The 287,522-nt window shown below is 47.8% G+C and overlaps 1 protein-coding gene across 3 annotated transcripts; it reads left to right on the plus strand.

The window, feature by feature from the left end:
• The first annotated feature begins 57,690 nt into the window (after positions 1-57,690).
• On the plus strand, positions 57,691-161,828 carry BCL11B (BCL11 transcription factor B). Of its 3 annotated transcripts, XM_032180171.2 has the most exons (5): positions 57,691-57,748; positions 58,329-59,379; positions 72,603-72,971; positions 98,841-99,053; positions 154,906-161,828. In XM_032180171.2, exons 2-5 carry the CDS (start codon positions 59,322-59,324, stop codon positions 156,948-156,950), a joined length of 2,685 nt encoding a protein of 894 aa, XP_032036062.1. In that variant the 5' UTR covers positions 57,691-57,748; positions 58,329-59,321; the 3' UTR covers positions 156,951-161,828. The 3 variants fall into 3 exon arrangements, with proteins under 3 accessions (XP_032036062.1, XP_032036064.1, XP_032036066.1); XM_032180173.2 differs by lacking the exon at positions 98,841-99,053; XM_032180175.2 differs by lacking the exon at positions 98,841-99,053 and having other exon boundaries at positions 72,606-72,971.
• The last annotated feature ends 125,694 nt before the right edge of the window (positions 161,829-287,522 follow it).

Below are 287,522 nucleotides of genomic sequence, written 5' to 3' on the forward strand. Positions count from 1 at the left end.
TTGCCAAGCCACTTGTGGCTCCTGGAAGCTCTCACCCCTCACCTCCAGCATCCCCCTTCCTGAACGACCTCCTGCCCTGCTGTCCGCTCAGCACTGCCAGGGCAGTCTCCCCCAGACCTGGGGCTCCCCAGGGACAGAGACTGCACCTTGCAACCCGAAGGACCTAGCTGGGGCTCTGGCACAGAGGAGCTCAATCAATATTTGTCCAATGAACAAATGCCACTCCCTGGAGCTCGTTGCTCTGGGTGAACCAGAGGCCAAGACTTCATGTCCTTCCCACCGCCAACTGGTAGCCCAAAGAAAAGGCCACCTGTGTCCAGGTCGCAGGGGTAAGGACAGCAGGCTGCTGCTTCACTGGGCCTGGATTTCCTCATCTGCAGAATGGTGGGGATGGGTGACCCTCAAGGGTATCTCTCGGGACCGACTCTGTGCCCAAATGTGGAGCCACCTGAACTGTCCTTTCTCGTCGCAGGTGTTGTCATGGAAAGCCTCACCCTGGCTCACTGGTCTCCTCTTAGATTTGACTTTTCATTTTCCAGCCTTGACTTTGGCTGTTTCTCTATGACCACGACCCTCTGCTCCTTCCAGACCTTAGAAGGGGCCTTGCAAGTGACGAGCCCCCAAGCTCAAGTTCTGCCGGCCTCACAGAAAACTCACCAGGGAGTGGCGTCCATGCATGTGTCTCTGTGTGCTGGCATGTCCAGGCATGTGTGTGTGCTTGTGTGTGTCTGTGTGCTGGCATGTGTGGGCATGCATGTGTCTCTGTGTGCTGGCATGTGCGGGCATGTGTGTGCTTGTGTGTGTCTGTGTGCTGGCATGTGAGGCATGCATGTGTATCTGTGTGCTGGCATGTGGGGGCATGTGTGTGTGCTTGTGTGTGTCTGTGTGCTGGCATGTGCGGGCATGTGTGTGTGCTTGTGTGTGTCTGTGTGCTGGCATGTGCGGGCATGTGTGTGTGCTTGTGTGTGCATGTGCAGGTCCCACTCTGGGCTTGTTCAGAAGCAAAAGGAGATATCCCGGCAGGCAGGTGAAGGCCTTGGTAACCAGACATCCTGCTGTCATCGCTATTCACCTTTCCTTTTAATCCATTTTTAAAGTATTGATCGTCATGTCTGAAAATGCTGGAACGGCAGCCCCGGATCTCTGAGCCAAAGAGCTGTGTGAACTGTGAAAACTGTCTACCCCGTGTGGGAGGCGGAGATGGTTTCCTATTTTAATCCTCTCTAAGACTCCAAAGGTTAGTGGTTTATGTAGATCAAACTGCAGGGTCGCACATGAGCCCTTTGCAGATGTTCTTGGGGGGCCGACTCGGGGAGACTCCTTTTCCAAGCGGCCTGGCGACCCCTTGAACAGATGTTCCCAACTTGGCGTCTCCTCCCGCATGAGAACCTCAGAGCTGCAAAGAAACTTAAAAAAGTTCCAATTCCCAACATGGTGAAACCCCGTCTCTACAAAAAATCCAAAAACTTAGCTGGGCATGGTGGCGTGTGCCTGTAGCCCCAGCACTCAGGAGGCTGAGGCGGGAGGATTGCTTGAACCTGGGAAGTCAAGGCTGCAGTGAGCTGTGATTGTGCCACTGCACTTCAGCCTGGATGACAGAGTGAGACCCTTTCTCAAAACAACAACAACAACAACAACAAAACCCAAAGACCTCACTCAGTTCAGTGAGAGTGGGTGACATGTCCAAGGTCACATGGGAACAGAAATGTACACCCAGGTGTGTCTAGCCCCACAGAGGGAGGAGAACAAGTAGAGGGTGTGAGAGGGGACGGCTGGCAGGCACAGAGGCACAGGAGGTGGAGGCTAGGTGAGGAGATGGGGTTTCCTGCACACACAGGAGCCACGGCTGGTTTTCGCGCAGGACAGATGCAAGCTCTTTGGCATATTTTAGGGAATTCATCTGACTTCCACGTCCAGAGTAGAGCTCTCTGGAGGCCCTGGGGCCCTGGGGGAGCCACAGCAGCGGGGTGTGTTGAAGAATGCTTGAACCAAGAGCTGGGCTTCCGTGGGTGGGGAAGGGTGGGAAGAGCATTTCTGGCAGAAGAAACTGTGCACAAAGGCCTGGGGGGAGCCTAGCTGCGCGTGGGGGTTGTGCATGGCGTGACGGGAAGGTCCCCGTCAGCAATGGAGGAGGTGGAAGCTGGGAGGCCGGGCAGGCCCAGAGCGGACAGCCTCGAATGCCGTGGGCTCCTGGCCTCGCTCGTGAGGGCCTCTGTCCTTTCCAGGCCAGGGTATGTGCCCTAACTGACGTGCACGGGAAGGACACCCCACGGCAGTGGAGGGGGCAGATTGCCCAGGGCAGGGAGAAGCACAGCCAGGGCGACAGGGGGGAACAGGGGAGCCCGCTCTCTCCAGGTGGCTCCTGTTCAGTGGGGACCAAGGCCACGACGACATGGTGGGAGAGGAGCCGGTGAAACGCCGAGTGTGTGTGGGAGCTGGCGAACTGTGCGGATAGGTGGCCTAAGGGTGGGCCTTTATGCAAGCTTGTTCTCCATCACCGCTCCCACCCTCCCGCACTGTCTTTGGCCATGTGAGTGGGACCAGGGATGACCAGCTGGAGAGGCTCTCACTCTTCCCTGCAAAGTCCATGGCGGGGCGGAGACCTGCAGTGCCCAGCATGCCAAGGTCCAGGGCACAAGCCCAAGCACTGGCTTCTCCTGAGCATGGCGATGGGTGAGAGACCCTTTCCCTTGGGCTCACTTGGATACCCGCTGGATTTCAGACTCAGGATGTGGTGACAGTGTCCACATCCCAGCTCTCTCCCCTGCCAGGGGTGATAGTGTGATGGCACCTGTGCAGGTGGCATGCATACCCATCTGCCTCCTCTCTGTCTGACTCAGATGGCCCTCAGCACGGTCGACCTTGTCTGAGAACCATCAGTACAAGTGTCCTTGTCCTATTTGTCCCCCAAGAAAGCCACCTCTGCAGGCTCAGTCCTGGGCACGCCCCCAACCTGGCTCCTTTCCCCACCTCTTCTTCGAGGAAGACTCCATTTTGTAGATGGGAAAACCGAGTCTCAGAGAGGTGTGTTTAAACAGCACAGCCAGTGAGAGGCAGAGCTGGGGCCAACACACACCTGCTGGCAGAACAGGAGAACTTGTCATTTAGGAATTTGGGCTCTGGAGTCAGGCCACCTGGGCTCACGTCCCACAGCCAACCCCAGCAAGCCACCCAGCCGTATCCCTTCTTCCCGTGTCTAAGTAGAGGGCGGTGCTAGTGACTGCCTAGCAGGGCCAGGTGAGCAGACACGGAAGCGTGAGAGGATGCCTGTCTGCTACGTAAAAAATGCTCAGCGTGCGTGGTCATCAGCCGCATCTGACTCTGAAGCCTCCTACCTGAAAGGCAAGATGTTGGCTTATCTCATTGTACACGTTCAACTAGCACTTGTTCTCACCAAATTTCCACCCAAATCTCTATTCACTTGCTAAGGCTGCTGTATTAGTCCATTGTCATGCTGCTATGAAGAAATACCTGAGACTATGTAATTTATAAAGAAAAGAGGTTTTTTCTTTTTCTTTCTTTCCCTTTTTTTTTTTTTGAGATGGAGTCCCGCTCTGTTGCTCTGTTGCCCAGGCTGGAGTGCAGTGGCTCGATCCATCTCAGCTCACTGCAACCTCTACCTCCTGGGTTCAAGTGATTCTCCTGCCTCAGCTTCCCGAGTAGCTGGGATTACAGGCGTGTGCCACCAGGCCCAGCTAATTTTTATATTTTTAGTAGAGATGGGGTTTCACCATGTTGGCCAGGCTGGTCTCAAACTCCTGACCTCAGGTGATCTGGCCACCTTGGCCTCGCAAAGTGCTAGGATTAGAGGTGTGAGCCACCGCGCCCGGCCAAGGAAAGAGGTTTAATTGACTCACAGTTCTGTCTGGCTGTGAAACCCCAGGAAACTTACAATCATGGCAGAAGGGGAAGGGAAAGCAAGGCACCTTCTTCACAGGGTGGCGGGAAAAGTGCCAAAGAAAGGAAGAAAAGCCCCTTATAAAACCATAGATCTTGTGAGAATTCACTCACTATCGCAAGAATAGCATGGGAAAAAGCCCTGCTTGATTCAATTACCTCCCACTGGGTCCCTCCCATGACACGTGGGGATTATGGGAACTACAATTTGAGATGAGATTTGGGTGGGGACACAACCAAACCATATCAGCTGCCATCACAAAGCAATGCACACTGGGCAGTGTAACAATAGATGGTTATTGTCCTGTAGTTCTGGAGGCTGGGGCTCTGAGACTGAGGGTTCGGCAGGGCTGGCTCTCTCTTGCTCTGTCCCAGGCCAGTCTCCTGGCATCTGGTGATCTGTGACATCGCTCGGCTTGTAGAGGCATCACTCTGATTTCTGCCTTTATCATTGTGTGGTGCTCTCCCAGGAGGCTGTCTGTGTCCAGACTCCCCCTTTTGTAAGGACACAGCTCATAACCCCATTTTTTTTTTTTTTCCGAGACAGAGTCTTGCTCTGTTGCCCAGGCTGGAGTGCGCACTAACCACTAAACTTTGGAGTTAATGGTGCGATCTTGGCTCACTGCAACCTCTGCCTCCTGGGTTCAAGCAATTCTCCTGCCTCAGCCTCCCAAGTAGCTGGGATTACAGGCACCCACCACCACGCCTGGCTAATTTTTGTATTTTTAGTAGAGACAGCGTTCCACCATGTTGGCCAGGCTGGTCTTGAACTCCTGACCACCTGCCTCTTGAACTGTTGATCCACCCGCCTCGGCCTCCAAAAGTGCTGGGATTACAGGCATGAACCACTCTGCCCGGCGACCTCATCTTAACCTGATCATCTCCAAGGACCCTATTGGGTCTCTGCCCATGAACACTCATGGTCTGGGGGGAGAATGAGACACGACAGAGGCAGGTGCAAGATGGGGCAGTGTGTGCCCTGAGAGGGGGGGTGCAGGGGCCCCAGCACAGGAGGGTTCTGGGCTGCAGTGGCCTGGCACACAGTAGGTGCTCCCTGCCTTTTTGTTGGTAGATGAGTGAATGAGAAGAGATCAGAAGGTCTAGGGCTGTCCTGCTTGGCGCTGAGAAGCATGGAAGCTGCTTAAAGACACAGGAAAGAATTTCTCGCCTCCAGGCTCCAGTGCCTTGGGTGTTGAAAGATCAAATTCCTGGAATTCATCTCCTCTGTCTACTCGGGCTGTCCCTTCATCAAGCACAGGGACCCAGGGAGAGGCTGGCAACATGTTAGAGCTTGGCGGAGGGGGTGAGCTGGCCCCAAGTGCAGCCTGGATTCCAGACACTGCCAAAACTGGCTTGATGTATATTTGGTCTCAGCGTAGCATCTTTCCATCATCCAACTGTCCTTGTCTCGAAGCTGGAGGGGGAGTCCCTTTGAAACTGATGTCTGGTTTTCCACAGCCATACAATTAATAGTTACTGGTTTGCAGAGTCACCATCCTGCAGAGGTAAAGCCTTCCCCATGGCCCAAAGTGGGGAACATGCAGCTTTGCCGCCTTGCAGACTGCTGCTGCTTTTCCCTCCTCCCTGCATGGGCCGCTCCGTTTCGCAGCCTGTTGAAGCTGAAGCTGGCATCTTGGTGGTTTTATGGGGCAGGGGTCCCGTGATGGGGCCACATGGAGTTGTTCAGTGGGTTCGGTGGCTAGAGCAGGGCTCTGTCTCCCTGTGCAATCCTGGCAAGTCATGTTTCCTTCCTCTCTGAGTCTCAGTTTCCCCATGTACTGAGTTTCAGGCTTAGGTGATGTATTAGATTTGAAGCTTGGGGCTTGGATGAATTTTATTGCTATTGTGAAGGGTGTGAAGACCTTATAAACTGCTCTTATGGATCACTTGGTCACAACCTGTCATTTGGGGGAAAGCTTGGCACTGAGATGATGTTGAATCTCACAGCAGGGGGAGCAGTGGATCATGTGCCCATTCTCTCACGTCCAGCAAGGTCCACTCTGTCCTGTACAGCACAGTCAGGAGACAGCGGCTGGCCAGGCGGTCCCATCTCCACTTCTCTCTTCCTTTGGCCCTCATTCTCTGATGGCCCCTCGAAGCACAGCACAAATAAAATGGCAACACTTGAACTCCAGCCAATGTCAAGTTCCACTGGCTCCTTTTGGCATTAGCCGGAGAGGGCTGCTCAATGTCTAATCTTAGAAGACCAAATCGCTTTTCCAACATTATCCCCACTCAAGTGGCATCACAAAGTCAGCCTTTGTGAGCATCCCAAGTGTGTGGATGATTTTGTTCTAGGCCCTATCCATGAGCAAATCTTTGCTTTTTTGATGAGCAAATGGATGAATATTTATTCTGGAGAAGACTGGCTATTAGCTGAGCCTTTCCACTCTGCTAATCTTGACACTGGCCAGATCATCTGCTTTATCCATAAGCAGAATCAGTGGGTTTTGGGTGGGGGACCAAACTTTAGATTGACAAGCAGGGCCCTGGCGATGAGGAAACCAGCCTGAAGGTGAAGCAGATTGCTCATGTCACACAATAACCTGATGTAGCAGACGAGGTCCTGCCTCTCAGTCCAGGACACCTGACCCTTATGACCGTCTATCACAGGCCATCAAGCAGGTCTGCTGGGGTTCGAGGTTTGTAGGCCCCCTAAACAGAAGCCTCTTGCCCACTGGGTGGCCACCAAACCAGCACATCCACTGAAGGCTCTTGAGGCCCATCGCCCAAGATGTCTGCCCTTCAGGAACCTTGGAGGCCACACAGATGCCATGGGAGGGGTAACCCAGAGTGACTCAGGTCACTTGTTGGAAAACCAGGGCCACAAGCATCATGTGATGGGCATGGATAGATCGTGCTCCAGCAATGTGGTCTCATTCAAAAGCTGAGCACCAAGGGAACAAGGCACTTCGGTCCAGGCAGAGGAGAGAGGAGAGGGGACAGAGAGGAGAAGGAGGGCTCTGCCAAAGGTGGGAGGCCTCCCAGGGGCCTGGCACACACAGTAGGACCACTGGAGGGAGACTCATGCAGACAGTAGGGCAGGGCAGACAGGCTGGCCCCATTCCTAGTCTCTGTCCATCCCTCTGAATCTGAAGGAAGCAAGGGAATCAGAAGGAAACAGAATGGTAGGAAAGCAGGATGAAGCCGTGAGTGGGGTAGACGCACGGAATGCATGCAGTGATGGCATGGGATATCCACTCGAGCCTTGCTCATCATTTACCTGAATTCAAATGTGGCTGGGAGTTTTTTTATTTTTATTTGCTAAATCTGGCAACTCACAGAGGAGGTGGGGTGGTGGCATTGCCAGCATCCTCAGTCTACCAATGACACCAGGAACTTTCCCGGCAGTGTCTTATGCTGCCCTTGACGTGGGCCAGGTCATGACACCAAAGCACAGGCTGGCAAAAGCGAGTGCCCTGGGCCAGGTAAGCGGGCGCGTGGATGCCGGGCTCTCACTCGGGCCCCGGTGGCTGTGATGGTTGATTTTACTGTGTTAACTTGACTGGGCCATGGGGTGCCCAGATATGTGGTCAGACATTACCCTGGCTGTGTGGGCAAGGGTATTTCCGGACGAGATTCACGCTTGAGTTGGTGGATTGAGTAAAGCAGCTTGTCCTGCCCAATGCATGTGGGTCTCCTCCAATCCATTGAGGGTCTGAATAGAACAAAAGGCTGTTGGAGACCCTTCCCCAGGTAAGAGAGAATTCTCCCTGCCTGGTGGCCTTTGAGCTGGGACACTGGCTTTCTGCTGCCTTCAGACTTGAATGGAAGCATCAGCTCTTCCTGGGTTTCCAGCCTGTGGACTCACCCGTCTCCAAAACTGTGACAGCCAATTCCTTTATGTATTGATATATGTGCTCTATATCTCCATATCCTGCTGGTCCTGTTTCTCTGAAGGACACTAACATGATAGCTATGGTGAGGGGCGCTCTGACACCTCCTGCAGCTGCATCTGTTCCCTGTGGCCGGCTCCACAAGCCCAGCGTGGTGGGCACAGGTGGCCTCACTCCAGGCAGTGGTGTCACAGGGTGGACCTGACATGGGCCCATCCACGAAGTTTGTCGCGTGCCTGCGTGGTGATGGATGGGCTCCTGGAACCCTGATTTCTCAGGAGGGAAACACGCCTTTTGTTTCTTTTAAAACTTGTTGGGATGGCCCAAATCTGCTTTTCCAAAGTGAGGAAATGCCATGTTCCAGGACGGGAGACAGGGAGGAGGCATGACATGAGCCTCCTATGAGCCACGCTCCCTGTCCACACCTTTCCATTTTTGGTTTTTAATTCTCAGGAGGACCTCAGGAACCCAGGATCTGATCACTACGGCCCTTGGTTTATGCCGCACACTCACGACTGGTCCAGTGTGTTAATTTTATGTGCGTATGTGTGTAATAAATCCTGTGAGCCCACCACCAACACGAAAACCAGAGCATCGTCCGTAACTTGCTTCTACTGAGGGCCTGTGCTCTCCCTCACCCAGGTGACCACTCCTGAATCCTGCATTTAAATTAAAATGACAGCTATATAGTTTTTCATATGTAGGTATTTGAAAAGGTATGATGTTTAGTTTTACTGTTTTTTAAATTTAATTTTTCAAAAGGTTTCTCTTTCCATCGTTCCTGGAACCATGCTGAGTCTGGCTTGCTGTGACTCCAGCAAGATGGGTGAGCAGAGGCCCCGCACAGTGAGTGGCGAGCTGGGGTCTGAACTGGAGCCTGCGCAGCTCTGAGGCTGCGCTCCCTTAGCTCTGGGCAGCTGCTCCCCGACCAGCTCCAGTGGGCAGGCTGGGTCTGCCTCGTCCAACACAGAATCACCAGGGGCTGGTGCATGGAAGGTGCCTATTTGTTGAGTGAAATCGTTTCACGACGTCTACACATTTCAGAATATCACATTGTACTCTATAAATAGATGCGATTATTGTCGATTAAAAATCAAAATGAAAAAAAATTTGTTGAGTAAACGGGCATCCTTCCTTGCAAGTCTATACTGGAAAAAAGGCATTATAGTGCCACAGACAGCTGAAAGGTGGCTGGAGTGTCTTCACAAAAGACACCATCGAATTTCCCAATTAACCTTTTTTTCGATAAGGGAAACCCAAACATGTTTCTCATTTCACAAAAGCAGGGGGTACAAACAGCATCGTGACTCTGGCCACAGGGCAGTATTTCTGTGTTTCAGTGTCGCCTTCTGTGGCGGAAAGCAAAGACCCCCCCAAGCGGGGTCCAAGAGGTTTCGGATGCCGCCAGTCTCCGCTTTGGCCCTGGCCCCCACCAGAGACCCCTTGGACCCTGCCTGCCTCCCGTGGTTGCCAGAGCCTGGGTCCCCAACGTCCCTGGACCCCAGAGGTCCACTATTGCCCCCAGTCTCCCACAGAGGTGTGGGGAAGGCTTGGCCGGGCTTGATCCCTTGACCTGGCTTGGTCCTTCTTGGGTGCAGCTATGAGTCTCTGGAGTAATGGTGAGAGGCACCCACCAGCCTGTGCCCAGACTCACCTGTCCAGGGCCTGCCTCCCTGGGCAAAGGACTCTGTGCCTTGGTGTTTCCTTAGAGTAAGTTCCTTCCCAGGAGGCTTCCCTGTCCCTCAGACAAATAGAGCCCAGGCAGCCTGGCCCCCCAGTCTTCCAGACAGATAACAATAATACCAACAACAGTAATCAGCTAACATTTAGTCTCTGTGCCAAGCATTTTATGCACATTATTTCATTTAATCCCCATTATTATCCACATTTTACAGATGATAGCACTGAGGCCCACGTGTGTCTGAGTACATGTGTGTATGAGAGTACATGTGTGAGCGTGCGTGTTAGTGTGAGTGCATGTGCATGGGTGTGTGGGAGTGTTAGTACATAGTGCACGTGTGTATGTGTGTCCACCCTTAATAAACCTCGAGTGAGCGAACAATGCGTGCAGGCCGGTCCTGCTGAGCACGGTCGGTAGTGCCCGGGTTGTGTTTGGGCGAGGACCCGAGCCTGCGGGTGCTGCACAGGAGCCAGCCGTGTGCCCAGGAACCTGCTGATCACTGAGAGTGGGTGAGGACGGCATGGGCACATGTGTGATTTGGTGGCAGTGCCACGTGGTTGTGACATCCACACCCACGCTGGCTGAGAAGAACAATGGAGCGCCTGAGGAGGTGGCCCTCGGCATCACCGTAGGGCGTCCTGGGAAACAGGGGAGGCCTCCTCTGGGCTGGCTAGGGGCTCGGAGCCCTGCACTTTGAACATGAGCGGGACCGTGACCTCCTGTTGAACCCTGGCTGGGCGGAGCAGGTGCAGCAGCCCTGTGGGGAAGGTGTGCCTGGGCGGGGTGCCCGGGTCCTTGGAAGGACCTGCCCATTGGCCATCTGGCGTGTCTGGTCAGCGCAAGCTCACCCTCCCCACTGAACCCCCTCCTGGGGCTCTGATAGCGTGAGGGGTCGGGGCCCTGACTGTTGAAGGCTGTCAGGGGAGGAAGTGGACGCAGAGGCCACACGGGTGGGCGGAGGTGCGAACTCGGCCGATGCATAGCGCCGGGGTGTTTTCTCACCTGCGGTCGGTCAGTCAGGCAGCTGCCCAAGCGCTGACTCCCGCGGGCCACCTCTCCTCGGCCTCCCAGCCCCAAGGCCTGCGGAGGGGGTGCGCCTTCTCCCCACCCCCGCCCCGCCCCCAATCACTCCCTGTGTGCAGGGCTCTGCAGGCGACGTCTCGCAGCTGCCCCTGGCTCTCTGACACTGGCATCGCTATGCCCCAAGAAGCCTCCTGACTTCCCTGGGACTGATCCTTCCTAACCCATCTGCCACCTCAGTCCATTCAACTCAGCCGATGGGGCGAGTCCACCTTGTGCCCCTCCCAGAAGGCTCCACGCCCACCCTGGTGCCCAGGCGCTACCCGCCACTCAGCGCAGAGCGACCCTGGTGCGACGTGGAGCGGGGCAGGAGGACCAGGGTTCAGCAGCTAGCGTGGCGCCCCCTGGTGGCGAGAGCAGGAAGAGTTTGCAGGGCCCTCGGCCACACCCACATTGAGTTAGGTGCTTTCTGCGTGGGTTTTAAAATGGGCAGGGAGGGGAATTTCCCTGAATACCAGTGCTGTGGGTTCACTGAGACTCCACGTTGTCACGCCATGCTGCAGGGAACCCTTAAAATTTGGGTTTCCACAAGATGCAATTCATCTGTATGTTTTGACCTTTTATTTAAAAGTCACAAGTCAAGCATTATTAAGTAAAGTAGAATAACTGTATTCATTTGCTAAGAAAGCACTTCCCAGGACTTCCCTCCTATGCCAGGCTTTGTCTAGAAGCTAGCAGGGAATATACAGCAGCGTCTGTGCCCTCAGAGGCCCACAGTCCACGTGGAGAGACGGATATTACCAGCCATTCGATCCTCAGTGTAAGACAGGGATAAGGGGGTATTATGATTCCCTTTTTTTTTTTTGAGGTGGGGTCTCACTCTGTCACCCAGGCTGGAGTGCAGTGGTGAGATCTCAGCTCACTGCAACCTCTGCCTCCTGGGTTCAAGCGATTCTCCTGCCTCAGCCTCCTGAGTAGCTGGGATTACAGGCACCTGCCACCACGCCCGGCTCATTTTTGTACTTTTAGTAGAGACGTGGTTTCACCATGTTGGTCAGGCTGGTCTCAAACTCCTGAACTAATGATCCACCCACTTCGGCCTCCCAAAGTGCTGGGATTACAAGCGTGACCCACCATGCCTGGTCTGTGGTTTTATAGATGAAGAAACTGAGGTTCAGAGACATACAGAGCCACCTCATCATAGTGGTTCTACCAGTTCGGATCCTGCCTTGAACGAAATCCCACACGAGAAGGGAGAACAACGCAACAACACAGGGACTTTCTGCAGAGGTGGGAGCAGGTTTGAAGCTGGCCACACCCAGGGGCAGCTGCAGTGGGAAGCTGTGAGACCCTCAGCCTGAAGGCACAGAGAGTCCAGGGAGACCCGGAGGGGGCCCGACACAGGCTGGAGTCACAGGACAAGGCCATTGTCGGGATCTTGGTGCTGAGCCAAGGAGGGAGCAGGGGAGAAATACCCAGACCTCTCTCTCTGCCCATCTCCAGTCTGGGCTTCCCGTCTCTCGGCCCGACAGGAGCCAGAGGGCTGAGTCCCTCAGGTGGTATAGGCCATGAGTGAGGTCCGCCTCTGCGCCTTAGGCAGGACAGAGAAGGGCAGAGAATGAACCGTGGGGCGAGGAGGTCGTGGCACACAGAGAATCCCCTCAGGTGGCTTTGGGCCCTGGCTGCCAGTTCCAGGGTGCCAAGAGAAGCCTCACTCCGTATCTGTGACATTCCCACATATTTCAGGAAGACCCTGGGGAGAGGCAGCCGGGCCTGCAGGGCTCCAAGGTGAGCACAAAGACGGGGTGTGCTTGGCCCTTGGCTGGGAGTGGCCTGTGGGAAGCCAGGCCTTGGCCTTGTCAAGAATGCGGTGATGGATTTCAGAGCACAGCAGGGGCAGGGAGCCATAGGTCGAATGAGCCCCTTGAGGTCAGGGGCCCACTAGGTGCATTCTCACCGTGCCCCCCATAGACACATCTTACAGGCCTACTGCAAGGAGCGCAATGAACGATCACAGCAGCCACCATTTAGCGCACACCTACTGTGTACCATGGCTGTTTGGGCTGCAGTTGAGTTATTCACAGAGGTGCACAGAGCACTGTCCCATGGCATGTGAAACCTTGTGGTGCAGTGACATTTTAAGCTACAAAGAATAACCCCTGGCAGCCTGCATTGCCTTGGACTGTCACCTGCCTGGGAGGTGACAGCTCCTCTCCTGCACCTGGACAGAGGCTGCCTTGGCCTAGAAAAGAACACACTTTGCAGGAAACATCCAGGGTCCTGTCACTCAGCAGCTGCCAGCTCAGGGCCTCCTGGCCAGGAACCCAGCTTCCCTGCCTCTCCATCCCTGGCTCAGTTCCCATTGTGTGGCCAGCACAGCTGTTGTTTCAGGGGCCACTGGTGGACTCTGGATGATCATTTACAGATTGGGAGGGCATGATAAGGCTCTCGTGCCCTGTATGGGTCATTAAGAAATGGCACCACAGGGGCCAGGTTTCCATGCCAGCTCCCCCTCACTGTCTCTTTCTGCCTATCTTTTATTGTCCACTCTTATCTTTCTCCCTCCCCATGCCCCACCCTTGTGCAGGTCCCTAAGACCATAAGCTTCTTCAAACTGCTGCTGGCTTTTCCTGACCTTCTGCCCCAGGCCCAGAAGGTAACTTTATCAGCAGGGCTAGCGAGGGCTTGGCTGGGGCCCCAACCCTGTGTGGCCAGAGAGGGGGGAATTTCTGCCAGTAGAGACCCATGGCTGCCCAGTGATGTGGAGGAAAGGGATTGGAAGGCTAATCAGATCCACACTCATCCCATCCTTGTCGACCTCACACGCATTTCCCCCGTCCACAAGCCAGTGCCTCGGGAGGTGGGCATGGGGTTGGATCGGCTCCATTCCTCCTCATCTGTTCTTCTTCTGTACAGTGACAACTGCTGTGATCAGAGAGTGAGGCAGTTGATGGGCACAGGCACCTCTGAGTCACCTGGGACTATTTAGGGACTCCTGGGTCTTTGTCTTTGCACCTTAAAATGGGCTCAGGTCCTGGTTCTGTTTAAACCTTCTCATGCTGGTGACAAGAATAGTTACCTATGAATGTGAACAGCCCTCCTCAGTTTAAGAGCAAGTAGGATGCACTGGAAACTTCACAGGTCTTGTGATCAAAAGAATCAGGTTTCAACCGGAACCCACTCTTCGCTCGCATGGGGGTGGAGCCTCAGTGTCCTCATCTGCCAAATGGAACCATGATCCTCACGGCCACCATGAGTGGGATCAGCACCTGTTTGCTGAAAGGGCTCTCCGCATGCAGCCAGGTAGAGAGAGGAAAGCTTTGGAATCATGGAGATTTGGGTTCAGATCTCGGTGTCTCCATCGGGCCAGTCCACTACTCTCTGGTTTGCTGTTTAAATGAGGACAGTGACACCCACTTCTCAGGTGTTGGGGGAATTGAAGAAAGGTATGTTCTTGCTAGTGGCAAATGATCAGGGAGTGGCAGTGCCTGGCAATGACACTGAAAGGAGTCATCAGCGTCCCCATTTCACAGGTGAGGAAACTGAGGCCCCAGGAGGGCAATCAGATGAATGGCAGAGTGGGATCAGTCTTGGCCCTGGGCCTGTCTGACGCCCCAGACCATGCACTCCACTACCCCTCTGGGCCCCTTTTCCTTCTTGGCTGACCCACGCAGAAGTGGTTGCTCCTGGAGCAGGCCTGGCCTTGGCCACAGACCAGGGGTGAGTATGGCTGGAGTGTATCTGCCCTCTTTCCCCGAACCCAGGGGTCCTACTCCCCACCACCACCAAGGGAAGGGTGCTGATGGCATCGTGGTGGGTGGGCCTTGGGCATGTGTTGCCGCCCTTCTGACCAGCACTGTGGGCTTAGGGGTGTCGGTAGGCTTGGCAGGGGTGAAGGGGTGAACTAGCTCCCTCCAGCCTTGGTTCACTTGAGTCACTCTTCTCTGGTGCCCAACCCATGTTTGTTTTGTCTTTCTGGGTTTCAGCCCTTTGGCCAGCAGAGGTTAAAGATTACTGAGGCGGCTGACAATAAAAGTGCCCGGCGCGCTGGCCTTTGACCACCCATTAGAAGGCAGTGGGATCACACTCCCCACAACCGCCACAACGGCCAGAGTGGTGAGGGTGTGGACGAGGGCACGCCCTCCCTGCATTAATATTAAGGGGACAGTCACTCTTGCCTGGGCAATTGGGCCAAGTTTCTTTTTTATCTGAAGCCAGGGCCACAATGTGGCATTGTTCTCCGTCTCAAAGGCCACCACGCGGCCTCAGAGTGGACCCTGGGAGGGACCCCACCTGGCAGAGTAAACAGCCACCCAGAGGTGGCTGGCAGCAATGGGGAGGAGCTTTCTCTTTCTTCTGGAAGACATACATTTCTTCCGAGGGAGTCTGGGAATCAGAGTCCTCCAGGGGCCGTTAACCTCCTTCCTGAACCTCAGTTTCCTCATCTGGATCAGGGTGCTTCGCTTACATCTGCACTCCAGGACAGGGTTCTGAATCCTTCCTGTCCTGTGGACCTGAGAACGTTGAAGGACCCTCTTTTCAGAATGTTTTTTTAATGCATTAAATAAAACCAGAAGATCACAAAGGAAACTAATTATATTGAAATACAGTGATCAAAATATTTAAAAACAAATTTGAGATAATACATGTGTTCCTTTGCGAGTGAATTAAATAACAAGTTCTAGCCACAAGTCTACTGACTACTGCAATTTCAAAGGAGTGATACGTGAAAATTGCAAGCTATCTACAGCAACAAAGCCACAGACACTCCTTGTATTTCTGGGGTTTTTTTATGGCCTGTATTTTATTTTAAAAAATTTATTTAAGATAGGCCGGGCATGGTGGCTCACGCCTGTAATCCCAGCACTTTGGGAGGCCTAGGCGGGCGGATCACTTGAGGTCAGGAGTTCAAGACCAGCCTGGCCAACATAGTGAAACCCTGTCTCTACCAAAAATATAAAAAAGTAACCAGGTGTGGTGACACGTGCCTGTAGTCCCAGCTACTTGGGAAGCTGAGGCAGTAGAATCACTTGAACCCGGGAGGCAGAGGTTGCAGTGAGCTGAGATCACGCCATTGCACTCCAGCCTAGGCGACAGAGCGAGGCTCCGTCTTAAAATAAAAATAAAAAAAATATTTAAGATGATTATTGATTCACAGGAAGTTGCAAAAATAGGAGAGAGGTCCCAGTTACCCATCCCCAGCTTCCCCCCGTGGTGACATCTTGCATAATTGCGTACATTACCAAAACCAGCATACTGACTGGCACAATACAATGAACTAGACTTGTAGTCTAGTCAGACCTTAGCTCAGATTTCACACTTTTTGCGTGCACTTCTTTTCTGGTACGACTTTGTGTATAATTTGATGACATTTTATCACACATATAGATTCATATAATCCCCACCACAATCAAGATGCCGAACTCTTCCCTATGGCACAGGGGCTGCCTCTTCATACCATGCCCTTCTGCTTTCCTCCACCTCCCCCAGCCTAGAATAATCTGTTCTCCATTCTGTACAAATAATAATAGTTAATGTGCACCAGGCACTGACCAACCCTGTGGTCTAAAGAGGTAAAAACAGAGGCTCAGAGAGGTTGAATAATTCCCTGAGACCACCCAGCAGGAAACAGCAGAGCTCACACTGCCTGCAACCAGGTCATCTCTGTTCATCCTCACTCACGAACCTTACAATCGATAGATGATCCCAAATGCCCTCGGGAAACCTAGGCAGTTTCTAGCCCCACCACCTGGGAGCTGTGTGAATTGAGGCACATCCTGAGCCTCTCTGAGCCTTGGCGTCTTCAGGTTTCAGTGAGGGGAAGGGGTGATAAGCCCACCGTCATGAAGATGCATGCTAGGTGGGCTTGGAGAGGATGGCCTCACACCTTTAGTGGAGCTCCAGGCATCTCCAGGGGGCAAGATGCCACCACCTAGGTGGAGAGAGAGAGAGGGAGACAGAGAGAGAGAGTGTGTGTTTGTGTGTGTAGGGTGTGCATTCAGAGGCTGGAAAAGCTCAGCACAGCTTGGTGGCACAATTATCCTATCTCATCATCTCACAGGTCACTTGGCGGCCAGAGGTCCCAACAGTTGGAAGGAAGGCAGGTGGAAGGAGGGTGGTAGAGATGATGGCTGGAAAAATTCTGTGCTAATAGTTGCCTGGGGAAATTTGTGCAAAACTGTCCACATTTAGTCTGCAATTGGTTGAATAAATACATGAATAAGTTGATAAATATCCGCAAAGTAACTCATCATGCAGAATTTCCTGAATTAGCTAAAATCCTTTTGATCACAAATGATAGACTCTCAACTTAAATTGGCTTAAGGAGTAAAAGAGTATCATTTATTGGTTCATGTGATAAAACACCCTCTGAGTCAGGGGTAAAGTTGACTTCGGGTACACCTGGGCATGGGACACTGGGCAACATTGAATCTTCTCTCTTTCTCTCTCTCTCTCTCTGTCTCCCCATGTTCTTAATCTCTGTTCCTCTCTGCATACTGCCTTTTTGTGTGGAATGGGTTGGGGGTGGTGGCGGGGGAGCGTTGGAGTTTACAGCCCCAGTCAGCTCCAGAATCATCCCCTTCCAGCTTCATGACTTGAGTAGAAAGATGACTCTTCTCCACCAGCTCCACCTAGGAAACATTCTGGGGAAGGATCCAGCTGGCTCCGAGCATCCTGTGGCCACGTCTGGACCAATCACCACGATCAAAAGCTTCAGTCTGGGTCTTGAGCTCATCCCTATGGTTAGGGGAGGGCTGTGCTCCTCAAAGTCTATTGACTTGGGGAAGCTGTGTTGGGCTGAAAAAGGCAGCATGAAAGTGAGACTTGGTAGGAAAGTAACAAGATATCTAGGGAATCGCACGGAATGTCTGGAGAAGCTCTTCAAGGACAAGAAGGAAATTGTGGGATTGCCAGTGACTAGTCAACTACAGCATGAGTGGTGCAGGGAATCACTGGATGTGTGCTTGGTAATTTTTATTAAAATTATTTAATGTCCTGTCCAAATATGTCCAGACTGAACTAACAGAGATGTATTATCTGGATTCCTCAATTTAAAGGGGCCAGGCCCATAGGCTTCCTTCATTTATTTATTCACCAGGTGTTCGTTGAGTGCCTGCAATGTGCTGGGTGTTGGACATAAATGGATGAGTGAAGCAGACAGTGTCTGCCTCAGTTTGCCTGATTGTGTTACTCCCCTGCTCACAAACCTGCAGGGGCTCCCCAGGGCCAGAGGACAGAGTGGGAACTGCAGAGCCTGGCTAACAAGTCATCAGTCATCCAACGACAACCTAACTTTCTTTTTTTTTGAGATAGAGTCTCGCTCTGTCACCCAGGCTGGAGTGCAGTGGTGCGATCTCAGCTCACTGCAACCTCCACCTCCCAGGTTCAAGCGATTCTCCTGCCTCAGCCTCCCGAGTAGCTGGGATTACAGGCACATGCCACCGTGCATGCCTGGCTAATTTTGTATTTTTAGTAGAGATGGGGGTTTCACCATGTTGGCCAGGTTGGTCTTGAACTCCTGACCTCAGGTGATCCGCCCGCCTCAGCCTCCCAAAGTGCTGGGATTACAGGCATGAGCCACCGCGCCTGGCCCAACCTAACTTTCTAGGTGTGCCCACCACTGCTACACCACACTGGGGAGCACATCCAGCCCTTGCAGGCCTCTGTCTTTCATTCCTTCCTTTCCCTCTGCCTAGGACACTGTCCCCCACTCTCTCCCTAACCCCATCTGAATCCCCCTTCAAGGCGCGGCTCACATCTGCCTTGTTCTGAAGCCTGCTCCGAAGCTCATTGCTTGCAGGGGATAAGATGCCAGAGGTGAGTGAACAATGAAAAGGCTCCGTGTGGTGCCGACAGGTGACTGCCTTTCCTTGGAGATGGAGTCATGCAAGCCCTGGATTGTGGACCTCTGTGTGTATTTCCACTGCTTCCTGAAGGCATTTGGCCCCTGTTTCTCACAACAAAACCATCACAAAACTCTCCTCTTTGTCTCCTGGGGAGGCAAGGGCAGGAGGGTGTCTGGCTATGCACTTTCCCTCTTAGAGCACCAAGTCCAAGTGTGATTTTTAAAACTGTTAGCTCATTTGGTCCCCTTAATACCCCTGAGGGGCAGAAGCCCATTTTGAGGATGGGAAAACTGAGGCCCAGGCACTTTTGTTGCTGGCAACACTGTGGACCAGGTAGATAACCATCCTACTGGAAACAACTAAAAATCTTGGACTGAAAAACTCTTAAAAGTATCCATAAGCTGACAAGACAGTAAGGCATACTCAGGCCAGGGAGCAGGTGAAGACAGACACTCAGAAAGGTCAGCAGCGGACTGAAGCCAGCTTTTGACTTGGAGGTACTTGGTGGACCAGGGCAACGTGGGCATTGATTTCACATATCCTGAGGCTAGGGAGTAAGATGGCACAACAGGAACTGCCCAAGTGGGAAATCCGACATGGAGCCAGGGGTAGACCTCCGTGAGCCAGGGGTAGACCTCCGTACAAGAGTGAACTAGAAGCCGATGCCCTCTTCTTGGGACTGCAAAGAAAACTGCCTGTCTTGAAGCTTGATGCTGGGGGAAAGGGAAAATAAAACCTCCAAGAATTTGTGCCTAAGGCCAATTTGTAGCTTGAATTCATACAACCTGGGAGCCCTAAGAACTTCAAGCCAAGACTTTAGCTTGAAGTTACCACGTGCAGGTAAAGATCCCAGGTGCCCAACAGAAAAGAACACAAATTCTCTCTGGAGGAAGCCACCTTTATCCCAGGCTTTAAAAACTTTCTACAGTTAAAGTTCCATAGAAAATAAACAATTCCTATGTAAAATCACTAGACAAAGAAGAAAATGGGGGAGAAAGAGAGAGAAAGAGAAAGCAGAATGAGACACTTTGTAGTCAGACTTACAAGAACTTCAGATACTAGGATTATTATACAAAGAATGCAAAAATTATAATATGTTTAATATAACTAAAACAAGAGGCTTAAGATGAGTAAGAAGTAAGTAGATTAGCAAATGAACTAGAAATGAAAAGAATAACTGGAGCTAAAACTTCAATGGACAGATTTAATAGTAGTTTGGACAAAGCTTAAGAGAGAATTAGTGAATTTGAAGACAGAAATAAGAAAATTATTTAAAATCAGCCCAAAGAGACAAAGATATGGCAAATATGGACAAGAGGTTAAGATACCTAAAAGACTGAGTGAGAAGTTTAACTGTAGTCTAATCACAGCTCCAAAAGGAGAGGCTAGAAGAAAAGAAAAGAGTGGGAGGAAAGAAGGGAGATGGAGGTATGCGATAGGGCAAAGCCAATAACGTGAGCAGACAACAGCTGAGAACTTTTCAGAATTGAAGAAAGAACAATCCTCAGAGGCCCAATACGTTCCAAGTTAAATTAAAAGAAAAATCATAGGCTAGGCGCAGTGGCTCACACCTGTAATCCCAGCACTTAAGGAGGCCGAGGTGGGCAGGTCACAAGGTCAGGAGTTCGAGACCAGCCTGGCCAATATGGTGAAACCTGGTCGCTACTAAAAATACAAAAAAATTAGGCAGGCATGGTGGTACATGCCTGTAAGCTTGTAATCCTAGCTACTCAGGAGGCTGAGGCAGGAGAATTGCTTGAACCTGGGAGGTGGAGGTTGCAGTGAGCCAAGATCACGCCACTGCACTCCAGCCTGGGCAACAGAGAGAGACTCTGTCTCAAAAAAAAAAAAAAAAAAAAAAAAAAGAAAAAGAAAAAACATAAGTGAAACTGCAGGGAACCAAAAATAAAGGAAAGTTGTCCTAATAGGAGAGAAAAGATAGATTATACGTTGAAGAGGGACAGCCTGACAGTTGACTTTTCTGCAAAAACAAAAGGAGCCAGCCAGAAGACCATGGAATGATATCTTCAATGTGCTGAGAAAAAAGTCACTGGCAACCTGCAATTCTATACTCAGCAAAAATATATTGCAAAATAAAGATTAAATTCAGTCATTTTCACATAGACAAAAACAGAAAATTTACCACCAATGGACTCTCAGTAAAGGAATTTTAAAGAATATGCTTTAAACAGATGGAAAATAATCCCAGAGGGAAGGCATGAAGTGCATGAAGGAATGAAGGACTAAGAAAAGTGGTAACTATATGTGCAAAAATTGCTTTATATCAACTCTGTAGAACAAAGTCATATATAGTCATATGCATAATACCTGGTGCAGGTTTATAGAATGGGCGCTCATAAGTGATAGTGATGGATGAGGATGATGATGATGATGATGATGGTGCATACAACTTGCAGAATGATGATATAGAAAGACTGAGGATTCATATCAGAAAAACTTAGGTTTAGATTATAAAACTTTCATTTATCAGCTGAATGAGTTTGAGAAAGTTACTTCCACTCTCTGAGGGTAGTTTTATAATATGTCAGGTAGGGATAAAAATAGTGCTTATCAGGTTTTTGTGAGAAATAAATTAGATAATGCGTATCGAACACAAAGTGTAGGGCTTAGCATGTAGTTGATACTTTGTATTAGGTTGTTCTTGCATTGCTATAAAGAAATGCCTGAGACTGAGTAATTTACAAAGAAAAGAGGTTTAATTGGCTCATGGTTCTGCAGTGCTTTACAGCAGGGGTCCCCAAACCCATGTGCTGGTCCATGTCCTGTTAGGAACTGGACCACACAGTAGGAGGTGAGCTGAGCTCCCAGTCCTGTCAGATCAGCAGCAGCATTAGACTCTCATAGGAACGCGAACCCTATTGTGAACTGTGCATGCAAGAGATCTAGGTTGTGCACTCCTTATGAGAATCTAATGCCTGATGATCTGTTGCTGTCTCCCATCACTCCGAGATGGGACCATCTAGTTGCAGGAAAACAAGCTCAGGACTCCCTCTGATTCTACATTATGGTGATTATGTAATGATAACAGAAATAAAATGCACAATTAACGTCATGCGCTTGAAACCATCCGTCCCACATCTTATCCGTGGAAAAATTGTCTTCTACAAAACTGGTCCCTGGTGCTAAAAAGGTTGGGGACCACTGCTTTACAGGAAGCATGGTGGCATCTGCTTCTGGGGAGGCCTCAGGAAGCTTCCAATCATGACAAGAGGCAAAGGGGGAGCAGGCATTTCACATGGCAGAGCAGGAGTGAGAGAGAGAGAGAGTTGGAGGGGCAGGGTGCAACACACTTTTAAATGACCAGATCTTGTGAGAACTCACTATCATGAAGACAGCATCTCAAGCCATGAGGGATCTGCCCCCATGATCTAAACATCTCCCACCAGGCCCCACCTCCAGCCTTGGGAATTACAATTCAACAGGAGATTTGGGCTGCGACAAATATCCAAACTATATCAGACTTTGACTCTCAACTTGCTCAACAAAATCTGGAAATAGAGGGACAAGTGGTTGAGGAAGGTGGGTAGGGGACTAACTGCTTATGAATGTTAATAACAAACGCTACCATGCATTGAGCATCGACTATACACTAGATGCTATGCAATGAAATTTATATGCATTTTCTCATTTAATCTTTACAGCATCTTTGTGAAATAGGCAGCAGTGACCTGAAGCAGGTCATTTTAAACACTTTCCCTCCTCAATATGACAAAATTATTTTCAATATCAGTAATTATCATTATTTTCTTCATTTTTTAGCGCTAAAACAATTTAAAAAATAAATTTAATGTTAAAGATATTTAAATTTAGTAAATTTTTAAATTTATGAAAGGAAATTTGCACTTATCAAACAAAATACTACACCTCTCAGCTTGCAAACTTGAATGATTTCCAGCCACTATAAAATTACCCTCTAAATAAACACTGTAATTGAGTTCATGTATTTTGGGTGCAAATCACTTAACTGGAAGTTCTTTATATTAACTCCCATGTAAGATACAATATTTAATAAAGGATAAGTAATAAAAAGTGCTAATTTAAAACTTGCGTACATATTAGTAAAATTCAACTGTAATAACAGTAATTATGTAGTACTTAAATCAACAAACATTTTTTTCCAAGAGAAATATCTTATCACTGGCATTATTTAGAATTGCCAATGCATGATATTAATAAAAAGCGGATCCACTTTTAGTTAGTTTTATTATTGTTTTAAAATTATCTATAGACAACTTCCTGCACACAGGGTACGCTACTCTCACAAGCCCACTCTCAGTATGCCACTGATTGAGATACTTCCTTTGAAAATTTTCATCTTGGTCAGCACTCTCACTTTAGAATTTTGTTTATTATGTGTTGGTGATTCATGCAAAACTATCAACTTAGTATCTATCTTTCTGTCTATCTATCCATCTAAAATGTATGTATACACTTTCGCTCTCTCTCTCTCTGCTGTGGTTTGAATATTTGTCCCCTCCAAAACTAATATTGAAACTTAATCCCCAATGTGACAATATTGAGAGGTGGGGCCTTTAAAAGATGATTGGGTCATGAGGGGCTCTGCTCTCATGAACTGATTGGTCCATTCATGAATTAATGAATGGGTTATCATGGGAATGGGACTGGTGGCTTTATAAAAGAGGAGGAGAGGCTGGGTGCGGTGGCTCATGCCTATAATCTCGGCACTTTTGGAGGCTGAGTTGGGCATATCGCTTGGGGCCAGGAGTTCAAAACCAGCCTGGCCAACATAGTGAAACCACATCTCTACTAAAAATACAAAAATTAGCTAGGCATGGTGGTATGCACCTGTAGTCCCAGCTATGTGGGAGGCTGAAGCATGAGAATCACTTGAACCCAAGAGACGGAGGTTGCGGTGAGCTGAAATTGCACTGCTGCACTCCAGCCTGGGCTACAGAGCAAGACCCTGTCTCAAAAAAAAAAAAGGAGAGGAAGAGGGACCTGAGCTCGCATGCTCAGCCCCTTTCCATGCGATGTCTGTGTCACCTTGGAACTCTGCAGAAAGTCTGCACCAGCAAGAAGGCCCTCACCAGATACAGCCCCTTGTTCTTGGACTTCCCAGCCTCCATAATTGTTAAGAAATAAATTCATTTTCTTTATAAATTATCCAGTTTCAGATGATCTGTTATAAGCAACAGAAAATGGACTAAGACAAACTCTCTTAAATGTATAATAGACTATTTAATATCATGTTATAAAAAAATTATATATTTTTATAATTTATATTTTATATATAAAAAATTTCCCTTAAAGTGATTTGAAGAGATTTTAATAATTAGTATATACAGAGAGAGTTATCTTATTAAAAAACGTTATGTGGCATTTTATAGTGCGGATGCACCATAATTTTTAAAGTAATTTAAAAAATCGAAGTGTAACGAACATAGAAAAACATACAAAATCCATACCATACAACTTAATGAGTTTCTTGAAAGCCAGTCCACTTGTGTAACCACCACACACATTAATGAACAGAAAATTATTGGCACCCCAGAAGCTCCCTCATAGCCCCATCTAGTCATTGCTGTCCCTCAAATGTTACCTCTTTCCTGATTTCTATCACCATGACCTATTTTGCTTGTTTGTTTGTTTGTTTGTTTGTTTGAGACAGAGTCTTGCTCTGCCACCCAGAATGAAGTGCAGTACAGTCACGGCTCACTGCAGCCTTGACTTCCCAGGCTCAAGTGATCCTCCCACCTCAGTTGGGACTACAGGCATGCACCACCATGCCGGCTAAGTGTTTTATATTTCATCTCGCCATGTTGCCCAGGCTGGTCTCGAACTCCTGGGCTCAACTGATCCTCTTGCTTTGGCCTCCCAAAGTGCTGGGATTACAGGTGTGAGCCCCTGCACCCAGCCTAGTTTTCTTGTTTTTGAGCTTCGTATAAATGAACAGATAGTATGTAGGTATTTGTATCTGGCTTCATGAACTTTATCCATGTTGTTGCATGTAGCAGTGGTCACGTTTTCTCACTGATCTATAGCATTCCACTGTATGACCATGCCATAATTTATGTACCCATTCTAATATTGATAGATGTCTGAGTTGTTTCCAGTTTGGGACTACAATAAATAACACAGTTATGAACAATCTTAAATATATCTTCTGGTACCAGTATGTTCACATTTCTGCTGAGGAGCAAATTATAGGGGATGCATATATTCAGTTGTAGTCAACATTCTTGCCTGGATCTGAACCTTAGAAGAAAAGCACAGTCTTTCGACATTAAGTATGATGCTAGCTGTGGTTTTCTCTAGATACCCTCTATCAGAATGGGGAAGGTCCCTTCTATTCCTAGTTTGCTGAGTTTTTAATCATGAATAAGTGTTGAATGTTTCAATACTTTTTCTGCATTTACTGAGATGATCGTATAGTTTGACTCCTTTATTCTGTGAATATAGTGAACTATATTGATTGATTTTTAAATCTGAAACCAACTTTTCATTTCTGGGATAAACCCTATTTGGTTATGATGTAATATCATTTGTATGTATTGCTAGATTCAGTTTGCTAATGTGTATTTACTTATTTATTTTTGAGATGGGATCTTGCTCAGTTGCTAACCTGAAGTACAGCTGCCTCCTGGGCTCAAGTGATCCTTCCACCTCAGCCTCCTGAGTAGCTGGGACTACAGGCATGTGTCACCACGCTCAGCTAATTTTTGTGTGTGTGTATATATATATATATATATTTTTTTTTTTTTTTTTTTTTTTTGGTAGAGATGGGATTTCACCATTTTGCTCAGGCTGACCTCAAACTCCTAGGCTCAAGTGATCTGCCCGCCTTGGCCTCCCAAAGTGGCTAATATTTACCTAGGATTTTGTATAGTTTTCTAAGGCATTTGATTTATAGTTTCTTTTTAATGTTATGTCTTTGATTTTGGTATTAAGGCCTCACAAAATGAGTTAGAAAGTTTTTTTTCCTTCTGTATTTCCTGAAAAAATTTGTATAGGACTGGTACTATCTACTCCTTAAGTGTTTAATAGAAATCACCAGTGAAGTTGTATTTACCTGGGCATTGTTTTTTTTGGGAAGAGTTTTTAAATTACAAATTCGATTCCTTTAATAGTTATTAGGGCCGGGCATGGTGGCTGATGCCTACAATCCCAGCACTTTGAGCAGCTGAGGCAGGAGGATCACTTGAGCCCAGGAGTTTGAGGCCAGGCTGGGCAACATGGTTAGACCCCGTCTCTACAAAGAACAAACAAACAAAAATTAGCCAGGTGTGGTGGCATGCTCCTGTAGTCCCAGCTACTTGGGAGGCTGAGGTGGGAGGATTGATTGAGTCCAGAAGGTCAAGGCTGCGGTGAGCTGTGATCATGTCACTTTGAGTTAGTTTGGTAATTATGTTATTATGGAATAAATGTTTATGTCCCCTCGTATTAGTCTGTTTCCACACTGCTATAAAGAATACCTGAGACTGGGTAATTTATAAAGAAAGGAGGTTTAATTGACTCACAGTCCTGCATGGGGAGGCTTCAGGAAATTTACATTCATGGCAGAAAGTGGGGGAGAAGCAAGCACATTTTTATATGGCTGCAGGAGAGAGAGAGAGAGAGAGAGAGAGAGAGAGATCGAGAAGGGGGAACTGCCAAGCATTTTTAAGCCGTAAGATCTGGTGAAAACTCATTATCACGAGAACAGCATGGGGGAATCTTCCCCCATGATCCAATCAACTCCCAGCAGGTCCCTCCCTTGACATGTGGGTATTACAAATCAAGATGAGATTTGGGTGGGGACACAGAACCAAACCATATCACCCCCCAAATTCATATGTTGAAGTCTTAACCCCAGTGGAGCTTTGGGAGGCAATTAGGTTTAAATAAGATATGAGGGTGGGGTCCTCAGGATGGGATTAGTGTCCTGATATGAAGAGGAAGAGAGACCAGAGTGTGCATGCTCTCTCTCTCTCTCCAACATATCAGGACACATGGAGAAGTTAGCTGTCTGCAAGCAAGGAAGAGATCTCTTACCAGGAACTGCATCTACTGGCATCTTGATCTTGGAATTCTCATCTTCCAGAACTGTGAGAAATAATGTCTGTTGTTTAAGCCACCCCATCTATGGTATTTGGATATAGGAGCCTGAGCTAACATGTCTTTCAAAAAGTTTGTGTATTTCACCTAACTTGTTGAATTTATTGGCATAAAGTTATAGTATTTTGATAGGCATTTTATGTCTATTTTTGTGAGGAATATTGATGCATGGAGTCAGATTATAAAGGCTCATGGGAGTTGATGTGAATATCCCTTTCTAACTCTGCACTCAGTGACGTCACATTGATAGTTTGAGAGCAGCCGTGATGGGAGCATTTACAACAGGGAAATTGGCAAACACTACAAATCAAATTTTTTTCTCCTGCCACAGAGAGCTGGCTTACCAGCACAACACTGCTTGTTTTTCTGTTTTGTTTTTTAACATTTGTAGGATCTGTATTTGTGTCCCCGCTTTCCTTCTTGAAATAGGTAATTTTTTCTTTACTACTTTAGCTAGAGGTTTAGCAATTTTATTGATTCTTTTCAAAGAACAAGCTTTTAGTTTTACTTATTTTCTCTATTGTTCATCTGATTTTTAAATTTCATTGTTTTCTGTTCTTTATAATTTAAATTTTCTTCTGCTGACTTTTAATATCTTCTTTTTAAAAAAGGTTTCTTAATGTAGAAGCTTACAGCATAGATTGTAGGCCTTTCTTCTTTTATACTATATGCTTTTAAAACTGTAACTTTTTCTCTCGGCACCATTGTATCTGTATCTCACACCTGTATCTGTTTCTCACACCTTTTCTTATGTTGTGTTTGGGCTATTAATCAGTTAAAAATATTTTCCATTTTGATGTAATTTCTATTTTTACCCATAGGTTGTTTGATTTCCAAATACTTGGGGCTTTTCTAGCATCTCATTGTTATTGAAAACTAATTTAATTTCATAATTTCAACTTAGTCAGAAAATATACTCTGTGAGATTTCAGTCTTTTGAAAATTATCGAGATTTATTTTAAGGTCCAGTGTAGGGTCTATCTTGGAGACCATTTCATATACACTTAAACAGAACATGTACTCTGTACATATTGGGTACACTATGTTATAGATATCAATTAGTTAATGCGCTTCTTAGTATTGTTATAGCTTCTTAATCCTTATCAATTCTTTTCCTGGTCATTCTATCAATGATTTTAGAAATATGTCTTAAAATTTCTAACCGTGATTTTTGATTTGCCTCTTCTTCCCTTTAGTTCCATCAGTTTTTGCTTCCTGTATTTTCAAGTTTTTAAAAAAATTTTTAACTTCTAAATTTCAACTTTTATTTTAGGCTTAGGGGTACATGTGCAGGTTTGTTACATAGATATTTTGATGCTGAGGTTTGGGGTATGAATGATCCCATTGCCCAGTTAGTGAGCATAGTACTGATAGGTAGTTTTGAAGCTCTTTTCTTAAGTATGCATATGTTTATAATTTTTACATCTTCCTGCCCTATTATTTTATCATAATAAGATGTCCTTTTTCTCTTTAGTAGTACTTCTTATTTGAAGTTTATTTTGTCCAACATTAATACAACTGCCCCGCCCTTCTTATGCTCATTGTTTACATAATACATCTTTTGACACCATTGTACTTTCAAACTATTCATGTCATTGTATTTAAAGTGTAACTCTTGTAACCAGTATTTAGCTGGGTTTTGTATTTTTATCTAGTTTTACAGTCTTTGCCTTTTGATTTTAATGTGTGGTACATTTATAGTTAGCCTAATTATCAGTTTGTTAAGATTTATGTCTGTCATTTTGGTATCTGTTTTCTATACATTTCCTCTTTTTCAATTATTCTTCTGTTTGTCTTCTTCTGTGTTAATTATATTTTTGGTGTTTTATTTATCCTTTATTGGCTTTATAGCTATATGTTAACATTTTTAATGATTGTTCCAAAGATTACAATAAGTATCTTTGACTTATCACAGTCTTCAAGTTTGTATTGAACTACTTCAGATAAAATGTAGGAACTTTCCAACAATGGTTTTATTTAAAGCTATCATAGCATATATTACATCTATATTCATTATAAACCCACAATACAATATTTTTAATGTTGCTTTAAACAATCATATGCCTTTCAAAGACATTAAGAGAAGAAAAAATATATATCCATAATATTTATCCACATATTTTGTGTTTTGGTATACTTTATTCTTTCCTATAAATTCAAATTACCATCTGGTATTGTTTCCCTTCAGCCAGCCTTTTAGCATTTCTTGCAATGTAGGACTAATTATCTCATGTTTTTTCTCTTGTGGGGCTTGCATTTTAAAAGGATTATTTTGCTGGATATGGAATTTTTTGTCGGCAGTTTTATTTTTCTTTGAGTACTTTAAACATGTAATTTAAATACATCCTGGTCTTCACTGTTTCTGATGAGAAGTCAGTGGTTAATTTTATTCTGTTTTCTCACATTTTTCTTGCCTACTTTCAAGAATTTATCTCTATCTTGTTTTCAGTCTTTTGACTATGGGGTATCAAAGTAGCATTTTCTTTGTATTAATCCTGCTTAGGATTTGTTTAGCTTTTTGGTCTATAACTTAATATTTTTCATCAAATATGGGAACTTTTTGGTCATTATTTATTCAAGCATTTTTTAGTCCCAGTCTCTCTCCTCTCTCTGCTTTATTCTTGAACTCCAATTACATCTATGTTGGACTTCTTGATATTTTCTCGAAGTTCTCTGATGTTCATTTTCCTTCAATCAGTTTTCTCTTCCTTAGATTGAATGATTTTTATTAATTTATCTTCAAGTTCACTGATATTTTTCCTCTTTCTATGTCCAATCTGTTTTTAAGCATATCTAGTAAATGCTTCATTTTCCATTTCAAATGGAAAATTAAAAATTATGTACTAGATTTTCTAAAGTTTCATTTTCTCTGTTAAAATTTTCTATTTGTTCACTCATTGAGACAATATTTTCATTTAATCTATCAAAGCACCACATTTTTCTTTATTTTTTCTTCTTCTTTTTCCTCTTCCTCCTCCTCTTTTTCTTTTCTTTTTCTTCTTCTTCTTTTTTTAAGAGACAGAGTTTCACTCTGTTGCCTAGGCTGGAGTGTGGTGGTGTGATCATAACTCACTATAACCTTGAACTCCTGGACTCAAGTGATCATTTTGCTTCAGCCTTCTGAGTAGCTAAGACTACAGGTATATGCCACCATGCCTGGCTAATTTTTAAATTTTTTGTATAGACAGGGTCTCACTATGTTGCCCAGGCTGATCTTGAACTTCTGGCCTCAAGTGATCCTCCTACCTTGGCCTCCCAAAGTGCTGAGATTACATGCGTGAGCCATCATGCCTGGCCCTATTTTTCTGAAATATTTTTAATAGCTGCTTTGAAGTCTTTGTTTACTAATCCAACATCTGCGCCATTTGGAGTCAGTTTCTGTTGACTGCCCTCTCACTTGAGTATGTGGCACATTTTCTTATTTATTTGCATTTCTGGAATTTTGATGCTGTTGCAAACTAGATACTGAGTACAGTATATTGTAGTGACTCTAGATTCTGTTATGTTCTTCTAAGGATTGTTGATTTTTTCTTCTAGAAGGTTGTTAGTTTGCTGAGACTCAATCTTTAAACGTCATCTTTTCTGTCCTGGTTTTTCAGGTTCCAGCTGCTGTATTTTTGGCTTGGCTTGCTGGGGTCTCCTTGCAACAGCATAGTTTGGTGGTCAGCCAAGAGTTTGGATAGAGTTTATATCCACATCTTGGCATCTACCCTTGTTGTGACTTCCTTGCTCCTGTGGTTCCTCCCTTAAATTCCTGCTGCTCTGCCAGTCTTGAGCTCTGACCTCTAATACCTCAAGTCAGTAAGGATTCAACCTTCTGCTACCTTGAGCTCTTCATATTGGGGAATGCCCTTAGTAAAAAAAAAAAAAAAAAAATGCAGCAAACTTATAAATCTCTCTCAGTGATTTCTGCTTCTTTTTCCCTGGAGTCCCTGTGTTCTCCTTTACGCATGTGCAAATGAGCAGAGTTTATATGCAGATTTTTGAGTCTTGTTCCTTCTATTGCTCTTGTTCTTCCAGGAATGCCCCCCTAAACTTCCAGCTACTCTGCTAGCCCTGAACTATCTCCTCTACATCTTCAAGCCTGTAAAAATGAGGTTTTCAGCCACAAGATTTGTGAGGATGGAGATCACTCTCAGTCACCTCAAGGAAAAAAACACAAATTCAAAATTCTTTTCCAATGGCTACCTTGTGACAAATCCTTTTTGGTTTCTGCCTTCTTTTGATTGTGTCTTCAAATACCTTTTATTTTCATAAATTTTGTCCAGATTTTATAGTTGTTATGTTTGAGAGTATTTGCCTGACCAATTATTCCATTATCATAAGCCCAAAGTCTAAATGGTATCATTTTCAAAATTTCATTTTCTAAACATTTGCCGCTATTATACACAAATGAGAATGACATTTTAATACTGATTTAGTGTCTAGCAATCTAGTTAGTGTTGCTAACTTCATTTATTAATTCTAACAGTTTGTGGATTGTTTTGGATAATTTTACATATGCTATTATGTTGTTTGAGAAAACGGCAGTTTCATTTACTCTTTCCCAATTCTTATACATTTTATTTATTTTTATTGCACTGCCTAGGACCTTCAGAACAATGTTTATATAAATGATGGTATTGGGAATCCTTGTCTTCTTTTCTTAATCAAGGAGAAAGCATAAGGTGATAATGACTGTAGGTTTTTAAAACAGAATTTTTTTTTTTTTCAGACAGGGTCTCACTCTTTTTGCCCAGGCTGGAGTTCAGTGGTGTATTAACGGCTCACTGCAACCTCCACCTCCCAGGTTCAAGCAATCCTCCCACCTTAGCCTCCGAAGTAGCAGGGACTGTGCACCACCTCACTCAGCTAATTTTTAAAATTTTTTGTAGAGTCAGAATCTCACTATATTGCCCAGGCTAGTCTTGAACTCCTGGATTCAAACAATCTTCCTCCCAAAGTGTGGGATTACAGGTGTGAGCCACTGTGCCTGGCCTAAAATAAATATTATTTACAGGAGTCTGGAAGTTCATTTCTATTTAGTATTTGCTTAGAGTTTTTTTTTTTTTTTTTTTTTTTTTGAGACGGAGTCTTGCTCTGTCACCCAGGCTGGAGTGCAGTGGCATGATCATGGCTTACTGCAATCTCCACCTCCCAGGTTTAAACGATTATCCTGCCTTAGCCTCCCAAGTAGCTGGGATTACAGGCACCTGCCACCACACCTGGCTACTTCTTGTATTTTTAGTAGAGATGGGGTTTCACTATGTTGGCCAGGCTGGTCTCAAACTCCTGACCTCAGGTGATCTTCCCTGAGGCCTCCCAAAGTGCTGGGATTACAGGCGTGAGCCAGCTAGGATGTTGAATTATACCAAATGTTTCTTCTCTATCTGTTGAGGCGATAATATGATTTTTCTGCATCTTCTGAGAATGCAGGGAGTTAAACTGATTTTTTGAAACATTAAAAAATCAGGCTTTCATTCCTGAAATTAATGAAATGTGGTCAAAATGTATTATCCTTTTTAAAAAGATCACTGGATTCAATTTGCTTAGAATTTTAGCATCTAAGTTTGAGAGAGAGAGATCTGTAATTTGTCATTCTTGCAACGTGTTTATCAGGATTTTGACATCAAGGTTGTACTGGTATCATAAAATTAGTAGAAAGCATTTCTTTTTTTATTCTCTAGAAGGTTGTATAACATTGGCATTACTTCTTCCATAGATGTTTGAGTGAATTCACCAGGGAAACTGACTGTGCTTTGGATATTTCTTTTTGGGAAGATTTTAAATTACAAAATAATTTTAAAATATTTGTATGTTAGATTTTGTATGTCTTCGTGCGTCGGTTTTGAAAAGTTGTGTTTTCTAGGACTTTGTATATGTTGTCAAAATGTTTGAATGTTTTGGAAAGTAGTTGTTCATAATGTGCCCATAGGGACTGTAGTGATGTCCACGTTTCATTTCTAATATTGGCATTTTTTTCCTCTCTTTTTATCTTGGTTGGTTTTTCTGGATATTTATCAATTTAATCATCTTTTCTCGAGGAGTGATTTCTGCCTTTGCTAATTTTCTCTATTCTGTGTTTATTTTCTGTTCTCTTCATTTATTTCTGCTGTCTTCATCACATTTCAGTCTTTCCTCTTTTGTAATATCTGCCTTTTTTTTTTTTGAGACAGTCTTGCCCTGTCACCGAGGCTGGAGTGCAGTGGTATGATCTTGGCTCACTGCAACCCCCACCTCCCAGGTTCAAACGATTCTAGTGCCTCAGCCTCCCTAGTGGCTGGGATTACAAGCGCGTGCCACCACGCCCGGCTAATTTTTGTATTTTTTGTAGAGATGCGATTTCACCATGTTGGCCAGGCTGGTCTCGAACTCCTGACCTCAAGTGATCTGCCCATCTTGGCCTCCCAAAGTGCTGGGATTATGGGTGTGAGCCACCACACCCAGCCAATATCTGCTTTTAAGGTTATGTGTTTTCCACTAATCTCAGCTTTAGCTCCAGATAATATTTTAATATGTTGTATTTTAGTCTCATTTCATTCAAAGTATTTTGTAATTTCTATTTTGACTTATTCTTTGACCAGTTGGTTATTTAGAAGTGTTTTAGTTCTTTTCCAAACATTTGGAAACTTTCTCTTTTGATTTTCTTTTTGTTATTGATTTCTGGCTTTAATACCACTATGATCTCACAACAAACTCTGAATGATTTCAATCTTTTGAAATTTGTTGAGAATCACTATATGGTCCAGCCTATGATCCCAATTCTTTCAAAAAAAGATTTTTTAAATTTACTTCTTCTGGATTTTTTAGTTGTTCTTAACAGGTATTTTGGTCTTCTATAAGCTACTCTGTCATAGCTGACAGTACAAGTTCCACTGCATTAGAATTTCATTAATCACTCCTCCATTGGGAAGCATGAAGTTCATTTTTGGTTTTGTGATATTGGAAAGTGCTACAATGGACATCCTTGTAGCTTCTTCTTGTGTACTCCTGTAGCCATGCCAGAGAATTAGAAGAGCAGAGCTGAGTGGTTGAGGGCATGAACTCTGAGCAAGATCCCTGGGTTCAAATATGATCTTTCGTCTTGTGAAAAATACAGATTCCTGGGCTTCACTCCAGATCAAATGAATCTATTTCCCAGGTGAGCTTCATGATTCTACGAGTCAGAAAACCATGCTGTAGAATAAGAGACAGGAATGATAACGATACACTGGCCCTAGATGTCAAAGAATTACAGATGGTTACACGTTTTCTGTGAGGGAGTGGAGAGAGGAAGAGGAGGGATCAGGCATTTCTCTCTGCTGCCTTCGTTCCCTGGAGTCCCTTTGCCTCTTCCCAAGTTATTCCTAAACTTGTGTTAAAAAACAGGCATTTTTGGATCTTTCTTTGTCCTCCAGTCTTGCCTAGCAAAAGAAGCACTGAGTATATGCAGCGATAATACTTGGGGAGCTTTGACTCATAACCCTGGCATTGTGATGCGCTTCGAGTGGGTCCTACTGGCTGCTGAAGAATTGTCTCCTCTTAGCCCTGAGGGCTAAGGAGAACTGCATCTCAGGCATATTTCTCTTGGGGCCATGCCAAAAACAGTGCCACTCCTGTTGGGGGTGGGAACAGACTCATGAAAACCAGGTTGGGTTCACAGCACAACAAAATAAGTTCCAGGGTTAGGCTGTGAGGATGCTCTCTTGTGGTACCTCCATTAAGGCTGACCTTCAAATATTCATCTTGAGGCCATCAGAACTGCGCCTCATCTAAGGGGATGTCTTTGGCAAGAGAGGACCCTATCTTTCAGGCTCGACTTGAGATTGTTTCCCCATGAATTCACTCATTCATTCAACAAATATACTTCAGGCACAACTCTGTGCAAATCATTTATTTAACAAATACTGTTAAAATTCTGTGGCAATTATTGTTCCAGTGGCTGGGTACAGCAATGAACAATGTAGATACAACTTTCTGCCTTTTTGGAGTTTATATTCTGGTGGGTGATGACAGGCTACAAAAGTTAGCTGGGCATTGTGGCGGGAGCCTGTAATCCCAGCTACTCAAGAGGCTGAGGCAAGAGAATTGCATGAACCCGGGAGGCGGAGGTTGCAGTGAGCTGAGATCTCGCCACTGCACTCTAGCCTTGGCGGAAGAGCGAGACTCCATCTCAAAAAAAAAAAAAAAACCAAACAAAAAACCTTAAAATAAAATGCATGATGTTGATATGGCAATAACTGCTACAGAGAAAACACAAGCGGGAGGTAGGAAGTGCCAGGAATGGGATTTCAGTTTTCTCTATTGATTGATTGCTTTTTAGGTATAATTTCAGACTTACAGAAAAGTTGCAAGAATAGCCCAAAGAATTCTTGATTGTCCTTTACCCACACTCCCAGTCTCATGCTGCTAATGAAGACGTACCTGAAACTGGGTAATATATAAAGGAAAGAGGTTTGATTCACAGTTCCACATGGCTGGGGAGGCCGCACAATCGTCGTGGAAGGCAAAAGGCTTACACGGCGGCAGGCAAGAGGGCACGTGTAGTGGAACTCCTTTTTATAAAAACCATCAGATCGGCCTGGCACGGTGGCTCAAGCCTGTAATTCCAGCACTTTGGGAGGACAAGACAGGCGGATCATGAGGTCAGGAGATCGAGACCATCCTGGCTAACACGGTGAAAACCCATCTCCACTAAAAATACAAAAAATTAGCCGGGTGCGGGGGCAGGCGCCTGTAGTCCCAGCTAGTCGGGAGGCTGAGGCAGGAGAAAGGCGTGAACTCGGGAGACGGAGCTTGCAGTGAGCCCAGATCACGCCACTGCACTCCAGCCTGGGCGACAGAGTGAGACTCCGTCTCAAAACCAAAACCAAAACCAAAACCAAAACCAAAACCAAAACCAAAAAAAAAAACCCCAAAACATCAGATCTTGTGAGACTTACTCACTCTCACGAGAACGGCACTCTCACGAGAACAGCACGGGAAGAACCTGACCCCATGATTCAATTACCTCCCACCGGGTCCCTCCCACGACATGTGGCGAATACTACAATTCAAGGTAAGATTTGTGTGGGGACACAGAACCAAACCATATCACTCCCCAAATGCGAATATTTTACTACATATGCTTTCTCTTTCTCTCTCTCTCCCTCCCTCTCCTGAACTATCTGAGAGTAAGACGCCTCTATTTCAGCGTGTGTATATCCTAAAAGCAAGGATTTATCTTGCATAACCACAGTGCAATGATCATAATCAGGAAATTAACATTGGTACAAAACTGTAGCCTAAACTATTCCTCATTTAAGTTTCACCAGTTGTTCCGATAATATCCTTTATGCTGAAAGAAAGCCCGAGGTCATCTGTTGCTCTCATTTGTCATGCCTCTTTAGTTTCATATTTTATGACACAGACACTTTTGAAGAGCATGGTCCAGTTATTTTGTAGAATGGGTGTCTTTTCTTTTTTTTTTTTGAGATGGAGTCTCACTCTGTTGCCCAGGCTGGAGTGGCACAATCTCAGCTCACTGCAACCTCTACCTCCCGGGTTCAAGCGATTCTCGTGCCTCAGCCTCATGTGTAGTTGGGATTACAGGTGTGTGCTACCAGAGTCGCGTAATTTTCATATTTTTAGTAGAGACAGGGTTTCACTATGTTGGCCAGGCTGATCTTGAACTCCTGGCCTCAAGTGATCCACCAGCCTTGGCCTCCCTAAGTGCTGGGATTACAGGTGTGAGCACCGTGCCTGGCCTGGAATCCAAGGATGGGTTTCCTGATGGTTTCTTATATGTAGATTCAGGTAAGGCCCTTTGGCTGGAGCACCACGTGGTGATGCTGTGTTCTCAGTGCATCCTATCAGGAAGCACGTGTGGCCCATTAGTCCCATGGCTGGTGACATAACTTCAATCACTTGGTTAAGATGGCATCTGTCAGGCCTCTCTAGTGTAGACACTATTTTATACTTTGTAATTGAAAAGTAAGATGTGAGGCTATACTTTGAGACTGTGTAAATATCTTGTTAACACTCAAAGTCTTATCTCCTAGTTTTAGCATCTATTAATGACTCTTGCCTGAATCAATTATTATAATTATTATTATGGTTGCCAAATGGTGATTTTCTAATTTTATCTTTTGTTCTATTTTTATTAGTTGGCTTTCTACTATAAGAAAGAATTTTTCTTCCTATTTCTTCATCTATTTATATCAGTATGATTCATAGATTCTTATTTTATACTATAGGTTATCATTTACTGCCATTGTTTATTTTGACACTCAAAGTGTCCCAGATTTGGCCAGTGGAAGCCTCTTTAGTCTGGCTCTTGTGCCTTTTTGACATACCTCTATCTTTTTTTTTTTTTTTTTGGAGCACTTCCTTACGTTTTGCTACAAGATGTTCTAAGCTCATCTTGTACATTCCTTGCTCCAGCCCTGGAATCAGTCATCAGTTCCTTTGTGTGGAAAATGACATTTATAAACCAAGATCTTGTCTATACATATGCTCATTGCTATGAGGCCCTCTTAGCAGACAGAACTGGGAAATTTTACACACACACATACATCCCACATCCACACATATCTGTATGTGTGTATCTATCGATCAATCTATAATTTACCTATGTATGTATCTATGTATCTATCAACCTATCATCTATCTATATATCTATGTATCTATCATCGATCTATCAACATATATTTATCACCTATTTATTTATCTGTCAGCTATATATCTATTATCTATCTATCTATCTATCTATCTATCTATCTATCTATCTATCTATCGAAACCTATAAGTTCACACCAATATCTCCAATTCCAAACAACACCTCATGGTACCTATTATCTTTCTGCTTTTGCATCTTTGTAAATCCCTTCTCAATAGTGAAAAGACTGGCTTCCATGATCAACAACATAGGCACATATTTGTTCAGTGATAGAATGTACAGAGTATCCGAATCGCTAACCCATTCCTGTGCAAAAAGGAAGCCTACTAATGAGAGTTCAAGATTTGTTTAGGGTCTTTTTGTCTAGTGTCTGAGGGCATATAATCCAAGTACCGTGTTCAAAAGTGACTCAGTTCTCCCCCGCAGCAGTTATGCTATTTATTTGAAATATAGCTCTGTAGTCTGTTGGTATTCTAATTCAGGTCCTCTAGTCTCTCCTGGTTGATTTCATTTTCTTTTCTTTGAGCACGTGACACATAAACATGGTCAGGATTATATAAAATATAATCAGAGAGCGTTCTGTGTTATGACCCCATCATCTTGAACATTTCACCCCCTTCTCACCCAAGCCTTCTATGTGACTGCTATGGCCTGAATTATGTCCTGCTCAAATTCATATGTTGAATCCTTAACCCCCAATACCTGTTCATGATGTATTATCCTTTTAATGCATTGCAGTATTCAACTTTCCAATATTTTGTTTGAGATTGCTGCATCTATGCTCATGAGGGATTAAGGTCTGCAACTTTCTTTTTTTTTTTTTTGAGACAGAATCTTGCTCTGTCACCCAGGCTAGAGGGCAGTGGGACGATTTCGGCTCACTGCAGCTTCCATCTCCTGGGTTCAACCAATTCTCCCACCTCGGCCTCCCAAGTAGCTGGGATTACAGGCGCCCACCACCATGCCTGGCTAATTTTCATAGAGACGGGGTTTCACCATATTGGCCAGGCTGGTCTCGAACTCCTGGCCTCAAGTGATCCACCTGCCTCTTGTAATGTCCATGTCAGAGTTCAGTTTTGGGGTTCTGTGTCCTCATAAAATGAGTTGGGATGTGTTTTTTCTTCCTCTGTTTTCTGGAAGAGTTGGTGTAAAATGGGTATTTCTTCCTTAAATATTTGGAAAAATTTACCAATGAAGTCATCTGGACCTAATTTTTTTTTGGTGGGGGTTGGGGAGAAGCAGAGAAAGAGGAAGGAGGGGAAGAAGGTTTTAAATTGCAGATTCAATCTTAGACGTGACTCTGAAAATTTTCTGTTTCTTCTGATGGTAGTTTTTTATTTGTTTGTGTATTTTGAGCGTCTCACTCTGTCACCTGGGTTGGAGTGCAGTGGTGCAGTCGAGCCTCCTGGGCTCAAGTGATCCTCCAGCCTCAGCCTCCCAAGTAGCTGAGACTACAGGTCCACACCACCACGCTTGGCTAATTTTGTAGAGATGGGGTCTTGATATGTTGCCCAGGCTGGTCTTGAACTCCTGGCTTCAAGGGATCCTCCCAACTCAGCCTCCTAAAGTGCTGGGATTATAGGTGTGAGCTACTGTGCCTTATGTCAGTTTTGATAATTGGTATTTTTCAAGGAATTGGTTCATTTTAACCAAGTTGTCAGTGTTTCAGTGATAAATCAGCTGGTCCAGGAAGGTCTCCTTGAGAAGGCAATATATGAACAGAGACCTAAAGGAGGAGGGGAAGCAGGCCATGACCTGGGGAACATATTGCAGGGAGAGGAAATAGAAGATGCAAAGACCCTGAGACATGTACCTGCCTGCAAGTTGCAGAATAATCCGCAGGCCAGCAGAGTGGTGTTCCGGAGGGAGAGAATGGTGGGGTTAAGGTCAGAGAGGCCAAGGAGGCTGGGACCTAGGACCCTCTGGGCTATCACAGGGTCTCTGGTTTTTACTCTGAGTAACAGAAAGTTTTCATCAGAGCAGTATTACGATCTGGCTTATGCTTCAAAAGATCAGACTGACTGTTGAGAGTAGCCTGGAGGAAGAAACAGAAAGACCAGATAGGAGGCTCTTGGCCTGGGGAGGTGGCAGTGGGGTTAGTGAGACCTGGCCATGTTCTGGAAAGACTTTAAAGGCAGAACCCATACAGTGCGATGAGGGGTTGGATGTTGGGTGTGGGAGAAAGAGAGAGGTCAGGGCTGACTCAGGGTTTTAGCCTGAGCACTGACCATCTTCTGAATTAGAGAATACTGTGGGCAGAGCAGATTTGGGGAGTGGAGCTCTGAAGTCAGTCTTGGAGAGGTTAATAGTGAGAGGCCTGTTAGGCACTCACTGTTAGTGTGTTAGTCCACTGTTAGTGAGGAAGTCCATCAGGTGGCTGGATACATGGAAGCATTGTTCGGGGCTGGGGACACATTGGCATGTAGATGGCATTTGAAGCCACATGAGAGGTTGGTATCGCCAAGGGAGCGAGTGTAAGTTGAGAAGAGGTCCGAGGGATGAGCTCTGGGGCAGAACTATGCCCAGAGGTTGAGAGATGAGGGAGAACCAGAAAAGAGATTTCTGGCCGGTGAGATGGGGAAAAACCAGGGGCACGTGGCTACCTCAAAGCCCAGCGGAGAGGAGGAATGCCCTGCTATGGCACAGGCAATCGACGGGCCTGGAGTGATGAGGACTGTGTGGTGACATTGCAGTTAGCAATAGAGAGGCCAGTGGTGACTTTGGCAAGGGCCCTTGGGTGGCTCCTGAGAGCCAAGGCGGATGGGGTGGCTTCCACAGGGACTGGGAAGACAGAGACCCAACGGAGTGAGCATAGACAGCCCTGTCACAAATGTGCTCTTCTTGGAGAAATAGGGTGGTACCTGGGGGAGTTATGGAGGAATTACAGCGTGTCTCGATTACAGCTGGTAAAACGAGAGCTGTTCACATGTCAAGTCCTGGGGTACTGTGGGGTCCCAGAGGTGAAGAAGGCACCGTTCCTGCACCCACCGAGTTCAGTAGCAGCTTGGGGCCTGCAGGGTTACAGCCCAGGGACTGAGGTGCTGTGATGGATGAGGCCCAGAGCCTGGTTGGAGCCTGCAGAGGGAAGCCTTCCTGGAGGAAGTGATGTCTGGCTGAGCCTTGAAAGGGAAGTGAAGAGACCTCCTCCCCCAGGAAGCCTTCCTTGGTGTATTTGCACAACACCCCTCATCTTTGTCTCCATAGAACTCGCTGCGTTCTACTTGGTATTGGCTATCTATGAGGATTGCATTCACACAGGTGAAGCGCCTTTCACGCCCAGATGCTGAGCTTGGTACTTTCACCTGAGTGAGCTTTCTCAGTTCCTCCTTGGAACTGCGTTGTGAGGGAGGCCCCGCTAGGATTCCATCTCACAGAGCAGGAAACTGAGGCTTTGGGGGGTTGAAGGGCCTTGCCCGAGGTCACACTGCCAGGAAGCAGCTGAGCTCGATTTGAATTCTTTCTGATCCCTATCCAGCGGCCTTAGCACATAGCAGGGGCTCAGGAAATGTTTTTTGACTCGACACTAACAGGGAGGTTTGATCTTGCAGAGGCCAGAGGAGGAGAAGGTCTCCTGGCTGACTCCACAGACACAGCTCAGAGGGGAACCCCCTTCGCTCATCCTCGGGACCTGCTTCAAGGGAGCTATGTGGCTTACACCTGGTCCCTGGGCTTCGGCGTGAGCTCGGGAGCCCTGGCTTTGCTCCGGAATAAAGGAGGCTGGAGGTAGAGGGGAAGGCCCCATCGAAGCCCTTCTGCCTCCTGGGCCTGGGAGTCAGGGCATCAGGGCCCACCCCATGGCTCAGGCACTACCCCGGGCCTGTGCCTCCCCCGCCTCCCCCTGGCCTCAGACTCCCTCCTAAGGTAGGTGGACTGCATTATCTCTTGGTTCCTTCCAGTTTAAAAATTCTATGTTCTAAATCCATCCATCAAACCCTATTTTGAGGGCTTTGAAGTGAAGCCTGGGTGTTTTTACCTTATCCCACACACCTACCTCACACCTTCCAAAGTTCCAACATCTCCTTTGATTGGCATGTCAAGTGGACACATTTCTGGACCCGACGGGCCCTGACTGTGAGCCTCTGTTTCCAATGAGCTAGCTGCTCGCTTCCAAATCCTGCAGGTTTGTTTGCTCCTGAGGGCACATTGCACAACGAGGAATAAAGTCTCCTAGATTATTGCCTCTGTATTACCTTGAAAGCCCCATGCTTCTTCAGAGTGATGGGAGCAAGCACAGTGAGTGATGGATAAAGGAATAGTGCCAGCAGTGAACTTCAGAGGATGGAGGAAAAAACCTCAGTCATCTCAGAATAAGATCCTGCGTATGTTATGTAACAAATCCAGGTGTGTGGGCACTTCCGTTGACCCATGGTCCTGATTCCTAAATTGACTGGTGAAGAGATTTCTAGTGAAGGCCCCTTCAGTCAACAAGGAGTAACTGTGCATACCCTCTTCCTGGACATGGCGCCAATGGGCACTGCCAACCACACTTGGGTGCTGTTCTGCATTTCCCGGCTTCTCTGGAGGTCGGGTTGGGTCATGTGACTGGCTCTGGCCAATGGGCTGTGAGTAGAGGTGATGAGTGTCACTTCTGGGCTGAGGCAGTTAAGAGCCAGTGGGACTCCTCCGTCTCCCTCTTCCCCTGCCATGGAGGTCCCGGAGGCCATGAGAGGTGGCTAGAGGGATAGAAGGACCACCAACAGCCTATGGCAAAAGAGGACATGTGAACCTTTCTTGTGTAAACTTTTTTTTTTCGAATTTATTATTATTATTATTATACTTTAAGTTCTAGGGTACATGTGCACAACGTGCAGATTTGTTACATATGTATACATGTGCCATGTTGGTGTGCTACACCCATTAACTCGTCATTTACGTTAGGTATGTCTCCTAATGCTATCCCTCCCCCCTCCCCCCACCCCATGACAGGCCCCGGTGTGTGATGTTCCCCTTCCTGTGTCCAAGTGTTCTCATTGTTCAATTCCCACCTATGAGTGAGAACATGTGGTGTTTGGTTTTTTTGTCCTTGCGATAGTTTGCTGAGAATGATGGTTTCCAGCTTCATCCATGTCCCTACAAAAGACCTGAACTCATCCTTTTTCATGGCTGCATAATATTCCATGGTGTATATGTGCCACATTTTCTTAATCCAGTCTATCATTGATGGACATTTGGGTTGGTTCCAAGTCTTTGCTATTGTGAATAGTTCCGCAATAAACATACATGTGCACGTGTCTTTATAGCGGCATGATTTGTAATCCTTTGGGTATATACCCAGTAATGGGATGGCCGGGTAAAATGGTATTTCTAGTTCTAGATCCCTGAGGAATCGCCACACTGTCTTCCACAATGGTTGAACTAGTTTACAGTCCCACCAACAGTGTAAAAGTGTTCCTAGTTCTTCACAGCCTCTCCAGCACCTGTTGTTTCCTGATTTTTTAATGATGGCCATTCAACTGGTGTGAGATGGTATCTCATTGTGGTTTTGATTTGCATTTCTCTGATGGCCAGTGATGATGAGCATTTCTTCCTGTGTCTGTTGGCTGCATAAATGTCTTCTTTTGAGAAGTGTCTGTTCATATCCTTCGCCCACTTGTTGATGGGGTTGTTTGTTTTTTTCTTGTAAATTTGTTTGAGTTATTTGTAGATTCTGGATATTAGCCCTTTGTCAGATGAGTAGATTGCAAAAATTTTCTCCCATTCTGTAGGTCGCCTGTTCACTGTGATGGTAGTTTCTTTTGCTGTGCAGAAGCTCTTTAGTTTAATTAGATCCCATTTGTCAATTTTGGCTTTTGTTGCCATTGCTTTTGGTGTTTTAGACATGAAGTCCTCTTAGATAAAGAGATCAAGTTGTGTAGCAGCACAGCCTGGGTTACCCCAGGTAGACACAACAGGACCCGTGTCACTGGAAAACCCGACTTTGAACCCTGTGTCTGCTGCTAGTGCCTGTGCAGTCTTGAGCTAGTCGCATAGCTTGGCTTCCCTCCTGTAAAATGAGATGGATGTCTAACCCGGGGGGGTGTGGTGTGTAGGAAGAGTGGATGTCAAATGTCCAGCTGCTGCCTGGCGCATAAGAGGGGCACAGCCTGGGTCTGAGTCAGCTCTCTGTGAGCCCTGCCTCGTGACTTCACTCCCGCTGAAGGCTCAGTCACCTGGGGGAGACCGTTCCATAAACAGCGAGGTCGCATCCACCCCACCATACGTGCCTTTGGTCAAAGTTGCAGAAGCCTGTGGTTGGGCGTGAACCCAGCACTTTGCAGAAGTGTGAATTCTTAATTTACCTCCCCCACAGCCACACACACGGGAGCGAAGGCAGCAGAGCCAGGCAGGAACCTGTCCTGCCCCAGGCCTGAGCTTTCTTCAGAGGCTCATGGGGCAGAAAGGTAAAGTGGTTTCTTCTTCATCTTCCATGTGCAGGAGCAGGGCGGATCTATGTGCCTAGATAATTTCATTTTGTGGGGCGCTGGGGGGAGGAGTGCAAACGGGGCTTCTTCACTCTATTATGTCCAGGAGGGTTTTCAGTAAGCACCAGAGACATGTGTCTTTTATGTAATTCCATTTTCCTGTGTGGTAATTTACTACTACTAGTTAGTTAATAGTTTCTCTTGTTTTTAATTCGTTATTTGTTAAACACAAAAATGAAAATGAAACCCAGCTACACACCGAGCTAACACTTCAGTGGCTGAAGAGTTTCACAGGGGTGCAGTCTTATTTTAGGGTCAACTTTGTATGTGGTTACTTGGAGGGTGTGATTTGAGGCCACTACAAATATTCAGCCCTTAATGTTTCCTCCACTGAAGCATTATTTTCCCCTAAACCCTGACTTTGTAACTGGAGCTTGAACTATGTGCAAAGTCTCAAGCTAGGACAAGAGGTGGCAGGCGATGTCTGAGTGGGAGTTCAGGGCACACCTGCCATGGTTTTGGCCTCAAGATACAGTCCAGGCATTATTGCTCTTTTCTGAGGTTGATAAGGAGGGCCACCAGTTCTTGTCAACATTCTCTTTGCAAATATGAAATGCAGAGAAATCTTTATTTATGTATTTTTAAAGACAGAGTCTGCCACCCAGGCTGGAGTACAATGGTACGATTATAGCACACTGCAGCCTAGAACTCCTGGGCTCAAGTAATCCTCCTGCCTCAGCCTCCCAAGTTGCTGAGACTACAGGCCTGTGCCACTATGCTTGGCTAATTTTCTTTTCAAATTTTTGTAGAGATGGGGTCTCACAATGTTGCTTAGGCTGGCCTTGAACTCCTGGCCTCATAAGGTCCTCCTGCCTCAGCCCCTACAGGGCTGGGATTATAGGTGTGAGGCACTGCATCCCAGCCTCGGGGATGCTTTCCACGGTGTTTTACAACTTCGTAGAAAAGGCCTGTGACCCCTGAGTCCCCGAGGGCAGGGTCTGTGTCCAGGTAGCTTCGTTCTGCTGGCCTGGCCCCGGCTCATTATCCAGCACAGGGCAGGCACACGCATTCATTTCTGGGGACTGGCATAACAAAGTATTGCTAACTGGGTGGCTTAAAACAAGAGGCGTTGATTGACAACCGGGGAGGCTAGAAGTCTGGAATCATGGTGTCTCTGGGCCACGCTCCCCCTCCAGGGGAAGATCCTTCCTTGCCTCTTCCTAGCTTTTGGTGGTTGCCAGCATTCTTTGGTGTTCCTGGCAGCTGTCTGGGTCCAGTGTCTGCCTCCATTGTCACCAGATGTCCTCCCTGTGTGTCTCTGTGTTCACATGGCTGTGTTTTTAGGAAGACACCAGTCATTGCATGGAAGGTCCACCCGAACCCAGGGTGACCTCATCTGAACTAATTACATTTGCAAAGACCCTAAGGCACATTCACAGGGACAGGGCTTAGGACTCCTACATATTATGGGGGGGTAGGGGGCATGATTTGACCCACAACAGAGCACAGTGCATAGTTACCAAGTGAACCATGAGGTGCTTTGGGAGCAGGGAGGGCATTGGAAAACGAGGGCGAATGGGCCACAGAAAGGAGGGCTTTGCATCTAAAATGTGTCTAAGTATTCAAACATTGCACGGCACTGTGTCGGGTGAGAAAGGGAGTCTTTTAGTCAGTTTACCACTTTGCCGAAGCCCAAGGTTTTTCTCTTCCTAGGGCCATTGTGCATTTTTGTTGACTATAGATTCTCCCCTTCATTCAGCAACTGCGCTGAGGCCAGATCCCAAACTGAGCTCTCATGAGATGGAGAAGCAAAGGACACAGTTCCTGCCCCCAAGGAGCTCCCAGCCAGGCAGGAGAGAAGGCCGTGGAAATGATCCTTCTGATACCACAGCCTGCCGATGTCATCTAGAACTCTGGAGGATTGGGAGAAAACGAACAGAGCCAGATTAAAAAAAAACCCTGTCCTTAGCCAGGTGTGTTGGTGGGCGCCTGTAATCCCAGCTACTTGGGAGGCTGAGGCAGGAGAATCGCTTGAACCCAGGAGGTGGAGACTGCAGTGAGCCAAGACTGTGCCACTGCACTCCAGCCTGGGTGACAGAGCGAGACTGTCTCAAAACAAAAAATGAAAAACAAAAACAAAACCCTGTCTTGTATTTTTGACTTTTATTTTGTCCAAGTCAGGACTCCTGGTCTGAAGAATATTTGACCTCATAACTACTGGGGGACACTGGGGCTCCCTGCCTAGGGTCAGGATGTTCTCTGCAGATATCAGGATGTGGGTGCCGATGACAAGGGCGCTTTGCTGCCATGGCCCGGGGCTGGAAGCACAGCTCTCAAAGGTTGGTTGTGAAGCTTCCAGGGGAGATGGTCCTCTGCAGGAAGAATAAGAGCCATCCTGTAGCCTTCGCTGTTCCAGAAGGCTCCGTGGTGAATACATAATTAGGCCCTCTGTAATTACCAGTTTGAATCTGCCTAGGACACTAAGGCTCCCACCCCCTAATTTACCTTATAAATTTATTCTGCTAAAAAAGTCGAAAATGTCAGTCTTCTGTGAACGCTGCATAAATGAATTATCTCCCCAATGACAGAAGGTGGGGAGCAGGGAGGCTTCCAGAGGACATTCCTCACTGTGAGTGTCGGAAGGCGCTCCACGCTTCGCAAGCACCCAGCAGAGAGCCCAACCAGGCTGCTTCCTGCGCCCACGGAGAGCCAGGTTCCAGCAGGTTCTGTGTAGCTGGTTAGCTGGTTAGCCAGCCCCAGCAGGGCGAGCAGAGGTGGCTTTAAAATCAGCCACTGTGAGAGAGCTTTGCCTTAGTGTGCAGTCCCAGGTGATGGAGGGCCGCAGACAGAAGGAAAGGAAGGAAAAAGCATGGCAGCTTCTTAAAGAAGGTCTCATCCAACCACGTCCCACAGACCTCCCTGCACCCAGGATGGTCTCACACCGTAGCATGGCAACCATCTCCTTGATTCTTTCACAAAGAACAGTTTTACAAAACTATATATTACAATGTACGAGGCTGGGCGCGGTGGCTCACGCCTATAATCTCAGCACTTTGGGAGGCAGAGGCAGGCGGATCACTTGAGGTCGGGAGTTCCAGAGCAGCTTTGCCTATATGGGGAAACCCTGTCTCTACTAAAAATACAAAAATTAGCCAGGCATGGTGGTGGGCACCTATAGCTCCAGCTACTTGGGATGCTGAGGCAGAATTGCTTGAACCTGGGAGGCAGAGGTTGCAGTGAGCTGAGATATTGTGCCACTGTACTCCAGCCTAGGTGACAAAGCCAGACTCCACCTCAAAAAATAAAAATAAAAATAAAAATAAAAATAAAAATAAAAATAAATAAAAGTACGGCAAGTCTTTTGTGACATTCTAGGATGTTTGGGAAACAAAGTTCCTTTTTTTCTTTTTGAGATGGAGCCTCACTCTGTCGCCTGGGCTGGAGTACAGTGGTGTGATCTTGGCTCACTGCAACCTCCGCCTCTCGGGTTCAAGCAATTCTCCTGCCTCAGCCTCCCGAGTAGCTGGGATTAGCCCATCACTACAGCCAGCTAATTTTTTTTATTTTTAGTAGAGATGGGGTTTCACCATGTTGGCCAGGCTGATCTTGAACTCCTGACCTTGTGATTCGCCCGCCTGGGGCTCCCAAAGTGCTGAGATTACAGGTATGAGCCACCACGCCCAGCGGGAGACAAAGTTCTTTTAAAATCCCCCCTAATCTCGTAATTCTCACACAATAGCTGCTGTTATTTCTGAATCTCCTTCCGGTCTTTTTTTCATATGTAGTCTATTATTTTCCCCCTGAATAATTAGTCAAAAGGTTCAGCTGCTACAACCTTTAATTTTTAATTTTTGGCAGCTGATAATAAAAACCATAAATGCAGATTATAGAAAATGTGGAGACTGAGAGAAGAAAATGAACAATGATTCCGTCACCCTCAAACTCCCATATGCTCATCTCTGAACCCCGAGAGCTTTCTTTCCAGTTTTTGTCCCATGGCCATGGTTTTTCTTTTTCTTTCTTTCTTACTTTTTTTTTTTTTTTTTTGAGATGGAGTTTTGCTCTTGTCCCCCAGGCTGGAGTTCAGTGGCCAGATCTCGGCTCGCTGCAACCTCCGCTTCCTGGGGTGAAGCGATTCTCCTGCCTCAGCCTCCTGAGTAGCTGGCATTACAGGTGCCTACTGCCACGTCTAGCTAATTTTTGTATTTTTAGTAGAGACAGGGTTTCACCATGTTGGCCAGGCTGGTCTTGAACTTCTGACCTCTGACCTCAGGTGATCCACCCGCTTCGGCCTCCCAAAGTGCTGGGATTACAGGTGAGAGCCACTGTGCCTGGCTGGCCGTGGATTTTCTAGTTTGCTTGTGTATTAGGTCTTGTAGTGAGGTCCAGCTGGCTCAGTCGCTGATACCCTCCTATGTGCCTGTCACAGGAGACAAGGTAGGATCTGGACTGTCTGCTTTGAGAAGCTCAGAGCCCAGTGACCTGCTACTAGCAGATGACAACTATAATGTTTTCCTCTGGGTATTGGCAAAGGTTAGCCTGGTCCTTGGCACAAAGTAGGTGTGCTATGATTTGAATGTGTCCCCTCCAAAATTCATATTGAAACTCAGTCCCCATTGTGGTGTTATTCAGAGGTAGGGCCTTTGGGGAGATGACTGAGTCATGGAGGCTCTGCCCCATGAGTGGATTAGGAGGGAAAGGGCTGGAGGGAACTAGCTTAGGCCTGTTTGCTCCTCTGCCATGTGAAGCTATAGCGTTTGTCCACCCTGGAGGATGTGGCAACAAGGCACCATCTTGGCAGCAAAGGCTGGGGCCCTCACCAGACACTGAACTTTCTGACGCCTTCATCTTGGACTTGCCAACCTCCAGAAATGTGAGAAATCAATGTCTATTCTTTTTCTTTTTCTTTTTTCTTTTTTCTTTTTTTGTTTTTGAGATAGAGTCTCACTCTGTCGCCCAGGCTGGAGTGAAATGGCGTGATCTCGGCTCGCTGTAACCTCCGTCTCCCAAGCTCAAGCGATTCTCCTGTTTCAGCCTCCTGAGTAGCTGGGATTATAGGCACCTACCATCACACTTGGCTAATTTTTGTATTTTTGTAGAGATGGGGTTTCACCATGTTGGCCAGGCTGGTCTTGAACTCCTGACCTCAGGTGATCTGCCCGCCTTGGCCTCCCAAAGTGCTGGGATTACAGGCATGAGCCACTGCGCCCGGCAATATCTATTCTTTATACATTACGCAGTCTCAGGTATTTTGTTACAGCAGCGCTAAGACAAGTGCTTCATCAATATTAGTTGATTATGTACCAGTGAAATCTGGGGGAAATTTCCCATTTCATTCCTGAAATGTTGACGTGTGTACCATAGATTGAGTTGAATGTGAATCTCTTGTTTCATGAGTATAACGCCTCCATAATAATATCTATCATTTATTCAATGCCTCCTCTGTGCCAGGCCTGTGCTGGGTGCTTTCTGAGAGGTCATCTGATGAGATGCTCACAGAGGCATTGGATGTGATAGAGGAGGACCTGGGATGTCGAGAAGAGAAACCGCAAGAAGGCTTGCAGCTAGCAGCGGGCACAGTGGAGACTTGACCCTGGCGATCTCGGAGGCATATATCAAGCTGTGTGTGCCCTGTCCTGCTTTTCTGACAGGCTGCTGGGAGGACAAACTCAAGTCAGGGAAGCAAAAGGGCTTTGTACACTAAAACTCTGTCCCAACATGAGTTGTTTATCTGTTTTAAATTTTACCAGCAGAAATGTCTGTCTTACCCCACTCTCTCCACCCCATTTCTCTCTGCCTCGATTATCTAGTTTCATAACCATGGTGTGTCTTGTTGGATTTTGCTGTCTCAGACAAACAAACAAACAAAATCTCTTCTACTAACTGAGTATACTGTTTCCTTAATGCAAACTTTGTTTCTCTGTAAGTCTCTTCCTTCCTCCATGTCTTGATCCAGCATTGACTTTGTCTTTGCTGTTCTAGTTCCACATCTGGTGATGTTTTCAGCTGCCTGTTATTGGCTTGCAGGATGGCTGGAAATCCAACCCGGGTATAGGACAGTGTAGTGGTTATACACAGAGACAGACCTGGGGTGATTTGGGCTCTACCTCGTGGTGGCTGACTTCAGGTTTCCTGTCTAAGGGGGATGAAAGTCTTTCTCTTCCGAGGATTAGATAAGATAAATGGCCTAACAATGTAATTAGACAGAGTGTCTCTTTGAATGAGCAGGTCTTGAGGGTCTTGGAAGAATTCTGCAATCTGTGCTCAGGACCCCTGAGCCCTGCTGCTTTGCTCCCGTGGCACTTGGGACACACGGCCATGAGTCCATGTGATGGGCTGTACTCTCACTACTATAATAGCTGAACTATGTCATCAACTTTTGTTTTCCCTTGCTCTGTTCTTTGGAGCTGGGGTGGTGTGTCAGATTCAGGCTTGCCTGAACTTGGAACCTCAGTACCACCACCTCACAATATTGCCATCTTTGGGCCCTGTCCCCCATGGTGTGTTTGGCATACAGCAGGCGTCCCATCCGCGTGTGTTGTCGAAGGAACAAATCACAGCCATGCTTATGATGCGACTGCTGCATGGCGAGAGACCAGGCCAGGCACTTTGCTAAGACCCACTCGTCACCGCTTATACAGAGCGGTGAAGCCCATCTGACAGGGAAACCACAGAGCCCGAGAAATGAATGCCCTTTTCCCCAGCCGACTCAGCCAAAGCCTGAGCCTCCAGATGGGCACCCTGGCAGCATGTGGCAGGCCAGGGTTTGCAGGGCAGGGGAGCCATTCTACTTCAAGGCAGCAGGCAGCCCTCATGGCTGGTGGGGAGGCGACTGACAGTCACTAGCCGTTACTACTAGCAGGCAGGTTTTAGGGAAACGCCTCCATTTGTCACTTAGAGGAAACCCTTGATGTGCACCGTGGCAGTGGCAGAGACTAATCGCGTGGATCTGGGAGCTAATGCAGCTGCTGTGATTCCTGTCACCTTCTCACAGCTCAGTGGGAGCTTCTGATGAATAACTCGTGGTGTTCAGGGGCTGCACACATCAGTGGCAGGTGTCACTGTCATAGGTCGGGCAGGGCACTGGTGCTCCACCTTGCCTTGTCTTTAATTAAAGGAGGAAATATGTCAACCGATATGACCACTGACCAGCCTACCAGGTCCTTTCCAATCGCAGTGAAATCAGCCGTTAAAGATGCTCATCTCAAGAGGAGAATGAGTCTCTTATGCTTCTGGGGAGAAATCACCATCTGGCGAGGGTTTCCTGGCCTTTGGGGGTCCCCCTGCCACCTCCTCTGAGCCATCTGGGGCTCCCCTGCATTTTCCCCTTACTTGGGAACTGTAACCCTTAGGGATCAGAGGGAGCATGGGAACAAAACAATTCAATAAAGTCACAATAAAGCATCCAAAGCCCTTCATACTTTTTCACTTTCTTTAACTCAATTTATTTTTCATTTTGTGGACAGAGATTTAGTCTGGGTATTAGTTTATGATTTTTACTGAAGGAATTACTCAACACACACACATAGAAAAAGGAAATATTATTTTTATCATTTATTTTGTGCCATGTATACCATAGGAGGAAAAAACGGAGCGAAATCACTTCAGTACCGCTGTGTTTTTCATTACAAAGTTATTACATATAGAAATTACTCCAAATTATCTGAAATGAATGGAAATTATGAGGTTTAAATTCCCCAGGTTACTGCAGGCACAGCTCTGGAAATTTATTTTGTCATCTTGCTGAACATAATTGCTACAACAAAATTTCTTCCATTTTACAACTGCAGCATAACTTATTTATACCGGTGTAGCTGTAATTTTACATCAATAAGTTGCATGGGAAGGAATACACAGGTGGTAATTGAAAACAATAATTTGTACTGAGGTCCAGGTGGAATGGCTGGCTCAGAAAAAGGCTCCAGTTATTATCGGCAACAGCTTTGTGTCACTGCGGCCTCTTCTCATCCCCTTAGCCAACACCGGTCAAACCATCCAAACACCTTCAATCACATCCCTGTGGCTGCTGCAGTGAGAGCTGCAACTTGTCTGACTTTCCACCATGGCCCATGTATTCTGGTCTGGAAAGTGAGGCCACAGGGTGCTGGGGGTACCCAGGGAGGCCCATGCCACCTCTGTGCCAGCTCCTGCCCTTTCCTTCTGCTGCTTTCCAACTTGCCTCTGGGTTGGGTGCATTTAGGTACCCGGAGCTAATTAAGGTGTTTGACAGATTTCAATTGGAGTATGAGTTCTTGCCAGAAACGCCAACAATTCGATTCCCCAAGCACAATGCAGAGCGTTAAATCCACTAATGCTTTATACATTACTGTGTTCCTTCCCAGCCGGAATGTGTGGTCTGGGTACAATACCAAACCGGTCCCCAAACAGGCGTCCTCACTCTTCAGTCTCTAATTGTTCCTGTTAAGCAGATACAAATAATGAAACTGCAGATGCCTGTGCTAAATCCCAACAGCTGATGAATCTACCCGTTTGAATCCAGAGGTCCAAATACAGATTTAAAATAATTGACCATAAATCTGCCTTATTTAGAATCCAGATCATCAGAGTGGTCAGAGATGATCGTTTTTGCTCCTGTCTAGTGTTAATTTCATGATACGTGTGTGTGTGTGTGTGTGTGATGGGGGGGAGAAGGGGGGAGAAAGAGAGAGAGAGAGGCAGGCAGAGGGGCTTTGTCACAAGTTCAAATGGGAAATGTTATTGCCACATCCATATTATAGAAGCTATTCTTGTTTCAGTGATTCCAAAGGCTTGAAATCACAGTGAAATCATTTTTATAAAAGGATCCAGATTAAACAAATACCAGAATGCACAGCAATCCAGTGTCTTGGTTTTCCCTGGGCAGCATTAATTATCTGTTGTAGCAAATTGTCTGCCTTGTAAATTGAGCTGAAAGTGCATCTTCAAGCAGAGGCAATGTTTTAATATGTACATAATGGAACAACTTTCATAACTTCCACATACTATAGAAATATGATTTCATCTTCAATAATATGCCTGCAGTTAAAACTTTGTGGTGTAGAGCCTCGTTTGTCAGCTTGCAACCTTAACCCTTCTCTATTAAATAGAGAGAAACCACTTACGTGTTTTCTAGGATACAAACTACCTTTGTTGAATTCACTCGAAAGCATCCGTGGCTGTTTCTAAAACTACAAAACAACAGATGAGATCTCCCAGAGCTCTCTTTCCTAGCTCTGGAAGGCATATCTGAAACAAGGTGTTGGCTGGTTTTTATTTTTATTTTTTGGTAAGCGCCCCCATTGCAGCATCCTCATTAGCCGAGCCTGTTGGAGGGATGCTAGCCTGACTCATGTCTCTCTCTCCTTCTCCGTTCTTCCATAAGTGAGTGCTTCCCCCTCACTTCCTTTGTAGTGCATCACAGCACAGATAGGAGTTTTCAAAGCCTGGGATTGGGGGTGGGGGAGACCTCTCTACTGAGTCAGATGTCTACAACTCCAGCTTAGCATTTACTGAAACTTCATCTTTCTCAAACTGCTTAAGGATACAAACTAATTAATCCTCACAGCCTCATAAAACCCTGTTAGGAAGGTGATCATTACTGCCTCCATCCCTAGTCCTCCCCATTTCCTATCACCAGACACCTCATTGTTGCTCGGTCTCAACGACAGCAGCTGACAGCCAGAGTCGGAACTGAAAATTCCTTTCTGAGTCTCTCATTTGAACCACTTTAACTGTCTTTTTTTTCCTTGTCTGTTCTCCACAAAGGGCAGATGGATGGTCACTAGACCACTGAATTCAAACTCACGGATGTGTGTGTGTCTTCAAAACAGAGCTCTCAGCATCTTCAGGAAAACGGTCTTCCTTGCAGTTTCAGTTACACAATTTGGAGACTCAGTGACAAAAGAGAAAGCAGCAGAGAGACCCTTTTGCATAACACACACACACACACACACACACGCACGCACACACACGTGCACTCACACCTCAGCCGCTCGGATCTCTGTATATGTGAGGGGTGGGGGTGGAATTTGGTGCAGTCTGATCATCTTCATGAACAATATTTCTCCCAAGTCGACCAACTGGGTGATGCCAGTCCCTACCAAATTTGAATTGATGACTCAACTAAAGAATTAAAATTAGCAAGACAAGAAAATTCCAAATGAGGTGAGAAAGCTGTAGAAATAGTTCCAGATCCCCTAGTACTGAGCCATTCAATATCATTTCTGATGACAGGGACAGAGCTAGGAACATTCAATGTGGGTGTGAGTCCTTTTCATATACGGGGAGCTGGGTAAGTATTTTTTAAGGAAAATAATACATGAATCAGGAACAGTGAATTTGATTTAACCCCTTGTAGGCTGCAGATACAAAGGCAGCAGGCAATGATGCCTCAGTTTTCCTACAGCTTACCTATGCCTTATACAGTTAAGCAACGGTTGGAAATGTGCTACTGTATCAAGGCCAGGTATTATTTGCAGAAAAAAATAAGGTGCAAATGATGTCATGTTTTAACAAAAGCAATGTTGTTAAATTCAGCACACCAAAAGAATCAACCAAACAACTGTTGAAAGGCAAGTTTTGTGGTCCTGACTCTGCTATCAGGTGACAACGTGAAAAACTCCTCTAAATCCAGCAAAGCTTTAATTGAGTACTTATGGCGCCCAGAAATTTGCTGTAATTTTCAGAAATGACATAAAATAATTCTAGAAGATACAGCAGGAAGCCCAAAAGGCCTCTTTTGTCTTTTTATGCCTCTGGATTTGATAGCTGCTAAAGATTCTAGAACTGTAAGGAAAGAGATAAGGGCCAACTTGGGAGCCTTATTAATATGGACATAAATATGATTTGCTTGGTGCCTCCACTGTGGTTTCCTCACAAGTTAGAATAAGTCCATCCACTGATCAGATCGGAACATCGTATTCATGTTCATCTTCTCAGTCAATAACACTTATAGATCCGGAGGAATAGAAATGAACAGACGGGTCGCTTCTGAGTCTGCCCTATACCTGTGAATATGAAACGATTTGCCTTCTCTTTGCATGGATTTCTTCTTCTTCTTTTTCTTCTTCTTCTTTGTTTTAAAGCACCAAAAATGAAGCCCTAAGTAATTTGGTAAGATGTGCTGTTGAATTGCTACAAAGCTGACTGCATTTCAGAGGGTGGATCTGTGTTAAAAAGAAAACAACAAAAACAAATGAAATGTCAGTTTTCTTTCTGCAGAAACATTAGGACTTCCCATTTCTACTGACACATCTTATTTTGATTCTTTCCAAATTTTTGTAAAGACATAAGAGATAAAATATAACAGCTCAGAAGGCAAAGATAACATTGTAGGATCTCGAATAGAGTCCAACCTCAGCTGAGTTAAGTATTGAGAATCGTTCAAAGAATTTTAAACAAAAAGCCTGGCTTGGGGGTCACGTGTCTGTTTAATCTGCCCCCACTGCATGGCATGTTACACGCAGCACACACAGGGAATTAAAGCCCCACATAAGGTTAATAAAAATGCACTCTGATTTGATGAAATGATTTCTGATTTCTGAACTATTCCTCTATAAAGAAATTTAAAGTGACTGAGAATATGGAGGATTATCTGCTGGAATGCACTGTGAAGCTAGAAAAAGAATAGAAGGGAAATATTTGTGAGTTCAAAAAGCTTTTTGACATCTGCTGTGTGTGTGTGTGTGTGTATGTGTGTGTGTAAAGATAGTGCAGAAAAGGTGGCATTTATTTCCATCTGATTCCAGCATGCACAAAGCCCCAGCTTTGGGCCCAGCACACAGTAGGTCTGCAGCAGGTGCTAGAGAAATGAATCTGGTTTTAAGATATTAGTTCAGGACCACATTTGGACCCACACTTTTTCCTTTTACATTTTCATATGTGAGCCACCTGCACCCTCTTTTTTGGGGGTGGGGAGGGGGCAGGAGTGACTTGTATTTTAAACAAAGGTTTGGTGAAGAAGAGGTGGGGTGGGGTGCGGTGGGGCGGTGCAGTGACCTTCTCAGGAGAGTCCTGGACCCCCCTCTCGCCTGCCTGGGGTGCTGAGGCAGGGGTGGGGATGGGGCTGTGGGCTGAGGTCGACCACCCCCCTCCCGCCCCGTCTGCTGTCTGGGCATCTAGAGAGTGGGGAAACATTAGTACGGGGCCAGCTGCGGAAGCCAGGCAGGGTCGAGGGAGAGGTCAAGGTCGGCCGAGAGGCGGCTATTGATCCGGCTTGGAACGCGAGACATGGAGCGCAGCAAGACTAAAGGGGGAGCTGTGAGACCAGACATTAACAGCTTTGCGCGCTGATGAGGCCCGTGCCAGACGGGCAGAGGGAAAAAGAGGAGACTGGAGTGGCAGCTGGGATCGCTCCCTGCCTGCGCCCGGCCGCCTCTCGGGAGAAGAGGAGGAGGAGGAGGAGGGGAAGGAGGGGGAGAAGGAGGAGGAGGGGGAGGAAGATGCGGAGGAAGACGGGGAGGAGGAGGGCGAAGGGGCCAGCTCAAGGCTGGGCAGGGGCAGGGCAGCCTCTCCCCCGCTGCCGCGAGGTGGAGCGCGCCGGCGGGCGGCGGCGTGTCCGGCCCTGCGCCCGCCCGCCCGCCCGCGCGTCCTTCTTCCCGCCGTCGGGGCAGCGCGGGGCCAATGAGGAAGTGCTCCTCGGGTCGGTGGGACACGCGCCGGCCCCCGCCAGCTACTTCCTGCTGGGAGTGGGGAGGGGATGCCCCCTCCCAAGGCACTGCCCCTTACCGCACGCGGGGTGGCGGCTGCAGCGGGACTCCGAGAGCCCTTGCGCCGCTCGCGGAGGGGCTCCCTTTTCCTGAGGGGTCCTCCCCGTCCCGCCTTGCCACTGGCGGGGTCTCCCTTCCTTGTAATCAACCCCGGAAGGTGAGGGTCGCCTGTCTGGATTTCGAGTCCCGGACCGCCGGCGGCGCTGGGCTGCAGGCACGCCGCGGTGTTTTGGGTCCAGACCTGTCCCTGATGCGCTGTGTGTCCTAGGGCAAAGTGCTCACCCTCTCTGGGCTTCACATCGCTAGTTCTCAGAAAGAGAGCGCGAGTTGATCTTTCAAATTGAGAGTCTGGGCGAGTAGGGATGGCCAGTTTATGAATGTCTTAAGAAGTTTATTAAAGGTGCGTGTGGGCATATTTTTCTTACTTAAGCCACTTTCCTGGAAAGATTTTCGCGGTGAGAGGGATGGCAGAAGAGGGAGGCCCTACTAGACTTTGGACCACGTGGAGGTGGGGTGTTGGGGGTGGGCAGCCGGGTGCAGCCTGCCCGGCCAGGGCGAGGAGGTGCAAGTCCGCGCCCCGCCCCCGGTCTCCATCCGCTCGGCCTCGCGTCCGCCCACCGTGGAGCCCACAGTTTACAGAACTGCAAGCCAGGGCACATTTTATTGTTATTATTTTTTAGGGTATGGGACTGGAAGGGATCTCTTTCCGTTCTCGCTCATGGACGCTGGGCGCTGTTAAATTGTTGGTGCCATCGCCCCACCCAAGACCTTCGGGACAAAAACAAAAACCCCCGTGTGCCCCCCGAGGAAAAGGCCCCCAGGGAGGCGGCGCTCCCGGAGGCGTCACGGCCTCGCTATGCGCCCGGGTGAAGCCGCCGGAGCCAGGCCTGGGGGCGGAGTGGGGTGGGTGCAGCTGGACTCGCCTGCGAAGCCTAGCCAGAGCCAGGCCCCGACCCGCCCTGGCCGCCTCCGGAGAAACCCTGAGAAGGGAGAGGAGGCCAGCCGCGTGGCGCGCCCAGCCCTGGAGGCCAGGTCATCAAATTGACAAAGTTGGCCGCAGCCTGGGGAATGGGGGGTGTCCACGGGGGCCGTGGTCTGGCCTTGTCCCCGGGCCACGGAGAGGCCCCACAACTCCTCTTGTCCTCGCCGGTTGGAGATCAAACGGCTGACAAGGCAGCTGCGTCCTTCCCAGTCTGACAGGCATTTCCAAGTCCTACCCTGGGCCGAGGAGCGCGGGGGGCGGGGTGTGACTTCCAGGTTGCTGTGATTGTCAGGGGCGCCTCCTGGAGTCACCCACCCGAGTATCTGCGGAGATCTGGCCACACCTACTCCTGGGCCAGCAAGTCCAAGTCCCTCTCCCACGTGGAGCGCCCCGGTCCCTTTACCCTCTCGCTTGCCATAGACCCGGTTTAGGAGGTGGGGCCGTGTTTGACCCCTAGGAGTTAATGGGGGTAAGGTGAGGGGAGGGGACAAAGATTTGAGTGAAAATCCTTTTCCAAATGGGACTCAAACAAGGTCTCAAACACTTCTCACCCCTCACGTGCTCTTGATTCTGTTCTCTTAGTGTCGTTTATTTTGTCTTCCTCACCCTTCCAGAGTCTGTAATACCAGAATTTACATGGAGACACTTTTTGGAAGTTGAACTCCAACATCTACTCAACCCTCGCCGCCCGCGACCATAAAACAAAAGTAAAAACTACCAAGCGACTTTTCCAGGGAAACGAAGCAATTCTTACTGTCCCCCAACTCCCATGTCGACCCCAACCCTTTTCCACAGTCCACGCCCCCACCCCCAAAGTCCAAGTCCGAAAGAGCTTTTGGGTGGGTGGAGACTTGCGTTGATTCAATTTAGTTCACTCACACAGCACCCCGCCCCCCTTCTCAGGGGGTCCTGCTCCCAGGAGGGAGGAGATATAAGGACGATTTTTCTTTTATTTTAAAATAAGCTGCCCAGTGGCCCCCCCCCCAACCCCCTCCCGCTTTTGCGCAGCCGGGGCTTGGGGGATTGAGGAGCGCACAAAAACGCGGTTTGCACGTGTGTCCGGCTTGGGCTGCGGGTGTGCGCAACCGGCAACTGTGTGTGTGTATGTGAGTGTGCGCGCGCGCGCGAGTGTGTCTCTGTGTGTGCTTTCTTGTTCTCTTACAGGGTACAATGTTAAAAAGCCACCGCTAGTCGCCCCCAGTGCTCCGACTCTCTGGGTCTTTTTGTCTCTAGTGCAGATTAAACGTCACGTCCGCACTTGAACTTGAATTTTATCCCATTGTACAGAGGCAGCCCCAGCCATAGAGAGACCGAGAGCTCCCAGAGAACCCGGACTCCGCCATCTTCACGTTGCAATCTATAGCTCCCAGTCTGCGCCCGCACCGACCCAGGCGCACTGGGCGAGCCGCCCCTCCGCCCCGCTCCCCCCGGGCCCGCGGCGCCAGGGGAGCGCTGGGGAGCGCTCGCGGGGACTCGGCAGCCCCTCCGGCCGGCGCCAGCCTGCCAGGTGAACTGGGAAGGAGCCTCTCCTGGTGTCCCCCCAGAGCCTCGGAAGGGTCAGTCTCCGAGAAAAACAAAAACAAAAACAAAAACAGGCAGCCCGCAGAAAACCCAGAAACAACCGAACCGGGGCAGTTTTACATTGCTTTGGGTTTTTTGAGGGGGCGGGGTGAGGGGGTACGAGACAAGTCCCCAAGTTTTCTTTGCTTTTTTTTTTTTCCTTTGCTTTTTCTTCTTCTTTTTTTTTATTTGTTTGCATTTTTTTCCCCTCCTGGTAGAAGTGCGCTTTCCACCTACCAGACCCTGAAAGAAAGTGTCAGGAGCCGGTGCAAAATCCAGTTTAAGTTCAAGAAGACATTTGCAAGTGCAAGAGGCCAAGCAGTTTGAAGAAGTGTAAGATATTTTTTTTTCCTTCGAAAGAATATATTTTTAAAGAAACCAGCCAGTCCGCGGAAAGCAACAGCAGTTTTTTTTTTTTTTTTTGCCTCTTTTTCTTATTTTAGATCGAGAGGTTTTTCTTGCTTTTCTTCCCCTTTTTTTCTTTTTGCAAACAAAACAAAAAACAGCATAGAAGAAAGAGCAAAATAAAGAAGAAGAAGAGGAGGAAGAGAGGGCAAGAGAGGAAGGGAAAAAAAACACCAACCCGGGCAGAGGAGGAGGTGCGGCGGCGGCGGCGGCGGCGGCAGCGGCGCGGCGGCAGCGGCGGCGGCTCGGACCCCCTCCCCCGGCTCCCCCCATCAGTGCAGCTCTCCGGGCGATGCCAGAATAGATGCCGGGGCAATGTCCCGCCGCAAACAGGGCAACCCGCAGCACTTGTCCCAGAGGGAGCTCATCACCCGTAAGTGTCTGCGGAGTGCGCGCGAGGGGCCGGAGATGGGGCTCCGGGCGCCTGGGGCTGGGGACACCGAGCCCGGAACAGCCGAGCCGGGCCAGGCGCCGGGGCCGCCCGCTGGCTGGCAGAGTCTACGGCGTCGGCCTGGAGCATGGCGGGGGGCGGGGGCCATAGGAAAGTTTCTTTGCAGCCCGGGGAGTTGGGGCGCCGAGCAGCCGGACGTGCCTCGGGCTCGGGGGCCTGCAGAGCCGGCTCCGGCCAGGGAGGGGGCATGCAGCCTGGAGGAGTGTGTGTGTGTGCGCGCCGAGCCTGGATGGACGCTCGCCCCTCCGAGCGGCGTGTGTGGCGGCGGCGGCGCTGGTGGCGGGGTTTGGAGAGGAGGGGGAGGGGGCTGGGGGAGCGGAGGGGGAGGGGGAGCCGGGAAGTGGGGAAAAGTTGGCGAGCGCGTGGGTCCGCGCTGACGGCGCGGGCGGAGGAGAGCGGGGTGCGCTTCGGCTGGGGGAGCCGTAGGGCCAGGGGCGGCCACCGGCTCCGGGTCCCCGGTCCCTGCGCCCGGCTCAGCAGGGTGCCGGCCACGCCGGTCCTAGGATTCCGCAGCCGCCTTTCTCTCCCCTCCTCCTGCTATTTGCAAAATAATCCAGCTGCGCGGCTGTTTGCAGGGCTCAAGCCCCCCTCCCCACCCCCCATTTCCCCACCTCCGTCTGTCTCCTGGGATGATCTTGTCTTCTTTCCCCCACTTCAAAAAAGGTGGGGGGATTGGGGTTGGTGAAAAATCCCCGCCACGAGGAAAAAAAAAAAGGTTGTCAGTTAGGAGTGGGAAGAGAGTGATGCGCTTGTAAAATAGTAAAAGAAAAAAAAAAAAGAAAAAAAAGGAGACCCATCAATCTCGTATCCATCTTTCTATCTCAGTATCTTTCATCTTTCCTATCTAAATAAACAAGGCAGGTCGCAGTGGAAATCCACCGGCTGAAATCGTGTAGATTTCAAGCATGTGGCTGGGCGGGCAAAGTCAGGCAGCGGGGCAAGACAAGCAGCAGCTTCCACCATCCCTGTTGGGTTTATTTAGCAGAGGGGAAAAGCGAGCGCGAGCGGGCCAGGTACGGTGTTTGCAGGGGAGCCCGCCCCGGGTCCCTGCACACTTGCACCGGGAAGGTGGCTTTGCGGCGCTCCCCGCCCGCCGCAGCCCGCGGGGCCGCTTCTTCGCTGCGCGCGAACATTTCCCCGCCGTTCTTTCTCTCGCGGTGCCTGGGTCGCCGTTCCCTTTTTTTTTTTTTATTGCGATAGAAATAAAACATCCTCTGGGTGCCATCGAGACCGCGGGCAGGTTATATGCCTGCAATCCGCCGCGCACCTCGCCGGGCTGGGGCCGGGCTGCCCGTGCGGAGCTAGAGAGGGCTGCGCGCCCAGCCACCGCAGAGGACTGGCTGCCAGGCGGCCGAGAGCCGAATATTTATGTTATATTTTTAAAAATTTAAATAAATAAATAAATATATAAAGGGGTTCTCCCCTCCTCTGAAAACCCAGCATAGGAGCCATCTGCTCGGAGCAATTGCTGTTGCCATCTCTCCTTTGTTACAGCAGATACATTAGTAAGAATTTGTGGATTTATTATGGTTTTTTTTTTTTTTTTTGTGGGGGAATAGAAATTAAAGTGAGATTCGCCTTGGGAGAGGGATGCCTCTTTGGAGGAAGGGAAGAGGACTTCTCTTTTATTTTTCGCCATTGTAACATCAAAGAAGACTCGCCGGCTGCGTTTAAAACAAAATGTTTTGCAGCCAGATTTGAGCTTGGTTTGATGAAGGTCTTTTTTGCCAGTTGACATTTCGATCCTTTACCAAGCCACAGCAATGGCTTATTCTACACCCTTCCCCCTTTAGATGGGGTGGTTGTTAAAACGTCTATACTTGCAGAGGCTTAATTTCTCCAGGAGGCAATTTGCCCCACGTAGCCTCTGTATAATTGCAAGGGTTGTTTTTGAGGAGGGGGAATTGGGGGGGTCGGGGAAGGGGGAGTGGATGGGGGTGCACTGCCAAGCTGGCAGCAGCGGCGAGCCAGGAGTGGTTGCAGTTGTGTGTAAGGGGAAGAAGCAGGTAGGTTCGCTTTGCTTTGGCTCTCCCTCTCCTGGCATTACTGGGACATCAGGCGAGAGCCCTGGCCAGAGGACTGGTGGCAGCTGGGCATGGGGGTGAGGGGTGCCTGGTGCAGCACTTTCCCATCCTTCATTTGTTCCCTGTCTCGCTCAGCCCTGCTCAGAGCCGCGCTGGGGAAAGCCAGCTGACACTGGAGCAGTGGCAGGGAGGGAAAAAGAGAGAGGCAAAGGAGAAGAGAGGTGGGGAGAAAAAGGGGAAGGAGACTAGAGGGCAAAGGAAAGCCGGCCTGCCTTCGAGGGGCACACGGAACCTAGGCTGTGTGTACGGGTTTAAGCTAGGAGAGTGGTCCAACCAGTTTTCAGACAAGGCTATTTATTATCCAAAAGCAGCTGGCTTTTCGTCTGTCCTGTGTCACCCGGGAGGGAGGTGGGAGAGCAAGCAGGGGAAAGGCAGGAATGGGGTGCACTTTAGCCTCTCTGGCCTCTGGAAGTGCCTCTCCACAAATGATGCAGGAGCCGTGGACTCAGGGTGCTTTGGAGCCCTGGCTGGCAAAGCGGGTGCTGTCGCATCCTCTACTTGGGGTTCACATTTTAGATTTTAAATGCAAAAGATACCCCTTAAAACATGGTACATCTTTATCAGTTGGGTGGCAGCTCCCGGGCCTGTGGGGCAGCAGCCTCAGGTCCTTCAGGGATGATGCAACTGCAAATAACTGATGGCCTGGGAAACAAGAGGGCACACAAATAGCACGCATGGTCTTTGTGGGTGGGTGGCGGGGGGGGGGGGGGGGGGGGGGAGGGAGCGTCTGAGAAGGGCTCCATAATGAGCTAGTTAAATTTACAGACAGGGCCAGGGACAAGAGGAGTGAGGTAAAAAAGAGTGAGAGACAGCTGGTGATGGAAACCTGGGCTTCTGGTTTGCTTCAAAATGTTTGACCCAGATGGATATGGCTTTTAAAAGCAGAGGACAGACACAGCTATTAATAAAAAAAAAACACAAAACAACACAGTGGCAATCGTGCCGAGGGGAGGTTAAGGGGGATCGGCTGACCACGCAGAGGAAAGGGCCAGAGCCCGCTGTGCCAGACAGGGCCAGGGTGAAGGGAAGAGTACTTAAATCCAAGAAGGAGCTTGATGCTTTCTGAAGAGACCAAGGAAAATAAGATGTCCATTGTAAACTGCGTAACCCCAATCAAGGTGATTTTCTCAACAACCCACCAACAGGTTTCCTAGGAAGATTAGTAATTTTCCGTATGAATTCACGATTTTGTAAAACAACTAGAGACCCAAGATTCAATGCAAAAGTTAGGCTAACTGTGTTAATTCCATGGTTACCTTTTAAATTAGGTTTCGCTGTAGCTGTGTGTTTTGAAGGCGGCGGTGCTCACAATTATCTTAACTCCCCAGGGTAGAGTATATCTCCAATGGTCCACATGTCTTTCAAAACTGGGCCTCCGATAAATTTCATAAGACATAGCCCTCTTTTTTTTATTTTTGGTTAGTTGGTGGGGGGGAGTGAAGTTCCTCTCCCTTCTGCACAGAAGGGAACCCCATATCATTAGAAGTGTGATATAAGTCAGCTGCTCTGATTCAACGGGAGAATAAAAATGTGTTCATCAAAGGTGTTATGCCAGGCTGATTTTATTCATTTGTAATTCACACCTGAGAGAAAACAGCCGTGAGCATATTTTAACAACCGCTAATATTTTTAAAGGGTCTTTTTTCCCTACCTGAATGATATGATGTACATATGCATATTTCTTTTCTTTTCTTTCTTTTTTTTTTTTTTTTTTTGATGGGGAGGTTGCTATCTGCCTGTGCTTGGCCTTGGCGATTTTTTGTCTGGCCTTTGAAATATTTCGTAACAGAAAACTAGTCATTTCTGAAGTGCTGGGGTGGATGCAGTTGCTTTTGTGAAGCTGGCCTTAGAGACATCGAAGCTGGGTTAGCTGGTTGGGTGTGTTGCGTCAGTGACCAGTGTGGAGGGCTAAATGGGTCCTACTCAACCCAAGGGAAGGCCAACTTTGGGTGCATTTGAGAATAATCAGAATTATGTCTCAGGTGAGACAGAAGCACAGAAAACAGTCGTTTACAGATACCAGTTTCTAGCGCCTTCTCAGAATGGAGTTCTTGGCACTGTCTTATAGCTTAGAACACGGCTTGCACCAACCTTCACTTATCCCCTTTTCATCTCCTATCTCGATTGCTTTGCATTCTCTGTTGCTTGTTGTGATAAAATACTTTCCAAAATAAACTTTCAGTTGAATTGGCTTTTGGTTGATGGCAAGCTGAAACGCCGAGCCGCGCCTAGCGCCACTTGGCAGCTAGGGGGAGCTCGGTGCCCGTGTCATGGCTTGGCGCCTCCGCTACAATGGGCTAGGAACCGGCTTCCATCAGTAGCGGCGGCAGTTGACGTTGCTGCAGAATGTCTTAAGTGTGAAGTTGTAATATTGATTTTCCAGCAGAGATTCGTGCAGGACAAAATGAGAATATAAGTTTGAGAAATCTATTTTCAAGCTATCGCCATCGATTTACAAGCCCTCACTTGGCAGATGGGTGCATTTTCTTTTTCTTTGATTTTCTTTCTTTCTTTTTTAACAATTAAAATTGTGAGTTTTGAATGGGTGTGTTTTCCCTGATTCGTCCGTGGTCTTGACGTTCTGAAAATTCTGCTGCGTTATTAAGGTGCTGGTGATCGGGCTGGGGAGGTCTGGGGAAGGCGGACTGCTCATTTCCGTCTTGCATGTCACAGACCCAGGGAACAGTCGAGAGTTGCTGCTTTTGGGAGTCTTGTACCTAAAACAGCTTGATGAATGGAAATCCTTTTAGCTCAAATTTTATAACACTTGGATTCTCAATTCCATTTATTAGCTAATGTTCCCACTGTACTAAGGGAAATAGCACCGTTCCCCAAAGATTTAAAATGCCAACTCAAATAACATGTAAAACTTTGTTTGGAAAGAGTATGTGATTGCTAGAGCCAGTGTTGATCACATCTTTCACCCCAAACAGTTGTCCTTTATGGATAGCTTTTAATGAGAGGATTTCTCCCCTAAACATGTAATTTAGCGATGGGGAATGTATGTGCTTTTGATCACAGGATTTCTAGATTTATAATGTCTTCTTTCCCGAGTTGAAGAAATCTGCAGACTGCACCCTGAGTATGCTGGAGTTCAATATATGAGCAGAAGAGGTAACCCTGCGACAGGAAAGAGTGCTTTATTCTAACCTGAAAGAGAAATAAATTAGGTCAGACAAAAGCCTAGCGCTGTCGTCAGCTGGAGAAAGAGCCTTCACTCTCCAGTACAGAGGGCCAGCAATTTATCTGATGATTTCTCTACTTCATTTAATGTTTGAATCGAGCCAGTTGTAAGCATGTAGTGGCAGCGAGCTCCCTGGACCACTCAGAGATGAAGAGGCACGGTCATCTCGAAGTCTTGGGCCAGACGGTGGTCTCTGAGCTGCAGAAGACCGTTAAAAAATCAGTTTAGTAATCTCCAATCCTTTGCCTTAGAACTCAGGGGAGTTTCACAAGCTGTAACTAAACACAGATCATAGATAAGACAATGCAGGAAAAAAATATATGGGGGAGGGAACGGGAGGGGGTCAGGTCCTTGTCTGTTGGAGACTCTCCTTCATCTCCCATGGCTTAAGGATGGACCTTCTGGCTGCCTGGTTAGGCCTCATCTTTAGCCGAAACTCTCCAAGGACTTTGGCCTCTAGGTTAATGTTGGCTTCACATCTGGGGAGATCAAGGAGAAAGTAAATGGTCTTTGGGGACTGTACCCTGCACCACATGGTTGAGTTATTGATACCGGCTAAGCATCCTTCTCTGAAGACGGTGTTAGCTGTAGATACACTTTTGTATTTATTAATGGGGAGGGGTACAGAAGACACTAGGAATGAATGTCTGTGTCATCCAGCTGCCGTGAGTATGCTTTGTCACTTTGCGGCACTCTTTTGACTCAGGCCATTCGGCCTGAGGTCCTGTGTGCTCTGTCCTGTCCCTACTCCCTGATCCCACTCAGCTTCCTTCCGGTCCCAGGGAGCCAAATGTCAGGGAGATGTGCTCAGGCTCGGTCCCCCCGTTTCTCCATCCCTCCCCAAGAAACGCTGTGTGCTGACTGCCTCCCTTGAGCAAGTATGTTTCCAGGGCGTGGGTAAAAAGTGCCGAGAGCAGGCTATTTGGAGACGCGTGGAAAGAGAAGGACACATTTCTTGCGTCTTCTGCACAAGCCAGTGAGGAGGGTGAGCACAGCAGCCTCGTTTTTTACTGGCAAAAGTGACACTAGATGGAGGCTTGATGAATGGTGCCACATTCATGGGATGTTGGTCCAGCATTTTGACATATGCAAGTCTTTTGTGCAGTTGCTGAAAATCAAGAAATTCATTCTTTTTTCTTTTTCTTGTGGCAGCTGATAATTTGCTTGGGTGTTGAATAGCCAGCCTGAGCTATTTTACTGTAATGAAATCCCAGACCACACAAAATTAAGTCACTTCAAAGTAAAAAAAGAAAAAAAAATCCTCTCTTTTACATAACTTCTTTTTTATGACCCTCTTCCACTGAACTGCTGAAATACAAATAAATACATTTGTGAAATGTTCTAATGAGTTTTCTGCTAAAACAACATGCAGAAATGACTCAAGAAAAGTTGAGTGCCAATATTATTGTGATTAACATGTGCCTCAGAAATGGATGCACTGCTAAGAATTAAAAAAAAAAAAGGGGGGGGGGGGGGGCGGTCATGTTTAAATTCCTACCTTGGAAAAGAGATGTCGAAAGCACTCCTGCCCTTGCTATTTGCTGTTGGCCTCAGATAATCCAAACTCCTCCAGCCAAAGCCTTGAGGTCCAGTGTCCTGTGTGGAAGCCCTTCTTTTCTTCCACACCTTTGAAAAAAGCATAACGTTAAATAAAAACAAATCTCTTCATTTGGCCACAAAGAGTGCTTTTATATCACATCATTAGGAGCCCGTTGTGGCTCTGAAGATTGAAGGCATTTGCAGTTTTCTAGAACCTGCTAAATGTGTTGAGAAGGATTGCTATTGTGGTAAATCTTTTCCTTTTCTTTCTCTTTAAAGCGCCTATTTTATTTGTCAAGCCTTTTATTTGTAACCTTTTAGTAATGGCCGAGACCTGTGAATATACCTGTGTATGTTTTCCTTATTCACTTGTTCTTTTTTCTGCTCTTGTGTTGGGGAGACCCAGACTCCTGGGCTCAGTTTTTGGGGTTCTGGAGAGGGGTGTGCAGTGGGGGAGAGAAGGCGGTTGGACTCCATAGAGCAACTGAGGATATTTTTCAGGGAGCTGCTTACGCATCCTAAAATTAGGCTGCAGTCCTGCAAACAATCTGTACACAGGGAGGCCCTCCCCAAACACTCGACTTTCCCGCCTGGAGACTGTGGACCAGAGGTATGGGAGTGAGGCTCTTCCTGTATCTAAAACCTCTTCAGGGATCTGGAGTTCCCACTTCCTGGCCCGCAGGCCAGGCCCAAAGTTTCCGCCACTGGCGGAGTCAGCGGGACCCTGGTCATTTTCCTGGGAAACCCACACTGGGAAGCATGTTTTGCACCGGCTGCCTTCCCTTGCTCTCCCTCTCACATGTCAAATGGCGATCGAGGTGTGTGCCTCAGCTGAGGAGGGGCAGACAGGACCTCATGGGGTGGTGGCTGTGGTATGCATCTGTCCCTCCTGGGAGGCAGCCTTTGGAGGGTGTCAGGAGGGTGCAGAGCTGACCTGGAGCAGGCTGGACTCCTCTGACCGTCTACTGAGAGGGTCGAGGGTCAGGACAGAGAGAGGTGATCTGGGTCTTGCTTCCTGCTTCAGACTCCGCCTGGCTGTGCCCTCCCAGGGTCGCCACCCCCACCTTGTGTCCTAATAACCCTTCCAGACCCCCTGTGGACATCCTTCTGACACCCGCCTCCCTCTTATCTCCATTTCCTTCTCTGCCGGGCACTTCATTATTCCCTCCGTTAGGGGAACTTCATAAAATCTCTTGTCGTGCCTTTAAGCGTCATCTAGTCATAGATTATTTTCTCCACCAAGAATTGATTCCTGCTCTCTCTCCCTCCACCCTTCTCCTCCCCCCTCCCTACGGTTGTTATTTTCTCTTGGATCCAATAAATTAAAAATGGATGGCAGCTCAGAAAGTGTTGTGCTCCGTCGAGTGTGTGTGTGGTGGCGTTTCCGTGTCGCCTGGAGTCCCAGCCCCTCCCCAAGTGTTCACGGAGAGGAGATGAAAAGATCTCTTCGTAGATTATGGGTAAGCATGGGCTTGCTGGCAAGAGCTCCCTCTTCGTAGGAAGCAGGTGTAAAGTCTCCAGTCGGATGCAGAGCTCGGGCGGATGGATGCTGAACATTTCTTGTAAACATGCGTACACATCATGATGGCGGTTGTGACGTTGGTGGCACACGATTTTAAGAGCCTGGGACCCATCCCCCCACATCCTTCCCCTTCCCACCCCTGTCATCACTGAAACAATAATTCTGTGTATGTTTCTCCTGGACTGTAGCTTAGCCATTAAAGATAAGAGAGTTGGATTTGAATTAATGCAGGGTAAGGAGGAGCAGCAGCCCATGTACTGTGTATGTAGCAATGCACATGTGTGTGTGCAGGCAGCCACGCACATGCCTGTGCTCTGGGGACAGCAGGCAGCAGACCTCTCGGCTGGAGTTCCCCTAAGGGCAGGTGCATGGGCAGTTGTTAGAGATGGACCAGGGAGGGCGGGGTCCTTGGCACCCTGTGTGTGGGGGAGTCACTGGCCAGGTAAGGCCCTGCTGAAAGCTTGCAGCTGCTGGGGGCTTGTTGGCGGCTTGGCTGGGCCTGTGTTAACGATGTCTTTCCATTTCTGTCTTCTGCCTCAAATTCCTTCCCAGCAAAGCCGAGGCATGGGGAAGTTTGTCTTGGGATCAAGTACTTCCCCTTTCACTTAACAACGACGTCCATTATTATTTGTGAAGCCTGATTTCATTGCTTCTAAATGCATTTACCAGCTGGGAGGAGGCCTGGCCTTGTAAATAAAATGTGGTTTTGTTGTAAAAGAAAATCTAACTCGTGTGTGTGTGTGTGTGTGTGTGTGTGTGTGTGTGTGTAAATACAGATTTGTCCCTGCACTTTAGGATTTAGCATTTCAGAATCCACCTCAGCCCTCCGATATCTGCCTTTTGAACAAGTTGTCTGCTGCATCCATTCATTTTTCCTCTTAATGAGTCAAACATTTTAGCAATTGCTCTACTTCATTCGGCTCATAATATATTGAGAGCAGCAATATTCTGCGGGGCTGCCCGACACTTGGGGAGCTTTTCATGAAAGCAGAGATCATCTCAGAGGAAAACCTCATCTTGACTTCACTTTTTTAAGGCCCGAGTTTGCTGGACAAGGCTGTCTGAGGGGCTGGTCTGTAGGGTCTGGGAATTTGAAAGGCTGTTTTCATTGGTCTTTTTCCTGGTGCTTTTTCGTCTCTGGGTGGCAGGTTGGACCACTCTGCCTGTTAGAACAGAGGCCTGGTTCTCTGAGGCTGTGCAGAGCCGGGAGACTCAGGCGTCCATAGGGCAGAGAAAGAGGGGTGTCACTTTGCCCTTCCCAGGGCTTGGCCAAATGTTTTTCTCCTTTTATTTCTTCCATTATCGATACAGTTCTAAGGAGGGACACATGCACACATATGCAGGCACCCTACATGCCCAGCTTGGTATCTGCCTGCCAGCGGAAATGAAACCACAGTCTTTGGGGGTGTCGGCAAAGGCCTTGAACGTGAGCTTTCAGGCCCACTTGGTCCATTTACTCTGACCCAGAAATTTGGGGCTGGGGGTGAGTCTGCTGCCTGATGTTGGGGGTGACCTTGCTACCTTCCTGGGAAGTGTCGCACACAGCAGGCCAAGGCGCAGTGCCACAGCCTGGGTGGTGGGGAGAGGAAACCCTGTTCTTTGGAATCGGGTGAACACCCTGTCATCTCAGAGGGTTTGACTTTCAACACTGAAAGTGGGAGGGGAAGGAGATAGTTTTTGTTTGTTTCTTTTCCTCCCAGACTCCCTTAGAGGCAGTGAGTTGGATCTCTGGTCTGGGAGGTGGAGATCCCAGCTCAGAGCTGAGCCCTGGAGCCCTGGATAATCCCGGGGCTGTCTCGGGGACGCCAACAGGGTCTGGCTCCCAGGTTGGTTGGCTGTTAGGACTTGACGCAGAAATCAGAGCTGCAGCACAGCAAACGGCTTTGGACACCTTCAAACTCAATTACGGGGGCTCGCAGGGCTGCTGCATGAGGAAAGTGAAAAGGCAGAGACTGCCAAAAAAAGGAAAGAATACCAGATGTTACCAAAAATAAAAAAAAAAAAAAAAAAGGAGAGAAAGGAAAAAGTGCTGGTACATACTCTTGGCAAAAGAGGAAGCTGAGAAGGAGGGGTGCTTGCGAACAGACATGTGTGACCTCTGCTAATTTTTAAATTCATCTGTGTTTCTTTTGAATTAGAAAATGAATTTGAAATTACGTAGTTGAAAACCTCCTAGCAGAGAGGAGATATTTAGGCTTGCTAGAACTCCTACTCAGGAGGGCGGACGAGGCTGAAAAAGTTAATAAAAAAACAAACAACAAAGTAAACCGAAGATTAAATTTAAAAAGCCAAGAAAACCTCTTCGCCCTCAGAAAGGATGGTCCAGCTGGCCATGTGGATTTGTCGTTGTTTGTTTTTATCAAATCTTCCACTGATGCAGGAGTTTGCCAGGCCTGGACAGGGTGGCATTTAAAATAGTACCAGGTACCGCGCCTCACCCCTGCCTCCTTTGAATTCTCAATTTCATTATGTCCTTTTTTGCTTTTCAGCTCATTTCTTTTGTGCCTCTCTCTCTATTTTTTAACAAAACAATATTTTGACATCCTCCTCCCATTTATTAGAGCACCTTCTGTAAAAATGGCGCACAATACATCCTTATATTTCTAAAGAACTGTTTTTACAGCGCTCTCCTTTGGCTCTGAAATTATGTATATGTAATTGGTAATTAAAGGTGCGAGCTTTTCAATATAAACAGTATTGCTCAATGTTAGATCATTAAAGGGAAAAAGAGGCACCAAATAATTACCTTTTACATTCTGACAAACCGTTCACAGGAATCCAGTCTTCCCTAGAACCTCTGTTCGGTGGGAAGGTTGTGATTACATTTTAACCATAGCAAAGCATCTTTTCATAAAATAAATTGGTAAATTAATTACGTGGCATTGTCTTCAAACCCCTTTTTAAGTAAACTCCTATTTCTTTCTAAAGTGTAATTAATGGTTTCTGGGACCGGCTTTGTGAGGACTGTTTCCTTCACCTTGTAGGTTCTTTTTGTTAGAGAGATGCAGGCAACAGATTTAGGATTTCCTCGTCTGCGGGGCGTTTTTGTACTGCCACATTTCGGATGCATTCTGCATTTAATTCATCGAGGGCTCTGTCTGCTTTTCTGTAACCACAGGTGGGATCTCAAATTGTAGTTTCTCTTCTCAGTGATACCTACGTCGCTACCTATCCACACATAGTTCATACGTGTGCGTTGCACGTCACATATCGTCGTATATTCTGTATTCAGTTTCACACATGGACTCTCCTAGGCCCTGCATAGCCTCGTGTTCAGAAAATAGAGAACAGTGATTTATGTGTAGGATGGGAGATGCCACAGAATTTTTTCCTTAAATTATCTGTTCTTTGGCTCTGGCACTTCAATAACTTCACTGCCACGGAATGTATTTTCCTCCCTCCCATTCCTTCTCGCCGTTCCTCTGTGGTTTTCATTATCCTTTCCTAAATACCATACAACTTAAAATTTACCTGCCTCCTCGGGTTTCAGACCTTTGGCTGCCCTCTGGCTTCCCTGAAGACCCCGCCACTCGTGCCTTCTCTACGACTACTGACATTTGCTCTCGAAAAATTCCAGCCAGAATTTGCTCAGACCCGAGGGGAATATGAAACCTCCACACTGTCCACTTCTCTTTATTTATGACACTTTCGGCTGCCGAGTCTTCCAATTTTCCCTTGAGGAGGTTGCTGCTTTTTGAGGCATTTATTAGCTTCCAAATATTTGGGTCCTAGGCTCCCTACTCCCTCCCCCCCCAAAAAAACCCAAGAGAAATCTATCGGCTGCTAAAGAAATATAAAAACATACAGTCCATTGAAAGTGTGGTTTGATATCTTCCAAGAAATGCTTTTGGAGTCTGGAGAATTTTCTTTCTTTCATTTTTCTGGGAGTGAAAATAAAATCAACAAACAGAAAAGGACAGTGGGGAGTTGATGAGTGTGGGGGAAATCTACAGAGAAATGGAAGTCTGACCGGGCCTCGGGTGCTTGGCAGGAGAGCCTGCTTCCCGACTCTGCAAGCCGGTTCCAGCCTCCCTTCTGCTGCAGTGCTTTCTCCTAAGATATTTTTTTGGAACCTGACACTCACTTGTTGCTTTCTGAGCATGTGGGCTTCCTTCTCTCCTAAGGACGGGCCCTTAGACGCCCATCTGGGTTTCTGTTTTCTAGTTTGGTGTGTGGCCAGGTCCCAGGTAGAGGAATGTGAGTGGGATTCGCATGAATGGGGAGGGCACGAATGAAGGTGTAAGGGATGGGAGGGGTGGGGCTCCAGCCCAGCAGGGGGAAAGGGCTCCAGCTCACTGGTTCTCAGCCCTGGCTGCCCATTGGAATCACCTGGGGAGTCTGAAAGACTATTCCGATGTTTGTTCCCAGGGTAACTGGTCAGGGGTGCTGCCTGGGCCTTGGGATTTTTCAAAGCCTCCAGGTGATTCTCAGGTACTGGAAACTTTGAGAGACACATCACGACCTCATGCTGTCAGCAGCCAGGGTGTGTGTGTATGCGCGTGTGTCCATGCGTGTTCTTATACTACGTTGGGGAGAAATTGGCAGAAAATAAACTAGAATGCAGTAAGATCAGCACTACTTATGTGGCAATGCCCAGGGGGCACGACGTTGCTCCTAGAGCCTCAGTGTGCCCATCTGTCCTGTGGGGGATGCTCACCAGCCCCCAATCCCGGGGAGGACCTGGTGAGCTCTGGCAGCCAGCAGCAGAGGGGGCTGCTTCTTGGCGGGGAAGGGGTGGACCGGAAGTCGGGTGCTGTGACCGCCTAAGCCCATCTCTATCTTCTCTGCCCCTTCCCTTTCTTCTTTCTGTCTCCAGCAGAGGCTGACCATGTGGAGGCCGCCATCCTTGAAGAAGACGAGGGTCTGGAGATAGAGGAGCCAAGTGGCCTGGGGCTGATGGTGGGTGGCCCCGACCCTGACCTGCTCACCTGTGGCCAGTGTCAAATGAACTTCCCCTTGGGGGACATCCTGGTTTTTATAGAGCACAAAAGGAAGCAGTGTGGCGGCAGCTTGGGTGCCTGCTATGACAAGGCCCTGGACAAGGACAGCCCGCCGCCCTCCTCACGCTCCGAGCTCAGGAAAGTGTCCGAGCCGGTGGAGATCGGGATCCAAGTCACCCCCGACGAAGATGACCACCTGCTCTCGCCCACAAAAGGCATCTGTCCCAAGCAGGAGAACATTGCAGGTATGGGATGCTGCGCTTGCCTGGTTGCTGTGGAAGCCACCTCCTGGGTCCAATGCCCTCTGCCTGAGTGTGCTGGTGCAGGGGAAGGTCCGGGGCTTCCAGGATGGCCTCTGGGCCACCAGCCGGGGCTCCCCCTTTCTGAGGGTCCACCATCCAGGTGACCTTCAGGAGGAGACAGGCCTGGGGCTCGGGGAGCCCCAAATGGCTGATGGCTGCTTGCTTTTGGTGAGGGGACTCTGTCTCGGGGACTAATCCAGAGGTGGTCAGAAGCACAGAATGAAAATTTGGAAGTCTGGTTGGCCCTCTCTTTGCTACTGATCTTGGCTTAGTCCCTGATTTTGAAGCTAGACAGTCTTGGGTTAGAGTTTGTCTTCACAACTTGGACATGTCAGTTTGCCCATCTGTGAAATGCAGCTAAGGAAGCCCACCTCGTTAGGGTTGCTGTGAGGACGAATGAGCTGTTGCATGCGGCATGACCTGGTAGGCACTTAAGAATGGGAGTGCTCATTCTCTCCCCTCTCCTTTCTCTCTGGACTCGGTTTCCCACGTGTGAAAAGAGGAGTTAGGCCCCCTGATCTCAGAGGTTGCTTCTGATGTTGCCCGACCCCAGAGGCTGGTCCCAGGCAGGGGTGTGGGAACTTGTTGGAGCACTGTGCCTGTTGGGGGAGGCTGGATATGCCCTTTGACATGCTCACTCATTTGACCACCGGGACAGCTGGTTTTACCACCTTGAGAACAGGTCTAGGGCCCCTCTGTCCCCAGGCGTGGGTCTGTTCACCGCAGTGAGTTAGCATGAAGTCCCTCCCTCTTGGCCAGCACCATGGCGTGCTGGGGCCTCTTCCAGGGAGCCACTGCTCTCTGTGCAAACCAGAGTGTTTGTTTCTGGTTTATACTTCTGAGCCCAGGAGGCCTGGGGGAGAAAGGAGGGCCTGGCCAGCCTGGGTTCCCTAAAAAGCAGCAGCCCGTCCTGGAGCAAGACGGGCACCAGAGTTTACGCAGACGAGTCTTCAAATCCTGATGGTTGACTTTGGATTAGCCACTTCATGGGTCTGAGCCTCTGTTTCCCCATCTGTCAACAGAAAGTGATAATACCAGCAGGCCTGGTGTGAGGATTAGAGGAGCAGGGGCTCTTAATCAGTTTTTTGCCCATGGCACTTCTCTCTCAGGGGTCTCCTCTGGCTCTGCAGCGTGCAAGTAGGTGGCTGGCTGGGGAAACGAGTGCATTGGTCATTACCATGCTTCCATCATGGAAGGTAGCATGGGCTCTGGAGGGACTCAGGCGTTGGATGCTTCTAGGAGGGTGAGATGGATGGGCATGGGCACTCATCAAGACCCATCACCCAGGACGCAGTTAGGGTAATGCTGCAAGCCTGTCTCCCCCACGTCTCCAAAGCTTTGTGACGCTGAGCCTCACTTTGCTCACCTGCACGAGGGGCTTAGTGAGCCCTCTCTTTTGTGGGGAGACTGTGGTGGTATGCAGAGTCCTGCAGCCGCATGCCAGGCACTGGGGAGACATCAGTGAACCAGTTGGCCTCTGGGCCTTGCCTTCTGATGGGTGCCCTAGCATTAAGTGTCTCATACACTTTCCAAGATGCAAGGGGCTTTGAGACATGTCCAGGCCACAGGCATGTAAACACTGGCTTCTCAGAGTGCTGTGCACACCCGAGCAGCATCTCTTCACTGGGCTGAGCCATCAGGCAAGAGAGGTGCTGGGTCCCTTTTGTCTTTGTTGGTCGATGCTCCAGGGACAGTTTCACCTGTAGTATCAACGCCTGGCCTCAGTGCACGTCGATCTTTCAGGGGCGGCCTTGCTAGGGAGACTCGGGTCGCCTATTTGTGTTTCAATGGAAAGATTTGCTGCTTTTGCCAAAAACATCCAAATCCTCATTTCACACTGAAGGCATTTCCCAATGAGAGGCTGCAGATCACTGTGGCAGGTTTGTTTAAGAAAGTGACTAAATGTGATTTCATAAAAGGCAAAGTTAATCTCCAAGGCAGCTTTGTCCTCGTCCTCCCACCCCCTGGCCCCCGTTTTTTTGGTTTTTGTTTTTGTTTTTTCCAGGTTGTGATACTGCAGCAGCCTACAGTATCTTTATTTTATGTGTGACGAAAGATATTCTTGGCCTTTCTGTTCAGCAACAGGACGAATGGATTTCTTCATTCTAGAAGAAATATGTAAAATAATCCCTTAGAAGTCTAAAGAGATATGTTTGTTCAAAGCATTTAAAATGTTATTTTAATCAAAGGCACAAAACAGTCTACATGCTGTGTCAGCTGAAGACGACCATCCCATTTTAACAGCACACCATGCGCCTGCCTTCCTAGTTCCCATTCCTCCTATTTCCCTGCCTACTTGGGCACCAACTTTTCTTTTCTTTTTTTATTTAATAAAAAGGAAAGATTAAAGAATAAAACTTCAGTGGCTCGAATGTATAAAGTAATTTAATATGGTGGGAGCATTAATTATTTTAGCTTAATTGAATTCTGAGGACTGCAGTAGTTGCATTTTTGTAGACAAGCCCTGTTTATTATTTCTCTGTGTAGATTAACAGTAAAGGAAACACAGATAACTTTCAGTTATTTATTGTAAAATAAATGTGTCAATTCATGTGTAAAGCAAGCTGCTCAGAGATAATTGAGTCTTTATATTTTAAGAGGGGGACTAGGAATCACGGGCACTTCTCCGCCCAGGCTTCCGGAAACCCGTCCAGCTGCTGCCCACGCTCCTGGCCCCCGGGCTGGCTGTCCCTCCAGGCTTCTGCCTCCTGGCCGGGGCTCCATGGAGTGCTCCAATCCCTCCATGATCTGCTATTGTCCCCAGGGCCTTGCTGGCCCGGGCCAGTAGCTGGTGAGCGGGTGGCTGTTAATTCTTGGACTCTGCCTCTGGCTTTGGCTGTCCAGGCTCAGAGGAGTCCAGGGTGAGGTGACCTCGAGGGTCCTGGTGGCTGTGAGGGTCCTGCCTTTTCCAGGGCCAGCAACCTTCCCAATACCCAGGCAGGTCCCCGCTCTTCCTTGCTACCAGGCGCTTCTAGAAGTGGGGACTCCAGAGGCAGACCCGAAGGGGGTTCCTCCCACCCTTAAGGGAGATGCCCGGGTGAGAACTGCGGGGGGATTCTGTCAGTCATCACACTAGGTCGTGGACCGCATATCAGCTGTTTCCTCGGAATAGTCATTCTGGAGAGTAATTACTATTATTTTTATTTTTGGTAAAGGATAGAGAAGTAGGAAGGTAGAGGGAGGAAGTTTCTGAAGCTTTGTTTTCTGGAGGGCATGCATTCATTCATTCATTCATTCAGCAACTGAGCACCTGGGCCCTTCCTCCGCCCTGGGGGTCCCCACCTGGATCCCCAGGTAAAGAGCCCCCAGAGGAGGGAGTGGGTGTCCAACGTGGGGATAATGGGCAGAGTGTGAGCTGGCAGCAGCCCTGCTCTTGACGTGTGCATTCTGGATTCAGGGCTCCGCTACCTGCTGAGCATTCTCTGTGGACAGAGGAGGTCCTTGGAAGCTTGTTTCAGGCCTGTCTGGGGATGGGGCAAAGCTCGTCAGAGGCGGGGTCTTTAGCTGGTGGTCTGACTCAGGGCAGCTATGGTGCCTCTGATACATCGCTGCCTATAGGTTTACATTCTTTATGTTTCTTAAGGTTCCTGCCTGTGGCATCCTCCCTGCCTCTGTGGGAGTTCAGGGGAGCACAGGACCCATCCTTTGGGGGAGCTGAGAGGTGTTCCAGGGTTTGCAAAGAACACGTGGTGCTGCCAAGCCATTATCTGGGAGGGGTGTTTTGAGGAGGGGTGAGGAGAAAGAGGCTTTCAGGGTGTTTGGGGTTTGAAGGCTGTCTCTTGCTGTGTGGGAAAGAACACAGCCCGAGTCAGAGCCCCACCCTGCTCCCTGCCAGCCTCCAGCAGCGACTTGACCTTCTGAGCCGCGGTTTCCTCATCTGTCATTGTGACATTTATGATGAGTGCCTGGCACACGGTGGGGGTAGGTGTGCTGCAGATAGGAGCTTTTCCTGGCGCTCGGCTTTCCCTCCTCCGCCGCATTTTCGGGCGTTAGAGCAGCTTGCACCGGTCTTCTTGGCAATGGGCTCCTGTCAGGGTTGGGACAAACCGCCACTGGGTTGTGGGACTAAATCCACCATCACAGGCAGTGTCAGCATGGAGTAGACTCTCTCCCGTCCATTCTGCCTTTTGTTAGGTGACTGTCCCTTGAGGATCTCTTTGCTGGCGGTGCACTCTGAGGAGCCGGCAGGGGGGTTTCAGGGTGAGGGAGCACAGGCTTTGGCATCTCCCGGGTGGAATCCCAGCCCCGTCGCTCACTGCTGGCCACCTGTGTGAGTCACTTCACTTTTCTGGGCCTCCGTTTCCTCGTCTGCACCTCCTTTTTGGGTTATGCTGAGGATGAAATGAGGAAGCATCCACCTGGCACAGGTTGGGCCTGAGGCAGATGATCGAGAAGTGGATGCTTCTAGAAAGCCAAACACAGGAAAGTGTGGACCCTGCTTGGCAGCACGCTGAGTGCGTGCTTTTCTTGGTCAAAACCATGATCACTTGCCTGGGATCTCTCTCACGGTGACTTCCTACAGGTTCCTCCATATGATTCCCACGTGATAGTCACTGAAGGGGAGGCGCCTGATCACCAGGAATTTGGTTTTGCCTGTTATCAGCCCTTCCATAACCAAATGAAGCTACAGAGGGAGGAATTAACTATCAGCTGTCACTCATAGGCCTGCCTCCCTAACCCTCTAAGTCCTGAATGTCAGTTTTCTGGAGAAGTGCGGAGACAGGCAGCAGGTGACAGGAGGTGGCAGATCCCTCTGGGCTTGGAGGTGGCAGGCAGCCCTGGCTGCGATGTCCCTGCCCACTTGATATGTCTTCATCCGCAACCCAGGGAGGACGTGCCATCTACCTGGGAGATTCTCTTAGCAGGTGGGGCATAGATAATGGTTTGGTTTGGGGCCGCAGTGACCCATTGCTAAGCAAAATGTGTCAGAGAAAAGGACTTCTGACGAGCCCAGGGATTTACATGCTGCTTTGGGAATGTTCTTCCCCGACTTTTAAAAATAAATAAAATAAACGTGAAAAGAAATATTAGCTTGGCCAGTGAGAGAAACTAAATAACTTGCTTGTGCTGGAAACTGGAGATAAACCCCACTCGCAGGTTGCCTTAAAAAACTTGCACTTGATCTATTTAGAGTTGTTATTTTCCCTTCAAATTAAGATGAGTTAAATCCATGTGTGTTGTGGCACGGATTATCTTTTTTTATTATTAAATCGTGACAGCTAATTATTAGCTCTGTCTGCACCGAGGAATAGTGCAGTGTTCTGTCTGAGGGACATGGCCCTGGGTTCAGGCTGGCGTTTGGGTGTTGGGATGGCTGAACAGGGCAGAGTTCGGGCTGGGCTGGTGGGTGGTGGGGAAGAGGGGCGCTACCTGGTATTCCTCACTATGCTAGACACTTTTCTTGGGTTATCTCACTTAATTCTTCAACCTTGAAATATATGTTTCTAACCCCACTTTGAATTGGGGCTCAGAGAGGTTAAGGGAGTTGCTGAAGGTCACACAGCAAAGCAGAGTCAGATCCAGTCAGGCCTAGTTTCCTTGGATAGCAAGGGGTGTGGAGGATTTGGGGGATGGGTATTCTAACTCTGTCTGTCTGGCTGGTGGGGCCTTGATGGGTGGGCACCACCTCTGACCCCATCCAAAGTGGTCTTTGAAGCCCATCGCAGATATGACCCTGTGGATACAGCCAGGATTCCTCAGACCCCCAGGGACCGTGGCCTGCAGTCTGTGGCTTTTGTATACACTGTCCTGTACTTCCTAATGAGGGCATTGGAGAGATGGGTGGTGACAAAGAATGCAGTACAGTGTAAATTCAGGTGCACCTGGGCCGGAATTTTAGATTTTTTCCCATATATATGGTTATTTCTTTTATTTTATATTCACTGTTGCATAGACTTTTCCCCCATAAATACAAATTACTTGTTTTATTTTGTGGAATTGCGGTTTTGCCAGGGTCTTGCTCTGTGACTGTCAGCCAACTGTTCGCCTCCCCAGGTCTCGGTCCCTATAACTGGAGATAGTGTTCCTTGTGTTTTGGGCTTGTTATAAGGTTTGATTCAGACAAGGTATACATAGAACAGGTTCCTGTGGGTTTTAGCCGTTGTTAATAATGGAGATCCTGCCGGTGGGATCCAGAGGAAGGGTCTGGCTTCCTAGCCTCCTGGAAGGACCTTGCTGCCAACTCTTCCCTTCTCACCTGCTCAGTGACTTGCCTGAACTTACGTAACTAGTTACTGGCAGAGCTGAGTCCAGACCCCAATTATCTTGAGTCAGGGCAGGTGACTTTTTGCCATCCCAGGGTGCCCAGCCCTGTAGCTTGAGGCCATCTCCCCTGGTGGAGTCCCAGTTTCCTTAGCTGAGAAAGGGGGTGAGCCCTTCCTGTCCCGCTGGCCTTCCAGGGAGGCGGCGGACCCACCTGCCATGTGAACTGTGCAAACCAGAGTCAAGAGTGTGTGCAGCTAAAATGGGTGACATCAGCACTGATTTTAGTTGAAAGTTTTATTGGATTAAAAAAAAGAGAGATAATACTGGTCACATAGATGGGTGTCTTTTTTTTTTTCTCTCTTAAGGTTTGAGGCCTTATTTATTGATTTATGTACGTAGTTCCATACTTCCAGCAGTAATTCAGGAAACAGGAGAGAGAGATAAGGTAAGAAAAAGAGAGAAAGGCAGCTGGGCTCCCAAGGGGTGAACTTAACCAACATTCAGCCTGAGTTAATAGTATTATTCTTAGTTCGTCTATTTGACAGTAAATAGTTAGTAATTGACTAAAGTTTTTTTTATCAGGCATTTGACAGCTTTTTTGGGCAGTTGTTGCTCATTTGCATGCTTGGCTAATGCATTAACCACCAGGTCTAGAATCTGATAGGAGTGGGCTCTGCTGATAATCTATAGAAATAAGGCTGACTGGCTGTCACTCCGTGCCTTTGGGGTCATCTTTTCACTGAGGAAACAAAGAGATTGGGTTTTTCCTAATTTCATGTAAAATTTATTTATTTATTTTTGAGACAGAGTCTCGCTGTCGCCCAGGCTGGAGTACAATGGCGCGATATCAGCTCACCAAAACCTCTGCCTCCTAGGTTCAAGAGATTCTCCTGCTGGGCACGGTGGCTCACGCCTGTAATCTCAGGACTTTGGGAGGCCGAGGCGGGGGGATCACGAGGTCAGGTGATCGAGACCATCCTGGCTAACCCGGTGAAACCCCGTCTGGACTAAAAATACAAAAAGTTAGCCGGGCGTGGTGGCGGGTGCCTGTGGTCCCAGATATTCAGGAGGCTGAGGCAGGAGAGTGGTGTGAACCCGGGAGGTGGAGCTTGCAGTGAGCCGAGATCATGCCACTGCACTCCAGCCTGGGCGACAGAAGGAGATTCCATCTCAAAAAAAAAAAAAAAAAGATTCTCCTGCCTCAGCCTCCTGAGTAATTGGGATTATAGGTGCCTGCCTGGCTAATTTTTGTAGTTTTAGTGAGATGGGGTTTTGCCATGTTGGCCAGGCTGGTCTCAAACTCCTGTCCTCAGGTGATCCACCCGCCTCGGCCTCCCAAACTGTTGGGATTACAGGCACGAGCTACTGCACCCAGCCTGATGTTAAATTTAACTCATACTCACTAGATCTTACTGTGTGCCAGACACTATTCTAAAGACTCTGCAGATACTAACTGGTGTAATCCTCCCTATGACTTTATGATATGCTAATATCAGCCCCACTTTATAGAAGAGGAAACTGAAGCCCAGAGATGTTAAGTTATTTACCCAAGGTCACACAGCGGTGAGTAGGGTCCCAGAGTGTCAACTCTGGCAGTTAGGTTCTTCACTGTGGTCATAACTGTGCCTACATTCCATCCACCTCTCTGCACCACGAGGGTGGTAAATCAGATATTACTTTCATTTTGCAGATGAGGCAACTGAGTCATAGAGAGGTACCTTGCACAGCTGTCCTGTGAGTCACCAGCTCAGTTGCACCTAGAGACCAGGCTCCTGGGAGGGAGAGCATTAGGAAAAATAGCTAATGCGTGCTGGGCTTAATACCTAGGTGATGGGTTGGTAGGTGCAGCAAACCACCATGGCAGACGTTTACCTATGTACACAAACCTGCACATCCTGCACATGTACACCAGAACTTAAAACTAAAATTAAAACAAAAAAAAAGAGGACAGGCTCCTGACTTCCCAGAGAGGCCCTGGGTCTTCACTGTGTCATGTCCCAGGAGCCCAGGCCTCGTGGGATCCTGTGTTCTTGAACTGTGGCTGGTGCAGGCCCTTTCTGCTCCTGGCTGGGCAATGAGTGATTTCCACTCTGAGGTCGAATCTTGGTGATGGGACTTGGGTTCCAGAGTGGGGTGAAAGAACCAAGACAGTAGGCAGCCACCTGTCCTGCACACATCTGTGGTTTCATGTTGACTGCATTTTGGGAGGAGCTGGCCCCCACCTCGTCATGAGTTACAGGCAAGTGGCCCTGTTGAGTCCAGAGTGGGGAGAGGCAGGCAGAGTGGACTCTGGCTTGAGACCTAGGATGACATCCTACTGTGGCTGGCATGCTGTGTGACCTTGAGCAGACAGATCTTCCCCGTCTCTGGGGCTGAGTCTGCTGGGCTGAAATGTGAGATGGAGCCACCAGTGGTTTCTAACAGCTGCAAGAGCCAGGCAGAAGGTCGCGCATTTCCCACCTCAATTCCTTTCCCACCTAGTAGTTCCCCCAACTTTCCTCATCTTTCACATTAATGAGGCTTAGGAGTCAGTTTTCTCTGAAGAAATTGGTGGTGAAAATGAAAACTGTTAGATTGAAAGCTTAGGTCTTTCTGCCCCAGGCTGTGAAGATCCTTCTGGGAGAATTTGGTCCACTCGCTGTGAGGTTAACAGTTGAAGCTCAGAGCCCCTCGTGTGACCAGGCCCTGTCCCTAGTGTCCCTGTGTGGTTTGACATTCTGTTCTTTGTGATGAGTGTACCCTGAATCGTATAAACCTCGGGCCCTGCATGATCTGGACCCACCCTGGCCCAGAGCCTGCTGGGGGTGGCCAGTGACATCTGGGCACACGGAGTGGGAGCCTCCTCAAGGGAGGGTGTGATGAGGACTTACAAGCCTTGAGCTGGACCCAGGGAAGAAGAGGCCTTGCTGGAGAAGGCAAGGCACCCTAGGCTTCATTTTATTTTGTTTTTAAGTTTTCTTGATGCCTTCTTGCTGGTCCGCTGGTTTTGGTCTGGAGGGTCCTGGGGTGTTTCAGAAAGGAGGAGTCTGTGCTGAGGGTTGGGAGAGGAGAGCAGGGAGGGAGGGAGGAGTGACCCCGTGATGAGCCACAGGTCTGGGAAAGCATCTGCCCCTGGCTGCTCAGACAGCTGGGAAACTGGGACCACAGGCTCCTCTGGGCAGGAAAATAGTAACAAAGTAGACTTTTTGTTGGAGGTGAAAAGTCAGACTCCCCCACTCCTGGTGTGGAGAGAAGGTAGCAGCCAAGGGCAGGGTGAGCCCCCCAGCCCAGGGCAGCCTGCTCTGTCTCTAAGCCAAGGTAATGTTTGATCAGGGCTGTTTTCCCCCATCCCGTGCCCTGGGGGCTGAGTGCCTGGGCAGCTTCTATGGCCTTCAGGTTGCGGGTGTAGACACAACCTCAAAGGTGCAGGCAAACAGGTGCGTGGGTCGGCTTCTACTCAAGATGAATCCAGAGGCACAGAGCCCTAGGGGCTGGTAGCCCCAGTGCCTAGGCTGTGCCTCTAGTGATATGGCACAGACGAAGCCATCCGTCCAATCCACAAGAGTGTCCAGAAAACACGCGTCTACCTCCTGATGACTGCAGGTGCCAAAGGCATCCTGGAAAGGAGTGGAGAAGGTGGCTTTATTTCAAAGCCGTTTTCAGGGTAGAGCACACCTTCTGGAGAGTGTAGCCAGCCAACCAGGGATTCCAGGGTCCTCCCTTGGGGTTTGAGGGCAGAGACTGCCTGTCCTGGGCTCAGAGAGACAACAACTGTCTGAATTCTTCTCTGTTCGGGAGAAAATGGGACAAACCTTCAGTGACTCCTGCCACCTCCAGCAGCTGGCTAAAAACTGTTGGAGTTGGTAAACCCAGCAAAACTAAGTATTCCTGGGGCTGGAGCGGGTTCTTTTCTCCTCCCACCTCAAGTTCAAAGCCAGCCAATTAAGAAAGCTAAACAGTGCGGTCTTCTCTCTGCATCACTGGCTTGTAAAACTTTCCCTGCAAACTAGGCGACTTTATTTGTTGGGAAAACGAAGTATATAATTTTCCTGACCTGGCCTTTGCTTTGGGGAGAAGGGGAAAGAGAGAAAGAAGTCATTTCCAGAAACAGACGGTCCCCGAGGAGCAAAACAAGGTCCACACTCCAGCGTCAGGGCAGCGTAGACTGCAGCGCGGTGGTCTGGAACGCTGAAAACAGCGTGTTGCGGGGAGGCGGGACGCGAGGCTCCAGGCTGCGGAGCCTCTGGGGTCTGGGTCACTGTCTGCGGGGTGGACATCGAAGTCCTCCCAATTCTGCTTCTGAACCTCTGGGCGCCAGCTGCCCCCCCACTACTGCAATTTTCCGGTTTCCCCAACGTTTGCAACTTGCAAGTCTCCTCTCGCTTCCTTCCATCTCCAGCAGCCCCTCCTCAAGCTTGGCCTCCTCCCCTCCGGGCGACGGTGCCTATCCCGAGCAAATCATACCCATCCTCTCCGCCGCCCGCGAGATGGCCTCCCCCGCCCTGCCCGAAGGGGACTTCAGGCCCCTCCCTCCGAGGGCTCAATGGTTGGGGTCCATAGCCCCCTTCATTGCTACACAGGAGAACACAATGGCCTTCCCCGAGGCCAGGGGCGCAGAGCTCCGCGGGGGCGGCTGCATCTCCCGGACCGCGCACCCCACACGGCGCGGACACTTTGGCAACTTCAAAACTGCGCGGGGGGCCTCCCCTGCGAGCGGTCCCCCCGCTTGCGAGCTGTGCCCCTTTCCCGGCTGGCCCTGGCCGGGTCGGGAGGCGCCTCGGCGCTGCTCCGAGGCCTTAGGGCGCGCCTGGCCCCCGCCTGGCCCCGGGCCTCTGATTCGCCCACGGCCTTGCGCCCATCGTCCACCTCCTTCCCTCTCTCTCTGACCCGGGCCCGCTGCGCACGTTGATTGTGCCTTGGTGGGGCGGGAGGGCCGAGAGGGCTCAAGGTCCATGCATAATTCGGCGGCTTAATGGAGCAGCTGCCTGAGCCGGGCGGCGAGGGGCGGGCGGAGGCGCAGCTGACCCAGCCCGCGTCTGGCCTCGCTGGGAAGGCGCGCTCCTTTCTTCCTCCCTTGCCACTCCCCTCCCCCACTCGGCCTGGGTCCGAGGAAGGCGGGGGGTGGGCGAGTCGAAGGGCTCGCTTTGGGAAGGGGTTTCCCTCGTGCAACTTTTGCTTTGGGGGGCGGGGGGGCATACAGTGAATCGGAGCCGCCTCGGGACCGGCTCCTGAAGGAGGTGGAATGCAGGCTTCCTCGGAGCACTCTGCAGCCCTGGAGTCTCTTTTCCTGGCCCCTTTCCCCCCCGCCCCCGTCGGTCCCCAGCCCAGCAGCAGCCCAGCGAGCACGCCCCTGGCCCCAGGCCAGCCCCCTTCCCTGGCAGCCGGCGGAGATGGATGGAGGCGGAGACCCAAGGTCAAGGGCGGGGAGCCTGCCGGCCCCGGGCCCCTTTGTGCGCACGGGGCCGCCCCTCCTCCACCAGTCGCCTCCTCTCTGGCCCTTGGGCGCTCTCCCGGGTGGGTGACCTTCTCGGACATGGGGAATGTGGAAGTGGTCCCCTCCCCGAAGCCGCTGCGCGCCGGTCAGGTCGCTTCGCCGGGGTGGCATTCGTCCCGGGTGCTGGGGGCGCACGGGGATCCCTCTTCCGCCCGCCGCCATTGCCCTGATGAGTGGCGCGGTCTTTCTCAGCCCACCTTGGCGGGACGGAGCGGGCGGTTCCCGGGATCCAGGTGAGGCCGGGACGGAAGGAGCCTCCGGGAGTTCCCTAGTACAAAAATGTGATCATCCAGGGGCAACAGCCCCATCTCAAAGTGGGGATTTCGTGGGGACCTTAGTTTCTTCCCGAGCGGGAGGAGAGTAAGCCCGCTTTTCTCAAGGACAAAAGTGTTTTCCCAGTTGTGTGGGAATGGAACCCTCCACTAGAGTGGGACACCGAAGCTCCTGGAATTACAGGGATTTAATGTCAGTCCTCCTTCCAGCCTGACTTCTCTTAGGATAACCTCTTCCAACAAGAATTTGTATGCAAATCGTCACCTTGCTAGGAGTCTCTAGTTTTGTGTGTTAAAAATTGGCCTCCAATTGTTCAAAGCACTTCGACAGGCCCTTAAAGGCCCAGAAAAGCAGTAGTTGGACGCCCAGCCTGTCCACCACAAAGCTCTTAAGAAAATGTTCAAACATTTTCCCAAAGCTGTTACTCTGGAAATAAAACTGTATGCTGTTCGCCTGCAGCCGATTAAAAGTTTACCTTCACTGTGACAGCTTTTCCAGGCTAGGATTGGAGCCACATCTCCATTTTCCATTTTTCAGAAATAAATCTAAACCAGCAGAATAGATTTGCTATAACAAGAGTCAAAGTAGTATTAAAAATATGCGTATACATATATACTTATAATATGAAACAGTATATTACACTTGCTGTGCTCTCAAGTATTGTGTAAACGGCACCGTCATGGCGTTTTGAGGAAGAGTTGATTTTAAAATCTCAGATTTAGCTAACCCGAACTTTGAGCAGCCAGCTTTTCTGGTGGAGGAATCTGAAGGCATTTGTCAATTTATTTTTTGAAAGCCCTCTGGAAAAGGTAACAAATTCAACACTTGGGAGCTCAAAGCCACTGCCAGTCCTGGACAGGAAGGTTTTCATATCTGTCTGAACTTGCTCGCCGATTTCTCAGACGTCCATTTATAACAGTTCTAACAAGATAGAATCTGCCTTTGAATATCTGTAAATACGGGTAAAGATCACAATCCAGCACTCATAATGGTCCAAAACGAACTGGCAGATTCTCGTGTTTGATTAATATTTATGTTACCGGATTCCTTTACAGAAAGAAAGATGAAACGCTAATTGTGTGTGTGTGTGTTTAAGGGGCCCCATCCTAGGTCTCTGCAGTTCATTTAAAGGGATGTACATTTTAGGATTTTTGGAGACTAGGGGTGTGTGTCGGGGCGGGGGGCGGTAATTGTTCATGCTTTGCTTGAAAGACAGGTAACCTGTGGTTGGCTGAAGTATTGGCTGGTACACTGAGGGAGAGGCTGACTTTTCATTTTCCTTTTCTTTATTTTGACGGCTCAACAGTGATCAGAATTACGTGTGATTTCTCCCTGTATGTTTGGACTAAGGCTTGGACAGTGTGGTGGAAGGCTCTTGTTCAGGATCTTCCTCGAGGAGAACTGGTAGCCCCCAGGGTGCTCTGGCGTCTTTGCAGGGCACACTTTCTGCGCCTGAGTGGCAGGGTGGGCTGCCCTGCAGCGTGTAGTTCCGAGCCCTGCCATGTGTCTGTAGGGCACTTGCCTTGCTTTTTTTTTTTTTTTTTTTTTTTAGGAGCAATGTGTGGGAGATTTGCCTGGAAATGGGGGGTTCTATCAGCTGGATCATGTTGAAATACCAGTGCAATTGGTAGCCAAAGGGATCCTGGAGAATCCTCCTTCGGAGGTGCTGTTAAGCATCTTCAATTTTATTGCTTCGAGAAGCCTAGATTTTTTATAGGATTTCCTACAAGGGTGGCTTCCCGAGTGGCACCTGAGTCCTGCTTAGAGGTTCAATAATATTTGTTGTTGCTGGAGCATCAGGAGCCATGTCATTGTTAAAGCAGCAGAATCTAGAGGTTGGCATGTGGTGTCGGATAGTCTCAAATACATTGACTTCCTAAACAGCCCAGGGCAAACCAGTTCATCTGTTAGTTGCTTCATCTATAAAATGGGGCTAGCCAATTGTTTACTTCCCTGTCCCTGTCCAGATATGAAAACAAACCCGTAGGTAGGAGTGAAGCAATTGCTGATTTCAAAGACATCATAAAAATGGAGAACTGTTATTGTTCAGTCCGTGGGGGCAGGGTGACTAATTTGCAAAAGGGAAACGAATCAAATAGCTGCTTGTAGAGGGTGTAATTTTTTACTGCAAGGAGGAAGAATTAGGGGCTTTGGGAGGAGGTTTATGTGGGGAGGGGGGCACTTGGTTTTTCAATTTAGTAACCTGATACCAATAGGAAACTTCCCCCTCTCCCCATTCATTTTAGAGGACTGTTCCCCCACCCCAGCTCCTTGTTATTGTTGGGACTGTCACATGATTCAGAATCTTGACACTGAATAGTGTCACTGCTGCTCTTGACCTGAATACCCCAGAAAAGGTATTTTTCCTGATATTTGGTCTCAGGCCCCAGAAGGAGAGGAGCTGGACAGGGGACATATAGACTTGGATTAGGGAGGAATGCATACAGCAAGCAGTCTTTAAATGCACAGTCTTGCTAGGTGCCGGTGAGGAAGGAACTCAAAGCGGACCGGTGAGGAAATTCTCACCGCCTCTCAGAGCTAACAAAAATTGGCACTTATCCCCATGGAGCACACAGCTGGCTCCTATGAAAGGGTAACTTCACTAGGGAAGCCAGAGGGCCTAAGTGTCCCATTGGGGCTCCATTTTACTTTTTGGTTGTTGCTTTTCTTTGGAAGTGGCTTGGTTTCTTTTTTCCAGCAAAAGCTGGATTACTTGAATTAGGTTTTTAATAAAATAACCTCTGGCAGGGCCCAAAACCTCTGGATTAGTCTTGTTAGTTAGGAAATACAGAAGCTTTCTTTATATATTTGGTTTGTTCACCCTGGCTGGGCCAAGACTTTGGGCTGGAGTCGTGGGGTAGGGGTGGGAGAGTGTGGTCCTCTCCTTTCCCCATGGGGGCCTTGACCCAGCCTCTGTTCACTGGCATTGGGGCTGGAGTGGGGGGGAACAGCAGATACCTGGAGTCTGCGATGGTGCAGGCTTGGAGCCAGGAGCTGTCTGGTGCTTCTTAATTGAATACAGATCTAAGTAAATTCCACATGGGCATGCAAGGCTGGGCAAGGAAGGCAGTGATATTCCCCTCTGCACGGCTGGACTCGTAACCCTCCCAACCTGACGGGCCTCTCTCCGCCTGTCGCTGTACCCAGCCCACATGGTTTGCGAGAAAAGGTAGAGAAGCAGGGGGACAAGATCACGCAACGCCCATGTAAATACTGTCTGTATGAACCGGGTCTTCCATCTTTTGTTCGTGGCAGCTCGTTAATTAACCAGCAGATTAGTGCTGCCTTCTTTTGACACATGCATGTATTTGGGGTAGAGGATTCTTGTTCTCCTAAAACTCTGAACCCAACCGTTCAGGAAGTCTCCCTTCAGCACCGCCTGCCCCTGCTCCCTCTCCCTGATGTCCTCCCCACTCCCCTTTTCCTGTCCCCTTCTACCCACCCTTTCCTTAAACCCAAGTGGGCTTGTAGTCGAGTGGAGGACAGACACGTTAAACACAGCTAAATAAATCATGTTTACGCTTGGCGTCCTCGGTAGTGAAAAATCTGTTGGCTGTTTTTACTTCCTTATTTCTCAGCATTTGCTTCCTACCTGCTTTTGACCACATGCCCAGAAATAGTAGTTTTGTCAAATGAAGGGATAATGCCAGCCAGCCTTTCTCGCTGCCAAGGAAGCTGCTGGATTTTGCAAAACAGAGTGACGTTTTTTTAATGACACTGATGTTTTTTTCAAAAAAATTAGGATGTAGAATAAGGATATTAAAATGCACTTAGGGAAGGGGAAAAAAAGCGACATGGTACCCCTTACAGCACAGGGACGTGTAGCAAGCAGGTTTAGAGAAGAAAGGTCTCATTTTTGTTTGCACTTGGCCGCTCCAAGGGCAGGAGGCAGCTGTCAGAGGCGGAGGAGCTGAGTCAGGTTCCCTTCATCTCAGCCCCAAGACTTAATTTTCTCTGCCATTTTGGTGATGTGGTGCGAAGATTTTTTTTTTCTTTTTCTTTTGGGTTTTGTGTCTGTTTAGTCTCTGAGGCCTCCTGAGCGATGCTTGCTGCTTTCTGCCTCTGAGATTACAGTTAGATTCTCGCCCTGATCTGGAATTGGAGCTTGTTGGGATCCTAGCTACACTCCGATTGTTGATGTGTTCAGAGTGGCCCCAGAGATCTCCCTGCCTCTGGGCTCTTATCTGCGATGTTGTTTTGGGGTATATTTCATGATGGGGTGCTGCTGGGCGGAGAACTTCCTGGGTAATTACAGCCAAACAGAGGCTGTAGATTTAAAAATAATAATAATAAAAAAAACAGTTTAAAACCAAGTAAGTGGCATATAAATACTGGGCACTCCTGTAGGGAGAAGAGGCTTGTCTTACTGCGGGATCTTTGCAGGGTTTCTGCAGTAAATTCTGTCTGAGGTCCAGCACATCAGCTCTGTTTCAAAGACAGCCGAGAAGAAAAAAATTACAACAAAATCAAAATCAGCGTGCTATGATTTCCCCCAATTTCTAATGGGAATACTCTGCAATAGAAATGATATTTCCATTGAGGACTGCGCTGCCGGTTTCTTTAATTACATTAAATAGCGGTATAAACCTCAGCTGAATGTAAACCTCTGTTACAGCGGCGTCTCGAGCGTGGCTAGATGAATCGTAAGGAGCAATGTTACTAGTGTTAATGTGCTAACAATCTTTATTAAATTAATCCCGTGAAGTGTTAATTTTTACAAATTTTGTTGTGCACACACTGCACGTCACCGCTAGTGTGTTAGGAGATGAAGACGGATTTCACGTCAACAAATAAGTAAGAAGGTGGCTGTCAGACAGAAGAAAATTTGTGATTTTTGCCATCAAATGTTACCTGTGCTGAAAAGAAAGCTTACAATAGGTATATTAAATGCCATCTACATACAGAAAACTCAGTTAAAGGAACTACTTTGTTGAAAGTAATTACAGGCCTGTTCAATTTTTTAGTCAGTGACATTTCAGACTTGGCTTAGGAACATAAAGAGGCCATAGAAAGATTTTGTTCTTATGTAATGCAAAGCACTGAACCTCGGTACTCTGTAAGTCCATTAGGAAAAGGAAAAAAGAAATGAACGGGAAAAAAGAGATTTAATCATAAACAAAATCCAGGGGAGGGCTGTAATTTTTTATTATAATAGTAGAAGTCAATTGCCTATAATTCTATTAAATGCAACCCAAAACAAAATGTGCGTTTAAACTATAGCAGGGTCCTCCTTTTTACAATTTGATTTCTTTTCTTTCTTTCTTTCCTTTTTTCTTTCTTTTTAACCTTCTACTAACCAAATTCATTTCTGTTCCATCTGAAATAAGAAACCCTGCTGGCCCTGTGGTTCTCTGTTCCCTTATTGCTCAGGTAGAGTTTTATGGTCTGATCTTAAAAAGGTGGATGATGCTTACATCCCTCATATCCATGACTCCATCTGCACCTGAAATTTCCGTTCCCTTTTCTGGCTGCTTCGGGCTTGAGTCATCCCAGTAACCTCCTTGCTGGGCACTCCGTTTTCTTTATGTTCTTTTTATTGGCTGTGCTGTTTATTTTCATTCGTAATTCTCCAGGATTCTCGCAGCTCAGCCTTCCTCCTTCTGTTTATTCCATTGCACTGTCTGTACATGGCCGTTGAGCAAAAGCCAGCATTGGAGTTTGTGGGACCTTGGAACCACAACTTCCTGAACTCCCCAGTTTGTAAACATGTTTTAGAGAGGGCCAGATTCTTAACACGTGTCAGGATTCAGTGTTTTCCGGGTCATTCCTCAAGGGTCAGGCACAGTGGATGCTGAGGGGATAGAAAAAGGTGTCCTTAGTTTAAAATTCACTGTAGGCACCCAATCTGAAGATGAGTTTCCTGGTTTTTGCCTTGTGTGACATGTGAGTTCTATCTTAACTGTGTATTTCCACTCCCACCCCCAGCTCTAAATTAATGAAGAAATAGGAACATATCTGAGGGATGCCTGGCCAAGCTTGTCATTGGAGTCTGGCCCCTAAGTTCTATCTGGGAAAGGGCTACAGGGTCCCAACCCTAAGTCCCACATTCTTTATGCTTGGAATCCAAATGATTTATCTAACACTTCGGTTTGCAGCCTGCCTTCACTCTTCATCGAGTTATGCTTCATGCAGATGACATGTCGTATACTGTTTGTGGCTCTGGATGCAACCGGAGAGAAAATTACTGAAGGATCTTGAAATAAATTGTCTTAGAAAGCAGAGACTGCTGAAGGTTGAAGCAGCTACCACACCTCTGATCAGAAAACCTAAATTGGGAGGAAAAAGGGGCAATTCCTCTGTTAGGTATTGACTGGCTGATTTTGCTGGTGAGATTTGGAGAATCTCTCGGTTGCAATTTGTCCTTGGCCTCTGTGGACACTGGTTGGATGCACGCAAGACATCTTAACATGTCCACGTTGCTGGTAGATGAGTGTTTGTGTGTGTATGTGCATATGTATATGTATATAGAACCTCTCTTATAGATAATAGATGTGCATGCACACATTTTTCTAACCAGTGCGACACATGGCTTCACCTTCTGTTGTCCTCAGGCCTGCCCATTCCAGGATGGTGGGCCCCAATTTGGTGGACCCTGCCTGCCTGAGGTCACCCGGAGGAGTTAGATTCATTTTTGTATCTGTGTCCTGAAGCCGTGATGCATAGGAGCAAAGGAATGATCAGCGTCCCAGCTGGAGGACAAGTGGTTGTGGTTTATTTGCATTTCAGTAGTTCTGAGCACTGCAGGATTTTCCCTGAGAGACAAGCAAAAGAAGAGTCCAAGCTGCGTGTCCCTCACTGCGCCCCCCCTACCCCCTGCAGATGCCCACTTAGGGGCTGGAACGGCCAGCCCCCTCCACCTCCGTGGTTCACAGAAGATGGCTGAGGGATACCCTTCCTCCCCAGCAACACTGAAGTGTCCTCTGCTCCCTCACAGGGGCCTTGGTGTTGGAATTTGTGGTGTCACTTCACCAGTCCTTGAGTCAGGGTGCAGAAAGGGGATCGGCAGCCCCGGAGCATTTCAGCCGCCTGTGTCTTGAGGAAATTGGAGTTGGCAGTGAATGAAGCAGGTGCTTTTGGACCTGGGGAAGGGGTGTGCCCAAGCGTGCCTGCCTCTAAATTGCAAGAGGCAGCTGCTGGGGAGGATGTTCCCTTTCCAGTGTCTGGTGAAGGAGGAGAAAGGTTTTGGTAGTGTCGATGGGGGACACGATCATTCCTTTGCTCTGCCTCTCCATTTTCTGGGGTGAGATTTCGGAAGTGCTCCAAGAGGAGGAGCTTAGAGTAGGGCAGCCTGGCTCAGGGTGCTCCCCGAGATGTGCTTCTAGTCTCCCTCACAGCCAAGCCTTCTCACGGTGGGTGCAGGTGGATACCCTGGTGGCCACACAGGGTTGTGGGTGGCCTTGGGGAATCTCTGGATGGTCACTTGTGGAAGTGATGGTAGAAGTGGTCTCAAGCCCAAAGATGAGCAGTTGCCCACGTTCCTGGAGGCCCCTGGTGAACCCACCTCACTTCCTGCAGCCTGGCCCCCTCAGTGACCCTCTCTGGGTCCATTAGGGCCTAGATGGTTGATGAGGGATGCTGGGCAGGCTCTTTCACCTGCATTTGAATTCTTACCCTCCTCAGCCACCTGCAAGGACTGCTGTCTTTCAGCCGGCCGCCCCCATAGAGGCCAAACGTAGATTCGAACTGTTTTTATGTCTCCCGTGTAATGACCCCGAAGGAACTCTTTAAACGCAGCTGTGCAAACCCTTGTGAGACGTGATTTTCCCTTTTCATTGGTCTTCTTTCCAAGGACACCTACATGTTCACCCCCAAACCAAAACCCGTAGCAGCAAGGGACTAGAGGCCTGTAATGGCCATCGGGTGCCCAGACAAAACAGTGGTGTCTGATGGAGAATGAGAATCCAGGAGTGGGAGGTGGGGCCTGGGGAGCCCCGTTGCCCTGCCTGGCATTTCTAGGTCCCCCAGATGCTCTGGGACAGTGAGCTGAGCCACGTGGCACACCCACTCCCTCTCTGGTCCTGCCTTGGGGACCCACCCTAGAGTTGCAGCTTTTCATGGTAACCTGCGTGTTCACTTAAATGCTTTGCTTTTCCTTTCTGCTTTATGATCATGATGATTGTTGGTATATATTTTACAATGAAATGGAAAACAAGTTCCAGTCATTGCTGGTTCCTAGACCTTGGTAATTAAAAGCTAAAAAAAAAAGAGAAAAAAAAAAGAAATGAAATAATACCTGTGGAGTGAAGGAATTTATTGAGTCACCCCCACCCCCAAAGACCTGTGTAGCCCTGAAACTGAGCAAACGAAGAAGCCTCCCTAGAACTGTTCTTCTCTATTCCTGCTGTCTCAGCCACTCCCCCTCTACACCCCCACAGCCCCCCAAAAAAAGGGAATGAGAGAAAGACAAATGATGAGAAGGCCAGTCTTGTCAGGTGAACACCCAGTGCCTGTCTCATTTAAGGTTGCACTCCACTTCTTTCAAATAGGAAATTGCCAAAATGGATGTCATGGGCTGCTAATTAGATGTATTTTAACTGCAGGATCATTTTACCAGCTAATACTGTTATTATGTGCTTCAATGTGAACCCATGGTGGAGCTGTTAAAATATGAGCGTGCAGTCTTAGCAGACAGCTCTTGGAGCCGTTGGGATGGGTGGAGGGCGCTTTTCCTCATGGCCCTGAAGATCCCCGGGCCAGGCCCTGTGCTGAAGATCTGCGCCCTTTCAGCTTCTCAAGAGGTGCCCCCTGCCCTCCAGAAGACCATCTTCTCCTTGTGTTTAGACCAGGGCCTGAGCCTCCAGGAGGCCTGAGCTCTCCAGCGTCACCTCCCCTCCCCTCTAGACATCAGGGTTCCCTCTGGACCAGCCTAGAAGTGCCAGATGACCACAGTTCATGCCTGTGCCTACCCAGAACAGGCAGGCCTGAATCTCACGCACTGGAGTTTCAAGTCTGTGCTGGCTTCTCCTCCATCTTCCCTCTGTAGCAAACCGGAAAAAGAATCCTAATTTCCCGTTGGGGTGGGAGGAGATGAGCTAGGATCAGGATAATGATTTTTAAATGTGAGCCAGGCATTTGACTTCACGATATTTCTTTTCCCCCTCACCCTCTTAATACATAGCATTTTTTTTCTATCATCCTTAAGACAAAGTAGCTGGCAAAATATTTAAGTGATCAGAAAGAAATATTTTTATTTGCCCGCGTGCGAATTGGGTTATCTGCCTATCTCGTTTATGAAATTTGGCGCTGCCTTTCCTGCACAGTACGTTCGCCTCTCAAATCTTTCCCGGCTCCCATTTCCATATTTCTGCGTGCTTGTTCTTTGTTAATCACTTGGCAAGCGCTTATTTGAATATTAAAAATTTCTTTAATCATCAAAGGCAGGAGCACAGTCTCATGAATATTCATATTTTTCCCCCTCCTCAGACTGGATTCTAGTTCATTACCCTGCAGTAAAAGCCAAACAGCCATCAATCGCCCTCATTACAGGCTCTGGCGTTTTGATTGGCTGCCTGCTGCCCAGAGCTTTTTTCTATTTTTTTTAATTTTTTTTCCCCCTTCTCCTATGAGCTGTCTTGTACCTGCCAACAACCAAAAAAAGAAAAAAAAATCAACAATGCAAGAATAAATTTCTCTGGTTGGAAAACAACTTTGCAAACTTGTCAAACAGTCCTTGTGGCTTGCTGCTGTTGCCGCTGTAGCGTCCACCAGCGCCACCTCCTTCCCCCCGCTGTCCTTCCCCCCACCAAAAAAAAAAAAGAAGCCCAAGATAAAAGAGAGGGGGGGGAGAGAAAAATAAATAAATAAATAAAAAGGGAGAAACTTGAGCCTCAGAGATGAATATTTGTCAAGAGAGTTGACGTAAGTTTCATTTGCATAATGACTTTGTACTTCTGCATTAATAAAATTTGCATATGAAGCCATGTTAATTACTCCTGATCATGCTTTTTGCATTCATGCATAGTAATTTTCTCCGACTTGTGAGAATTAATGTCTTGGCATGGGGGGAGGGGGCGCGGGGACTGTCAGGTTCCCTTGCCACTGTCCCTCACTCACACGCGCTGCCTCCCTGGCTGTCTCCTTCCTTGATCTATGACTCATTTCTGCACTATCAGTAGGAGTTCTCAGCTTAAAAAAATGTATCAATTGAAAGGCACCAGTAGGGAGAAAAATACACGTCTCCTGCACAGTGTATTCCAGACCACCTCTCTTCTAGCTCTGAACATGGAATCTGTAATCCTCCCATTTGGGAGGGGACGCCCCAGAGGCTTCAGGGGTGGGGAAGGCTTGAATTCCCCCCAAAACCGGGCTGGGGCTTTTCCAGGCGTTTTTGTGTCTCCACACTCCTTGGCGGTGGGCGTGTTCGCTGGGTGAGTGCGCATGTGTGAGGAACGGAGCATCTGCAAAGTCCCTCTAGAAGAGAGAGACGGGTGACAGACCCCTGTGGAATGCTTAAACCCATGAAGGCATCAAGAATGAGCTTATCTAGCATTGCCCTGTTTTGGGAGCCTAAGAAGCGGGATTTTAGGGGCCCTATTTTTAGACTTGTTTTTGTTTTTGTTTTTTCGTGCATAGACCTCCAAAGCAAGCGTTTTTTTGGGAGTGTCTTGCAGGTCTTTGTAGGGCGCTGTGCTATGTTCAGAGCACATCCTCTTGCTTTCTTTGCTGGGCAGTGATGATGTATCACTGATGTACCTTGGAAAGGACCATAGGGAGTGGGGAAAGTTTCAGAATGGAAAGCAAGAGAGTGACAGTGACCGTTTGGTGAGTGTTTCCTGGATCTCTGGCTCTGGCTCAGGGCTGACCTGACCCTTCCTTTAAAGTTGAGGGAGCTGAGGCTCTGAGAAGGTGACTCACCTTCACTCACGAGGCCAGGAGACAGCCGGGGAGGAATTTGAATCCAGTCCTCTCGGTCCTCAAGGCTGTGCGGCCTGGGAGCTCTGGTGGCTTCCTCCGTGCGTGTGTGGGTGCTTACCCTGTCCCAGGTGTCAGGCGCTCCTTAAGTGCTTTCTGGATTTCCCAGCTGCACTTCTAAAGGCAAATACCCCTCCTCTGAGGAAGGATGGGGGCTGGGAAGTGGCCTGGGACAGGTACTGAGGCTGTTTTTTCAAGTTGAGATAAGAGTCACATGATGTACAATTGACCATTTTAAAGTGTACAATCAGTGGTTTTGAATCTCTTCACAATGTGGTACAGCCGTCACTCCTGTCTAAGTCCCAAGCATTTTCATCACCCCCCGAAGAAACTCTGTACCCATTAGCCACCCCTCACACCCCTACCGGCTCCCCCCAGCCCCTGGCAACCGCTACTTTCTGTGTCCATGGATTTGCCTCTTATGAGCATTTCATATCCATGGACTCATGCAGTATGTGGCTCCTTTCATCCCTTTGGGCTTTTGCAGTAGCTTCAGATTTCTTGAGTCCCACCTTTGGGAAGGGCTCTGGGTTTAAGCTGCCACATGTGGAAACCTCTCCCAGGGTAGAAGGAGCTCTGGGAGCCCCAGAGAGGCCCTGCAGAGCTTGGGATTTGAAGCCCCTCTCCCGGCTGCCCCCCTCCCCTGCCTCAGTTGAGCCGGCCCCTGGAGCAGGTGGACTTCAGCAAGGTCAGAATTGCTAATGAGACTCTGAGGAAACCTGTCCAGCGCGGCCTAGCCCCTGACCCTTATGCAGGGAACAACACGTGGTGTGTGACATCGCCTTTACAGACCCTGGCCTGAGCCCCACGTTGGATGTTTCCAGGAGAAGGGGCTGGCCAGATGCCTGTTTTCTACCTGCTCTGCAACTGTTCCTCCCACCACGGAGACAGAGTCAGCTCCTTAGCACCTGGGACAACCCTTACCAGGCCTTGAGCTGCTTCTGCTGGTTTCTCAGTGGTGATAAATGGTGCTGGCTGTGTGGCGGCCTCACCCAGAACCCAGGAACCGGAGCCTGGGTTTGGCCTTTGCAGCTTTCAATGGCTGGATTGAGCCCAGGGATCTCAGACTTCCACCCACTATGTGGCCCTTGCTCAAGAGATCCCAGGAACCCTGGTCACTTACCCAGCTGCAGCCCTAGAGGGAAGCAGAGCATTGCGGGCTTCGGGGACACAACTGGGTTCCAGTCTCAGATCTCCCCGAGCCTCAGTTTTCCCCCAGTGGAATGTGGATCTCTGCTGAGTGAGGTGGCTGTCATGACGATGGGTGACCCAGAGCCCTCGGTGGTCTGCAGGGAAGGCCTACATAGGGATTTGAGACCACCAGTCGACAGGATCAAATGCAGTGTCCAGTGCTGGGAGGTTCAGGCTAGGGCAGGCTTCCAGGAGGGGGCAGGTCCTGATCTTCCTTGAGGGACGGCACTAAATCTAGCATGGCCTTCCCATCAGCATATGAGGCTGAAACTGTTTACTGGTTCCTCAGCCACATCCTTCCAGGGCTATCCCCAGCTCAGAAATACCCGGGGCCCTAGGCCTCACCTAGTAGGAGGTCTTTGTTGGCTCAGAGGGGTCTAAGCAGTGTTGGTGATAGCTTTGACCTCTTGACAGGACACTGACAGCTTGCAATCCCTAAGCAGAGGGTCTTCTTAAATGCCCTGATGCCTTGATCCTGGATAACCCATGTTTTTGAGAAACCAGGGCTACAGAGAAAGAGCCCTGGTTCTGGGGCCAGACAGCTGGGGTTTGGATGGGGCTGCTGATGTCTGCAGTTTTCTGCAGTCACGCCATCAGTTTCCTGGTCTGTGCAATGGGTATTCTAAGCCCCAGTCCCCGTCAGTGTGTTAGGAAGTTCAGTCCAATGAAGACTGACAGGCTTCTGGCTCCTGGTGGCTTGCGGGGTCCTGTGGCTCTCCTTGCGATGGCGGAATCCACGTGGGGGCCCTGGAGTGGGCAGACTCCCTCCCGTGCAGACCTGTGCTGGGCCTCCCTGGCAAAGCCGGCTGGGCCCAGCTGCCCATCCTCTTGTTGACGTTTCCTTTTTGTCTCTCTGATGCTTCCCTGCTCAATTATTTACCCAGGGAATTTGGGCTTCTTCACTTGTGGTTTTGGCAAGGGCTTCACACAAATGCTTTGCCCTGGTGGTCTCTTAGCCATTTAAGATAAACGGCTAAATCAAATGCAGGCCTTGCTTCGGAGCTGAGCGAGCTGTGGGGCTGGGCAGAGGCGGGGCCGGCCCTGGCCCTGTGTCCTTGCTGTCACATGGCGGGAGGCCTCCCAAGCCAGGCCGAGACATTAGGAGGGGGTGAGCAGCGCCAGGGTTTTCTTGGGGTGTGGTGGGCGGGGGTGTGAAAGCCTTCTGAAGGGCATTGCGGCTTGGGTGCAGCATGCTCAGTGCTTGGGGCTGGAGAGAGCCCCCAGCTGGTGGTCTGCCAGGCAGGAGGCTAACAGTGCCCAGACACCTGGAAGCGGACCCCAGGTGTCCCTGGCCTGTAGGAACAGCCCATCCTGATATAGCAAACAGGGGAGGCTCTGAGCTTCCCAGCTCTTCCAGGGAGGGGTAGCCCAAAGTTTTGGAAACAAATCCCCAAATGGAACCTGTTTGATTGCTCCAGAGGCCCCCACGTGGGGGGTCCTTCCTGAGAGTGGGGCCCTGACAGCCCCCATTCACCCAGCCCCCTGCACTAGGCCCCCAGAGGCGGGGTCCTGCCTCCCTGACAGCCCAGCCTGGCAGCTGTGGAAACCGGGCCCTCCCCAGTGCCCCCTGCCCACCTCCCCGAGCCCATTCCCTCGCCTGTGTCCCGATTGCCTTCCCTGCAGGGCCTGGCACCCCGGGGGCCTCCCACCCCCGAAGGGTGGCCTGAGCCGAGCCCCACGCCCCGAGCCCCGTCCCACCCCGTGCCCCTCACACAGTCCAGGGCCCGACTGACCAGTCTTTTCTATTGTTTTTTCTCCAGGGCCGTGCAGGCCTGCCCAGCTGCCAGCGGTGGCCCCCATAGCTGCCTCCTCCCACCCTCACTCATCCGTGATCACTTCACCTCTGCGTGCCCTGGGCGCTCTCCCGCCCTGCCTCCCCCTGCCGTGCTGCAGCGCGCGCCCGGTCTCGGGTGACGGGACTCAGGGTGAGGGTCAGACGGAGGCTCCCTTTGGATGCCAGTGTCAGTTGTCAGGTAACAGACGACGCCGCGGTGGGGGGCGGGCCCCCGGGATGGCGGGGTGTGCCATGGGCAGCGCTGGAGCAAGGTGGGGACCCAGGGAGGAAGGGTAGCTCCCACCCAGAAGGCTTTTTGGGGTGCCAGGGGAAGTGGTAAAGAATGTTCGCTGAACTATGAGCCAGGGTCCAGTGCCCCTTGGTCAGGAGTCCCCCATGGTGCCCCCACCCATTCTGAGAGTCTTGCTCCCAGAATGCATTCCCCGGCCTCCCAATCCCGCTTCTTTGGGTTGTTTAGCGACAGCTTAATTGGATAACACTTAACATCTGAGGTTTTCTTCTGCCCTTGCCACTGCCACCCCCTCCCCCACCCCAGACAACCCCCTGCCCCGCCAAGACCAGGCTAGGGGAAGATTCCTTGGTTGACTGTGTACATTGCTGGAGCCGTCCAAAATGCTGAGTTTCTCTTTGGGAGAATGTGTTGCCCATTAGCTTTGAAAAAGAAAAAAAGTGGCTCAAAAGGAGCCTCTTAAAAAGCTGTGGCCACGAGAGGGAGTGAAACACTGTGGGGTGTGTGAGGGGTGGGGGTGGGGGCTGAGTACCTGCTGTGCGTCCGGCTCTGGGCCAGACCCAGACACAGCTGTTTGTGCCGACTCATCCTGCTCTCCTGGGCGGGCGGTGTGGCTGCCCATTCTACAGATGGGCAGGTGGGGCAGTGTGGTGACACAAACCGGCCTCTACCTGCCCTGCTTCTCCCCAAGTGGAACCCAAGGTCTTGTTCTGCCTAGGGTCCCTGGGAATCCGTGGGGTCCCTGGGAATTCAAGGGCGAAGGGCCCTCTCACAAGTCTGTCCCCCCCAGCGTCTCGGCAGGGCCTGGTGTGAAAGCACTGTGGCCATACAAGCCAGCATGCTGACACAGACACATGTGGTGAGCAGCCGTGGCCTGGTTTCTGTGGCAGGGGCAGGAAAGGAGAAGGGGGGTGCAGAGCTGGGGCAGATTCGATTGGTCCCTGCTTTGTCACCAGGCATGTTGCAGGCTTTCTCTTGACTTGAGTTGTGAAAGGAAAACTATTTTTATTGGGCAGGTTTTGTTTTTAATTGAAGCTGTCCCCACGGGCGGTCCCTGATGGAGCCACAGCTCTGCAAAAGCCACGGCCACAGCTCTGTAAAAGGCCACAGGCAGTCCCTGCTCCAGGGTCCAGAGCTCCCTGGGCTCCAGAGCTCCCTTGTAGGGTGGCCTGGAGCCTTTAGTATACCCTCCCTGCTGTGACAGGTGGTGACATCATAGGATCTGGCTTCCAAGAGGGAGTTCTAGTTTCTTACTGGACTTGTGCCTTAAATGCACAAAGCAAAACTCAAAATCTCCTGGGAAGGAGTCGGAACCACTTGCAAAGATGCCGGCTCCCTTTTCTGGGCTGTGCTGGTCCCCAGGTGCTCGGGCCTCCTGTCCTGGCTCAGTAGATCTGTTGTGTGAGTCTGTGGAAGGCCCTGTTTGCTGAGCAGGGGGTGCCTGCTCTGTCTGGGTGGTTGCCCTGCTTTCTTGGCTTCCTGTCATTAGCGCTGCAGCCCCTGCAGCCACTGGGGGGGCCATGCTATCAAAGATCAGCCTGAGTGTTTATTACTGGACGCGGTCAAGTTCTGTGGCACAGAAATCTGATCTCGCCAGAGGCTCACCCAGGGCTTTTTGCTTAACCCTCTGTTGGCCCTACTTAGAAGCTGCCGAACTAGATGAGACTCAGCTAGAGGACTGAGCTGCTCCCTCCTGTGGCCAGGCCCGCTTAGCATCTTTGTATGGTGCTGAGCAGGAGCTGTTACCATCCCCATTTTGCAGAGGGAGAAGCAAAGGCTCGGGGAGGGAGAGTGGCTAGCCAGGGTGGCAGAACTGGGATTTGTCCTTGGATGCCTCCTGAAAGGCCACCCCTCTTCCTGTGGAGCCACACTGCCTCTGCCGACATCTACAGGAGGTCGAATGAGCTTTCCACTGCCTTGGCTCTGGGGGACTCTGCCATCAGCAAGTCCTCATACATGCCACTAGGATCCTTATGAGGACGTGTATGGAGGGCCTGCTATGTGCTGCATTGTGCTGGGCATGTGTGCCTTCTTGAATTTAACCCTCACAGCAACCCTAATACTTTACTGTCCTCACTTTGCAGATGAGAAAATGATGTTCAGAGATGTTGAGTTCTCACAGCTCACGTCTCCATCCATCCATGCATCCATCCATCCATCCATCCATCCATCCATCCGTGCATCCATCCATGCATCCATGCATCCATCCATGCATCCATGCATCCATCCATCCATCCATGCATCCATCCATCCATCCATGCATCCATGCATCCATCCATCCATCCATGCATCCATCCATCCATCCATGCATCCATCCATCCATGCATCCATCCATCCATCCATCCATCCATCCATCCATCCATTCATGCATCCATCCATCCATCCATCCATCCATCCATCCATCCATCATCCATCCATGCATCCATCCATCCATGCATCCATGCATCCATCCATCCATCCATCCATCCATCCATCCATCCATCCATGCATCCATGCATCCATCCATCCATGCATCCATCCATCCATCCATCCATGCATCCATCCATCCATCCATCCATCCATCCATGTATCCATCCATGCATCCATGCATCCATCCATCCATCCATCCATCCGTGCATCCATGTATCCATCCATCCATCCATCCATCCATCCATCCATCCGTGCATCCATCCATGCATCCATGCATCCATCCATCCATCCATCCATTCATCCATCCATCCATTTATTCATTCTTTAGCTTGAAGCCATTTGGAAGGCACCTAGCTTGTAGCACTGTGCACACACAGGAAGAGTTGGCAGGCATGTCCCTGCCCTCATGCAGCTTGCAGTCTAGTGGTGGGGAGGACAGGGAGTGGGGACCTGCGGAAGGGGAAGGAGGAGCAGGGAGGGAGGGAGTGGCAGAGGTGGGATTTGATCCCAGGCTCTCCATCCAGCACCTGCCACATCTTTGGCTTTGGCTCTTCTTCTGGCATTAAAGGCCTTTTTAGATTTTAGGCCTTGAGAGCTGCCAGGACTCAGAGCCTGTGAGCAACCAATGCTTCATTGCAGTACTCTGGGAGGGGCGTGAGGAAGGGCAGTGTCCTGTTCCTGGGGTTGGGACTGCAGGAGGCTGAGCCCCTAGGACCGCTCCAGGAGACCCTTCTAAGGGGCCTGCTCTTACCTCCTGCCCTCTGCCACCATGTCCAGTACAGTTCTCTTTTTTCATTCGGTCCCAGTTCATTGGCCCGCACCAGCTTGCACCACCATGTTTCCCGATCAATTTCAATACCTGAAACTATCCTATTCTGGTGTTTTTTGTCCCTTTGTGGTTTGTGTCCCTGGCACTGCGCTGTTTGTTTAAGTGTTTTTAGTGCCTGTTTAATTAGTAGTTGGAAAGGAGTCATTAAGTTCCCAGTAACCCGTTAGGAAGAAGCAGGCCTTTGTAAAGATGGAATGGGTCTGCCGTCCTTACTTGGTTTTGTCCCTTTTCGGATCAGGATGCATTGAACCCATCTCTTCGAATTAATACGGAGAACCCCAGTGTAAACGTGTTTCACACAGGTTAACTGTGTGCCTGTTACCGCATCTGCAGTTATTTATAGAAGGATGTGATTTTACGGGGGGAGAAAACCACACAGGTATGTGTGTTTGTGCACACCCTGGGCTGGCGGCATCCCAGGTGGCCCTGCCTCCCAGGACCCCAACCCTAGACCTCTTTCCAATGGTCGCAGTGGGGAGAAGGGACTCGGGAGTCTTGACTCTTTTTGACTCTGCTGAAGGAATGTGGGGCTTTGAGTCTAGGCATTCCTGGGAACTGAAATTTCTTCCCTGAGAAATTTCACACAGAGGATTTGGCACAGTGGCTATGGGGTCAAGAGCCTCAGACTGTGGTCCTGGTCTTTGCTTCAGCTGGCCAGCGGCCCTAAAGAAGTCATTGCCTCAGTTTCCCCTTCTGTAAAAATACATATATGTGTGTATGTATATGTATATGCATGCAACATTTGAAAATGAGGCTCGTGTTATTTTCTGAGACAGGTCAGTGTGGAGCTGCTGTGGGTGGAGTGAGCATGGGGCCAGGTAGGTTCCCAGGGCAGGGCGTGGGGCATTCAGAGAATGGTTTGGACACTCTTGGGCTTTGTGCCCTGCATGCCGGAACCCTTCCCTGTTCTGAGGCTTCCATGATTGGAAAGCGGTCGTCAAGTGTGTGAGACTGCTTGGGTGTGAAGGCTGTTCTGCCCCGTGTAGTCATTTCCCCTCTCTATTCCTCAGTTTCCCCATCTGTAAAATGGAGCTAAGGATAGGACAGGCTCTGAAGGGTCGTTCTGGGAATCGTGTGGGATCATACTGGCCAGGTGCTGAGAACAACGCCATGTGCCGAAGTGAGCCCTGTTGAAGTTAGAGTCCATGCGTGAGCGGAATGGGTTTCACAACATTGCGACTCTGTCAGGTCTCACTTCAAGCTGGATCCTCGCTTTCCATTCTTGAAAGTATTTAGCCTCTTGGCTGGCTCAGATCATGTACCAGCTTTGGGAGGTGGAATAAGAACTGAGACACTTCATTGCATATTTAAAAGCTGCAAATGGTCATCAGCCACAGTGATTAATACGTGTACTTGGTGAAGTTCAAGGTCTCACGCAAGAACACACAGGATCCCAGCTCAGGGAAGTGGAAGTGTTTGGCTTTAATAGAGGGAGTCAGTTGCAGTCATTAGTATATGCTGAAATCACAGGGCAATCTTGTAAAGTTAAATTCAATTTACTTTTCTACTGAAATTGTGCTTGCTGTGTTATTTAGCTAGTCTGGGGTTTCTTGGCATGGGTTAAAGGGACAATAAAGATAAAAGAGTACCTGTAAGTAAATAGTAGGGTTTCACCACAGAATCTATCCTTTTCTCCTCCTTCAATTATATCCCAGTGTTCATTTTGTGTTGGTTTTATAACCAGAGCCATCCAATGAGGTGCCGTGGATTAGGCCACCCTAGCTGTGGAAGCCTGATGCAATTAATACAGTCTGCCTGGAAAGTGGCCTTATTTCTGGAAGTTTTATGTTAATGATATGGTCTGTGCTTTGCACATTTCATACCAGAACAAGAAGCAAGCTGTAGTTTCATTCTGGACTGGGTTTGATTAACACCGGAGGATCCTTGGGAAGCCAAACGGTGATGCGGACAGAGATGGTAACCTTACCAGGCCCCTGCTGATGCGCTGCCTTGATTCTGGTGCGGGGGTGCCAGAGGCACTCCAGGAGGGCGTTAGATCAGCCACTGAGACTGGAGGGAGGGGTGAGTATGGGGGCGAAGACAAAAAGAAACGTGTGAGTGAGCGTGTGTGGACAGCAGAGCTCTGTCGTGGAAAGGTTGGAAAAATGCTCATGGGATTCCCTTTGCAAAGTAACGTTGGTTGTCAGGATCCTTCTGGGCTAACCAGACGGGTCCCAGTGTTGATGGGGGCTGGCTCGATGTAGGAAAAGGGCTTTCAGGGGAGTTATTAAAAATTTAGAGAGTCATCTGTATGCCTTGCAGTGTCTACATTGCCCAAGGGCCGGTGGTCCCAGCATCTGCAACCCAGCATTTACAGCACTGTTGCTCTTTGTGCGTGCAAGCGCTGTTGATTCCACCCTAGCACCTGCTTGCTTCTTGAGGTCACACTGCTGCAGAGGCTGTCCATGCCCGCCTGCCTTGAGAACCCAGACGCCTCTTTCTGTGACCAGAGGAAGTGCCAGGAGAAGCCATGAGAGCTGCAAGACCCCCAGTTGGGGGCAGCTGATTCTGAGAGTGCTGGAGGTAGCCAAGGGTGGCAGGGCTTGGTGGATGCCAGAAAGTCCCCTGTCCCACGTAGCTGGAAAATGACATTTCCTACAGCATCAGCAAGGGCCAGAGGAGCTGGGGAGTTGGGGGCAACAGAAGGGCTGCACTGTGGCTCTGTTGGGGGTGGGGCACCTACCAGCATGACTGTCCTTAGATAAAAGAGGCCCCAGCAAATCCCTGAGTGGAGATCGCTGCAGCCTCGCCAGATTCCATTTCACTCTCTGAGTTGGCCCTTCAGACGTTCTGAAGGCAGAGCTAAATCAAAGAATTCTGTTCAAATCCATACAAGATGTTGCTGTTTTTCTGCTCTGACAGGAGAGGCATTTGGAAGTGCAGTTTCTTTCTTTCTTTCTTTCTTTCCTTTTTTTTTTATAGCTGTCTTAAAAAGGAGTTTGGCTGTTTAGCACAGCTGGTGCTCATTACATTATGCACTGGCAATAAGATAGCATGTGTAATTAATTTTTAATGCAGTGCTGGATGCAGCGCTTTCAAGCAGTTAGTGGATGTGAAGAAGCAGCACTGGCCACAGACATCAGAGACCTCAGAGCAAAGCAGCCCCGTTCTCCTTTAAAGGGACTCGGAAAGTGGCAGAGGAGGCTTGCCTTGCCCTCTGTGTGGAGCGGACTGGCCCAGAAATGGGTTCTTTTCGGGTGACCTGGGGTCAAGTCAGTCTTTAACAATCCAAGACCAGGGATCCCAAGAGATCATCTCCTCTAACCCCTTCATTATATAAATGGGGAAACCAAGGCAGAGAGTGGGGATGAAGCCATGACACGTGGGTGGCAGAGCTGACTCATACCTGGGTCTGCCCACTAGGCCATACTACCTCTCTTGAGTTTTTATTGAAAACCAGAAAAGGAAATTCATCACCCAGTGGAAGCCACTTAAAGATGGATTTCTGCCTGACCATGAGGCTCAGTGTGAAACCTGCAATGAGATTGGGCAGCAGGTAGAGCTCTGATGTGGAGGAGCCCCACGTTGGGCGCCTTGGACTTCAGCTCTGCTATCTGCAGTAGGAGCACACCAGACACATCCTGGGTTTGAGACTCTGGGGTTGTGCTTTGACAGCTGGTTGCCCCGTCCCCATGGGGCTCTGTGGCATGGATGTGTGTTTGAAGATAAATGTCACTGTGGACCCATATTAGACTGCAGGCATTGTGGGAAGCTTGGTCCTTCCCTTGCAGTGAATGGGAGTGAGTATGTGATCCCAGGCTAGCCACTTACTTCCTCTCTGCAAGCTTCAGTTTCCGCACCTGTAAAATGGGGACACTGAAGTACTTGCTTACCATCCCTCCACTGGCAGGTCCCATGAACAGCTACCATCTGGGCATGGCCACAGCCCATGACCAGCACCTGGGGGAATCAGAGGGAAAAGGCCAGTGGGAGGGGAAGGAGGGAGAAAGCTGAGCTGCTGGAAAGCCTTTTGAGACTGTGGCCTTGGGTACCCAGCACCCCAGTGATGACTTAGCTCTTGGAAAGCCACTTGCCTGGGAGTTTCTTAGTGTGAATGAAAGCAGAGGAAGGGCCAAGATCATCAGTGTTCCTGGGGCTTGCCACTGTTTGCTAAAGGGCTGGCTTAGTCCTAGGCATGACATCTCATCGTTTTAACGCTCCCAAGAAGAGGCACTCCCCCACCCTTTTGCTTATGAGGATATTGGGGCTCAGAGAGGCACACAATCCACCAGGGGTCACACAGCACACAAATAGCAGAACTTGGACAGAGAGTCTCAAAACAGAGATTCAGACTCAGGCCTGGCCAGCCTCCCAGCTGTACTTGGAGCTCTCCCCTCCGGCTTCCCACTGGGCTGTAGTGGACAACAGAGAAGGAGCTGCTGGTAGAAAACAGATCAAACTCTGATATGGTACCTGGGAGGGTCCTGAAGGTCTTCCTTCATGCACTGGTCATCCTTTTGCCAGACCCTGGGCTGGACTGAGGGATCTGGAAATGGGCATGACAGGGTCCTTGCCCTAGAGGAACTCACCGTGGTGGGGGTGCCCCATGGAGGGCTTTCTCACTCAGTGGATGTGAAATGCATGTCCCCATGGCGCCTTTCTCTGTTTGAAAAAAATGAATCAATTGGCTGCCGCCCGGGTGCTCTCTCACTTATTGCCATGGTGCAGCTCAGGAGCAGATGTCAGGATGGAGAGGTGTCCCGCCTGAGGACAGCTTGTCCTTGTGGTCACATTGCTGAGAGGTGGGGGGTACCTTCTGTGAGGATTTTTACCTGAATGAAGCACAAGTGGTGCCTGACTGCATTGGAATCCACGTGATTATTGGCGTGTTTTTGACCCTCATTTTATCCAATGGTGCAGTGGGCCCATGGCTGGTCCATAACCGCATGTTATGTGGAAGAAGTGAGAGAGTAATGGGTTTTCCATGAAAGGTGGTGCTGCTTCTGGAAATGGGGCATACACGTGTTCATCCTCATGGAGCAGTGCCATATTAAACCGAATCGTGTGAACTGAAGGTCACCTGGACCACTCTTGGAAAATGCTCCCGACCCCCATGGGGTTCCTTCCAGAGAATTTGTGTTCTCTGTACCTGAAATCAAATGTGTGCCTAAGCAATTCTGGCCCCTGGCTCCCACCACCCTAACCTCTCCACAAAATGGTAGGCATTAGGGGAGGTAAGGGAACAGAAGATGTCTCTTTGCAGATATTATATTTTTAAAAAATGGTTCTATGTAATAAGCAGCAGCTAAGGGGACAGAAAGACAGTAGATGAAGAGAGTGCCAATATCTTCCATGGGGCAAAATGAATGAACTGAAAGAGAATATTATTTTTCTAGAATACAGAAGGCTGTCCTCTCACAGATCAGCTGGAATTCCAAGGTGGATTATGGACTTCTAACTCCCATTGACAGTGCTTCTTACCAGGCGAAGGGAAGGGCTACTTTTTCCTAAAAGGGAAAAAAGCTTTCAGACAAAGCTTGTACCAACCCCTGAACCCCAAGTTTGCTCAAGTGACTGTGCATACTTATATTCCTAATTTAAATGATTATTTATGTCAAGTGCTCATTGTGAAACTTGAAAATGTTGTATTACATTACATCAAATAAAGTTTACTTGTAGCAGAAAGAGAGAGAAAGAAAGGAAAGGAAAAGAAAGAAAGAAAGGAAAGGAAAAGAAAGAAAGGAAAGAAAGAAAGAAAGAAAGAAAGAAAGAAAGAAAGAAAGAAAGAAAGAAAAGGAAATAAAGAAATTAAAGGGCTGGGCTTACAGGAGCTTGGAGGGTTGGGAGATCTGCAGGGGTTTTACCGCTGGGGAACGTGAGGCCGAGGGTCCAGTCCACTGTGGGCAGTGACAGGTGTGGATGTGGTGTCTTCCGGGAAGGGGCTGACAACAAGCTTCCTCCAGCCCTGGCTGGACGTAGAGGGAAACAAAGTCAGCAATCCTCAGTCCACCAGAAGGCAGTTTTGACCTTGAAGAAGAGGGCTAGAGCATGGGCAAGATTTCCTCATCGAATCACCTCAAATTGGGTTTTGGGGGCCTGACTGGGAGTCAGGGACTTGGCATGTGGTCCCACGCCAGCCTTAATCAAGTCAGTTTCCTCCGCCAGGCTCATCTCTGTCTCTCCAGTGGCCGGGGCGGGGCTGAGTCCCAGCAGGTGCCCAGGAGATGCTGGGGCATGATGAAGACTCAGAAAAGGCGGTGTCTACACCCATGAGAGAAAGAGGAAACACAGGAAACGCTGCTAGCCACATTCTTTTATGAGCATCCTCCTCGTTTTTGTACACAGGGCAGTGGAATCCATTTTTTTTTCCCTACTGGAGAGTGAAAGAAATCATAGCCCTTAAAAAAGCTTGAAGCATTCTTTTTTTTTTTTTTGAGACAGAGTCTCGCTGTCGCCCAGGCTGGAGTGCAGTGGCGCGATCTCGGCTCACTGCAAGCTCCGCCTCCCGGGTTCACGCCATTCTCCTGCCTCAGCCTCTCCGAGTAGCTGGGACTACAGGCGCCCACCACCACGCCCGGCTAATTTTTTGTATTTTTTGTAGAGACGGGGTTTCACCGTGGTCTCGATCTCCTGACCTCGTGATCCGCCCGCCTCGGCCTCCCAAAGTGCTGGGATTACAAGCGTGAGCCACCGCGTCCGGCCCACTACGTTCTTTGTTGTTTTTATGGTGCGGCGAGAGGGGAACAAAATGTACTTGACTTTTTGAACCTGAGGGCAGGGTCGGGGTGGAGGGGCTGTGTTCTGTGTATATTTCACAATTAAACCCAAATAATCTAAACCATGAGATATAGTTTATTCAAACACAATCAAGGCCGGCCACTTTTACCCAAAAAGCAGTGGGATGGAACCCTTGGTGGGCAGGGGTCCCTCTGTGGGGCCCAGCGTTATGCCGGGAAACCAGATCAAACTCAGATATGGTCCCTGGGAGGGTCCCCCAGGTCTTCCTTCATACGCTGGTCATAGGTGTGCCAGACCCTGGGCTAGACCCTAGGGATCCAGAAATGGGCATGGCAGCGTCCTTGCCCTAGAGGAACTCACTGCGGTGGGGTGCCCCAGGCGGGGCCTTCTCTCCCAGCTCTGAATTTGGGCTTTCCAGGCAGCTTCTCTCGTAGTTCACAGGTGAGAGGTGACAGGACCTGCTCCTGGTTTTCGCAGATGCGAAATTGTTTTCCTTGCGCATCTGGTGGACGGCACAGGTGGAATTTGAATCCAAGCCTCCTCGAGCCTGGGGCCCACGTGGGCGTCCTGCTCCTGTCCTTGCGTCTGGTCGTGGCCTGCCCCTCCCGCCCGGCCTTTTACCTGGCAGGTATGAGCAGGAGCAGCCAAGGCAGAGGAGTGAGCTCGTGAATCACGCAGCTGCCACTGGGCCGGCCTGAGCCCCGGGTAATTAGAACGCCAGTATTGTATGATTCTCAAGGAAGGGATCACGGCGCTCAGGACTTCTCCAGGGAGATGAATGCAAAAATGGAGTCACTACCTGCAGAAACGGGGGCTGTTGGAATCTTTCCATAAAAGTGGACATTTTAAATTATTGCTTTTGTTAAGAAGTGAGGAATAGCTAGTGGGGCGAGGCCCACTGGGTGCGTGAGTCTGCCTTTGGTGTTGGATTTAACCAGTCCTTTCTGACTCAGGTTCTTTTGCATGAATTTCCTTGGGTTTTATCAGCCAGCTCAGTTATTAGCATTTTAATCTTAAAAAATACCTTTGATCAGGCCAGGCACAGTGGCTCACGCCTGTACTTCCAACACTTTGGGACGCTGAGGCAGGCAGGCGGATCACAAGGTCAAGAGATCGAGACCATCCTGGCCAACATGGTGAAACCCCGTCTCTATTAAATATATTTTAAAAAGTAGCTGGGCGTGGTGGCGGGCGCCTGTAGTCCCAGCTACTCGGGAGGCTGAGGCAGGAGAATCGCTTGAACCCAGGAGGCGGAGGTTGCAGTGAGCTGAGATCACACCATTGCACTCCAGCCTGGGCAACAGAGCGAGATGCCGTCTAAAAATAAATAAAATAAATAAAATAAAAAATACCATTGATCAAGGGTCCACTGTGTGCTGTGGGCTTTCTGTGTATCTCCAGTGATTCTCACAATGCTTCGATTGTGAGTTTTTTAAATTGTGGTAAGATAAACATTAGATCTACCATTTTAACCATTTTTTAAGTGCACAGTTCGGTGGCAATAAGTACATTGCAATTGTTGTGCAGCCATCACCACCGTCCATCTCCAGAGCTTTTCCATCATCCCAAACAGAGCTCTGGCCCCATTAAACACTAACTTCCCATTTCCCCTCTCCCCAGCCCCCCATTCTCTGTTCTGTCTCTCTGAATATGACTATTCTAGGTTCCTCAGGTGAATGGAATCATACAGTGCTTGTCCTTTTGTACCTGGCTCATTTCACTTATATAGTGTCTTCAAGGTCCATTCATGTTGTAGCACATGTTACAATCTCCTTCCTTCTTGAGGCTGAATAATATTCTATCGTATGGATAGACCACATTTTGCTTATCCACCCATCCGTTGATGGACAGTTGGGCTGCTTTTGGCTATTGTGAATGGCACAGCTAAGAACATGGGTGGGCAATAATCTATTTGAATCCTTGCTTTCAGTTCTTTTGGGTTTATACTCGGAAGTGGAGTTTCTGCATCAAAGGGTAATCCTATATTTAATTTTTTGAGGAATTGACAAACTGTTTTCTATAGTGGCTACACTGTTTTACATTCTCACCAACAGTGCACAGAGGTTCTCATTTCTCCGCATCCTTATCTGACTGTTGGGTAATTTTAGTGTTTTTTGGACTGTTGGAATTGTTAGCCAAGGAACCTGCCTATCAGGGATGTGGCAACAACTGGTCCAAGTTAGGTGGGTAATAAACCTGAGGGCAATTTGAATTCAGCCTCAGCCGGCCTAGGTGTGGCCCTATAGTCACCGCTGGACTGCTGGGGGCTACCACCTTCAGTATATTTTAGTTGAGGGTCTTGAATCCCCTTTCTCTTGGAAATGGTTGCCCAGGACAGCTTTTTAAAAATTTTTATTTTTATTTTTTATAACAAAGCAAAACATTTAGCTACCTTGATAGCTTGGGGAAGAAAATTCTACAAATGGACAATTTTCGTTGTTCTTTCTGTCGTGTCTTCAGGGTGTTGATTTGAGTGTGACTTAGCAGAAGGAGCCCCGTGTTTGGAATCAGAATCTCTAGGAGCGAGGTAGAGCTCACTCGGTGTCCTGTGCACGCTTTGGCCCTCTCTCAGCCTTGTGGGGTCTCCCTGCCTGATGGGAATCATCACACTGGTTTTGCTTCCTTGGCTGGGCTGGGAGGGACTGGGGAAAGGGAATCTCAAGGGAGAGGCCTTGGGTCCTTTGTATATTGGGATGGTAATTGCGATGATTCTTATTAGTGTTTGTGCTTTCTCTCTATTGTCCTGTATTGGTGTCCCAGGGCTGCTATAGCAAATGGGCACAGACTGGGTGGCCTAAGACAATAAGAAATTGGTTCTGTGGTTGGTGCGGTGGCTCACGCCTGCAATCCCAGCACTTTGGGAAGCTGAGGTGGGTGGATCTCTTGAGCCCAGGAGTTCAAGACCAGCCTGGGCAACATGGCAAAACCCATTCTCTAAAAAAATTAGCCAAGAATGGTGGCATATGCCTGTAATCCCAGCTACTGGGGAGGTGGAGGCAGGAGGATCCCTTGAGTTCAGGGAGGTTGAGGCTGCCATGAGCCGAGATCGTGCCACTGCACTCCAGCCTTGGGCAACACAGTAAGACCCTGTCTCAAAAAAAAAAAAAAAAAAAGAAAGAAAGAAAGAAAAAAAGAAAAGAAATGTATTCTCTCACAGTTTGGGAGGCCACAGGTCCGAGACGGAGGGGTCGGCAGGGCCGTGCTCCCTGATTCCCCGCCTCTGTGGTCACACAGCTTTCTCCTCTGGGTTTGTCTTCTCTTCTGAACAATTAAAATAAAAAAGACAATTGTCTTTGGATTCAGGACCCACCTAGACCATCCAGAATGATCTCATCAACAGCCTTCACTTAATCGCACCTGCAGTGACCTTTCCCCTAAATAAGCTCACATTTACAGGGCCTGGGATCTGGCTGTGGACAGCCTATTTCAGGTGGCTCCATTCAGTCTTCTCTGCATGCCTCTTGCTGGATTCTAGGCCCTTCCAGGGCAGGAAACCCAGCTGGTGTCCTCGGTGAACTGAGGTCTGGGACAGGTTCAGGCACTTACAGGGGATTCGCCAAATGTCTCCGGCATTGAACCTGGAGCTGGCTTTTGACAGGATGGACACATGTTCCTTTTTTTCTCAGGAATGTGGTGATTCTGAAATGCCTGGCCCTTCGGCTAGCACTCAGACTTCTGTGTTTATGGAAGGCAGTGTGGTCACATGTGGCCCCCAGTCCTGCCCCCACGCTGAGTCAGAACACAACTATTAACGATAGGGCCGGGGGATGGTTTAAAAAAATCTGTGGCCAGGCGCAGTGGCTCACGCCTGTAATCCCAGCACTTTGGGAGGCCGAGGCGGGCGGATCACGAGGTCAAGAGATCGAGACCATCCTGGCTAACATGGTGAAACCCCGTCTCTAGTAAAAATACAAAAAAAAAAATTAGCCGGGCATGGTGGCGGGCGCCTGTAGTCCCAGCTACTCAGGAGGCTGAGGCAGGAGAATGGCGTGAACCTGGGAGGCGGAGCTTGAAGTGAGCTGAGAGCGCGCCACTGCACTCCAGCCTGGGCAACAGAGCGAGACTCCGTCTCAAAAAAAAAAACAAAAACCTGCAATGATTATTATGAGAATTAACAGAGTTGAATAGGAGCTAAAAATAACTGGACACACACTTGCCTATAATCCAGATTTTAAAAGAAAATATAATTATTTTTGTAAACTGGCTCTGAGAAGCCAGGAGTATTTTTAGTTTGCATCTTCTGAGACATGGTGCATCTATTCAGGGAGAGGAGCTCGGAGCCCACTGGCATGTGATGATGTCACCAAGTCAGAGCACACCTGAAGCCTGTGGGGACGGGGTGGTGGCAGGCGGCGGGGTCAGAGGTTAAGGAGCCCAGTTCTGAGTACCATTTGTCTGAGCATGCATTTGAGGAGAGGTGTTCCACCAGCCTACCGTGGCTTCTGTAGGTGCTGGAGCCTGGGATGTCCTGGGTACCCCCGCTCTGGAAGCCAGTAGCATTGAGAGAACAGCAGCTGGTTCAGCTCAGAGGCCGGGGGGTGGGGGTTCCCCCTGGATGAGGTGGACCTGACAGGGTCTGAGCGGACCTGCAAGAAATAACCAAGACTTGAGGGAAAACATTCCACGGCCTTTTCATTTGGAGCCAAACATTGCCTCATGTAATTTTCTCCCTGGTTTTTCCCATTGCCTCTGCCAGGGTCCTTGGGCCTGGCACAGACCCATAATAAAAGGCCCTGTGTGTGTGTGTGTGTGTGTGTGTTTGTACGTGTGAGAGTGTATATGTGCATATATGTGCACATGTGTACACGTGTATATGTAAGTGTATGTATTTGTGAGTGTCTGTGTGTGTATGTGGGTATTTGCATATGTCAGCATATGTTTATATGTGGGTGTGCATGTTTGTACATGTCTGAGTATGTATGTGAGCATGCATGTGTGTACATGTGAGGGTATATATGCATATTTGTATATATGTGTGCATATACACACATGTATTTGTGTGTGCACATATGTGTATGTGGGTATTTGTGCATGTCACTGTATATGTGAATGTGGGGGTGTGCATGTGTGTACATGTCTGTGTATATATGTGCATGCATGTGTATATGTGTAGATGTGAGAGCATATGTGCATATGTATTTGTGTGTACGTACACACGTATTTGTGTGTATGTGCACACACGTGTGTGCATGTGTGTATGCATGTGGATATTTGTGCATATGTGAGTACATATGTGTATGTCTGAGTGTATGTGGTATATGTGCATATATGTGTTATGTATGTGTGTGTGTATATGAGTGTTTGTGTGCGAGCATGTATGTGCATATGTGCATGTTGAGTGTATATGTGTACGTGTGTGTGTGCAGTCCAGGGAGAACTATCAGCACAGAACAGGCCCCTCCCAGTCCCCCATGCTCCGTGTTTATGGTGGAGGCACTTGTGATTATTTTTCTTCCCTGAACTTTCTGATTCTTCCTGGATTGTGGCGTGTGTCCATCCTGAGGGGGCCTCTGAGAGCGAGTCTCTCTCTAGAGCTGAATTCACCTTCTCAGTACCTCCTGGGGGAGACTGAGACCCCGCCCCCAATCTCAGAGGAAGCCCACAGTCCACAGTGCTGGGAAATGTGGCCAGTCCGGTGTGTAACCACCAGGAGTGAGTGCAGAGAGAATAAAGGCTGTGGAAGTGGACAGCTGGGTTCAAATCCTGACTCGGATGTCGCTGAGCTTTGCCCTTGGGCAGGTAGCCCAGCCTGTGTGTGCATATCTGGTTCCCCACCTGTGGCATGAGAATAGCACCATCTTACGACTGAGAGTGGGTGGGTAGCAGTGATAACGGGGTGCTGTGCTAAGCGTTCATTGTGGGCTTCATCTTCAACATCCCTCACCCCAATTCTGTGAGGAAGGCACTTTTCACATCCCCATTTTACAGATGAGAAAACAGAGGCAGTCCGATTTCAGAACACTTTACTGCTTTATTCTACCTTAGAGTCTTTCCCTGTTACATTGTGCAGCCTTAAGCAGCAGCTGGCCTGTGAAAGGTGCTGAATAGCAGCAGGTATTACTGCTATATTTTTATTGTTGTTATAACTATGATTATTTTTATTGCAATCACTGTCGTTGCTGCTTCCCTGGGTGGAGGCTTTCCAGGATCCACGGGGCTTTTTCCTCTATTCCCGGCACTGCCCTCTGTTCCTGGGGGCCGCATTCATCCTTTCGTCTCGCCCCTACTTCCCTGCTTTTCTCCTCCGTTTTGGGTTTGTGTGTATTTGAGGTCTCTTTCTCCTCTAATTGAGATAATGAACACTGTTTCCAGAATCACTGCACTAAAAGTCAAGTGCAAAGTGATGGTTTTCATTTGTTTTTCTCCCTCTTTCTCTCTCTCTTAATATACATCTCTTTAAGAAGGGATTGGCTGAAAGCAAACAGCTAATAACCTATGGATTTATGGAGGCAGTGCGAGCCGGCTTAATAAGCTTTTATACCTGGAATCGGTGTTCTGTCCCTTTAAGTTGAAACTCCAACGTGCCTTGGTATTTTACAGTGCCTGGTTTCATTTATGCTGGAGCCAGACTTACTATGTGAGAGCCGTCCGCATGCTGGAATTAGTCTTAAGCTTGCTTCTGTGGCGTTGCCAAATTCCATGTTTGTGTTTTATTTAGAATTCTTTTCACGGCCAGCCGATTCTGTGCCGGCACACATAGGCACTGTTGCGCCCCATGGAGAAAATAAGCAAGCTTGCGTTTTCTTTGGCAGAGGCCGCGGCCACAATAGACTGCGGTCTCCGAAACATTTTTTAAAAGCTATTTTAACCCATAACAGATGCATAAAGTCGGCTCAGGCATGCCAGTTTTCTTAGTTTTAATTAAAAAATAATTACAGTCTAATGGGATGTTAGTGACACATTTGGATGAATGGTGGGTGACATTATCTGCAACTTATAAATTAGTGCCTCTCCCTTGGCCGGAGTAGGGGTGGGGAAGAGCTGGGGAGGGAGAATGTGGATATCTGTTCTTAATTGCAGGGTGGGGGCTGGGGGAGATGGGGGTCCTTCTGGGCATGGAGGCAGCCAGTGGAGCCCTTGGTGAGAGGTCAGCAGCACTCAGAAGGGACATTCCGCTGTAGCTGTCCAAGTGACAGTGCTGTCAGGAGGAACGGTGGTGCGGGAGCATCCCCCACCCCTGCATGCTTGATGAACTCACCTGTGGAGTTCTTCAGCCGGGAGATGGCTGTACCTGGGTGCTGTAGCCTCAAGCCAGCACTGACTTCCTGGTCCCCGTGACCCCTCCCCTGCTTCAGGAGCCACCCATCAGCTAGAAGCACATCGACCTGCTGGGGCCGTGGGAATAAGATGCTGCTGGGAAGGTAAAGAGGCAGAACAGCACCATCCTGCCAGGTCCCCATGCTCCCAAGAAGGCTGCATCCAGATGCTCATCCTGTTTTTTTTTTTTTTTTTTTTTAATATTTAAATGTATTTTAAGTTCCGGGATACATGTGCAGGATGTGCAGGTTTGTTACATAGGTAAACGTGTGCCATGGTGGTTTGCTGCATTTTTTTTTTTTCTTTGAGATAGGGTCTCGCTCTGTCACCCAGGCTGGAGTGCAGTGGCGTGATCATAGCTCACAGCAGCCTCAACCTTCTGGGCTCAAGTGATCCTCCTGTCTCAGCCTCCTAAGTAGTTGGGATTATGGGCGTGCACCACCATGCCCAGCTAACTTTTTAAAATTTTTTATAGAGACAGGGTCTTGCCATGTTTCCCAGGCTGGTCTCAAACTCCTGGCCTCAAGTGATCCTCTCTCTTCAGCCTCCCAAAACATTGGGATTACAAACGTGAGCCACCACACCGGGCCACACCTGGATTCAGATTTTATGGAGAAGCTGCCACTCGTTGGAATCTGGAGTGGAGGGCAGTAGGCTGGAGTGTCTCTGGGAGGCAGGGTCTTTATGGGAACTGAAGCTAGGAACAGGCAGGGCCGTGGACGGGGGGACACTCACTGTGCCGGGAGGGAAGGGGAACTTCTGTGCTGTTTCACCAAGGGGGTCAGTAATGTCCTCTCCACTAATTAGGCAGCTGACAAATGGTGACCTGTTGTTCTGACACTTGAGCCCAGGTTCTGCCTGCCCTCTGTGGGGTCTGAGGACTGGCTCTGGGGAGAGGGAGGAGTCAGTGTCCTGGGGCCAAGCCTCTCGGGACTTGCTTCCTCTCCAGTCCCTCTGGGCGGAGGAGCACTGGAGGGCTGGGATGTGTCACCTTGAGCGTTCCAGCATCAGAAGCAAGATGCTGGCCCCAGCAGTACCCTTGTGCCTGGGCGCACTGGGAAGTCCCTCAGGGGTCCTTGCCAGGGGCCACTGTGCCTTGTTGCCAGATGCTCTCCACGCAGTGCCCCAGAGAGGGTACAGGATGTGCCCCAAGTCCCTGCGCTGAGCTAGGACACATGTGGCTGACGCTGGACTCTAAGCCTTCCCCTTAGACCTTTGTGCTCTGCCCAAGCTCATGGATTCTGCAGCCTGTGGCATCCGGGAGTGTGGGAGACAGGCACGGGCTGGGGTTCTGCGTTTGTACTTTCGGGGTGGTAGGACTTAGCATTGCCCATGGAGTAAAATGAGTGTTTCTTAGACAATATTTCCCTGAGCCCAGATTCCTCAGAAGTGAAAATTAAGTTCTTCTATTAAAAACATGAGTCATACCAGCCCAGATGAGAGTCATTTTGGCGTTCCTCGAATTTTTGGAGGGGAAACGTCGCATTCATGTTAATCCATTCAATTATACCTCATTGCTGAATAACGTGCCGGGCATTCTGGGTGGCAGCCTCTGCTGTCTGATTAGTCGGGGCTGTGTCTGCCGCATTTGAGAGGGAGCAGCTTGGGGCCTTCGTCCTTTTTTGTGCCGGCACACCCAGGTCGGCCCAGCCTCCGGGCTCCCTTCTTCATTTCGGGGGCTCATCGGGAGCCTCGGCATGGTCTCGGCATCTGATTCTTGCAAATGATTCCTTTCCAGCTGAATAGGCTCCCTGTCCGTCTGCTCATGTGAGTTTTAAGCAGATGGCAGTGGGTCCCCCACTCTGCACTGGCACAGAGTCTAGGGTCCCCTCTCCCCTGGTGGGCATCCTGCTCAGGTGAAGGTGGAGACAGGCTTGGTTTTGTTCCCTCAGTGGTGTTATTTTATCCTCCCAGAAGCCACCAATGACCAAGACTGGAACCAAAGCAGGAGGTGTCACTGGGTTTGGGGACAGACCCAGAGACTTCTTGTCTAAAGACAGCACATCCTGCTTTGGGCAGGGGAACCAAGCAGGTGGAGGAGGTTGGAGAGCATCATGGCCCTGGGATCAGCCCTCTGCAGTGCAGTCTTTCTGCCTCTCCAATGGGCCCTGTCAGGGCCTGGGTCACAGGCAAGTGGACACTTGCCTCCAGCTTTAGCTCCTGGGGGTGGGGCGTGGAGGGGTCGTTCTCTGGGAAGTCTCTGCTGAGCTCGGGGCTGAGGTCCGTGTCACCTGTGCCCTCCCCGATGGGCCCCTGTACTTCCCCATGGAGACACCTATCATGGGGTGGGTCTCCTGTCCTGTCTCCCTGGCTGTCCTGGGAGACCAGGCTGTGAGCTAGCCTGGACGCTGTTTGTCCCATAGGCCCAGGCGGAGATCTGGCCCCCATGAGGCTGTCCGTGAGCACTTGTAAATGAAGTGAAATCAAGTGAAATGAAGCTGACTGAGCAGAGGCCCAGTGTGACCAGAGACCCAGGGCGGGTGCATTCGGAGCCTCAGTTTCCCGCAGTGTTGGCTGCCCGCTCAGGCCCAGGGGAGGCTGCAGGTTTGCACATTTGGACAACATGGGGCTTGAGCTGCACACCCTGCAGCTGTCAGACCAACCTGGAAGGCCGCCTCTCTGGCTTTGGGTGCACCATTTGATTTTTGGAAATTTTGGGGAGGTCCATTTTGCTTTTGCTTCTTTATTCAGCAAATTGCTCCAGCCCCCCAGTGCTCAGGTGAATCCCTGGGTAGGAGGAGCAGTTCCTTGGGCTGATGGCACCTCTTGGAAAAGAAGATGAAGTGTAGGGAGGATGAGAATGAGTGGAAGTCGGTGGGCAGGATGGGAGAAGCTTTGGGCTTGGAATCTGATCCAAAGTGTGGTTTCTGAGTTTGGAACCAAGTCTTCTGCTGGGATGTGTGGGGGGGAGTGGGGATGGGCAGGGGTTCAAGTTCATTTACTTGTATTAAGTTGAAGTTTCCTCTTTTTATAAGTAAGAAGCAAAAGCCCACATAGATGATGAGAAAGACAGGCTGGAAAAGCAGACTTTGTTTACTCATTACATTTTCTGTAAAATAAACACAAGTTTAGAACTGAGGAACCAGCGGTGGGGAGTACTCCAGAGGGCAGGGCAGAGTTTGGTGTGAACCTCTGGGTGGGAAATGCACCAGCAGGTCAGTCACACATTCATGGGAAAGAGGTCAGGTGCAGCCCAGAGAAGTAAGGACGATGGACTCGAGGGACCAGGTGGAGGGGTGTGTGTGTGTGCACGTGTGTTTGTGCATGAGTGCATTGTGTACATGCATGTGTGCATGTATGTCTGTGTGCACACATGAGTGCATGTGTGAGTGTGCATGTGTGTGCCCATGGATGCAAGAGTGGCAATGGCAATTCTACGCTATACCCTGAGACCAGGCTCTGTGGCCGGCTGCCATGAGGAGGAGGACAGAGCAGCAAAAGGCACAGGCCAGGATGGAGTGAGGGGCCCAGACAACACCCAAGTACATGACTCTGCCCTGGGCCCAGAGGCTCTCCAGCTGCAGGCTCTCATGGGGATCCCTTTACTCCCCTGGTTGCACATGGGCTTGTGCTGGGCACTGGAGCCTCTGCTGCTCCCACGGTGCTTTCTGAGGCAGAGAGTCCAACAGGGTGCCAGACAGGCCTGGGGACCTGGCTTTGCCTTCTTAACTGGATGACTTTGGCCCTCACTTCCATCTTCCTCAGTTTCCTCACTTGCTAAAAGGAGATCACGGTATTACCTGGGTACGCATGTGTGGGTGGCTCAGGACGGGGCCCGCATCTGCAGGCCTCAGTGAGGGGAGCTCTTATTGATCTTATTATTATGATCAGTGTCGTCGTTGGTAGAGGGGAAGGTATCTATTGATCTTATTATGATCAGTGTCGTCGTTGGTAGAGGGGAAGGTGTCTATTGATCTTATTATGATCAGTGTCGTCGTTGGTAGAGGGGAAGGTGTCTTCTCCATGGTGATGCAGGGCTCTGCAGCCCCAAGTGCAGCTAAGTCAGGAGGAGGTGATGGTGAAGACTGGGTTCCCACCTCGGGCTCCTCCTCACGTCAGTGTCAAAGTCACCCCTGCTAGACCAACTCTGGGGCTGCAGTGCTTTCCTGGATCTGGCTTTGGGGACATCCTTATTCCCCAGTGGGAAGCCCTACCTTCAATCTCTCTCTTCCCTAGAGTGACCATCCACGCCTGAGCAGGAAAAACCTTGGCATGGACCCAAAGCTGGGGAAGTCGGTTTCTTGGTCCTCAGGCATGAGCTGCTTGGGCTCCTGTGGGAGCCTGTCGCAGACCCAGAACGAAAGGGCTGGAGCAGGGAGGTGGCCGGCTGAGGAGAGAGAGCCCTTCTCGGTGGTTTCTCCCTGGAGAAAACCTTCTCGGTAAACACACTTCTGCAGTCAAGATGGGCTGGAAAACCTGTGCCTCCTGTTCACTGTGGGCTGAGAAAGCCCAGGGATGTAGGGCAGTTGCAGGCAACTCTTCTTCCTCCCCTTCTCTGGTTTTGGCCATTGTTTTGGACCTGCTCTCCCAACCTTTCTAGTTTCTACAGTGCTTGTTCTGTCTCTTTTGTTTGTTTCTTCTGCAAGGAATAGGATGAGGTTGTCCAGAGATGCGTTAGAGCTGGGCATGTCCGTAGCATGTGTGCCTCCATTGCTCCCTCCTATACCAGAGCGGACATCACTTGTCAATCACAGCACCTCCTTCCCCTGGCCTCTGGCCTGGATGCTTCAAGCTGAGAGGTAGGGCAGCCTCCGCTAATCAATCGTGCTGGCCCAGGAATTGAAACTTAATTTCTGTCCTGGCATGACTTTCCTCAGAGGAAATGGTAAGAGGGTGCACCACCTCACCCCATTTCCTCAGCCCTTGATGAGAGTCTCGGGGGGCTCAGAGGCCTTCCTGGTTATGGGACCATTGAGGGGACTTAGCTGGAGGCATTGGCCTAAGTGTTGCAGCTGTGGAGATAGTGGCTGCCCTGTTGAGGGCTAGCGGGTGCCAGGCCGTCCTGAGCACTGCATTTTTGCAGTGGTTTTGCAGTCAAGGTGCACAGAAGGCAAGGCTTTGATCTGAGGTCATAGATTTAGAGGCAGAGAGGACAGTTGGCCTGGCCAGTGCACTCCAGGACACTCACCTGTCATCCACCCTTGGGCTTCTTCCCCCACGCTCAGCCTCCTAGCTCTCTTGGCTTCCTGCAGCCATGGCCCTGGCCTAGCCTGAGGCTGAGTTTCTCCCCTGCCCGGGGCCAGGCTCCCCAGGGGCTGGATCCTGCATCTCTGTGGCACCTTGCTGAGGTCATGCTGGGCACATGCTTCTCTCTCCTGGTTGTCCCAGTGTCCCTGGCAGCTGTTATTGCTCACAGCTCTGGGCTGGGCTGGCCCTGGCACTGACCTCATTCCAGCCCATGACCAGGCTTGTTCCGTCACATGGCCTCCGTGGTCTCCACGGATTCCACTCCAGGGCTGTGCCCTGCTCTCTGGTCACACAGGAGTCCCCTGCGGATGTCAGTGGAGGCCGTGTGTTTTCATAAACAAGAAGCGGAGTTTTGGGGTCCAGTAGGATTATGAGCTGAGTGAGAGGTGGAACCCCCTCCCCGCCCATGGCCTATCGCCCTTTCCCTTCAGAGTCCTCATCGTGACTCTGTGGCAGGATGGCAGCTCCCGTCTTGCAAATGAGGAAGCTGGGGCTCATAGGAGTCCAGGGCCTCTCGTAAGGCCTCATGGCTCTAGAGTGGCAGAGAGGGGGTTGTAACCAGGTCTCAGACTGTAGCCCTTCTCTATCCTAGACACATTTTAGTCAAGCTTTTCCCCACTGTGAGCCCATCTCAGCCTCCTCTGCTGTCACTGTGCTCTGCCTCCTCGGAGGTGTCCTGGCTCTCGCATGGAGCCTCTCTCTCCCACTTCTTGGGCGCCTGAGGTTTCCATGTCCACGTTGGCCTTGTCCTGGCTGCAGTGTATGTGGCTGTTGGAGCTGAGGGCAGGGACGAGCTTCATGACCTCTGTGTCCTGGTATCAGTGTCGTGTCCAACCCTGAGGGGCCTGACGTCTGTTGGGTGGGTGAATGGAACCAGAGCGATTCTTCCAGTGAGCACTCCTTTGCGCAGACTCGGCTGCTGTCTTGGGTCAGAAATGCGTCAAACAAGGGGCCCAGTGGATTCCGGGAAGGGGCCCTGCCCGGAGCCTGCCCTGACAGGAGGGAGGCAGTGTTATTAGCTAGAATGGAGTCTGAAGTCAAAGGGAACCTGAAAGCCCCCTTTCCTCTTGTTAAGTGCGGTCCCGTGCTCGGTCTCGCTTGGGTTAGCTTCCCTGTCTGCAGCTAGAAGGAATGGCCCTTTTATTACTTCAGCGCTTCAGGAGACCTCGAGAAAGTTAGGTGTAAATATTAGAGCCTGCCAACAGCCAGTGGCAGCAACTGCCTAATAAACTCCAAATAAATAACGTGGTGATTAGCAGGGATTGCAGCCCCAAGATGCTGGCCTCTGTGGAGGAAGAATCCTTGTCCATGCCTGGGCTCTGGGGCTCAGGGGAGTCCAAGGCCCTGTGGCTGTGGCCGAGGTGACCACACCAGGCTTTTCCAGTGGGGGAAGCGATGCCAGGCCTGAGCAGGCCCATGTTTGTTCAAACTGTGCCACTCAAAAGGACGAGGGACAGGATCTTTTGCCTCTTGCTTTAAAACATCCGGGCTTTCAGACACCCCCGTGGGAAAGTAGACTCCTCATTGCAACATGCATGACCCCTGGGACTTACTGGACTCATCTCCCTGTGCTGCCCTGTGTCCGCTACCACCCACCCAGGCCTCCTGGGGTGGCACATTTACAAAGCACCCGCTCTGTGCTGGGCATGGTGCACCTGCTCTCTCCAGCCCTCCCAATAATGCTGCTCTGCTGGTGTGGGGAGATGGAGACTCAGGGGCTTCTTACTTGCCCAGGTCCACCCAGCTGGTGGGAGCTCAGTTCCAGGTGGATCTGGACAGGATCTGCCAGAGCCCTGTCCCTCAGGGCTGCTGTTGTTGGCAGCTGAGCTCTGCTCTACTGGGCTCTTTGCTCCACTGGGCTCCTGGGTGCCTCTGCCCTTTGGCCTGGCCAGACTCTGCCCAGCAAGCCCTCAGCATCCCCAGCAGCTGAGGGAGCTCCTGTTTACTCTCCAGGAAAAGCTCCCCCAGGCAGCACTTGCACCTGCCTCTGGGCCAGCTGATATGTCATGTCACATCCTCTTTGTGTGGAATGTGAAAGCCTCTGGGGCATGGATTGTACCTGATGCCTCTAGCTCCAGCTCCCAGCACCCAGGGTGCACAGGAGGTCAGTGAGGGTCTGAGTGAATAAGGGGTGTTTTTGGAGCCCTCTTGCCCACCAGAAACAGGAAGGGCACTGGAAGTGACTGAGGTGAGTGCCCAAAGCTCCCTCAGCTTCATGGGGGATTTTCTGGTCCCAAGGTCTCAGCTAGAGGGACTTTAGATTGGAAAGGAAGGGATGAGGTGCCCTTGGCCAGGTGAATTCTGAGAGTTAGGTCTGCAAAGGCTCATCAAGGTGCAGGGGGCCCCCTGAGCTGGAGCAGCTATTGGATCCTCATGTATTTTTTCGCTTTCTTTATCATTTATGTCATAAGAAAAGGAATTTGAAGTCTCTTGCTTTAAGTAAACCAGTAATAGAAGCATTAAAATGATGGTGAAAGAATGAGAATATACAATCAAGGGACAGAAAAGGTAGTCCTAGTAACCTGCATTGCATAAAAACCTAGAATTTACCTCTGAGCTTCCTGGCAGCCTTGGCAAAAATGGAAACATTGTGATTTCTGATTCACTTACGAAAGAAAGTAATAGTTTAGCACAGAGAGTTTTGGATCAACTGCAAGCCTGGAGGGCTTCATCCCATGGTTTTTTAGATAAGATTGGGCCTTTATCTATGATAAAGTACCAGATAGCGAAGTACTTTAGGGTCCGTGGGCCAAGTGGTCTCTCTTGCCACTATAGTAGTCTCCTCCTAATCCTTGGGGGGATATGATCCAAGACACCCAGTGGATGCCAGAAACCTTGGGTAGTAGAACCCTATTGTACTGTGTTCTTTTTCCTACACACACATACCTATGATAAAGTTTAATTTATAAATTCAGCACAGTAAGAGATTAACAAGAATAATTAATAGTGAAATAGAACAGTTGTAACAATATGCCAACGTCATTGCTCTTGCGCTTTGGGGCCATTATTCAGTAAAATAAGAGTGACTTGAACACAAGCACTGCGATACCACCATAGTTGCTCTGATGCCTGAGAAGGCTACTAGTGACTAAGGGGCAGGTGGTGTCTTACAGCATGGATATGCTGGACAAAGGGAAGATTCAGGTCTTGGGCAGGACAGAGTGAGATGGTGCAAGATCTCATCACACTACTCGGAGTGGCTCAAAATTTAAAACTGATGAATTGTTTATTTCTGGAATTTTCCATTTAATATTTTTGGACCATGGTTGACCTCGGGTGGCTGAAACCCCAGAAGGTGAAACCAAGGGTAACAGGGAACTACTGTATTCAACTTTGCCACTGTAGTGCAAGAGTACCTGTGGACAATTAATGAACAGGTTGTGGCTGCTGTTTCAATAAAACTTTATTTACAGAAACAGGCAGACATCCATGGCCCGTAGTTTGTGGCCCCCAGAGATAAGAGATAGTATTACCCTGATGGATGACTGTGACATCTTCCCATCTTGACCCTGTAGGAGGCTGAGATCTTCTTGTTCTGTGTCCCTGGACCACCCTCTGCCTCTGCTCCTGGAGAGAGAATCTGGTCCAGGAAGCCTCTGGCCCTGGCCACCATCGGATGAATCTCGCTGGCTCAGGTGTTCCCTCCCCAAAGTCTCGGTCCTCTATTGAGGGTTTCGGGGGTCCTTCAGGCTCCCTTCCCACAAGACGCCCCTCCCAACCCCCGGCTACAAAGGGCTGCCTCTTTGGAGCTAACCTTCCTTCAACAACTTGATTCTGCAATGAGAGATCTTTGCCGGAAGACCTTGGTGGGAGTGGCTTTATGGCTGTCTGGACTTGGTCCACCGTGGTTAAGAACCATACCGCTCCCGGGAACTGGTATGTGTGCTGGTATTTTTTTTTAATTTTGGAGGTAAAATGTGGGAATAGAACTTTCTGGGAATTCTGCTCCTTACCATGTACTCTGTTTGTTTATTTACATATTCCTGACCTCATTCCACACAGCTGAGGGGTGGGGGTTGCGGACGCTTCAAATGTCCTGTCAAATTTTGGGCTCCTTTTTCCTCCTCTGGAAAAGGGAGCTCATCTCAGGCATCACAAAGTTCACAGAGCGCCCAGGACAGGGTGACACAGGAGGTCCTCACATCACTCCTCCCCTTTCCTGGCATGCTGGTGTAGCCAGGGCCTGGTCCTTGGGCACATTTAACCAGTCATTGTAGAAGTGGGAGATGCAGGCTTTGGGAGAGTCTGCGAATTTTCCTAAACTATCAAACTTGTGGAGCACCAGAGTGAATGTGAATCCTCCACTGGCCCCGCTGGCCTGGGCCGTCTCAGTTAGAGACTGTCCCCGGATGCTCATTTTCAGGATCTGAGACCCTGTGGCCACACCTCCATGAAGAAATGGCCGGGTGGGATGGAGCCGTCATCACTACCAGCTGTAGAATTCTCTCTTGACAGCCCAGGAGGGCCCTCGGTTCCTTCAAGGGCCTGTTTTATTTTAATTCCCTCTTCCTACTGTTGTGAAAGAGCTGCTTCCATTAAGTAAGGATCATATTATGCTGCCTTTCAAAGTAATGTAACTGGAGGGGCATCCCCTGAACACCTGCTCACAGGTGATCTGGGACCTGGTCCACCTGTCCTGTACCAGATACCCCTCCATCCAAGGACAGGGGGCACAGACTGTAATGGTGTTGTCACATGAAGTGGGCTGAATTTAGGCTCCAAGTTACATGTCTGTGTTTTGCTTTCCCCATGTGGTCTTATTGTGGGTACATTTATGAGTTTCTTTAGGTTTTGAACATTTTTGAATGAGGAATGCAGGCAGCCCTTGGTGATGGCCTTCAGAGACCCAAGGACGGAAGGAAGACGCTGCTGCTCGATTTTGTCTAGAACATTCTTTTTACCACTTGGGCTCGAGCTCTCGCTCTGTCTGGGTGTGGGGGAAAAGGGACATTATTGGTGCGGGAAAAGGTTCTAGATTCTTGTTAGGCTCCCAGATGCCCAGCACTGGCCCGGCCCCCAGGAGGTGTCCAGGGACTGCCCCTGGGATGAGCAGCTGCCGGGCATTGGCAGGAAGCTGGTGGAGCAATGTGGGGTGGAGTGGGTGTTGTTGAGTCCCCCCACCCGCCTCCCTGAGCACTGTGGGGTGAATGATAGGGCTGGGGGAGCAAAGTTCTGAGCTCCCCTGCCTGCCTCTCTACCCCCTACCCCAAGGCTGTTGGGTGGTGAAAATGCCTTTGGCCACTGCAGATGGAAGAGCTCCGGTGCTCAGGACAGGCCAGTGGGTGCGGGACTGGGGGCGGTTGCTAGGTTGTTACAGGTGCCTTAGCCTCTCTGCACTAACCCCAGGGAGAGAGAGGCCTTCATTCCAGACCCCCTGGAAAGATGAGTCCACAGACTTCCCCAGAGGCCCACCAGGCAGCTTGTGCATGGATCCTGTCTGCAGCAACCTGCCCAGTGATGGGTTCACAGGTGGCTCATTAGCGAACCCCTTTGGTGGGCCCACCTCCAGTCTTTCACCCCCAAGGCAGCCTTTTCCCCTCTGAGGCCGAGCTCTGACTGAGCAGGGAGAATGCCCATGCTTTAGGCACTGGGTAGAGCCTGGAAGGCTAGGGTGGGGGCAGTGGCTGGAAGACCATGAGGAGGAAGTCTTACCATCTGCAAGGGCCTGGGGGACCTGGGGGCCGACAGCATCCTGGGCACTGCTGACCTTGTGGCACTCCTTGGCTCAGAGCGAGGGGTTCAGGGGAGCTTGGGGCGTTGCGATGAGATTGACTAGGCCTCGAGAGGGAGGCGGCTGCTTCCTTCTGTGTGCCCCCCACCGCCCCCCAGCCCTCTATCCCTATCTGAGCTAAAGGTCCCACTGTGCTGGCCTGTAATGATGCCTTCAGGGTCGGGGATAGGGGGCTCCCTTCATAACCACATCCTCTCTTGTCCAGCACAGAGCTTGGCCCAGGAGATGCGGTTTTCAGACCCATTTGTGCAATGACAGAGTAAAGAATGACTCACTGAATGAATGAATGAATGAACTCCTTGTGAGTAGGGACCTTCCCAGGACCCCCATAGTGCCTAGCACATAGTAGATGCTGAGGGAACGCTGCTCAGCCAGTAGACCCATTCCAAACCCACTTCTCCTTTCTGCGTCCTCACTGACACTGACGGAACGCGGTGCACCTTTTCTTTCGTTAACCTCTTTGAACCCGCCTTTAAGAAATTAAAGCTCTGGATTCAGTGTCAGTGTTCTGTTGGCCCCAGACATGCTTGTGAGCCTCCCGCCGCTGAGAAGGTCTCAGGGGTCAAGTGAGATCTTTTCATTTCAGAAGTCTCTCTCTGTCCTGGGGCCTCAGGGGTTATTTCCGTCTTTGATGATGGGATTTACAGGAGCAGAGCTGAGCCCTGTGGAGACCTTCTGTTTGGTGCCAGGCCATGTGGCTGACTAGGCCTGTTCTGCTCACTGGGACCACGGGGGACGAGAACGGGGCCCCGTGGGGCAGTGGAGCAGCCCTTGCCTTCCAGATCTGTGGCGGGGAAAGCCACAGCCTCATTTTGTCTTCTAGGAGGTGGGAGTTGAAGTAGGGTGTGGAAGGGCCCAGCTTTGTGCCACAGTGGGGTGTGGACATTGAACAGCTGAGAGCCGGGATGAGGGGACCCTGCGTCTTTCTTAGTGGAAACAGCTTTTCACCGGCTGTCCGACCCCAGAGCACTTGGGCTGCGAGGCCCTGGATTCTTGGCGGAGGTTTGAATTAGATTTGCCTGGCTTGACTCCCTTCCTGACCAGAGACCAGAACCCAGAGAGGAGAAGGGACACTTCCGGGTCACTCAGCAGGGGCAGCACTGCATGAGACCCCAGGCTTGTTCTACCAGCTCCAGGTGGCCTCGGCCTCACTATTCCCTGCCCGAGCTAGGCTGAGTGAGGCTGGGGCCGGGGAGGTTGGACTGCCCTGTAGCCAGGAGGACTGTTAGACTTGGGCTATAGTGGCAGACGGGTGGCCTCTGCTCCCTCCCCAGGGCTCTGTGGGCCCTGCCTCCCTCTGTCTCCCTCCCATCCCCGGGAGTCCTCAGGGCACTCCTTGCATTGTGCATGGCTTCAGGAGGAAGCTGTCTTATTCGTCATTTCTGGCCCAGGGCTGGGGCTGTCCTCTTCCACTTCAAGGCACATTTTCGGCTGATCATGAAATTGCTACCCGGCACCTTCTCTGATGGAAGGGCGGTGAGCTGGCAAGCTGGGAGGCGCAAGTGTCCTCCTCCCGGGTTGGGCCTATTAAAAGAAAAAGCAGGAAAAAAGAACTCTTAGAGGCTCCTACCACATGCAAAGCTTTCACCAGAAACAAATGATCTGGTGCTTATAAAGAGGCCAGTGGCTGGCCGTGCTCACACCTGTAATCTCAGCACTTTGGGAGGCTGAGGTGGTAGGATGGCTTGAGTGCAGGAGTTTGAGACCAGCCTGGGCAATATAGTGAGATCCCGTCTCTACACGAAACTAAAAAATAAAAAAATCAGCCGAGTGTGGTGGTGTGTGCCTATCTTCCCAGCTAACTGGGAGGCTGAGGTGGGGAGAATTGCTTGAGCCCGAGAGGTTGAGGCTGCAGTGAGTGGTAATCAAGCCACTGCACTCCAGCCTGGGCAACAGAGTGAACTGTCTCTACCGAAAAAAAAGAGGTGAGTGTTTCTGGCTGATGCCCCGACGCCTTCCTGCCTGTTGTGTGCTCAAGGACCCCCCTTGGAGCCTGGCATTGTTCTAGTCACCAGAAATGGAGAGGAAGGGTGCAGCTCCTTGGGGGCACCCCGGCATGGAGCCCGGGAGCAGTGTGAGGCACCGAGGGATGGTCAAAGGGAGGCCAGGAGCTCTGCAAGGGAGTCTGAGCCCAGATGTGAAGGAGGCAAAGACACTCCCAGGTGGGCACAGTGGAGGGGCAGCCACACAAGGCAGAGGGGATGCCAGTGCTGGGTGTGAGCGAGGAGACACTTCTGGGATGTGCCAGGGGTGGTGCAGCACCAGGGACCTGGGACAGGGTGCAGAGAGATGGCCTGGGTGGCTGCTGGGGTCAGAGCAGGGTGAACACAGGGCCAGGAGAGGGACTGGGGGCAGGTCTGTTTCCCTAGGGAGCAGCCTTGTCATGGGAGGTGGGGGCTTCTAGCTGTGTGACCTTGGGCAAGTTACTCCACCTCTCTGAGCCTTGAGTTTCTCATCTCTAAGCAGGGAGGAAGCCCCCTGTGGGATGGTGATGATGATGACAGCAATTCAGGTTGCCGCAGGCCTTCATCAGGCTCTAGATGAGAGGGGAGCATCATCCCGCCACCATTTGTGTCCTGCCCTCCCGTAAAACAGTACTTGGACTGTTAATTGTGTGTGACAACTTTTTAACTACCGACCACTCTTTAGCTGGTGAGGGTCAATTTGCTTTTCAGGCATTCTTTACAATAAGCCTTGGTTTTGCTTCTAGGGCGAGAAATCTCTGGCGAGGGTTGTGTTTTCCTCTGTAGAAATGATTTGCACGGGCTACTGGCCACTTCCCTCGGAGAACTGGGATCCTCTGCGGCTTTGATCCTGCTCTTAGGAAAATGCTGGAGGCCTGGTGGGGGGTGCTGTGTGTCCACTGTCTGACCTGCCTTGGTGCCCTGGCTTCTCCTCCCATGCTGGGTCTGGCTGTGCCACTTCCCCAAGCCAGCAAAGTTTGGTCTGGGAGGATAAAGGATAGGGAGGCTGGATTCCCCCTGGCCAGCCTGTGGACCGCTGGGGGGGCTGCTTCCCATGCAGTTTGAGTCAGCAAATATTGATCAGGGGCTGCTCTGTCTCAGGCCTCGGGGGAGGTCCTCCAGGCCCCGAGGTGAGCCACACGCAGGCAGTCTCTGCCTTCTGGAAGCCTCTTGTCCAGGACTTGCCGGCTCTCATTCCATCCTGGGTTAGCTCCAGCAGTGGCTGTGCCAGCCTCCTGCGCCATGCCAGGGACATGTGGCCATGGGGGTCTGTGACCCAGCCCTGGAGCTGGCATTTGCAGGGCGTCCAGATGGATGGACCATGTGGTATGAAGATAGATGCCCCGCCTCGCTGCCTCATGGGCAAAGTGGCATCCCTGGGCCCAGGCAGAGATTTTCTCACCTCTCTGAGGGACAGATGCCCAGGCCCCCAGAGGAGGCCTGTCGTGGTTGGAGGGCTTCCAGATGTCAGCAGACGCCTTGCCCTGCAGGGCCGACTGTGCCTGTGCCTGTGCCTGTGATCTCGGGCACTGCCTATGTCCCCTGGCTCCAGCCATGGATATTGGCTTCTTAGCACTTGGCCTGGCATGGCCCTGGGCTTTCTGAGTGAGAATGACAGAGCTCTGAATGGGGCTTCAGCCCAGTCCCCTTCCCCTGCCCATTCTGGGTGGAATCTGAGCTCCCCAAGGCTGAGCAGCACCTGTGCTCCTGCGCCAGGACAGCAGGCTCTTCTCTTGGCTGCCGACCCCTGCAGCATCCTGGATTCCCAAATACTCAACAGTGGGCCTCATGGGGTTTCACTGCGTACCCGTGATGTGTGTTAATAAAACTGTTTTTTTTTCTTTTTTTTTTTAAAGACGAGTGTCCCCGTCTGTGGTGGAATTTGGTGCCTTTCGAAGCCGAGGGATGGAGAAGTCAGGGGGAGCTCTTTCACAAGAAATAGACTCTCATATCTTGGGATTTGGGGAAACAGAACTGGCGAGGTTTTGTTTTTTTTTTTTCCTTCCCAGGCACGCTGTATTATTAAGACACTCTGTCTTATAAGGGATGTTGGATAATTAATCCTGTGGTGAGGCAATAGCAACAAGCGTTCGAATATATTTAAATAATGAGGAAGTTCTTTAATGTGGACCCGTAAAATAATTGTGGGCCAGTGGCATGAAAAACAGAGGATCTGTATTTATTGAAATGTACTTTTCCCCTTTAGAGGACGGGGATTTTTCTTTTGTGTACACACACACATATACACGCACACACGTGCGCGTGCGTGCACACACACACAGAGAGCATTTAGCCAGAACCCTGCTAAGTCTTCTCCCTTTTCAGTCAAAAAGAATCAATTATGCCTTGTGGTCGCTTTCCAAAAACCACTTTTGATTGTGTGATTTTGTTTCAGTCGAGAGCGCTCCAATCAGTCCCTCAGAAACAAGAAGGGGGAAAGAACCCTCTCACCAAATATCTGGGCGTCTGTGCAGATTCTCAGCCATTGAGAATATTGACAGCAATCAGAATTCCTCGGCTGTTGAAACTTCGCCTCTAATTGAACTGGGAAAGGTAAACCCAGATTCAGGGCTCTGCACGCTGTAATTGCAATAATTTAATTTAGCTATTTAACCTGTAATTCAGTGGTATTTATTAAGGAGCATGGGAGAAAATGAGGCCATTAGGAGCCAGAGATGAATACATTGAAATGAAAATGAACACTCCTAACTGCCAGTTGACCTTCGGTTTGTAGCAGTTTTTATTAGACTGGTCACGGTAATTACCAGGACGTGGATCAGGGAGGAAAAGCGAATAGTTCAGTAATGAACATTTTAATTCATTATCTCACATTTTCAGGAAGCGGACAAGTATCGCAAAAGTATCAGTGATGCTTCCTTTCTGTTTGTTTTTTAAAAAATGATTGTTTGTGGACAATGGCCCCGCGCAAAGCGTCCCTCAGCGGTGAGCAAGTGGTGTCTGGGGAGTCTGAGCGAGGCGCTGTGGTGTGTCACGGGGCTGGGGTGCACTTGGGGACGGCTGACCTAGTCAGCCTGGGAGGAACGCAGAGAGTTGGAAGCCTGCCAGCCCCAGTCACCGAAGAATTTTCTAAAACTATTGATTAAGTGGAAAGTTTTTTGCTGTGCTGACCGGGGGAGGGGCGGAACAGGTATTCTCGTGTCTTAGGATTAGCCCAGATGGGGCTGTTCTGGTGAGTGTAAAGCAGTGCATTTAGGAAGGTGCACTCTGTTTGGAAGGCTGGGGGTATGGCTGAAAACGTGTCGCGAGACCTTTCATACCGTTCGATCCAGGAATTCTACTTCCAGGACCACAGCCTGAAGACTAACCAGGGACACACATAGGCTCATACGCACACACCTGCAGCGTCCCTATAATCATGGAAAAGAGAGTGGTGAAATAAACATGCCCCAGCCATAGGATGGAACATTACCCAGCAATTGAAAGTAATGATGTCAGGGCACTTCTAGCCATGTGGGAAAACGTCGAGCACAAATCAAAACTGTATACAGCAGGAGCTCAGCTGTTTGAACTGTATACAGCAGGAGCTCAGCTGTTTGAACTGTATACAGCAGGAGCTCAGCCGTTCGATGTCTGTGTTTTCTTGTCTATCTGCATCCACAGGAAAGGGACCGAAAGGAAACATTGACATTTTAAGAGAAGTTATTTTGGTGGATTATATTTCCTTCCATATCCTTGTCTGTACCTGTAAAGTTTCTACAAGAAGAAAAGTTTCCTTGAAAATCAGACAGTGCAGTGACATTGATCTCAAAAGTTGTAGCCACTTTTTCTCAGTGGATAGAAAAGTTTCTAGCTGGGCACCCTGCATCGGCAGCCTCTGCCAACCTTGTGGTTTCATTAGCTCCTCCTTCCCACTTCCCAGAAAACCATCCAGCCCTTCGATGGATCAGGGGGATACACACTAAACCCACGCGTGTCAGCCAGCTGTGATGGATAGCTTCCCGACACAGCCCGCGTCCTGTGCATTTGGGAGGCATCGTCTCTTTATTGCTCTGATTCCCATACCTGGCTTGCAGCTTCAAATTGGAAGTCAGGGGCCTGCACAGCAGAGTCTGCTCTCCTCTTCTGGGGCTGGGGGTGCATGACCCAGAAAGGGGGACACTTGGTGAGGATGTCTCCCTCGCGCCCAGCTGTCCAGTTGATGGCCTCCGTCTCTGAGTCTCCACTCCAGCCGTCTGTCTGCTTCGTTTCTGGCTGTGGTCATTTCCTTTCAGATAGAGATGTTAGAAATAATCATATTCCATTCACGCAGCAAGGAAGAGTGCGTGCGGGGTGTGTATCTTGGCGTTGTCAGAAGAACCTTATTAGATATGAGGCGAATCCTCCTCCCCACAGCAAGGGCTTCATTTCCTCCCTGGAGCACCCCTCACCACCCTCTGACACCCAAAGGAATGAATGAGAGGCTTGCCTCGTGAAAAAAAAAAATTCTCTTTCCAATCTTCAATTTTCCAACTTCACTCATTTTCTTTATTAAGGGTACTATGGATATTGGAAAGAAAGAAAGAAAATGACAGCTCTGCCCTGAATCCAGAGTGGGAGACCCTGCTTTGCATACTGACTTCAGCTGACTGGCAAGAGAGGGGCCGGGGGTGTCTTTAGGCCCTAGAGCGGTGCCTGGCACACACTGGGTCCCTGTAGGTGTCCCCTTCTGCCCTGGGATCCTCTTCTCACTCATCTGCTCATTGCTTCTGACCCACTGCCACCAACTGTATCCCTAGACAGTGCCCTAAAATCAGACGATGTTAGCAAAGGGATGTCGTGTAGCCTGATAAGGGTGCAGGCTGGGGAGGTGGAAAGGCATGCATTTGGCTTCTGGTCTGGTGTTGGGCCTCAGTTCCTTCACCTGTAATAAAATGGGTATGCTTCCAGGTCTGAGAATAAACTCCCTGGAATTATGCATGTGAAACCTTCAGGCCAGGTTCCGAACATGGAAGGAACCGGAACATGGAACGTTCTTGGTAAATGTTCCCTTTCCTCCTTCCAGCCCTGAGCCTCAGCATCACCATGTGATAATCCCAACTGGTGAGGATCCCGTGCAGCCTTGGCTGAGAAAATGCCTGGCTCATGAGGTGCTCACGTGAAAGAGCTCGGTGTTCGAGTTGTATCGCACGGCCTTGGCAAGCATTTGGATTTTCTGAGCGGGTGGGTTTGCACACTCACTGCACACAGAGCTCCTGTTCCGTCTGCGAGGTCCCCTCTCTTGTGGACACAGGTATCCTCTCTGATGGTGGGCAAACATCTATCCAGTGTGCAGCTCACCGGTGGAACTGCTGAGGCTTCAGCTCCTGGGAATCTTGGGGGGCATCTGTCAAGACGGCTGCAGACAGGGAATGGTCAGGGCACATGAGCCGCTGCAGAGTGAAAGCTGCTGTGGTCTAGGACCTTAGGTTTTCAACCCACTGGGAACAGCTTTGACCAGGATAGTTGGGAACACGGAGCTATCTCCCTGAAAGATGAGCTGGCTGGCCTGGCTCGGGAGGGGAAGGGGAGGATGCCAGGACATTGAGGTCCTCACGTTGGAGGAGTGGCTAGTGCACCCCCAGCCCCTGTTTTTTTCAGGTCCACGGAAGGTATCACGGTGCTGCACCCCAGTCGCCACTATGATCAGAACACTGCTGTCCTCCCTCCTGTGGAGGAACTTTGGAACCTTTCCTCCCCTGGTTGCCTGGTTACGAGATCATCTGTCATGTGTTCCCCGAGAAGAGGGCTTGGTTGGGGAGATGTGGGCTGGGGGGCAGCATTGGGAGATGGTGTTTGCTGTTGGGAATGCAACGAGCACCTTCGATCCTATCTAATTCCCATTTATATTATGCCGGACAGCCCCACCACCCAGCTGCCCTCTCGAAGCCTCGGACCGCTGGGGTTTTTTTGATGCATGAATGAAGACTGGGAAGTGGGCCAGGACTTGGCTCATGGGCTTCTTCATCATTTATTAGCTTCTAGTTTTAATTGTTTCCCGACTTCTTTCCAGATATTTATCTAGGAAGAAATGTCAGTTCTCCCTGTGCCACACGGACGCGAGGGGCGGGTGCAGACTGCAGAATTTTAAGGGCTCTTCTGGGCAGCAGGCAGAAGGGCTGTGTCAGTTCAGTCCAGCAGGTGTTGGCTGAGCACCTACTATGTGTCAGATGGTGTTGGGTGGTGAAGGGTGACAGGAATGACTGGGACGAGGCTCCCACTCTGTAGGGGCCTGTCATCCTAGGGGGTGGGGTGCTAGCTCAAGGTAACTTACTTATGCTTTATTTTAAGCGCTTCCCATGCTGCAGGCCCTGGGATGGATGTAAGCTGTGTGTCCTCGGGTGGGTTGCTTTACCGCTCTGAGCTTGGATCCTCCATGTGGAATCCAAGGCATACAAGCCTTGTGGGGGTTCATGAAGATACACTGAGGCACTCAGCAAGTGCTCAACAAGGGCCAGCCATTGTTTTGGGGGTGCAAAGCCCAGTGCAGTATCCTAGCTCGGGGGACTGTGGTGTGTGGTGGGGTGGGCAAGGATAGAATGCTGGGTGTACCATTCGCCTTCAACATTCTGGTCTCACCTGCGAAATGGAGGTGCTGGGGGAGCCCCACAGAGGAGGTGTGGGGAATACTGGAGAGCCCTGGGAAGCTTCTCTTCCTTTTCTTCCAGAGGAGCCCTGGGTCAGAGTGGACCACTGTGTTGGTGTCTGTGGTGGATTTGACAGTGGGGCTTGAAAGTACAGGTCAGGAAGCCAGGTGGTTCGCTCCGCATATTTCCTGAGAACGCATCTCGGCTTGCTTTAGGTACTTTTCAGTCCCCTGATCATCTGGGCAGAAGAGGAGTCTGAAGGCTCGAGTTCCTGCGCCAGCCTCATCCTTGGGTTGTGCAACCTCAGGAAGCCCTTTCTGCATGCTGGGCAGCCTTCATTTTCCCATCTGTGCACCTGGGGGAGATGGCTCTGTGCTAAGGTGACTTATTGGTGGAAGGAGCAAGGGCAGGCTGGCTGGACCTGCCTTGTTGCCTGGATGGCCTTGGGTAGACGCACTTTTTTCCTGAGCCTTGGCTTCTGCACTTAGGAGCTGAGGTAAGGTGGGATCGCGGTAAAGGACTGACCAAGGTCCTACTGGTCGGGTGCCCGCGGTTCAGGCCTGTCTGCATCCTCGGGGGTTGTTATTATCGAAGGCCGTCTGCTCCACGGTTGAGACTGCTTTTAAGCCAAGTCATCCAAGCCTGGGTCCCAGCTCCTTCACTTCCTGTAGGACCAGCCACGCAACCTGGTTGAATCTCACCTTTCTCTCCCGCCGAGTGACAGGGAAAATGTTAGCTTCCTCTGGGGGCCATTTTGCAGACAAGGCATTTCACACCGAAGGACAGATTCAGAGAAGTTAAGCACTTTCCCCAGGGTTGCCCAGCTTAATAACTGCCGAGTCGCGGCTGGTTGGGAATAGAACCCCATAGTGTTCAGTCCTTTGCTCAAGGTGCACGGGCAACACTGGATGGGGTTCTGAGTGGCCCACAGGGCAGAAGCTGAGAAGGACAGAGCCCTGGCCGTGCCTACAGGCCTCTTCCTGGCCCTGCCACCCCCTAGGGATGTTGTGCAGGAGCACTGGCTCCTTGGCGGGCCCATCTTAGCAGACCTGGGTGTGTTCTGTAAGCCAGTGCAGTCCGGGGAAGGCTTTGGCGGTTTGCTGATTGTGACTTCTGCTGTTGGGGGACAGTCTGGGGCCAGCAGCACTTGCTCTGTGCTGGGGCTGTGAGGAGGGAGGACAGGTGTCCAGGTGGTCGCCCTGTCACCTGCCCTGAGCTTCCTGATATTTTGTCTTCTCCATCATGTTTGGGAGATTTCGTGTGCAGGGTCATGCACGTTTCCCACATTCCCATTCCTTGGAAAATCATTGAATTTGCCATTTGCTTTGGGGCCATATTGGCTGGCAGAAACCATTGAAAACCCCAGTGCCCCCGTTCACATTGACAAGCATCGGGGCCAATAAAATGGCTGGATCTCATTGGCTGGAGCACTGCTTTGCGATGGCTGCAGAGAAGGGGGAAAAAGAACAAAATGCTCCAGATTGGTCAGCCTGCTTCTCAAACAGGAGTCTACAAATGCATTTTAGATTTGAGGTTTTTAAAAGACAGATCCCTTCTGAAATTTGGCCAGAAATGATTTGAAACAAAACGATCACAGACTTGATTGAAAAGGGATGCTATCAAACCTGCTTCATGGTCTGGACCAGAACGTCTGTTGGCAGTGGAGCTTGTTAGTGTGTGCGTTTGGCTGTTGGTGTCTCTATTTAGTTACATGTATTCTTATTGTCTTAGATTTGGCTTTAATCGGTTATTTCATTTTTTTAGAAGGGAAACTTTTTTTTTTTTTTTCCAGAAAAGAGAGGTAAGAGGATTGGGGGGGAAGGTCTCTCCTCTGCAGCCGGAATCTGAGTTCCCCGGCATGTGGTGCCAAGTTGATGGCTATTATTCCCCCAGAAAATAGTGTCCCTTTTTTTTTTTAAACTTCCTTTTAACATTCTGCCCTTGGCATCTGTTCTAGGCATTGTGGACGAACGTAGACCGTGTTCTGACAATGGGTTAAAGCAAGCACTTATTGAAAAGCATTCTCTACTTAATTACATTTCCTTCTTCTGGAAGCTATTTTAATTTTTTTTTATAATCACATGTTAATTGTGTATTAGCGGGGCCTTTCTGATTAGTTGAAAACATAATGAAACCTTTGTAAACAACATAGAGAGAAAGAAAGAGGAGTGTGTGAACAGAGACAGTGGTGATGAGCCAGTTCTAAGAGGCCAAAATCACTACGTTTCTTGATGCCAGGGAGGAGCTGAAATTGTACCTGGAAGGCCCCTTTTGAATGATGACTACTTGGTGGCAATGGCTGACCACGGTGGCTGATGAGTGACAGAGAGGGGTTTGGGGGTTCATGAGCGGTCCCATCTCATCTTAGCCCCTCTTAGACCCATCTTGCTGTCTTGTACTCATTTATTCACTCATTCATTCATTCACTTAGTTATTCACTTATTCACTAATTTACTTATTCATTCATTCACTTTTATCCACTCACTCATTCACTCATTCATTCATTCATTCATTCACTTATTTACATTTTGATCATTAAATAGCATCCTCTATTGAGCACTGACCAGAGGCAGGACTCTTCCTTGCACGCTCTGGAATCTCCCCACCATCCTCAATACAGGTGTCATTCGCATTTATGGATAAGGAACTTGGAGCTCAGAGTTGAGCTCACTCATTCGTGTTCAGCCAAGGCTAGGAAGCAGGAGCATTAGATCTTTCTGGCCCACAGCCCCAGCCCCAGTGTGGTTCTCAAGTTGCCATGTCCCTTCCCATCCAAACTTCAGCCAGTCCGGTACACCTGGTACCTGGCAGGACAGCAGCAGGGTAGAGGAGGCAGCGGGGCTGGGCCTGTGTGTGTGTGTGGCCAGGACGAGGGGAAAGGTAGCGCGCTGTGGTCCCCAGAACGTGCCGGCATTGTTTTATTTTCCACCTTCTAAGGAGAGCCACGTTTCTTGACTGAAAGCACCAGCCCCAGTTTACGGTCCCTATTGTGGCGAGCGGGGCCCCCAAAGCCCTGCTCTGTTCCCCATTTAAAGGGCTGGGCTTACAGGGGTTTTGCAGTTCCCAGGCTGTTATTAGGGAAGCGTGGCTGGGGCGCTTAAAATGAAAGTGCTACTGTATGCGAGAGCCAGGTTCACCGTGTGCGCTCCAAGGAAACGCTGCCAAGACAGTATTATGAACAGCCGCCAAGCAAAACACACGCATTCCGTCCAGTGGAGCCAGCTCACTTCTGCAAATAGAGGAAAAATTGACTTTCTGATTTGGAGTGTTTCTACAACTAAGAAGAATCACTCCAGTGATTGTTCTAAAAATATTCCGGAGGCAGCACGTTCTTGAAGGCCTCGGGATTCTGAGCGTCCCTTAATTGTACTTTTTATGTAATCTCTCTGGATCGTGTTTTTTAAAAAAAATCACTTAAGCTTGCGTGGTCATCCTCCTCCCCCCATCACCCCACATAAGTGTTGATGCTGCGTGAAAGAGTGGCATACGCAGCAGAAATTGTATTTTTATCTCTTTGACTTCAGGAAGTATATTTGTTTTTCATCTCCTGCAGCCGCTGTTGCAGGGCTCACAGCTGAGCCGCCAAATCTAGGGCAGCCCCTGACATCCCTGCCTTAGTGGCCAAGCCCAGCTCTGGAGGGAAGTCACTCGGAGCATTTTTTTTTTTTTTTTTTTTGGTGGAGGGCTGCGGGCGGGGGGTGCTGACAAATGCAGTCCCCCTGCCCCCTCTGCCATTTCAGGCTGCCTTCCCCCTTCACAAGGCGCGGAGCTCCCTAGGAGCCCCGGATTCTCAGCTCCAGGCAACTCTGGAATTCAAATGATTTCTACAATGATGAAATTGACTGGGATTCCACAGTTTCTTTATTGCCAGAAGTAGATGGTGTGGGCCCCTCCTCTTCTCTCTGTCTTTTCAATTCTCTCCACCTCTTTCTCCCTTTCCCACTCTCTTCCTGACTCCCCACTTTCTCTTTCAGTCTATTTTTTTTTAGATTTAGGGGCAGTCCCCACAAGGAAGCCAGTGTTTAAGTTGACGGGTGTGGCCCAGGGCTGCCCACTTTTGGGACAGTTGCTATGTGGACTGGCTCATCCTTTGTTGGGGAGATGTCCTGTGCATCGTAGATGTGCAGTGGCATCCCTGGCCTCTCCCCACTAGATGCCAGTAGCACCCCAAGCCCAAGCCCCTTCAGTCTTGACAATCACAAATATCTCCAAATATTGCTGCAGGTTTCCTAGAGGGCCAAAACAGCCCTCAGTTGAGAACCACTATTCTAAGCTGTTTTTTTTCTAACTGACAACAACCTGGAAAAGGCCTGGGGGAATATTAATATCTATTTTGAGGTTCAAGAATAACCAATAATAAAAGAATGGAATCAAAGGCCTTGAAAATTGGGACTGAATTCCCATTGTTAGATTTTACCCCCAAAGCATATTTTAAAAAGAAGTAACAGGATGACCCTAATTTGAGGGTGACCCCCCGTGTGGCCGAAGCGGGCAGTGGGAGTGGAGGTGGTGAGCTGTCTGTCACAGTTGCACCTGTAGGAGTTGGAATGGCCAGGTAGGTCAGACGTCTGTACCTTCAAACAGTCGAGCAGCTTTTCTCTGAAAGATTTCCCATGCCGAGCTTTAGAACAACTCTTCTTTCTAGAATTAGCTTACTGATAGCCTTATTGGTGAATGGATGCTTTTGAGAAATTTTCCAGTGGTTTTGGCAGCGTGTGTTGGAACTTTCTCAGTTTTACTGCCCTTCCTCCCTCCTTTCCTTCCTCTTCCCTCCTTCCCTTAGAGATTTTTTTCCCCATTGTTAGGAATGGGACTTCACTAAAAAAACAAAACAAAACACAGGCACAGGCAAGTGCCTTTTTAAAAAAAATTATTTATTTATTTATTTATTTATTTATTTATTTATTTATTTATTTTTATTTGAGACAAAGTCTTGCTCTGTCGCCCAGGCTGGAGTGCAATGGTGCCATCTCGGCTCACTGCAACCTCCACTTCCCAGGTTCAAGCGATTCTCCTGCCTCAGCCTCCCAGGTAGCTGAGGACTACAGGCACATGCCACCATGCCCGGCTAGTTTTTTTGTGTTTTTAGTAGACACGGGGTTTCACTGTATTAGCCAGGATGGTCTTGATCTCCTGACCTCGTGATCCGCCCGCTTCGGTCTCCCAAAGTGCTGGGATTACAGGCGTGAGCCACCGCGCCTGGCCCAAGTGCCTTGTTTTAAAGACATATGCTGTAACTGTTGCCATGAATCATGTTATGTGGCTTTAAATGTTGGCTCATTATTGGGACACCCAGTAGGGTCAGGTGCCAGGTGTCATTGCATCCGTCAGCAAAACCTGTCTTCGGGAAATCTAGAATTGGATTGTCGGCAGGTGCTGTGCTGGGCTTCCTTGGAGTGCCTTGAGAGTGCTTTCCTGGGCTCGGCCCATACCCCTGCTTCTGCCGTCCAGCCCAGCCAGCCCAGCTGGCCTTGAGGTGCTCCTGCCACTTGGAATTCACAGAACTCCACCTCCCTTGGGTCTGGACCTCTAGGCTTCACATTCCCTAGTGCCCATAGTCCCCGATAAGGGTCATCTGGGGGGGCCTCCTTGCTCCAGGTGCTCCCACACAGTGTGGGCAGCAGTTTCCCAGCCCTTCTCATCCCCTACTCTACCTCGTGCACTCCCCTCTGGCTTTGTCATCAGCTTGGCCTCCTTCTGCCCCTTGGTGTGGATGATGCCTTTATCCTGCCCTCACGGGGTGGGGGGCAGTCCTGGGAGAACCAATGGGCACAGCTGCTGGGGGCCACAGGCTGGAGCCAGCATTGTGATTGGATCTAGTTGCTGACCCAGTAGCCGCCGTGCTGGGATGTTGGTGTCTGGAGAGGGCCGTGTTAGGAGTGTGGGTGTAACTCCTTGTTGACAGTTTCTCTCCTGCACACTATGTGTGTGTGTGGGTGTGCGTGCGTGCCCATGTGGACACACACATCCCCCTGCATTTTCTTGTGAACTTGCATGTGTGTGTGCATGTAGTGCGCGTGCAGCTTTTCTCTTCCATAACCTCCCATGGTGGCGTTCGGTGCATCTTAGAGTCCTCTGATGTTCTAGTGGCACCAGGCAGCTCGGCTGCGCATCCGGGCACCGGGAAACTTCGGCACTGTCAGGCTGTGCCTGGCGAGATGACCACGTCCCGGCAGCCAGCAGCGGCTGGAGGAAGCTTGGCACTGTGGCAGAGGCAAAGCGCCGCAGAAGTGCCGCAGGTTTTTCATATGGAAATGTGAAATAATGGGGTGATTAAATAGAGCTGTATATTAAAGTACATCTGACATTAGAATTACCATAATGTGCTGTAGCCTTAGGCTGAGTACTTTATTTGCCATCTGCGTCGGCCCAAAATCCCCCGGGGAAGCGCTAAAATATTCTGAATAAACTCAGCTCGAGTTCTTATTGAGAGTAAAATACCATTTGTGGCACGTCGTATTGATTCGTCTTAATTGTGGTGCAGAAAAGAACATTCACTGGCTGATGACTTTTGTGCTCGGTGACAAGCTGGCTGGAGTTACTCTAGCACTGCAGTTGGTTAACCTGGGCCGACAGCGGACTCGGCCAGGCGGGCACCTGGGTTCCAGCCGCGGAAGCCGCAGCGCCACCCCCCGCCCCAAGCTGGTGGCACAGCTGGGGCTCCCCACCAGCCCCTGGCCCTCCTCCTGGGAGAGGGTTGGGGAGAAGGGAGCCCACTGTCGGGGGGCAGAGGAAATTCACACCCGGCCCCTCAGACCTCTCCCTATGGCCAGCCTCGTCCTTCCCCAGAAAGACGGACGGACCTGCTGGGGACAGAGAGGCCACGGTTTCAGCCCCAGCCCCAACCCCAGCCCCAGGCCAGCCCTTGGTTGGAGAGATGTATTCTGCATATCGAAGGAAACAAAACTAACAAAAGAAAGGAAAAGAAAAAAGAAGGAAAAGAGCCCATCCACCCAGGCAAACCCAAGCTTGGTTAGTTACTGGTTAGTGGTTGCGGGACTGGGTAACGGTCTCTGAACCCCACTGGGGGGAAATTACTTGCAAAATGCATTAAAGATAAAAGAAAACACTCGGTGATCCAAACAGCATTCCCCCCATTCATAAGGTCCAGTTTTTTACCCTATAATTGCCTATCATTATACACAATTTAAATATTCAAACATTCTCCACAAACCCTGGGCTAGCATGTTTTTATTACAAATTCAGAACAAGGGAATAACCTTTAACTTCAGAGACAAATGAGACAAATTTACAAGTGCATATCTGCTGTTTTCTTGTGCTTTCTCAATCCCCGCGGACCGGAACACTTTTGCTCTAACGCCACTCAGAACAATATACATATATTACTACTTGTTTGTAGTGTGTCGGTAATGAGTCCCTTCTGCATTAGCTAACCTATATAACTCGGTGTCGAGGCTCTCCATAACGTCAATTATCTCCTTGGAGCTAAACGTACACTCCATTAAAATGAGATTTACTGCTCTGCCATACTTCTTGGGGTGGAATGTCGAGATTTTTTGTGGATTTAAGGAAAGGAAAGATGGAGGCTTGCCTGGTGAAGGAAGTGGTGAATTATGGAGAGGGGAGACTTCCTGTCTCCAGGAGGAGGAGGAGGAGGAGGAGGAGGAAGGCCCGCATGGGGTGCTTCTGGGGAGACTGAGATCCCATGTGTGAGTGAGAAACAGCTACACGCTGGTCCCCGCTCACACACCTGCCGCTGACTCCTGGCTTTTTTTTTGCCTGTTTATCTCCTAATTCCCTCTTTATTTGTCCATTAAATGATAAGGGTGGTTTGCTCTGTGCTTCTCTTTCACATTCTCTGCAAAATTCCTGTCCCCAGAGTTCTAGAATCCTTTCAGAAAACTCTCATGTTGGGCGGCGTGGGGGAACGTCACCATCAAAGGGAGCTCAGCTATCGGCCCACCAAAACCCACCGGAACAGCGTAGGCCCTTTTCGGGGAAGTTCACAGAAAGCAGATTTCAAGGGACTCTGACAATGCATTCTTTATTATTTCCAGTGGATTTCGGTGCCTTATCCGAAGGGGGGACCTCTAAAGACAACCTCTAGGAATGTGCTGTAGTTTTTCAGGAATGCTGCAGATGACTTGCCGCATGGAAAATTGCTCTGTGCGTCCTGCCCTGGCTCTTCCATCTTACTGACAAACACCACTGTTTTCACCCTGTGCCGTGATACCCTATGTAGCTGGCAATGTTGCTTTATTTTGGGGTTGGGTGGCTGTTTCTTGAGCCTGAAACTGCACACCTGGGCTAACCAAAGAATTGAACGGTTGAAACTGAGACTGTTTTGGGAAATCTTGGGTGCGTGGTGCCTGCAGCCATAGTTCAGTTTTAATACTTCCCTGTTCCACTGACAGCCTGGACTGTCTTGTTTCTGAAGGTGGATTCACAGGCCTAGGGTATTCAGATGTGAGGCTTGCTGGAATCATTGAACTCCTGCCAGAGAGGGTAACATAGAAGCCACCTTCCTTGCTAGTGATCTTCATAGACGGGATTTTAAGTTTCATTTCTTTTTACCTTATGGTTTCGCAGCTTGGGAAGGGTGGTCCTCTGAAGGGTTCACCTGCATCCTTTTGTTATATTGAGATTTTCCCTTATACTGAACAGTTATTGACTTGAGTAGGCCTTGAGTGTGGGCTTGAAATTTTTCATGGACAAAATAGGAAAGTTTTCACTATGATGGGATTTACAGCAATGGAATTTGCTCTATATCCAGCTAAGTTTCTTGCGTGTTTTCAGAACCTCCCCCTTTTCAATTTCACCTTCAGTTCTTCCTTTCTTTGAGTCTGGAGTCCCACCTCCGCCATTGGGCATGCAGTACCTCTGCCAGGCATGCCCTTTCCCTCCCTTCTCTGCATGATGCGCCTTTTTTTGAGACGGAGTCTTGTTCCGTCACCCAGGCTGTAGTGCAATGGTGCAACCTCGGCTCACTGCAACCTCCGCCTCCCAGGTTCAAACAATTCTCCTGCCTCAGCCTCCCGAGTAGCTGGGACTACAGGCACCTACCACCATGCCTGGCTAATTTTTGTATTTTTAGTAGAGATGAGGTTTCACCGTGTTGGCCAGGCTGGTCTCGAACTCTTGACCTCAGGTGATCCGCCTGCCTCGGCCTCCCAAAGTGCTGGGATTACAGGCGTGAGCCACCATGCATGATGCACTCTTATTATCTCTTCTGAATGAACACCAGGGTCTCTTCCTCGGAGAGTCTTTCCTGGTCCCCCCAGGATGTCAGCCTCTCCCTCCTCTGGGTTCCACACTGCTTGGCACACCCTTTACTAGTGACTGAGTGGCCTGAACCCTGCCTAGATGTTCCTGGAGTCATTGGCCTCTTGCTCTAGACTTTGGGCTCCATGAGGACAGACCTTCATTTCTTTGTGTGTCCCTCCTCTTGGCATAGGACCTGGCACAGAGTGGACACATCCTGCATCTGTGAAGGAAGGGAGGAAGAAACAAGTGAATAGATGTTGTTGAGAAGTTGATGGTGAAGCCGTGCTCTCATTTCTTGCTGTAACGATACCATTTCTGGGTTGCCAGATGCGGTGAGGTCTTGGGTCATTCTGATACTCTTCCAGGGCTTCCCAGGGAAAGCCCCTCGGGAGCAGGCTGTCTTCTGCACACCTAACACTTAGCCTGGGTCAGAAGGATGAGTGTGCGGGAATGAGGACAGCCCTGTGGAATGAGCCAGGCCTGCACTGGATGGAGACCCCTTTTGTGGAACGCTTTTGGATATATATTTGCCTCTCTGGTTGCATTTCCCATTTCCCCCGACCTGCCTCATTCCACGGCAAACAGAGCTGCTTTCTCCGTCGCGTGGCCCAGCGCCCTGCACCTTGAGTGTGCTCACACAGCTCCCTACCTTGCGGACCTTTCCCTCCTTGGCCTGGGCACGTCCAGTTTTCTGTGTCCGGCTTGAACATTACTTGTCATATAGTTTTTTTGTTTTTTTTTAAGGCAGAGTCTCACTTTGTTACCCAGGCTGGAGTGCAGTGGTGTGATCTCAGCTCACTGCAACCTCCGCCTTCTGGGTTCAAGCAATTCTCCTGCCTCAGCCTCCTGAGTAGCTGGGATTATAGGTGCGTGCCACCATGCCCAGCTAATTTTTGTATTTTTAGGAGAGATGGGATTTCACCATGTTGGCCAGGCTGGTCTCCAACTCCTGACCTCAGGTGATCAGCCCGCCTTGGCCTACTAAAGTGTTGGGATTGCAGGCGTCAGCCACCACGCCCGTCCTCATCATGTAGTTTTGCTGCCTGCCTCCTCCCCAGGTGCTCAAAAGTCACTTGAGGTTTCTGCTTTGTCTGACAATTCTCTGTGTCTGCAGTTTAACCCACTCCCACTCCCTGACCCCCACCTATGACCCTGAGGGAGGAAAGCAAGACTCACTGGCGTTTTTGTGCAAATCTGGCTGTCAGGGGGAATGCTGGGGCTCTTTGTTTGAGGGGTGTAGGCCCAGCTTCCTAGGATTTTTCTCAAAGCCTGAATTAAGTCCAGGCAGATGAAGCTGCACAGCTCACCTCTGCTGCAGGGGTCCCATGAGGGTAAGTGGACGGTCACCCAACACTATGGGATGAGTGAGGTTTTCTCGCTGTGTGCAGCCTCTTTCTTCTGGGCCATTTCCTGCCCTCGAAGGCCTTCAGCTTGGCCTCGCGGGCTGGCTTGCTGGCAATCCCGGGTGCAGGCGAATGACTGGACAGGGCTGGTTCAGGCTCCTTCCCAGGGCTGGTCACTGCAGGGTTTGCCATCCCTGTGTGAGAGGCAGCCAGTTGTGAGTCTGGACCCAGCACAGGCTCTGGGGTCAGATGGACCTGGATGTGCATCTTGACTCTGCCACTTACCAGCCCCGTGACCTAGGGCCCCTCACTCAACTGTGATGAGACTTAGTTTCTTTTCTCTAGAGAACCTGGGTTAAAACCCACTTTCCAAGGTGGCTGTGAGCATCCACCTACGAGCAAAAGGCCAACATTGGCACGTGCGAGCTGTAGCCATGTTGAACACACCAAGGTCAAAGACAAAAGATGACAGTTCAGTATGGCGATCAGTATGAAGCAGATCTAAATACAATGCTGTGGAATGCTGAGGGGATTAGACTTGGGCTGGATCTGAAAAGATATTTTATGGGGAGAGAATAAACGGCAGGTATTCCAGGAAGCAGGAATGGCACCGGCAAGGGCATGGAGGTGTGAAAATGCGCTGCCCAAAGGGAGGCACCGAGGGCGAGCGGGCAGCACATGGGTGTGTGTAAAAGGCAGGCAGCAAGTCGGACTGGATCGCAAAGGCTGGGGTGCCTGATACATCATCCTGGGTGTCAGGGAGGCCCCACCAGCTCTGTGATTTGGGAAGATCTGTCCCTGGTTCTGGGGCGGCTGGTAGCAGAGGTGGTGGCATACTGTCTTGGCTCTGTGTGTGGTCCCCTGGGATTCTGGCATGCTTTGGTGGTTGGGATGCAGCCGGCTTCGGGGTGGGGGCAGTGCTAGGTTTATCCTCTGCCGGGGAAGAGAGGCCCTTTGTTGAGAGTGCTGAGCGAAACCCTGCTCTCTGGAGGGGGCCCGGTGTGGAGGGCGGCATGTGGACTGTGGAGTTGGAGTGTCCTCCCAGGTCTAGTCCTTGTCTTGGTGGGACTTCAGGAATTCTGACCATGAGAAAACGCAGAGAAAGTCCCAAGTTCCGGTCTCTGTCACCTCCCATGTACCCAGTGCCTACTGCATGTGGGTCCCTAGTTGGGGAATTTTACCACGACGAGCCCTCATCCTACAGCAAGCGACCCAGGAAGCCAGGTGTTGTTTTCACTGTATGGATGAGGACCCTGAAGCCCTGCGATGTCCAGCAACTTGGCCGAAGTGTCTGGGCTTTGAAGTGGGTCTGGAAGGAACATGGCTCATGCTGGCAGGAGGCTGAGAAGACTCCCGGTCTGTCGGATGTCTCGGCCGCTGGCAGTCCTGAAGTGCAACTTTGCGTTAGTCACCATGTTGCAGACTGGTGTCCAAGCAGTCCACAAGACCAGCGCAGTCCCTGTCCTCAAGGAGCTTTGGAGTTCAGAAGATGAATTTTAAATAAATAATCTAAGGCCAATAATTTCTTCTTGAGCAACTTATCCAAGTTCTCTGGGCTTCCCTTATTTCTTCGGTCAATGGTCACTGTGTGTAGAGTTAGGTGGGGTCTAAATGAGGTGATGTGGGTAGGAGGTCTGGCATCATGTGGGTTCTGAACCCCCAAGTTGAGTCAAGCCCTTGACTTCTCTCTCTCCCAGCACCCTGAACTTCTCCTAGCACCACTCATAATTTGCATTAAATAATGGAGTGGGTTACTGGGGGTTCCCCGTCTCCCCCTGGAGTGTGAGCTGCACCCTTAGCTACCAGCGTAGTACCTAGCAGATGAAGGGGGCCCAGATCCTGTTTGTTCAGTGAATTAATGAAAGTCAGATGTAGACAAAGTTCTCAGCAGAACACACAGTGCTACCAAGCTTATTCAGCCCAATCTATTTTGATCCCACATTTACTGGATTTACATCTACTGAGATCCAGGGACGGCAAAGAGGTACAGGCATGCTTTATTTGGCAATGACTGCCTGGAGCCTGGGGTTAAAGAGGAGTCCAAGGCCTGGAGGGAGAGTGCGGGGATGAACTGGCAATGTCTACCACAGGCCTTGGTGTGGGGGCAGTGGCTTTCTTAGCTAGAGGCTGGCTCAGCACATTACCATCAGAGGAGACCATGTCTTATTGGTCATAGTACCGCTGCTATTACCATCAGCACTTACACCCCTCAGTGGGCCACTTGCTTTGAAAGGTTTTTCTCTTCTAAATGGCATCTATTATTTTTGCCATGAGATAATCAGCATGATTTCATGGAGTTACTGCAGTTCTAGCCAAAAGCAACAAATTTTGACATTTTTGTTAGTACGTGGGCTGAAATGAAAGGTAAAATACTGAGGCCCAGGTAGCTAGCCCCATCCCTGCCCAGAGTGTGTCTGCTGCTCTTCTGACCCAGCGTTTATCAGAACAGCATAACAAGAGCACAGGCTTTACGGTGGGCAGCTGTGCAGCCCCAGGTGGCTCCCCTATCTCTTCCCGTCCTCAGTTTCTTCATCTGTAAAATGGTCATCATGACATTGGGTACTGCAGGGGTTGTTGGAGCAGCATGTGAGGTCCTTGGTGTGCTTAGCTCAGGCCTGGCAGGTGGTAAGGATTTTATAAAGCTTTCTTGTTACCACTGTGAGTATTATTTCCCCAGTTCCGCCTTTGTCTTGGAGAGAGCTGAGGTTTCACGGAATGCATTTGGAACAGGCAGGGATGGTTATCAATTCTGCAGATGGCTGTGCCCAGGAATGATATAGACACGAAACTTACATAGACCCCTGAGGTGCCCAATTGACATCTCCTTTCTGACATCATGAAAGAGGATAGTTTTTAAATGAATGAGGAATCTACACATCTGAGGGATAACACTGATAATTATGATCATTTTGGAACTGTGGAGATGACATCTTTAGCAGACGGATTCTGGAGGCAGACTGAAACCAGCCATCTCCTTGGGTACTGGGTACCCTGAAGTCCAGAGCGGGGAAGGGAGCTGCCACAGGGGGCCCTGGGATCTGGCTTCCCATCCCTGGATTCAGCCACTTTGGTGTCTGCCTCACCAGGTTCCCAGTGACGTGTCGCTCGCTCTGTGAAACGTCTCCCCTTCTCCTCTCCAGGGTCAAGACCTGTGGTGGACCTGACCGGGTTCCATCCAAGCATCATCAGTGCCTTCCACTGGGAGGACACTCACAGTGTGTTAGGAGAACCTCCTTCGTGGCTATTTTCATTGTGAAACAGGCCCGGACGATAAATCCCTCAGGTGGTGCTGTGTGCCGAGGCGGGGCTGGAGCCCTGCTCAGGTGTCAGGAAGCCTGAGGAGGGGAGTGGCCTGCCCCTTTCTGGCCGTGCCACTTTGCCTCTCTGAGCGTCAGTTTGCTCACGTGCCAGCTGGGATGCAATTTTCGCCTGGCCCCCCTTGAGGCCACAGTGAGCAAAGATGGTGTGAGTTAATGTATGGGAAATGCCACGCCTAGTGTAAAATGTTTTGCAACCTGTAGAGGGGCCTGTGAAACCAGGACCCAGTTCTTACTTTAGCCCCCCAACCTCAGGATATCACCCTGGGCCCTGCTTGAGTCGAGGGGGTGTCTCCTTGCTGCTCCTTCTCAAACAGCAGTGGGCCACTAAATCTTACCCAGGCAGGAATGCCCTTCCCTTTGGTATCACTTGGCCTTAGGAGGACCCCTATCAATTATGGCCTTTTCATTGCATAATAATTTCAATTAAAGGTGTGTTTTTTATTGAACATCTCTGATACCTTTATTGGTATTATTAGAGTAGCCAGCTTAATAAGGAGGAACAATTATTTAAATGCTCATAAAAAAGCCTAATGGCAGAGGGAGAGTCACATTTCATTGCAGGAGTCCAGCTGCACGTCGGTTCCCGAGCATCATAATAAAAAACGATGTTTCCTCAATGTTTGCAAGTTTCTGCTTCCCTAGAACCTCTAATGCATGAGGCAGGCTCCATTAAATGTCCTCCAGGGTTTCATTATTGCTGGAGTTATACTGAAAGTCATCGTCATCCCTGAAACATCCATGGCCAGGTACAAGGATGGATAATAAAAAAACAAAACGTGCAAAACCCATCGTGACGCCTGCATAGCCATGTGCGATTTATAGGCTGTGCCCACATACAGGAGCTCATTCGGTCTCCCCAGCCCTCTCCGGAGCCAGGTATATTATTCCCATTCTACTGATGAGGAAGTCAAGCCTCAGAGAGGTTAAATGAATTGACTGAATTCCTCCTTCTGGGAACACCAAGGCAGAGGGGTATGGACGCACTGCTGTTGTCCAGGGTTCTCATGACCCAGGGTATTGCACTTGAGAAAGACATCCTGGGGCTCTGTCTAGAGCCAGTGGAGCAAAGAAGATCCAGTGTGGGTTTCTGTCAATGGATACAAAAAATGTCTGAGAAAGGAAGAAGGATGGAAAGAAGCAAGGGAAGACGAGGCCTTGGGTCTGAGTCGCCAAGCGTGACTTAGTGAGCAAAGTGTAGCTGACGTTTCTAGGTCTGTAGGCCAGGTTTGATGTTGCTGGGTAAATCGCTTCTAAATAATCTAGGCCTTGACCTATCAGTGGGAACCTCAGCAGCCTGTCTGGGCCGCTACCATAAAGTTGTCACCCCTCTCCACTGTGCAGCCTCCAGCTTACCTGTGGGCAGGTGGCCCTCAGTTCCTGGAGGCGGGTGACAGCCAGGAAACGTCTGGTCCCGGGAAGGGGAGTGGGCCAGCCCCCAGTCAGAAGCAGCCTGCTCACCAGGGGTCTTTTGCTGCACTTAAAAATGAGCCGTCCGAGACTGCGTGCCGTGTGTTTAAAATATTTAGCGAGTTTTCAAATGGAAAAATGTTCTGAGTGGCTCTTCAAAGACTTTCTGACATTGTTCCATTTCTAAAAGTGAGCAAGCCTCATGCTCAGGGCTACTTCTGGCCAAGAGAGAACCATGGAGTAATAATAAGGAAATGAAAATTTTATTAAAAAAAGAAGGGAGGGGGGCCTGGAAAGAAAGTTGTCTAGGGTGGGCCTCTGAGGGCTGGGTGAGGTTTAGGATATCGGAAGGCTTCAGATCCTGTACTGGAGGCCATAGTCTGAAGTGAAATCTTGCCATTGTGCAGAGGGAAGTATTGCAACCAAAGCGGTTCACGGACACGGGTCCAGTAAGAGCTTCCCGGGCAGGACAGGTGGCCCTGAAATCCAGCCTGATGAATAAACATCGCTCTTCTCACCTGATGGTGAATTATGGACAGGTAACACCCCCCCTATGTTGCTCCAAGTTAGTTTTAGAAGTTTTTTTTTTTTAGATGGATCCTCGTTCTGTCGCCCAGGCTGGAGTGCAGTGGTGCGATCTCAGCTCACTGCCACTTCCGTCTCCTGGGTTCAAGTGATTCTCCTGTCTCAGCCTCCTGAGTAGCTGGGATTATAGGCATATGCCACCACACCCGGCTAATTTTCGTATTTTTACAGAGATGGGGTTTCGTCATGTTGGCCAGGCTGGTCTTGAACTCCTGACCTCAAGTGATCCGCCCGCTTCGGCCTCCCAAAGTGCTGGGATTACAGGTGTGAGCCACCGTGCCCAGCCGGAAGCATTAAAAACAAACAAACAAGAAGTGGAAACACTTGAGCTCTTTAGCGCTTGTAGCTACCTGACTTCCAGTAACTGCCCTTTTGAGTTGAAAAACCTGTGACTTGGCCATTTTGCCTGTAGAGCCGCCTTCACTGCTGGCCTGCCTAGGAGCTCTGCATTTTCCTCTGATAGCCATGTTCTTTCCTCACCAGCCACAGAACTTTCTAGAAAATCTGTGGCCACCCGATCAAGAAACAGGAAGTGCTTTGGAGCACTTCCCAGGGAAACAGAGATGATGAAAAAGAGATTGGGGGAAGGGAGGTGGCCTGACTTGAAAACGTGAGGAACTAAAGCGATGGAAAGCTGTGAATTGATTAATTAGAGTGGCTGAAGGGCGGTGCAGGGTACAGGAACCATCTTTAATTTGAAGATCTATAACCGTGGAGGAAGGGGCACTTCATTTGTGTTATTAGCTCCTGTGTCAGAAAAGGACGTTTATCTAGCTTCTTTTTTTATTACTTATTTATTCTGCCTTGTTCCCAAAAAGGGTGTGAGGAGTCGTCTAAATATGGCTTCTGGCCAGCTCTCCTGTGAGGCTGTCTGAGCTAAGGCGTGCTGTTCCCCAAGTACAATCACTAATAAGTGCAGGACAGAAATGCTGCCCCCAGAGAAGCTGGGCACTTCCTCTGTTCGCTGAGAGTGCGCAGAACAGGAGGGCTGTGGTGTTGGGGTGGACTTACAGGGAGAATCGCAGCCACCCAGGGCCTTGGGAAGACATCCCTGCCCTATCTGAGGTGGGGAGGCTTCCCCTCAGGGGCTCCTTCATGGGAGAGCTGAGTTACCTGGATGACTAAGAGAGGGAAATGACCCAGACACCCTGGAGAAAGAAGACAGCCTCAGAGGTGCTCCTTGAGCTGTTTTTAAAAGAGGGATGAGGCCGAACTTCAGAATTCCTTTTTCATTTCTGTCCTCCCTACCACCGTCTTCTCATCACCAAACACACAGAATAGGACAGGAGAGGGAAGGAATCCCTATGTAATGCCAAACTCGTAAAAGCGTGGCTCGGTTTCTAGTGTTGGTGTCCTGGGTCAACTGGTTCTGAGGTCGCAGGGGTACTCTCCACCCTGCCCCTCGGACAGCAGGAAGCCTTCTGTGACGTTGCAGGCATGGGATGTCTTGGGGAGGTCCCGGCCCCTCAGAAACTGGCAGGCCCAGTTTCAGACAGAGGCACAGGCCACACTCAAGACTGAAGCCCTTGGATGGAATTCAGAGTATTTGGTCCCCGAGTCACTTGATTTTTAAAAGATGGTTTCCAAATGAAGGTTTATGTGCCTATAAACACTGCTAAGAGTGCAGCCTTCCAGAAACATAATTAGTGGGTAGAAAACAAAAATGCTGTCTGCCTAGGATTTCAGAAGGCCTGTAATCGATTGGTGGAGAGGGTGAGATAGGGGACTGTTTTCCCCACTTCCCACGGCACCTTACCGATATTGGGAAGGGTCATTCATTTGCATGTTTGACTTCACCAGAGCTTGTGGCTCCTGTACTTTAGCATCTGCGTTAAAATCTTCCAGGCAGATGAAAGTTTGTAAAAACAAAAGGGGTCTTTCAAGATCTCGCATGCCATGTCTTCTGCTGAATTTGAGCTGGGATTCTTGTTCCTCTTGCTTCCCCAGCTAGTGAGTGCAATGCTGGAAGACGGGTCCTGTCTGCACCGTCTCTTTTATGCAGAGCATTAGGAGAGGTACATGCTGGAAAAGCAGCGAGCTTCACCCACAGGTGCAGGAGGGCACTTGCAGGATGGGTTCTGGAGGAAATGTTCAGCCTCCATTTTGTGATTGTCTCAGTGATGGACAAAGACTATGACGTTTTGGCGCCATACCACGAGTGTTCGCTGCAATTTGCTGCCCGTGTCACCAGAGCCAGTTGCTAACACATCAGCATTTGCCACTGTTCATCCTGACTGCCCTGTCAGATGTGAGGATGTTCTTTCGTTGCTTAGTATTCTGGCAGAGGACTTTGAAAGACTCATTTAGGCCAGTGTGCCCCCGCCTTCCCTGGGGTCTAGAGGTGGAATTCCAAGTGGTGTTTGGGTGTGTGTGTGAGGACACGGGGTGGGGGCAGCTGTCACAGTAGTAGCGGGTCTTCACAGCATGTTAAATTTCTTCTGTTCCTACGAATCCATATTCAGGTGTACAGTGCTTTCTGCACAGACGGTAGTGTAGGAAACACGAGAATTTCCTATAGCTAAAAATCCCAAATGTTGCAGAGGTATTGCAGCTATTTCTCTTAAAAAAAAAAAAAAGTTTGCAAGATAGTACAGTTTGATTTGTGTTTCTGTACAACTCCCTGGAATCAAACATTATCAGAATTGGTTGTTCTCAGAGGGGTCGGTGATCTTGCCCCCCCTCCCTGGGAAGATTTGGCAAGGCCTGGAGACATTTTTGGTCCTCGCAACTGGGGGAGGTGGACGCTCCTGGCATCTATCTAGTGGGTGCAGGCAGAGGATGCTGCTAAACATGCTGCAATGCGCAGGACAGCCCCCACCGCCCAAAGAATTAGGATGTAAATGTCAGTAGTGCCTTGACTGAGAAGCCCTGGCCTAGATGGTTTCGGGTGTGGAGCATCCTGGAGGGTTGGGATTTGCCAGGGCTGTTACACAGTCCAGCCTTGACAGAATTCCTACTACTGGATCGTATTCTCACAAACCCGATCTCCCGTGGCCTCGGAGGTAATGGGGATCAGAATCCCTTTCCTTTGGGGGAGCAAGGTGGGCCTTACACAATTGAAGTAAGTCGCTGGCGCCCGGGTGGCCAGGGCCGCCTGCCCACAGACCCTGACTCTTCTGCCCCCCAGCCAGGAGGAGACAAGGCCGGGCCTGCTTGCAAGCAGCCCTGCAGCCCCTGTCAGGCAGGGCACTGGGATCCCGGATCAGCCCGGGCCGCGTCCCGCAGGCCAGTGGCCCTGCGGTGCCCGCGCCCCGCTGCCGCTTCTCACGCTGTCTCTGCCTTTCTGTCCGTGTGTTTCCCCAGGTAAAGATGAGCCTTCCAGCTACATTTGCACAACATGCAAGCAGCCCTTCAACAGCGCGTGGTTCCTGCTGCAGCACGCGCAGAACACGCACGGCTTCCGCATCTACCTGGAGCCTGGGCCGGCCAGCAGCTCGCTCACGCCGCGGCTCACCATCCCGCCACCGCTCGGGCCGGAGGCCGTGGCGCAGTCCCCGCTCATGAATTTCCTGGGCGACAGCAACCCCTTCAACCTGCTGCGCATGACGGGCCCTATCCTGCGGGACCACCCGGGCTTCGGCGAGGGCCGCCTGCCGGGCACGCCGCCTCTCTTCAGCCCCCCGCCGCGCCACCACCTGGACCCGCACCGCCTCAGTGCCGAGGAGATGGGGCTTGTCGCCCAGCACCCCAGTGCCTTCGACCGAGTCATGCGCCTGAACCCCATGGCCATCGACTCGCCCGCCATGGACTTCTCGCGGCGGCTCCGCGAGCTGGCGGGCAACAGCTCCACGCCGCCGCCCGTGTCCCCGGGCCGCGGCAACCCTATGCACCGGCTCCTGAACCCCTTCCAGCCCAGCCCCAAGTCCCCGTTCCTGAGCACGCCACCGCTGCCGCCCATGCCCCCTGGCGGCACGCCGCCCCCGCAGCCGCCGGCCAAGAGCAAGTCGTGCGAGTTCTGCGGCAAGACCTTCAAGTTCCAGAGCAATCTCATCGTGCACCGGCGCAGTCACACGGGCGAGAAGCCCTACAAGTGCCAGCTGTGCGACCACGCGTGCTCGCAGGCCAGCAAGCTCAAGCGCCACATGAAGACGCACATGCACAAGGCCGGCTCCCTGGCCGGCCGCTCCGACGACGGGCTCTCGGCCGCCAGCTCCCCCGAGCCCGGCACCAGCGAGCTGGCGGGCGAGGGCCTCAAGGCGGCCGACGGCGACTTCCGCCACCACGAGAGCGACCCGTCGCTGGGCCACGAGCCGGAGGAGGAGGACGAGGAGGAGGAGGAGGAGGAGGAAGAGCTGCTGCTGGAGAACGAGAGCCGGCCCGAGTCGAGCTTCAGCATGGACTCGGAGCTGAGCCGCAACCGCGAGAACGGCGGTGGTGGGGTGGCCGGGGTCCCGGGCGCGGGGGGCGGCGCGGCCAAGGCGCTGGCTGACGAGAAGGCGCTGGTGCTGGGCAAGGTCATGGAGAACGTGGGCCTAGGCGCGCTGCCGCAGTACGGCGAGCTCCTGGCCGACAAGCAGAAGCGCGGCGCCTTCCTGAAGCGTGCGGCGGGCGGCGGGGACGCGGGCGACGACGACGACGCGGGCGGCTGCGGGGACGCGGGTGCGGGCGGCGCGGTCAACGGGCGCGGGGGCGGCTTCGCGCCAGGCACCGAGCCCTTCCCCGGGCTCTTCCCGCGCAAGCCCGCGCCGCTGCCGAGCCCCGGGCTCAACAGCGCCGCCAAGCGCATCAAGGTGGAGAAGGACCTGGAACTGCCGCCCGCCGCGCTCATCCCGTCCGAGAACGTGTACTCGCAGTGGCTGGTGGGCTACGCGGCGTCGCGGCACTTCATGAAGGACCCCTTCCTGGGCTTCACGGACGCACGACAGTCGCCCTTCGCCACGTCGTCCGAGCACTCGTCCGAGAACGGCAGCCTGCGCTTCTCCACGCCGCCCGGGGACCTGCTGGACGGCGGTCTCTCGGGCCGCAGCGGCACGGCCAGCGGAGGCAGCACCCCGCACCTGGGCGGCCCTGGCCCCGGGCGGCCCAGCTCCAAGGAGGGCCGCCGCAGCGACACGTGCGAGTACTGCGGCAAGGTGTTCAAGAACTGCAGCAACCTGACGGTGCACCGGCGGAGCCACACCGGCGAGCGGCCTTACAAGTGCGAGCTGTGCAACTACGCGTGCGCGCAGAGCAGCAAGCTCACGCGCCACATGAAGACGCACGGGCAGATCGGCAAGGAGGTGTACCGCTGCGACATCTGCCAGATGCCCTTCAGCGTCTACAGCACCCTGGAGAAACACATGAAAAAGTGGCACGGCGAGCACTTGCTGACTAACGACGTCAAAATCGAGCAGGCCGAGAGGAGCTAAGCGCGCGGGCCCCGGCGCCCCGCACCTGTACAGTGGAACTGTTGCCAACCGAGAGAATGCTGACCTGACTTGCCTCCGTGTCACCGCCACCCCGCACCCCGCGTGTCCCCGGGGCCCAGGGGAGGCGGCACTCCAACCTAACCTGTGTCCGCGAAGTCCTATGGAAACCCGAGGGTTGATTAAGGCAGTACAAATTGTGGAGCCTTTTAACTGTGCAATAATTTCTGTATTTATTGGGTTTTGTAATTTTTTTGGCATGTGCAGGTACTTTTTATTATTATTTTTTCTGTTTGAATTCCTTTAAGAGATTTTGTTGGGTATCCATCCCTTCTTTATTTTTTTTTTTTTAAACCCAGTAGTAGCCTGAGCAATGACTCGCAATGTTAGAGGGGAAGCATATCTTTTAAATTATAATTTGGGGGGAGGGGTGGTGCTGCTTTTTTGAAATTTAAGCTAAGCATGTGTAATTTCTTGTGAAGAAGCCAACACTCAAATGACTTTTAAAGTTGTTTACTTTTTCATTCCTTCCTCTTTTTTTTGTCCTGAAATAAAAAGTGGCATGCAGTTTTTTTTTTTTTATTATTATTTTATTTCTTTTTGGTTTTTGTTTTTGGGGTGGGGGGTGTGGATGTACAGCGGATAACAATCTTTAAAGTAGCACTTTGTTTCAGAATTGGAATGGAGATGTAGCACTCATGTCGTCCCGAGTCAAGCGGCCTTTTCTGTGTTGATTTCGGCTTTCATATTACATAAGGGAAACCTTGAGTGGTGGTGCTGGGGGAGGCACCCCACAGACTCAGCACCGCCAGAAATAGGGTTTTGGAGGGCCCCTCTGGGAAATGGCCCGACAGCATTCTGAGGTTGTGCATGACCAGCAGATACCATCCTGTTGGTTTGCCCTGGGGTGCCATGGCTGCTATTCGCTGTAGATTAGGCTACATAAAATGGGCTGAGGGTACTTTTTTGGGGAGATGGGGTGACCTGCAGTGACACAGAAAGGAAGAAACTAGCGGTGTTCTTTTAGGCGTTTTCTGGCTTGACGGCTTCTCTCTTTTTTTTAATCACCCCCACCACATAAATCTCAAATCCTTTGTTGCTACAGGGGGTCATCGATCATTTCCCAAGCAGACGAATGCCCTAATTAATTGAAGTTAGTGTTCTCTCGTTTAATGCACACTGATGATATTGTAGGGATGGGTGGGGTGGGGATCTTGCAAATTTCTATTCTCTTTTACTGAAAAAGCAGGGGATGAGTTCCATCAGAAGGTGCCCAGCGCTACTTCCCAGGTTTTATTTTTTTCTGTCTCATTAGGTTGGAAGGTACTAAACATTGAACTGTTAAGATTAGACATTTGAATTCTGTTGACCCGCACTTTAAAGCTTTTGTTTGCATTTAAATTAAATGGCTTCTAAACAAGAAATTGCAGCATAGTCTTCTCTTTGGCCCAGAGGTGGGTTAAACTGTAAGGGACAGCTGAGATTGAGTGTCAGTGTTGCTAAGCGTGGCATTCACAATACTGGCACTATAAAGAACAAAATAAAATAATAATTTATAGGACAGTTTTTCTACTGCCATTCAATTTGATGTGAGTGCCTTGAAAACTGATCTTCCTATTTGAGTCTCTTGAGACAAATGCAAAACTTTTTTTTTTGAAATGAAAAGACTTTTTAAAAAAGTAAAACAAGAAAAGTACATTCTTTAGAAACTAACAAAGCCACATTTACTTTAAGTAAAAAAAAAAAAATTCTGGTTGAAGATAGAGGATATGAAATGCCATAAGACCCAATCAAATGAAGAAATAAACCCAGCACAACCTTGGACATCCATTAGCTGAATTATCCTCAGCCCCTTTTGTTTTTGGGACAACGCTGCTTAGATATGGAGTGGAGGTGATTTACTGCTGAATTAAAACTCAAGTGACACAAGTTACAAGTTGATATCGTTGAATGAAAAGCAAAACAAAAACAATTCAGGAACAACGGCTAATTTTTTCTAAAGTTAAATTTAGTGCACTCTGTCTTAAAAATACGTTTACAGTATTGGGTACATACAAGGGTAAAAAAAAATTGTGTGTATGTGTGTTGGAGCGATCTTTTTTTTTTCAAAGTTTGCTTAATAGGTTATACAAAAATGCCACAGTGGCCGCGTGTATATTGTTTTCTTTTGGTGACGGGGTTTTAGTATATATTATATATATTAAAATTTCTTGATTACTGTAAAAGTGGACCAGTATTTGTAATAATCGAGAATGCCTGGGCATTTTACAAAACAAGAAAAAAAATACCCTTTTCTTTTCCTTGAAAATGTTGCAGTAAAATTTAAATGGTGGGTCTATAAATTTGTTCTTGTCACAGTAACTGTAAAGTCGGAGTTTTAGTAAATTTTTTTCTGCCTTGGGTGTTGAATTTTTATTTCAAAAAAATGTATAGAAACTTGTATTTGGGGATTCAAAGGGGATTGCTACACCATGTAGAAAAAGTATGTAGAAAAAAAGTGCTTAATATTGTTATTGCTTTGCAGAAAAAAAAATCACATTTCTGACCTGTACTTATTTTTCTCTTCCCGCCTCCCTCTGGAATGGATATATTGGTTGGTTCATATGATGTAGGCACTTGCTGTATTTTTACTGGAGCTCGTAATTTTTTAACTGTAAGCTTGTCCTTTTAAAGGGATTTAATGTACCTTTTTGTTAGTGAATTTGGAAATAAAAAGAAAAAAAAAACAAAAACAAACAGGCTGCCATAATATATTTTTTTAATTTGGCAGGATAAAATATTGCAAAAAAAAAAAAAAACGTTTGTATGTTAAGTCCTATTGTACAGGAGAAAAAGGGTTGTTTGACAACCTTTGAGAAAAAGAAACAAAAGGAAGTAGTTAAATGCTTTGGTTCACAAATCATTTAGTTGTATATATTTTTTTGTCAGAATTGGCCTACACAGAGAACCGTTCGTGTTGGGCTTCTCTCTGAACGCCCCGAACCTTGCATCAAGGCTCCTTGGTGTGGCCACAGCAGACCGGATGGGAAATTCTTTATTTGTGTTGAGTGGAAAAAAATCAGTTTTTGTAAAGATGTCAGTAACATTCCACATCATCCTCCCTGTCTCTAAGAGGCCATCATCTCTAAGATGTCAGATGTAGAGGAGAGAGAGTGAGAGAACATCTCCCTTCTCTACCATCGCTTTTGTAGCGGTCACCACCACCACCTCTCCCGCCCTCACCAGCAGAAAGCAATGCAAATTGAGCTGCTTTAGTCCTTGAGAAATTGTGAAACAAACGCAAATATCATAAAAGGAGCTGGTGATTCAGCTGGGTCCAGGTGAAGTGACCTGCTGTTGAGACCGGTACAAATTGGATTTCAGGAAGGAGACTCCATCACAGCCAGGACCTTTCGTGCCATGGAGAGTGTTGGCCTCTTGTCTTTCTTCCCTGCTTTGCTGCTTTGCTCTCTGAAACCTACATTCCATCAGTTTCCGAATGCGAGGGCCTGGGATGAATTTGGTGCCTTTCCATATCTCGTTCTCTCTCCTTCCCCTGCGTTTCCTCTCCATCCTTCATCCTCCATTGGTCCTTTTTTTTTTTTTTCATTTTTTATTTAATTTCTTTTCTTTCTTCCTATCTGTTCCTCCCCTAATCCTCTTTTTTATTGTTATTTTTTTTTGTAAAGCCAAGTAGCTTTAAGATAAAGTGGTGGTCTTTTGGATGAGAGAATAATGCATTTTTAAATAAAATACCAATATCAGGAAGCCATTTTTTATTTCAGGAAATGTAAGAAACCATTATTTCAGGTTATGAAAGTATAACCAAGCATCCTTTTGGGCAATTCCTTACCAAATGCAGAAGCTTTTCTGTGCGATGCACTCTTTCCTCCTTGCCACTTACCTTTGCAAAGTTAAAAAAAAAAAGGGGGGAGGGAATGGGAGAGAAAGCTGAGATTTCAGTTTCCTACTGCAGTTTCCTACCTGCAGACCCAGGGGCTGCTGTTGCCTTTGGATGCCCCGTTGAGGTCCTAGAGTGCCTCCAGGGTGGTCCTCCTGTAGTCATAACAGCTAGCCAGTGCTCACCAGCTTACCAGATTGCCAGGACTAAGCCATCCCAAAGCACAAGCATTGTGTGTCTCTGTGACTGCAGAGGAGAGAGAATTTTGCTTCTGTTTTGTGTTTAAAAAACCAACACGGAAGCAGATGATCCCAAGAGAGAGGCCTCTAGCATGGGTGACCCAGCCGACCTCAGGCCGGTTTCCGCACTGCCACAACTTTGTTCAAAGTTGCCCCTAATTGGAACCCGCCACTTGCCATTAGAGGGTCTTTCATGGGGAGAGAAGGAGACTGAATTACTCTAAGCAAAATGTGAAAAGTAAGGAAATCAGCCTTTCATCCCGGTCCTAAGTAACCGTCAGCCGAAGGTCTTGTGGAACGCAGGCAAACCCGTGATTTTGGTGCTCCTTGTAACTCAGCCCTGCAAAGCAAAGTCCCATTGATTTAAGTTGTTTGCATTTGTACTGGCAAGGCAAAATATTTTTATTACCTTTTCTATTACTTATTGTATGAGCTTTTGTTGTTTACTTGGAGGTTTTGTCTTTTACTACAAGTTTGGAACTATTTATTATTGCTTGGTATTTGTGCTCTGTTTAAGAAACAGGCACTTTTTTTTATTATGGATAAAATGTTGAGATGACAGGAGGTCATTTCAATATGGCTTAGTAAAATATTTATTGTTCCTTTATTCTCTGTACAAGATTTTGGGCCTCTTTTTTTCCTTAATGTCACAATGTTGAGTTCAGCATGTGTCTGCCATTTCATTTGTACGCTTGTTCAAAACCAAGTTTGTTCTGGTTTCAAGTTATAAAAATAAATTGGACATTTAACTTGATCTCCAAACCTTGTCCTTTTCTGTGTCTTTTAAAGGTGGGGGATGGACAGCTTATTTCCAAGGGCGAATTGAAGGTCTTTCTCCATTTTCTTCCTGACTCAAATCTTTAAGCCCATCGAGAGGATGACAGGAAATCACAGCACGAGGGCCCTGTAGTTCTCTTAGCTCCTGTGCAGCAGTGTGATCTAGAACAGTGGTTCTCAGCCCAGTTGCACATGGGAATCTTCTGGGAGCTTTTAAGAATCTCAGGGCCCAGGAGACATCCCAGACCAATTCTGTCAGAATCTCTGGAGGCAGGTCCCAGTATCAGCATTTTTGAAAATGATCCAGGTGATTCTCCTATCCAACTGAGCTTGTGAACAAGTAGTTAAAAAGAAAATACACTTGGCTAGGAATGATTAGACTCAAGTTGAGCCTAATTCAGCTCCCATTTTCTCAATACCCAGGGAGAGCTGTTGTGAGCCATGGGGGGATCAAAATCCAGGGAGAAGGAGACCCTGCCCCAAGAGTCTGACTCTGTGCCCTTGGGCAGGTCCCCTTGGTTTTCCCATTTATAAAATGAGGTTGATGAATTTTGTTAAAACTCATTCACTGGGGATGATCAAAATCAGGCCTTGCAGAATGAAGTAGCTTTAACTTGGTGTTTCCCAGTGCTGGCCCTGGAGCAGCCAAGAAGATGGGGTGGAAGGAGGCAGGGCTGTTGAGTTCCAGTCACTCTGAGGCATGAAGACACCTTTGGTCTTCTCCATGTGAGCAACAGAGAGGCAGAGTCCACCCCTGAGCATGAGGGAACAAAGGGCCCACTGGGTTTTCGACCATTCTTTTTCTATGTTTTCTGTTCTTAAAGGGACAAAGAACAACCTGCTTACACCACTTCTGCAGACTGTCATTGGGCACTGATGTGAACCAGGTACCAAGAATTCAGGCAGCCCAAGAATCTTCATAAAGAGACTTTACAAAAATGAAAATACCAAGCCATGCTTGCTAAGGTGATTTGTGGGCTCTCTGCTCACAGAGATGAGAAGAAAAAGAAGGGCAGCATGTTCTTCTATGTCCTGTCTTCACCCTACACAAGCCATTGTTCTCCCAAGGCCACTGGACAAGAAGTGGGGTTTGAACTCCAGCACCAGAAATGGAGCTGATGGTTATTTGGGACACTTGCCTTGCTTTCTAGGGCTTTAAGGAATAAGAATTCCCAGAGAGAAAATTCCCTTTTCCATAGGTCCTGGGCTCCAAGTCCTTTCCCCAGTGGACTTTAAAACACAGATATTTGAGCCTTTTTTTTTTTTTTTTTTTAGACAGGGTCTTGCTGTGTTGCCCAGGCTGGAGTACAATGGTGCAATTACAGCTCACTACAGCCTCAACCTCCTGGGCTCAAGTAATCTTCCTGCTTCAACTTCCCAAAGTAGCTGGGACTACAGGTGTGTGCCAGTATGCCCACTAATTTTTTTCTATTTTTTTGTTTTTTTGTGGAGATGAGGTCTCTCTATGTTGCCCAGGCTAATCTCAAACTCAACCTCCTGGCCTCAAGCAATCCTCCCACTGTGCCTGGCCAAACCTTAATGTGTCTGTCTTTCCCACCCAGAAAACTAGGCAAATAGCAGAACTGAAATGCTCACTTACTTTCTGGCTGGAATACAGCAGGATATGGTCATCTTGGGGAGCTGGGGAACAAACCCCTAGGTTGAGTACCAAGAATTGCGTGGGAGGAAGGAGTTAACACTCATGAATACCTGTCATTCACGCTTCTGGCCAAACTTGGTGATTACCCATGGGGCAAAGGAAAAGCTAACTTCAGTTCTCACCATTGTCCCGTTGGTAACCAGCTCTGTGACCTTAGGTCATTCCCTGCCCTTTTCTGGACCTCGTTTTCCCCATCTGTAAAATGGAGAGTTAAGGTAGTTGGGAAGGAACCATTCTGCCTTTGAACAGCTGGACCCTGATGAGAGTGCCACATGTGCACAGAGTCACAAGATTTGATGGGAAAGGTAATGTCAGAAATGTTTGCTGTTCAGGTTACAAAAATCAGGGCGAGGAGGATGGATTCTCAGGAACAGAAAATCCCACGTTACTGTTGGCTGTGACTTGGAGTCTGCAGCCACCGTGCAAGCCACAAGGTCCCCATGTTTTTCCAAGCACTCCCAATTGTGGTTTGGGGCAATTAAAACTAGAAAACCTCCCTGTCTGCTTCGTCGATAAAACTAGATGAATAGGACTTGTTGGGTTTCTTTTTTAATGTTAATGTGATGGAAATATAGAATGAGTCTCATGTAACTTTTGAGCTAGGGAGGATAAAAATTCTGACTTTCTTGTGTGCAAATGAAGCCTTAGTCACTAATTGCCTGCCCTGCACAATCTTCACAATGGTTCTATGGGATCCTCGTTACAGATCATATAGGATGCCCCAAAGAAGTCAAAACAGGTTGAGCTTGGAAGTCGCTTTAATTCCCAAAGCAGAGACTGAGCCGATGTCAGGACTGGGCACAGGGAGGTCTCTGGCCTGGTCTTTGTCCTCAAGGAGAGAGACATGTTATGAAACAGGACAAGGGCGTGTGGGCAGTGAGAGGGGCCGGGAAAATGGCATGACCAATCAGCCTGGGAGAGAGAGGATTAGGGAAATTGTGCTTCTGTGTGAAAGATGAGTAAAGATTCACCAGGAAAATGAGGACCAGGGAGAAAGCAGTGGTCTCTCTTGCAGAGCATGCACATGGAGGTTGGAACAGCCCAGTTAAGCCCATAGAGATGCAGGATCCTAGAGCTGGCTGGGACCCTTAAAAGTCATTTACTATAACCCTATCTAACATAGAAACTGTATTAGTTCGTTTTCACACTGCTAGTAAAAACATACCTGAGACTGGGTAATTTATAAAGAAAAAGAGGTTTAATGAACTCACAGTTCCATGTGGCTTGGGAGGCCTCACAATCACGGCGGAAGGCAAAAAGGCACGTCTTATATGGTGGCAGGCAAGAGAGAACTTGTGTAGGGGAACTCCCCTTTATAAAACCATCAGTCATGAGACTTCTTCACTATCATAAGAACAGCATGGGGAAGACCCACCCCCATGATTAAATTACCTCCTACTGGGTCCATCCCATGACACATGGGAATTATGGGAGCTACAATTCAAGATGAGATTTGGGTAGGGACACAGCCAAACCATATCAGAAACAGTCTCCCAAACACTAGCGTGTAGTACATCCATCCATTTGTCCATACAGCCACTTATTCATCCAGCCAGCCACAAGCTTGTTCGTGTAATAAACATTTCTGCAGCATCACAGACTCTGCTGGGAAGATAGGGGTCAGTACGACTCCCCCCTGCCTTCCCAGAGTTTGCCCTTCAGTGGGCAGGATGGGACATCCATCTATCTAACTGCTCAGTCGTTTATTCCCTTAACTCTCCTGGAGTTCCTACTGCATGCCTCACCCTCCTAGGCCAGGGGGTACAGTACTTGCCCTGGAAGAACTCCTGATTAGCTGGGGAGGCAGTGAACAGAAAATCGGGGCTCAGTCTGCTGGACAGGAGCATAGGGTCTATCAGGAGGCTGGAGGAAATATTCATGCCCTTCATTACAGACAAGGAAAACCAGCGCTTGCCCCACTGTACCAGGCCACAGCCCAAACTGTCACCCTTTACTGTGGCTTATTTCTCATAGACCATAACGAAAATGAAATTGTGTTTCTGTGATCTTTTATAATTAAAAATATTTAAAATAAGTAATGCCCAGTTTAGGATGCATCCCAAGTTGTAAGCCCAGAGGTGCTGTCTAGAGGATGTGGGTGGTTCCCTACCTATCCAAATCTCAAAACGAGAAAGTGATGCTGATGCATTTGCTCATTGGCCAGGCCCCCATAAGGCCTTTTTTTTTTTTTTTTTTTTTTTTTTTTTTTTACTGAAAATGCACTGCAGGCTGCCATTTGCAAGGGTAGGCCGGCCTCGCAGCAAAACTAGGAGCTACTGAGGATAGGAAGAGTGCCTGCTTCCTGCCTTCTCTTTTCCTAGTCCGACTTCTTTCCATCAGCAAGATCTTACTAAGCATCTGCTCCTTGTCCTATGGTGCAGCGGGGAAGCAACTGTGTAGAGCTGAGGGGTTGGTAAGCGAAAGAAAAAAATGAGGGGGCAGACCGCAGGCACCACCTCAGATTCCTGACTACCTTTGGCACTTGGCACAACCCAGCCCTTTTGCCTGTGTTTGGAGGTTTAATTGAGGGTTCAGCTTTGTTACCTGTATCATGTTTCAACCACTTTTCCCTCTTCCCTTTGCAAAGCTCCGGGGTGGTGTGAATCAAGGGCCCAAACGATCTTCTGACTATTTGATCTGGTGACGTCATTTTTGGAAACCGTACTAAGAATACTAATTCGCGATTCCTAGAGAGAGGAAAAGCCATGTACCTATAGATGGCCATCTCAGCATTTCATTAAATACTCTGTTAATAATTTGCATCCTTTTTCATTCCTCAAGATTGTGAGCAGGCCAATAGGAAATGTAATAAAGCATAAACAAGCAGCGAAATATCAGGATCAGAGAGATTAAAAGCTCTAGTAAGATGTCTACACCTGTGCAAAAATATTGCCTAGAGAAGACGGCCATACGTTGCTATACTTAAATCATAAATTTGAGTCTAAGCTTCTTTTTAGCCAAAGGGAAAAAAAGAAATGTAGATCCACTGCTTATTATTCATGCACACAAAATATGCCAGGGAGTGACATGCATGATAGCGAAATTTTGGAAGCTGCCTCTGTGTTCAACAGTAAAGGAGTGAATGAGTGAAGAAGAGCTTGTTCATTATGGAGTATTTACATACATCGAAAATGAGGGGGATGAAGACTTTGGTAGCAACAGGAAAACTGTGTATGAGATAATGTTAACTTTCAAAAGAACAGAAAATGTTCATAGGCTGTGAGTCTAAATGATCTAGCTGAAGGTATGTGTGTGGACATGGATGTGTATCAGATGCAGATGCTTGGGAGGAAAGGCTCTTCAGGAAGGTATTTCTCCTACCTTTTCCAAATTTTCAGGAAGTTAGTCTTGTTGTCTTCGCAACTGAAAATATTCAAATGAATGTGTGCTGGATGGACTCTCACAGATGTCTTGCCAAGATCTTCCATCCCTTGGAGCCATTTGCTTGGCTAATGGTGACTTTCTGACACCCATAAAGGTCTGTATGCAATCACCCCTGGATGACGTGGAAAAGCTTTGCTCTCTGCATAACCAACGCTAAGCACATCACAAGCCATCTTTTTTTTTTTTGATTGATCTCTAAAATAATTCCTTTTCTAGAAAATCATCCTAAGGAAGCTATAATACAGCCAAAGATTTAGCTCCAAAGATGTTCACTGTATCTATATTTACAATAGCAAAAACTGGAAATAAAGAAAACGCCCAATAACAGGGGATTAGATAAGCAAGGGATAGGATGTCAATGCAACGGAACGTCAGGCATTTATCAAAAATACTGTTGTCAGAATAACATACATGGTATTGGAGAGGTGTTCACGATGGACACATTAGGGGGTTAGTTACCTACTTGTGGTCTCACGAAGATGCAATGAATCCCACAAAAGTGTGGGAAGGAAATGCAGGGGAGGGATAATGGTGGCTGTTTGTGGATTACCTTGTAGCAGGCCCCTTCAGGCTGCATGAGGAGGGACTGACTGTCATGGTGGGATGTAAAATAGGGGTTGTCCACGGTAAGAAGTTAGTGGCTTGGACTTAAATTGAAAAAGGTAAGAAGGAGGTGGTAAGAACATCTCTGATCCAGTATCTGTTTGAGGTGCAAATAAGAGGTGATAGGATTTGTTGATGGATTAAGTAGGGGTGTGAAGGACAGAGAGGCATCAGGGGTGACCATGAGTTTTTCGGCTGAGCAACAGGATGAATGGCCATTTACCGACCTGGTGGAAGACTAGAGATGTGTGAGGAGGTGGGATAAGGGGAAATGGAAGCAAGAGTTCTCTCTGGCACAGGAAGCTAGAGACAACTAGTTAAGTGGGTATAATGCCTATCTCACCAGGTCGTTGAGAGAATTCAAAAATTAAGATCAGGCCAGGCGTGGTGGCTCACACCTGTAATCCCAGCACTTTGGGAGACCAAAGCGAGTAGATTTCTCAAGGTCAGGTGTTCGAGATCAGCCTGGCCAACATGGTGAAACCCCATATCTACTAAAATACTAAAAAAAAAAAAAATTAGCTGGGTGTGTTGCTGCGTGTCTGTAAGGCTAGCTACTTGTGAGGCTGAGGCAGGAGAATCACTTGAACCTGGGAGGCAGAGGTTGCAGTGAGCCAAGATCATGCCATTGCCCTCCAGCCTGGGATACAGAGCAAGACTTTGTCTCAAAAAAAAAAAAAAAATTAAGACCTGCAAAGCAACAGTACAGTGTAGTCACTAATAGGCACGCTGGGTGTAGACTGCCTGGAGTTTTTGCTTGGCTCTGTCACTTACAAGCTGTGAGATCTTGGCCCAGTCATGCCTCAGTTTCCTCATCAGTAAAAATGAGGAAGTAATAGCACCTTCCTCATAGGGATATGATGAGGACTCAGTTAATTACTATTTGTAAATGTGGCTGACTATGCAGTGAACCAAACACCTGGAAAATTCTGAGCACCTATACCTGTCCCCTTTCTTAAGGAGAACTAGGGCTAAGGTTCTCACCAGGGTTTGACCATGTTTATCAGTAAAGACAGCCCATAGGACTCTGCAGTTCTGTCTGAATTTCAAATTCTAACCCTTATTTCCAAGTAGGACATCACAAGGCTGCACTGGAGCGGCGCGTTAGCTTTGCTACTCACACATCAACATCCAGAGCCAGGTTGACTGTAGTGTCTATTTTAATCTGCCATTGATGGTTGTTTCTGAAATTAGCTACAAGAATTATTGTTACCTAACAATTCTCTCTACTGTGGCTGATGAAAATAAACAGAAAAGTTGTTAAAGATGCTTTCCATTGTGGTGTGTGTGTGTGTGTGTGTGTGTGTGTGTTTCATCCTGTCACCCAGGCTGGAGAGCAGTGGTGGGATCTCAGCACACTGCAACCTCTACCTTTTGAGTTCAAGCTATTCTCCTGCCTCAGCCCCTCAAGTAGTTGGTAGCACCTGTAAAGGTGCATGCCACCACACCCAGCTAATTTTTGTATTTTTGGTAGAGATGCAGTTTCACCATGTTGGCCAGGCTGGTCTCAAACTCCTGACCTCAAGTGATCTGCCCGCCTTGACCTCCCAAAGTGCCAGGATTACAGGTGTGAGCCACCATGCCTGGCCTCCATTGTGTTGGTGATGTACATTGAACACGGTTGTTTTGTCATCTTGCTTAGCCCATTCCATTCGTCCAAGTTCTCTTGTGTTTTCTCCTCCAAGGACTCTCATGGATCTGATTTCTTAGTGGTTTGTGATTTCAGATTGTGAGCTCATCTTTGTGGGTTTCTCTTGGGTGTGTCTGATGTGTCCTGGTTTAAAAAATATCCTTCAGTGCACTTTCATGGCTGCTTCTATAGTTGCTGAAGGCCTCTAGTTGTTCCGGAAAGGGAGTGTAAATCTGGATCCCACACATTGTGGCCCCAGCACTTTTTCCCCATCCCACGGCTCAAGTGGGCAGCCCTCTTGCTTCACCACTTCCTGGTGAGTGTAGCTTTTCTCGTCCTGTTTTTACTGATGGAGAAGCTCTTCAAAATCCAGGCTTTATGCAGGGGGTTCCATTCCAGGTGCCCAGTCACACATGGACTTGTGCCCATATGGACATTGGAGCTCTCATCTCTAGTTCCATTTCTGGGTCTGAAACCAATGAACTATGAAGCCAGTTCTCCTCACTCTGGGTTTGATTTCTCCAGCTTTCAGGGATTCTCTTTCTTTTGTGCTTGGATATATATACACATATTTATTAATATACACACACATATACATATTGTTTTATGTGCGTGTGCATGTAAGTAGCTACAAATAAAATGAGATAACAAGTGTTTGTGATATTTTATCCCTCTAGAAGTCTTGTCACTGAATTTTAGGACTTAGCAATGGAAAAGAAATATCTGCCTTGGTAAGTGAGTACATTTCATTTTGTATTTGAGCCACATAACTTGTTGCATTTCCCTTTTTTCCTGAGACTGCTAGGGAGCTCACTGTTCAATTTAATGGTCAATTATAGCCACAGTATTTGTTTGAGATTTTTTTAAAGAAATCCTTTCTCCCATCTATATTATTCTTGATTTACCATTGTGATAGCTTTATTGTATATGTAATCTTATTTTAGCCTCCATAGTATGTCTTAGAAGATGCTAAGGTAAAGAATTATTAATAAATAAAGAGATAACTCCCTCCAGCCTACAAAGCCATTCCAGGTACTGCTCACACTACGTCTGAACTTCCCTGCCTGTGATCAGTCACAACTGCCTCATGACAGCTCTGGTCTGCGAGGTTGTGCTGCTTCAAAACATCTTGTGTATTGTTTTCTCATGAGCTTAGAAAGTTTAGTGTAGTGAAAGGAACTTGGAATTTCTATTTGGACACAGCTGAGGTTGGGTAGAAACCTCAGCTCTGCCTCTTACCGGCTAAATGTGTGGAGTCTGTAATCTCTCAGCCTCAGTTTCCTTATCTGTAAAAAGGGGACAAGGATCTTTATGCCATAGAGCTCTTGAGAGGATCAAGCAAGAAAATGCAAACGAGGTACCTGGTACATGAAAGCTGTACCTACAAAATTCAATTTGCCTTCCCTTTCCCTTTCTACTTGTGATTGCCATGTTCCTAGAAAGTCCCTGACCCCACCCCAGGCCGCTCCATCCTCTTTGCCCCTGCTTCCCACCCCCTCCCCAGCCCCCACACTTTGTAGTTAACTGAGAACCTTTGGCCTTGCCCGCTGTTGGTGAAGGCTCACTCCATGCCCTCTATGCCACCACGTGTGTGCCTCAGGGGAACTTTGCCTGGCATTGTCACGGAGACATCCACTTGGCACAGCCCCGAGAGCCTGGCAGCTGGGCAGGGGGTGGCTGGCATGTGAGGAGGGGGCCAGCACCGGAGGTGGGCTGCTACACGGCCCGGTCTGCCCCTCACTCTCTGGGGATGCTGGGAGACCTGGCAGATGGGAGCAACTGGTGGGGCCTCGTCCCAGTCTGTTTTCCTGCCTCCCTCTCATGCTCGCTTGCCCCTCTCTGCCCAGCTTTCTCAGCCTGCCTGGCTGCCTCTCCCGGAGTCTCTCTGCCTCTGTCTCCAGCTTGGTCTCTGGTCACTTTCCCGGTCTCTCCTTACACTCTTGCCTGTCATTGCCTTTCCTGCCGCTGTCTGCTGTCTCCTGCATGGGTGAGCACTCAGGGCGCTCACCCTATGAGACCCTGCTCCTCCCTGCCCAATATCCTACCCTGGCTCATTCCCAAGGCTCTAGGAAAGGAGGAGACCCTGTCCAGAGGCCTGGCTGCCTCTTGGAGAAAGCCCCACAGGTTCCCGGAAGATGTGGAGCCAGAAAACCTTATTAGTCTGGTCCTGCTCACGCTTTCACTAGAAGAATCCTTATTAGCAGTGCTAGTTAAGATGCAGATTCCCAGTTTGCACTGCTCAGAGACTCTGGGTCCATAGGTCGAGGGCAGGGCCTTGGAATGTGGATTTTCAACACAACTCCTGAGAGGTCTGATTCAAGGGGTTTTCTGGGCCACGTGCAGGGAGCTCTGTGGGGGTCCCAGGGCTGCTTCTCTGCCTGCGCCCAGGCAGCTGGGGCCTCCTGGCTCCCTGTCTACCACTCTTCTTGAGGCTTCACTCCCAGCGAGGCTGACAGGAGACAGACTGAGAGGCAGGAAGACCCCGCAGACTCAGGGCTCAGGCCAGAGGTGGTGGTGGGGCAGTGCATGAGCCTCGGGCTGGGAATCTTCAGCCCTGTGTCGAATCCCAGCTCTGCCCGCTGTCCCCCAGGTGACAGGTCCCATAACTTCCTGTCTCTTTCTCTGCAAATTGTGGTGGACAAGACATCTCCACAGCATCTTTGGGAGGATCGATGAAGTAACGAGCAAGGATGGGCTCTGAAGAGCTTATGTTTCCAGACATGTATCCAAAAATGATGAATGTGTTAAATAAACAACCAAAACAACAACAACAACAACAACAACAACAACAAACCGATGATGGCAATTCCCAGCCACTTCATCTGCCACAAAGCATCCCTCAGATGAGCCCTGCTGTTCCCTGGAGCACTGGCAGCTTCTTTCCAGATATTTGCCTTTCTTTGTGCTCTCCGCTCCTTCAGGAAATCTTGTCCCTTCCTGCACAAGGCCCAGCTGTGCTAGGTGGGGGCACACCCACCTGCTGGGTATCCAGAACGCTGGAGAATCAGCCACTCTCTCCCTCACAGGCACTATTAGAGCAGCATGGCAAAAAGGGGTTGAATACCAGGGAACAAGAGCAAACCAGGGATTTTCTCTGTGGGCTGCAAAGCAGGCTGGGTTTTGCTTTTGTCCTGGGACCTTCCTTTCCCAGCCCCTTTGGGTTCCTCCCCATTCTGGCCACTGTCCCCATTCTGGGCTACTACAAGAGCTTCCCTCACAAATCCCTTGGTTTTTAGCCTCAGGGAAGCTCTGGAGCCAGACTGACCTGGTCCGGAACCCCTTTCAGCCTCTTCCTATCTGTGTCTCAGTTTCCATTCTGTGCCTCAGTTTTCTCATCTGTAAAATGTGGCTAATAACAGAACCTCCCTCCTGCAGTTGTTGAGATGATTAAATAAGATATGGCATGCCGAGTGCTGAGAACAGTGGACCCAGGAGACACCTGCTATTTCATGCCAGCTGCTATCACAATCTCCAATGACCTGACATCATAAAGATTTGTTTCTTGCTAGTGTCACAGTCCCACAAAGTGGCAGACAGCTTTCCATGTGGTGTTTCAGGGATTCTAGCTCCTTCTGTCTTGTTGCCCTGCCATCTTCTAGAGTTGTGCCATCCAGTAAACTATTTAAATTTAAAGTAATTAAAAATCATCAACATTAAAAATTCAATTCCTCAGCTGCGCTCTCCACATTTCAGGTGTGCAGTAGCCACATGTATCTTGTGGCTATCAGATTGGACAGCACAGACAGAATCTTCCATTCTTGCAGGAAGTTCCATTGGTGAGTGCCATCTAAGTCTCCTTAGGGGTCTCTGCTGGGTCGTCTGCATTGAGCCATTCACAATGGAAGACGTGAGTCTCATGCAGGGCTCCCCATGGGCCAGGCCTGGAAGTGGTGAGTATCACTTCTGCCCTGCCTCCTTGGCCAGAAAGCCCTGAATTAATCTGACCCCAACAGAATCAGAGGGCTTCAGCATGGCGCTCAAACCCTTCACAACTGGATCCAATGCATCTGTCCGTTTCCCATCACCATTCCATCCTTACAGCCTCATCCCCGCAAGCCGGTGAAGGAGAGAGACAGCGCTGGCCATTGGCATACTGAGACCTCTCAGAAGACTCCGGTACCGCGTTTCTGGAATGTTCAGCCAACTTCCCCTCACATCTCATTGGCCTGAAGTGGGCCCCATGGCCATTCCTGAACAATTCCGTGGCCAGAAGAATGCCCCGGGCCAGTTGGCTCTGCTGTTGCACATGGGAGAAGGCTGCAGGAGACTCCAGGGAGCAAGGCACCGGCCCTGGCAGTGCCCCCACCTATGCCTGGTGCTCTGCTGGGCACTGGAGGTGCAAGTCTGACCTTGGGATGGTCTCTGCTGCCAAGGAGTTCAGAGCCCTGTAGCAAATCCTGCCTGTAAATGAGAAGGTGCCAGCACCGGGTACATGTGAGGGTCGGACGCAGGGCACTGGGGACTGTGAACTGAATGGTATGGGATCTCCAGGCACCGTCCTGTGGGGCCCTGTGAACCTTGATGGTTCATGTTTAGATGCTCTGACGTTTGCGCTTTTGAGATGATTGGTCATCTCCGATATTCCAAAGAAGTAAGAATGACTCTGCTGGGCCACTGCTTGTTTCTCTCTCCTTTTTCATTCTTAGCTCCCTCGGTACTTCCTCTTCTCCTCACCCAGCCTGGCCTCCCTTGCTTCTCCTGTCCTCCCCTCCCCTGTGCTGGGTTTTAGCATTCCAGATGCTTTTTCATATTTCTCCCCGCTTAACGAATGCAGAGTGCTTTATTTATTTATTTATTTATTTTGTCAGAGGCGCCCAAGCATTTAGCATTTACCAATGATCAACAGTACATTTTGCAAACAAGTAATAAATTTTAACAGCAATTTGTCTACGAATTGTGACCTTTTGATGATGTATTTGATTTTTCCCGAGAAGTTGAACTTCTTTGTCATCCAAGTTTGATTCATATTTTAATTTTTTTAAAAGCAAATGTCTGTATAACACATTGCAACGTTGAGCTGATTGCGAATGCTATTTTGGTTGCAGTCAATATTTCTAATTTATGCCGTTCGAGATACACAGGGAGCCCCTGGCCCACTTTGCTAACAGCTGCAAATCCACACATCTCTGCCCCTGACATTTTATACTTTGTAGTTTTCTTAATGTTATATGGATTTTTTTTTAAAAAGGAAGAATAATTATGCCAGTGCCTTTTAATGATGCACCTTTAACCAAAGATAAAACACACCCTTGCTTCTCTCCATTCTACCCTTTTGGCCTGGGTGTTGCAGATCACTTTCCTATGGAAAAGGTTGTCGACTCTTTGAATCCCCCAACTGGCACATTACTTTGTGTTAATTACCTTAGGACGAGAGAGTGGCTCAGAAGCAATCATCTTTGTTTGTTAACACACCCTAGCTGCAGCACCACTCTCCATAAATAAAACATAACCGAGATTACAATGTCATGTTCACCGGGGCTTCAGACCCCGGTAACTGCTCTAGTAGAATGCACAAAACATCCCCTGGCAGCTGGGTTCCTGGAGATGCGGTGCAGTCAGGATGGCTTCTCATTCCTCAGTCACCCCGTGCCCACTAGGCCCTAGCTGCATCTGTAATCCCCTGGTGTTCTTCTGCGGGTAAGGCTGGCAGGAAGCTGACTTTGTTTCTCCTCTAACTTAAAAGGGTTAGGCTTGTAAATATGCAAGGTATTTTTAGCCACTTGGAACAGGTTGGAGTGGACTAACATCATGCAAAACAGTGATCAGGAATTTAGCATGCATGAATTGTAGAAATATCTAAAGTGACCCTTAGACAGAGATCTCCATTGATTTATTTATTCATGCTGGCTTCTTGTTACACACACACACACACACACACACACACAAATAAGGAAAAAAGAGAGATGGTTACTGAGCAATATGTTCAATAAATTAGAACAATATGAACAATAAGATTAGGGCAAATGCCAGTTTGAAGAGAAGAAGTAAAATGAAAACTCCCAAGGCACAGGGTTCTAGAGTTTGGTTTACAAGTTTGGCTCAGAGCTTCCCAGCTGTCAATGGGAAAAGAGATATAGTGAGTATCGTCATCAGTGTGGAAAGAACCACAGTAGCTCTTCAGGAGGAGCAAAGTGTTTCCTGGCACTTTAATCTGAAAGCGGTTTCTCTTACGGGTCCTCATATGGAGTTGTGTTTCTCAGTGTGTGGCCCACAGCTCACTGGTGGGAGGTGACAGACTTCTGGACAGTCATAAACTGATTAAAATGCACATTCAGAATCCAGTTCTTAGTAGTGAGTGATGCACAATCCTATTTATTTTTGTTGTTATGCATGACCGATGTCTACTTCGTAGTAATTCACTGAGTTACTAAAGGTTACCCAAATATAGTTCTCATAAATTAGTTAGTGCATTACTAGAGTTTACCAAGAACTCTATTTTTAGCATTCTATCAGGAAGTCTGACTTCCTGGTAATATTGCAAAATCCCTGGCAATATTCTTGGCAAAAAACCTCTCAGCCAAGAACATAGCTAAAGAGCTCAAATTTCTTTAATTTTGAGGACTCTTACTTTGTTCCTACTGAATTATCAATGTGGTCTTGAATTCATGTGGTTTTTAATAGTTTCTAGTATTATATTCATAAATATATTGGTAGAGAGCTTTTAGGTTTTAATTTTGTTCATCTTTTTTTTCTTGGTAATTGCTTTGGAAAATGGACATGGGTAGGGTAATGAACTGCAAGATAATTTGCTCCACCTAAGCAGATCTCATACAGAGGAGTTGAGAATCATTTATAAAAGGAACCACGGTAGGCCTCAACAGCATACCTACGGCCATGTAGTTCAGAAAGAGAATGTAGTAATCCTACATGTGTGTGCACCTAGAAACAGAGCTTTATTTTAAACTACATGCAGCAAAACTGAGAAAATTAAGAAGAAAACTAAATCTACAATTGCAGTCGGAGATTTCAATATTCCTCTCTTGATACTTGATGAAACAAATAGAAAATGAATAAAAGTGTAGAAGATATCATTTTCAACTAACATTATTAACTCATTGACCTACTTGACATTTAGATAACACTTCGATCAACAAAAGCCAAATGCACATTCTTCTGAAGAATGCAAGAAACATTCACCAAGGCAGATTATATTTTGGGCTACGAAACAAATCTTAATAAAATTAAGTGTCTAAAAATCATACAAATAAGTTTTCTGACTATAATAGAATTAAACTAGAAGTCAGTAACAAAACAGTATCCGAAAAATCTCAAAATATTTGGAAATATCATACATCTCAATAATTCATAGGCCACAGAATAAATCACAAGGAAAATTAAAAAAATATTTTGAACTGAATGAAAATGTAAACAAAACATCAACATTTATGAGATACAACTAAATTAATACTTAAGAAGAAATTTATAGCATTAAATGCTTCTATTAGAAAAGGTCTCAAATCAGTGATCTAACATTCCACTTTGAAAAGCCAGAAAAAAATAGAGCAAACTAAATACAAAAATAATCAGAAAGAAGAAATAATAAATATAAGAGAAAAAAGCATTGAAATAGAAAACAGAAAATTAATGGAGAAAATTAAACCCCAAATCTAGTTTATTATAATTTTAAATATAAACTTGAAAAGTCTATAGCTGGACTGACCAGGAAAAAAGAAGACACAAATGGCCAAGATCAAGAATGAAAGAAAGGACATCACTACATATCCTGTAAATACTGAAATAAGAAAAGAATACTATGAACACCTTTCTGCCAATAAATTCCACAATATAGATGAATGGACAAATTTCTTGAAATACTCAAATTATGAAAGCTCACCCAAGAAGAAGTAGATAGCCAGAATAGCTCTATATGTATTAAAACAATTGAATTTGTAGTTAAAAACTTACTCACAAAATATCAAACAAACTAAAAACCCTCAAGGCTCAGCTGTCTTCACTGGTGAATTCTATCAGCCATTTAAGAAAGAAATAATATTAATTGTATACCAACTCTACCTGAAAATAGGAGAGAAGGGAATAATTTAACTCAAACCATTCAGAGATGTTACCAGAAAAGAATACTGCAGACTAATATCCCTCTCGGGCATAAGTCCTTAACAAAATTTTAGTGAATTAAATCTAGTAATATATAAAATGAGAATGCATCATGACCAAGTGGGTTTTATCCCAGGAATTTAGAAAAACCCATTAATGTAATTCATCATGTTAGCAGACTAAAAAAGCATAGCCATATGGTCATCTCAGTGTGCGCAGAAAATATAGTTGACAAAATCAATACTGAGCAATGATTAAAAACTCTCAGCAAACTAGTTGTATAAAAACACTTCCTAAATCTACATAAGCTTACAGCGAGCATCATACTTAATGGTGAAAGACTGAATCCTTTTCCTGAGATTAGGAACAAGACAATGATATCTGCATTTACATTTTATTCATCATTATATGTGAGGTCCTAGATAATGCCGTCAGGAAAAAAAAGGTAATAAAAGGCATACTAATTGGAAAGAAAGAAATAAAATGGTCTTGCTTCACAGATAGCATTATCTTCTACCAAATACCAAAGAATATACAAACAAGATACTAGAACTGGTGAGTTTAGGAATGGTAGAGGATAAAAGGTCAATATACAAAAGTCAACTGAATTTCTACAAAATATCAATGAAGAGTTGTCATTTAAAAATTTAAAGACAATATCATTTATAATTATATAAAATATACATTTAAATAAATAAATTTATGGCCGGGCACGGTGGCTCACGACTGTAATCCCAGCACTTTGGGAGGCCGAGGTGGGTGGATCACAAGGTCAGGAGTTCAAGATCAGCCTGGACAAGACGGTGAAACCCCGTCACTACTAAAAACACAAAAATTAGCTGGGCATGGTGGCACATGCCTGTAATCCCAGCTACTCGAGAGGCTGAGGCAGGAGAATTGCTTGAACCCAGGAGGCGGAGGTTGCAGTGAGCTAGGGTCGCGCCACTGCACTCCAGCCTGGGTGACAGAGTTGAGACTCTGTCTCGAAAAAAAAAAAAGAAAGAAGTTTATCAAAAAATACCTGTTTGTACACTGAACACTACAAAATATTAGTGAGACAAATCAAAGAAGATCCAAATAAATAAAAATATATGCTATGTTCATGGATTACAAGACTCAATATTTAGTCTCCTTACACTTAACTGAGTATATATTCAAAGCAATTATCATTGAAATTCCAGCATAATTTTAAAAAATAGAAATTGAAAAGTTGATTCTAAAATTTATATAGAAATACTAAGGACTTAGAATCACCTAAATAATTTTTAAAAATTGGAATACTCACAGGACTTTATTTCAAGACTTACTGTAAAGTTATAATAATCAAGACTGTTGATATTGGCATGAAGGTAGATTTATAGATCAATGGATTATGATCTAGAGTCAGAAATAGAGCCACACATATATGTTTACTTGATTTTTGACTAAGGTCCCAAGTCAATTTAATGAACAAGAGAATATCTGTATGCAAGAAGAAAAAAAAGAACCTCAACCATTACCTCCCCAACTGGAAAATTAACTAGTCAAAAAAATTAACTCAAAATGAATTGCAGGCTTAAATGTAAGAGCTAAGATGATAAAAATTCTAAGGAAAGTGTAAAAAAAATTCATGACCTTGTATTAAGCAAAGATTTATAAAATAAAACACAAAATACATGAACTAGAAAATAAAATAGATCAGCAGATTTCAAATGTAAAATATTTGCTTTTCAAACGACCCCACTGAGAAAATGATGAGGCAGGCACAGGTTAGGAGAAAATATTTGCAAAGCACATATCTAATTAAGAACTGGCATCCAGAATATTAAAAAATAAACTCTTACAACTTAATAATAAAAGACAAACACTAAAATTTAAAAAGCATAAGATTTGAACAACAACGATGCCAAAGAAAATATATGAATGTCAAACACGTGAAACGACGCTCAATATCATTAGTCATCAGAAAAATGTGAATTAAAAAAAGAAAGAGAAGCCACTATACACTAAGTATAATTGCTAGCATTAAAATAAAGACTGACAGTAGGGTGCAGTGACTCACGACTGTAATCCCAGCATTTTGGGAGCCTGAGGTGGGTCGATCCCTTGAGCCCAGGAGTCCCAGACCAGCCTGGGCAACATGGTGAAACTCTGTTTGTACAGAAAATACAAAAATTATCTGGGCAAGGTGGTGTGCGCCTGTAATCTCAGCTACTCAGGAGGCTGAGGTGGGAGAATTACCTGAGCCCAGGGAAGTCGAGGCTTCAGTGAGCTGTGATCATGCCACTGCACTCCAGCCTGGGGGACAGAGTGAGATCAACTCAAAAAAAAAAAAAATGACAATAAAAAGTGCTGAAAAGGATGAGGAGCAACCAGAATGCTCATATATCACTGTGAGAAGGCAAAACAGTGGACAGATTTGGAAAACACTTTGGCAGTTTCTCATGAAGTTAAACCTGGCAATTGCATTCCTGGACATTTGCCTAAGAAAAATTTAAACATAGGCCCACACAACGGCTTTTCCCTAACTTTACTCATAATGGCCAAAAACCTGGGAACACCAGAAAAGTTAATCAGTGGTTGAATAGATGAACAAAATAGAAGACCAGCCAGCAATAAAAAGTAAGGAACTATTCAAACATTCAAGAACATGGGTGCATCCAAAATGCATTTTGTTAAATGAAAGAAGCTGAAGACTCTATATGTGTTATTTCATTTATGTAAAATGTCAGAAAGGCAAAGCTGGAGTGACAGAGAGCAGACTAGTGGATGGAAGGGTGGCTGGAAGGAAGGTACTGCCTCAAAAGGACACAAGGGAACTCTTGGGGGCGATGGAAATGTTCTATGTGATGAATATAGTGGTGGTTACAGGATCATATGCATTTGTCAAAACTTACCAAATTGTACACTTAAAATTGGTGAACTTTATTGTCTATAAATTATATTCACTGAAGCTGGTTGAAAAAAGAGAATGAATGCCTACCCTGAATTTCAGATGTTCCCAGGAGAGCAGGAAAGCTGCGGAACTGGGGAGAAGTCTGCCACTCGACAAGCTTCCAGGCAATTTTAATTATCACAAAGAATTAATATAACAAATGTTTTGATTAAGTTGCTGAATGTGAGGACTTTGAACCAGAGCCATGGCAGACTCACTAATCAGCCATGCCCTTTCCTCAGGACCCTGGTTGCTACCTCAAAATCCTTCTCCGTTGATTCCTGCAGCCACAACAATTTTATTGGATATAGCCTTGAAAATGAGATCATCTCTAGATTCATTGCCTTACACGCAGAATCCTGACACATCTGGGCAAATTGGGCCTCGGTCTTCTCCCCCTCCAGGGGGTCGCAAGTCTCTTTTGGGAGGAGGACCCTCAACTGGATGCCATGGGGCTCCTCGTGGTTCACTGGGAGCTGCAGATTCTCTTCATTCCCATTATATGGATCAGAAACACTTTCCCTAGCAAGGCATGTGACTCTACTACAGGATACAAACAAGTTTCTATATCACAACATTATTAATTCATAAATATTTTTACGAAACTGTATTTGAGGATAAGGATGAACGCTTTCAGCCTACTTACCCATTTCAATGGGAAAGGCAGACTTGGCAGGCTAAGCTGGTGTCTGATACCAAGGAGATGTTGGGAGCAGCACTATTTTATTTTATTTTATTATTTTTGAGACAGGATCTCACTCTGTCACTTAGTCTGGGTGCGATGGTGCAGTAACAGTTTACTGCAGCCTTGAACTCCTGGGCTCAAACGATCCTCCCACGTCAGCCTCCCGAGTAGCTGGGACTACAGGCGTGTGCCACCACACCCAGCTAATCTTATTTTTTGTAGAGACAGGGTCCGGCTATGTTGCCCAGGCTGGTCTTGAACTTCTGGGCTCAAACAATCCTCCCACCTCAGCCTCCTGAAATGCTGAGATTACAGGCGTGAGCCACGGCTCCGGGTCCCATCAACTTGCTGACTCACTCTGCCCTGGCTTTCTGTCTGAAGCAGTCAGTCAGTGAAGAGCATATTGTTCCTGTCTGCTCCTCTCTGAACGGTCTCTCGGCATCTCCAGTGACCCCCTCACTAAGTCCAGTGGCATTTTCCACATGTGTTTGACGTGCTCTCAGCAGCGTTTGACTGAATGGGCCACCTTCCTTCTTGGAGCACCATCTCCACTTGGCTTCCGGGACCCTACACTCGCTGGCTTCCTCCTACTCTTTCTCCCTCTCTTGTCAGGGATAACTCCTTTCACTCAGTGGTTCTGAACCCAGGGACTCATGAGAATAAAGAAACATGGCCCCCACGCCCAGCCATAGTAGCTCTCCCGGCGTGGCCACCTCTAGCCTGTTTGGAAAACGTCACTGCTGCATCCTGTGCCACACGCTGCTGCACGCTGCAGGGTTTGCATCTGCTTCTCTCTCTCTCAGGGACAGGCAGGTCCCTGGGCTTCTGCTTCCCTGTGTTCTCTCCTCCCCAGAGCCAGTTACGGGGTTCTTGCGCCCAGGAAATTGTCAGCAGTGTGTCCTCCATGGGTATAGGAGAAGAGTGTAGTGAAGGAAGCATGGAATTTGGGAGTAGCCAGTGGGCTCAAATCCTGACCCTGCCTTCGATCAGCTGTATTATTTCAGGCCAGCCACTTCACCTCTCTGTGCCTCAGTTTCTTCCGCTGTGGCACACCTGTAACAGAGCATGGTTACGGGAATGAAGCGAGAGGACATAGTGAGTGCCGGCTACCCAGTCCCATTCTTTCCTTCCCCATGGCTGAGTAGATGAAGTGAGGTTGTCAGAGTATCAATCTGGGTCCTGGCGGGGAGCAGATGACACTCAGGAGGTGTGACTGCAGAGGGTTTAGGAAGGGGAGGTTTACGAAGTTATGGGCAAAGCTGAATGAAACCAACAAGGGCTGGTAAAATGCCCCAGGGCCAGCAATGGTGATGAACAAGGGGCAATGTGGCCACTGGGACCTGGAGAGAGTGGCTGGAGAGGCTGACAGGGGCTGCATCACAGGAGCTGTGTGGCCTTTGGCAGGGGGTTCAAGCGGACAAAGTGAGGCCCTTGCACACATTCTTTCCCTGTCACCTGGCCAGCCCTACTCATCTCTCTCTGCCCCAGGGGCCTCTGTGTCCCTCAGGTGTAGTCCGGCGGGGCCTCCCAGTGCGTGGAACACACCTCCACTCCCACCTGCTCTGGGAAGCCAATGTCAAAGTCATATATATATATATATACTTTTAGATCACAAAACAAAAGTTTATTGTTTTTTTTAAAATGAAATTTGCCCAGGTGTGGTGGCTCACACCTGTAATCCCAGCACTTTGGGAGTCCAAGGTAGGTGGATCACCTGAGGTCAGGTGTTCAAGACCAGCCTGGCCAATATGGTGAAACCCCGTCTCTACCAAAAATACAAAAAATCAGCCAGGCATCGTTTCATGCTCCTGTAGTCCTAGCTACTTGGGAGGCTGAAGCATCAGAATCCCTTGAACCTGGGAAGCGGAGGTTGCAGTGAGCTGAGACACCGCTGTATTCCAGCCTGGGCAACAGTGAGACTCTGTCAAAAAAAAATAAATAAAAAATAAAATAAAGAAAGAAAGAAATCTGATATGGAATCCAAGCACCTAATACAAGAAGTATCATAAGTGTGATTTATTAGTGAACATTGGTTTTGTAAGTTTGCACTGATGGTGTTTACCAATCCCAGCACTGGTGGTGGTTCAACTGTGGCCGGAGGTTGGCAGGAGCTGTGGCAGGACTGGAGGTTGGAACTCACTATCAGTGTCTTCAGCTGGACAGAGCTGATCTTAGGGCTGGGGGAGACAGGAGGGGGATCTGGCTCACGTTTGCTGAGGGTGGTTCAAGGGAGGCTCTAGGAGAAGCTCATGATGAGATGGGCTCTTGCAGGATGAGTGGGAGTTTGTCAAGAGAAGATGGGGTTGGGGAGAGATGAAGCGGAGGGAACAGCATGGATAAAGGCACCTTTGGAGAATGGCCTGGAGCTTGGGTGAGGCTGGAGTGTGGAGCACACGTGGAGAAAGATGGAAAATGAAGAGGCTGTCAGATAGTGGAGGACCCTGAGTGCTCTTTCTGGAGACAGGGTAATGCTTTAGTGAGACAGCCGCCAACAGGGTCTTGGAGGCACACGGGAGAGGGGCTGGTGGCTGGTATTGCCCTGTGATCAGGATTTCCTCTGGAGTTTCGGTGTGTGTTTGTTTGATGGCATCTTTGAAGACCCCTTTTCCATGCAGCTGACCCACTGGGTGGAGGTTAGTGAAGATGCACCACCCTTTTTCTGCACGGTGTCGTGATGCTCGGCAAGGTGGGGGGGCGTTTTCTAGACAAGGTCCTGAGGCTCTGCATCTGCAACCTACTGCGCTGTTGTTGGAAGGAGGATTGTAAAAGGCAACGCTTGGAGTTGCCGAGGGAGGAACAGGACCTCTGAGCTGAGTTAATTACCGCCTTGTAATGTGGCAGGAAATTGGGCCCCGAGGTCTAATTCTACCCTCGGTAACATTTGGACATTTTATGGAAGATGCCGCAGTTTACGACAATGCACAAAACAGGTAATTGTTGAGCAAAATGTGCATGTCAGAACTCAGTGACCTCTGTGAATCACGCTCCGTTCCTGGTGTCTTCTTATGGTAATGAAGTGCACTTCTGTTCTGTTCTTGCTGAACTCTTCTTGTTCGCCCAAGAATAACTGGCAAAGTGGATGGATGGGGAAGTTTTGGCTTTTTGTATGCTGTATGCTGGGAAAATGTTTAATTATGTTTTCAGAGAAATTCTCAAAGTTTGGGAAAAATAAAACGAGGACAGTGAGAAGACTGTTGAAAGATCTCCACGGCTGGGCCTGGAAGACCCCACGATCTTAAGCTCCTTGGGGGTGAGGGACGTGTGAGGTGCTGAGGAACATTATGAAAAGCAAGGGAGTGGGGGTCAGGAGCGGCAGCTCTGATCCCAGCCCTGCTCCCTCTGCTCCGTCAGTATTTATTTATTTATTTATACTATACCTTGCACCTAAAGGAATGCAATAAACAATACAAGAGGAAAGAATTATTAAGTGAGGTGATCAGGGTAGGAAGATAAGGAAAAAGAGACAGAAAATGAAATCAGAGGTGAGGTTAGTCCATGAGATGCTGCCGTATATCTTTTATGCTTGCTAGAAACTTGGCTCCGAGCTTCCTCGCTGCCAAAGCAAAGAGGGAAATACAAGCCACACCCTGTTTACAGTGACCTCAAGATTAAAATCAAAAGTCCAAAGGGTTGTTCAGAGGCTCAACACTAAATTGCCATTTCTATAAACACCACAGGGACAGGAACAGCCTGGAGCGGTGGGAAAAGCCTGGGTCCTCTGGATTCCAACCTGAGTTTGGATACCAGCTGTGACATTTTGTCTCCGGGTGGTCTTAAGCAAGTCCCCTCACTTCCCTGAGCCTCTGTGCCCTCATCTCTGTGGTATTGGACTTTGCCCTTTTCTAGCTGTAATGCCCTGTCTTTGTGCAGGCATTGTGCTAGGCAGAGGGGGGACGTGCAAGCCGTCTCTGCCCTCCATGGCCTCACACTTTAGTGTGAGCTCTCAGTACTTAGAGGGTCAATGAAGCCTGGCTAATGCTGATGGTGTGTGGAGCAAGGAAGCTTCTCTGAGGAGATGTGGCCTAACCTGGTTACAGAAGGGGGAATAGCAGTTCTCTAGTCAGACACAGAGTCCTCTAAACAAAGAGCGGGAGAGAGACTGAGATATAGGAAGATTGAGGGAGAGAGAGAGAGAGAGAGAGAGAGAGAGATTGAGAGGTAGAAAATTAAGAGAAAAATAGATTGAGAGAGCAGTCGAGAGAGAGATTGAGAGATCAGGAGAGACAGACTGAGAGGGAGATAGATCAAGAGAGAGATTGAGAGAGACAGATTGAGAGAGATCGAGAGATTGAGAGAGAGATATCAAGAGAGACTGAGAGAGACAGATCAAGAGACAGATGCAGAGAGATTGAGAGAGAGATAGAGATTAAGAGAGACAGAGACATTGAGAGAGTTAGATCAAGAGATAGATTGAGAGAGATCAAGAGAAAGAGATTGAGAGATAGATCAAGAGAGAGAGATTGAGAGAGAGAGACAGAGAAGGAGAAATTGAGAAAGAGATTGAAAGAGAGAGAGATTGGTAGTGTCAATGAAAAGATCAAACTGTAAAATATTTAAAGAGGTTTATTCTGAGCCAAATATGAGTGACCATGGCCCAAGGCACAGTCTCAAGAGGTCCTGAGAACGTGTGCCCAAGTTGGTTGGTTTTACACATTTCAGGAAGGCATAAGACATCATCCAATACCTGTAAGGTATACATTGGTTCGGTCTGATTGGCAATTGTCTCATGCCTGTAATCCCAGCACTTTGGGAGGCCGAGGCAGGCGGATCACCTGAGGTCAGGGGTTTGAGACCAGCCTGGGTAACCTGGTGAAACCACGTCTTTATTAAAAATACAAAAAAACTTAGCTGAGCGTGATGGGGGGCGCCTGTAATCCCCGCTACTCGGGAGGCTGAGGCAGGAGAATCTCTTGAACCAGGGAGGCGGAGGTTGCAGTGAGCCGGGATTGCGCCATTGCACCCCAGCCTGGGCGACAGAGTGAGACTCTGTCTCAAAAAAAAAAAAAAAAAAAGTGTTATTATCTAAAGAGCTGGAATCAGTAGAAAGGAGTGTCTAGGTTAAGATAAGGGGCTATGGAAACCAAGGTTCTTGTTATGTAGAGGAAGTCTCACAGGTGGGTGCCCTTAGATGGCAAATGTTCCCTATTTAGATCTTTAAAAGGTGGTAGATTCTCAGTCAATCTCTTCAGTATTGGGAGGTTCTGGAAGGGGAAAGATCTAGTTATGTTAATAGAAATTCTTTACAGATGCAAATCTTCCCCCACAAAAGATGGCTTTCCAGGAGCATTTTGAAATATGGCAAAGAGTCATATTTTGGGGCAAAGTGTTTTGATTTCCTTCTTTATCCGTCATGTGATGTGATGCCAGAGTCAGGTTGGAAAGTAAAGCCACGTTGTTTAGGGTTAAATAAAACCCATCTGATGAGATTTTATGGTTTGTAGAGTGCAATGCCTCAGGCCCCTTAAATAGGAATTTAGGCAAGAGAGATGAAAGGTCAGGGTTTAGTCTTCAGTAGCCCGGCATTATAGAAAAATTGAAAGTAGTTTGTCCTGGCTAAACAAGTTGGTAGGAATGGAGGTGTGGTGATGAGGCCTGGAGGTGGGGAGAGGAGACCCTGGAGAGCCTGGCTGGCTCCGGTCACGGTATCAGGTGGGAAGTAATCAAGCTCTTCCCTGGGGAAGGTTAATAATGTGACACAGGAAGTGTCGCAGGAAGCTGCTGTGCCACAGGGGACCCAGGTCCTATTTGGATTCCAACCAGGAAGTGACTTCCTTATCTCAAGTGCCTCTATATCTATCCCCACAGTCAGTAGGGCCCCAAGGGCACAAGACTTGGGATGGCAGCAACATTCAGGTGAGTGAGTCTGAATGCCTGATCCCCTGGCCAAGGCCACAGCTTGAAGCTTGTTAGAAATGCAAATTTTTGGCCAGGCACGGTGGCTCATGCCTATAATCCCAGCACTTTGGGAGGCCAAGGTAGGCAGATCACCTGAGGTCAGGAGTTCGAGACCAGCCTGGCCAACCATGGCCAACATGGTGAAACCCTGTCTCTACTAAAAATACAAAAACTAGCAGGGCATGGTGGCAGGTGCCTGTAATCCCAGCTACTCAGGAGGGTAAGGCAGGAGGATCGCTTGAACCCGGGAGGCAGAGGTGGCAGTGAGCTGGGATCCCACCACTGCACTCCAGCCTGGGCAACAGAGGAGACTCCATCGCAAAAAAAAAAAAAAAAAAAAAAAGTAATGCAGACTGTTGGGCTCTACCCAGACCTACAGAAAGGCTGGGACGAAGCTCAGGAATCTGTATTTCAGCAATCCCTGCAGGTGGTCTGACACATGCAGATGTTGAGAAGCGCAGACACAGGGCACGCTGGGGGAAAAGAAAGGAAGCCACCCCAGAACCAGTGGCAGACAGGACTCCTGAACGTGTGCCTTGAGCAAACGTCAGTGTCAGACTCCTTAAACAGAGTCAGAGTTAACATCCCTGAAAATGGTATCAGCTGGGCCAGTCAGACCCAAGGGCCCAAGGGCAGCACGGGCCTCTGGGAGGAGGGGAACAGGGGCTGGGAAAAGAGAATTAGGCAGGATCAGAGCAGAGGGAGTCCCCTGGCCACGCTGGTGGAAGGTGCCCCCCAGTTTCCCAGTGCAGGGACCTGGGCTTCAGATTGGCAACCTCTCCGCTGAGGAGCTGGGAAATATAGGCTCTGGCTTCTTGAGAGATAGCAGTGAGCTGGTGAGCATCCGCTTATATCCATCTTGTGCCACCAAGCATTTCTTAGGATGGATAATTAACATTCTCACGTGTGATTGAATGACTATTTTTTTTTTCCTGATGTTGGTACTGTTGATTTAGAAGAAAACACAAATTCATTTCAAAAGTTTACTGATTTCTGGGCCAGGCACGGGGGCTCATGTCTGTAATCCCAGCACTTTGGGAGGCCAAGGCGGACAGATCACTTGAAGCCAGGAGTTTGAGACCAGCCTGGCCAACATGGCGAAACTCTGTCTCTACTAAAAATATAAAAATTAGCAGGGCATGGTGCCGTGCACCTGTAATCCCAGCTACTTGGGAGGCTGGGGCAAGAGAATTGCTTAAACCCAGGAGGTGGAGGTTGCAGTGAGCCTGGATTGTGCCACTGCAGTGAGACCCTGTCTCAATAAAACCCCAAACAGCCGGGCGCGGTGGCTCACGCTTGTAATCCCAGCACTTTGGGAGTCCGAGGCGGGTGGATCACGAGGTCAGGAGATCGAGACCACGGCGAAACCCCGCCTCTACTAAAAATACAAAAAATTAGCCGGGCGTGGTGGCGGGCGCCTGTAGTCCCAGCTACTCGGAGAGGCTGAGGCAGGAGAATGGCGTGAACCCGGGAGGCGGAGCTTGCAGTGAGCCGAGATTGCGCCACTGCACTCCAGCCTGGGCGACAGAGCAAGACTCGGTCTCAAAAAAAAAAAAAAAAAAACCCAAACAAACAAAATTTGATTTGATTTCTTTGTGTGTTTTCTCATTCAAGGGATACCAAAGATATAGGTTTTTTTTTTTTTTAAATTTTTTTTTATGCAGGGGGCTTTGTGAAATGTGTGAAAGGAAAATAAATCTCCCCGAAATTACTAAACCAAAGGGAAAAGCGAAGCTTGAAACTGCATAGGGCAAACCTGCCTCCCATTCTATTTCTAAATAAGATACCTCCCTCGCAATTTGCCCAGAAGGAAATTCTTTGTGGATGAAGGAAAGGCAGAACTCAAAGTCATCCTCCCTCTGCTCCTAGGAGACAAATGCATATCTGATTGCTTCCTTTGCCCTATTGTTTTACTAAGCCAGACTAAGGTATAGGTGACTATTCCTGTAAACTGTGCATTCAGTGAGAGACTAATCAGAAACTCAACAGAATGCAACCATTTGTCTCCTATTTACATATAACCTGGAAGCCTCCTTTCCACTTTGAGTTGTCCCGCCTTTCCAGACTGAAACAAAGTATATTTTACATATATTGATGTCTTGTGTCCCCCTAAAATGTACAAAACCAAGCTGTGCCCTGACCCCCTTGGGCACATGTCAGGACCTCCTGAGGCTGTGTCAAGGGTGCATCCTGAACCTTGGCAAAATAAACTTTCTAAATTGATTAAGACCTGTCTCAGATACCTTTTGATTTACAGATGTTTTGACATTATATAGGGGTCCTCATCCCCAACAGGGCTGGGACCCAGTGACCGTGGAGTTCACTGTATGTGCATTGATTCCTAGCCCAGCATTTGGGCACTACGATGCTCACATATCTTTGTGACATTTTCATTAAGACCAGGTTAAAAACCCCTCCATGTCATATTAGCTAGGAGTTCTTTGACGACAGTGACAGAACCCAACTCCAACGGGTTTGAACAAAAAGAGAATTTATTGTTCCTGGTGAGCCTTCAGGTATGGCTGGATCCAGGGCTTTAAGCAATGCTGTCAAGCTCCACCCCCACCTCATATCTTGCAGTTCTACTGGCCTCTTCTTGGCTTCATCCTATGTAGGATGGAGCTGGCATCTCTCAGTAATAGTCTCTAAGCTTAGCAACCTTGGCAGAAGACTCTGCTTGGCCTTACCTGGCTCATTTATCTATCCCCGAACAAACTGCTCTGGCCAGGGGTTGGGATGTTCTGATTGGGAGCCTAGCCCTGGGATGAATGGGGAAGACGGGCCAATGACTGTCCTATCAGTAGCAAGTGGAATGGAAGACTCCTCCAAGGGACCCTGAGAGGGGGTGGAGAAAGAGTGCTACATAGCCATGGTGTTAGGTCATACCATTTACTCCAAAGCTCCACACGGACTCACTGATGGTCAGAGGCAAGATTCAGAGGTCTGGAGGGGCCACCCAGGTGAGCAAGATGGAGGTAGAATGACTGGTAGGTTGGCGAGACCTCTTTCCACGAAGTGGCGTGATGTGGTTATACACACTAGGAGGCTACCTGGTGGGGTGAGGCGTAATGATGTACAGGAGCCCAGGACTGCGGCTGGGAAGGGCCAGGGGCTCAGTTCTCTTGGAGTGGGTCACTGTGCCAGAGCCAGGGCCACAGGAATGCTTGGTCCCAAAGATTTTTTTTTTTTGAGACAGAGTCTGCCCAGGCTGGAGTGCAGTGGTGCCATCTCGGCTCACTGCAACCTCTGCCTCTTGGGTTCAAGTGATACTCCTACCTCAACCTCCCGAGTAGCTGGGATTACAGGCACGCGCCACCATGCCTGGCTAATTTTTGTATTTTTAGTAGAGACGGGGTTTCGCCATATTGGCCAGGCTGGTCTCGAACTCCTGACCTCAGGTGATCTGCCTGTCTCAGCCTCCTAAAGTGCTGGGATTACAGGCGTGAGCCACCGTGCCCGGCCCCCAGTGATCTTGGATGAAAGAGTAGATCTCGCTCAGTGGATCTGCCTGGTCTGATGCAGGTCCAGCCTACGTGGACAGATGGTGGAGGAGCCGTGCCCCACAGCTTGAGGCTGGAACATGGGTGGCAGAGCAGGAGGAAGATTTGGCAGGGCTGTAACTGAATGCTGGCCTCAAGAGCCAGAGGCTGGGTCCAATTGCTGGCCCTCTGTCAGGGTTCCCAGTCCCCACCTTCCAGCCACTTGCAGGCTCCTCCTGGCACCTCCCGCCCCTGTAGATGTCCATGCATCCACCCAGCCTTCAGACTGCCCGTGAGCGGGTGCTGGGGCTGCAGAGATGGTCACACCCAGCTTCAGCCCTTGAGAAACTCAGGTGAGAACAGTTCCCACCTCCAGGTGGCCATCCTAGCCAGGCCGCCTCACGGAACCTCTCCCCCACCTTAGGAGGTAGCCCTCTAGTGCATTCCACTGTCTGAGGACCACACAGGGAAACCCACACCACAGCCCAGCCCTGGACCCCAGCCCAGTCTGAGAGCCCACAGTCCTCCCCACAGGGCTTATCTTCCGCAGTCATGGAGCAGAGAGGTGGGGCCTGGGTAGGACCCCAAGTCCCTGAGTGGGAAATTATGCCATTTTCTGCCTGCCTAATCAAAAGCAAAACTCTGAAGGGAGGAAAATGCAATTCTGTGATTGGTTTCAATGAAAGATTTGCTACTATTTGATTAAGGTGTATTAGTGATTTGGGATTGTTCCAAGCAAGCCCAAGCTCACTTCTGGGTGGGGTGGGGTTGGGAATTGATGGGCGCCAGGCAGGCTAGGATCTCTGAGGGCCAGCTGCACCCCAACTTCTTTGTCTTCTTTTTACAAACTTGACTGTGACCACGTTGCTGCTCTAGTCAAAGCTCATCGCTGGGGAATGCAAGCCCTTCCTGATCCAGGGCTGAGGGCGCCTCCATTGTCCCCAGACCCAGCCTCCCCATGGTGCTCGGGGCTGGCTCTTTGCACCCTCACCATATCCGCATCCTGCCCTTGGCCGCATTCTGTTCATTTGGATCCTTCCGTCTGAATCACCTTTCCTGTCTGTCTCTACTCAGTTCATCCTGCTTATCTTTCAAACTCTCAGGTAATGTTCATCTCCTGTACCCCCAGGCCTTCAGGATGCTCCCCAGGCCACCTGCATGTGGTGTCTCCACTCCACAGCCCAGGATGCAACCCACATCTGTGGAGGTCAGGGGGAGACACAGCTCCAGGGTGAGGATGGGCCTGCACCAGCTGGAGGCCCTGCTAGGGAGCGCGGAAGGGCTGGTGTGGGTGAGGGGCCTGGGGGCCCGGCCGTGCTCATCCCTGTGGTTATGGCTCAGGGCAAGGGCTGCCTGTGCCGGGTCCTCCTGTGCTCTCTGCCCGGAACAGTAGAGCTGCACAGGGTTTGTGGGGCTGGACTGACCCCGTTGTCCCCCCGTGCTTGTGCTTTCAAACCTGCAATGGGGAGGTGGTAAGGGTCCCCTCCTCTAGGCTTTTGGGCAAAGTCCAGCGAAGTAAGGTGTGAAAATGTCCAGTCCACAGCCCGGCCATGACAGGAGTGCCACAAAGTGTAGCGCCGTGCCCTGGACACCAGCCTCCTCCAGGTCTAAGATGTGCTCGGAGGGGCCGCGTGTGCTGTCTGAAGGTTCGTTGGTGCATTCGCCACTGTCAGTTAACACTTCCATCCAGGCCTCACACAGCCGGTGTTTGGACGGAGAACATTCTCACTCGTGTGGTTTCCCTGGTGCATTTCACATCCAGTCCTACCCTTCGAACAGCTTAGCAGGGACCACTGGTGCCTCCCCAGCCCTAGTCACCCATGGCCCCGTCCCCTGCACGTGGACCCCCGCTTCTCTTTTGGGCCAGTATTATTTTGTATAACCTTTGGGCTGTTTCATCATCTGTCTCCTCAACCAAAGCTTGTTCCTTCTGGGCGTCTTCATGTTCCCTCCAGGGGCTCCCTGAGGCTCTGGCTGTCCTAAGCTGCTCATTCAGCACTTGAGGTCTTGGGCACCTCACTCCAAACTCAACTAGCCCCCCGACTGAATCTGTGTTCAGGCCCTGCCGTCCCATTGAAGCTCTCAATCTTGGGGAGCTGGATGCTTGCAGATGAACGGGAGGGGTAGAGTAGCCGGCTGTGGACGCTCTTGGCTGTCTGGGTGAGAGGGAGGTGGGGAAAAGGTTCCTGGAAGAGGGCACTGCCCTGAGCCTTGAAGGACCACAAAGTGTCTGTGAGGTGAATAAGGGGGGGTGGTTACAGCTCGTGGGGAAGAGGGAGTGGCTGGTGCAAAGGTGGGGAGAGGGCCCAGTGCATGAGACCTTCAAGGTGTTCAGCCTGTGAGAGCACAGAACCAATGTGTGTGGGCAGGGCTGAGGCCAGGAGGTGACCACACCTGCTCAGAGAGCACCTTATGCATGCTCCAAGGGTGCTGGAGAAACCTCATTATGCACAAGAGGCTCCTCCTCCCTCTGTGCCTGGACAGGGCTCAAATGAGGGTATTCGTGGAAGAACTACATTTCCCAGAACCCTCTACGTTCGGTGTAGCCACATGACTAGCTCTCACCAATGGGATGTTAAGGAGAAGGCAGGGACTCTTAAGAACCGAATCTTGATTACTCCTTTCTCTTCCACTATCTGCAAGCAGAGAAGTCTGAGGTCCCAGGGACTGGCAAAGCCACAGGATGAAAGGAACTTGAGGCTCTCCTTCACTACCTGTAGGAAAAGCACCTGCCGCAACAAGGAGCCCTTGCACTGAATGGTTGCATAAGTGAGAAATGAAGTTCTATTGTGTTAAACCTCTGAAACTGTGGTTTTTATTTGTAACAGCAGCTGGCATTACCTTGGGGTGGCGGGTCGGCGGGGGAGAAGTGGGTAAATTAGGGGCAGGAAAATCATTTGAGAAGTTGCTGGGGTGGGAGAAATGAGAGAGCCCAAAGAGATAGGTATGATGCAGGAGGTGCTCAGAAAGGGGGGCCCAGATGGCCCATGTGGGAGTGGCTTCTGGCTGACTGGAAGGTGGAGCAATTTCCTGAGACAGCAGAAGGAGGCAGTTTAGGATGGGTGGGGCTGTGGTGGTAAGTTTGGTCCTGGCCATGATGAGTTGGAGCAGCTGTGGACCACCTAGTGGAGAAGCCTGAGAAGCAGTAGATTGTCTGAAGCTCCAGCGAGAGGCAGCAGGAACTGGGGCTGGAACCACAGATTTGAGAGCTGGTGGGTGGCTGCTGAAGTAGCAAGTTCAGCCTTGGGCAAAATGCCTTGGACTTGATCTTGAAGGCGTTAAGGAGGCATTGGTGGGTTTTGAGCCAGGAGTGCTGCGACTGGATTTGCATTTGGGGAAGTTCATTCTCCAGGAGGAGGAGGCTGTAGCAGACGGGGTGAGCATAGAGGCAGAGAGGGCTGAGGACCCTGCTGCTGTAGCCCAGGAGGAAAGACCGTGATGTGGCTGTGGGCTGGGAAGAAGGGGCGGAGGTGGAGAAATGAAGGAGGGGAAATTCACTCCTGAGACCTGGCTTTGTTGGCTGGGGGAGGGCTGGAAAGGGCGGGAAGGAGTCAGGATACAGAAGGGGCTTTGCTGCACACAGACCGCTGGGTTTAATCCCTGGGAGAAGGCCTTTCTGCACAGAGCCCATTCTAATACCCTATAGGTGTTTATTGAAAATGGGTTCTTAAGGGCACTCTGGCAGAGCACAGCTGTTAGTACATGTCATACTTAAAGCAATTTATTCCTCCCTCCAAATCATAAAAGTTTGCTCGTTTCACGTGGGGAGAGCAGCACATTGGCATTTTGTTGCTCTAATGGGTAATTACTCTCCAGCGACTGATGGGGGCCATATTTTCTGAACTAAAAAAGCAGTGCTTCCGGGCTCTGTCCGTTGGAAACAGCAACACGAGCTCAGCTACGGTTTTTAACTCTCCACTCATTGACTATTAATTTTTCTGACTCCGTATTGATTTTCCGTCCTGTGGTTGGGGGCAGGGTTTGGTGTGAGATACAGAACCTGTTCCCTGGGCGATTTGGTCACCCTTCAGCCCCTAAGTGAGGAGGGGTCCTGCCATGTCATTGATGGGGCCACAGTCACCTCCCCACCTTTCCGACAGTGTATTTCTTCATCCAGGTAACTACCCACCTTCTATTACATGCCTGGCACGTGCTAACCAAGCTTTACCTCTGAGGAGCTCACAGACCAACATTCCTCTGGAGGAGGCAGCAGGTTTTGATGGTAGGTGATGAGTTTCTTTTATTCAATGCCTGGGGTTTCCTACTGGCCCCCATTATGTTGCCAAGATGGGGGCTCTTGTGAAGCAACAGCAGGATCCTACTGGACATTCTCCAGCTGCCTAATCCCTCCATGTCTCAGTGTTCTCATCTGTCAAATGGAGTCGCTCATCCCGCTCAACCCTCCCCCGACAGGGGTTACTTGCATGGCCTTCCTGTTGGCCTCCTGCCCACTCTTTCCTGACCCCAAACTCTCTGCAGGCCAGGCTCCCCGCTGGCCCCTCTGGACTTGGATTTGGCTGCAGCCTGTTGCTTCTCCATCTTCAGGACCCCAGTCCCCTACCTGCAGCACAGTGGGCTGCCAGCCACCTCCTGGGCCCATCCAGGGACCACTCCCCTGCAGAGCTGCCATGTACATTGCCTGCATTTGTGTGCCTGAGACCTATACTCCCCGCTTCCCAAGAGACTGCAAGCACCATGAGGACATCTTTGTTTGTTTGTTTGTTTGTTTTGTTTTGTTTTGAGAAGGAGTCTTGCTCTGTTGCCCTGGCTGGAGTGCAGTGGCGCGATCTTGGCTCACTGCAACCTCTGCCTCCTGGATTCAAGTGATTCTCCTGCTTCAGCCTCCTGAGTAGCTGGGATTACAGGCACATATCACCATGTCTGGCTAATTTTTGTATTTTTAATAGAGACGGGGTTTCACTATGTTGGCCAGGTTGGTCTCAAACTCTGACCTCCTGATCCACCCACCTCGGCCTCCCAAAGTGCTGGGATTACAGGCAGTAGCCACTGTGCCAGGCTGAAGACAGTCTTTAATCACCACGGTCTGTGCAGCACCTGGCACAGTTCCTGGCCCACGGCAGGTCCTCTGTAAAGAGTGTGAGATGTGGATCACACACCTCCAACGTTCTCCTGGTATTGCTTGGGTTTGGAGCCTTTTGTGGGTCACAGAACACTTTAAGAAATTGACTAAAGCCACTCCAGGAAAGTGGGTATGGGCACAATCTCACACAGAGATGCTAGTTTCTTCTGAGGCTGCCTGCAGCCCCGATCTAAGAGCTCCAGGCTGCACTCAGCCCCGCTGACATTCTCTCCAACCTTTAAGGCCCAGCTCATGTCCAAATGGGAGGGAGCACTGCCTTGGCCCTGCAGAATGATGCTGTTGGAGGAAAGGAGGCAGAGCAGAGTGAGGGGCAGGCAGGGAAGAAAGAGAAGATCACAAGAGAGCACAGAAGTGGGGCCATTCCAGTACGGCGGTGAAAGTGACAGAGACGCTTTGCGGGAGGTCGGGGCCGTGCCTTTGCTTGATGATAAAGGACTGAATCCATGCTGACCTGAACTTGCTTAATTCCTGGGCTTTGCTCTGAGCCCAGGTTTTAAACCTGACCCTCCTGAGAACAAAATTCAGAGGGCAGAATCTTGCCATTTTTAACTTCAGATTCAAAGGAACCACTTCAGGAGGAAACAGGCAGAAAAGAGCCTCAGACATCATTCGGCCAAGCTGCTCTTGATCAGCTGAAGACAGTGTGACCCCAAAATGGGAAAGGGACCGCCAAGGTCAGATGGTGAGGCAGAGAAAAGATGTGGCCCATATTCCCCACTCCAGGTGCAGCGGGAGGATGTTCTGCCAGCAGCAGCGTCCAAGGAGAATGGCAGAAGCTGAGGTGCCCTGTGGAGGCTGCTCAGCTGGAACTCTCTAAAGGGGCCTGCCCCTCCACTTTGCCTAATGTGCTGTGAGGCATGACTGGAGTCCAGTGGGATCCACTGGGTCCGGATATCTGTGGATGGTAATATTATCCTGGGGACCAGCTCTCAACCTGGGGATTCAGCAGTCCTGGGGTGGAACATGATGGAACCCGCACCCTAGAACAAGAATGTCTTGCAGGCATGACAGGCTCGAAAGGGGGTTGAAGGGGCTCGAACAAAGGTACTTGTCTGTCCCCCCCGAGGAGCCGGTGAGGCCTGCAGAAACTGCTCTGGGCCTATGCTGATCAGCTGCTGTGGATTTGGCCTTGATCTCTCCCAGGTCCCCAGCCTTGCAACCCCAGGCCCTCCATCCTGAGTCCTCTCTGCTTCTGCCTTTGCACACAGCAGTATTTCAGAACCCAGGAGGCAGGGCCTGAACTCTGCTGCAGCTCCCTGCCTCTTGGCTCTTTCTGCTGTGCTCAGGGCCGTGGCGTCTGTGTCCTCCCTTTGACTACAAGAGTCATTTATTTGATTTCCTGCTTGGGAGTTCCCTCTGGAAATACATCCTCTGCTGAGTACAAACAGGGCCGCCATGCCACTTCCTGTGTAACACCTGGAAACGTCACTCCTGAGAACAGCAGCCCTGGAGTAGCTCAGGGCCTGTGCCTCACTTCATGTCCAACATTGTGCCGGCTGTACTGTGGGCCGTAACCTGCACCCATGCGTGAGTGGTTTGAGCAGTGATGCCTGGCCTTGGAAAGCCTGAGGGCTGGGGCGTGTTTCAGGTGTGCCCTCCCACCCCGGGGCAAGGGAAGAGTGGCGGAGGGAGGCGGCATGGCACCTGCGGGAGACAGGATGTTCTGCAGACATCTGGATGGGTCTGGCTGGGAGGCGGAGTGGCTAACAGCCGGTGTCCTTCCCTGACTGAAATCGTGTGCAGTCTTGTGGGGCTCCTGGGAAATGCCGTCCTATCTGACTGTGGGTCTCCCTCCCCACTCCCACCGGCTTTCTTCCAAGAAGCCTGTTTTGTAACAGTTGGCCCTGGCTCTCCCGTTCTCGCCTGGAGAGGAGACTGTCATTCTTGAAACGGGGCCTCATAAACCTGTAGCTGAGACAGGACATGTTTTTCACTGGAGCGCTGAGCGCAGAGGGTGGGCGGGGAGGCCTCACTGGTGACGGGGACATCCACTTTCCCTAGAGAGAAGTCACTTCGTAGAGAGATGGGGGAGAACGTGCCTTGAGGAGGAAATTCTTCAACTCAGCTGCCACTTCTGGTGACGGCAAAGGCCACTGTTGGCGTCTCCCTTGTTCTTGGTGTGAACATACTCTTGTGGGAGAAATGTGACAAGTTCTTTTTCCCTCCCAAGACTTCTCATGCAAATGGAGCCGTGATCATAGTCAGATGCTCCCCAAATAAGGAACCGCTTTGCGAGGAAACAGAGGGAGAAAGCAAAACACAGAGGGGGTTTCACAGCACTCACAACTCTGCTGCCCTGCCCCCAAGAAACAGGCCTCATTCCACCCCCTGCCCCCACCCGACTGTGACTCCCTGCCTTGGCTCTTTCCTACAAAAATGAGTAAGGACTTTTACTTCTGACTGCAGGCAGGGGAGAGAAGACTCAGACGTTGTAGGAACTCTGTCTCCCTCCGTCTCTCTCAGAAACACCCAGAGTGGAGCGAGAGCTGTGACCAGGAGACTCCTGCGATGGAGCTCAAGAGCTCCCAAATCTGAGAGGTGCTGGGAGCGTGCCCTGTGGCTGGGGAAAGAGGGGTACCTGAGTCACGGCCTTATGACGATGCTTTGATTTTATTTTTCTGAAGAAAAGAAAAAGTGGGTGAGAGCAGAGCACAGCAGATTCCCTACCGCCCGGAGTGACACAGCTCCCTGGGCCTCTGTTTCCCCGTCTTTAACGGGACCAACCCCAGTGCCCCTTTGCCTCTCAGGATGGCCATCAGGATAGAAACAGGTCATGACATGAGGCAGCATCTTGTGTCATGATTCTCAGATATCGATGCTACCTCTGAGTTCCCCGTGCAGCTTTGAAGATGCGGATTCCAAAGCCCAGAGGTTTTGCCCTAACCTAGGCTCATTCTGATGCCACAGGTCTGTGGCAAATTTGGAGGGCTAAGGCCCTCATTTCTCGAACAGAAAACAAGGTCCAGAGAGGGAATGGGACTTGACTGAAGGAACTCTGTAAGGCAGAGATGGGCCTAGGATTTGAACCTTCTTATTCTTGTCCGTTTTTAGGGCCCCAAGTTTTCACATATTTCACACACCCTCATGGGCTTGCTCAGGAAAAGGGGAAGGAATTCACATCTGCTCTGCGCTTGCAGGGTGTTAGGTCTGAGCTGGCACAACCCTAGAACACAGGGCCTAGGATTATCCCATTTTATAGAGAAAAGTAAGGCTCAAACAGAACAAGTGACTTAGGCCCGTAAGTATATGGCTGGGATTCAGAGCCGGGTCTTCCTGACTCCAGCTCCCTGGGGGTCAGACTGTAGAGCATGAGGAACCAGCAGTTCTTAGCATCTTTCCCCATATGCCCTGGTACCAAGCAGAGTGGCCATATGCTGGTGCCAGTTTCATTTCTGGAGGACCCAATCCCTCCTCTAGCCTGCCGATTCCTTGGAACGAACTCACTCCCGCTGCTGGCCCTGTTGAGGAGTTTGGTGCGGGGATGCTGGTGGTGGTGAGAGAGGGGGACAGTCACAGGTTCCCATCTGAAGCCTTGCTGTCAGCTGTTTCCTCCCCCGCAGTGTGGAGGCTGCAGCAGGACTGAACATCCCTGCATGGCCAGGCGTTCCCAGGCCGCCTGAAACCCCAGACTTAGAACGAGAAGGCAAGGCTGGCTGCTCCTGACACTTCCTCTGGTCCTCTCTGTCCTCCCTGGGCTCAGACCCCCAACCTTGCAAGGGGACAATGCCCCCTCCCCAGCCCATTCCTGCTGAGCAGCCGTCAAGACTGAGAACCAAGGGCCATGGAGTGCCCAGTTCTCCACACCTCCTCTCCTGGACACGGCTCCCCTTCCCAGCAGCTCCCATGGGCAGCCCTTCAGCCTCTGCCTGCACACTTTCCATGACTGGGAACTCACTACTTCCCAAGGTAGTCAGTGACATTTCTAGGCACTTTAGATTGTTACAATGTTCTCATTTGCAATTTTTTTTTTTTTTTGAGATGGAATCTGTCTGTTACCCAGGCTGGAGTGTGGTGGCATGATCTCATCTCACTGCAACCTCCATCTCCTGGGCTCAAGCAATTCTCTTGCCTCAGCCTCCAAAGTAGCTGGGACTATAGGTGCGTGCTACCATGCCCGGCTAATTTTGGTATTTTTAGTAGAGACAGTTTCACCATGTTGGTCAGGCTGGTCTCAAACTCTTGGCCTCCAGTGATCTGCCTGCCTCAGCCTCTCAAAGTGATGGGATTACAGGCGCGAGCCACCATGATTGGTCACAATTTTTTATATACCTTAAGTATTGTATATATAAATATATACACATTACATGTTACACATATAGAAATCATATGTCTAAATGTGTATGTGCATCATATATAAATTATATAGTACATTATATAAAATATTATTATTGATTTGTTGTCAATATCCCACTCATGTATTCAAATGTGCCTGCAAGAGGCTGGGCGTGGTGGCTCACACTTGTAATCCCAGGCTGAGGCAGGCAGATCACCTGAGGTCAGGAGTTCGAGACCAGCCTCGCCGACATGGTGAGACCCCATCTTTACTAAAAATATAGAAATTAGCCAGGCATGGTGGCTGGTGTCTGTAATCCCAGCTACTCAGAAGGCTGAGGCAGGAGAATCGCTTGAAACCAGAAGGTGGAGGTTGTAGTGAGCCGAGATCATGCCACTGCACTCTAACCTGAGTGACAGAGTGAGACTCCGTCAAAAAAAAAAAAAAAAAAAGTGAAAAAAAAAAAAAAAAAAAAAAAAAAAAGTGCCTGCAGGAGGCACACAGAGATGTATATAAACACGATCTCTGCTCCTTCATCCTGTCAGCTGCATGGGCACCTTCACATCCCCTGCTCTCCTTCCTAGGCTGGGTGTTAACAATGACTTCTTTAATTTTGCCAATTTTATAGACAAAAAAGGGGCATCTCCTTCCATGTGGCCAAGGAGTTATTTCTAGAGGTTTCTTTTGGTTATTGTTATGCGGAATGGGCTTCGGGCTCGTTCTTTTCTTTTCTTTCTTTCTCTTTCTCTTTCTCTCTCTCTCTCTCTCTTCCTCCCTCCCTCCCTCCCTCCCTCTCCCTCTCCCTCTCCCTCTTTCTGGGACTACAGGCACCTGCCACCACGCCCAGCTAATCTTTTTTTTTTTTTGTATTTTTAGTAGAGATGGCGTTTCACTATGTTGGCCAGGCTGGTCTCGAACTACTGACCTTGTGATCCGCCCACCTCAGCCTCCCAAAGTGCTGGGATTACAGGCATGAGCCACCGCGCCCAGCTGGGCACTGCTCTTTCTTGGGGAGAGGGACAATGAGCACAGGAGCAAGGGGATGATAGCTGAGCATCCACTGAGCCCTTGTTATAAGGAACAGAGAGATGGCAAGAGGAGGGGGAGGACACCAGAGGAGGAGCCAGGGCAGGAGAGGGGTTGGGGAGGGGAAGGCACCGTCTTTCCCCTCCAGTTCCCAGGCCCACACTTCTGCCATGATTGTCTCCCGCTCTCAACCGCCACTGAGTCCTGCTTCTTTACTATTTTCCTGCTATTCCCTCACTGAGCCCTTCTAAGATTGCTGTGAGGTAGATTTTATTATCTCCATTTTACAGATTAGGAAACCGAGGCTCTGAGAGGTAAAAAGATGCATCAACTAGCTAGCAAGGGGTTGAGCCTGGATTTGAACCCGAGGCTCCTGGACTCTCATCCTATCATGGTAGAGACAAACAAAGGAGCAGATGGGAGAGATCCTGACAGGGAAGAGAGACCTGGAGAAATAAAGACAAAGTTAAATGGAGAAAAGCCAGAGATAGAAGCAGAGAGATGCCAGCAAGAGGAGAGAGGGAAGATGGAGCAGGAAGAATAGATGCTCTCTCCGAGAGAGAGGGAGGGAGAGTGACACAGACAGATGTGCAAGTCAGCGGAAAAGTGGGGATGAAGTCGAGAGAGGCAAGAGAGCACGGAGGCCAGGCTAGAGGTAGGGCCAGGAAGGGAGGCGCCGAGCAGGGGTTGTCCCAGGGCAGGCCCTGCATTTCTTGCTCCAGCTCTGGCCGGCTCCCCTGCAGCCATCTCTGATCTCTGTGCAGCATCCCAAGCTCCGTGCGTGACAGCCTTCTAGAGAGGATGCTGCCTGGAATAGACGCTGGAGGAGCAGGGAAGGAGGCTGGATGGAGCTCCAGGGAGCCAGGTCCAGTACTGCACAAGGGGACCCGCCTCCCTAGACAGGCCTCATGGTCTCAGGAGGCCTCAGAGGAGGTCGCACAGGCTGGGAAGCAAGGCCCAGAGATGGGAGGGGCTTGACTGAAGGAACGGGAAGGAAGGGACAATGACTGCACCTCTCCGGCAGGCTTCGGTGTCTGGGTTGAATGCGAACAGCCAGTCAACAGCAAAATCCACCAACTCCAGTACATCCCTTCATCTCCCTTCCCGCTCAAGCTCCCAATCTGAACACCCCACTGTGCCGCAGATAGTCGGTAAAGCCAAACCCGAGAGAGTAGGAGCTGAGATCAATGAGCACTAGGCGAGGAGGCGGCAGCCTGGATCCTGGCTCTCCTCCACCCACCTGAGCCTCCAGGGCAAGGAGGAACTGCGGACACTTGTCTTAAAGGCCGGCACAGGGCTCAGGAGGACAGATGTAAAGGCACATGGCTGTAGGTCCCCAGCCTGGGCTGGATTTGCCTTTTCCTCTTCCCCCAGATGTCCTCATCTGTGAAATGGGTTAGCTTGGCCGCATGGGTTTTTCAGCTGCTGCTAGCTCTGACCTCTGGTGATTTGATTGACACCAGTGGCTTTGCTAGACCAATTTGGCCAGCGGGCGCAGGGCATTGTCTTCGTTGGCAGGCAGAGAACTTAATCTCTGATATTTCTCCTCGTGAAAATTCAGCTTCATTAAGCACAAAACAGCTTGGAGGGGCTCGGGACTTTCCGCCCAAGGGGTTTGGGAATGGATGGAAAGGAGCGAGAGGAGGAGAGGGGGAGTCTCCTCCAGGGTTCACTGTTGAGGGAGTCTCGGTTTCGACCTGCTCTCTTGATTCTTAGTAATGATGTTCCTAGTGGCGCTTCCTGGCACAACACAGCCTCCCTCTCCAATCACACTCACAACACACTCGCACGCCAGACACACTCGCACACACTGCTGTACCACACACCAGACATACTTGCACACACTGATGTACACCAAACACATACTTTCACAAATACATTCTTATGTTCATGCACCTGCACACACACACACCAGACACACTCGCATACACTGATGTGTACTTAAATACACACTCTCAGAAGTGTCTTCATACATGTGTGCACATGCACACATACACACACACCGTGTGGAAGAGAAAGCGTGTCTGGTTTCACAGGCTATCAGAGACAAAGTTTCTGTTTATCTTGGAACTGGCTCCAGTGAGCAAATTCTCTCCCCCTTGGAGCAGCCCTGGCATTCCTGTCTTGCTTACTGGGAGGAAGGGAGCGAAGGATGAATTTCCTATCCTGTAATGGGCGTGTGGGGGGACTGGAAGGCAAGTTGCAACAGCAAGTGTGAGCGCAAGTGTGTGTGCATCCCGCTAGCTGGGTGGCTGGGGTTGGCAGGGACCGACAGCAAGACTGATGCGTCGCTGGAGGTCTTTGTTGATCCTTTCCACATTAGGAAACAGTGTTCTTAAGGTTGATTTTGTAAGCTCAGGTTTCTCCTCCTTTCACTTGTTGATTGTACTGCCAAGGCAGTGTGCCAGAGAGAGAATCCCTCATCTACCCAAGGAGAGAGAGAGCCTGAACTGCTTCCTCAGAAGCAGGCTTAGAATACCAAAGCATGACCGTACAGCAAAGCTGCCTTGTCAGTGAGTACCCAACTTAGGAGCAGTAATGACATTCGCTATGCATAGGGTCTCTCTTTCTCTCTGGATCTGTAGCACCAATGTCAAGAGCACAGAACTCACCACTAGGTGACCTGGCTTAATACCCCTGATCTGTCACTCACCAGGTGCAAAATCCTGGGCAAGGTACTTAGTTCTTTGCGTCTCAGTTTCCTCATCTGCAAAGCAGGGATGGGAGCATTAGAGCCAACCACAGAATGCGAGGACTATCCAAGGTAACGAACGGAAAATACAGAGAGAAGTGTCCAGCCTGTGATGAGCCCTAGTAACTGTTGGCTATTATTATTCCCCTATGCCTGGTTTTATGCTAAACCATTTCCAGACATTCTCCCTGTAGGATGCTTTGAAGGGCACTCTGCAGTTATTCCCATGAAGATTGTGTGGGTTGAATGACTTGCTCAAGGCCATTCAACTGGTTGGTGGCAGAGCAGGGACTGGAACTCACTGAAGCCAGTGAGCTCTCCTGTGGGGTGGGGGTGGTCTCCCCTTTCCTGCAGGGTCTTAGCTGGGGATGCTTACCACCTTTACGTTGTGGGCCAGAGGGAGGACAGTAGTCAGTGGCCTTTGAAGCTCACTCAGCTCCACATAAGTGGGAGGTGAGACCTGGGAGGCATTCTTCCAGGTGGTCCTCGTGGTGGAAGGTAATCAATGAATAGATTCACACGCATTTGAAATGGATGATCTTTCAGTGCTAGTCATGCCACGCAGCACAGCAGTATGTTCTGAGGGATGCAGGGGTGAGGGCCTGCTAACTGAATTTCTCGAGTGGTGTGAGGGTAATGAGCTTATGTAAAACCAGTGGACCAAAAATACAGACTAAGAAAACCCCAAGGCCGCACGATTAGTAATAGGGAACAAACATGCTATTTTCTCTCATTTTTTTTTCTTGATGTTGCCATGCAGGGTTTCCTCTCATTCATCAGAAATAAAAGCCCTATGACAGTCGGACTTCCTCAGCGCCTGCACTGGCAGCCATGGAGTGGGCTGGCGGGGAGCTGGGGCCCAGAGACTCCTGAGTTCTAGGACTGCCTCTGCCTTGCTGGATTTGAACCCAGCTGGTCTGGCTGAATTCATAGCCTGTGCGGTTAACTCCACAGCACCCTGCACCTCCATTTATGACGCAGAGGGTTCTGGGGGAGTCAGAGCTATTCAAGAATGGTGGGTGGGTATGGAGCCCTGGGGCTGGGCTGGGCTTACTGTGTGAGGGACCATAGAGAGACCTGTTTTCCCTTCTGTTTTTGTCCCAGCCCACCCTCTGCTGCGGCCTGTCAAGTCCACCTGTGTGACTCTTTGGCAGGCTCTGTGGGTAGCGTGGACAGTGCCGTCATCCTGCTTGGCTGCAGGTTTGGCCATCCTCCATGGATTTTCCATGGCCCATTTGCTTTTCGTTTGCTTTGGGGGGCTGATGGTTTGCACACCTGCCAGGCAGTTCTCCCCAAGGGGTCTTGGAGAGCCTGGCCCGCAGAACTGAGTGCCATAGCTCTGAAGGCAGCCCAGCCTACTTGAACCTTGGATCCTGGGATCCAGAGCCATTCATGAGTCATGTTGTTTCTGTAGTAATCTTTACCCACTTCTCGTGAGGACAACCTATCCAGGTCCTGTGGGACAGCAGGATTTAATGCCCAGAAGTAGAAACAGTAGGCTGGGCATCAGGGGGCCAAGGCTAGGATCTCTGTGCCCCTTCCTGGCTGCAGCACTGTGGGCAAGTTGCCATCCCTCTCTGAGTCAGGGTTTTCTCACCTGTAACTTAGAAATGATCACTTCCTTCCCTTCCTGGAGCACCTAGATGTTGTAAGAATAAAACGAGATAACATAGAGGTGAGAATACTCAGTAGGTATCAATCACAGACCTACTATATACGTGGTACTCACTGACCATGTTGTACATGATCATGATTCAAAGAAAACCAATGAATTAATCAACCAATGACCTACCAACTAATCAACCTACTGACGAGCTTACTAACAGACTGACCAAACAACCAACCAATCAACCAGTAAACGAATTTACCTCCCAACCAACCAAACAGTGGAGCTTAGCATCTTGTTGGGAAAAGACCTACACTGAAAAATCCCACAGAGAAACACGGAGCACCCTTGCTCGGATGGAGAGGACACACCACCATGACAGCCTCCGGAGGGGCAGGAGTGGGAGCTGTGGGGCAGGGTCCCGGTTCAGGGATTTTTCAGGTGCTACCACTCCTCTCCTTCCCCACGGCTCCCAGCCGCACCCAGGCTCTGGCTCCTGGATGCATTCCCAGGGCCTCCACCTGGAACCTCGCAGCAGCCTCCTCATCGCAGTCTCTCCTTGGACACACTGTGGCCAAAATGTCTCTTCTCTGAAGAGTGATGTGACTACGTCATTTCTCTGTTTAAAACCCCTTACGGGCTGCTCCCGTGTTCTCAGCCCGGAGAAGCAGACTCTGACACATTTCCAGAAGCATCCACCTTACTCACTGGGAAGTGATTGAAAGCGTTATTTCTATAATAAAACAAGTGCAGGTAGAGAACGGGGCTGGACACACTTGCGGGGGCGTGGCTACTCTGGGCTGCATGTCCAGCCTCTGGAGGCTTGCCTTGGTCTGCCATTGAAGGGACTCTGGTGGGGAGCAGGGGAAGTGCTGCTCCTCCTGCTGGAAGGAAGCTCCCTTCCCACCTTCTGCTGCAGCGGCTCAGACCATCTCTTTGACAACCTACAGCCTGGCAGTGCCCAGGGCAGCATTTCCCACCTGTGGGCACCGCTGGCCCACTCGCCTTTCGGGGTGGCCTCTCCAATGTGGCTCCTTAAGGCTGAGACCATGATTTGTCTTCCTCGGCACCTCCAAGGCCTGGCCCAGGGGCTGACCCAGCGAGGGCCCTGGGAGGGTAGGTCCATGAAATGAGAGATGCCCACAGTGGGGTCTGGGGCAGGGAAGAGAACAAAGGCAGCAGCATGTGGCTCAGTCATGCCCTGCCTGCCCTCTGCTCCTCCTTCTCCTGAGTGGGCTGCTCCCCAGGAGGCGTCCCCCATGGGCTTGATGGGGGCCTGGATGCATCTACAAGGAAATAGGAGTTTCATTTCAGGGTGCTCTTGGCCTGTTGGCCCTATTCTTAGAGGCAGAAGTGGAGGAGGGGAAGGGGCATGGGCTTGGGACCCTGCAGCTGCAGGTTCAAATCCCAGTTCCTTCACTTAATAGTTGCGTGACGTCTGGAAAGCTATTCCTACTATTTTAGTTTTCTCATGTGTAAAATGAGAATAGTTACAGCCTCCCACTCATAAAGCGACCATGTTCAAGTAAATCATTGTGGTGTCCAGGCACAGCCATTGCTTTCCTGGAGGCTCTCCAGTTGAATGGGGGGAGGGGCTGGAAGGTGGGCTTCCTTGCAGCTCTGCTAGCTGCTCATTGGAAGATACAGCTCTAAGGTGGGGATTGGAGGGGATTTTTGGTTGTTCCATATCTCCAAACGCCGTTATCTTCAAAGTACCACATTTTATTTAACTTCAGAAAATTTGCAACCATCATCTGTCCGGTTGGTGTCACAAGCTTCTCACTTGCTACTTCTCTCTCTCTCGCTCTCTCTCTTTTTTTTTTTTCCAAAGAAACACACCCACCAAGAAAAATGCTGTGACAAGTTGTGAGGTTGGAAGTTTCAACAGAAGTATCGAGGTCTAATAGATCCTGCCCTCTTAAGTTAAGTCCCCGGAACGTGATGCTGATGCAGATTTTCAAGGGAAACGGATCCGGGCTTTTAAAACTCTCTACTCACAATGAGAATATAAAAAGATGGGTCTGGGAGAATAAAGGGAGAGATTTTGGGGGATGATTCCTTGGGAAGAACTGTACCCAGCCCTTTCGCTAGCAGGTTGGGGGGGCGTGAAGAGATCCCTCCTCCACCTCATCCAAGTTGCTGTAAAAGACATGATTTCATTCTTTTTTATGGCTGAGTAGTATTCCATGCTATCTGTATACCCCATTTTCTTTATCCACTCGTTGGTTAATGGGCACTTAGATTGGTTCCACTTCTTTGCAATTGCCCCCACCTCAAATTTAGTGGGAGGTGCGTCCTGCCTGTCCCTTTCAGGGTGGACACAGGGCACCGGCTGGCCAGCTCCTGTCTGAGAGGAGTAACAGTTGCCTGACAGCTGAGCTGGCCACATTGACGTGGCCTCTACTTGCAGAGGTGTATGTCCCATGGACCCTGTGTGAGCTCAGCACAGTGAGGGGGCCAGCCCTGCTCCAAGGCTCCCCTGTCCTGCAGGGAAGGGTGGGAATAGGACCTGCCTGGGGGGCAGTCGGCCAAGGGCAGGGGAAGAGGAAAGGGGACAGGAAGGTGAAGCAGACTCCCTGCCCTGGCTGAACTGATCTCAGGGCCAGCAGGCCCTGTGCAGGACGGGAAAAGATTTCATTTTAAATCACGTTGGAAGTTTTGATGATGACAAGATATAAGATGCTTTTAGTTGCTGAGGTGACAGTGTCTGGCAGCTTAAGGTGATGACAGAGCTTTTTTTTTTTTTTTTGGCAGAGTCTCGCTCTGTTGCCCAGGTTGGATTGCAATGGTGTGGTCTCGGCTGGCTGCAAGCTCCGCCTCCCGGGTTAAAATGATTCTCCTGTCTCAGCCTCCTGAGTAGCTGGGATTACAGGCACCCACCACCACGCCCGGCTAATTTTTTTTGAATTTTTAGTAGAGACCGGGTTTCACCATGTTGGCAGGGCTGGTCCCTGCGCAAGGATGACATACAAATTCATGAAGTGTTCCATATTTTTTTTGGCTGGGTGTGGTGGCTCACACCTGTAATCCCAACATTTTGGGAGGCCGAGGCCAGTAGATCACTTGAGGTCAGGAGTTCGATGACAGAACTTTTACTGCCTGAGTGATCTAAAGAGTCCTGAGCCCTCTGGGACTGTGGGAGAGTCCAGGGCAGGGGGAAACTCTTCACGGGATACATTTTAAAGAAACAGTAGGAGACAAAATAGAGCCGCCTCGTGGTTGAATTCTGTGAATCCAGCTTGGTCGAGACATCAGCTCACAGATGAAACCAGGGAAGGGAAGGAGGTTGATGCCCTGGCCTGGGACAGCTCCCTTCCTTTTTGGAACCTGGTCTTCCCTGACTGTGAGATGAGACCCCTCACCTAGGGGTCTGCATTGCCCCATCTCGGTGCCAGGTATCTGCCCCACCCCATTTCCCTTACCTCCTAAACTCCTCTGGCTTCAAAGAAACTTAGGTCATGGCTGGTTGCAGTGGCTCACGCCTGTAATCCCAGCACTTTGGGAGGCCGAGGTGGGTGGATCACTTGAGGCCTGGGTCCTGACTGGGTGTGCATGGCAGCGACCTCCCCGCAACCTGCCCTGGGCAGGGTCTGAGGAAGCAGCGTGCACTCTGAGGTCCCTAGTCTCTGGTAGTCTCTATTCTACTCTCAACTTCTCTGAGTTTGAGACCAGGCTGGCCAACATGGCGAAACTCTGTCTCCACTAAAAATACAAAAATTAGCCAGGCATGGTGGTGCTCACCTGTAATCCCAGCTACTCAGGAGGCTGATGCAGGAGAATCACTTGAACCTGGGAGGCGGAGGTTGCAGTGAGCTGAGATCGTGCCACTGCACTCCAGCTTGGGTGAAAGAGTGAGACTGTCTCAAAAAAACAAAAACAAAAATAGAAACTTAGAAACTTAAGTTACCAAGACCCTACCCTCACGGAGCTTGGACTTCAGTGAGGAAAAAAAAGAACTAGACACAAAAACAAGTGCTATAGGCTGACAGGCCCACTATGGACGAGGTGGAGCTGTCATCTCGCCCAGGCAGTCAGGGAAAGCTGCCTCAGGGTGACCTGGAGGAAGGGGCTAGGTGAGCCCTGCAGATACCTTGTGGGGAGGCCCCAGCAAAGGCTCCGGGCAAAGGCCTGGAGGTCGGTGGGTGTAGAGTGTGCTTTGAAAGAGCAAGAGCCAGTGAGGGCAGGCTGGGGGTCTGAGGGCAGAAGGCACCAGGGGCCTGGAAGGCACAGGTTTTGGCTCTGGCGGAGTTGATGGTATAGGCGGTGGGTTCCAGGCACAAGAGAGGGCAGATTTGAGTTTGAGGTGAGTGTGTCTCCAGCTGGGTCCTGACTAGGATGCAGCACACAAGGGCTGAACCTCGTGGGGCCCTGGCACGTGCCTCTGCCTCACTGTCTGAGGGAGAACATCCTGGTCAGGTGCAGGATTTGTTTCAGACCAAGGGACACCTAAGGCAGCAGCTTCACTGAGGACGTTTAGACAATGACTGAAACAGCCTCTGTTTCTTGAGCACTTACTGTGGGCCAGGCAGGTGTTACAAGCCCTGTATGACTCATCCTTATGGCAGCGCTGGCAGGTGGGTTCCATTGTGTTCCCCATTTTACAGATGGACAAACTGAGGTCTGGAATGGTTTAGTGCCTCACCTGAGGTCCCATGGCCAATAAGAGGCAGAGCAGGATTTGAGCCCAAGTGTCTCGTGGTAAGACCTGTCCTCCTAACCATTTCTTGCCTGGCTGAATTAACCAAAGGATGAACGTGAACAAGGAGGAGAGCTTTTGCCTTTTTTTTTTTTTTTTTTTTTTTTTTTTTTGAGGTGGAGTTTCGCTCTTGTTGCCCAGGCTGGAGTGCAATGGTACGATCTCAGCTCACCGCAACCTCTGCCTCGCGGTTTCAAGTGATTCTCCTGTCTCAGCCTCCCGAGTAGCTGGGATTACAGGCATGTGCCTGACGGGGTTTCTCTATGTTGGTCAGGCTGCTCTCGAACTCCTAACCCCAGGTGATCTGCCCGCCTCGGTCTCCCAAAGTGTTAGGATTACAGGCGTGAGCCACTGCGCCCAGCCTGAGGTTTGCTTTTTGTCCTTGGAGCCTAGACTCCTCTGGGTAGATGGAGGCTCTGTTCATCTTTGAACCATGAGACTGGGCGCTGGGCATGATGGGCACCCAGAGCGTATTTGCCAGCTCTCTTGAGGCTGATTGTTACCAAAGCACTTACCGAGCATCTGTTAAGAGCCAGATCCTTTGCCAGGCACTGCGGGTACTTGGGGGTGGGGTGGGAGCATGTTTAAGATTTAATCCCTGTCCTTAAAAGCTTTTGTTTAGCAAGATATTTTTGGTGGGCAAGATATTTATTCAACGTTTATCAAGAAAACTTTATTGCTGTTTTGTAACATTATTGCTAATCTTAGTAAAAGCCCAAAGGTGGATTTTATTTATGGCCATTTCACAGATGGGGTAGCCCAGTGCAGGGAGGGCAACCGACCTACTCAAGCCAGTGGCTGAGCTGGATCCACCAGCAGCCGACCGTGTTTTCCCGATTCCCAAGGACCAGCGTGCCTATGCAAAGCTTGTGTTTTCCCCTCATTTTAATAGTACATAACCTTCTGAAGGGACTTGTTGTTCATTAATACTGGCCAGGTGCCCGAATGCTATATGGGATTCGTTTAAACTTGGGCTCTGGCAAATTTGATTTTTACTGAAAATTACCCATTTTTTAACATTTAAAACGTTATCGAGCCATGTGGCCATTGCCGTCTTGGGCAGAAAACATCTTGGATGAATTTGCATTTTTAATTCTTGGCATTTTTATGTTGCTTTAGTTCCCAAAGAGCTTTTTTTCCTCTTTAAAAAAAAAATTTAAAGAAAGAAGGCAGCCCGCAATAGGGCAGAAACGCCAAGAGAACATAATAATAGTAGTAATGTGTGTTCCCTCGCTGCTAATTGCACCAAATTTTACCATGTGCTCCCGAAGCAAAGCCTGCCTGCCGCTCTCCAAACCCAGCTTCTCCTGCAGCCACTTAACAGGGGTGAGATAATCATTCCTTAATGCTGCTGCTTCTGAGGGTGGCTGCCATGGCCGGACCCTGCCTGTCAAGCACTGGGGAGGCAGCACCTGGGGCCTCCATTATTTAAGAGCACAGTGTGCCTTCCCACCACCTTTGCCTGGTGCTGGCTGCCGAGGCTGGGCCAGGGCTCTCTCAGGGTTGGGTGTTAGAGCCAGACAGGACTTTAAAGAACAGTGGGCATGTTTCAGATAAGGAAACAGAGGCTGAGAAGCAAGAGGGAATAGGGGCTCACTCTTTATTATTCAGCAATGGTTTCGTGAGCACCTATTCCATGCCAAGTAGCGGGGCAGGAGTTAGGCATGGCTCTGCTGTAATGTTGGGTGGGGGGCAGCCAAGCACCCAGAATACTTGGGTGCAGGGGGACAGGTGCTAGGAGGGTGGGTATGGGGGATGTGTGAGCCCAAAGGTAAGGCCCCACCCTCCCCCTGCTGGCTGTTTGCCACTGTCCTCACCAAACCAGAGGAGGTATTTTGGTTGCCATTTACAGATGGGGAAACCGAGGCCCTGTTCTGTCTCACAGTGCTGCCCTGGCGTGGAGGCGGGCCTTATGCTCACTGTATGCCTAAGAAAGCTGGGGTGCCCCCACTCCACAGAAGCGCAGCCAATGCCCACCCACCCACACTGGGCCTCTGGACGCTGGAGAGACAGCAGTGAACAAAGCAGACGGGAGCCTTGTCTGCCGAGCACTGGCGTTGGGGTGATGGGAACAGAGACAACAGACAAGCTAATAAGGAAGACGATTTCAGATGCCATCAGTGCACGCAGAGAAAAACAGCAGGGCTATGCGACACCGAGTGACCGGACCATGTGTAGAAGAGGCCAGATAGGCCTGGACATGAGCTATGTGTATCCAAGGGACAGAAAAAAGACCCGGGGGTCAGCCAGGGTGGATGTCGACTAAACCCTCAGCTTCTGCTTAGGCTCCACCATTGCTTGCTGTGTGGCCATGGGCAAGTGACTCGGCCTCTCTGTGCTTCTGCTTCCATGTCTATATAATAGAATAGTAATAGTACCCACATAAGATTGTTACGCAGATTAAAGGAAACTAAAGAAATACGCACAGACACATACACACACACACACACACACACACACACATGCATGCACGCGCGCGCGAGCAAGCGCGATCTTTATCTCTATCTGTATCTATAGCTACCGCGCTTAGCCAAGTGCATGACCGAGAATGCGCCCTCAGTGCGCGCAGCGGGGGACAATCTTTTCCTCTCCCAGGGCCAACGTGCAAATCCCACAACGCGGCAATCCTTCTTTCCCTCCAGCGACTCTGTGGGGCCATCGAGCCTGCTTCGCGAAGTGAGGAAGCCACATTTGAATTTGTTAAAAACAAAAAACAAAAAACAACAAAAGCCCCAAACCAAACAAACACTGCGCGACACGGGACGCTGTTTCCTTCAGCCGGCGCCTTGCACAATATGGTGCGGTGGGCCGGGAACGCTTGGCCACAGATGGCGCGCTTGGTACCAGCCCTGTTTTCTAAATACCCGGCTCCTCAGTGTAAATGATAGCGTCGCACACATGGTGCCGCTTGGCTCCCGGGAGGCCCCAGCGACCACGCTTTTCTTGGCCTGCTGCCCCGGGTCCGGCGTTCTCCCTCCAGATGGCGGGCATCAGAATCTCTCAAGACGCGGGGTGTGGCTGCTGACACTCGGGTTAGAAGCAGGGCTGTCCCTCGTCCCTGCAGGGCCAACCCGGACGACTCGTTCTCCCACTTGTGGCCTCGGAGGGGATGCAGAATTGGGCAGCTGGTGGGACAGGGGAGGGAAACTCCGATGACATCGCAGTGGGGCTGAGACTCGAACCCAGCTCCTTTGGGGCCACGTTCTTGAATTCTCTCTCTTCTGGGACAAGTGTGTATTTTCAGGAGTCTACTGCTCAGCCCCCCTCAAAGGCAGCAAGGGGATGGGGGAGGCAGGGACTTTCATCCCACACGAAAGAAGTCTCTGCTTTTGCGCCGTTCTGCAGCAGGCAGCCTGGCAGAGGGGGAGGAAGGCCAACTTGGCATCCATACACCCTGCAGATTGAATTCTGTCTTCACTCTGTACTAGTGATTTCAGATCACTGAATCCAAAGCTCAGCTTCTTTATCTGTTAGATCAAACTAATGTACAAAGGGCAGGGCTTGCGGCAGGGGCGGGGGCGCTCTGTCCCAGGCACAGGCAAGAAGGGGCACACTGTCTGCAGGGAATTGAAAACACTAAAACTGACTCAGACTGAACTGGCTTTTTGTGATCACTACGCACTGGCAATTCTAAGCATCGTCGGTGATAGAATGTTCTTCCCTGAGCTATTCTTTTGTTGGTCTAAGTTTGTGAACAATCACTGCATTTTAATAGTGAGTCTAAATATTACCTCCTTCAGCTTCGAGTTCACATGGTTTGATGACTTTTCCTTCGGTATGTATCATATTCTAGATGAAAGTTATACAGTCAGCCCCTAACATGCCCAGACTCAACTACATGGCTTCGTTTGGAGAGTAAGTTCCTAACAGCTTGGAACCTTTCCCATGTACTTTGGGCACGCGGTGGTACTATATATTTCTGCATTTAAACAGTTAATTTGAAATATAGCAATAACAGCATAGTGATTGATGAAAGACAGAGATGGAGTGACTTGGATTAAATGAGATAGTGCATGGAAGTACTTGTCAAGGGCAACCCCTGGCACCTGGCTGTTGCTTAGTTAATGTGAGCTGCCTTTAATGTGGAAACACGGGCCCTTCAGTGGCAAACATGGGTCTAATAACTTCTTATGGAGTTGTGGTTCAAAGAGCAGCTCACATAACTCCATGCAGTGTAGTTTGCTTTTCTGGAAAATGGAGATCAGAGTATCTATTCCAGTGAAATCCAGTGAGGCCACCTCCATCAAGTGCCTGGTTGGGCTATCAGACCCTTTTCTTGGCGTCTGATCCAGTTCCACCCCGGGTTTGACCCAGGGCTCCATTCCCTATTCTTGCCTCTCCTTCTGGACCCTAAACTTGGCTTCATAAGATTGGCTCTGCCAGAGGGCAACGAGTCTGCTTCCCCATAGTAAATTGAGTCATGCTTGCAAGAAATAAAAACTGATGTTGTTAACATAAGCAAATGGAGCTTTAGCGGAAGGATATAATGGGGTGTCTGTGTGTTGGGGAATGGAGGAGCTCCTGAAATGAGGAGGAGCCCTGAGACCAGACTTGGGAGTGGGCAGAATCCAAGAGAACCTACGAAGAGGAAGACCAGGCAGCAGGAAGTACAAATATAGTCTTGCACATGGAGTGGCCTCGCTGGGAGGTCACCAGCACCACATTTTAGTTGCTGCAGCTGCAGTGAAACCCCTCCTTCTGTCCTCACATGTGATAATTCAAGATTCAAAGCCTGGAAGGCAGGCGTGGATTGGCTGAATTTAGGTCATATTGTCTTCCTCCTGCTTTACTAGGGGGTGGGGAGACCTAGAATGTGCTCCTCTAGGCTTCAAAGTGGGAAGCTTGTTCTGGAGTCACCATCAGAGACCCCTCTCTGAGAGAGAGCTGAATCCCCCAAGGAAACCTGAGATGTGCTCAGGCAGGGGAATGGATGGAAAGTGCACAAAACTCACCCTTAGCTCTTCCTTCTCTCCAGGTCCCTTAGTCCCTCCAAGGGAGGTTCTCACAATACCTGACGGATTTGAAAGACTTGACTTCTAGACCTGTTTCTGAGATGGGTAATATTTCTGTCTGAATAACAGAGAGCCTGGGATTTTGTTGCTTATGGTCTGAGAGCTGGGTGAGGATGAGGAAAGAAAACTTGCCTTGAATAAGCTTCTAGTGCATGTAGAGTTTGTACTGTGCACTTCACACTCATTTATCTCTTTTAAATTATAACCAGAGCCCTTGGACATATATATTATTATTCCTATTTTGCAGCTGGAAAACAGGTTCGGAGGACTCAAGTGAAATTACTTACTGTTTCAGTTAGGATTCTTGGATGTAACTATCAGAAATGGGCTCTAGTTAAATTAAGTCAAAGGTTAAATTGGAAGGAAATGGGGATGATAGAATTGAAGGGAAGCAGATGAATCAGATTTGGAAAAGACCGGAACCTGTACTTCCCTGGGGATCCAAGTAGCAAAAACCAATGGTGACTTCTAGGGAAAATTAGTTCCAGGATTTTCCTAAACCTATGCCTTTGGGAGAGACAGTGACTTTCCTGGGCATATCACCTGGGCAGCCTCATACACCCACTACCCTTAGAAGGGTCTTACTCTGGGTTTAACTCTCTGCTGTTGCCATATTGAAGTTCCTAATAATTTTGTACAAGGGACCCTGCATTTTCATTTTGCTCTGGGCCCTGCAAGTTATGTAGCTAGTCTTGCTTTGGTTAGGTGAACGTAAGGCACATTGATTGACAGTCCTATCAAGATTGCATACAATAGTGATGAGGTATTTTCCTAAATCAATACTGGGAACGTTACCACATGAAGTGGGGGTTTGCGGCAGGAGGGTGTGGATGCTAGTCAGGCATGCAGACCATAGATATTCACTACAGTTCACACCTGGTCAGCCCAGTATCCCCACACATCCTTTCCCCCATACACACAGTGTTACCTTGTATCACTTCCACCCAAATTTCATTGACCAGTAGTCACAGGACTTTGACATGACTGCAAAGGAGGCTGGAAAATGAAGTGCTTAGGATGAGGAAATGAGATGGAAGAGCATCTAATCAGTCCCTGCCACAGCCTATTTGCCCATAACCATAAGCCACCCCAAATTACATACTACATGTTGTATATTATATATATTGTGAAATCATTGTCAAGGGATGAGACAAGATTGACAGTTGAGATCAGGAATGAAGGAAAAAAAATAAAATGAGTGCCTTATATAAACATATGATGGCAAATGCTTTCAAATGAATATTATTGTTGACACAGCTCTTTGCATCTAGGTATAGGTAAAAAATAAATTCAAAATACTTATTGGAATTAAAAACAAAATCAGTAGATGCATAAGTTATCAGCCAGATACAGCTGAGAAAACAACAAATGAATTAGGAGACAGAACTGATTAAGACTCTAGTACCTAGACTTAGAGATATAAACTATTAAAGGTATGGAAAATATAAAAGAGAACATAAGAGGTATTTTAGCATATGACTAATAGGATGGAAAATATGGAATAGATATCAAATATAAAAGAAATAGCAATTATAAGAGAAATGAAGAGACATAAAATAGAGAATGAGAAGTTTCAACATAAATCTAACAGGATGTAAATTATTGAAATAGAAAATATGAAAGAGAACTTAAGAGATATAGAGACAGAAAATGAAGTTCCAACATATGTCAAGAAGGAGAGGCCAGAGTAAAAGACAGCGAGCCACTATTTAAAGAAATAAGAAGCCTGGGCAACATGGTAAAACCCTATCTCTACAAAAAATTTTAAAAAAAGTAACTGGGCATGATGGTGTGCCCTTGTAGTCTCATTACTTGGGAGGCTGAGGTGGGAGGATTGCTTAAGCCTGGGAGGTAGAGACTGCAGTGAGCCATGGTTGGGCCACTGCACTCCAGCCCTAGCTGATAATTTTTCAGAAGTGCAAAAATACTCATTAAATTTCATGTTTAGATGTTTTTCAGTGGAACTGTAGACTATCAAGGATAGAGAGAAAATCCTAAAGGCCAGCGAGTAAGACACAGGTTATCTTCAATAGAACAGCAATCAGATTGTTAGCCAACTTCTCAAGAACAACACCATATGCAAGAAAAAATGATATAGTATCTTTGAAGCTGAGAGAAAATAATTGTGAATCTACAGTTCTATACCTAATCAAACTATAATTTAAGGGCAAGGATAACATAAGACATTTTTGGATAAAGCAGAACATAGAATAGATACTAAATGTATCATGTGTGAATGCTTCCAAATATAATTATTAAATGAAGAATCTAAGCCAAAAAAAATCCAGAGTGGGATGCAATGCAAAATAAACAACAATAAAATTTAAGGGTAAACACTAGAATCATAGAATGCATAACGTCTGAACCAGTAGTAGAAAATAAAAGAAATGTAGAAAAATTGATCAATCCAACAAAATAAGTAAAAGGAGAAAAACCAAAGAGGTAAAAAAAAGCATGAAGGTAAAAATAAATCCACATATATTACTAACCATAACAAATGTAAATAGGTTAAACTCACAATTAAAAGACAGGCTTCAGATTACATTAAAAATTTGTAAGTATATGATGATTATAATATACACACTTAAAACATTCAGGAGACATTTAAAAATTAAGGCATAGAGAGTAGATATACTAGGCATTTGCTGATCCAAAGGAAGTTAGTGTAGTGTTTGTAATAACAGACAAAATAGAATTTAATGTGAATAGCATTAAAAAGTAATATTTAAAGACACCTATTTCATATTGCTAAAAAGAATAATCCAGCAAGATGACATAACAGCCATTACTTCATATGCATCTAACTATACAGCCTCAAAATATAAAGAGCAACAGCTGTCAAAATGACAGAGTGTAATTGATAAAAGTTGTAACAAAATAGGTTCTAATATCCATTTCCCAGGAATGGATTGATCAGACAAACAAGTAATAAGTAAGAATATGGAAAAACAGCATGACCTGGTAGAAAATAAATTAAAACATGCATGTCAGAAACCATACATTATTTTTTAACAGGCATTGTTTACAGAAAATAATAATGTCTTAGACCATTAAGGAAGTTATAGCACATTCCAAATAATGGCCAATATGTAACCCACATCCTCTGACCAAAGTGAAATAAAATAAAATGTTAACAATAAAAAGTTAGTTGTTTCCCATGTATTTGGAAAAGCTAAATATAAATCATACTTCTAAATAATCCATGAATTAAAGAGAAAATTCATAAGAGAAAATGATAAAATATGTGGAACTGAATTACAGTGAAATCATTACATATAAAAATGTGAGTGATACAGGTAAATTTGTACTTAGAGGAAAATTAATAGTATCATGTACATTTATTAGGAGACAAAAAAGTGAAAATAAATGAGTTAGGTGTACAATTTAAGAAGCTGCAAAAAGAATAAACCATCCTTCCTACAAATAGTCTTCTGTAAGGAGACTAGAAGTGGAAATAGTAAATGTAATTGGATTTATCACCTGATTAAACTCATCTAAACCTTCTGTGTTGTCCACATTCATCAGTTTTGCATTGATGGAGCCTGTAGAATTGAATATGGTTGTGATAAGGATTATCATCTCTGTATCTTTCAAATATTTAATGATTGCAATTCTCCCACGAATGTGGTATTTATTTTTATCTTTTTATTTGGAAATAAGTTCAAACTTGCAGAGAAGTTGCAAGATAGTACAAAGAACTACTTCTGAATCATTTGACAGTACACTGGTGACTTTATGTACCATCATTACTGAATGCTCCAGTATGTATTTTCTTAAAAAAATTACAAAAAGAAAGGTAGAAAAAAAGTTATGCTCTTATATAGTCACAATACAAGTATCTGAAACAGAAAATTATCATTCATACATTACTAGAATCTATTCATAGATTCCATTCAGTCTTACCGGTTATCTCAACAACGTTCTATATAGCAAAAAGACCCAGAGTCATGTGCTGTATTTAGTTTTCATGTCTCTTTAGTTTTCTTTAGACTGGAACTGTTTCTCAGTGTTTCCTTGACTTTCATATCCTTGACCTTTTAGAAGATTTCAGACCAACCATTTTGTAAAATGCCTAATCAACTTGGCCCTGTCTACTGTTTCTTCATGATCAGATTCAGGAATATGCATCTTTGTCAGGAATGCCACAGTAGTGATGTTGTGTTTGTCTCTTTTCATGCTGTATTAGCTTGCTCAAGCTGCTGTAACAAAAAGTCATAGATCAAGTGGCTTAAATAACAAAAATTTATTTTTTCATGGTTCTAGAGGTTAGAAGTCCATGGTCAAAGTGCCAGCCAGCTCCTTTTCTGGCAAGGACTGTCTTATTGACTTGTAGATGGTTACCATCTCACTGTGTCTGCACATGGCCTCGTCTCTGTGCAAGATTGGAGAGAGGGAGAGAGCTCTGGTGGCTCTTCCTCTCCTTATAAGGACAGCAGCCCTGTTGAATTAGGGCCTACCTAATGACCTCATTTAACCTTTATCATCGCCTCACAGGCCCTATCTCCAAATATAGTCACATTGAGGGTTAGGGTTACAAAATCTGAATTTTGACGAAACACGGTCAGTCCATAACACATATTATCAGGTGGTATATAATTTGGTTTGTTCCACTACTGGCCTTTATTGTAGGTGGTGTCTGTCAAGTTTCTCCAATGTAAAGTTCTTCATTTTCCTTTTGTAATTAGTAACTGTTTTGTTGGGGGACACTTGGAAACTATGTAAATATTCCACTCCTCAAAAAATATTTATTACACATTTTATCATCTATTGATGTTTCTTGACTGAATCAATTATTATTATGATGGCTGCTAAATGGTGATTTTCTTATTCTACCATTCCTTGTACATTAAGGCTTGCTATTTTGAGGAAAGACTTTCCTTTCTTCTTCTTTATTTATTTATTTTTATTTACAGCAGAATAGGCTCATGAATTCTATTTTATTCAATGGTTATAATCTGTTATCACTATATTGGTTCTCAAATTGTCCCTTATTTGGCCTTTCCATGAAGGAATAATTGGTACTGGATTAATTATTTCACCATAAACAACTAGAACACTAGACAAAACCTATAAAATGTTTTCAGACATTTGACAACAGGCAGAGCAGGACAGTGATCTCTAGAAAACATGAACAAGTAACACAAGCCCTATCATTACCCTCAGCTTTCTTTCTGGAGGAATTTTATAACCCTGATGTAGGGAAAGGGAATTCAAGCAGAGCACAGCAGATTTGTTGAGCTAAAGCAACAAAAATTAGAGTTCAAGGAGGACTGGGGAGCCATGTGCCTTTGACTGAATATTGATCTATACATGCATAGGGTGAGACTCTATGAGGCTGGGCAAAGAAAACCGTGGGAGACAAAGCAATTACTGTTGAGTGGTAAGCCAAACAACTACCACAACCCACAGAGTTGTGAATTACTGGAGTTCCAGCCAACCAGAGTGAAGGGCCCTTGTCAATACAGAGAGCATTGAGTAGAAACTCTAGAAAGGCCATGACGTAAGAGTAGGGCCAAATGAACCACAGGGTAAAATCAAGTCTACACTTACTCTAATAAGGTTTTCTGACAAGCCTCAAAAGGGTAATGCTAAACTGCAAGTAAGTTAACTGCTTGCCAGAACAAAGTAAATGCTCTGAAGAAAGCAAGCAAAATCCAGCCAATCTACAATGGAACACTCACAATGTCCAGCAGCCAGCAAATAATTACTAGATATGTGAAAAAGCAGAGAATAATACTGCCCATAGCCAGGAGGAAAGGGCCAGTCAATAGAGACAGATTCCATTCCATTCCATATATGGAAAAATATTCTACATATTTTAGTATTCATATATTCATACATATATATTCATACATATGAATGCACTCATAAACATATTCATATATATGTTTATCAATATATATAAGAATGAATACTAAAATATTCTACATAACATATATGTTGATAAACTCATAAATATGCTAAAGAATTAAAAACAAGACAATGACAAGAGAAATGGAAACTATAAAAAAAGGCAATAGCAGTTCTAGAGCTAAAAAGTACAATGTATGAATTAAAAATACTCACTGGATCTACTTAACAGTATATTAGAAACTGCAGAAGAAAAGATGAAAACCTGAAGACACAGTAATAAAAACTATTCAAATAACAGAAAGAAAAAGGCTGAAGAAATGAACACAGCCACACTGACCCATGGCACAATACACTACAGTCCAAAATATCTTACGGTATCTCCAAAGCTGGAGTCTGAGAGAGAGAGGAGGAAGACAATGGGGCAGAAAACAAATTTGAGGAAATAGCCAAAATTTCTCCAAATTTGGTGGAAAATATGAAGCCACACATTTAAGAGTCTCAATGAACCCCAAGCAAGATTAATAAAAAGAATCTCTCAAAACCAATGAAACAGAGAAAAACTCTGAAAGCTTTCAGAAGAAAAAGACATATTACATACAGGACAACAGAGACCAAAAGGTCTTCTGCCTTCTCTCCATGGCAGTACAAGCCAGATACTATAAAGACATATTTAAAGTGTTGAAAAAACAAAAAAGCAACCAAACTTTGCCACCTAGAGTTTTATATCCAGCAAAAAAAATCCTTCAAAATGAGAAGGTGAAATAAAGACATTTTTAGACAGACAAAAGCTAAGAAAATGTGTCACCAGCAGACCTGTACTAATCCAATATATGTCAAACCAAGTCTTTCAGGCTGAAGGAAAATCATTCTATGTGGAAACTCAAATCTATAGAAAAGAAGAGGGCCAGAAATTGCAAATAAGTAGACATTAGAAGGACATTTGTTCCCACTTAAATTTTTTAGAAAAGATAACTGTTTAAACAAAAATGACAATACACTGTGGGATTTACAATACACATGAAAATGAAATATATGGCAACAGTAGTGCAAAGGATGTGGGAAGGAATATGAAAATATACTGTTTTAAGGTTCTTATATCACATGTAAACTTATATGGTACCATTAGAAGATAGTCTGTGACAGCTTAAAGAAGCATATTGTAAACTCTAGAGAAATCAATAAAAATAAATTGAAGAGACAGAGCTACCAAGCCTATTGAGGTGATGAAATTGAATACTAAAATATTGAATTAAACCAAAAGAAGGCATGAAAGAGAGGAAAAGGAACAAAGAATATACTGAATAAATATGAAAGAAATGGCAATAGAGTAGATTCAGATCCAACTACATCATCAATTATGTTAACTGTAAAAGTACTAAACAGTCCAATTAATAGGTGGGTATCTTCTAGTCTACAACTCTATGCTGTGTACAGAAAATAAGACTTCAAGTATAAAGAAACATTTAAAAAGTCAAGTGATGTAAATAGAGTCACAGTGGAAAGACTAATAAGAAAGTTGAAGTGGCTGCATTTATATGAGATAAAGTAGACTTCAACTTAAGGGATATTACCAAAGATAAGGGTGGGCATTTGCAAATTTTAAATGGCCAATTCATTAGGAAGATATCCTAAAGTATATAGTTCTAGATGCATATGAACCTAATAACAGAATGTCCAACTACTTGAAAAAAATTGGACTGAATTACAATGAAAAGTAGACAAATGCACAACTAGAGTTGAGGATTTTCAACACGATTCTCTCAGTAATTGATAGAACAGAAAATAAATTAGTAAGAATATAGCAGACTCGAGGCTGGGCATGGTGGCTCATGCCTGTAATTCCAGGACTTTGAGAGGCAGAGGTGGGTGGATCACAAGGTCAAGAGATGAAGATCATCCTGGCCAACATGGTGAAACCCCGTCTCTACTAAAAATACAAAAATTAGCTGGGCATGATGGCACACGCCTGTAGTCCCAGCTACTCAGGAGGCTGAGGCAGGAGAATCACTTGAACTCGGGAGGCAGAGGTTATAGTGAGCCAAGATCATGCCACTGCACTCCAGCCTGGCGATAGAGAAAGACTCCTTCTCAAAAAAAAAACGAACAAAAAAAAAAAAACCAAAAAAAAAAGCAATGGAGAAATTCATGACACCCAAAGTTTGTTCTTCAAAAAGTTAGATGAATTGATAAATTTCTGAATTGACTGATCAAAAAAGGGCATCTCTGACTCTTTACCAACATCAGGAATAAAATAGAGTCTATCACTAGAGTCTGCAGACATTAAAAGGATACTAAGAAACTATTATGAAAATCTTTATATCAATAATTTCAACAACTTACCTAGAATCAATAAATTCCTTGAAATATACAATTTATCAGAAGAGACACAAGACAAATATCAATAATCCTGTATATATTAATATTAAATTAAATAGAATTAAAGACCTTCCCACAGTGGAACTTCATGCCCAGACGGTTTAATTGGCAAACTCTGTTAAATATCTAAGGAAGAAAAGATAATACCAATGTTATGTAAACTTTTTCAGGAAGCAGAGGAAAAAGGAATGCTTCTCAACTGACATGATAGCATGATAGGAAGATAATACAAAGAAAATATTAAAAAAAGTACTGACTGATTTCCTTCATGAATGATGAGGGAACTTCCTTAACAACATTTGTCAAATTACATTTAGTAATATTAACAGGAGGCCAGGTGTGGTGGCTCACGCCTGTAGTCCCAGCACTTTGGGAGGCTGAGGCGGGTGGATCACAAGGTCAGGAGATCGAGATCATCTGGCTAACATGGTGAAACTCTGTCTCTACTAAAAATACAAAAATTACCTGGGCATGGTGGCATGTACCTGTAGTCCTAGCTACTCAGGAGGCTGAGGCAGGAGAATCGCTTGAATCCAGGAGCTGGAGGTTGCAGTGAGCCCAGATCACGCCACTGCACTCCAGCCTGGGCGACAGAGAGAGAGATGCCGTCTCAAAAAAAAAAAAAAAAAGAAATATTAACAAGATATTGTTAATACGGAAGGTTGTTTTGATAGTCAAAAAACAAGCAATGTAATTCACAATATTACCAGAGAGAAATGATTATCTCAATAGATGCATAAAAATCACTTGATAATATGTGACATTCATAGATTATAAAAACCATCAGAAAAGTTGGAAGAAGAAAGCTTTCTGAACACATTAAAGGATGTCTATGAAAAACATGGCTAACATCATTCTGAAAAGACCAGATGTTTCTCCCTGAGATCAAGGACAGGTAAGGATGATGATTTTCACCATTTATTTTCACTGGCTTGAGGTCCTAGCCAGTGCAATAAAACAAGAAAAGGGAATAAAAGGCATAGCAATTAGAAAGAAAGAAAGGAAACCATTTTTATTTGCAGACAACATGATTATGTTCATAGAAAATTCTAAGAAATCTGAAAATGCTACAAAGTGAGTAATGAAGATTTCTTGTTACAAATATACAACAACTACTGTATTTTTATATACAAGCAAGAATAATTGGAAACAAAATAGGAATAAATTGAACAAAAGTAATGCTGAACACTACATAATACTTTTGAAGGAAATTAAAGAAGATATAAATATACAGACAGGTATACATGGTAAGAATCAAAGCTGTTAAGATATCTGAGAGGTTTTTTTTCCCTTCCCTGACAATACTCTAACATCAAACTGGTGTGGGTTTTCTGTACCAATTTTCCTATTCTCCAACACACACTGGATTATCTGACAATTCAGTGCAATTCTGACGCCAGAAGTCTGGAATAGTGCAGACTTCATAGATGAAAGGTGCAGCCCCCCACCCAAAGACTGACCTACTTTAGATGCCAGATGCAAAAGGGTTACCCAGGCTACTCACATTTCTGCCCAACAGAGTACAAATTTGGGTGTTCCCACAAATGTTCAATGATTTGCTAGAATGGCTCACATGACTCAAAAAAAATACTCTACTGGTTAATGATAAAGGATAATACTCAGGAACAGCCAAAGGGAAGAGATGCAATGAATGGGGCAGAGCCGCAGAGATTCCCCTGTTCTCTCTAGGGGCTCTGCCCTCCCAGAACCTTGATGTGTTCTCCAACCCATAAACTCCTGGAGTTTCCTTGTTCAAAGATTTTCCTAGGACTCCTAGGTGGTCTGTGGGTGGGGCTGGAATTTTCAACACTCTAGTCACTTGGTCTTTCTGGTGACCTATTGCATCTGAGAGGCCTCACCCTAAATCACTTCATTAGCATAAACTCAGGTGTAATTGACAAGGAGTTGTTAAGAATAACAAAAGAATGGCCTGCTGCGTGCAGTGGCTCATACCTGTAATCCCAACACTTTGGGAGGCTGAGGTGGCTGGATCACTTGAGGTCGGGAGTTCGAGACCAGCCTGGCCAACAGGGTGAAACTCTGTCTCTACCAAAAATACAAAAATTAACTGGGCTTGGTGGTGGGTGCCCGAGTAGCTGGGGCAGGAGAATCACTTGAACCCAGGAGGCGGAGTTCTCAGTGAGCCAAGATTGTGCCACTACACTCCAGCCTGGATGACAAAGCAAGACTCAATCTAAAAAAAAAAAAAAAAAAAAAAGAATAACAAAAGACACTCCCATCAACTCCCATCACTCAGGAAATTCCAAGGGTTTTAGGAACCCTATGCCAGTAGCTAAGGACAGAGACAAAATAAGCTTATTCTACTACAATTTTATCCCTACTCAAATTAATTTATAGATTTAATGTAACTCCAATCAATACATCAGTTGGATTTTGAGAGAAATTGATAAACTGATTATAAAATTTATATGAAAATGGAAAGGGCCTAGTTTAGTTAAGACATTTTTTGAAGAGTAGAGCAAATTTGGAGGACCCATACTATCTACTGTTGTCTACAATTCAACAAAACTACAATATTCAAGACAGTGCAAGAATAGGCATATAGATGACTGAAACACAACCACACATATATGATTAGTGGATTTTAACAAAGAGTCATAGGCAATTTCATGGAAGAAAAATAATCTTTTCAGCAAATGATTCTAGGACAACTGAATATCCACATGGAAAAAATAAAGCTTGACTCTGCCTCATGTCACTCATCAAATTGAATAGATCATATGCTTCAGCCAAAGACTTAAAAGGTGAAACTTCTGAAGGAAGCACAGGGAAACATATTTCTCACCTTCGAGTAGGCAATGCATGCTTAGGATACAAACAGCACTAACCATAAAAGGAAATGTAATAGTGGCTCATGCCTGTAATCCCAGCACTTTGGGAAGTCAAGGTGGTTGGATCACTTGAGCCTGGGAGTTCAACACCAGCTGAGGCAACATGGTGAAACCCCATCTATACAATAAATATAAAAATTAATTGGGTGTGGTGGTGCACAGCTCTGGTCCCAGATGCTCAGGAGGCTGAGATGGGAGGATTGCTTGAACCTGGAAGGTCGAGGCTGCAGTGAGCCATGATAGGGCCACTATGCTCCAGCCTGGGTGACAGAGCCAGACCCCAACTCAAAAAAAAAAAAAAAAAAGGAAATTTAATAAAATGGATTTCAATAAAATTAAAAAATTTGCTCTTCAAAAGACACCAGCAAGAAAGTAGAAAACTGCTACAACTGAAGAAAATATTTCAATACATGTGTCTGGCAAACAACTTGTATTTCAAAAAGACTTTAAAACAACCCAATAAATAATGGGCAAAAAAGTTGAACATGCACTCCGTAAAAACTCTATATGAATGGCCAATAAGATCATGGAAAGATGTTCAATGCCACTAGCCATCAGAAAACTCAAAACTACAATGAGATACTACCATATGCCTACTAGAATGGCTAAAAAAAAAAAAAAAGGCTAAAAACGGTATTGGTGAGGATGTAGAGCAACTGGAATCCTCCAACATTGCTGGTGGGAATGTGAAATAGTACAATCACTTTGGAAAACAGTGCAAAGATTTCTTATAAAGCTCAACACGGCCTTATTATAAAACCCAGAAATCTCACTCCTGGGTATTACCGTAGACAAAATGAATACATATATCCACACAGAGACTTCCATATGAACACTCAAGCAAGCTTTATTTATCATATCCAGAAACCAGAAAGAATGCCAATGTCTATCAATAGGTGAATGGAGAAACTGCATTTTTCATAGGTTGGAAAACTACTCAGAACTAAAAATGAATAAATTACTGTTATGCATAGCCATATGGATGAATTTCCAAAACTTTGTGTTAGCCAAAGAAAGCAGAGACACCAAAGCATACAGGTTGAGTATCCTTTATCTGAAATGCTTGGGGCCAGAAGCGTTTCCAATTTCAGAAAAATATTTGCATTTAAATAATGAGATATCTTGGGGATGGGACTCAAGTCTAAACACAAAAAGTATTTATGTTTTATACACTTTATGCATATAGCTTGAAGTTAATTTAATACAATGTTTTAAATAATATTGTGCATGAAACAATGTTCGTGTTAAGTACTTATGTGTGGAATTTCCCACTTGGGGCATCATGTAGGCGGTTTAAAACATTTCAGATTTTGGAACATTTCTGATTAGGGATGCTCAACCTGTGCCTGCTGTACGATTCCATTTATATGAAGTTCTGGAAGAGGAAAAACTTACAGTGACACAAATCAGATCAGTGGTTGCCTTTGGGGAACCAATTAGGAAACCTTCTTCAAGAATTTTAGGGGTGATGGGAATGTTTTGTACCATGATTAGGGTAGTGATCACATAGTCGTACAGGAGACCCTGGAACAACATGGGTTCGAACTGCTTAACTGCTTGGGTGTGGTTATATGTGGACGTTTTTCAGTAAATATATTGGGACATTTTTTGGAAATTTGTGAAAATTTGAAAAAACTCACAGACAAATCACATAGCCTAGAAATATTGAAAACATTAAGAAAAAGTTGTGTCATGAATGCATAAAATATATGTAGATACTAGTCTATTTTACTATTTATTACCATAAAATGTACACAAATCTATCATAAAAAGTTAACATTTATCAAAATGTATGCACATACTTATAGACCCTACATGGCTATAAATACAGTACAGTGCATAAATGTACTTTCTCTTCCTTATGATTTTCTTAATGACATTTTCTTTTCTCTAGATTACTTTATTGTAGGAATACAGTATTTAATATAGATATATACAAAGTATGTATTAATCAATAGTTTATGTTATCAGTAAAGCTTCTGGTCAACAGGAGGCTTGTAGTAGTTATTTCGGGGAAGTCAAAAGTTCTACCCAGATTTTTATTTTTTTAAGACAGTTTTACTCTGTCACCCAGGCTGGAGTGCAGTGACACAATCTTGGCTCACTGCAACCTCCACCTCCTGGGTTGAAGAGATTCTCGTGTCTCAGCCCCCCTTGTAGCTGGGACTACAAGCATGTGCCACTATGCCTAGCTAATTTTTGTATTTTTAGTAGATATGAGGTTTCACCATGTTGGCCAGGCTGGTCTCAAACTCCTGGCTTCAAGCGATCCACCTGGCTTCAAGCGATCCACCTGCCTTGGCCTCCCAAAATGCTGGGATTATAGGTGTGAGCCACTACACCCGTTCTATACCCAGATATTCTACTGAGTGAGGAATCAGTGTCCCTAACTCCTGCATTGTTCAGGGGTCAACTGTATATAGTTGTCAAAATTCAACAAACTGTAGTAACAATGAGTGCATTTTATTGTATGTAAATTATATCCGAAGAAAGCTGATTTTTTTTTCATTTTCCAAATTTAGCCAATGTGTGTCTCTTCCAGTTGGCTGGCCCCTGTTCTTACATGTTCTCATCATTCCTTGAGCACTTCCTTACTTTCTGCCACAGAATAGTCCTGGCTCATCTTGTACTTTCTCTGTCCCACCCTGGAATCATACATTTTTCTAAGCAAGCTTTGTTCCTTTTAGTGGACAATGGTATTTAGAAACCAAGATATGGGCATTTGGTTTACTCATTGCTATTGGGGTGTCACAGCTCTCAGTTCTTCTCAGTGGACAGAGCTAGGAAATAGATGTATACACACTCACCCACCTACAAACACATGTTCACACCTAGTGTTCACACCTAGAGTTTTATTCTATCTACAGTGAAAACCATGAGTTCACACCAACACTTCTGATTCCAGTCCAATGTGTTTCATGCCAAACCTTACCATTGTGACTTTTCTCTCAGGGTGACACAGGTGATATGTTAATTAGCCATTTCATCTCTATGTACCATTGGCTGTTACATTCTCATCCTGAGTATGAATCAGAGTCTCCATTTTTTTCTTTCTTTTTTTTTTTTTTATTTGAGATGGAGTCTCACTCTGTCACCCAGGCTGGAGTGGAGTGGCACAATCTCAGCTCACTGCAACCTTCGCTTCCTGGGTTCAGCCTCAGCTTCCCTAGCAGCTGGGACCACAGGTGTGTGCCACCACACCTGGCTAATTTTTGTATTTTTAGTAGAGACTGGGTTTCACCATGTTGGCTAGGCTGGTCTCAAACTCCTGATATCAGGTGATCCACCCACCTCAGCCTCCCAAAGTGCTGGGATTACGGGCATGAGCCACCTTGCCCAGCTATCTTCTTCTCTTGACCAGATAGGCACTTCAATATGGCCCACATTTTCCCGAGGTTCGTTTACCTGAAAATCCACTGTGTATTAATTTTTATGTTGGTTATAGTTCTTTGATTTCAAACCCCATGTCAAATTCTGACTAACTTGAGCAAGAAGGGCATTTATTGGAAGGCTCAGTGGTGGCTCACAGGATCTAAAGAAAAGCTGAAGAATCAAAGTTGGGGATAATAGGAATGTTTTGGTACCTTGATTAGAGCAGTGGTCACATAGTTGTACAGTTCACCCTTGAACAACATGGGTTTGAACAAGGACCTAGAAAAACTGTAGGGATGTAAAAGGCAGAATCCAATGGGCTTCTCATCAAGGCACTGCCAATGAGATGAGCCAGCCCCAACGGTTCTCCATCTTTATGGGCCTTCACTTGGCATGCACACCCCCAGGTGAGCATCGGATGGGCTGTCTTGGGTCAGGTACCCTTTGCTTTTCTTTGCTGACTGATTACCCCACCAGACCTATGGCAATGGAGTGGATGTTTGGTGGCAAAATAAGAGATGCCCAAGACACCCAACCTTTCACTTGCTGTACCTGGCACCTGGGATGCTCTTCCCCAAACCTTTTGAGTTGCAGGCTTAATCTCAACTTTCAGGTCTTATTTCAAATGCCACTCCCTCAGAAAGGCTTTTCTGGGGCCGGATGCAGTAGCTCACGCCTGTAATCTCAGCACTTTGGGAGGCTGAGCCAGGTGGATCACTTGAGGCCACAAGTTTGAGATCAGCCTGGCTGACATGGTTAAACCTTGTCTCTACTAAAAATACAAGAAATTAGCCAGGCATAGTGGTGCACGCCTGTAATCCCAGCTACTCGGGAGGCTGAGGCAGAAGAATCACTTGAACCTGGGAGACAGAGATTGCAGTGAGCTGAGATTGCGCCACTGTACTCTAGCCTGGGTGACAGAGTGAGACTTCATCTCAAACAACAACAACAAAACAAAAAAAAAGAAAGCCTTTTCTCAACTACCCTGCTTAAAGTCAGCCTTCTTCAAGTTCCCTCTTCTACAGCACTCTGTTTATTTCCTCAGAAATAATGATCATGTCACCCTATCTTGTTGATGTACCTCTCTGTAGAGCAGTGGCCCTCTCTCCCTTGTGAGCGCATAAACTCTCAAGACCTCTGTCAGTCTCATTCATTTCTGTATTCCTAAGACCCAGAACCATGACTGGCATATAGTAGATAGCTTAACAGATATTTGTGAACTAGGTGAATGGGTGAGTGCCCCAGCTCACCTCAGTTGGTAGTGGCAAAATGTGGCTTCCTACACAGGTAGGTTTGACTCTAAAGTCCACACTTTTTGAACTGCGTGCTGACCCTTGTCTGTGGGAAGGACAGACAGGTAAATAAATAAATAAATACCAAACTGTGTTAGTCTGTTCTCTCTCTCTCTCTCTCTCTTTTTTTTTTTTGATACAGGGTCTTGCTCTGTCACCCAGGCTGGATTACAGTTGTGCTATGTCAGCTCACTGCAGCCTCACCTCCCTGGGCCCAGGTGATTCTCCCACCTCAGCCTCCTGAGTAGCTGGGATTACATGCACCATCACATCCGGCTAATTTTTGTATATTCAGTAGAGATGGGGTTTCACCATGTTGGCCAGGCTGGTCTCAAACTCTTGGCCTCAAATGATCTGCCTGCCTTGGCCTCCCAAAGTGCTGGGATTATAGTAGTGAACCCTTGTGCCCTAGCTGTTCTCACATTGCTATAAAGAAATACTCCAGACTGGGCAATTTATGAAGAAAAGGGTTTTAATTGGCTCACAGTTCCACAGGCATTACAGGAAGCATGGTGCTGGCATCTGCTTGGCTTCTGGGGAGGCCTCAGGAAACTTACAATCATGGTGGAAACAGAAGGAGGAGGAGCAGTGTCACATGACCAGAGCAGGAGGAAGACGGAGGAGGGAGGTGCCACACTTTTAAACAACTGGATCTCATGAGAACTCACTCAATATCATGAGAACAGCACCAAGGAGATGGCATCAAACCATTCCTGAGAAATCCACCCTCATGATCCAATCACCTCTCACCAGGCCTCACCTCCAGCACTGGGAATTACAATTCAGCAGGAGATTTGGGTGGGGACACACATCCAAATCCTATCACAAACAAACAAGCAATAAGAACACAGCAAACCCCATTTTCTCTTTCAAGGAAATAACCATTTATAATGTAAAGTAAGTGGCAAAGCCGACTAGCTGAAAGAGTTAATGAAAAAAATAAGGAGGGTTAGGAGGTGCAGGGAAAGCCAGTTAAACTTGTTTTTTTTTTTTAAGTGATTTTTTTTTCTCTCTCTCTCTCTCTTTTTTTTTTTTTTTTTGTGAGAGGCCTAGGTTTGCAGTCTGCAGAGCTATCTACAGGGCTGGCAGGAGACTCCTGAAAAGAAACCAGAGAAGCTTGCTGACAAAAGACTGGAATTCTGGTATCTCTTTTGTTTCCACCCAAGTCTGTGGCCACTGACATTCCTCTTTTCCACCACGGGTGGATAATAAGCCCCCTTCTCAGGAATCGAAATGCTCTTATACATTTTAATGTGACCTTAGACAGCGCTGTTCAGAAATCACAGGCCCATCTGACTACACTTGAGGTTGAATTGAGCTAATGGTATTCACCTCATCTTTAGATGCAAAATTGGAAGATAAAAAGACCTTGATGTGAAAAGAAGGGGGGGATGTGAGGGAGGTGGGGGGTGGACGGGTTGCGGGGGGCAGGAGGGGGGAAGCAGATTAGAGATACTGCTTAAAAATCACGTGATTGCGCGTTGATAATGAAATGTCTCCTCTTTCCAAAATCCCCCATGGGCTCGAGAGATGTCCTTATTCTTTTATTTTTAACGATAGAATCTTTTTATTCCTGAGCTGGGGAAATTTGAATGTTGCTGCATATGTGGCCAGGAGATACATTGACCTTTAGCAAATCTTATTTAAAAAAAAACCCAGATTGAACAGTTATTGCAATATTCCAGCCCTGTAAGATGAAAAGAGAGAGAGAGAGGAGAGGAGAGAGAGAGAGCGCTTTCTTCCTCTGTAATCAGATGTGGATTAAATTTATTAAAGATGCTGTGTGTCCTTTTAAATGACTGGCAACCCTCTTTCTGAATTATCAGGAGCTGGCTGGAGACACGGCACCCTTCTGATTTCATCTTAAGATGACAGAGAAAAGTCTAAAATGGGAGAAAACTTGGTTCCTCTCTGTTGCTCTTTGGCTAAAACTTGGTTTTCATACATTGAGCCAAATGCATTCAGGGCCCCACGGTGAGGCCCAGAAGGGGGTGAGGGGAAATGGGAGGGTGGGGGCACAGGGCGTGGTCACATCAGCTTCCCAGGAAAGAAGCTGGGAGGGAGCCCCTGCAACTCACATAAAATGCGCAACCCCTAGAGACAGGCTCATTTCCAGCTTTGACGTGCCTGCTATCTGTCAAGGGCCCAGTGAATGCTTCCCACCCCCAGGGCTCAGCCGCCTCCAGGACCGAGGGGCCCATTGGGCAATCTGTCACGGAGCACACCTGGCCTGCCCAAAGGACGCAGCAGGTAGGGAGGGGTGGGTGGGGAGGGCGGGCTGGGGAGCGGTTGGCAGGGAGAGTGGGACCCCAGGTTAACTCCAGAGAATGGATCCGAATTGCTCAGACAGGACCTCAGGCCTCCGGGCGTATCCATCCAGAGGGGTGTACATAATTTATCAATGTAGAAAGGGTGGCAGATTGGGATGGTCTGGCCTTTGGCTTTCAGCTTGTCTGTATTTATAGAATTGGATGCTTGGGCCTGCAGGCCATTGCGCTCTGACTTTAAAATTGGGCATGCTGACTCAGGTACAGGTGGTACATGGAATTGTTTTTGTTTTCTGTTATTTTAATTTTTGAAGACATGGAGATCTTGTTTGCTGCCATTTATCACAACCATGAAGCTGCTGTGGGGACATTTCTCCACCTTTCTGAGAGTGAGGGTCCTCTGTATGTCTTCGCGATGGATGTCCCCATAAAAGGGAAATTCTGAAGTGCATTTCTAGTTCCCATAGAATTTCCTTTGTGGGTCCTTGTTTGGGAAGAGAAAGTGGCAATCCAGGGTCACTGTGTCCCATGGTATAATCGTAGCAGAAGGTTGGCTACGGCAAGCCCACTTAAAGCCTGAATTTATGAGAGTTCAAAATTCACCCACCCTACAGACGAAACACTATAGTTCTAATTTTCCCTTAGTTTAGAATTCATTCATTCATAAGGAAATTCCAGACTAAAAGATGAGTTTGCCTAGAACATCTGGGTATTTAATATGTGTGTGGAATGAATGGAAAGGTGAATAAATGCCTGAGTGAATAACTGAGTGGAGTCTACACCCAGTGAAAGTGAAAGTCACACTAAGCACAGGCATTTCAGTGAGTGCTGAAAGTGAGAGATGAGTGAATGAGTGAGGGAGTAGATTTCAGACTGAGGGGAAAGTGAGCAGGACACAGAGTAGGTGCTTCTTAAAATACATTTCAAGTGATTGAGGGGGTGCGGGACAAGCTCCACAGGCATGTGGTAAAGTCTGCAGGACAGGACGGTGAATGAATGGATGGTTTTACTTTCCCCATAAGGAGCTCATGGGCAGGTGGGTTACCCCTTCCTACTGCTAGAGGAATAGCTTGGGTTGCTCCAGAGCTCCTGAAGTCAAGTTCAAAGCAAGCTGTGTCTGGCTCCCAATTGCAGGACTGCCCCTCTGTTCTGGGATGTTCTGCCGTTCCTCCTTGGAGTCCTTGTCCTCGGGGCTTGGCCTTGGTGGCAGGATGGGTTGGCTTGCTGCCTGAACTGCACACCTGTAGAGCACGCCGCCCGGCTTGCTGCTGGGAATCTCCTAGAAAAAATGAGAGTTCCCACCCCTGCCCTCCAGGGCCTGAAAGCTTTCTTTCCATTGCGTGCCTAGAGCCCAAGGGAGAGCCAGCAGTACTCCTCCTCACCTTGTCCTGACCAGTCCTCAAAAATGCAGTCTTGGAGGCGTGGAGGCTAGGGAGGGGCACTTGGTCAATCCCCTGGACCGGGGCCGCCTCACCTGAAGAATCCTTCAGTTTGGATGCTCCTGCCAGGGGTTCTGAGACACTGGCCTGGGTCCACCTGACCCAGCCAGGCCACCTTGGTGGGGCGAGGATGGGGTGGGGTGCAGGATGGGGCCATGGTTAGCTGTGGCACTAGCGGGGGCTGACTTCTCCCACCCTGGGAATGTGCTGACAGTTCTGAGTGTAGAATCCCCAACCTTTGTCAGCAAATCACAATCTAAAAATGTTACAAAACTCCTACAAGAATGACAGATCATCCGTGCACATGGCTACTTACAAGCTGGACTTACTAGGATTGTGTCTGTGGAAGAAGAGGGCTGGCAGGGGCATTAGTGAACACGCTTGGGTTTCTGGATCCACATTCATCTTGAGGTGTGAGACTTTGGGCCATGGACTGTCCCTTCTGAGCCTTAGTTTCCCCTTTCTAATGAGAAGGCCTGTGCTGTGGGGAGTCGGGGGGGGGGTGGGCGTGCTCTGAGGAATGGAGATACTCGTGTGAATGGCTGGGCATAGAGTAAAAATGTGATGGGCAAATCGTGGTTATTTTTGTTTGTAGAATTCCGTGTTTAATAATGAAAAAGAAGGAGAAGAAAGAGGAGGAGGAGGAGGAAGAGGAGAAAATAATACTATTTCTTGAGTTCTTACTATGCACTAGTTTAAGCACTAAGCCCATTGCAACACTGTAGTGCATTACCCTAAAGTTACTGTTAGGGTCCCCACTTGCCAGTTAGAGGAATGGGCTTAGTGAGGTGAGATGATTTGCTTGAGGTCACACAGCTAGTAACTGGCAGTGCTGAATTTCAAGCCCCACCCCGCCCAGGGTCTGTGTTCTCACCCACTGTGCAGTGGCCAAGTCTGGGTGGCTGGTGTCCACCATGGGAGAGGACATCTTGCCTAGGACCCTATCTTAGTGCCACTGGGCCCAGGGAATAGGGTCAGAGCTGAAACACATGTGGTATGCGTCTTAGGTGCTCATGAAGTGCCAACCACTTGTCTGACACAAGGGATTTAACAACTTATGTCGGTGGGAGTCGGTGCAGAGTGCCCGAAGCTGAGGGGCCCAGTGTGTTCAAAGAGGGATTGAACTAGCAAATATATGCACGCTGGGAAAGCTGCCCCAAACACTGGCTCCAGTGAAAAGAGGCTTCCTGTATATTGCCGCACATTATTTGGAGTGGAAATTATCGTTGAAGATAAAGGGCTGGGCTGGAAGCACAGCCTGCCCTGGCTGTGTTGCCTGTGGTGAAGAGTGCTGGGGGGAAGGGGTGAGGAGTGAGAGATGGGGGCCTACAGTGGGATCAATGGACTGAACGGATTTTGGGGCATGTGGTGAAACCTGACCAACCTTGGCCTTCAGTGAATGGGGAAGAAGGCTGGATCTAATAGCCCCATGTGATTTTAATGACTGTCCTGGGAAAAGTTTGCACTTTGGAGGAGGATGGGCTGGACTCCTGCAGTGACCGTCCACTAGCTCTGATCTCGGACAAGTCACTTACCCTCTCAGAACCTTCTTCTTTTCATTTGCAGAATCGGAAACATAATAAGCCTCCCCATATAGATGTCTGGGCTAAGATATTAAGTAATGGATGCCTAAAAAAGTACATTTTTGACTGGGTGTGGTGGCTCATGCCTGTAATCCCAGCACTTTGGGAGGCGGAGGCGGGTGGATCACGATGTCAGGAGTTCGAGACCAGCCTGGCCAACATGGTGAAACCCCATCTCTACTAAAAAATACAAAAATTAGCTAGGCGTGGTGGCACGCTCCTGTAATCCCAGCTACACAGGAGGCTGAGGCAGGAGAATTGCTTGATAGTCTGTCCGGCAGTAAATGTTTGTCAAATGTGTGAATAAATAGGTAAGAGCAACACTCAAAGGGTAAAAAGAGGTGGAGCTTAGTTACTCCTCAGGGAGCTACGGGCAACCTGATGGAAAGATTTTAGTCATGGGAGAGATGAGGACGCTGTGCCCTAGGGAGACAGAGTGGCCTCTGCACGGTCATACTGTGATGGTGGTGGGATTGGAAGTGAGGCTTTTCTGTTTACCAAAGCTGAACTTCCCACCACCCTCCCTCAACCTTCTAGACAGGGGCACAGCTCTCAGAAAGGGCCCAGGAGCTGATGCCTGTCACAGTGGACACAACTATCAGTTTGTTCCTTGAGAGAAAAGACACAGCTCCACTGACCTCCAAGTTAAACATACATCCCCAGAGCGCGGAGGTGTCTGGGGTCTGCTCTGCTTCCCAGCCATGCCCAGGTTGTGTGAAGAGCTGGTTTTTTCCACTCCTTGTTGGGCTGATCCATCAATAACCTTCCAAAAGTGAAGAAGTGTTTCCCTGTTTGCCATCGCTGGTGAAATCACTGTTACTGAAGACTTCTTTATCTCTCATCCATTTGCAAGACATCACAGGAGCTAATAATAATTAGTTTTATATTATCGTAAAATATCCATAACCTATTATTTGTCATTTGAACCATTCTTTTTCTTTTTTGAGACGGAGTCTTGCTCTGTTGCCTAGGCTGGAGTGCAGTGGCACGATCTCAGCTCACTGCAACCTCCGCCTCCCGGATTCAAGCAATTCTTCTGCCTCAGCCACTCGAGTAGCTGGGACTACAGGTGCGCGCCACCATGCCCGGCTAATTTTTGTATTTTTAGTAGAGACGGGATTTCACCATGTTGGCCAGGATGGTCTCGATCTTTTGACCTTGTGATCCGCCCACCTCGGCCTCCCAAAATGCTGGGATTACAGGCGTGAGCCACTGTGCCCAGCCGTTTGAACCATTCTTAAGGATACAATTCAGTGGCATTAAATACAATCACAACATTGTGTAATCATCACCACTATCTATACCCAAAACTTTTTCGTCATCCCCACCAGAAGCTCTGTGTCTATTAAAAACAACTCCCCCTTCCTGCCCCCCTGCCGTGCCCCAAAGGCGAATTCTTATTTCGAAAAGGCCCCTCTCCTTGCCCCTGAACCACTATCCCTCTTTGGGAACATTTTTAAAATAAACACCAGAGTGCACATCCAACCCTGCTGAACACGAGGAAGCTGCCTGGATGATTCTGGGCTCTGAAACCTAATTAGGGGAAAGGGGAAACTAAAAACAGATTCCAAAAGAAAGAAACCTGGGCTGCTTGAGTTACCTTCTTCCTGGAGGGTGGGGCCCGCCCCAGGAGATGGAAACCTGGACGGAGGTTTGTTTTTGAAGCGTCTGGGCTGGGCTTGGCCTGCTGGCTCTCCTGGACGCGGCTGGAGCTGCCTGTCTTCCTTCGCCATGCAGACCATGAACTATTTCTTTTGCTCTCTGTTCCAACTGCCTCTGAGGCCCAACCATCAGCTCCCTCTCCCACTGGGGTCCTGAAGGTGCTGGGCATGGACATGTGCTGGTGGGAGTCAGCAGCAGAGGGCGGGGGAAGGCTGGCCGGTTGGTTTGTTGGATTTCATTCTAGGCTGCTGTTTCGCCAAAAAGAAGAAGAAGAAACGACTCCAAACATCCGTCTCTGGTTCCAGATATCAATAAGGGGGGAATCAAAAGCACTTGAAATGTTGGTGTCACACTGGGATTTGAGTCTACAACTTTCTAGCTGTCACTTCTGACAGGAGCTTCAAACCTTTGAGACTCAGTTTGCAACTTGGTGAGAGAAGATAACTTGAGTACCTTGTTGCAAATTTATTTATTCTGCAATAGGAACACAGTGTCATGGGCCCTTGGTGGTCTTTTGAAAATGTGCATTCTTTGTCCACCTGAAAACTCCTATTCATCCTGCAAATCCCAGCTCACATAGCCCCTGTTCAATCCAGAGAACCTCAGAAGCGAATCATTTCCATCTCTGTTCTATTTCAGTAGCTAATACAGTTTTCCGTTGTCATATTTACAGCTCTGTTCTGGTATTTATGTTTTTACCCTTCTGCCGGGCTGATCTCAAGGGCAGGGACTTTGCCTATTTGTTACTGTGGCAAGGACACAAAAAGTGCTTGGAAAATGTGAGATGCTCTTTGCATTCTGGTGACCTGAGGTTTATGTCGTCGACGCTGGGGCCCACGGAATGTAGCGTGTGGGTTACTAGGCAGGGACCACTGGTGCTGAGAGAATCTCTCCTCTCTCCTGTGGGTGAGGTCCACCTCCATTTGCACAGGAAGCCCCAAAAAGACACTCGGAGTCTTATCTTTGGGTGATCTTGGAAGGAAGGCCAGGGGTCATGACTAATTTCCCGGCCCGTCCTCTCCCAGGATTTGGAGAAGCTGCCCTGGGCCGCCTGGGCAGGGCTGGGCGCTTGGCCTGGGAGGCCAGCTGCACCCCAGGTCAGCTCCTGGTTCTTTCTCAGGCCTGTTGAGACCTGGCTCGCCCCAGCCTCCCGGATGTATTGGAAAAAAATAATTATTTGCTTAAAACATGTAAAGTGCTCCTGCGATTTTAATCGGTTTAATTTAAATTTTAAACGACGGATCTTCAGCTTCTAATCACTTTGAAACTGAAGTGCTTTTCACCAACCGTGAAGTGCTTTAGGGTTGGAAATGATTATGTGTAGGACAGTGAAAGGGAGGAGAGAGAGAGGGGAGACAGAGAGAGGAGAGAGAGGAAAGGAAAGGAAGGGCCAGAGAGAAGAAGAGCAAGGGTGCAACTCAGAATTAAGCTGCAAAAACGTTCCGTTGAGCTGACCCGCTGCTCAGGGCAACATTCAGCCCTTTGGAAGATCTTAGCTGAGAAGAGATGATGATGCCGACAGTCCCATGTAATTCAAATCCAAAATTTATTTGTCATGTTGACACAAAACGTACATGCATCTTGAGCTTTACAACAACTTTTTCTAAGGTTTTCTAATTGCAAAATCCTCTTAAGGCTTCTGAGGCTGAACTGCGTGTGTGTGTGTCCCCCGGCCCCTAGGCACATGCCTGGGATCCCATGCAGGTCACCCAGCACTTGCCACAGAGCAGCTTGGACAGCTGGACAGAGGGTGACTGAAGACTCAGAGAGCTGAGTTGGGTGTGCGGGGCCCCAGGGTTAAGATCCGGCTGGAGGGCGTGGCTCCTGCCCAAGGTGTGTATGTGTGTGCATGTGTTTGCGTCTGTGCACGCATGTGAGTGTGTGTGTTGCTGGAAACACCTGACTGCAGCTGGCAAGGCTGGATGTTCTGGAAACATGAGAGCCCCTCCATGGCCGCAGGGCACCGTGGAACCAGGAAGCTGCAGCCCGGGGAGGCCTCAAGCTCAGACAGGGTCAGGCCGCTGGGGTGGATGGGCCGCCCACAGCTGCTGCCCAGGCTCCCCTGCTGCTTTCTTCTTTGCTTCTGTACAGAAATGCTGGAAGAGCAAGAGAAGCCAGACTGAAGCCTCACAGGCCTGGCTTCCAATTTTACTTCTGCTACTTTCTTCCACGTATCATTTTGGTCTGGTTACTTCGACTTTCCGACTTCCCAAGTGTTGTTTTGCTCTTTTGTAACCAGAAAAGAGGCCCTTTCTTCCTGCTGCATTGGCTTTTCCAGCTGGGTTTTCCCAGCCTCGCCCCTGGGCCCTGCAGTGTCCCTGCGCTTGCTTCTGAAATCTCACCCTCCAGGGACTTACAGTTCCCTGGCCTGGCGCTTATGTGAGTCCCTGTCATCCTTGGAGCTCCTCCGTGGCAGGCCTGGGTCCAATTGGTCTTTGCATCTCCAGCACCTACCACAGGGCCAAGAGATGAGTGCAGCTCAGATTGGAGGCTTCTGGAAGGTTGGAATGAGATGCAGGGGAAAGACCATGTGGTTTGGACCAGATAGATCAGGGTTTGATTCTAGGCTCTGCCGTTTACAACGCTTAACATGCATTCACCAGTCTGAGCCTTAATTTCCTCTACTGTAAGAATGGAATCAGCCTCATATGATCCCCAATATAACTTCCAGGTAGGTTAAGTATGTAAATGTGAGAAGAGAAACTTTAACACATTTAGAAAATAGAATATCTTCATGACTTTGGGGTAGAGAAGAACTTTCAATTTTCCTCCCCTGCACCCCCTAAAAAACCCCAAAGAAGCATATTGATACATTTGACCATATTAAATTGAAAATTTTCCGTTCAATAAAAGGTACTCTAAAAGAAATGAAAAGGGAGGCTACAAACGAGGAGAATACATTTAGAATACACATAACAAATAAAAGATTTATATCCAGAGCATAGGAAGAATTCTACAAAATCAAGGTAAGAATAGAAAAGCAAACACATGGAAAAATGGACAAAATATCTGAATGGACAGTTCATAGAACAGGAACCACATGAAGTTCCAAACAGCTGAAGAGATTCCCAATCTTTTTAGTAATTAGGATAATGTTCATTGAAACCCTGTAATACTAGATTAGCAAAAATATGTGGCAGAGAAAGAAAATGAATGGAAGACGGAAAGTGGCTGGACCTGACTGTTGTGGGTGCTGTCCTTCCTGGTGAACTTCCTGCACCCCAAGCCGCCTATGACAACCTCCCCAGGGCAGTGTCCGTCTGCAGACTCCAGGAGAGGACAGACCCCAGACTCTCCAGCAGCCACACCTTCTACCACGTTCTTTAGGTTTAATTTGCTCTTTCCTTTTCCAGATTCTTGAGACGGAAGTTTGCATCATGGCCTTTCAACTTTACTTCTTTTCTAATGTATACATTTAAGTCTAAATCAATTTCCTCCTAAACATGGCTTTTGTGCATCCCATGAATTATCAAATCATGTAGTTTCACTATCATTTAGTTAAAATATTTTCTAATTTCCATTGTAATTTTTTCGTTTGACCCAGTGTATTTCTTAGCAGTGTATTTCTTATTTCCCCCAAATTCTTAATTTTCAAAAATATTCTTCTTACTTTGTGATTGATACATAGCTGAATTCCATTCTGATCAGAGAACATGCTGTGTCTGATTTTAATCCTTTCAAATATGTTGAAACTTGCTTTATGTTTCAGCATATGGTCAATTTTGGTGAATGTTTAAGTGTACCTGAAAAGAAGGTATATTCTGCAATTGTTAGGTGTGGTGTTCCATAAATGTCATTGAGGTCAAGTTAGTCAATTTTGTTAGTCAAAACTTCCAGATCCTTGTTAATGCTTTTGGTCTGTTTGTTTTATCAATTAGAAAAATATGTGTTAAAATTTGCTACTGTGGTGATGGTTTTGTCTACTTCTGCTTTTAGTTCTGTTAGTTTTTGCTTTATATATTTTGAGGCTATGTTATTAGGTGCATGTACATTTAGAATTATTATCTCTTTCTGGAAAATTAGACTTTGTATTTTAGAAAATATCTGTGCTTATATCTAGTCACATTTTATTCCTTGAAGTCTACATTGTCTTATATTAATGTAGTTATACCAGCTTCTCTTGGTTACTGTTTATATTAAGATAGCTTTTCATCCTTTTACTTCTAATCTTTCTGTATCCTTATATTTGAAATGTGTATCATGTGAGCAGCATACAATTGGTTTGTTTTCCTTAAATCTTATCTGACAGTCTTTGTGCATTTGCACTTAATGTAATGACCAATATAGTCTATTTCTTCTGTCCAACCTATGTTTTTTTTCTCCTTTCTTGCCTTCTTTTGGATTCACTCTTTTTAAAATTATTCTTTTTTTCTCTTCTCTTAGTATTTATGTGTTCTTTTGTTATTCTTTCAATGATTATCCTAGAACTCTGGTTCTCAAACTATTTGGTCTCTGAACATCTTTATATTCTGAAAAATTGTTAGAAAGATAAAATGATTTTTATTTTTCTGGATTACATTATCAATATATTATTGTAATAGAAGTTAAAACCAAGAAAAATTTAAAATATTTATTAATTCACTTTAAAGTAATAATAATAAATGCTAGTTATTAGACATTATTTATTTTTGTGAAAAATAACTACCTTTTCTAAAACAAAAAAATACTGAGAAGATGACATTATTTTCCATTTTGTTCTGTTTCTTTAATGAATAGCTTAGTAGAAGACAGCTATGTCCTCATACCTGCTTCTGTATTAAATTTGTTGTGATGTGCTGTTTTGGTTGAAATATACAAAGAAAATGTGGCCTCATTCAGATACGTAGTTGAAAAAAAGGGGACTATTTAATGGCTTTTTCAGAGTACTGTGGGTATCTTCTTAGGTCCTATACAAAACATTCGCAAGTGATAATTTCTTAAAGGTTAAAGCAAAGTGGAATCTAAAGCCAGATCAGTGAACTTCTCATAAAAATCTATTGGTCTCCCCTGCAATTTGAATAAGTTTTCACTCATGTGTAATTTTGTATCACTGTGCACTGGTCATTTGGAAAATATTGCTTCATTGAGTTATTCAGGTCTTCCAAACGTTGACACGTTTGATTATATAATATTTGAAAATTACATTTGTTTACGTTGTCCTTGATTTTACCACAAAAGTATTGGGAATCTATCAAGCTCAGAATGGCCAAGACAAGTTTTATAAAATTCTAATTATTATTTGAAAGCTTAAATTATGTATCATTGATAACATACACTGTACATTATTTTCCTGAAAGTGACATGTTCACTATGTTAAATTTTGAGAAGATATCTGTCAAATATTCAATTTGGAATAAGCATAGTTTACCTGTCAGTTATTCTTGCAAGTAAAAATGGTCTTGGATGAAAAAGTGGCAGTGCACCTTGAAACTTAATTACACAAGTGCTTTCCTTGAGATCACCATTTTATTTCAGGATAAAGCAGCTGTGCTTCAAACCTATGTTCCATTTCATCACATAGCATATTTTAAAATGTGTAGTCTAAGTTTGTAATTTAATAAAAATTAATACTTTTTCACTGCTCCAGCAAGAATAGTCAATTGCCCTTTCTTTTTTTTTTCTGCAATTATGCAGCAGTAAAGACTACAATGACTAGTAGTACAATTTCTTACCACTGTCATGCTTTATGCAAGCTACCAGCAGTTTTATCCACTGTGGGTTTTTTTTTTTTTTTTGAGACGGAGTCTCGCTCTGTCGCCCAGGCTAGAGTGCAGTGGTGCGATCTCGGCTTACTGCAACCTCTGCCTCCTGGGTTCACACCATTCTCCTGCCTCAGCCTCCCGAGTAGCTGGGACTACAGGTGCCTGCCACCACACCCGGCTAATTTTTTGTATTTTTAGTAGAGATGGGGTTTCACTGTGTTAGCCAGGATGGTCTCGATCTCCTGACCTCGTGATCCGCCCTCCTCAGCCTCCCAAAGTGCTGGGATTACAGGCGTGAGCCACCGCGCCTGGCCCCACTGTGGTTTTTGCACCATCAGTGCAAATATCAACAAAGTTAAAAGAGGTAAATAAGCCTTAGTATTATGAAAATAGTTTTGCCCTTTGGGTCTCCCAGGGGTCTATGAGCCCCATTCTGAAAACTGCTGCCCCAGAGATGATAACAGGCATCTCTGATTTTTTTTTTAACAGTACTTTCCCCACTTCTTAGATAATGCAAAAGTCTTAGAGTACTTTAACTTCATTTACTTCCTTTTCTGATTATATATTATAGTTTTTATGCATTTTATTTCCCTGTATTATTCATATCCCACAAGTCTTTTTTTATATATTAAGGCTTATTTACATATACCTGTACATTTACCTTTCTGTCATTTTTCACGTCTTCCTGTATTTCTAAGCTCCTGTCTAAAGAATTATCTATCAGTATTTCCTTCAGTGTTAGTGGGTTTGCCAGTGTGAATTTTCTCAGTTTGAAAGTGTATTTCTCCCAGACTAAAAATGTCTTTATTTCACCTTTATTGTGGAAAGATATTTTTCCTGTGAATTCTTGTCAAATTTTCTTTCCAATACTTTGTAGATAGCATTTGATTATCTTCTGGTTTTGTTTCTGTTGAGAAGTCAGATGCCAGTATTATTCTTGCTCCTTTGAAGGTAATATGTATTTGTTTCTCTCTGATTTTAAGATTTTCCCTTTGTTTTTGGTTTTCAATAGTTTGGGTATAATGTGCCTGGGTGTGGTTCCCTTTTTATTTATTTTGGTTGGGGCTTCATAGTGCTTCTTGAATCTTTCTAAATAAAACTTACAACTTTTGAAAATTTTCAGCCACTTTTTTTTCTTTTCTTTTTTTTTTTTTTTTGAGATGGACTCTTGCTCTGTCACCCAGGCTGGAGTGCAATGGCATGATATTGGCCCACTGTAACCTCTGCCTCCCAGGTTCAAGCAATTCTCCTGCCTCAGCCTCCTGAGTAGCTGGAATTACAGGCGTGTGTCACCACACCCAGCTAATTTTTGTATTTTTAGTGGAGACAGGGTTTCACCATGTTGATCAGGCTGGTCTTGAACTCCTAACCTCATGATCCGCCCACCTCGGCCTCCCAAAGTACTGGGATTACAGGCGTGAGCCATTGTGCCCGGAGTCAGCCATTGTTTCTTTAAATATTTCTTCTGCCTTACTCCTTTTCCTGTTTTTTTGGGACTCCAATTTTATGTATCTTATATACTTCTTACATTTTCTCTTCTCTTTTTCCTGTCTTCATGTCACTCCATGAATCATTCTAGACCTTTTCTTCTAGCATATCTTTTAGCTTACTGATTATTTCTTCAACTATATCTTATTTGTTGTTAAAACTATTTACTGAATTTTTAATTTCAGCTCTTCTAGTTTTCAGTCCTAGACTTTATATTTGAATCATCTCTATAGTTTCTGGTTCTCTATGTAATTCTCAATCTTTTATTTCCTTGAACATTTGAAGCTAGCTATTTTTGAAGTCTGGATGTGATACCTCCTGTATCTGGAAGACTTATGGAAAGTTTCCATATTTTTTCTCTTTGTTGTCAGCTATGTTATTTTGCCTTCTTGCGCATGTGGTTTTGACTGAATATTGGAAAAATTGTAGATTTAAATTGAGAACTAGGATGATCATATTATATCCCGCTCTAGGGAAGTCTAGTGTTTTGTTGCTAGTAATGCTTGATCTCCTTAAGCCAGTTAGGGATGGTGATGTTTCAAATAGGACTTTAATCCCTTTGAGGGACAGTGTATTTCTGGTTTGCCTTTACTCCTAGAGTATATGCCTTTAGAGTCATTTAAAAACCAAAACTCAATCAGTCTCCCTGTGAAAGGCAGAAACAAAGAAAAGGAGAAAAGAGGATCATAGAAAAAGTGGACACCACTTTTGGTGTTGGTGGTTTAGTAAGCCCACCAACTGATAGTCCCTGAACTTTAATTTTATATCTAAATTTATAACACTACAAGTGTTATAAATCTCATGCTGGGTTTGTCTCATTGAGTTTTCTTCTTTTCTGGATTTTGGCCCTGTAATTCTTCACTGTCTTGATAACTCTCCAATGCCTTCAGGCATTTAATTTTTATTTTTAAATTAAAATATTATTCAGATTTTCTAGGTTTTAAAGTGGGGAAGTTGGTCCCAATTACCTAGTCTGGCATTGGAAGAAATGTGGCCATCTGGTGCAGCTACTTTTGATTTGGCCTTATCTGGGAAAATTGAAGATATTTGTGTTCCATAAACTAGAAATTCCACACCCCAAATATTTACCTTAGAGAGAAACTTTTGCAAATGTAAACAAGGAGTTATAAATAAGAACATTTATAGCAGTAGTTTCTAAAATAGCAATGCCAACCAACAGGAGAATGGATAAATCAATTGTGGCATTATTATTTATGTGGCATTATTTTTTATTCTTATAAAAATAATACAGCAGTGAAAATTGGTGAACTAAAGTTACATGTATCAAAAGGGACAAATCTTTTGAATGTAATTTTGAGTAAAAATGTGACGTGCAGAAAAAAAGCGTGTGTGTGTGTGTGTAGTAATATTTATATTTGTAGCAATATGGGTCTGCCTAGTTATAATAGACACTGAACTGAATACAGTTTTGTTTTTTTTCCCCCAAGTAGAAGGGGATGGGTTTGTGATCAGGAAGTGGAAGATAGATGATTCAATTTTGCTGATAATATTTTAACTTCTTAAACCAGGTAGTGAATATAGCTGGGTGTTTCTTGTAATTTTAAAAATATTCTGGATTATCTTGTCTTGGATTGGTTAATTTAGTTCACTTACATTTACTTACTTTATTGATTTATTTCTTATTGTTTCTATTACCTTAGTTTGTTATTTTTCTTTTTTCACTTTTTAAATATCCTCTTTTCGTCTTTATTGCCTGGGTGGAAGTATTGATTAATGGTTGTTTTTAAAAATTATTCATTTGCTTATTTTTATTAAATTTACCCTTTTGTTTTCCTGATTGTCCTGGACGCATTATCATGCATATTTAATTTAATGACATACTAAACAATATTTTAAACTCCTTTGATTATAAAAGGACATTAGAATATCCCAAATCAAGTTACCATCCTTCCAACCTACAAGTTATTGTTGTGTAATATTTTAATTCTATGATTTTTCTGTGGCTTTATAAATTAGACTTTGTTATTATCTTATACACACATTGTTTTGTTAATGTTCATGCATGTTTATCGGCTTATTTGCTCACCATTTCTTCTTGCTTCTCACAAGGACCTTTTCGTGATAATTATCTTTCCTTCCTTAGGGGAGGTGATGGTAGTTTACTCCCAACCACATGTATCTGAATATTTTTGTTTTACTTTTGCTCGTATTGGGTACACAGTTTTGTGAAGTACACAGTTCTGGGTTGGCATCTCCACACTTTGAAGGCACCATCACATTTCTTCTGGCCGTCATTATGGGGGTGAAAAGTTTGTTTTCAGTCTTCTGATTATTCCGTTCAAGATTGTCTCTACTTTTTGTCTGGCTGCTTTAAAAAAAGTCTTATTTTTGCCTGTGGTGTTTTAAAGATTCACTATAGGCATCTGAGAGGACCTGAAACATTTACTCTTACTTGGAGTATATTATGTGATTTCTGAATCTTGGATATATGTCTTCTCTTTGTTCTAGAAATTTCTCAGCGAATATCTCTTGAAATATTACCTCTATTCTTATATATCTGCACTCTCCTTCTAGGACTCTGACTAGAGATATATTAGAGCTTCTTATTCTATTCTCTGTATCTCTTTCATTACCTTTATATTTTCTATTTCCTTATCTCTTGATACTGTATTTTGGGTAATTTGATCAGACTCTTATCCTGGGGTTCACGTATTTTATTATTAGTTGTGTAGAATCAAGCATCCACTGAATTTTTAAAAAATCAATTAAAATTTTCAGTTTTAGAAATTCCATTTGGTTATTTTTCAAACCTATTTGGTCATTCCTGATGGTCTCTTGTTTACTTTTTATCTTTGTGATTCCAATGTTACTTTCTTTATGCGTTTCTTACATTCTTTTTACATTTCATACATGAATATAATATGTATTGGATTATTTAATATCTGCAATCCTGAGGTGTTTAAATCTATTATTTGTTACATTTGTTGACTGCCACTTACAGATACTTGCCATCTTCTCTTTCTGTGACTTTTCATTGTGAGCTTACTGCTTATTTTTTAATCTTATTTTCAGATTTTTTTACTCCTGAGGGCCCAAATGAGGGATGCTTTCCTCCAGAGATTTCTGTCTAGTTCTGCTGTGAATCAGGTGCACCAAAGACTTGAAGACATATCCATCACCTTTGAGCATCTCATATCTGCAAGGACTGCCAAACTCAACTCCTCCACCTTGGTCTTTGTCCCAGGCTCAGGATCCTAATTGCAATGTTAATTGGTGCTCATCCTCAAGACCAGCAAACCATTTCATACGCTGCCAGCTTATCCCAACTGTATTAGTCTGTTCTCATGCTGCTAGTAGAGACATACCTGAGACTGGGTAATTTATAAAGAAAAGAGATTTAATAAACTCACAGTTCCACATGGTTGGGAAGGCCTCACAATCATGGCAGAAGGTGAAGGAAGAGGAAAGGCACATCTTACATGGCAGTGGGCAAGAGAAGTGCCAAGCAAAAGGGGAAACCCCTTGTTATAAAACCATCGGATCTCATGAGAACTCACTCACTACCACAAGAACAGCAGTATGGGGGGTAACCGCCCCCATGATTCAATTATCTCCCACTGGTCCCTCCCACTACACGTGGGGATTATGGGTACTATAGTTCAAGATGAGATTTGGGTGGGGACACAGCTAAACTATATCACCAACTTTAGATTTAGCTCACATTTTGAGGAAGACTGGCAGGTTTGAAGAATTCTGAAGCCCATTGATGTGTCAAAAAGCCCATGTTATTGAGGACAGTTTCGTTTTGTGACATTGCCTTTACACGCTTGATCTGCCATTCTCCAGGAGTGGAAGTTATTGTACTATTCTGTATTAACCTTTTTACTTCTTTAGCTCTCATAAATATTGCATGATAAAGGTGACCATATTTTCTACTTTGAAGAACTATTATGAGCATTAGGACGCCTAGAAAGCTGCTAGCACTTAGTAGATGCTAAATAAATGGTAGCTAACAACAACACTAAAGGTGATTCAATATTTGTTGAACCTAATTGAACACATATTGATGGTTATAGGTGGATAGACCTTGGACATATATCATATCACTTAACCTTACAACACTATAAGGTTGGTCATATTGTCTTTTACAAATTAGGAAACTGAGGATCAGTGAGTGTACTGAGCAGCATTACTTTATTAAATGATATGAACTATACAGTAGTGTCTAATGGAACATTTGGTTCATCCATTTATTCATTCATTCTTTGGGAAAGTACTTATTGAGTGCCTTTGACCCTGGGACTGTGGTGATATGTAATAGGTGTTTGCCTTACCAAGGTCCTGGAAAAAAGCTACTTTGACAATTCTCCCACCCCCTACACTGTCCCTGGGCCTCACAGTTTTCTCAGGATGGTGAGATCTGTGCATCTCACTTTCCCCTGGGGCTTGGACCCTCCAAGCAAATGGTCCCTAGTAATAACCATTTTTCTATAAATTAATTGGAGCTTGGGGACCCTGAGTTATAAGCACTGTGATGCAACTTTGTTTTAGGACAGTTGTTTGAATTAAGGTGCAGGTGTGATGTGTGAGTTGCAATGTGTCACTTATATTTAGTATAGGCATACCTTGTTCTTTTGCACTTTGGTTTATTGCCCTTCACAGTTTTCGTTGTTTTTCTTCAGATTGAAGGTTTATGGCAACCCCTATTAAACAAGTCTATTGGCACCATTTTTCCAACAGCATGTGCTTACTTTGTGTTTCTGTGTCACATTTTAGTAATTCTCACAATATTTCACACTTTTTCATTATTATTATATCTGTAATGGTGATCTGTGATCAGTGATTTTTGATGTTACTCTGGTAACTCTTTTGGGGCAACATGAAGTGTGTCCAAATAAGATAGTGATCTTAACTGATTAATGTGGGTATGCTCTGGCTGCTCCATTGGCCAGCCATTCCTCCATCTATCTCTTTCTCTCCTCCAGCTTCTTTACTCCCTGAGACACAACAACATTGAAATTAGGCCAATTAATACCCCATACAATGGCCTCTAAGTGTTCGAGTGAAAGGAAGGATCACATGTCTATCGTTTTAAATCAAAAGCTAGAAATGATTAAGCTTAGTGAGGAAGGGATCTCTAAAGCTGAGACAGGTTGAAAGCTAGGCCTCTTGCACTAATTAGCCAAATTGTAAACGTAAAGGAAAAATTCTTGAAAGAAATTAAAAGCGCTGTTCCCATGTACTCATGAATAATAAGAAAGTGAAACAGCCTTATTGCCGATATGGAGAAAGTATTAGTGATTTGAATAGATAAAACCAGCCACAACATTCCTCTAAGTCAAAGCATGATCCAGAGCAAAGCCCTAACTTTCTTTAATTCTAGGAAGGCCGAGAGAAGTAAGGAGCCCACAGAAGAACAACTGAAGCTAGTGGAGGTTATTTCATGAGGTTTAAAGAAAGAAACTGCCTCCATAACATAAAAGTGCAAAGTGAAGAAGCAAGTGTTGATGTCAAAGCTGCAGCAAGTTACCCAGAAGATAATTTAGGTGGATAATTGGTGAAGGTGGGAACAGTAACAACAGATTTTCAATGTAGGTGAAGCAGCTGTATATTAGATAAGAAGATGCCATCTTGGACTTTCATAGTTAGAGAGCAGAAGTCAATGTCTGGCTTCAAAGCTACAAAGGACAGGCTGACTTTCTTATTAACTGCTAATGCAGCTGGGTGACTTTAAGCTGAAGCCAATCATGGTTTACCTGTCTGAAAAGCCTAGGGCCTTAAAAATGATGATAAATCTATGCTGCCTGTGCTCTATAAATGGGACAACAAAGCCTGGATGATAGCACATCACTTACAGCATGGTTTAGTGAATATTTTAAGCCTGCTGTTGAGACCTGCTGTTCAGAAAAAAAGATTCCTTTCAAAATATGACTGCTCATTGACAATGCACCTGGTCACCAAAGAGCTCTGATGGAGATGTACATGGAGATGAATGTTGCTTTCATGCCTGCTAACACAGCATCCCTTCTGCAACCCATGGATCAAGGAGTAATTTCAGCTTTCAGGTCTTATTATTTAAGAAGTACATTTCATAGGGCTAAAGCTACCATAGATGGTGATTCCTTTGATGGATCTGGGCAAAGCAATTGAAAACCTTCTGGAAAGGATTCACCATGCAGAACACGCATGACTCATGGGAGGAGGTCATCAACGTTAACTGGAATTTGGAACAAAAGTTGATTCCAACTCTTAGGGATTACTTTGAGCGTTTCAAGACTTTGGTGGAGGAAATAACTGCAGATGTGGTGAAAGTAGCAGAAAACTAGAATTAGAAGTGGAGCCTGAATTGCAGCACTCTCATGATCAAACTTGAATGGATGAGGAGTTGCTTCTTATGGATGAGCAAAGAAAATTTCTTGAGAAGGAATCTACTCCTGGTGAAGATGTTGTGAACATTGTTGAAATGACAACAGAGGATTTAGAATATTCCATAAGTGTAGTTGATAAAGTGGCAGAGTTGACTCATTTTGAAAGAAGTTCTGTAGTAGGTAAAATGCTATCAAACAGCTTGCATGCTGGAGACAAATCTTTCCGGGAAGGAAGAGTCCATTGATGGGGAAAACCTCATCATTGTCTTATTTTAATAAATTGCCACAGCCACCCCCAATCTTCAACAACCACTACCTTGATGAGTTAGCTGCCGTCAACACCAAGGCAAGACTCTCCAACAGCAAAAAGATTAGGACTTGTTGAAGGCTCAGATGATTGGTAGCATTTTTTAGCAGTAAAGTATTTTTAAATTAAGGTATGTACATTGTTTTTCAGACACACTGCTACTGCACACTTAATAGGCTACAGTTGATATGGTTTGGTTGTGTCCCCACCCAAATCTCATCTTGAATTATAATTCCCATAATTCCCATGTGTTGGGGGAGGGACCTGGTGGGAGATAATTGAATCATGAGGGTGATTTCCCCCATATGTTCTCAGGGTAGTGAATAAATCTCAGGAGATCTGATGGTTTTATAAGGCGAAACCCCTTTTGCTTGGTTCTCATTCTCTCTTGTCTGACACCGTGTAAGCCGTGACTTTTGCCTTCTGCCATAATTGTGAGGCCTCCCCAGCCACATGGAACTGTGAGTCCATTAAACCTGTTTTTGTTTAAAAAAAATAAATTACCCAGTCTCGGGTATGTCTTTTTCAGCAGTGTGAAAATGGACTGAAAATACAGTATGGTATAAACATAACTTTTATACACGCTGGTAAACCAAAAAATGTGTGTGACTCACTTTATTCTGATATTCACTTTTTTATGGTGGTCTGGAACTATGAGTGCATTATCTCCAAGGTACACAGGATACAAGTGCAGTATTAATCCAAGGGATTGATGAGCCCATGGGTATTCACAGCCTGTCCTATAAATAGCTGGTGCTCTTGGTGAGAGCAGGGTTAGCACCATTGGGTCCCCTTGTTCTCTCCAGAGCTGTCTGGATGACAGAAAGTCCACTGCATTCTGGCTACTACTGGTCACCTACTGGAATTTTCTATTACTTCTCATCACACCCAACTCTTCTAGAGGCCTTCAGTCTGTTGTGACAATACCCCCACACCCTGCACTGTCCCTGGGTCCCACAGTTTTCTCAGGATGGTGCGATCTGTGCATCTCACTCTCCCCTGGGGGTCGGACTCTTCCTTCAGCTCCCCCAGGTCTGCGGAAAGGCTTGGTTATGTTCTGCTTACAGATGATAGTAAGTCTGCCATTGGGGTGAGATTCATAAACTTAGAAGGCAGCAACCTGCCTGGGCTCCACCTTAGGAATGGTGAACCTGGTCTTTATGCAGGATTAAACCTTTTCTATGCATTTGCAGATGGGGATGTGTGATGGTGAGAGGGAAGAGGATGGGATGAGAATGGGAGCAAGCCTTGTATTTTATTTTCTCTCTATCAAGCATTCATTTATTGAGCATCAGTTTGCACAGTTATTGGGTATCAGGGGATTCAAACCCATGTCTGTCTAGACTCTGCAGCCCCGCTCCTGCTACCTGAAATAATGCCCACCTCCCAGGGTAGCTATAAAGCTTTTGAGACACAGTCTGCAGCGTGGCCCCACAATGCCTGGAGTGTAAGAACTCAGTGTGCGGTAACTTCTTTCTTTCTCTGAGCAAAAAAGAAATCTTAAAAGAAAGTGAAAATCTGTTGCCTTGGAGAAGTTTGAGAAGGAACCAGAAAGTGTGTGGGAAGGAATTCGCTCAGCCTGGGCTGCCATGCCGGTTCTGGTGGGCTCCACCTCCGAGCATCCCCTGGCTGATGGGGGCATTTAACCACCTCCTCCAGGTTTTGTTTCCCCCACTTCACCCACACGGAACAGCAGTTCTCACAGGCAGACGGGCTGGCGAGTTAGCATCTTTCCATGATGAACTGTGCTGCACAAGCCTTATCTTTCATTTATGATGATTATGCTTATAATGAAGGACTGCAAATCTGACAGACTGAAGATCATCTTGGAGGCTGTACTTTTCATAGTTCTTGCAGTTTGGATTGATTTGGGGGAGAGAAAAAGGGAGAGAAGCTCTTTGTAAAGAAAACATGATTTTTATGTGAATAGTCATTACAGACCAGGATTGTATTCTATTTATCTCCCCGTGCAGAAATGACACCAGCAAACATCCTTCCTTTATTTCCCTGAGTAAAAGAAGGCCTTGTGGTTTAATAAGCCAAAGGGAACACATGCAATGAATGAAGTGGCAAAGTAATGGCCTCCCCATCCTTCCTCCTGCTCCTGGAGAGTATCCCAATGTCAGATATGGTTAGCCTAGAGATTTAGCTTTTTGCCTTTCCCCCTTGGACAGGTCACTTCATAACCTTGAGCCACAGTTACTCATTTTTAAGGTGAGCCTCTGGTTTTGTATTGCTGTGTAGCAAGCCACCTCATACTTCGTGGTATAAACCATCAATACTCATTTATTATTATAATCTTTTCTGGCTCTGGGTTCAGCTGGGCGGTTCTTAGGCAGGACCTCTCATGGAGTTGCAGTCAGGTGGTGGCTGGGCTGGAGTCACCTGGAGCTTCCACATTCATGTATCTGGTGCTTGCTGCTGGATGTTGGCTGGGATTTCAGAAGGGACTGTCAGCAAGGACATCTACTTGCAGCATCCTCGTGTGCCCTGGGCTTCTTCACAGCGTGGTCGCTGGGTCATCTATTGGTAAACATACTCACTGAGGCCCATCCAGTTTCAAGGAGAGGAGACACAGACTGCAGCTCTTGCTGGGGACATGGTAAGGCTCTGGGATGGGGTGCAGCTCTTTCTGGAAAATATAATCTGCCACCATAAGGATAATAATAATTGGTGTTTGGGTCACTGTAAGAATAAATGAAATAATGTTAACGGGCAGTGAAGTATAGGGGAAAATGTTTGAATTTTGGAGTTAGAGTAGCTTGGATTTTGATTCTGATTCTACTACTTCCCAGCTGTGAGAGAAGCTGACTATGTTCTGGTGGGTTCTGTCCATCAGGACTGATTGAAGAAGGTATGGGGGTAAAAGTAGGGGGACACTTCAGGTATTTCTTCTTTTTCCTTTCTTGGTGTGTCTGGTGGGCTGTTGCTGGTTTGTGTAGTGTTTAACAGTGACTTTCCTGCAGCAAGACTTACCTCTTATTTAAGATGATCATGTTTATAGCAAAACACTGTGGATTTTTTAGATTGAAATCACATAGGAGGTGATCCCTTATCACAGCCCTTTGATTTGGGCCAGTTGAGGAGTTTACTAATTTCTAATACCTCTCTTCCTAGGTCACAGCAAAAACAAAATGAATTAACATGCGTGAGCTCGAGAGTGTAGGTGTTGTGGTGGATGGGCTGAGTGTGGATTTTGGGATCAGATAACGAGTTTGGATCCCGGCTTGGCATTTCATTAACTGGGGAACCTTACGTAAGTCCGGTCCTGTCTCTGAGCCTCTGTTTTCATTTCTCTAAAATGGGATGATGCCCTGGGTTACCAGATTGCACAACTGTAAGTAAAGCCTCTCATCACACAGTCTATGTGAACCGTGTCCCCAGAGGTGTGACGGGCCTAGTCTGCATGGCACTGATGGCCTCTGCCATGCACTGCTGTCCTGAGGGTGAGAAGAGGGATGGTGGGGAAGGGCCAGTGTGAGCCTGGACCGAGAATACTCTCAGCAAAGGTTTGCTTCCCTCCTGCCTTCCCTGAACCCTGGGTGGGGAGCAGTGAGTTTCCTGGAACCTTTGCAGAGGTCTTGTCTTCTGCTTCCATGACAAGTGGGCCCAGATGGTTTCACTGAGCTCTTCCCTGGGGACCGCAAAGTACTCTAGGTTTCTCACAGCCTGTGGCCCTGGGAAAGGGGCTCCTGCTGTAGGTGGTGAGGCCAGGAAGTCAGGGGTTCATTCACTGTGGTTTGGATCTGGATGGGTCTGTTGTGTGGCTGTGCAGTGTGTCGCACTGGTTTTCTGATTAGTCCAGTATGTTCTCAACCACTCAGCCCCTTCGTTATGTACGTGCCCTTTGGAGGCTTGAGACAAAGTGCTGGGTTTGTGGATGGGATTCAGATGGACCTGAATTTGAATTCCTATTACTTACACCCTTACTTACTGGCTGTGGGATCTTGGCCAGTTGCTCATTTCCTCTGAGCCTCATTTCCTTTATCTATAAAATGGGAACAATAGCCCCTATCTCTCCGGCTGAATGTAGGAATTAAATGGCATACAGCCTACGTAACTGAGTCATTAATTTGATGGTATTGATTATTTATTGAGTGCCCAGGAAGCTTTCCAGGTGCTGAGATGGGAAGTTGTAGGCAGTCTGTGTACTTGGGGGCAGCGGTTGAGCACAGCTGAGTAAACTGGTCAGATGGTGAGGGATGGTGCTGGTCAGACGGTGAGGGACGGTGATCCGTGCAAGGTGAAGATTGCAGGTGCAGGGCCGCTCTTCTGTGGGTCATCTGGGAGGGCCAGGCCGATGAAAGAGGGATTTGAGCAGGGCCTGGAGGGGGTCCTGAGTGAGGACATGGCTCTTCGTGGGAAGACCAACAGGCAGTAGGAAGAGTGTGCAGGTGGTCGAGGGGAGGCCTTATGTGGCGGATGTTTAAGGATCAGATGAAGTGCCAGGAGGTGTGGGCAGGGGTGAGGCCTGCAAGGGCCAGTACAGGGAGGAGAAGGAGCCAGATAGCCCCTGCCTGCAGGCCACCCCAAGTAGCTAAGCTTGGTCAGGAAATGCCCTGTCGCCTCCTTTCTCTTAGTATTTTACCACTTTTTAATACACCTTTAAAGAAAGTACATTTATATTTGTAAATAACCTTCAAAAAAGAACTTTGCAATTTTCCCACTCCCACAAAAAAACCTACTCTTCAGTGTAAAATAAGTCCCATCCTTGCCACTAAGTGGCTCACTTAGAATCAGTGAATATTTCTAGTTCATGCTTTACACATCTGCTCAAATGACCCTCACAACAACCCTGTGAGCCAGTGTTACTATGCCCATTTAACAGGTAAGGAAACTGAGAGGCAGAGAGGTGAAGGGCAAGGACAAGGTCACACAGCTTGCAAAAGGCAGACAGGACTTAGGCCTGGGTTTTCCTGACTCCAGGTTTTTCCCTCCACCCTGGCTGATGACGTCGAGTCCCGGAGCCTTTGACCTCCGACAGCCTCCGCCTCCCCTCCTCTGTCTGCCTCCAGCATCCGTTTCTGTTGCTGATGTCGGTGTCTGAGATGCAGGCATCTCCCTAACTTGCCAGGCTTGATGAAGCTCAGTGGATTTCTTTTAGTGATGATGGACATAATTAATTTAGCAGAGGAGATGCCTCATTGCTGCCAGTGTCAAATAAAAACGAGAAGGAAGACAGGTTGCACTCTAGCTCTCAACACGATGATGAGCTCAGTCAGCCAGAGGGTCAGGTATTCTTGGAAGAGGGAGGACCCCAGCTGAGGGCCTGGTTGGTTCTTAGGGATGCCTCACATGCACCTTGTCCTAAGCAGCAAGCAATGATGACAGCAGGCATGGAGGCTGGGCCATGGAAAGTGAGTGCTTGAACCAGGCAGGTGAAAACATTCCTGAGAATATGTCAGTAAGTGGCATGCCACTCATTGGTTCTCAAACTTCAGCGTCTATATAGATAATCTAGAAGGCATGCTTAAAAAAATCCGGATGCCTTCACCACATCCACAGAAGTTTAAATTCGTCTCTTTGGAGAGGGTCTTGGGATCCTGATTTTTATCAGTCGTTCCACATGATTCTGGTGCAGAAGGTTCCAGAGACATCAGCACAGGGGTTATGTGCATGAGCTCTGGAGTTTTTCAGTTGTGGTTTTGAAGCTGGTATGACTCAACACAAGAGATCTAGTCTCCTTAGTCTTTGCTTCTTCCTGCTGTGGAATAAGCTGTAATATACCCACCTCAGAGGGTTATTGAGGAACATATAGGACCATGTACATAACATTGCTTTAGTTTTGAATTGATGGGTTGCCAAGAGTAGGAGGCTCAGCCTCCAGGTGGAGGACCAGTCAGCGATACTTGAACATCAGTTGCTTGGGGCTCCAAGTCCAGCAGATGCCAACTCCATCAGCAGGACCAACCACTCAGTCCTTCAAGGTTCAGCTCGGACATCATTGCCTCCAAGAAGCCTTCCTATGGCTTTATGCCTTGAGCTCCCACTACCTGCTGCATCCCCTTCTATGGAAACATTTTTCACATTGCACCAAAACAGTCTGCTGCTATATTTCTCTCCCTGAGCTGGACCGTGAGCTCTTCAGTGGAAGAGACAGTCTTGCTCATCCTTGCTTCTCTAGGACCCAGCACACAGTGCATTTTGCATAGCTATAATCAGAATATCGAAGCAATCTTGTATTGCTTTTGCCTTCCCTCCACACAGTAAGCATTTGTCATGGTCTGAAGTCTTTCTCCTTAGCATTTCTAAGGCTGTCTAATGTTCTATAGAAGTGTTGCTCTCTGAATGTTTGAACTATTCCCTTATTAAGAGTCCTCCTTTATTTGCTATTATAAATAATGTTGAGGAGAATCTTGTGTCCCTCCCTGGTTTGTACAATGGGCTGCTGCAGATTATCAAGAAAACCACTTGATTCTAATAGTAAATAATTTAAATAGATAATTGTAACAAGGTGGGATGCAATCCCCAACCACATAAAAAAATAGTCAACCTTACTAGGTATAAAATGCAAAATAAAATGATGCCTGATGTTTTATCTACTAAATTAGCAAACTTGAAAATAATGGTAATTTCAAGCACTGATAATGACATTAATAATTAGGTGTACTCGTTTAAACATTGTCTTTGGGAGTGGAAATTAGCACTATTTGGCAATGGGTTTAAAAATTGGTAATCCCACCGCTTGGAACACCATGGTAAAGAAATGACTTCTTGTACAAATTGGAGGAGATCACAAGTCTGTTCATGGTTACTCATACTCTTTTGCAACAGAGTCATCTTCCCTGTAGAGAAGGCAGCTTCCGTAGGATTCTAGCCCTGCATGGCATGAGTTCCAGACTGGAGGTGGAGGGAGAGATAAGAGCAGCCTCCATGAAGATGTGATTCTTGATCTGAGACTTGCCGGGTCAGCAGCTATTTGGCCAACAGAAGGGAGACTGGGAAAAGGGAGAGGTGGGTATCCCAGCATTTGTGAACGTGTATGTGCACATGCGGGTGTTTGTAGAAGGGTGAGTGAGTACTTGGGTGTGTCAAAACAAGAGGCTGGAGGGATTGCAGATCATGAATTCTGTGCCATGCTTGAGTGTCCCCTGAAGGTGATGGGGTGACACTGAATTAGAGAAGTGACGTGGATTTTAGAAAGCTCTTACTGACTGATGGATGAAGGATGGAGGCAGGGAAGCCAGGTAGGAGGCTGTCACAATAGCTTAGGGGAGAAATGTTGAAGGTGAGCCTGTGTGAAGGTGGTTTGGTTGGAGGGAAGAAGGTGGATTACAAAATTTTAGGAGCTCACCTCCACTTTTCTATATGACCCTCCTCCAGGCACCTTCCCTGGGGAAGGTTCCACTTCGCCGTGCCTCTTCCCGGTACACGGGGTCTCCTGGAAGCCTGTGGTGCCCATCAGCTCGCGCACGTTGCAAACTCTGCTAATGGCATGTTGGCTAATTGCATAATGCAGCTATCTGCCTGTGAATTGAGGCCCAAATGTTGTTCTTTGCAGGGTAATTATGCGGGATAAGTGAATGGCTGGAATATTTACAAGATTTTGTCCCTTGGTCGATTTCCTTTCTCAGAAGACAGCCGCTGTGTGGGGTAAAACATAAGACAGAAAATATCTCTGGGACTTGCGCAACATGGCCACAGGAAGCCTTGTGGTGTTTGAGAGAGGAACATGCAAAATATTAAGTTTGGGTAAAAAAGAGCATACAACTGTTCCATCCTTGAAATGCATATGTTCCACCGGATGACTGGCAGGGCTGGATTCGGCTCTTGCCTGTTTCCAGCCGAGGAGCGCGTCTCATTTCCAGCACTGGCATGTCAGGCTGGACGCAGGTCCGCACATGGTTCCTGGGGTGCGTGGCTGGGTGTTGGGTTTCTGCTGCATTGGATGTGAATCCTGAAGCATCCGTGGTTGTGACTTTGACCAAGTGATTTCCATATTCTAGGCCTCGGTTTCCTCATCTGTGAAACGGGGAGAGCAATGTGTCTTTGGAGAGTTGTCATGGGGGGTCTCAGAGGTGAGGGAGGTAAAGGGTTCCCTATGAAGTACGGGATTGAGATGAGGCTTCTTTTCCTCCTGCTTCAGACCAAGGGCAAGCCCCGAGCTGGGCATTGTGGGGCTTCCTGGGGACCCAGGAAACCCTGACTACTGTTGCCTGTTTCAGCCTCCTCCCCATTAACTCAGCTCAGCCGTGTTAGCTGGGAGCCTGGGTGGAAAAGAACTTTGTTGAAGGCCTTGCCCTCTTTCTGAGAAAAGGTGGTAAAAGTGGATCTGCTTTTCCTGCCTAGTGCCAAGCACTGTGGGAGAATTTTTTTTTTTTTTTTTTTTTGAGATGGAGTCTCACTCTGTTGCCCAGGCTGGAGTGCAGTGGTGCGATCTCAGCTCACTACAAGCTCTGCCTCCTGGGTTCACACCATTCTCCTGCCTCAGCTTCCCAAGTAGCTGCGACTACAGGCACCCGCCACCACGCCTGGCTAATTTTAGTAGAGATGGGGTTTCACTGTGTTAGCCAGGATGGTCTTGATCTCCTGACCTTGTGATCCGCCCACCTTGGCCTCCCAAAGTGCTGGGATTACAGGCGTGAGCCACCGCGCCTGGTCGAGAAAATGTTTTTATTTTATTTTATTTTTATTTTTTTGAGACAGAGTCTCACTCTGTCACCCAGGCTGTAGTGCAGTGGCATGATCTCGGCTCATTGCACCTTCTGCCCCCAGGTTCAAGCAATTCTCCTACCTCAGCCTCCCCAAGTAGCTGGGACTACAGGCACCCGCCACCACGCCAATCTGATTTTTGTATTTTTTTGGGAGAGATGGGGTTTCACCATGTTGGCCAGGCTGGGCTTGAACTCCTAACCTCAAGTGATCCTCCTGCCTTGGCCTCCCAAAGTGCTGGGATTACAGGCATGAGCCACCATGCCTGGCCTCAAAAATGTTTTTAAGACACATATAACTCTTGGAAAGGATTTTCATCTTCGTGCTTTGCAGAGGACATTAGACACTCAGAGAGGTTACATAACTTTCTTTGGGACACACAGCTCACAGGTGACAGGAGTTGGATTTGGACTCATCTCCAATACCTGCTCTCTCTGGGCTAGGCCAGGGTACAGGAGGTTCCCTTCGCCTTTTGATGGGTGTGAGTAGGAGGTGTTTGTTTTTCCTTCTCAAACTCCAACTGTGGCCCTTAGCTGTTGGGGAGGTCAGATGAAAGCTGTCTTTGTCCTTGGCCTTCTTCAAACAGGTTCTGGTCTTTGCATCTGAGTGGCTTTTCTGCAAAGTGGATCTGGCTTCTTGAAAAGGCACCATCCACCCCCAGCTGCCCTCCCCCAGCCTCCCTGCTGTGAGAACCTCCCATGCCATGTTCTCCTGGCCGGCAGCCGCCTTCCCTAGCCTTGTGAGTCCCTGCTCTCCCTTAATGATAGGGATGTGGGCTCCCCAAAGCTCACAACACAGGGAGGAGGTGCTGCTGAGAGGGTTGAAGAGCACTCCAGAGTCGCGGGCAGGAGTCTTGGCCTGGTCACCTAGTGCCTGAGTGCCTCCAGGCAAGCTCTCCATCCTCTCGGTGCCTCGGTGTCCTGAACTGTCAAGTGGGTGTCATATGGCATGTTTCTCTAAGGGCAGAGGTTGGTGGAGATGAAACACAATAATGAACATCAAGTGTCTGGCTTGTGGGAAGTGGTTATCTCAGGCCTTGCTGTCATTGTCACATCTCATGAGTGATGGAGCCTGGTGCAGTGGGCAGAGTCCAGAGGAGTTAGACAGAACTGGGTTCTCCACTCACCTCCCCTGATCAGCTGCCTGGCCTTGGGCAATTGCTCCATTTCAGGGGACATTCATTGGGGGGTGCTGAGTTGAGAAAGGAAGAGCTCCGGGAGCTCAGGGTGAACTCAGACACCCATCCTAACTGCTGTGTAGTGACATGGGTTATAAGTAGTTTAGTCTGGCCAACATTTGTTGAGTGCCTACCTCGTGCAGGCACTGGGTAAGGACAGGATGCAAGCAGAGTTCTCAAATGCAGTGGTTTACAGTCAAAGCAGACAACGTGCACACCACGGCCTGCAGTACAGCGGGTGTTTGGAAATACACAAATTCAGCTTCTCTGCTCTCGCAAGTTGTGACCTACTGCCTTCCTATCCAACAAGTCCTGGCCTTCCCGACACTGAGCCTTCCTGATCACTTCCTGACTGATGCTGTCACGTAAAGTTAGGTCTGGTGATTCTGGCAGCACATCGTGGCTAAGCTCATCCCAGGCGCTTGGCCCTGATCATCCCTGTGCCACCCTTGCTGCCCGGCACTTAGAGGCTATGTGGAGCCATGGGCAGGGTCCAGGCAGATACAGGACAAGGGCTTGGCTGTACTCACTGTCCTCTGCTCGGTGCCTGGCGCAGGCCCTGGCACACTGGGGGCCCTGGCAAGTTGGTCTTGTGTAGTGATTCCTGCTCTTGGTGGCTTCCTTTGCTCTGTATGCTCAGCCTGCAGTGTGTAACAGTGAATGAACTTGAGCTGGTGAGTGAATGTCAACTCCTATTTATCTCCCCAAAACAAACAAAAATATTTTTTTGAGTGCAGTTTGGAAACTCCTGAGGTTGTCAGGTTAAAAAAAGAAAGAATGCAGATGTGCTTTTTGGAATGTCGTGAAACATCATTGGCCTTTTAAACTTAACATGACTCAATGTGCCCAGTGAACTTGGTTAGGTTAGGTGATAAACTAGCACAATAAAAGTCAAAAGTTGGCCAGGTGCGGTGGCTGATGCCTGTAATCCCAGCACTTTGGGAGGCTCGGGCGGGTGGATCACTTGAGGTCAGGAGTTCTAGAGCAGCCTGACCAACATGGTGAAACCCTGTCTCTGCAAAAAATACAAAAAATTAACTGGGTGCTGTGGTGCACTCCTATAGTCCCAGCTACTTGGGAGGCTGAGGCAGGAGAATTGCTTGAACCCAGGAGGCGGAGGTTGCCGTGAGCCAAGATCACGCCATTGCATTCCAGCCTGGGCAACAAGAGGGAAACTCCATCTCAAACAAACAAACAAACAAACACCTCAAACGTTTAAGAAACATGGAGGAGAGGAAGCACTTGAAACTAAAAATTCTTTATATGAATGGTGTGTGTGTGTGTGTGCGTGTGAGCCCATGATGAAAGGCCTTTTATCGTGGTGGAGCATGTTGGACCGGGGGCAGCCTGTTCCAGATATGTAGCATGTGCTCAATAATTGCTCTTGGATTAGATCAAGTGAAGCTCGCTGCTTCACATCCCACTTTTCTTTGCCAGGGTGTAGTATTTTAAAATTGCTGGCCAGCAGAGGGAAAACACCTCAATGGTCAGACTGAGTTGGTTTAAAAATCCATTAGCAATTAGTCTGCCCTCAGTATGTGGTATTCCTGGGTTTATTCACCCTTTGGTTTGCTCAATAGTCTCCTCTCCTAGCTGCAGCCCTGAGCAGGGTGTATACAAAGGTGACAGGCAAGCTTGGGTTTCTGGGTGCGTAAGTTCCTTGGGCTGCCATGACCTAGTACCATAAACTGGGGCTTCAACAAGAGATATTTATTCCTCACAGTCTGGAGGCTGGAAGTCCAAGATCAAAGTGTCGGCAGGGTTGGTTCCTTCTGAGGCTGTGAGGGAGAATCTGTTCCAGGCCTCTCTGTGTGTCTTGTAGATGGCAGTCCCCATCCTCATGTGGCTTTCTCCCTGTGTGTGTCTGTCCCCAAGTTTCTCCTCCTTATAAGGACACTAGTCATACTGGATTAGGGCCCACCCTAATTCCCTCATTTTAGTTATTAACTTTGTAAAGACTCTGTCTCCAAAGAAGGTCACATTCTGAGGTGCTGGGGTAAGACTTTCCATATGAATTTTTGGGGATGCAATTCAACCCATGACATAAAGGCCCCAGGCCCAGCGGGGATGCAGGAAGTCCATGGACCACTGCAAAGGAGTGGGAGCGAGGTACCTTGGAAGAAGAGAAGTAGTGGCTGAATCTGCTCAGGAAGATCTGAGAAGCTTTTATGGGAAGCCACATGCAGGTGGGAGGGAAGGACTGAGCTGGAGTTTGCTAGAGTGGGGAGGTGGGTGGACGGAGGACACTCTCTGACTGACCATGTGCCGGGTTCAGGAAGTATGGCTGACCTAGAAGGCTGCCACAGTGCCCTGACCGGGCCATGGGTGCCATGTGGACATTGGGGGAGAGGAGGCTGCAGGCAGGCTGGGGCCCACAGTGCAGCTTGGGCTCCAGCCTGAAGGCTGCTTGAGTCCGAACGCCATGCAGCCTAGAAAGGTTTTGCCCAGGGCAGGAACAAGATCAGATCTGGGCTTAAAAAAATTCATTCACATTCACTCATTTGACAAATCTGTGTTGGTTGGTTCTTTATTGAGGGATCTTGGGCCCTGGAGTCATTCTTCGGTTGATGAGCTAAGTGACCTCAACTAAGTTATATAACCTCTTTAGACTATAGAATTGGGACTTAACAGCAATGCCTGCCTCCTAGAGTTCTGGGATGAGGAGGTGTCATAAGGGACTTGAAAACTCGGCTGAGAGCCTGCTGTAGAGTTCAGTGTTCAACAAATATGAGCTACTAGGATGGAGGAGACAAGAGGAGGAGAAGGAGAAAGTTGAAAAGAGAAAGGAAGAAAAGGAGGAGGGGGAGAGCCGGTCAGATACAAACCCAAGAACCGTGCACTGAGGGAAGGACAGGGAGGAAGACCAGGAGGTCTCTGAGCATAGGCCATCCAACCCAGGGAGGCCTGCCCTATCCTTGCTGGATGTGAGCATGGAGAGAGAGTCGGGGAGCCTGCAAGGGGAGCTGGGGTGAGGCCAGGAGGAGCTGAGTGTCCTCCAGGGGCTTGAGTGATGCATTGGGTGTTGGCATCTTTCTCTGAGCAGACACTTCCCTACCTGTGGCCAGCAGAGAGCCACTGGCTGAAGGGAAGGGCTGTTTCTATATTTCTGGTGTGCACACGCAGATGATAGTTCCTGCAGATAAGCTGTCCCTGGAAGCCTGGTCTGTCCCCTTGGCTGCTGTTGGTGGAATGGATTGGGTTTTGGGTGCTCTCCGAGGTAGCGTCCTCTGGGTGCTGGCACCAGCCTTGCCTTGCTCAGTTTAGGAGTTGCCATGCTTCATGGTGCAGGCAGTGTATATTTTCTTGGGGCCTTTCAATGGTCCCTGTCGCTCTGCAGAAGGACTCAGAAATGTGTTGAGAAGTGGGATCCAGCTCTGCTTGAAGCCTAGTCCTCCTGAACCTGATTGACTCATCTGTGAAATGGGGCCTGATAGACCCAAGGCTGGTGTGTCTGCTGTATGCTTTCTGACTGGAAGGTGCCTGTGCTGTTCCGATTCTTACAGGCATCTCAGGTTGTTGTGGGGGAAAGGAAATGATGACCATGAGCGATGGTGAGCTGGCAAGCATGTAACAACCAGCTATCTAAAAAAAATTCTGGTTTGTAGTGTTTGCCAATTTCTTTGGTGTAAATACTTCCACCGTGGCCAATTTCAAGCCACCAAAGGATGTCACTGAACCCTGAGTCAGGAGCTCCTGAGACGTGCCGTTGCTGCATCTGGGAGCAGACACAGCACACAGTCATTGGGGGCCATTAATTATTGTCATTATTTTTATCTTAGAGGGCTGGAAATGTCACGCTGATCTGCCGAATGAAAGAAGTCAGCAAACATGTTGGAAGCAGATAGTATGGTTTGCTTCCAAACTAAGCCAAGCTAAGAACATTCACATACACTATCTTGTTCAGTCCTCACATTCTTTTTTTTTTTTTTTTTTTTGAGATGGCATTTTGCTCTTGTTGCCCAGGCTGGAGTGCAATGGCACGATCTCAGCTCACTGCAATCTCTGCCTCCTGGGTTCAAGTGATTCTCTTGCCTCAGCCTCCTGAGTAGCTGGGATTACAGGCTTCCGCCACCATGCCTGGCTAATTTTTGTATTTTTAGTAGAGATGGAGTTTCACCATGTTGGCCAGGCTGGTCTCAAACTCCTGACCTCAGGTGATCCGCCCGCCTTGGCCTCCTGAAGTGCTGGGATTATAGGCGTGAGCCACTGCACCCAGGCAGTTCTCGTATACTTCCATAGCATAGAGATTTTACTCTCATTCTGTAGATGAAGAAACTGAGGCTCAGAGAGCTTAACCAACTTGTGTAAGCCCCCAGTCAATAAGTGGCAGATGGGACCTTGAACCATGAGGAGGAGGAAAGTGGTCAGTAGTAATATTAATAGAAAACCTTCACTGAATATTTGTCATGAGTCAGGGACACTCCCTCATAAAATCCTCACAATGGAATTACTTATAAGTTGGACATGATACTCTGCCCAAAATAAAGATGATACAGCAGAGGCTCAGAGAGGTTAAGGAACTCACCCTAGGTCACATAGCTAGAGAGTGGTAAAGCTGTAACTTGAGCCCAGGTCTTTCTGCTTCTAACACTCAGATTGCTGCACCACCCTTGTACTGCGGTGATCACATTATGTCTTCTACAGTCTGCTATTGGTAAAGATCTCTATTTTTAGTCCCCAGACTTATATAAAATATCAATTCCATTTTAGATGCCCCTCCAAGTGCACATGGGTATGAAGAAATGCCTGACACAGATGGTGCAGGAGAACATGGGGCTGCCAGGGGCTGGGCCACTGTCAGTGTCCATGGCCTTGGGCAAGTCTCAGCCTGTCCTTGCATCTGTGGACACAGAGGCTGGGCCTCTAGGAGAGGCTGGTGGTGAGCCTCCAGTTCTATCGTCCCCATCAGCCTGGGGCAGTCACTGACATCAGCGATACCTGCAGAGAGAGCCACTGAGTGAGCGTCTGTCCCCTGGGAGTTGTTGCTGGTGGCTGGTGAAGAGAGAGGATGGGGCCTTTGGAGAGACTGCATTTGGGAGCCTTTCCTTCACCATCTCAGAAGAGGAAGTATCACAGGGCACCTGGCAGGTGAATGGCCAATGAAAAAAGAGTTTTGTAGAAAGTTTCCCATGCTCTGCAAGACTCTGGCTGAAGGAGGGTAAAACAGTGGGGCTGGGCTGGGGCTGGACTGGGCTGGGCTGGGCTGAACTGAGCTGAGCTGGGCTGGGGTTAGGGCTGGGCTGGGTAGGGTTGGGGCTGGGCTGGGGTGAGCTGGGACTGGGCTGGACTTGACTGGGTTGGGCTGGGCTGGACTGGGCTGGGCTAGGGCTGGGCTATGGCTGGACTGGGCTGGACTGGGCTGGGTTGGGTTGAGGTTGGGCTGGGGCTGGGCTGGGCTGGGGCTGGTCTCATCTGGCCTGGGCTGGGCTAAGCTGGGCTGGGTCGAGCTGGGCTAGGTCTGGTCTGATCTCGCCTGGTCTGGTCTGGGGCTGAGGCTGGGTTGAGGCTGAGCTGATCTGAACTGAGCTGAGCTGGGCTGGGGTTAGGGCTAGGCTGGGCTGGGTTGGGTTGGGGCTGGGCTGGGGTGAGCTGGGGCTGGGCTAGACTGGACTGGGCTGGGCTGGACTGGGCTAGGTCTGGTCTGATCTGGCCTGGTCTGGGGCTGAGGCTGGGTTGGGGCTGAGCTGATCTGATCTGGTCTGGGCTGAGGCTGAGGCTGGGATTTGGCTGGGCTGGGTTGGGTTGGGGCTAGGCTGGGGCTGGGGCTGAGCTGGGCTGGGTCTGAGCTGGTCTGGTCTGGGCTGGGCTGGTCTGGGCTGGACTGGTCTGGTCTGGGCTGGTCTGGTCTGGTCTGGACTAGGCTGGTCCGGGCTGGCCTGGTCTGGTCTGGACTGGGCTGGATTGGGCTGGGGTACTGCTGGGATCCAAACTGTGTCTGCTCTGCCAGAGGCGAGAGGTGGTTGGTTGTTTAGGGAGGTGGGGCTGGGAGTGGGGCTCCAAGGGTCTTGCGAAGGGGAATGAACACAGGCCTTGGAGGCAGAGACCTGGGGTCTTGGCAACTGTGATCAAGTTACTTTACTGCTTAGAGCCTCAGCCTGCCCATCGGTAGAGTAGTTGTGATAGTACAGCCCCCAGAGTGGAGGCTGAGGTAAGGAATAGACACAGAACCTGGTATACAGGAAGCGCTCAGTGGACAGCTATTGTCCCCCTCTCCATTGAGGTCCCTATCACATCTCTCTTTGCAAATGGTCATGGACTAAGGCTATTATTTGATATTCCCTGTGCTCCTCTAGCCCCAAGCCCAGGGAGGGCACTGGCAGGTGGCCCTGGGACCGCCTCTCCTCCTGGGAAGCCCCGCGTGTTTCCAGGCTCTGGAGCAAGCCTCCCAGAGCTGGAAGGTGCCGTTGTGTACGTGGGCCGCCGCCCTCCACCGCCCTCCGCCGCCAGGGCTCTGCAGACGCTGGCTCCCAGGAGCCGGGACAAAGCCCTATTATGCAGGGTGCTCACACTCACGTCTGAAGTGTGTGAACCTGCCGACCCGCCCGCCCAGCCCACAGAGGCTAGAGTGGCTCTGCCCAGCCATTGTTCCCACAGGGTAAGGGAGGTCACCCGGGGTGAGGCCGCCCAGGGCGTCTTTTGAGGCTGCGGAGGATGAACCCTCTTTTGCTGGGATGGGAAGAGCTGTTCTCTGTCTTCCTCTTGCTGTAGTCTTGGTTGAAGGTGGCAGGCTCTGATCTGGAAGGATGGATGCCCAGGCTCTGTTTGGCACAGGGAGGTGGGGATGCCGGGTCCCAGGGTTGCTTTTGGAACGGAGTAGGTGTACGGCTGGAGGATGCGGAACTTGCCGGAGCATCAGAGGAGTAAACCACATCCACTCATCCCGTCAGTAACTATTTGTTGAGAGCTCACGATGGGCCAGGCACTGTGGGTGCAGTAAGAACAGATAAAAATCTCCACTCTCACGGAGGCTGTCTTCCAGGGAGGACTTCCGGAAGACCTCACCTGGCCTTTTCTGGCTTTCCAACTCTATGAAATGATTCACTTTTCCGCTCGACACTTACTAAGCCTGAGGGATATTCATTCATTCATTCATCCACTCATTCATTCAACAAATGCTTATTGAGCAGCACCTACTATGAGCCGCACCCTTCGTTAGCAATCAGGATGTCTTAGCTTTGGTTGTCCCAGACAAATCCTGAGACAAGGACTCCTGTGTTGGGTGGTTTATTAGGATGCGCTTCTGGAAGAAACCAATAAGGGGTGGAGGTAGGGGGTGAAGAAGAGGTCAGAGGACTCAGCCACAGAGAGTGAGATTTCAGGAACACTTCCAGCCTCAGCCTGATCTCCTGGGGGAGCTCTGGGGGTATAAATTGTAAATTGTGCCTCAGAGCTTGTCCCGAGTTTAGGCAAGGAGCTGGAGGCCCCAGGGCCTCACCAGGGCTCTTAAACTTGTGGGCGCTTGGGCTCTCTGAATGCAGCTAGGGTAGCTCAGCTAGCCCAGGCCTGTCCTTTACAGGAAAGGGAGTCACAGGCGTAGCTGGATAGAGGCGAAAGTGACAGAGGCCATAGAGCCAGGAAAGGCTCACCTAGAAATGTGAAATGAAAAGTGCCCCCAAGCTGGAGCCAGGCTCGCCCAGGATGGAGCCTTGGCAGAACAACGAGGTGGGGACAGGTGAGTCAAGCACTCCCTAGAGGCCCTGCCTCCTTTATCCCCCAGCCTAGGGAAAGAGGCATCAGGGAGGTCTTCTTGGAGGAAGTGACCCTATGGGTGCAGTGGGTGCAGAAGGGTTGCTATACAAATACACACACACATACACACACATACACGCAAAAGCATGCAGAAACTTGTGGCAAGGTTGGGATTTGAACCTAGGTCTGCTGATTGTAAAACCTGTGTTTATTTCATGTTGCTTTTCTTTACATTAACATTTTTTCACCCAAGGTCATGGTTTCATAGAGTGGGTTGAAGGCATTTTAGTGGTCCTCGCAGCCAGCTCCTTTGGGTTTCAGGTTGGGGAGCTGAGTCTCGGAGAGGGGCGATGGCTTCCTAGTGTCACACAGTGGTTTAGCGCCCGAACCCTGGCCTCAGAGCCCAGCCCCAGACTTGCCAAGCCTCAGTTCCCGCTGACTCTTGCATCATGGGATTTTGGGCTCTGTGAGTCTGCAGTACAGACAGGACAGGCTATGTCCTTCCAGGAAAGGCCTGGAGGTTATTTGGATGCAAAGATGAAGAAAGGCTAATGGGATAAGGAGACAGCGTTTGTCTGTCTCCTACAGCAGAGCAGTGGGGATTTACCCAGTGGGAACAGGTAATCCTGGTAGGGGTGGATTTACAAAGTCCATTTTGTTCATGTTAACTAGTAAATTGGCTTAAGGCTTGCAGTTCGGCCATTCACCATCCTGGAGACTGGCATGAAAGGTGAAAACAACCTTTCTAAGCCCCTTCATACCCATCCCACCACTTTTAGGGGTGGAGAGTGAAGATCGTTTGAAAGAAACTTCAGCTAGAAAATAAGTCTGTGCTCCTCAGCTTCGCCTGGGGTGCATTTCTTATCTGTGAGTAATGACTTTTTCACAATCCACCTTTTATACTCATTTCAATAATGTGCCTTGGGAAGCCAAGGTTCTCTTAAAGGAGAAGGCCTTATTTATTTCCTGGTCTGGTTTGGGAGTGACGCAACTGAGCCAAGAGTCCGGGCAAACCTTGGAAGAGTCATCCTCCAACCCACTCTCCCAGCCCTGAAAAATTCAACCAAGGATATGTCCCTTCAATCTTGACCAGAAAACCGAACAGAACAAAAAGCCCAAAGCTCCAAGCCCCAACGATTTCAAAGCAAACACAGCTTCAGGGGCTTTTGAAGGTGGAAGGTGAAAGCCTCAGACAGCAAAATACACTATATATGGTGGTTGCCTTTGGTCACAGCTGCTGGCCGGCGATTCTGGGACAGGTGGTCACAGGGCGGGCTAGCAGAGCTGGCTGGCAACAGCCTGGTTCCTGCCACAGCAGACTGAGATGCTGACCTGTCCCTCGATCTCATGTCCCTGTGGTATTCCCAGTGTCCATCTGCCTCCCTCTTTAGATGGGTGGGACATTTCCTGATTCTCTGCAGCTTGCTGATGGAGAGGCGGTGCCTCTTAAGCAAGGTATTAACCTGTATTGACGTACTCCACAGGGACTTTATATGCATTGTTGCAATTCATTAATAAGAGATGGTTACTTATTTACTTATTTTCTAGGTTTGTAGGAAATGAAGGCTGGGAGAGGCAAAGCCAGTTGGCTCAAGGTCACATCCGTGAACATTTCTCTAAAGTTCTGCTTTCCAGACCACAGCAAGTCAGCAAGATCAAGACAGTCTTAGCGTAAGTTCTTGACAAAAAGAATAAACCTCCGTCTCACCCACTCTCTTCCTCTTGTCCTTCCACGGCAGAGTTTGGGGTTGGTTTTCACCACAATCATTGATCTTATACTTTTTTGCTTTTTGAAAATATCTGTAGGTGTGGGTCAGGCATAGTAGCGGAGTGAGGATGTATATATATGTATATATATATATATAAAATATATATCATATATATAATATTTTTTGGTTGGAGGGTGTGTGTCCAGATATTAACTTCTAATCCTCTCCCAGGAAGGAGATAAACAGTCCCCCAGGACTCACACGGAATATTTTTTAGCGTCTTGCACTTTTGGTAAGTGACAGTTTTGCAAATTGCAGGTAAAGAACTTAAATGTCTAATTAAATCCTGAAGATGTACAGGAGTTTGAAACGAGTGATTGATGCTCACGGAGGTGCGGCTTCCTGACAGAGGCTGCCTGACAGGGACTGCAAAGCCCGTTCAGCAACTGATGTCTTGTTGTGATCCATGTTGTCATTTTTTCATTACTGATTAAAATTAAAAATCTGCTTGGCAAATCCATTGTAAAAATTTCCTTCATGAGCATCGACGGGTACAAATTATTTTGTCAATCGTCTGGCAATCAAAATGGGGCTGGAGACGGTTTCTAGCCCACACTTCTTTATTATCTCCCTCTCGCTCACGCCAGTGACTTTTCACAACAAAGTTTTAAAAAGCGTAGGTAGCAGGCTTGGCAGCGCTTAAAAATTAAAGATTCCTCTCTATTTTTTAATGAAATGTTCTGTTTGTGTGCACCCCCTCTCCCCACTGAGAGCGGATGGGAAGGTTCGTGGTGGGAGAGTCAGTCTGCGCTCTGTAATTGTCTAATGCTGTGTAATGACAGGTGAATAATAGTAATAAAAGCCTTTATTAGGATAAAAATCTGTTTTGAGAATGGAAGCGTAAATTGTCGAAAACCGCGAGGCAGAAAAGAAATCTCGCTAACCTGCAAACCGAGTGGAAAATATTTACAGCAACTTCACTAGGATGGTTTTTGACTTGGTATCCACGTGTCATGTGGAGGATGAGGGAGGCGTGGGAAGGGAGGACATGCAGGTGGCGTGGAGCTGTGCATGGTGTCCTGGGAGACAGAAGACCTGGATTCCAGGCTTAGCTCTGTGCTGTGTGCCCTGGCCAGGTCAGTTCCCCTCCCTGGACCCTAGGTTCCTATCTTGCAAGTAAAGTGATCGGCTCGCTTAGCCAGTTCCTGCATCCTCTCCGACACACACTCTGCACATGTATTTATTCATCTGAAGCCTGGAAGTCAGCAGGCATTTAGAGATCCTCAAGATTCATCCTCTCACGCATTCTGTGGTGCGGGAAAGAGACCATCCCTGAGTCTGGAGCCTGAAGTGCTGGGCTGGAGCCTGGTCAGCCACAGATGTGTTGTGTGTCTTGGGGAGTTTACTCATGTCTTTGAGCCTTAGTCCCCTGAGTCGATGAGCAAACAGCCAAGGCACACCCAACACCATGCCTACCACATGGTAGGCACTGAATCTATGAAAAAAATAATCAAAAAAATCACACTCAGGCATACAAAAAAATCTTTGAAGGCCTCTGAGTAGGAAGACTGTATGTGAGTGTTTCCCAGGGCCCCAGACCCTCAAAGCTCCCATAGGTGACTCCAACATGCCACTGGGTGCTTGTATTCTACTCAGTGGAGTTGGAGGCATCTGCTCTTGGCTGTCACTATCTCCAGGGCAAGAATTGATCGCATCTATTTCTGGGTCCCCACAGCCCAGCCCATTGCCTTGCACCAACTAGGTGCTTTGCATATGATTTGGAATAAGAAATGAATGCCTGATGGAAGACACTAGGAGGGAACACAGGAGCATGAACCTCCCTGAAGGAGGCTTGAACCCAGTGCCTGGGCTGGGATCTCCACAGCACCCAGTTCTGATCCTCATAAGCATCCCTTCCAACTAACACGAGGGTCTGTATTCCAGGAGGGGACACTAGGCTCTTTCTGTGGTTCTCAGATACATGAATGAATGGGACTGCGAAAGGCGTGTTTAGTACCTTCTAGAACTGTAACTTAGACTTCGTTAAAAATATTTCATTTTGTGTGGAGTTGTTTGTTTATAATTTATGCACTTCATTTTTCCCTTTCTTGCTTATAAAAACCTAAAGGTTTCCAATTTTCCAGGAGAGGGAGAAAAAGAATATATTTCAAAGGGATTGAGACTGCAGGGTCATCTTTAATAAAAAACAATATACCTTCTGTCTTTTTATAGACTTGTCTGCTTATTAAATACCTTGAACAAATCACCACATGGAGAAAGATTTTGTAAACAATTGAAATCAAGAGGTTCAGAATTCCAAATCTACATCCTTTTATAACTGAATCGGAATATTTATATCTCTTCACACATAGTTGGCATGGATGCCTCATACAGAGAATAGGCATATTGGAAGATACAAATAAATTCACATTTTCCTCCCTCTATAACACAGCAGGAACAGGGCGATTGGGAATAAAGGCCATGGGTATTTGAATGGTTAAAAAAAATCCCTTTAATGATTGGGCAATTTTCTTTTGGATAATGGTTTATTCCATTTTATAAAATGATTTCTCCAAACCTATATTTTGTGGATATTTTGCTAATGTGCCAACCCGCAGCTGGAAGGATGGGAACGCTTTTTCTACACCCCTGAAATGTGAGCTTATGCATAAAGTGGCTGGTGAGAGTCCCACATCCAGGAACTCCAAGGGGCCAGGCTCTGTCCTCTTCACTTCTCAGTGAGGCTGATGCAGCAAGGCTGATGCAGACATTTGGGGGGTGTCAGCTGAGATTCTGTTGTCCATTTGCACATCCACTCATTCACCTTATGGACCCATCATTGTTGAACCAAGGTTAATTACATTAATATTCCCCCCATAAACACTCACCGAGGACCTTGTGTTGTATGCTGGCAGTGGGAGTCCAGAAACGAACCAGACTCATCCTTGGCCATGGAGGAACACCCAACCTAATTGGAGAGACAAAGGTGGAGAAGGAGAGAAGGCTGGGTAAGAGAAATTTAACAATAGGATATGGAGTGGGTCACTTTTGCATTCCATCCTAGTTGCAGAATCCATCAATAAACATTAATTCTAATTGATATCTATTGCATGACCTAGGGCCGGGGTCAGCTGACAGCCCTCTATCACATACCCCTTCTGTGTCAGTGGCAGACATTACTAATTGATCATGGCACTCTTTTCACTTGAGCCAGGAGCAACCATCACCAGTCCATTGGAGTTGGCATGGGAGAGTCAGTCTTAGTGTTAGTTAGAATCTGCTCATTGGGAAGGGCCTTGAGTTAGAAGTCAGGAGACAGGCCAACTCTCTGGGTAACACAGGCAAGGCTCTATTAAATGAGAGGACGATAGCTGATCTTTAAAGCCCTTTCCAGCTCTGACATGTTAGCCACAAGCAGCTTGTCAAGGACATCTTTAAGTTGGCATGCATCGGTTGAGGACCTATTGTGTGTGGGGACGTGAGAAGTATAAGACACAGCCATTAAAGAGGAGATGGGCATGTCCTCAACCAATCCTAATAGCAGCCAGAATGTGAAAAAAAAAAAAAAAATAGAGGTTGGGTAAAGAACTCTGGGAGGTCAGGGAAGGAAAATACCAGTGACAGGGAAGACTGGGAAGGCTTCACAGAGGAGCTGGTGTGAAATCTAAGCCTCAATGGATGAAAAGGAATCCAATAAGCAGAGATTTGATTTGCCATTAAAGTGAAGCAGTTCCTGCTCCTCCCTCCGAGCGCTTCCATTTCCATTTCTTCATCTGCAGAGTGGCATGAGGTCGACTACCCCAATCAAGATTGAATAAGACAATAGCTGGAAATGTGCCTTGTAAATGATGATGTTTTATGCAAATGTCTATTAGTATTCTTAGTCCATTCATTCGTTCATTTTAGAATTGTTGAGCACCTACTCTATGCCAGGCCTTTCTCAGATGCTGGGGATAAGGAGGGGAATAGGACATGCTTCCCCTTCCCAGAAGTCTGCATTCTGGCTGGCATGCTAAATTTTGCTGGACATCCTAGGGTATGAGTGTACGAGTGTGACACTTTGAATTGTCTTTGGCAGTTGAGATCACACGTGGTGAGTTTAACAAGCACGCGTCATGCAGTGCCTGCCTTAGTTTCTGGGATTTAGAGCAAATAACCATTTCTGGAAAACGGTTTGTCCTTAGGAGGTAGCTCTACTCTCCTGGAGACACCCCAGAATGGGTTTGCTGATGTGTAGGTGAGAATAAGAATCACCATCATCAAGACAAGGAACAGGAGCTCATGCGGGTGGAGGGCTTAACATTGCCCCTGTCTCAGTGGGGCAATCTGAAGTCCTGGATTTCCTGCCAGCTCAGGGAACCTCACCACCACATCCCCGCCCGACTCTCCCAGAGGAGCCCACAAGTCTACTTTTACTGATGTTGGAACTAAGGGTTGCCAAGGTGAATGTCTGCCTCAAGGTCTCACAGCACATATGTGGCCCAGTGGCCATAGCTCCATGGAGCCCAGTTGAACAAGCCTGTCCCAGTCGGAATTGATTCCTGCACCAGCATGTTGCCTATTTCTGAGCCTAGGCCTCATGGCAACAGTCAAGGGTGGTCAGGGTTAGGAGCGTGAGTTTGCAGCCAGACTGACATGGGCCAAGTCCTGGCTTCACCACTTATTGTGTGAGCCGGGTCATGTCACCTCCCTGAACCTCAGTTTCTTCATCTGTAGACTGGGATTTATGTGGCTGTAGGAATGATTGGTTAAAAGGAAGATGGAGGAGGCACTTGAGCAGAGGCTGAGAGTGAGACCCGTGCTCAGGGCAACTTTTCAGCAGGGGCCTCTCAGCCTCCCAGGAAAGGCTGCTGGGCCATTTTATAATCCACCCCTGAAGCTGACATCTCTAGGCCTGAGCGCACAGTGTCCCAAAACGCCCCCTCTGTCTCTGTTGGTGTTGATACATACTTGTCGTGGGCGATGTTCCCACTATCAGACATTTGGTGGAATCATGAACATCCATTCCCACCCCTCTTGATGCATTTTCATGTTTCTTCCCTAACAGGCCTGGGTGTGTCGGCTTTGGGGTCCCACCATCTTGGAGCCTGCGCTTCTGGTTTGCCTGGGAACGCAAGGTGTTTGGAGACTGCCCAAACACTTTTGGCAGGCCTGGTGAGAGTCCTGGGTGTTGGGGTGACCCTTGTTGCTGGAAAAAAAAAAAAAGAAAAGGTCAAGGGCAAGAGTGAGGTCAGGGGCCTGTCCCCACCATGTGCCCATTGGCTTCTCTCTGCAGCCTCCTGTGCCAGTGAGGCTCCCATACTCTGGAGTGCCGGGTCTTATCCTACTACTTCTAACCCCATGCTCACAGTGAGCCTCTCTGAGCTTCAGTGTTTATGAAACAGGAACAATAAAAATCTCCACCCAGACATTAAAATGATAGAATGGCACAATGCATGAAAACAGCTGTGCCCTGCGCTGGGGTCATGGTAGGAACTTGGGGAGAGTTGTAAGGTCTTGATGTCCGGAAATATGTGCCAGCATCCAATTCTATGGTCTATGTCATCCCACTTAAAAAATCATAATAAGGCTTAGGGAGGAGAGTGCACAGGTGAGTGGAGCCGAAGCAATTTGCTTTATCTGCCAGTGTCCTCTTTCTGCCTCACCCACCTGAGCCCAGGTTCAAGGCTGCTGGGACCAGCGGAGGGCAATGTGGCATGCTGAAGATGGGTCTGAGGGTCTGACCAGAGGCCCTCGTGTCAGCCAACCACAGCCCTGGCTTTTACCAGTGGCTTCCTTTGGACCCTCCCTCTGGAAATGCACATTGATTCCCAATGGCTGGAAGCATCAAGATGTACGGCCCCCAAACCTCAAAGGGGGTTTGGCAGCTGTGGCTTTTCTGGCAACAGAAGCTGTTGATTTATTTTCCAAGCCAATTGGCTGGTTGAGTATGCCAACTACAACCTGCTATTAGAAGTTCCTTGCTGTGGTCTGTGTGAAGGCCCCAGGGGAACAGCCCCACATGCGGCCATGTCCCAGGGTCTGTTCTTTCCTCCATCTGAACTCTCCCATCCCCTTGTCCATCCCCTTGGTTGGCATGGGGCTGGGGCAGGAGATACCTCAGGGGCTTCCATGAGAGCCTCTCTTACGCGCTGGACTGTGCAGACTCAGGGATATGCATTTCTGTTGATGTCATAGGCTGGGAACAGAGCTGGTGATTTGGGGTCCATGGATGGCTGTAGGCATTTGTGTCAGTCAGGTTAGGCTGGGTTATGCTGCAGTAACAAATAATTCCAATATCTTGATGGCTTAATCCAACATAGACTTACATCGTATGCATATTAAATCAACTGGGGGCTTGGCTGTGTTGCCCTCACTCAGGGACTCAGGCCAACAGAGCAACTGTCACCTGGAATGTCATCTGTTGTCATTACAGGGTAAGTTGCACACTGGCTCATAAAGGTTCCACCGGAGAGTGACACACATTACTTCTGCTTACATTTCATTGGCCAAAGCCAGTTACATCGTCCACTTAACTTCAAGGCACCAGAAAAACACCTATTATGTTCTCAGAGAAGAGCTTGGAATATTGGTATACTGTGTACTCGTGACTACTACACCATTGATACGATTTGGCTCTGTGTCCCCACCCAAATCTCATCTTGAATGGTACTCCCATAATTCCCACATGTTGTGGGAGGGACCTGATGGAAGATAATTTGAATCATGGGCGGTTTCCTCCATACTGTTCTCATGGTAATAAATAAGTCTCATGAGATCTGATGGTTTTATCAGGGGTCTCTGCTTTGCATCCTCCTCATTTTCTCTTGCCACCACCATGTAAGAAGTACCTTTCATCTCCTGCCACGATTCTGAGGCCTTCCCAGCCATTGGTACTGTAAGTCCAATTAAACCTCTTTTTCTTCCCCGTCTCGGATATATCTTTATCAGCAGTGGGAAAACAGACTAATACAACCATCTTGCTGGATCTCAGTTTATAACTTTAGGGGAGCTGTCTTTTCTCTCTGAGTCTCAAAGCACCGACAGGTAAAGGAGGGAACATAATGTTTATTCAATAGGTTAAGATGAGGGTTGGGATAATATATTTAAGAAATACTAAACACAGTGCTCATTTCCTTGTAGGTCATCTGTAAATTGATGAAGGAATACTTGGCATAGAGTGATGAGAAAAAAAATACCCCAGGACTTGGTTCAAGCCTTCCTGGGACTTATAGTGTAATGGTATGTGTGTAATAGTCACATATATAGAGGGAAAAATGATCTTGACAGGTACTTTAAAGGGGGAATGAGGTACATTGATTGCAGAAACAGCTCTACCTGCCCACCCTTTCCTGTATCCAAGCCCTTTGCAAAGTGACATTGCAGTTCCTCCCATTAAGAGGTGGCTGCTATTTCTCTATCATTTGAATACAGGATGATCTGTGACTTGCTTTGTCCAATAGAGTGCAGAGAAAGTGATGCTGTGCCAGTTCTGATTCTAGGCCTCCAGAGGCCTTGCAGGCTACTGCCACCCCGTGAGGATGTGGCCAGGCAAGCCTGCTGCAGAAAAGAGACCACAGAGGGTACAGTGGAGCCACATCAGCTGAAGTGTCATAGACCAGCCAAACCCCAAGCCAACTCAGCAGCGAGCTGTTCATGCAAGAGCCAGTCCAGCTGAGATCAGCTAAGCCTGGCCCAAATTGACAGAACTACTCAGTCATCTTGCAGACAAACAGAAACCATGCATGGTTGTTGTGTTAAGTTTCAGGGTGGTTTTGTTACACAGCCTTATTGTGGCAATATATTGCAGATGCAGAGAGATCCATGCTGTTATGAGGATGTATAATCAGAGAATTTGACTCATCTTGGAGGCCAGGTGGGGAGTCCCTGAAAAAAATCAAGACTGAGCTAAGCCCTGGTGGAAGAGTAGATGAGGTGTTAACTAGGTGAAAGGTAGGCAAGCACGTTCCAGCAGAGAGGATGGTGTGGGTGCAAATGTACAGAGTGGGAGGGAGGTGTGCGGCCAATTCAGATGCCGAAAGGGGCCAGTGTGATAGGCGGCCACAGCAAGAATGTTGGTTCTCCATCCCAGGGCCCCATAAATAAGCCTTTTCATTTCCAGAACGTCCCACTCAGCATGAGCAATATTAATGATGCACGTTCTTTACCGTGGCCAGGGCCCATGTGTACATAAGATGGGCCTTGAGGGCTTCTGCTTTCCTGGGTGCCCGGGGAAATCAGCAGGTGATCCTAGTGTTAGAACTGAAAGGGCTCTTAGAGGCCGTCTGGTACAACCCGTCCTTTAACAACCGGGAAACGGAGCCTGGTGAGAGATTGTGACTGGCCTAAAGTGTTCTAGGGAGGGCCAGGTATGTGTGAAACTACTCACTGCTTTTCTTCAAATGTAAGTCCCTATATGACCAGGGTGGGTCTACAGGGCCCAGAGGACTCAATGAGCAGTTTCAAAGGAATGTCCACAGCAGTTGCAGATGAAACCATTACAGAGGGGAGGGATAGTTCTGTTTAAATATCTACCATATGTCAAGTGCTACGTGAGGAGCTTCATAAAGACCCTTTTATTTAATTCTTTTTGCAACTCTGTGGGGTAGGTGGTTTTTGTTTTAATTTTATTTTATTCATTTGATACACAGGGGAACTAAAATCCAGAGAGATGAAATCATCTAAGTTTCTATAGCTAACAAGTCACAAGGATTTCCCTGCCTTCAAAGTCCATCTTTTCTTCACTCCAACATGCTGCCTTATAAACCTCCTTCTTTTCTGATGGAATTGTTTGATGTTTTTGTTGATTGTGGGGGATATTAGATGTAGCAGATATTTATTATTTTTTGGTTAGTCAGCACTCAACCTTGATCTCTCCTTGGGAGCAATTTGCCATTGCAAGCCCTCCTGGGTGAGAGCTATTCCCGCAAACTCTTTTCCCCCATTGGGCTCTGCCTAAGCAATAGGGCAACAAGGCAGAAGACAGCAGTTACACAAAACATTCTGAAATTCATTCCAGTTGGTTTCTGTGATCTCATGCCTAGAAAATGTACACAATTCACTGAGCAACATAGCTCACCTAGGCCCATGTACTTGGTGGAAGTCAGCCTTTGTATTTCTCTCGAAGTGGTTTAATTCTTAGTGGATGAACTATCAGTGTATAATTGGGAGTAGGTGGCGGAGTGTTTCTATGTAAAGAAGCCCAAACTGTTGTGAGATCTTCAGTTTCTAGGGTCAGATCAATGCAGCTTGACTCAGCTCAGTGGAGCCTAGCACAGTTTAGCACAATTAAATTCAGCTCAGTGGACCTCAGCTCATGTTACCTTAGCTGGGCTCAGCTCAACTCAGCTCAGAGCTCAGATCAGCTCAGCTTAGCTCAACATGCTGTCTTATCACCGCCCAGTTTGGCTCAATTCAACACCGCCCAGCGGTACTCAGCTTATTCAGTTCAAGCCTACTCAACCTCATGGGGCTCAGTTGGCCACAGCTTTGTTCAGTCAATCACAGAGGCATTTACTGAGCACCAGAGTTGGACACTCTGAAGGCTGTTTCATCCAGGAACTCGTAATTTAGTCACTGAAATAGTTTGAATATAAGGAAGAATGTTTATGGTAATCCATAAGCGAAGACTATGAGAGCTGGATGGAAGAGACATCTACTCATCACTAAAGATGTTGAGAAGGCTTCTTGAAAGTCACGTTATTTCAGGTAAAATTTAATTTTGACTAATGATGAAGAGCTCGGGCAAGAAGGCAGTGCAGAAAGAGGAAATATCCTGATATTAGGTTGGAGCAAAAGTAATTGTGGCGGTTTTTGCCATTACTTTCGATGGTTTATACTGGTGCTTCTCTTTCTGTCATGCAGAACTCAAATTATTCTCTCATATTTTCCAGTTATTTATCTCTCTTTTTCCTGTATCCTGTGTGATTTCCCAATGTCTGCTTTAGAGTTCAATATTTTTGCTTCTATGTGTCTAGTCTTCTGTTTAACCTGCCTTTTGAACTTTTCTATTTTAATTATTACATTGTTCATTTCTAGAATCTCCTTTTAGTTCTCTTCAGATATGCCTTTTCTTTCACATACTATTTTGTTCTTGTATGTATTTCTTGGTTTGTATTTCTTCCTGTCTCTCTTCAAAGATTTTAAATATGCTTATTTTAAAGATTTTTTTTCCCCAAATTTTCTTTTATTTCTAGTTCTTAAGGTGAACTCCTCTCCTTTGCTATGTCTTTTGATGGTACTATACCTTAGGGTGGTTTTTTTTTTTGCTTGGGTGGATTATAATATTTTATTGTGAGCTCATCTTCAGTGGGGGTAGCTTTCTCTAGAGCTTGGTTTTCTAGTTTTAGAGGTATCACTTCTGAGTAGTTTCACATTTGCCTCTGCTAGGATCCTGTGTGTTTTGTCAGTTCTGGACCGATTTAGAGTAATGTTTTAGCTTATAGTTTCATGGGTGAGCAATGCTTTCTGGTCCCTGATTTTGTGCAGAGGCTCAGAGACATATCTCTGCCTCAGTTCAGCCCGAAGTCTCGTTTCCTCTCCTAGTCTCCAGTTCCTATAATCTAGTCCAATATCCTGTGAAGTGTTCATTTTCAGCTTTCATCAATTACTCCAGTTTGAGTTTTATCTTCACTTTGAGATCCTGGAGATTTTTCTTCCCTTGCTTTTAAGCTTGGCTTTGTATTTGAAGAGTTTTTTGTTATATTGTATCCAATATTTTTATTTGTTGGGCTGGGGATGGGCAGAGTGGACAGTCTTTCTGTGCCAGCTCAGTCCACCATATGGACCGGGCATCTGAATATCCACATTATCATTACGAATATCTTTATTATCGTGATAGAAGCCTCATAAGTCACCAGAAATAAGACAATTGCTATAAAACCACTCTGTAAACTGTAAAGTTCTCTATCAATAGATGGTATGAGGTGCTCAATATCCATTCTTAAAGAAGGTATTTAGGAATACCATCTATTTATTGGACTGAGTGAGAAAGCTGCCTGTATTTGCCATCTCAGCTTTCTCATGTATCTAGGTCATCCATGTGACCTCCACTGGCCAGACCAATGGTCATCGGTCCTCTGTGTGCTCCTGTTTGCTCCTTTTCGAAACTCTTTCTTTTCAATGCTTCCAGGACATCACACTCTCTTATTCTTTCCCACTCCCTTACTGGCCGCTGTATCCACACTCCTTTATCCAACTTTTAAAGTTTGGGTGTTCCTGGGTTCTCTTTCCTTCTCTGGCCGCCATCCATCCATGACCCCACCTCCAAGCTGTATCCTGAAGTTAATATGCTTCTCTCCAACTCCATCGTTCCCACAGCAGCCCATCATCTTTTGCCTGGACTGAGAAAGTCTCTTAACTGATCTGTGTTTCTTTCTATTATACTTATTTTGCTGTTATCCTTTCCTCATCTAGCAAGCAGAATCAGAGCACAGGTTAGACCCTGGAATTCCATAGCTGCAAACCCATCAATGACTTCCTGTTGGGCCTAGAATAAAGCCCAATGCAGCCCCTCATCATGCTTTTTAAGGCCTCACCCGATATGCCCCTGCATCTGTCTGTAGCTTCACCTCTTCCACGTCCTGGTGCTTCCACATGCCCTGGCCTGGCCCTCTCAGTTCCACTCCAGGGCTTTCGCCAGTTCCACTCCAGGGCCTTTGCACTTGCTAATCCTCCTGTCTGGATCACTTTTCGCCCAGCCACTTTTCCATGTCTACTTCTTTCATTTCATTCAGCCTCAGTTTGAATGCCAGCTCCGCAGGGAGGCCTTTGCTGATTCCTGGTGCTGAAGTAGGACAACTCCTCCCTGCAGTCACTACTTTGCTCTTCAAGACATTGTTATCTAATATAATCTCATTTATTTCTTAACTTGCTCATGGCCTGCTCCCCCAGCAGGAAGAACGTGAGCTCCACTAGAACAAGGGCTGGGTCTGCCTTGTTCTTTGTTGATTTCCAGCATTGAGAACCATGCCTGGTCCTTTGTCAGTTCTTAATTTTTTTTCTCCAACGTGGTGAATTGACTTTATGCTTTATGTGTGTTATCTCTTGCAAGTCTCTCAACCACCCTACAAAGCAGAAATTCCTGTGCCCATTATAAAGATGAGGAAAGTGAGAATCAGAGAAGCGCGATCCCCAAGGTGCTAGAGCCAGGAAGAGGCAGAGCCAGGCCGCAGGTTTTCCCGGCTGGATCCAATGTCCCTGCTCATTCTCTCGTATCAAATTGCCTCTTCTGAGCAGATTTGGGGTTTGGGTGCAGAGGTCAAGACACAAACAGTTGTTGAGTCGGGATGTCTCTTTTGTTTGAGAACAAAACCTTTTCTTAAAGCCAACGAGAAGAACATTCAAGTCTCCGACATCCCGCGCCGGATGACATGCTTCCTTGAAAATGCCCACACAATGGTCGGCATTATGCACAGGCATTTTTTTAATCAACTCTGTTTTGGAGTCTTTCGAACCATAAAAAGATCAGTGTGAAACCACAGAACTTCTATGTTTCTTGCACTCTTCAAACTAAAGAAAAATAAGGTTGGGGGGGGAGGTGGTGGCTGGATTATTTGAGCCATATTTTGCAAACGCTAGCTTCTCTCGCACTCTGAGGCAGCTGGTGCCAAGTTGCAACTCGCCACAAATTTTTATGGTCCGAGTTATTAACCTTTGCAAACAGCTGCCTGCAGTGGAATTACTGACAGGGCCCAGATCCCTGGGCAGGAGTAGGCATCACTGCAGGGCCTACCAAATGCAGAGATTTCCGCCCTGGCTCTGGAGATGTCATCTGTCCTTTGACTGCATATGCTCACTTGTGCCGCAAACAATTTCCTTGTTCTCTCATTCACTTGAGAATTTTGGTAATTGGCACTAGCAATACATTGGCCCATAAGTTAGCTCCGAATGAGGGGAGTATGCATCTTGATTGCCTGCATTGCCTGGCAATAGTGTGGAGTCAGGCAAAAGGATTTCTGGTCTCATGGACTGGATCCCTGGCTTCAGTGACCAACTCACAACTCACAAGCATTAGCTGTGGGCCAATGCTTTATCTGGGGCCCATCCTCGGTTCCCTCGTCTGTAGAATGGGCCTTCTAATCTTGCCTTCTAGGCTGGGCATGAGGATGAAATGAGATGGAGTGTGGGAGACAGCACGAACTGCAGAGTTGGTGAGATCCCAACACCAGCTCCTACCAGCTGTGAGATCCTAGACTAAACTTCTCTTAGCCTGTTTTCCCATCTTCCTCACTGGGTTATGCAGAGGTTTAAATGAGATAATGCACATAAAAGTTTTGGCACAAAGCCTGGCTCCTCGCTGTCAGTAAATAGAGATAATTTTTGTCTTGTTCCTGATAGCCAACTCCCCCAATAATGAATGGTACTGGGCATGTCCTGGAGGAGAATCAGCAGTATTTTGAAAGTGCTCTTAGGCCATCTGACCAAGTTTTAAAGTTTTCTGGGTTGGTAATCATGATGAGGTTTGTGTGTATCTGTGTGTGTGTTTTACTTAAACTCTGAGAGATTGGGGAAAAAAAAAAAGAAAAAAAAAACCCTTTGTTCCGTGGAGAACGTGTTTCAAAGAAAAAGTCATCAGCCAAGAATATTCAGACCCTTTTGTTGTGTGTCGAAGAGATGATTATTTTGCAGGCTCTGGGGCACTTAAACTCTGTCCAGAAATTCCTTTGGTAAATAATAATAATAAAAAATATCCTTTGGAAATAATAGAGGGGATTTAGCAAATGCCTTTCTTTGAGGAATCTCAAAGGCGTTCATGTAATTTCAGGGCTTTAGTGATTTTCTTAAAAGGGTTTGACTTTCTTTCCTGCATCAGCCGGAGGCGTGTTCACAGGAACTGTAGAACTCTAGAGCTGGAATGGATCCTAGGGGTGATTTTGTCCAGCTTGTCTGCTCTAGCAATAGGGGAAACCAAGGCACAGGTAAGTGATGACACAGCTGTGATACCAGGGCTCGAATGCAGGACTCCTAATAACCACCCAGCACTCTTTCTGACTCTGCAGGCTTCCTGACTTCTGTGAGTTCCACATTCTTCAAAAGGCATCTGAAGACTGACAGTAGATTGACATTTGACATGTGTTTGCTCACTGCATCGTTGAGCTTTCACCTGTGTAAGTTTAACAGAAGCAGCCGGTGAACGACGAGAGTGTGGACTTCCCCCTGGGGCTCCTGTGCTGGGGCTGTGAGTGTCCAGCTAAACAGAGGACCACTTCTGGCTCTGGAGTCAGACTGGCTGCTCATTTGCTAGCTGTGTGGCCTTACGCAATTCACCCAAGCATGACGGATCTCTTTGCCTTACCTTTTTTTTTTTTTTGAGACAGAGTCTCACTCTGTCACCTACTGGCACAATCTTGGCGCAGTGCAACCTGCAATCTCTGCCTCATGGGTTCAAGCGATTCTCCTGCCTCAGCCTTCCAAGTAGCTAGAATTACAGGCATGTGTCACCATCACACCCGACTCATTTTTGTATTTGTAGCAGAGACGGGATTTCACCATCTTGGCCAGACTGGTCTCAAACTCTTGACCTCAGGTGATCTGCCTGCCTTGACTTCCCAAAGTGCTGGGATTAAAGGCATAAGCCACAGCTCCCGCCCTGCCTTACCTTTAAAAGGCAATAACTAGCTACTTGGGTAGGATTTTTGGATAGACTTAAAAACCCACACACCGTGGTCCTCCATCCCTAAAGCATGGGGTGTCATGGTCTGCACATGTCAAGCCTGTCTCTCCAGTTCAGGAAATGCCTGTCAGCAAACCATCTTATTTTTGACTCATTCTCCATTGAGCCTGTTCATTCATTCAGCAAACATCTTCTGAGCCCTACTGTGTGCTAGGCGTTGGGTGGACTTGGTAGCCAGGACAAAATGCGAATCCCCACATTATAGACCTTACTAAGGAAAAACAGAGCAACAAATCACGGCTGCCACCACCACTAAAATGTATAACTGTCTGGGTGACATAGGTTATGCTGCTGTAACAACTCCCGCAGTTCGTGGCTTAAACACAACATAAGCTTAGTTTTTTCTTTTTTTTTTTCTTTTACTTTAAGTTCTGGGACACATGTGCAGGACGTGCAGGTTTGTCACATAGGTATATGTGTGCCATGGTGGTTTGCTGCAACTATTGACCTGTCCTCTAAGTTGCCTCCCCTCACCCCCCACCCCCCAGCCGGCCCTGGTGTGTGTTGTTCCCCTCCGTGTGTCTGTGTTCTCATTGCTCAACTCCCACTTATAAGTGTGAACATGCGGTGTTTGGTTTCTGTTCTTGTGTTAGTTTTCTGAGGATGATGGCTTCCAGCTTCATCCATGTCCTTGCAAAGAATATGATCTCACTGCTTTTTATGGCTGCATAGTATTCCATGGTGTATATGTGCCACATTTTCTTTATCCTGTCTATCATTGATGGGCATTTGGGTTGGTTCCATGTCTTTGCTACTGTAAACAGTGCTGCAATAAACATATGTGTGCATGTGTCTTTACAGTAGAATGATTTATAATCCTTTAATGGGATTGTTGGGTCATTATATCCATTAATGGGATTGTTGGGTCAAATGATGTTTCTTGTTCTAGATTTTTGAGGAATCACCATATGGTCTTCCACAATGGTTGAACTAATTTACATTCCCACCAACAGTGTAAAAGCGTTCCTATTTCTCCACAGCCTCGCCAGCATCTATTGCTTCTTGACTTTTTAATAATCGCCATTCAGACTGGAGTGAGATGGTATCTCACTGTTGTTTTGATTTGCATTTCTCTGATGACCAGTGATGTTGAGCTTTTTTTCATGTGTTTCTTGACTGCATAAATGTCTTCTTTTGAGAAGTGTCTGTTCATATCCTTTGCCCACTCTTTGATGTGGTTGTTCATTTTTTTTTATTTTTGCTTTTGCTGCATGTCTGACACTGGTCAGCAGGAGGGCTCTGTTTGCCATAGATACTCAGAAACCCTGGCTAGGCAGAATCGCCCCAACTGGGCCTTCACCATCACTGAGGCAGCAAAAAGGGAATATGAGAATTGTACATGAGTACATGGCTTGGAGAGCTTCCACCCAGAAGTGACACACTTTACTTCCACTCAGATTTCATTGGTCCGGGAAAGCTACACGGTCACAATTAGTTCAAAGGAGGTGGGGACATGCAATCCTACAATATACCTGGAAGGAGAGCTGGCATGTCTGTGAGTCTAAGTTTCCTCTTCTGAAAAAACAGGGGGTGGGGGAGGGCCAGCTGGCCTTTCCTTTCTGGCTGTGACATCCAAGGTCTGAGCTCTGTGCATGCAGAGGCAGCGTCAGGTCCTGTCTCTTTGGGGTGGGAACAGAGCTCACTCCTGTTCACCTGCAGGGAGTTGGTGGAGAAGTGGGTGCAGCCAGGGTGTAGAACTAATTTGGGTTTCTGATTTCCAGAGAGATGCCTTTATTTTGGGCCTTCTTTCCCTTCTGCTCTGAAATTCTGGCAGAAGTATTTTCAAGGTTATGGTTATTACATCAATTATTTTTCTAATTTCTTTTTTGAGTGAAATCCATTTTTGGAGAGTGAAGAAAGAGTGGTGTGAAAGGGGTTTAACAAGTGACGGGAAGCCATAATTTTGGCAGGAGAAATCGTGACACTTTCAAAATGAGTAATTACGGACGGGGTGTGCTTGAAACCAACTTTCACAGCAAATTCCCCTGCTGTTTCCAATTGGTTTTGCTGGTTAGTTTTAATTCTTGCCTTGGCTTTTTCCACTGTTGCTGGAAATCCTTCCCCCGTGGCTGTCGGCCCCTCCAGAAGTGGCCACATTTCTAATGCCAGGGAACTCAAGGGGGGCATTTTGATATATGAACTTGGAGATCTGTCTCTTATGCAAATCCCAGGCCACTACCTGGGGGTGTGCCAGGGACCTCCTTGGAGGTTTTATGACTGAACTAAATTCCAAATGACAGAAACTTAACCCCGTCAATTTGGGGTCACCTCCCTCCCTGGAGATGAGCCTGCATGCTAAGGGGCTTGTAGCAGGGCTAGGCATGTCCACCCGTAGCCATCATCTGTCCACGTCGGCACTGCTGAGACCTCCTTTCTCTTATGTGGTTTGGCCATGTTCCTTGCCTTCCAAGAGAATTCCTCTTCCAGTCACTTTCAGGCCAGCAGAGAGGCCCGGGAGCACCTGAGAGCTGTTGGTGGCCTCCCCAGGCCCTCCTGCAGCCACAGCCAGGTTGCTGTTGGACTTGCCACCTCCCTGGGTTCTCCTGGGGAGCAGAGCAGAGCTGCGCTCTATTCTTAGATGGGCCGAACT

This window comes from Hylobates moloch, unplaced genomic scaffold (assembly GCF_009828535.3).
Source record: "Hylobates moloch isolate HMO894 unplaced genomic scaffold, HMol_V3 SCAFFOLD_16, whole genome shotgun sequence".
Taxonomy (NCBI): domain Eukaryota; kingdom Metazoa; phylum Chordata; class Mammalia; order Primates; family Hylobatidae; genus Hylobates; species Hylobates moloch.

Coding starts and splice junctions, on each gene's coding strand:
- BCL11B (XM_032180171.2), top strand. CDS start 59,322: ATGTCCCGCCGCAAACAGGGCAACCCGCAGCACTTGTCCCAGAGGGAG. Junction 59,380..72,602: donor CCAGAGGGAGCTCATCACCC/GTAAGTGTCTGC, acceptor TTCTGTCTCCAG/CAGAGGCTGACCATGTGGAG. Junction 72,972..98,840: donor CAAGCAGGAGAACATTGCAG/GTATGGGATGCT, acceptor TTTTTTCTCCAG/GGCCGTGCAGGCCTGCCCAG.